Source organism: Chrysemys picta, chromosome 3 (genome assembly GCF_011386835.1).
Source record: "Chrysemys picta bellii isolate R12L10 chromosome 3, ASM1138683v2, whole genome shotgun sequence".
Classification (NCBI taxonomy): Eukaryota; Metazoa; Chordata; order Testudines; family Emydidae; genus Chrysemys; species Chrysemys picta.
The window spans coordinates 99842122-100130479 of record NC_088793.1 but is presented as its reverse complement, the minus strand read 5'-3'; the positions used below and the strand labels follow the sequence as shown (position 1 = coordinate 100130479).

At 42.0% G+C, this 288358-nt stretch overlaps 3 protein-coding genes and 2 long non-coding RNA genes across 18 annotated transcripts in view; 3 read left to right on the top strand and 2 right to left on the bottom strand.

Moving 5' to 3' along the window:
• LOC135982350 (uncharacterized) overlaps window positions 1–32217 on the top strand; it is a 37152-nt gene extending 4935 nt beyond the window's left edge. Inside the window, exons 1-2 of one of the 2 annotated variants that reach the window (XR_010599647.1) lie at window positions 30220–31037; window positions 31676–32217. This is a non-coding gene — a long non-coding RNA (uncharacterized LOC135982350). Of the gene's footprint in view, window positions 1–30219; window positions 31038–31675 lie in introns of those variants that run through there. The other variant, XR_010599646.1, reaches the window with a different exon arrangement.
• Window positions 32218–182145: 149928 nt separating this feature from the next.
• Window positions 182146–214165, top strand: LOC122173570 (uncharacterized). The gene is made up of 3 exons (XR_006174146.2): window positions 182146–182227; window positions 196849–196920; window positions 210974–214165. It is a non-coding gene; the product is annotated as an uncharacterized LOC122173570 (long non-coding RNA).
• A 6108-nt stretch (window positions 214166–220273) lies between these two features.
• Window positions 220274–286777, bottom strand: TMEM200A (transmembrane protein 200A). 13 transcript variants are annotated; one of them, XM_065588579.1, is made up of 6 exons: window positions 286532–286745; window positions 285501–285963; window positions 284784–284950; window positions 261874–262023; window positions 259231–259358; window positions 220274–223382 (listed from the first exon to the last, which is right to left on the bottom strand). In XM_065588579.1, exons 4-6 carry the CDS (start codon window positions 261904–261906, stop codon window positions 221891–221893), a joined length of 1653 nt encoding a protein of 550 aa, XP_065444651.1. In that variant the 5' UTR covers window positions 261907–262023; window positions 284784–284950; window positions 285501–285963; window positions 286532–286745; the 3' UTR covers window positions 220274–221890. The 13 variants fall into 13 exon arrangements, with proteins under 13 accessions (XP_065444651.1, XP_065444655.1, XP_065444656.1 ...); XM_065588583.1 differs by lacking the exon at window positions 261874–262023 and adding an exon at window positions 226768–226846; XM_065588584.1 differs by lacking the exon at window positions 261874–262023 and adding an exon at window positions 226768–226842.
• On the top strand, window positions 250405–253863 carry LOC135982347 (uncharacterized). Its single transcript, XM_065588591.1, has 2 exons — window positions 250405–251230; window positions 253404–253863. Exons 1-2 carry the CDS (start codon window positions 250405–250407, stop codon window positions 253577–253579), a joined length of 1002 nt encoding a protein of 333 aa, XP_065444663.1. The 3' UTR covers window positions 253580–253863.
• Window positions 252301–254907, bottom strand: LOC135982346 (uncharacterized). The gene is made up of 2 exons (XM_065588589.1): window positions 253908–254907; window positions 252301–252913 (listed from the first exon to the last, which is right to left on the bottom strand). Exons 1-2 carry the CDS (start codon window positions 254482–254484, stop codon window positions 252438–252440), a joined length of 1053 nt encoding a protein of 350 aa, XP_065444661.1. The 5' UTR covers window positions 254485–254907; the 3' UTR covers window positions 252301–252437.
• Window positions 286778–288358: the final 1581 nt, after the last annotated feature.

Genomic DNA, 288358 nt, shown 5'->3' with positions numbered 1-288358 from the left:
ACTTTGGATATTGTACACTAGCTAAAGAGCCACTCAGCTCAAATCTTGTTTTATTTTATTGAACCACCCAAAATGGTGAGTTGCTGTTTTAGTTATTTCTCAACCATAGATTGGGAGATTTTTGAATAGTTTTAAGATTGGTCAAGTTTCAAGCCTAAAAACACTTAAATTTCTGTTAACTAATCAGATCAAAGAGGCATGATAAATGAAGTAAAATGGGCTATTTTAAAAAAATCTGTTAAGTACCCTCCTCCCACAACACACACATACATACACATATCTAAAGAAAAAACTTGAAGCCTCCTGTGTTGCAGTAGATGTCAGATACGTAAGACTTAATTTCACCTTCTTGACCCATCTGCACTCCACCTTCATAAAGCCTGAATATGCCTCATGCATTTTGTAGCTGTGGGAATTTCACCCTTAAAGAGACACCCTTGGAGAGCAATGACAATCTGTACAAAACTGCTAGGAATTAAGGGACCTTTCTAATTAGAAAAGTTTTTTTTAACTGATCAGCGCAGAAATCATAAGTAAAATAGTACAGTTAAGATTTTTACATTCTAGCACCTCTGGTGTTAGTCTAATTACTTTTGAAGAGTCTGAGTCTTGAAGAGGAACATAATCGCAGCCATTTCAAAGTTTAGCCTTGTTCCTGTGTAATAAAAAGAAAACAAAACCAGTACTTGGATGGTGCTAAATACTGCAACACTATAAAAAGACACATTTTATTCACAGAGTTCAATTGAGTTCCATCTGTGCAAGTTTCCCCCTCAACATATCTCAACCCTGACCACCTCGAGAGTTGATAGTTCAGTATATGTCCATCTATCCTAATCATAAGGGTACAACTTGTGATAGTGGTTTGTTATATGAGCACCTGTTCACTAGCAGCTCATTTCCCATACATCAATGAAGAGCCATGAGATGGTGGTAATGTCTAAAAACTAGGTAGGCTAGATTCAAACTCTTGGCCTGAATGTGAATCGGACCTATCGTAACTGACCCTGGTGGTACACAGGTTAGAGGTCTTAGAATGTGGTCAAAACAAGAGTTAAAAAACAAATTGCAAATATAAAAATGTACCTTATATTTTGTGTTGCATCCTATTTGTGGTTACCAAATGTGTTATACAAAAATGTATTTTAATTTCTCTTACTGAAGGTGGTTAGGTGATATTTATTGATAGTTCCTTGCATCCATTCTCATGGGACAGTGCTGCTTGCTGCCCTGACCGTTTCTTCTGTCCTACCTCTGGAATGTACTGGGCCTTGTCCATATATAACCATCGTAAAGTGTACACCCCTCTGAAAATAAAGCAAGTATGAGAGCAGGCTCTTTGTGAGTGATTTCCAGCCTGACTTTGCCAACTCTAGAGGTTGGGGAGCTTGGAACTCTGAACCTGTAGAGATTCACCCACATTTGATTAAAATAATCTAAAAAAAAAAAACCCACCACATGTTTTTCTTTTATTATTTTAAAATCTTTGCAGAAATTTGGTGAATGAAAGTGAGGGACTATAATTGTATTAACTAGAGGCAACAATGCAATAGGAACTTATACAATCTTTCCCATGCAAGCTCGTTGTTGGCAATTCAGTGTTGATAAATGCAAAGTAATATACACTGGAAAACAAAATCCCAACTATACATATAAAATTATATGGTCTAAATTAGGTGTTACTACTCAAGAGAGAGATCTTGGTGTCATTGTGGATAGTTCTTGGAAAACATCCACTCAGTGTACAGCGGCAGTCAAAAAAGTGAATAGAATGTTGGGCATCGTTAAGACAGAAAATATCATATTGCCTCTGTATAAATCCAAGGTATGCTCACATCTTGAATACTGTGTGTAGATGTGGTCACCCAATCTCAAAAAAGATATATTGGAATTGAAAAAAGTACAGAAAAGGGCAACAAAAATTATTAGGGGTATGGAATGGCTGCTGTATGAGGAGAGATTAATAAGACTGGGACTATTCAGCTTGGAAAGGAGACGACTAAGGGGAGACATGATAGAGGGCTATAAAATCACGACTGGTGTGGAGAAAGTAAAAAGGAAGCATCTTTACTCCTCATAACACAAGAACTAAGGGCCACCAAATAGGCAGCAGGTTTAAAAGAAACCTGTGGAACTCTTTGCCAGAGGATGTTGTGAAGGCCAAGACTATAACAGGGCTAAAAAAAGGACTAGATAAGTTCATGGAGGATAGGTCCATCAATGGCTATTAGCCAGGATGGGCAGGGATGCAACATGATGCTCTGAAGTGTTCATAGCCTCTATTTGCCAGAAGCCGGGAATGGGGGACAGGATATGGATCACTGAGCAATTGCCTGTTCTGTTCATTCCTTCTGAAGTATCTGGAATTGGCCACTGTGGGAAGACCGGATACTGGACTATATAGATCACTGGTTTGTCCCAGTATGGCTGTTCTGATGTGCCCTGACCTGCAAAACCCCAGCTATTCCAGTGCTGGCCCTTCTCTGCACAGAGACAGCTAATTGTAGCAAACTATGTGCTGTTTACTATTGTGGACAAATTGTTCACTACTGCCCCTTTTGACTGAGCAGCTAATCAAAGTTAGTTTATGTGGGTGTTCCAGTTGGGAGTAGAAATTGGTAGAATCAGGTATTTCTTTGATGCAGTTTTGTTTATGTACGAAGTCCTGTGTCTCTGAACACAGAAGGAATCAAATAGCAGGAAACAACTTATTTTGCTCACAGCACCAAGCACTCTCTTCAGCCTGCACCCCAACCCAAAAACCTCTCCCCACATTTCTTCCCAGGTCAGCCACCATGCTTTCAATTTCTCCCTTGTCTTTCTCTCTCTCTCTCTCTCTCTCTCTCTCATCTTTTTTGTCTATTCTCAGTTTCTTTGTGTTCTGCCTCCTCATCTCTATTCAAAACATACTCAGAAAAAGTTCCTGGGCAGGTTCACCCATTCCCTTTGTCTAAGGTGATGTTTATGCTCACAGCTATTCTAACTGAAGGGTGAGTTCACGCCTATCAACCTTCATCCCATAATAAGGTTTCATCTAGTTCATAACAGTATTACAAATCACGGTGCCTCATAGGCCATGGAAATGCCCTTTAAAATCTATTTACAGTACAAGCCATTTAAAAAGTACAAATCATTATTGGCCTTACTTTCAAAAGCGACTGGTGATTTTTGGGGTTCCTGAGTTTTTGGGTGTTCAACTTAACACCTTTAAAGGGGCCTGACTTTCATACAGTGGGGGCTCATCACTTCTGAAAAATCAGCTATTAAGGCATCTCAATCACTATTCACTTAAAAAATATAGACCATTAATTGTGCAGTACCTGAAGCATGCAAGGCATTTTAGATAGCTTTTACCTGAGAAGTAACTATCCAATTGAAACAACAAGGAGTCTGGTGGCACCTTAAAGACTAACAGATTTATTTGGGCATAAGCTTTTGTGGGTAAAAACCTCACTTCTTCAGATGCATAGAGTGAAAGTTACAGATGCAGGCATTATATACTGACACGTGGAGAGCAGGGAGTTACTTTGCAAGTGGAGAACCAGTGTTGACAGGGCCAATTCAATCAGGGTGGATGTAGTCCACTCCCAATAATAGAAGAAGAAGTGAGGTTTTTACCCACGAAAGCTTATGCCCAAATAAATCTGTTAGTCTTTAAGGTGCCACCAGACTCCTTGTTGTTTTTGTAGATGCAGACTAACACGGCTACCCCCTGATACTATCCAATTGAAAAAGTCCAAGAGCAAGAATTGAGCAGCAGACTGAATGCAACATCTTCTGTAAGAACCTTTGTTAATAAATTAGATGCAGTCTGATATCCCCTTTGTAAATATTTTTTCTTTTAAGCAGCCAGGCATCCGGGAAGGAAGTCAGTAGTTAGTAGTGAGATCTAGATAGCAGCCAGATATTTAACATTTTTGTTTCCGCCTTACTTGATAGCACAAGCTGAAGAGAACTACATTAGGGTTGAAAAAAAGTGTTTAATCCTGACTGCATAGGCAATTGGTATCTGGTTTAAATTGAAATTAATCAGGTTGAGGCATAATGCAATTTAAAATTAAAATAGAATTTACAATAAAATAAGGTAATTTCCATCAGAAGTAATTATATATCAATATTCAAGGGTCTATGTTCATCCATGATTATGCTCAGTCCATAACTGTAACTTTTGGTACAGTATTTGCAAGAAAATAATAAATAGCTGTTTATGCGAGAAGAGATGCTTAGCTCATCTGTTGATGTTAGCACAGGCCACAGTGAATGTAACACATTTTGTCAGTTATCCAGTACAGGTTTAATATGACATGAAATAAAATAGCAACAGCACACATCATTCCCTGCCATTCATTCTTAGTGAATGATGATTAATTTGCCATCATTTCACCCTCAGTGCTGTAGTTCCACACAGTAATGAGTTGCAGCCATCTGCCAGTTCAATATTTTCCTTCTCTTATCCTGAAAGGAATGAGAAATGCAGACCTTCATGCCATCCTTGATATGATAACCTATAAAAAAAATAATAATAATCGCACTCTTGTGCTTCTCTCTTATAACTTGGCATTTATTAATTCTAGATTCTTTCTGTGACTAAGATTCAGCATGTAGGCCCATGGTTGTAGCTTTTTCTGAATGATGTATGCGGTGTAAGACTTTTTATCAATTAAAGTGATAAAGCAAATGCAATCAAAATGTAATTAAAATAGAACACATTAGTAAGCAGTCCGAAAACTGTGTTAATAAGCAGCAAGTTCTCTGCCATGGGTTTCTTGGTGCATGACAACCTAGGATACATGTGTGATTGTGGCATAATGGAGGTACAACTCCAAAAGGGAGAGGACACAGATTGAGGGTGAGGGGAACTCTGATCAGAAAAGATTTCTATTTGAAAAAGCAATGCTACAACATGGGTCACTTACAGTATGGTATCTCAACATTTTGAGGTTTGTGATCCCTTATTCAAAATGAAAAATTTTCACAGCCCCTTAGGGGTAAATAAAAGTATAGTAACATTCATTAATAAAAGTGACAATGATAAGCCTATTTAATTTGTGTACGTTTCAGTAGGTTGGCCGAGAATACTTGACCCTGAAGGAGATCAGACTAGAATAGATGATCAAGATGGTCCCTTCTGACTCTAAAGTCTATAAAGGTGTGCAGGGGGAGTAAGATTTTCTTTGCATTAGATTGTAATACAATTTTCAATCCCTCAAGACTCCGCCCTCCCATTGCCATTTAAGATTCTCTCCTGCCCTCCCCGGAATCATGTCCCTCTGAATGAGAAACATTGACTTACTGCATCTAGTTTAGTAAATCCTTCTCAAAACTCTACTGAAGTAGTAGGAGCCAGTTAGGTAGAGAGAATACATATGCACCAGCAGCAGACACAATTTTCTACACTCTGGGTCCTGATGCCCCCTCCCCCCCTCAGGTGCCAGATTGTGTGTGTGTGTGTGTGGGGGGTGCCATTAGGACCCGGAGTGTAGAAAATTGTCTGCTGCTGGTGCATATGTATTCTCTCTGCTCAAGATGCACAGAGATGGTGGAGTGCTGTGCTGGAGGAAGGAGGGCACAAGAGACATAACAGGCAGGCGGGAGAAAAGGTGAGAGGGAATAACAGAAAGCAGCAGGCACTGCAGAGAGAGAGGAGGGGGAGCCTCTTATGTACCTCTCTAGCACCCCCAAGAACCTGGACTGATTAACACCAGCCTCTCAGGGAGCTTCCTGTTTCCTGCTGCTTCACTGAACCCACTTGAGGAGAACAGGCAGTCAACTGAAGTAGTAGGAGTTAGTTAGGCCCTTGAGACGCTGATATCTTCCCTCACTCAGGCCCTGCTACCAGCCTGCTTATTTGTCCCCTTCAGTTGAGTGTTGAGAGCCCCTATAGCTGGCACAGAACAGCAGTCATGAGTGAAAGAAGAAAATGCCCCTCTGGGGCAGTATTCAGAAAAAGAAAGAAAGCAAAGGAAGCTTTTCTATCTAAGCAGGAAGGAGCTCTCCTGAGATACATAGACACAAATGTTCACTGTAAGCCTTACACCCCCAGTGAGGATGTGAGTGGTGAGGAGATGCCTGATCTTCCAGTTAGAGTGCAGGTGACCTGGCAGCTACTGCAGCATCCATATCTCCATCTCAAATGGATGTAACCAGGCACATTCCTGAAGAAAAGTGTAGATCAGAAAAGAGTGTGGTGGAAGCGCAAGAAACAGCTGCTGCTGAGTTTAGTTCCTTAAGTCTAGATGATCCAGGACTGTGGACCCACTTGAGCAGTAGCCTGAGGGGCTTCCTTGTACTGCATGGGCCACAGCCAGTGAAAAACTTCATGTTCCCCAAAGACAATGAAAATAAGTTTCCATCCAACACATTCCTGGCATGAAATCCCCAATGGTGACAAAGTGGAGAGGCCATGGCTTATGTATTCAAAAACCCAGAATGCTGCATACTGCTTTTGTTGCAAACTCTTCCAGTCTAATGTTCCAGCCACATTGGGTTCTACAGGAACAAAGGACTGGAAAAATCTGGCTAGAAGTCTGGCATGCCATGAGAAGGCAGCAAATCACCAGAGAGCATTCCATAGGTGGAAAGAGCTTGAGATGAGACTAAGGTTAAAGGCCACCATAGATGATGAGCATCAAGAGAAGATTGCATCAGAGTCTCTTTACTGGCAAAATGTTCTGAAAAGGCTCATTGCCATTGTGAGAATGCTTACTACCCAAAACTTAGCACTGTGTGGCACTTCAGATCAGTTGAATGTGCCAAACAATGGAAACTTCCTTAAAATTGTGGCGCTGATGGCTGAGTTTGATGCTGTACTCCAGGAGCATCTAAGAGTCACCACCCACAAAATATACACACACACTACCTTGGAAAAACAATTGAAAATGAGATCATACAGTTACTGGCAACAAAAGTCAAACAAAAGATTGTGGCAGATCTGAACTTCAGCAAGCTATTACTCTGTTATTCTGGACTGAAAACCTGACATCAGCCATACGGAACACATGACTTTAATGGTGCGTTTTGTAACAGCAACAGAACCTAGTATAATGTCCCTGCAGTGGTGACTGTCAGAGAGCATTTTCTAGAATTTATTGACATTTATGATACTACAGGAGCTGGTATAACAAATGTGCTTCTTAAAAAGCTGGAAGATATGCAGGGCCGGCTCCAGGCACCAGCGCAGCAAGCAGGTGCCTGGGGCGGCCAACGGAAAGGGGCAGCACATCCAGGTCTTCGGCGGCAGGTCCCTCAGTCCCTCTTGGACCTGCCGCCGAATTGTCGCCAAAAAATGAAGTGGCGGCAGCTCTACTGCCGATCGCAGTTTTTTTTTTTTTTTTTTTTTGCCGCTTGGGGTGGCGAAAACGCTGGAGCCGGCCCTGAAGATACAGGAATTGCGATAGCTGATTGAGAGGTCAGGGCTATGATAATGGTGCCAACATGAGAGGAAAGAACAGAGGAGTGCAGACATGGAGCCGAGAGTAAAACCCTTGAGCTTTTTTTGCCCATGCAGTTCTTATTCATTGAACTTGGTGGTCAATGATACAGCATCAGCTTCTAGTGAGGCTGTTGAATTTTTTAATGTAATTCGAAGCATCTATGTATTTTTCTCTGCATCAACTCATCGATGGCAAATTTGGAAGCAACATCTGGGAACATCCTCTCTGATACTGAAACCACTGAGTGCCACACGATGGGAAAGTCGAGTGGAGGCGATAAAGCCTATCAAACACCAAATTGGGAAGATAGATGATGCCATAGTTGCCATTATGGAGGATATTGCTATGACAGGAACTGTTCGTGGGAGAACAGAGGTAGAGGGAAATGGAATCACCAGAAACTTACATAACTTCACATTTCTGTGTGGCTTAGTCTTGTGGCTTGACATACTGTTTGAAATAAATGTTGTAAGCAAGAGACTCCAAGGTGTTGACCTTGATATATCTGGAGCAATGGAACAACTGGACAAAGAAAAGTCGTACCTACAGTCTTAGCAGTCAGATGAGGGATTTCAAAACATTCTGAAGAGTGCACAGAAGTTGGCATAGGAACTTCACACTGAAGTTATTTTCCCACCCGAAAATAGACATTTCGATTATGAGGCACGGGATAATCTCATAAGAGACCCGAAACAACAATTCAAAGTTAAATTCTTTAACCAGGTGCTAGATTGTGCAATACAGTCAGTTGAACAACTTTTCATGCAGCTCAAGGAACACAGCAGTATATTTGGGATGTTGTATGATATTCGAAAACTCCTCACTATACCTGAAGAACTCCTACACCAGCAATGCAGGGCACTAGAGACAGTGTTGACACATGATGACATGCGCGATATTGATGCAAGTGATTTAGGTGATGAACTGAAAGCCCTTTCAAGATACATTTCAGCAGGATCAACTCCAAAGGCTGTTCTGGAATATATGTGCACAAATAAGATGACCACCCTCTTTCCAAATGCTTTTGTTGCTCTGCGCATACTTCTAACACTTCCTGTAACCAGTTGGTAGTGGAGAACGCAGCTTCTCCAAGCTGAAGTTAATAAAAACACATCTACGTTCCACAATGACATAGGAGAGGCTGGTCGGCCTTGCAACCATCTCAATAGAGCATGACCTGGCCCAGACTGTGGACCTTCAGGAAGCAGTTCAAATCTTTGCAACTAAGAAGGCACGGAAAGCACCACTTTGATTATTCAAACAGATAAAAATGCCAGTGTTTACTATGCAGACAAGAAAAGTTACATTTGCTGTTCAGGCATTTGAAATGTAAGTATTACTTAAAATTTTTGAACAAGGTATTTTAAGTTGTTAGTTCTCCTTTATTGGTGGTAGGTAGTAGAACAGTACCATGAGAGGAGTAGAACAGGAAGAAGGCAGAATTGAGACCTTTCAAAGTTTTGGCACAAGTGAGAGGGCATGGGGGTGTCATTTGAGCTCCCTGCCTCAGGTGCCAAAATGTTGTGGGCCGGCCCTGTGAACAATAGAGACACGCTCTGGGCTTCAGTCTCTACTAACATCATCAAATACAGATGTGATGAATCATAGCTTGTTATTTCAAACAATTCCTTTATTTGTTCACATATTAACATTCTGTTGACACAAGGGGTAAGCAGGTGTTTGCTAGAACATCTGTCTAGTTTTTAATATGCCCATCATCATAGTATCTAATCACAGATATTTAAATAATCTGTGAATGGCCTACTCAGAAACCTTATATTCTCCTGTCCAGAGGAAGGTAGGATTTTACAGAATTTCATTTGTCTTTTTTCTTCTGTTCCTTCTCTTTGCACTTTGAGAGTGTTCCTTCTCCCAGACTCAATACAAAAACTTTTTGCCTTAAGTTTTTTTGTGTTCATGTAAATGTCACTAGCGCTAGGTTTTTGGAATATGTCATCCCAGTAAAAGGTTTTAAAATTCAATAGTGTCATTTTTAAAAGGAACACATCATTGTGAAGGATGCATCCCAGTGAAGGGATGTGTTGTCTGTCTGGGATCTGTTCCAAAGTCCATTGAAGACAGTGAAAGACTTTTCTTTGACCTTAATGGACTTGGATCATGTACTTGAAGGATTGTTTTTACACCAGTAATGCTGAGCAAATTCTGATTTTCTATAATTTTATGCACACTATAGCTCTGTTCCTTAGACCTAGTTAATGTGAGAACAATGTGGAAATGAACACCTGCTTTTAAGTGGTCTGTATGAAATTAATAATAGATTATTAAGGCCAGAAGGCCCCATGATGATAATCTAGTCTGACTTCCTGCATAATACTTGTAATAGAATTTCACTCAGTAACTGTTGCATCAAGACCGTATCTTGTGGCTGAATTAGAGCAGATCTTTTAGGAAGACATCCAGTCTTGACTTAAAGATGTGAAGTAATGGAGAATTCACCACACCCTCTAACTAAATTGTCAAGATCTTTGGTTTTAGTCCAATTCTCAGTGAACATGTGTCCCTATCTCCCAAATACACCCCAATCACCGTGATTAGCACCTTTGTTGGCATCTCAGCAAACAAGTACTGTCTGAGCATAGACACTAAGTTCTACTTTCAGCCCCCCGAAGGTGGACCATCATGGTCAGGATAGGGAAGCTTCTGATATTGTACATAGGATTCAATTTCCAGGGTTGTTAATCCAGCATTTATTACTATATTTGCTAATTTTAATAAAATAAGAATGACTCACCTCTGATTCAAAGCCTGTATACATATGGGTAAAAGTAGCATCAACTGCAAAGGGAGCAGATGTTGAAGTAGTTCTTTCTCACTGTCCTAGGAAACCCACTTCTTCTTGACAATGCCTTTTAATGGGTGTCTACGCTTTCTGTCAATGTGTGAATTAACTTGTGTGGAGTTACTTCTGCCTGTAGCTAGGGTTGCCAACTTTCTAATTGCACAAAACCGAACACCCTTGCCCCACCTCTTCCCTGAAGCCCCACCTCTCGGTCGCTCTCCCTCATCCTCACTCACTTTCACTGGGCTGGGGCAGGGGGTTGAGGTGTGGGAGAGGGTGAAGACTCTAATTGGGGGGGTGGGCTCTGGGATGGGGCCAGAAATGAGGGGTTCAGAGTGCGGGAGGGAGCTCCGGGCTAGGACAGGGAGTTGGGGTGCAGGAGGGGGTGAAGGGTCCGGCTGGGGGTGCAGGCTCTGGGATAGGGCTGGGGATGACAGGTTTGGGGTGCAGGAGGGGACTCCAGGCTGGGGGATGGGGCCGAGGGATTCAGAGTGTGAGAGGGGGCTGCGGGTTGAGGCAGGGGGTTCGGGTGCTGGAGGTGGGTGAGGCCGGGGATGGTGTTCAGGGTGTGGGAGGGGGCTCTGGGCTGGGGCAGGAGTTAGGGTATTGGGGGGGTTGAGGGGCTGGGCTGGGGGTGTGTGCTCTGGGGTGGGGCTGGGAATGAGGGGTTTGGAGTGCAGTAGGGTGCTCTGGGTTTGGGTGGGGCTCAGGGTTGGGGCCCGGGCTTACCTTGAGTGGCTCCCGGTCAGTGGCGCAGCAGGGCTAAGGTAGGCTCCCTGCCTGTCCTGGCACTGCACTGTTCCCCGGAAGCAGCCGGCAGGTCCGGGTCCTGGGGGCGGGCAGGAAGCTCCACACGCTGCTCTCACCCACAGGCACCATCACCCCAATCTATTGGCCAGTTCCCAGCCAAAGGGAGTATGGAGCCAGTGCTCGGGGCAGGGGCAGTGCGTGGAGCCCTGTGCCCTCCCCCCCGCCTAGGAGCCGGACCTGCTGGCTGCTTCCTGGGTGCCAGGACAGATAGGGACTAGCCCTGCAGCACCACCAACCTGACTTTAAATGCCAGGTCGGCAGTGCACTGAAAAACCAGACACCTGGTCACCCTACCTATAGCTGAAGCACATATTCAAGTTTGTGGTCATCCAGGTCTTATACAGGTGCCTGACTGCCTGTTGTCAAGTATATTTGAATTTCCTGCTGAGGAATGTTGTACTAAGTCAATGTAACTCATCTGGTCCCAGGGAGAAATGACATAAAAAAAGAGGTGCACACATAAATGAGAGATTTTGTCTGAAGCGGCCTAGGTGAGAGTTGCCAGGGTATAGGAAGACCATTGCTGTTGTGCTGAGGCTTAGTCGCATGTTTCAGTAGGATAAGAACCAAATAATACTTAATTGGAGCGTGGGTACCAGCATTACCAGCACAGGCAAATACATCTATATCCTAGCTACCAATGTGGGGCACTGTCTGCTGTTCAATAACAGGAGGCTGACAAATTTGACTGTTCTGGCTCCTGAATATGGTATAAATGTCACAGGTGTCAGCAAGGCCACACAAAAGACATGTCGGGAAGAGGCTTCAGAAATGAGTACAACACACACTACTTTGAGTCTGTTACTTGAACAGATGGATGGCTCAGAATCCTCGGATTGCTTGTCAACAATAAACTCTAGTTACTATGTTCTGAGACTATTGTTTATCAATCTAGCATGACTGGGCACTTCTGTTGTTCAGCAAACTACATGGTACCTGTAGACCTAAAATTAGTAACAAGGATAATTACTGCATGTTCTTAATTGTAGATTTAACAGCAAGAAGGAAATTAACACAAAATGTAATGTTTAAGTTTAGTTTGGTTTTTTTTTAACTGTTCTAAATTGTGATGGGTTTCTGAACCATGTTTCTCTCAGAACTTGTGCTGGTCTCTCTTCCCACGTACTGTTCCCGATTCTTTTCCTTCCTGCTGCTTTTTCTTTTTTGTAGCATTGTCTTTCTTCTTATTGTAGCATTGCACGGCAGCAACCTGCTGATTTTTCAATGGCTTCCAACAGCATCTCTTATCCAGCACTCTTCTTCAATCAGTGGCGCTTCAGAGGCGCAATGCGCTCAGGGGTACTTAGATAATGGGTTACAATCAAAGACATTAGAAAGCTCTGCTCTGCAATATTTTTGTGGCGTGTGTTCGTGCAGCTGGCTTTAAAGGCAAAGAGTTTCATAATAATACTAAAATTTCACATTTTAATGGTGCCTTCCATTCAAGGATCTCCAAACAAATTAAACAAACAAATTAAGCCCCAAGCACTGTTTGGGAATTAAGCCACCACACTCCAGAGAGATACTTAATTCTCTTCATTTTACAGATAAGGGACTGAGACACTGACATGTTTTTTCCTGGCATGGGGACACTTTGAAATTGTGTCCTATCCAAGGTCACACAGCAAGCCTATATCAGAACAGAAAACAGAACCCCATATCTTCTGGCTTCCTTACATTAATCACAAAAGTCCATTTCTGAGCCATCCAAATTATACTGTTATGTTGGAGTTGGGTGGTTCCCAGCAAGCATGTTTTTGATCTTTGGACAGTCACAAACCTCACTGAAGCTGGTGGGGATGATAGCCACCTTCCATTGAATCTGAATGAGGGAGCAATTAAATATCCCTTTAAATAATAGCTAAGCAACAGAAGCCACCACCCATATCACAGACTAGTATGATGAGGCTGGAGTAGGAGTTGAGCCATACAGTCCAATGGGCTTTCCCTGGCTTCTGAATTCAAATTTAAATGGGTATCATTTGGAGCTAGGTGTGTCTGAATGAGATGCAGACAGAGAAGGCAGCAGGAAAGCCAAGAAGACAACAAGAAAAGCAGTGCTTATGTGGCTCTGAGAGAAAGCCAAGAGATAGAGCTTTTTGGGCTGAGTGTTGATTGGAAAGATGCTTGGACCTGTGAGCAAAGAAACTGTCTCCTTTTCTTTGATTCCTGCTGTGTTCAGGGAGACCGAACATGGTGTACCTTCCTTATCAAAAACAACAGCAACAGGCTTACATCAAAGAAACACCTGACACTATCATTATTTTCTCCCCCAATAGAAACAACCTGCAAGGCCCCAAATATTGGCTAACCATTGGGCTAAAAGGGCTAACTATATGATTCCCCAGGCATGGGTAGTTTATTGTGGTAAAGAGCACAAGAGCTGCCGGTACTAAGTTTCCTCCATTTCTGAGTTAATAAGAAAACCCAAGTTTAAATACCTTAATTTACTGAAGAGATTAAAATTAAGTACTGTTGCAAGTTTTCAAATACTCATCCTATGTGATTCTATATATGAATTGATGTGACTAGGACAAATAATATTAAAAATACTGTAAAGGGGCTACTATTTCCGTAATGTAAGCAGTATCCTCTAGTACCTAGTAAAAACAGCCTGGCCAGCAAGTTTTCTGTTTGTATTGATTGTTTTGTGTTGTACAAAATCAAATTAGCATCCTTAATGTCAAAAAAGACCTAATTTAAGTAATTAGCTGTTCCTAAAACAACAATAATCATGGCTATGTTATGAGGCTTCAATTAAAGCTATATATTTTATGGCAACATCTTATTAGGAAAAAAGCAGATCGAACAAATGTTCTTAAAATACTCTACTTTTTTGTATGATCCAACCCTATCCAGGCTTGGTTTCTTAAAGAATGTGTTTACAAGTTGAAATATTCTCCATTTATAAATTAAGAAAATTAAGACCTTGCTCTTCTCTTTTGCACAAATGGACAGATCAGGGTTTGGTTTTTTTAAAGTACAAAGCATCTTGTGTAGGCTACTGCTAGAAGAAGGAGGATTCTTTGAGAATACAATTCCCATAATTGCTGTGATCTGGATTTTTACTCCTGTTCCCCTTCATTCAAGGCCATAAGTTAATGATATTAAAATAGAGTGCAAAACTTTCTTTGCCCTTCCACTCCCATGCCTGCGTGGTGCCACCATGTTTTCTCAACCCTTAGGTGCAGTTTCCAGAAGGCTATAATTCTAGGAAGGACATCCCTCATAATGATCAGTGTTTACAAATTATATTTCATTTTGGGAGGTTCTGCTTTCAAAGTTGGAAATTCAGGAATTTTGGCAGCCAAGATCGGGGAGCACTCTGGTTGGTAGATGATCAGGGGCTTTTAGATACCTGTCTCTTTAGATGAATCCAGTTCAGAAATCACCTTTGTGGATTAATCTCTACTCAAACACATGAACTGCTCTGAATTACAACATATTTTCTGAAGGCCTGAGACCTATCCCACTGAAATCAGTAAGGGAGTAAAGCACTTTGAGATCTGCTAATGAAAAGTGCTATATGAGATCTAAGTGGTATTATTTCCATTGCCTTTAACTGGAGTTGGAGAGCAACCTAAATGACCATAACCAAAAGCAGTTTGAAAGTACGTTTCCATGTCAGCAGGGAAGAATAATTCAGCTCAACAACTATTACATCATAATATAACAATCTACAATCTCTGAACCTTATAGCTCAAGTCTCCATATTTAGCATGCATTAAGTCATTAGTAATTATTATAACTTACAGTAACTGGAGTGGATTTACAGAAATCTTATCTATGACATTTTAATAGTAGTAATAATGGGAATGTAGATGGATGCACAATAGCTCTTTCTGTATAAAGCATATGGTGGGATTTGTCAGAACTCAGAACTCCCAGTTAGCTATCCAGATCCAGCTCATTTTCATTATCACTTTTTAATTTCACCTTTTTCATTGCACTTTCTTTTGTTTTTCCTCATTTCTTAATACATTTTTTTGGCTTGTGACCCAGATCCTCTGCTTGGCACTGTAGGGATGGTGGGCATCAGGAATCAAATGAATAGCTCCCTGATCCTGGTTCTCATTTTATGCCATCCACAACAGAGTTTAGAGAAGCCTGGGAGCTGCTCTAAATTGTGCCAGCTGGAGAGGGCCAGAGCATAGCACGTTACCCTTGACATATTCCTTGCATGGGGGGGCTGTATGAGACTGGTGCAGGAGCCAGCTATGCCAGTTGTGTACCTGCTGAGCAGGTGCAGTCAGTTGTCACCCACTTTGTGCCACCTAAGTGGCCCAAAGGGCATAGAGCAGGCACCAAGGTCTATCCTGTGATCGCTAGGGAGAGCTTAAACTACATCTGAGCAATAGAGAAAAGTGCAACCAAGCAGACTAGAAGTATCTAAAATATGCAATTTTGCCCTAAGGTTGGTTTTTCTGCTACCTGGTCTCATTCTGAGATAAAACACAAATCTCACTGTGTGTATCTGACATATAATTTCATCCTGAGTCTAAGAAGTAAATGTCAGGAAGCTTGTGAGATTTTCCAGGCAAGATTTAAAGGAAGATATTTTCCATAGTAGATCTACATCCTTGGCAAACAGCACGCAGCTGCTTAAGGTATCTTTTTCATGTTACTATTTTTCTCCTCTCCTGATGGGCTGTGCAGCCATTATGCCTTTCTGCAAAATATTTATTCTGCATCTGTAATCACATCTGGTAGAAAGGACATTGCCCAGAAGACACTATTTTTGATGGCACATATGGCTGTCTTTAATTAAATGTAAATATTCATCTTAGCCTGCAGTACTCGCTAGTTTTTAAGCTTTTTCCTATGCCCCGGTGCTCCTCTTATTCATACACATGTATTGTCACAAAGTCTACATAGAGACAAATCTGCAAGTACAATAGTAAATCTACTTGTGTAATTTTCTAAAGTTCAGTGTCTCTAAAAATTGCTAGTACCAACTTGATTTTCATTCCAAATTAAGGATTCATCAAGTACAGCGAAAGGGACAGATCACCTGTTTCTTTTTATTAAGAAACCAATATGAGGACAGCTATGACCTGAATCATGGCCATGATGTCTGGCATGAGGTAAATTCTCTTTTGTTATAGTTAGTTCCTTTCTCTAGCATGCAGTCTGGACTCCTTTCCCCTCATTCAAACCCTACTTGAAATGTTGAATGTGTTCTCTATGGGAAATGGAGTATGTGGTGCTGATCACTAAATGACAAAGTGATGAACTGCTGATAAATAACAATGCTCTTAGTTTCTGTAAGATTTTTGTGACTAGAAGACACTATTTTCCCATACCAAATCCTATAAAATACAGTACATTTTGTTAGCTGAAAACATCATGTCCCCTTTCACTTTAATACTACACACACATTGATGGTTCCCTTGTTAGATTTTCCTGGCTTAAAGTGCAGATTTCAGCTGTCTGAGTAATCTTCTATGGTTTAAATTGCTGTCACTGGAGAGTGCATTAAGGGCAGGAAGAGCTCACAGTGTTACGTTTACAATTTGCTCTCAAAGCATAAACAGGCTGATCCTTTCTAGTTTTAAAGGGGTTTTTATACTTCTCCTTTAATCCTAACCTGGTTTGCTGTAAACATCAATATAAATAGAACTGGTCAAAAAACTGTCAACAAAAAGTTGGAGGGAAGGGTTGGTTGAAATACAGGGTTTTGTCAAAAGCAAATTTTTTTGACAGAATCTCATTTTTGGCAATGTTTTGATTTTTTTGAACAACAAAGGAATTTTTGGGGTGGTGAGTTTTTTTGCATTTTTGATATTTTTCATTTTGATATTGTAAGAAAGTGCCCCCATTTTCTAGGTTCCCAAGTAAAAGTGAAATTTTTTTTTCTGAAGGTAACTTTTATAATATTTTCTTATTGGCAAATATTGGAAAACAATCAAAATGAGGAAATGTAGGTTTTTATCTTCACTGTCTACATTTTTTTCTGGCTTTTGCTGCGGGAAAAACTGTGATTTCCTGATGGGAAAATTTCATATGGAAATTGTTCCTGTGAGAAATTCTGACAGGAAATGCCCATTTTTCTGGCCAGTTCTAATGGCAAATTATATCAAAACAACTCTTAAGAGCAAGTTAAGGGGACTGTTGCAAGCCTAAAAACTTAAATGTCAAAAATTGACAGTGAAGATGGCACATACAACCCTAGCTCCACTTCCTTTTGTGTCCATATATTATTAAAATCTTTAATATTTTACTGTTATTTCTCAAATAACAAAATATTACCTCACACAATGATGTCTGCAAGCTTAGATATACATGATGTCTGCAAGCTTAGACGTGTAGCATGTAGCATCTTCTACTCATTTTTATTACACTACATTCATTAGGTGTCCTGAATATCTCTATTGACTTAAGACAAAATTTTTCAAAAGTGATTTAAGCACTTGGGAACCTAAGTCTTAAGGGCCTGCCATTTTTGAAAATGTCCCCTAGGCTCCTAAATTATGTATATTTGAAAAATTGACCCTTAGATTCTTTATATGACAGCAGCCCATCTCTCTTATTATTATTTTTATATTTTTGCCAGGACCCATGTAATGTATACTTTCTTTTCAACCATCAGCACATAAGAACGGCCATACTGGGTCAGACCAAATGTTCATCTTGCCCAGTATCCTGTCTTCCGACAGTGACCAATGCCAGGTGCCCCAGAGGGAATGAACAGAACAGGTAATCAAGTGGTCCATCCCCTGTTGCCCATTCCCAGCTTCTGGCAAACAAAGGCTAGGGACACCATTTCTGCCCATCCTGGCTAATAGCTATTGATGGACCTATCCTCCATGAATTTATCTAGTTCCTTTTTGAACCCTATTATAGTCTTGACCTTCACAACATCCTCTGACAAAGGGTTCCACAGACTAACTGTGCATTGTGTGAAGAAATACTTTCTTTTATATGTTTTGAACCTGCTGCCTATTAATTTCATTTGGTGACCCCCTAGTTCTTGTGTTATGAGAAGGACTAAATAACACTTGCTTATTTACTTTCTCCACATCAGTCATGATTTTATAGACCTCGATCATATCCCTTCTTAGTTATCTTTTCCAAGCTGAAAAGTCCCAGTCTTATTAATCTCTCATCATACGGAAGCCATTCCATACCCCTAATCATTTTTGTTGACCTTTTCTGAACCTTTTCCAATTCCAATATATCTTTTTTTGAGATGGGGTGACCAGATCTGCATGCAGTATTCAAAATGTGGGTGTACCGTGAATTTATATAGAGGCAATATGATATTATCTGTCTTATTATCTATCCCTTTCTTAAAGATTCACAGCATTCTGTTTGCTTTTTTTGATTGCTGCTGCACATGCAGCAGATGTTTTCAGAGAACTATCCACAATGACTCCAAGATATTTCTTGAGTGGTAACAGCACAGATTTCCATTGTTGCAATTCAGGGTAGTTGGCAATAAACTACAACGCTTGGACAACATGTCCTTTTCTTTATTATTAGTGCCTTCAGCATCCTGCTTCATTAGTTCTCAAAATGGAAAATGCACCATGGCTAATATAAGAATTAGTTTTGGCATGTGCAACTGGTAACCAGATCTGGGAAATTTTGTCTGAAATCTGTCTATTTTTTATCTGGGAAATTCAATTTTTTAAAAAAAAATTATTTTAAGGCTTAGGCTTTTTTTTAAAATAAATCTTTTCCTCTACTCTTGCATTGATTTAATATTTTCTCACTTTGAATTTTTGGCATGCATATATACCCTGCTTCAGATTTTGAATAAGAGGAGGTATAATAACCTATTTTAGGAGTTTAAACACATGGTCTTGCTTTGTGGTATCCCAACACACACACACATAGATATCTATATCTATAGATAATATTTGAACAGCTACTGTTATCATAGTTACTAGTAGTGAAACATTTTGAGATCTGTGAAACTCTCCTGATGAGTAACCTTTGATCTGTAAAATCAAGGGGCTTTGTGAAAAATGATAAACTTGCTACTAGACTCATCTAATTTAAAGCGGACAAACTCCTAATTTTTGCCTCCAAAATGCTAACATACTTGGTACAGTTTCAGTAAACCTTGATAGGATCTCAATGAATGTGGGAAATTGGATGTAGTTCCTTTTTAACTGCTGTATTGACATTTCTAACAATCAGGACAATCTTTGGACTCCTCTAGCTTTTCAGCTATGACCACAGACGTGACCTTCTGTAACAAAACTGAGGCTGTATGTATGAAGACATCAGGAGTGAAGGCTAGTTTTACAAATCTGTATAAGCTTCACTTCAAATAGTTGAGCTCCACTTTAACTTGTGACTATAGGTGAAATACTTCATTAAGATGTGAACACAATGTTATTTCCCTCAATACTTATTCCGTTACACACATCCCCTCTTTTTTGTTCCCATTTCTTCAATCGCTGCTCATTTTTGCTTTGTGTACAATCCATTTCAAAACTGGTTAGTGACAGTACAATTCCAACTGATCTTTTCCTTGAAGCCATTATCTTACAATAGAAAGACACCACCTTAATCTACTGCTGTTCTCCACAGCATGTTAGCACTTTTGCTTTAGAAAACAGGAAGTAAATTCAATTCTTAAAATTGCTATCAAACTCTCTTTGGCAATAAGCATACTTTTTAAATTGTATATATCTTTCTTAAATCTCTATTCATATGGTTTTATGAAATACATTTGAGTAAAGAAGAGTATCTTCAAGTTTGACTTTTTCTTAAGGAACAAATTCCTTACGTGATGAGGAAGGGGATTGTGACGTGCAGTCTATATGGTTTTATAAAAACATAATAAGTGAATATAATGTAACTGGAATAGTTTTATAAAAATATGCTAAGAAGTGAATATCATGTAACTGGAATATGCTTCATGCAAAAGGTCTCTTGTAAGGTATCATTACAAAGCTTATAATCTACTGAGTGTGATCATCCTATTTGTATAAATGTACCACTCTTGTATCTAAAACTAGATATATGAAATATAACTCTGAGGGCCTATTATAATTATGTGAAGTGTGGGCCATTAATAGTGGTTTGGAATCTTGACTCCCATTAACCAGGACCATTGTCTGCAGATGGCTGTGTTTACCTGTTAGTCTTCCTGTAGATGCGTGTGCTGGCAAGTGGGCAATTAAGTCTTGCAGTGACATGTGATCATGTCACCTGACTTGGAATCCATCTTTAACCTGGTGCTTTTCCAGTGAGCGGGGGTGGAAACCCAGAGGGACAAAGGGTTCCCGCCTTATGCAAAAGTAATATAAAGGGGTGGAAGAGAACAAAGAGTGGGAGAGGAGTCATCATGAAGAATCCCCTAGCTATCACCTGAGCTGCAACAAGAGCTGTACCAGGGGAAAGCATTGTCCCCAGGCCTGGAAGGTGTCCAGTCTGAAAAAAAGCTTACTGAAGCATCTCTGAGGGTGAGATTATCTGTATTCAGTCTGATTAGACATAGATTTGCTCATTTTATTTTATTTTGCTTGGTGACTTACTTTGTTCTGTCTGTTACTACGTGGAACCACTTAAATCCTACTTTCTGTATTTAATACAATCACTTTTTATTTAGTAATTTACTCAGAGTATGTATTAATACCTGGGGGAGCAAACAACTGTGCATATCTCTCTAGTAGTGTTATAGAGGATGAACAATTTATGAGTTTGCCCTGCATAAGCTTTATGCAGAGTAAAACGGATTTATTTGGGTTTAGACACCATTGGGAGTTGGGCATCTGAGTGCTAAAGACAAGCAAACTTATGTGAGCTGTTTTCAGGTAAACTTGCAGCTTTGGGGCAAGTGATTCAGACTCTGGGTCTGTGTTGGAGCAGACAGGAGTGTCTGGCTCAGCAAGACAGGGTGCTGGAGTTCTGAGCTGGCACATTAGGTGGCCGCTGTCAAGGGGGTTTCTGTGATCCAACCCGTCACAGGGATGTTTTGCAATATGCAGCTCTATTTATTAATTACTGATGTTTATATTTCAGTAATCTCTACCAGCCCCAGCAGAGATAGGGGACTCACAGTCCCCTGCCCTGAAGAGTTTTACAAACTAAATGGACAATACCAAGGATGGGTAAAAGGAAGAATTGTTACGCCCATTTTATATATGGTGAACTGATACACACAGAGGCCAAAGATCACACAGATAGCCTGTGGCCGAGCAAAGAATATCACCCTTATCTCTTGAGCCCCAATCTGGTACCTTTATCACATGACCATCCTTGCCCTTTCATCTCTGTGATTACAGATGTCTAAGAAGCAGATTAATAATGTGGAAACCTCAGCAGTTCTGGTTTAGATATTTATTTGTACTTCTGAATGTTTACCTGAGCCTAATCCTAGATCTCCGACTTTCTTGAATCTATGAAACCAGAGTGGCTATCTCACAAGAACAGGCTTTTAGCAGTATATTTCTGTGTTTCCACGTCCAGCTGGAGGCAAGTGTAAAGGAGCAGGAAAATGAAAAATAACATGGAGGGAAAAGTTAACTGAAATGTTCCTAGCCACCCAAACGTCTAGTTTGGGTTTTTGTGAAGGTCAGGTTGATTCTTTTAGCCAAATTATTTTTCCATCCTTTGATCCAGCTGCACCAACTAGCACTAGAATTAAAACACTAAAATAACACTTAGCAGTTTGCACATAGAGCAACAAAGAGTCCTGTGGCACCTTATAGACTAACAGATGTATTGGAGCATAAGCTTTCGTGGGTGAATGCCCACTTCATCAGATGCGTGTCTTTTTACAGATCCAGACTAACACGGCTACCCCTCTGATACTTTGTACATAGAGAACCTCTGGTAAACAGAGCGGTAGCATAACATCTGAGTGCGATCATAGCTACTGTTTGTGAATGTCATAGAGGGTAATGTGTAAAACGGTATGTTTATTTTTTAAATCCATGTGCAATACTCAATAAGTGCTGAGTAGTCAGACTTGCCAGGAGAAAAGGCATAGCACTTTCATTAACAGCACAAATACTTAATTCACTGATTTGGCTCTGGCTTCTGGAAATATTTAGTTAACACCGGGCATGCTCAGGTGTTCAGTGCAGGTATTTGTATTTACTAACCCAGTTATACGCTGTCTATTATTAAGGTTGCCTGACACCTCTCATTAGAAGACCTTTTCTAGTTGCTTATAACTTTGCCAAACTTTAACCGTTCTGGCTGAAATTTTCCATGCTGGATGTCTGCCTACGGCTGAATTGTATTTATTTGTTTATTTATTGATAATTTCAGCCAAAACAGTTAAGATATTTCCAAAAATGAAGCTAGGGAAGGGGAGACTAGGATTGTTTGGGCAAGAAGACTGGGATGAGAAGCCTAATGAGATTAGGACTGTGTCAGCAAGGAGAATGGGACTGATACGAGAAGCCAAGAGACTGGAAACAGGGACAGATTGGAGGGAAGAGAGCAGAAGGGGTCAGTGCTGGAGGGTAATGAGCAGAAGGCTCTGTGACCACTAGAGCACATTCCCTGCCATCGTCTGGAATTGAATCCAGAATATAAGATTTGAGTCTTACAATTCCTCTGATGTCATCAAGTATCTGTGAAATTGACTGGCAAAGTGTGTGCCTCATTGCCATCTAATGCTAATGCAAATAGAGGATGATGACATACTACTGTGTCCAGTTTTGGGCCCCACACTACAAGAAGGATGTGGAAAAATTGGAAAGAGTCCAGCGGAGGGCAACAAAAATGATTAGGGGTCTGGAGCACATGACTTATGAGGAGAGGCTGAGGGAACTGGGATTGTTTAGTCTCCAGAAGAGAAGAATGAGGGGGGATTTGATAGCAGCCTTCAACTACCTGAAGGGGGGTTCCAAAGAGGATGGAGCTCGGCTGTTCTCGGTGGCAGACGACAGAACAAGGAGCAATGGTCTCAAGTTGCAGTGGGGGAGGTCCAGGTTGGATATCAGGAAAAACTATTTCACTAGGAGGGTGGTGAAACACTGGAATGCGTTACCTAGGGAGGTGGTGGAGTCTCCTTCCTTGGAGGTTTTTAAGGCCCGGCTTGACAAAGCCCTGGCTGGGATGATTTAGCTGGGAATTGGTCCTGCTTTGAGCAGGGGGTTGGACTAGATGACCTCTTGAGGTCCCTTCCAACTCTGATATTCTATGATTCTATGATTCTACTGCTATCAGTTCCTGTTACCTCAAATGGCAGAGATCTGTGTGGTGTATCTAAAGTTTCCAACCCTGCTGATGAATCGTGGGTGTGGATACAATGCCACATGATGGAATTTGTTTTTTTTTTCAGTTTGTTTTTCTAAAAACCTAGGAAATTACACACACACAAACTAGGTTAAGAGAACACTATTTAAGTTACAAACTATAATTATTGGGGTTATTCTGTATCCCAAACTCCTAGGATGCCAATAGTGTGCCTGGTGCATTGTGTTTTGAAGGCAAGCACTGTCGGTGCTTCAGCAGCTAGGCCTTGTAGGCAGCTAGCCCTGATGGATTCCACTAACCACCAGACACATGGCTACGGGAAAGGTTTTTACGAGGGCTGGCAGGAAAGGGGAAAGTGTGCAAATACCACAAGTACAGAGGCTTAAATAGTTATAGGTCAAAGTGAGCAATAGCGATTCTTGTTCATGTCCCTGGGCACTCCAACTGAGAGTCAGGGCTCTTCAGGCCTAGTGGTTAGGGTACCTCTCTAGTCCTGTCTCTATTTGGTAAATAAGCATTTGCAGTTTTATAAACGAGGCTCAGTTAGGGTGTGTCTACACTGCAATGTAAGCCCAGGATTAATAGATCTCAATCAAGCCGACCCTGGGATTGTTAACCTAGTACTTGAGCATCTACACTCACTTGTAACCCCACATTAGGAATTGTTGAACACTGGGTCCTAACCTGAGGTGCCAGCGTCTATACTGCATTATGCAGGTCCAAGTATCCCATATCCCAGACTTCCTCATGCTCTCCCATTCCACCTCTTTGTTCGTGGTGCAGTGTGGAAAAACTGGACTGTCCACCAAACTAGACTGTCCAGAGGACAAAGAAAGTTGACCCGTGGGATTGTGGGATACTTTTGGCAGATTCCCAGAACTTGAGTCCAGTGGGCTAGGACTACACTGCAAAGTATTTGGGGTCCCCCTTGACTCAGGCTTGGATCCTCCATTCCCATGGGACCCTGGCACACTGGGTTAGAGCGAGTGGTGTGTAGCTGGAAGGGAGGTTAGGCTTGAACCTGAGATTGAACCCTGGGCTAACAGTGCAGTGTAGACAGACCCTGACTGAGTCTGGCTTAGAAACTCGCAAATGCAGGGTCCAGAGCTCAGGATCCAGCCTGAGCCTGAGCATCTACACTGCAGTTAAACAACTCCGTAACCCAAGCCCCATGAGCCTGAGTCCGTGGACATGGGCCAGCCAGAGGTGTTTAATTGCAGTGTAGACATACCATTAGTGTCTCTTATTGAAGTCCCTCTGCACTTGTTTCCTGCCCAGCTGCTGCTGCTACTGCTCCCCCTTTAATCCAACACAGACCTGCACCCAGCTGTGATGCAGCCTGTTCCACATGCGGCTCTGTCCACAGAGTCTGGGGTTTCTCTGCAGCTTCCACCTGCCATATGGCTCCCACTCTCAAAAGTGCCCAGCTACTTCCTGGTTCTGGACCTTTCTCCTTATCTGGGAAAAGGAAGTGCAGTGGGGAGGAGGGTGATGGAAAACACAGGCCGTGCTTAGCCAGGAGGAAGGAGATGTACGGTGGAGAAAGGGCTGGTGGCAGTTGTAGTCCCCTGCTTTGCAGATCCGTCACAAATGTCAAGAACTCAGAAGTTAGGAAATGCCAGGATAAAAGTTGCCTGTTCAACCTTACTTTGGCCCCCTTGTGCATACGTAATATGATTAAGGCTATAAGAAAGTTGTGATTTTTTTTTTTTTTTTTTTTACAGTTTGTAAAAGTTGTGGTTTTGGTGTGTCAGTTCAAGTACCATTATAAATGTTTAAAAACAAAAATCCATAACCGCCCCCTCCATGGGTCTGACTCATAATTTTTGATCTCTTGAGGTTGGCAATACAGTCTACTGGGATACTCAGCGATGGTTGCGTGAGGCGGTCTGAACAAGGGGGACACGGGGACTGAACTCTGGGTGGGGAATCTGCAGGCCAACACTGATTGCCTCTGGGAGAGGGTGGCCTGGCTCGAAATACACCACCTTCACACCCCTGTGCTGCTGCACTTGGCCTGGGCAGCTGAATTAGGAACTGTTGGGCCATCTTTTGTTTGTAACCAAAAGCCACTGTGCCGAGAGTAATTGCACAGTTTTTCTGGCAACCTGATTAAAGCAATCTTTTGTTATACATCAAATACATCTGAGTGTTTACAGGAACCCACCTTGGGCTAGAAGCTGAAGGGCCTGGGGCTGGGAGTGCCTACAATACTTGCCTCCATGTGAGCTACACCCAGCACACTACCAAACTTCTACAGGTCGTGTGTACCGCAGCAATTCCCAACAGCGTGGTCAGTTACATTACTGTCTCCCCCTTCTTCCCAGTAAAAATCGCCATACAGTAGTGCCAGACAGGAAATAATCCATGGTAACTAATTAGCCACAAAACATTGTGTTCGCTCCTAGATACATAGCACCTGCTAGAGATATAAACTGCCTATTGCCTTAACAGCGGGGTCCTATCCCCCACCAGCCTGTCCACTTTCAAGCACCACTTTTGTGGTTGTTTCCTGTGAACATTTAATTGATCAAGATATTTACTCATGAATTCTCACTCCCCTCATGTACACGGCTCATGATTCCGCATATAGGGTTTAGCTTCAGAGTCCACAGTACATGGGGCACTGAAGCCTTTTTATGGCCACGCTGGAAGAAAGACAAGAGGCAATGGATGTGGTGTAATTAGGCTACAACTTTATTCACTTAGAGTATCTGGGAGAACTAGCAACAAATTCTACAGTGCAGGTCGTCATCCTTTCCTGAATCATTTCCATATAAACCCCAACCAGGTCCTAGCTATTTCACCTCCGGGACCCCACCGCCCTCCCCTTGTATGAGGTAAAAGGGGGCTATAAAAGGAGGGGAGGTTGTCTCCCTGCTGTTCCAGATGTAGAAGGCCCAAGCTCCCTTTCTCAGTTTCCTTAAAGGAGGCTAGGAAAAGTGGGGGAGGGGTTGGCTCCCTGCTGTATGAGATGAAGGAGCCCCAAAACTCCCTTACTCAGCTCCCCTAAGTGATGCTTTCCTTCAAATCCTTTTCCAATCCATTTTATCCAATAACCGTGTCCTTTCCTTATGGAGTACCCGCACTGGCCAACCACTACAAGTTTTACATCCTAAATTACAACATTATAACCTAACTCCCCCACCCCACCCCACCCCACTGAGCTGCTATGGGGAAGGTGAAAAAACCCACCCCATCTCAACCAATCTGGCTGTGAAGGAAAAATTCCTTTGCAGACCAACAAGGAAAAGGGCAACTAGTGTAATACCCACAGCAGGTTAAGAGGGAACTTGTTCCTTTTGCCAAGTTTGTGGGTAGGTGAGCGGGTGCTGCAGCCTCCACACAGTGAAAGAGGGGCTTTCAGAGTCTACATGGGGTGTAAATAGCCCCCCCACACACACACATTGGGCAGGCTGGGCAGTGCAGTGACCTTCTCCCAACTTGGCCCTAACTGCTTACTGCCCTTCCTATTCATCCCTGTAAACTTTCTCCCCACCTGTAGTAAGGGAGCCCTTAAAGAGGCCATACCCCTTTTCTTATAGCTAGCTGGACAAAGACCGTCTCCAACCCCAACCCCAATCCCAACCCCCCACATGAAGGTTGTGGTGAGCACGTTCTGTACACCCTAAGCTGCCTCCATGCCTGGAATCTAGGATGAGAGTGAGGAGTTGCAGGTCTGATGTGTGGCAAGTCATTACAAAACACAAGTATCTCATACGTCACTGTACTTGCTCACTTTGAGCAATAAAATAGCTTCACTGTAAGCAGAATGAGTTCTCTTCAATTGCATTGAAGCAATTTGGGAATTTCATTTCACTTCACTATAATAAGATTTTCACTATGTGCAGGTTCATTTTCCATTGATTCAACTGTACTACATATAGCATTTAAAATAGATTGCTCATGAATGGTATAATAAGCTAAAACAGCCTCACTTTTTTATTTTAGGAAAAAGTCATTGCAATTTTATTGGGCTTTTTCAAACATAGAATATTTTAATATGATGCAAGAGCTATGAAATATATTTTAAAGGTCTCTTGCCAGAGTATTCTTTATTCTTCTAAGTATAACTTATAGGCTATTCAGTTTATGCTAAAATTGTATCTTAATGCTTTTAATGTAGATGCCCACTTCAGTTTTCTCTCTGCTTCAAAACTAAATAAATTATTTTATGTACTGCCCTTGTTATCCAAAATTGCCACCTTCTGAAAAAAACATAGATTTGAGGGTTTCTCTTCCTCTGAAAATTCAGTCCAGAAAAAATATAAGCCATTCTGCTCTCAGTGAAATTAGTGACTGAAAACAGAATTTAACCTCATAGTTCCAACTAGCAAAGGCTCTAATTTAAATTATTGTATTTTTAGTGCTGTATAAGAGTGTGTTTCTATAATATATGTGGAATTAGCAGATGCAATTTCTTATAAAATCTCTTATGTATGTAGATATACCATGGTCACCTTTAAAATTTACTGGTGTGATCTTAGATAAACAGATATGGTTTCACTAGTATTTGCAACATTCCTTATAATTAAGGCTACGAGTTAGTCATGGGTATTTTTAGTAAGTCATGGACCGGTCCTGGGCAATAAACAAAAATTCATGGCCTGTGACCTGTCCATATTAAAAATACCTGTGATTAAATCTTGGGGGGGCACTGGGGCTGCTGCTGGGGGAGGAGAGCTCTTCTCTGCTCTGGCAGCCCAGGCCAGCGGACCGCAGCTACTCTGACTGGCTGGGGACTGCTGCCCGGGCTGCCAGAGCAGTGGCTGTCCCCCAGGCTGCTCCAGTAGGGGTTGGTGTGGCTGTCCTGTGGGCCACCTGAGCCAGCCACACAAGCCCCTGCAGAAGTCACGGAGGTCACGGAAAGTCATGGAATCCATGACTTCCGCGACCTCTGTGACAGCCACGGAGCCCTACTTATAATTTCTTATATTTACTAACTAGAAGGAAGATGTAGGAATGCTGCAAACACTGAGAAAATGTTTATTTGCCTAAGTCAGTTGGCAAGTTTTATAAAGAGGTACTGATTAAATAAGTCAGCATTTGCAAGCAATGCCATACAGTTATCACAGTTATTGCCTATTCTAAGTAAAGGAGGAAAATGTGGTGTCTCAGATCACTATATGGTTACATGGCAGTTGCTGACTTTGTAATGGAGATCACTGTATATCTCATAATATAGATATAAATATAATCCTTTTGAGAGCTGCAAAGACACATCAGAGACCAGAGGAAAATGGAACTCCTGCAGGGGAATTATTTGTGAGGCTCTGAAGAAAATCTGTTTTATATTACAATACAAGCTTTCCTGTAGAGATGGACATGGGGAATCTAACAGAAAGTGTTGCACTCTTTGACATTCAATGTAGTTGACAGCAGCTTTCCATATATAACCTTCAGTAAACATCTTTGCTGTTAACTCAGTTACAGGTATGGGAAACCTTGATTGGCCAAGCATACAGGTTCCTCTAGCTTCCTTTTAAATCAAGCCAGAGAAGTATAGCTTAAGCTAGCTTGGATGTAAAAATGCAATTTCATAAGGCCTTGTCTACACTACACAGTTTTGTCAAAAAAAGTCAGGTTTCGTCCACAAAACGGTGGAGGTGTACACCCAACGATGCTCCTCATGTTGATTTTACTCTCCTACTATGCCGCCATAATAAAACTATTTAGAAGAGCGGCATAGAGCTTTTTGCCACAAAGTTAGTGACACAGAATCAGTGTAGACATTGTGCTTGTTTATGTCGCCCTAAGTGGCCTCCAGGAGGTGTCCCACAATGTTCATCATGACCGCTGTGGTAAGCAGTTTCTACTCCACTGCCCGCAGCCAGGTACACAGGCATGTGCCCCTCCCCTTTTAAAGCCCTGGGAATTTTTTAAATTCCACTTCCTCTTTGCTCAGCATGGACAGCTCACATCGCATCTTCCCAGCTGACCATGCTGGCTTTCTGCAGCAAATGCGCTCCCACCTGGAGTGCACCGGAGTTGCTGGATCTGTTGAGTGTGTGGGACATGGCGGGTGTACAGTTGCAGCTCCAATCCAGCCTTAGGAACTTTGACACCTATGAGCTTGTGGCATGCATGAGAAGGTGCAGGAAAGGGACATGCAGCAGTGCTGTGCTAAGATCAAAGAGCTGAGGGAGGCCAACCATCGCTCTGGTGCCGAAAACATGCTGCTTCTACAAGTAGCTGCACACCATTTTTGGCGGCTGTTGTCAGACGCTACAAGTGTGGTGCTCTGCTCTGTTCAATGTTGATATCAATTGGCTGCGTGCATGTGTTCCCTCTGTGTGCTGCCTCAGCTCTGCACAGATAGCTGACACAGCAGACCCCGAGAGAACCCCCAATGACCACAGACTCTAGTAAGGTACGAAGGCACGTTGACCAGGTTTATTGTTGAAGAGAAACACAGTCTCCAGCTCCCCAGCAAACGAAGTCCAAGGTACTGCTAAGGTGCAGCTAGCCAGTACTTATGTGCTCCCTGACAATGGACTCAGCTCAGTCAGTGGTGGGACTTTCCACTGCCTCTGGGCTGGACAAAGATATCCACGTAGGGCTGCATTCTTATACACAGGTACAAACAAGTTACACGTCACTCCTGACGTATTGAGGTGCAACCCCTCTACGCAGCAAGGTACAACCCCTCTACGTAGTAAGGTGCCGCCTCTCACTTGTACATGTTGGTTGGAACAAAACAACTCTATCCATCATATTACCCCTTTGGCCCTGTCATTGGGATGCATCAGCCTGTTCCTTGTTATCTGTGTGGAATGAACAAGTATTGGAGTGTTCTGATATCTAGTGTCCAGTACCTTGTAGGTATGTCTCTTTTTGCAGCATCAGCCCTTTTCTTGCCAGCTTCTGTGAGCAGGGCCTGCCTCTGGCTCACAGCTTAACTTTGCTTTATGTTAGCAAAGTCTTGACCATTACTTTAGTTCAGGCTTTAGGCCGCATACCGGGCCTCTGATACCAAGGTTTATATCTCAGGGCCTCCTTTAACTACAGCAGCAATCCCACCTCCACTGCCAAGAGCCCCGTGGATACTTCAGAGAGGACTGGAGGCAGCAGCCAGCAGAGTCAACCCCAAGGGCGAAGTGGTGAACAAGAAGGTCGAGTTGGAGGAGGATGTGGAACAGGGGACAGGCTCGTCTGGTGGTGTGGCAAGCCAGGACCTCTATTTGACTCCGGAAGGGTCTAGCCAGTCCTAGAAGTCTGGCTCTGGTGTGCCTGAAGCAGCAGAGGGGAGCTCTGATAAGTACTCATTTTGCTTTGATACTGCACAGTTACATGAGTTAGAGGTCAAGTATCAGAGGGTAGCTGTGTTAGTCTGTATCTACAAAAACAACAAGGAGTCTGGTGGCACCTTAAAGACTAACACATTTATTTGGGCATAAGCTTTCCTGGGTAAAAACCTCACTTCTTTAGATGAGTTAGAGGTGTCCTTTATTTTGTTAGAGGGTGCACATGGGAGAAGGGATCAAAATTGACAACACTAGGTACTGTTTGCATCTGCTTCTCATTCCCCTGTGCAGCTACATAGTGGGGGACCCTGCGAAAAAGTTAGTTATTGCACCCTGGGGTCTCCCAGGAGTCCTCCATAGAGATCTCTAGGAAACTTTCCTGCAGATACTCTGCAATGGTCTGCCGAAGGTTCTTTAGCAGAACTGTTTTGTTTCTTCCTCCTCTGTAGGAAACTTTGCCTCACCAATCGGCAATTATTTCTGCAGGAACCCAAGTAGCACACAGGTGAGCACCATGTGGACCCAGTCTGAAGCTGCACACATGCAGGAGATGCACCCTTGCATCTTTGGTTACCCTTAGTAGTAAGATATCCGCTTCAATCACCCCTGCCTGTGGAAAATGGAGCCAGTATTCAGAATAGTGTCCTTAGGCGCTTGTACTGAGCCCCCTCTGAAACCACCCAGATCCTTTGTCCCATCTTGCAACAGCCCACCCCCAGTCTGAACTCACCATGTTTAGTGCTCTGGCCATGCTGCGTGCTTGCCAAGGGAAAGTGAGAAAGAGCTGTGTGTAACTTTTATGATTCAAGACTGTGAGTGCACATATGTAACAGGGAGCTGGCCAGGAGGTCCTGAGCCAGTCACTTGTTAGCCCAGCTCCAATTAAGAAGTATTAATCGGGGCTGCCTGGGTATGCCACGCCTAATTGGTGGAACAGAAGCACCTGCAGGCCTTATTAGCCAGGGGCTATATAAAGCTAGCAAGGAAGGAAGTGAAGTGGGGCCGTGCACCCCTGCTGACTGGAGAAGCTAGCTGTCCCCCAGGTTGCTGGTTTACAACTGTCTGTAAATAGAAGGTGGTGGGAGCTGATACTGTTAATAAAAAAAACACTGGTGATTGCAATTAAAGAAGGTCTCTGGCTGATTTGTGCGAGGGCGAGCAAAAGGCCTTGTTACAACACATAATACTGACTCTCTGTGTTGTTTCTTTTACTTCTGCAGATGAGCCCTTGAGGGCCAGCTCCTACACACCAGCAGAACGCCTCCATCAGATAAGGAGGCGAATGAGGAGGAGTAAGGAGGACATGTTTTATGAAGTGCTGCAATCATCAGATCAGGCCATTAGTGAGCACAGAGCGTGGAGAGAAACAATAAATGAAAAACTAGAAATGGACAGCCAGGAGAGGAGATGGGCAGGAGCTGATAATAGAGGGTCAGGAGTGGATGATAAAGCTCATGGAGGACCAATCAGAGATGCTCAAGTCCCTGTTTGCGCTGCAGGTGGAACACCTGCATGCTCAACTCCCCCTGCAGCCCTTACAGAACTGCCTTCCTTGCCCTCCCTAAACTCCCCCCACACATTCCTCTCATGCTCCCAGCCCATCGCAGTACCCCTTGCACTCCACCCCTAGGGACATTTTCCATAACAGCTGGACTTACACACAGCTGTGAGATCCTCAATTCAGAATGTACTGCTCACTGTCACTCCCTTGTAAGAATATTAATCTGTGTATTGGTGTTTAATAAAAATTTAGTCTTACAAACACAGTGATTCTTTATTTGTGACAGGGTGGTTGTAGCAGAAATTCATACACAGTGACAACTGGCATATCTGCAGACTACAATTAACGCTCAGGTAGGAATCATTACAGGAGTCATTTAAGGTGGCAAGTAAACAATGCCTGGCTGAATGCATTACAGAAAGACACATTACTGGGGCTCATTGTCAAAATGCTTCTTCAAAGCCTCCCTGATTCAAATGGTCCCCATTGAGTACCTCTAATAGCCAAAGTGTCTGGTTGCTCGAAATCAGCTACTAGGAGATCCACCTCAGTGCTCCACACCTGGGAAAATTTTTCCCCCTTGGCTTCACAAATGTTATGCAGAGCACATCAGGCTGCTATGACCACGGGAATATTTTCCTCATTGAGGTCTAACCTGCCAAAAAGGCAGCACCAGCGCCCCATAATCTGTCAAATGCACATACTATGGTCATTTTGCACCTGCTGAGCCTGTTGTTGAAGCATTCCTTGCTGCTGTCCAGTATCAGGCTTCATGAGCCACGGGAGTAAGGAGTAGGCTGGGTCTCCCAGGATCGCTGCGGACATTTCCACATCCCCTGTTGGAATCTTCTGGTCTGAAAAGAAAGTCCCTACTTGCAGCTTTCTATACAGTCCAGTGTTCCTGAAGATGTGTGTGTCATGCATCTTCCCTGACCTCCCCGCATTGATGTTGGTGAAATGATCCCAGTGATCCACCAGCACCAGCAATGCCATAGAGAAATAGCCCTTTTTGTTGATGTATTCCATCACAAGTTGGTCTGGGGCCAAAATTGGAATATGCATTCCATCTATAGCCCCGCCACAGTTAGGGAATCCCATTCCCGTAAAGCCATCCAGTATTTCCCGCACATTGCCCAGAGTCACAGTCCTTCATAGCACACCACAGCCCCCATAGTGGACTTCCCAACTCCAAACTGATTCACGCCTGACTGGTAGCAGTTTAGAGTTGCCAGTTTTCACACAGCATTCACCACATGCTTGTTCACCACTAGGACAGCTCTCATTTTGGTGTCCTTGGGCCGCAGGGCGGGGGCAAGCTCCGCACAGCGTTCAAGGAAGGTGGCTTTCCACATACAAAAAGTTCTGCGGACGCTGCTAGTCATCCTATACCTGCATCACAATCTGATCCCACCACTCAGTGCTTGTTTCCCGAGCCCAATAGCGATGGTCCACTGTGTGCAGCTGTAACCCACACACCTTCTGGGTGTGGTGTTCTGTCCCATCTAGTGGCACTGAGACCACTTAAAAAGAGAGAATGAGTCTGCTCTATAGCCTTAGATACCAGCCAGTTGGCTTGTAGCTCATGCAGTAGAGACTCATGCACTAAGCTCCAGAGGTCCCTGGTTCGATCCCCCCTGCCTATGACCGGGGTTTGTCGGCATTACACAGCTGCTCCATGAATGCCAACATCAATTTCTTTCCATGGCACACAGCAAGGCAGGCACCACAGATTCCTGTTCAGATTCACAGCTCATGAAATACTACAGGATAAACCACATTGTGTTCATAACACTTATGACCAGTGCAGGATCTGTGCTTTCAGGCAGTGATGGAGAGTGCAAAGTTTACAGAGGCAGTAGAAAAATGGCATGAAAAGCAGTTGGAAGGCCTTGGAATTATGGGACAGAGAAGACTGCATCACAGGGTGGTGATCCCACCCCCATGATGTACTGTAATCCATTCCCAGAGCTCCTAGTGGGAGAGGTGGCAATATGCACAGTAGGATATTTACCCACTGTTCTCTCTGTTGGCACTAGAGCACCAACTGTGGATGTGCTCCACTGACACAAGGAGTGTTGTGTGAACATGCACAAGCAATGTAATTACAGCAATTTATGAGCATCAACATAACTTAAGTCAACTTAATGCTGTAGAGTAGACATGGCCTCAGAGTGCGTATGAGAGAGAGAGAGAGAGAGAGAGATATCTAACATACAGTGCAGTCTCTTACTGAACATATGGCTGCAGGATGATTAATCCTCTAGCTATTCAGTGCTCACAGATCTTACATAGTAGCGCACCTCCATTTCTATGAAGAACAGAGTTTGTCTTTTCAATGAAAGAGCATATAATAGATCGGAGGAACTCAAAGCCATTTAACATAATGAGGTGGGATTGCTCACAGTGTAACATTCAAAGCATCTCTGTGTGTTCTGTAAAACCAACCAAAAGAGGCAGATAATGTTAACTTTTTTGATTCAGAGTGTTTGAATATTTTGCAGAACTTTAGAAATAGTTTTTGGCCTGCTTAAGCTATTTCTCCCAAAGAGGTATTACCAGGGCTACAAAAGAGTTCCATTATAAAAGTGTGTGTGTGTGAGAGAGAGGAAAAAAAACAAGTGTTTGGATCAGTCTAAAAGTTTAGCTGTGTCTTAGGCTATGTCTACACTAATACTTACTGCAGTCTAACTTATGTCGCTCCGGGGTGTGAATAAATCACCCCCCAAGTGACACAAATTACACAGACATAAGTGCCGGTGTGGACAGTGCTATTTTGTCAGGAGAGCTTCTCCCGACATAGCTTCTGCCGCTCATGGGGGCTGAAGTAGTTAAGCCGATGGGAGAGCTCTCTCCACCGGCTTAGAGCAGCTACATTAGAGAGCTTACAGTGGCACACCGCTGTAAACTCTCTAGTGTAGCCCTGCCCTCAAGTTTCTACAGTATTGGTTCCTCCCACCCCACACCGATTTTGGCTTCCAAAGGTTGGATTTATTTCAGCATGAAAAAGAAAGCCATGCTGATGTTTAATTAGCTGTCATTCTTCAGAAGCTTGATTAATTAGAAACCTTTAAACATTTCTGGAGCTTTTTTGGTGCATCCAAAATGGTTTGGACAACTGCAAGAATTAGCGACGCTTGCAAAGACCACATCTTAACATAACGTTAAGGAAGAGAATTGCATAAATTAGAGTGAAATCTTATTCCAATTTAAGTTAATCTGGAAAATATTTGTTGTACTTCACAGCCTGATGCATGAGCCTGGAAATCCTTGAAGAAAGTGTTTCATTTGCATGTGTGTGTGACTGAGGAGAGAAATTTCAGTCAAAGCATTTGTTCCTGAATACAGGTTGAGTATATTCAGCAGTGATCTGTGTGACCAAAGGACTTGTGCCTATCTAAGGGCCATTAACCAGTAGTATTAAAAACAAACAAAACCCTTACCCCAAATCTTTAACCCATTCAATTCCTATCTTTTCTTTAAAAAGAACAGGAGTACTTGTGTTCTTTTTGCAGATACAGACTAACACGGCTGCTACTCTGAAACCTATCTTTTCTTTAGCACTTCTAGGTATTTACCTTGGGTTGTTGTGGCTAGTTCTTAAACCAGTGTACAGGAGGAAGGAATAGTGACTTACCCTCCCCACTGGCCCAGGCGACATAAGGACTAACCTGAATCACAGCCCTCGTGCTGGGGTGCTATCAAACTACAGGGTTATTTTCTCTTGCGCTGTCTCGTTATGCTACAGTCCGGCATGGATTGGTCTGAATGGGAATGACTCCCTTGTCAAAACTAAATTGGATTTTGTAGGCTTGACTCCCTCCAATCCAGAGCTAAATTGTGCCTCCTAGGCACAGCTTGGAAAGAGGCTATCAAACTCGAGCAGCTGAGTAGGTGGAGCCATGGCCAGAAAAGCATTCAGCTGGTGGTGGATGGGGATTGTGCTACACTCCTTGAAGCAATGTATTAAATAGTAATATTCCCCCTTTAGCGCAGCCGGCGAGCTCCTGCTCCCCCACTCCTTGGGTCATGCCTCTTTCCAAGCTGTACCTAGGAGGCACAATTTAGCTCTGGATTGGAGGGAGTCAAGCCTACAAAATCCAATTTAGTTTTGACAAGGGAGTCATTCCCATTCAGGCCAGTCTGCGCCGGACAGTAGCATAACGAGACAGCGCAAGAGAAAATAACCCTGTCTTTTGTCAGTTCTTTTGAGCATCAAAATCCTTCTCCTTTTTGGGGTTTGCTATTTCAGCTGTGTCTTACACCAAAGAGACAGGGGCTGGCTCTGTGTAACATGTACTAGAGTAGAAATGGGCTGATTGCACTCATCCAAGATGACTTGTCAATTTTTTTTCTATCATTCCTTCCAGGGAAAACTCAGACAGGCAATTCTGAGAGCTAGTAACTAGACCCTTTCTGTAAGATGTAACAGTCAGAAACTATTTGTTTTCACATGATATGTCCATTTTGCTGATTAAAAAACTGCAGGGGGGAAAGCTCCATTCACTGGCGGGCTAATTTGTAATTCCTAACATGCGCAAGAGCTTTAGCTTACCCTCCTCCCACATATCCTCACCATCCTGCTGAGAATTAGAAATGTGGTGCTAGCAAATTCTGGATGCTAATGCAAAAGCAAAGGTTGCTTTCCTGTGGGGGATCAGTTGAAGGGGAAAGAGCCAATTATGATCATCATTGCACAGATGAACCATTGTGTGCCTGGGATCAATTGTGAAAGGCTACAGCCTCATGTCTGCTCTTCATTGACTTTTCCAATTCGATACCCTTTAGCTGATTTGGCGCTTCCATGCTACAGCCAGAGCTGATGGAACCACCTTCTCCCAGGGAAAATAAACAACACCAGTGACAGTTTGCATTTCTTTGTGGTATTGTGGGTGAAAATAGCCTATTTCCTTCTGGCATTTACAGCTCTTTTCCTGCCAACCCCAAATGTTTTGTGTCTATTTGTGTCCTATGATAGATAACGGAGGCAGCATGGTTCCCTGGATAGGGAGGGCACTAGCCTGGGACTCAGGTGACATGGGTTCTATTCCCAGCATTGGCTTAGATTTTTTTGTGACCTTGGCAAGTCACTTCACTTCTCTGTGTCTCAGTTTCCCCATCAGTAAAACAAGAACAAAAATGCCCTCTTCTATGAAGCCTTTTGAGCTCTATGAGTGAAAAAATGTTATATAAAAACTAAGCATTATTATTGATACAGTACAGTATCTTCATACTCTTTAAATTATTCAATTAAATGAAAAAAGCATTTCTCTTATACCTTTACACGTAGACTCTCACCCTTACCATATCTTTCTACCCTCTATCATGGGTTGTTTTTCCTTGCTGTATTGGAAGCTTCTTAGGGCAGCACACTCTTTCTTTGGTTGTAAAATGCCATACAAATCAGTTGTACTATATAGACATGTTATTCACAGATTAAATAAAAATACAACTCTGACTGCTGCTGAATTTTTCTTCCTTGTGCTTCAGGAAGACTTCATAACTTTTTTTAACACACAAAAGATTATATTTTTATTGCTTAATTAAAGTTCTTTACTACAGACTATCTAGATTTATGCAAATAGCATATCTCATTTTCTAGTAAATCTTCTGGAGAACAAGGTAGGTTATTCACATACAATTGAATTGTCAAGGACTAAAGTTTGCTTTATAAAGGTATTTAAGCAGCTTTATGAATTGGTAAATAGTCCCTTTGCTTTTGATGGCAGTTAAAGCTGAAGCCCATCAGCTCTAGATAAGCCATAGGCCTGCAGAGATCTGTTCAAGTAAAAAGTCTGAAATTAAAATATAAAGTTCCTTTGGGGAGATCTACCTCTACAGGTGTTGTCTTATCCAAGAGATAAACTCTCTCCATTCTTTGATCTAAGAGCTGCCATTTGAGCTCTTCCGAAAGTAAATCTTTAGTTGTGAAATCTGGTGCCTTGGCAGGTCTTTCTGATACAAATGCGGTAAAGTTTTTAAAACTAAGTTGTCAGTGAGTGGTTTGTTGTGTCCGTGTCTGTAATAGTAATACATGGCCCACATTTCCGGATAGTCCTTTTGGAAGTTTGATCAATATCTGAAATGCACTCTGATAAAAATGCTCGATAAATATTCTGTACAAGATCTAATGAACTTTTGGGATGACGTCATGGAACAAGTTTGTCTAATGAGTTATGTGCTGTGAAGGGTAAATATGATTTTCATATTTAGATCATATTAATTAAATTCATATTACCACTTGTTAAGTTCATTACAAATATATATCAACACTATATGGCAAAGATGTGTGTAGAAACAAGGTGGCTGAGGTAATATCTTTTATTGGACCAACTTCTGTTGCTGAGAGAGACAAGCTTTCAAAGAGCTCTTCTTCAGGTCTGGGAAACTAACTCAAAGTGTCACCCACTTTGTCTCTCTAATATCCTGGGACCAATACGGCTACAACAACACTGCATACAAAGGTATATGTAGTTAAGTTAGTGCCCTATATTTGAAGGTAGAAGGCAATTTGGGTGAAAATGATCATGTAATGATAGATTTCGTGCTTCTAGAGAAAGGAAGGAGTGAGAGCAGCAGAATAAGGAATAATGGACTAAAAAAAAGTAGACTTTAACATGAAAACCCCCTCTCCCACTTACCACACTAATGATCGCTGAGCCCCATGCCAAGACTTCTGTGATAAATGAAAGTGTAGGGGGATAGCTCCCTTTTATGGACACCCAGCCAGCCAGTTAGCTATAAAATCCCTCTTAGTAGCTGTTCTCTACTTGCTTTACCTGTAAAGGGTTAAAAAGTCTCCGTGTGATGCATAGGTAAAAGGAAGGGAGTGGGCACCTGACCAAAAGAGCCAGTGAGAAGGCTAGAACTTTTTAAAATTGAAACAAGACTCCCCTTTTGTCTGTCTGTCTGTTCTTGGGCAGAAGCAGTCAGGGCTGCAACTATGCTGTAAGAAGCTTTGGGCTAAGTATGAAAAATCATCTGAATCATACCTAGAAACTACTCATTTGAAACCCCCAGATATGTAAGTAGATCAGGAAATGTCTAGGAAGACACGATTAGGTTTATCTCTTTTTATTTCTTTATGGCTTGTGGATTCCTCTGTGCTAGGTGGCAGTGCGGTGGGATCATTTTGAACCAGAAGCACAGACCTCAGGATTTTAAAAGGACACATTTTTCCTTTTGGCAGCCTGCAAAGCCAGGGAGGTTCTTTTCTTTTCTTTTCTGCCTGAGGGGGAACAGGCATGCAAAGGGTTCAGCCTGCCAAGGCAGGGAGTCCAACGAGCAGTTCATTTTTTTTCTAGCTTCATGGCAACGAAATAGCTAGGTTAGAGTAGGGCAGCCTTGAGCATGAGGTTGCGGTCTGGCACCGAAACCCTAGAGCAACCAGTCTTCCCAAAGTGGCACGCCATGGAGAAGACAGACCCAGATCAAGCCCAGACATCCAGCTCCATGACAGAAATGCAGGGAGGGGATGGGGGACCAGAGATTTCCCAGGAGGGAAGTGTCGGCCCTCCCCAATCCAGGACCCAGGTGCCAGGATGGAGGGATGCCCTTAACCCAGGCCAAGTTCTAACTGCGGAAGAAAGGAATTTCTTCTTAGAGATGAAGTGCTTGAAGGTGGAAGTAGAGGCAAAGTGCTTGGAAGCAGAAATGAAGCGGATGGAGGCAGAGGAGAGGAGAGAGACGAAGCGCTTGGAGGTGGAAATGGAGCTGAAGTGCTTAGAGCTGGAAAAGGCTAAGCTGGATCAGCCAGGTAGCCCTAACAGTCCTCCTCCAGGTACCACTCCCCATTCCAAGAAATTCCCCACATACAAAGTAGGCGATGATACAGAGACCTTCTTACAAAATTTTGAAAAGGCCTGCCTTGGGTACAACATCCCTCCAGACCAGTATATGGTGGAGCTGAGGCTGCAACTCAGTGGACCCTTAGCAGAGGTGGCAGCTGAAATGCCTAAAGAACACATGAACGAGTACGAACTTTTTAAACAAAAGGCCAGAATTAGGATGGGGCTAACACCCGAGCATGCCTGTCAGCGGTTCAGAGCCTTAAGGTGGAAATCAGATGTGGCATTTTCCTGACACGCTTACCACATTGTAAAAAATTGGGATACCTGGATATCAGGAGCAAATGTTAAGTCTCTGGAAGATCTGTCTCTCCTAATACAAATGGAGCAGTTCTTAGAGGGAGTTCCTAAGGAAATAGAAAGGTACATCCTAGATGGGAATCCCAAAACTGAATTGAGGTGGGGGAAATTGGAGCCAAATGGGTGTAGGGGGCGGAGAAGAAGAAAGCTAGTAGCAGTTGGTGCGGGTACCAGAAGGTGCAACCCGAGATGACACCCCACCATCAAGGTCAGCCCAAGGCCCCACCTCGGAAGGAGGAGCTCTCCACACAGCCAGGGAAACCCCAGATGCTCTCTTGTCCCACCACTCTACTCTCCAACCACCCACCTTGCCCCAGCCCACAGTCAGCTGGGCGATGCTTTAAATGTAATGAGCTGGGGCATGTGAAAGCCCCAAAAGCACCAGCTGACTGCAACTCTTCAGTCTGGGGTCCCACCAAGAGCCTTCAGGCCCAGATGTCTTACAAATACCCCCAGAGCGAAGGGAAACTGTGAGTGTGGACGGGAGGAAGATTACTGGATCACAGGTGTCAGCTATCCACCAATCCCTGGTGAACCCCAAATTCATCGACCCAGAGGCCCAAGTGACAGTGCAACCCTTTAAGGCTAACTCTTTTAACTTGTCTACAGCCAAGTTGCCTGTCCAGTACAAGGGCTGGTCAGGAATATAAACTTTTGCAGTCTATAATGATTATCCCATTCCCATGCTGCTGTGAGACGACTTAGCCAACCATGTGAGGCTAACAAAAAGGATGGGGGGATGGTCACCCACAGCCAGGCTAAACAGGCTTCCGCACCTAACTCCATTCCTGAGCCCCGTACAAGGACCCAGTCTGTGTCCCCTGATACCACAGGCCTGGGAACCCAGCCTGAGGTGGTGGAACCAGACCCCAGACCAGAGTCTATGGCAGTGGTTGTAGATCCAGTTCCTGGGACCCAGCCCAAGGATCAGAACTGATGGAGCAGTCAGCACCAGAGCCCATGTTTGCAACCCCAGCAGTGTCAGGGGAGCCAGCACCCAAAGGCATCACAGAGCCTGCAGCAGCAGCTAACCTGGCACAAAAAGCTCAACCGGAGCCTGAAATACAACCTAATGCACCAGCGAAGAACAGTTCACAATCAATGGAGACAACCCCATCACCTGCATCGCTTCCAGTGGGACCAAGCCCAAGTCCACAACCCAGCAAGGAACTAATGTCTCCAGCAACAAGGGAGCAGTTCCAGGCAGAGCAGGAAGCGGCTGAAAGCCTCAAGGGAGCTTGGACGGCGGCACAGAGCGACCCACCACCTCTCAGCTCTTCCAATAGGTCCAGGTTTGTTGTAGGAGGAGGACTCTTATACAAAGAGACCCTTTCTGGTGGGCACAAGGAGGACTGGCATTCTCAGAGACATTTGGTAGTTCCAACTAAGTATAGGAATAAGCTCTTGAGCTTAGCTCACAATAACCCTAGTGGCCATGCTGGGGTGAACCGGACCAAGGACCATTTGGGGAAGTCATTCCCCTGGGAGGGAATGAGAAGGACATTTCTACCTATGTCCAGTCTTGTGAGGTGTGCCAGAGCATGGCACATAATTGCCACATATCCCCATAATTGAGGTTCCATTTCACCATGTAGCTATGGATATTCTGGGTCCTTTCCTTAAGAAGACACCCAGAGGAAAGCTATACATACTGACCTTCATGGATTTTGCCACCCAATGGCAGGAAGCAGTAGCTCTAAGCAACACCAGGGCTAAAAGCGTGAGCCAGGCATTGGCAGACATTTTTGCCAGGGTAGTTTGGCCCTCAGATATCCTTAGAGATTTGGGAACTAACTTTCTGGCAGGGACCATGAAACATCTTTGGGAAGCTCATGGGGTTCAACCACTTGGTAGCCACCCCTTACCACCATCAAACAAATGGCCTAGTGGAGAAGTTTAATGGCACTTTGGGGGCCATGATACGTAAATTCGTGAATGAGCACTCCAATAATTGGGACCTAGTGTTGCAGCAGTTGGTCTTTGCCTACAGAGCCGTACCACATCCCCGTTTGGGATTTTCACCCTTTGAACTCGTTTATGGCCATGAAGTTAAGGGGCCATTACAGTTGGTGAAGCAGCAATGGGGAGGGGATTACATCTTCTCCAGGAACTAACATTTTGGACTTTGTAACCAACCTGCAAAACATCCTCAAAGACTCTCTAGTCCTTGCTCGAGAAAACCTACAGGATGCTCAAAAAGAGTAGAAGGCCTGGTATGATGAACATGCCAGAGAGCGTTCCTTCAGAGTAGGTGACCAAGTCAAGGTCCTGAAAGCGCTCCAGGCCAATAAGATGGAAGCATCATGGGAGGGGCCATTTATGGTCCGAGAGCGCCTGGGAGCTGTTAATTACCTCATAGCGTTCCCAGACCCTACCCTAAAACCTAAAGTATACCATGTTAATTCTCTAAAGCCCTTTTATTCCCAAGAAATCAAGGTTCTCCAGTTTACAGCCCTGGAGAGAGACGATGCTGAGTGCCCTGAAGAAGTCTACTATGAAGGAAAAAGCAAAGGTGGTGTGAAAGAGGTGAGCCTTTCCATAACCCTTGGGTGTAAGCAGCAACAGCAAATCCAGGAGCTGTGCACCGGCTTTGTGCCAATGTTTTCAGCCACCCCAGGAGGGACAGAATGGGCTTACCACTCCATTGACACAGTTGATGCTCGCCCAATTAGAGCCCAACCCTACCGGATGGCTCCTCAAGCCAAAACCGCAATAGAAAGGAAGATCAAGGACATGTTACAGATGAGTGTAATCTACCCCTCTGAGAGTGCATGGGCCTCTCCAGTGGTTCTGGATCCCAAATCAGATGGGGAAATCTGCTTTTGCGTGGACTACCATAAGCTAAATGCTGTAACTTGCCCAGAGACCTATCCAATGCCACGCATGGATGAGCTATTGGAAAAACTGGGATGTGCCCAATTCATCTCTACCTTAGACTTACCTAAGGGATACTGGCAAGTGCCGCTAGATGACCCAGCCAAAGAAAGGTCAGCCTTCATCACCCATATAGGGTTGTATGAATTTAATGTGCTCCCTTTCAGACTGCGAAATGCACCTGCCACATTCCAGAGAGTGGTAGATATCCTTCTGGCTGGATTTGGGGAATTTGTAGTCACCTACCTTGACGATGTGGCTATAGTCTCAGATTCATGGGCAGAACACGTGGAACACCTCCAAGCTGTCTTCCAGCACATAAGGGAGGCAGGATTAAGGATTAACCATTAAGGCCAAAAAATGTCAAATAGGCCTAAACAGGGTAATGTATCTCGGACACCAGGTGGGTCAAGGAACTATCAACCCCCTACAGGCTAAAGTAAATGCTATCCAAAATTGGCCTGTCCCTAAGTCAAAGAAACAGGTCTAATCCTTCTTGGGATTGGCTACGTATTGCCGACAATTTACACCACACTACAGCCAAATTGCCACCCCACTGACAGACCTAACCAGGAAAAAACAGCCAAATGCATTTCAGTGGTCTGAAAAGTGTCAAAAGCCTCTAATCTGCTTAAGGTGGCCCTTACGTCTAACCCTGCACTAAGGGCCCCTGACTTCGACCAACCTTTCATCGTAACCACAGATGCGTTTGATCGTGGTGTAGGAGCAGTTTTAATGCAGGAAGGACCAGATTAACAATTCCATCCTGTTGTGTTCCTCAGCAAAAAACTTTCTGAGAGGGAAAGCCACCAATCAGTCTCAGAAAAAGAATGTTATGCCATTGTGTATGTTCTGGAGAAGCTACACCCATACATTTGGGGACAGCGTTTCTACCTGCAGACTGACCATGCTGCACTGAAATGGCTTCACACAGTCAAAGAGACTAACAAAAAACTTCTTCGGTGGAGCTTAGCTCTTCAAGACTTTGATTTTGAAATACAACACATTTCAGGAACCTTTAACAAAGTGGCTCATGCACTTTCCTGGGAAGGTTTCCCAGAATCAGCTGGATGAAAATGTCCCCATATTCTAAGTCATTGTAGTCCTTGAAATGTAAAAAATACTGTTTAGTTCTTCATGTAATTAGTAGTAAAATTAGAGGTGCATGTATCTTATTAACTCTGTTTCCTAAACCTCCAGAAAGAAATCCCAGCCAGTGTGGATCCGACCTGAACCAGGCTGGCCAACACTGTCTGTGATTTGGGGGGCATGTGCTACCACTGAGATGTCAGTTTAAGCTGCAGAAATAGCAGCTCTTAATTTACCTGTTGTTTTACTTAGGTTCATCAGCCAATCAACAGTTTTTAAAATAGAGTTCTCTTCAGACTGCAGGTAGGTTGTATGTGTGTGTGGGGAGAAAAGCTCTAAATTATTTATTTTATCTACACTCCTAAAAAGACCATTACACCATCTCTGGGCATTTCCTATGGAAGCATATGTGCATGCATATAAGCAATAACTCTCCCTTCCTCTTTTAGAACCTCTTACTTAAAAAGGATCGGATTCCATTAGATGTCACAACAATCTTGCCAATCCATTAGGATAATGCCTTAGTGAAGAGATGAGTCTTATCCTGTGCTCTGAAGGTCAAGGAAGGTGAATCCATCATGTTACTGTCTCTCACCTCGGGTACTGAAAATAGCAATGGACATTTGAGCTGGCGAGGACAACACTCTCTTTTCAGCTATTTTCTTACAGAATGAGGGCATGACTTAAAGCTATTGTACATTTCTGATGTGCTTCTTGTATTCTGACTCAGCAGGTTTTGCTATACTTTAGAGTGCATTTCACAGATATTCCAAGTGTAGTGGTGCTACAGTAACCTGAAGGTTTTTGTATAATTTGTGACTATTAAGTGCTATAATGAAATAGCTACAACATGGCTAAAATATTCTTACTTTCCTTACAGTGGTCACCTTGCAAAACTTTCCAGTTTTGACTTAAAGTCCTATAAAATATTTCCTCTGGATTTGCAATGGTCTCTATATTTAATCTCAGGAATACTGAAAATGAGATAAGTAAATTATTATCTATGGAAATTTAAATGTTTTAAGAACATTTATTATACTTAAAGTAAACTCTTAAAGCAGTGTGAGTGTTCTGATATCTTGCCAAAATCTTAACAACCGGTTCCCTCCTCAGCACCCCACTAGGGGGTCGTGGTCCGCCCCCGCCCCTGCCCCCCGGGACTCCTGCCCCATTCAATGCCCCCCCGTTCCTTGATGTCTCCCCCAGACCCCTGCCCCATCCACCTCCCTTCCCTGTCCCGTGACTTCCCCCTGCCGCCCCATCCAACCCCTCCTCTCATTCCTGATGGCCCCCCAGGACTCCTGCCCCATCCAATCACCCCTTCTCTCTGTCCCCTAACTACCCCTGGAACCCCTGCCCCTGACTGGCCCCCGCCACCCTATCCAACCCCCCCTTCTTCCTGACTGCTCCCCCGGGACCCTTGCCCCCATTCAACTCCCCTGTTCCCTGCCCTCTGACCGCCCTGACCCCTATCCACCCCCCACACCCTCCCAAACTGCCCTGCCCTCTATCCAACACCCCCTCCCTGCTCCCTTACCATTACCGCACTGCCTGGAGCCAGGCTGCGCTGCCGGGGCCGGAGCTGTGCCGTGCCGCGCTGCCAAGGCTGGAGCCAGAGCCAGAACTGGGCCGTGCCGCCGGGGCTGGGCTGAGAACCTGCACGGGACAACCGGTTCTAAAAGGGCTTCTAAATTTAACAACCGGTTCCCGTGAACCAGTGGGAACCGGCTCCAGCTCACCACTGACTGTAACACCATTGAAGTCAATGGAATTACATCAGGGATGAATTTGGTCAAGGAACCACTTATCTTAAAAGCTGTACTTTCCTATTCATCAAGATACCATAATTTGACAGCAACTGTCTGAAGAATCTGGAATATTAATCTTCTAAAAATCCCCAAATACCAATATCGGTGAAGAAGCAATCAAGCAAAATCTTAAAACTAGCACAAATCCCACAGCTAAGAGCTAAGCTAAGCTATTTGGGTTAAACACACACAGCCACTTATTCTTGTTGTGATCCCATTAGTGCAGTGTCTGGGAAAATTAATATTCAGAACATAAAATTATTTAAATAATATATTTTTTTTTCTATGGCCCTCATATATAAGAGAGTCTGCATACTTAACAAAAAACTAACATTGCCCAGACATCTCAGTATTAATTAAAAGATAAACACTTCCCAGGGTTATATTTCTAGTTAACAAAATCTTCAAAAGTCCACAGAGGTCAGGGCAATGTGGAGCCTCAGGAAATGTACAGCGCTATCTGCAGACATAATAAAGCCTATTTTCATAATTAGATCTCAAAGCACTGCACAATATTTTAATGTATCTGTCCTCACAACTCCCCTGTGAAGTAGGAAAGCATTATTACTGCTGATTTACAGATGGGGATCTGAGGCGTAGAGAGATAAAGTGACTTGCCTAGGGTCACAAAGGAAATCCATAGGAATTGAACCCAGATTGCCCACATTATAAGCTAGTGCCCCAACCAGTGGACCATCCTTCTTGACTTAATGTGTTTAATCACCCTTGAGGACAGAAATCACATATGTTCAAGTTACTGATTCTAATTACTTTTCTTGAAAGCAGGGCTGTCAAGTGATTTAAAAAAATCAATCGTGATTAATCGCGCAATTAAAAAATTAATTGTGATTAATCGCGCTGTTAAACAATAATAGAATACCATTTATTTAAATTTTTTGGATGCTTTCTACATTTTCAAATACATTGATTTCAATTACAACACAGAACACAAAGTGTACAGTGCTCACTTTATATTTATTTTTGATTACAAATATTTGCACTGTAAAAAATAAAAGAAATAGTATTTTTCAATTCACCTAATACAAGTACTGTAGTGCAATCTCTTGATCATGAAAATGCAACTTACAAATGTAGAATTATGTAAAAAAACCCACCCTGCATTTAAAAACAAAACAATGTAAAATTTTAGAGCCTACAAGTCCACTCAGTGCTACTTCAGCCAATCGCTCAGACAAACAAGTTTGGTTATAATTTGCAGGAGCTAATGCTGCCTGCTTCTTGTTTACAATGTCACCTGAAAGTGAAAACAGGCGTTCGCATGGCACTATTGTAGCTGGCATTGCAAGATATTTATGTGTCAGATGTGCTAAAGATACAGATGTGCCCCTTCATGCTTCAACCACCGTTCCAGAGGACATACTTTCATGCTGATGACCAGAGCCATCCCTTGGGTAGGGTGAATCAGGGCGACTGCTCCAGGCCCTGAACTTTGCGGGTCCCCACGGGCTAGTGCGGTTGGTCCTAGAAGAGACAAAGCCGTCACTTCCACCCTGGTCCCCCGACTCTGGGCCCCGTGCTTTGGGGAGCCCTGTGGGCTGGTGCGATTGGCTGGCGCGGTTGGTCCTGGAAGAGACAAATCCATTACTTCTGCCCTGGGCCGCACTCCCTGCAGGGATGGCCTTGCTGCTGATGGGTTCTGCTCGATAACAATTCAAAGCAGAGTGGACTGATGCATGTTCATTTTCATCATCTGAGTCAGATGCCACCAGCAGAAGGTTGATTTTCTTTTTTGGTGGTTTGGATTCTGTAGTTTCCGCATTGAAGTGTTGCTCTTTTAAGACTTCTGAAAGTATGCGCCACACCTCGTCCCTCTCAGATTTTGGAAGGCACTTCAGATTCTTAAACCTTGGGTCGAGTGCTGTATATATCCTTAGAAATCTCACATTGGTACCTTCTTTGCGTTTTGTCAAATCTGCTGTGAAAGTGTTCTTAAAACGAACATATACTGGGTCATCATCCAAGACTGCTATAACATGAACTATATGTCAGAATGCAGGTAAGACAGAACAGGAGACATACAATTCCCACCCCCCCCCCCCCAAGGAGTTCAGTGACAAATTTAATTAACACGTTTTTTTAATGAGCATTATCAGCACGGAAGCATGTCCTCTGGAATGGTGGCCAAAGCATGAAGGGGCATATGAATGTTCAGCATATCTGGCATGTAAATACCTTGCAACTCTGGCACAAAAGTGCCATGCGAACACCTGTTCTCACTGTCATGTGACACTGTAAATAAGAAGCAGTCAGCAGTAGCTCCCATAAATGTAAACAACTTGTTTATCTTAGCGATTGGCTGAACAAGAAGTAGGACTGAGTGGATTTGTAGGCTCTGAAGTTTTACATTATTTTGTTTTTTAATGCAGTTATGTAACAAAAAAAATCTACATTTGTAAGTTACACTTTCACGATAAAGAGATTGTACTACAGTACTCATATGAGGTGAATTGAAAAATACTATTTCCTTTGTTTTTCATTTTTACAGTGCAAATATTTGTAATAAAAATAATCTTATAAATTGAGCACTGTGCACTTTGCATTCAGTGTTGTAATAAAAATCAATATATTTGAAAATGTAGAAAAATATCCAAAATATTTAATAAATTTCAATTGGTATTCTGTTGTTTAACAGAGCAATTAATTGTGATTAATTTTTTAAATCACAAGTAATTTTTTTGAGTTAATCACATGAGTTAACTGCGATTAATCAACAACCCTACTTGAAAGCCATATTTCAGTTTACACTTATACAGATTTCTAACTGCCTGAAGATATTTGGAGATATTCAAATAGAAGTATAATCAGTCTCTAGAGCCATCTCAGAAACAACACAGAAAAAGACACAGATACCTGAGGTCTTACCTTGTATTATCTTTTCAGATATCAAGCTTTTGTTGCCTCTGGTCTCAAAATGTAAAGGAAACTTTTCCCTGTGACTGAAGTGCCTTAAAATGTAAACGTGCTCTTCTGACACTTGTTTCACTGTAGAGGTATTCTTTGAAATAATTTTGATCTCTCCTTTTCTCTGTTTTGAGAAATTCACTTGTAAAGGAAATCATCACCAGAGGAAATGAAATGAACTTATTTTTTGACCGCATGGCTACATTCTAATTAAAGAAACTTTTCATTTGTATGTGACATGGTAATGGTGACACTGTTTAGTAAGTGAAGACTCTGACTCCCTTTTGAAGGTTGTGGGCCCATTTTTGATAATGAGATGTATAATGGTCATGGCTGTGCATACTGAAAATAGATCGCAGGCCCTGGTTCTCATGGGAGACTTTAATCACCCTGATATCTGCTGGGAGAGCAATACAGCGGTGCACAGGCAATCCAGGAAATTTTTGGAAAGCGTAGGGGACAATTTCCTGGTGCAAGTGCTGGAGGAACCAACTAGGGGCAAAGCTTTTCTTGACCTGCTGCTCGCAAACAGGGAAGAACTAGTAGGGGAAGCAAAAGTGGATGGGAACCTGGGAGGCAGTGACCATGAGATGGTCGAGTTCAAGATCCTGACACAAGGAAGAAAGGAGAGCAGCAGAATACGGACCCTGGACTTCAGAAAAGCAGACTTTGACTCCCTCAGGGAACAGATGGGCAGGATCCCCTGGGAGAATAACATGAAGGGCAAAGGGGTCCAGGAGAGCTGGCTGTATTTTAAAGAATCCTTATTGAGGTTGCAGGAACAAACCATCCCGATGTGTAGAAAGAATAGTAAATATGGCAGGCGACCAGCTTGGCTAAACAGTGAAATCCTTGCTGATCTTAAACGCAAAAAAGAAGCTTATAAGAAGTGGAAGATTGGACAAATGACCAGGGAGAAGTATAAAAATATTGCTCAGGCGTGCAGGAGTGAAATCAGGAAGGCCAAATCACACTTGGAGTTGCAGTTAGCAAGAGATGTTAAGAGTAACAAGAAGGGTTTCTTCAGGTATGTTAGCAACAAGAAGAAAATCAAGGAAAGTGTGGGCCCCTTACTGAATGAGGGAGGCAACCTAGTGACCAAGCATGTGGAAAAAGCTAATGTACTCAATGATTTTTTTGCCTCTGTCTTCATGCACAAGGTCAGCTCCCAGATTGCTGCACTGGGCAGTACAGCATGGGGAGAAGGTGACCAACCCTCTGTGGAGAAAGAAGTGGTTCGGGACTATTTAGAAAAACTGGACGTGCACAAGTCCATGGGGCCGGATGCGCTGCATCCGAGGGTGCTAAAGGAGTTGGCGGGTGAGATTGCAGAGCCATTAGCCATTATTTTTGAAAACTCATGGCGATCGGGGGAGGTCCCAGATGACTGGAAAAAGGCTAATGTAGTGCCCATCTTTAAAAAAGGGAAGAAGGAGGATCCGGGGAACTACAGGCCAGTCAGCCTCACCTCAGTCCCTGGAAAAATCATGGAGCAGGTCCTCAAGGAATCAATTAGAGGAGAGGAACGTGATCAGGAACAGTCAGCATGGATTCACGAAGGGGAAGTCGTGCCTGACTAACCTAATTGCCTTCTATGATGAGATAACTGGCTCTGTGGATGAGGGGAAAGCAGTGGATGTGTTATTCCTTGACTTTAGCAAAGCTTTTGATACTGTCTCCCACAGTATTCTTGCCGCCAAGTTAAAGAAGTATGGGCTGGATGAATGGACTGTAAGGTGGATAGAAAGCTGGCTAGATCGTCGGGCTCAACAGGTAGTGATCAATGGCTCCATGTCTAGTTGGCAGCCGGTTTCAAGTGGAGTGCCCCAAGGGTCGGTCCTGGGGCCGGTTTTGTTTAATATCTTTATTAATGATCTGGAGGATGGTGTGGACTGCACTCTCAGCAAGTTTGCAGATGACACTAAACTAGGAGACGTGGTAGATACACTAGAGGGTAGGGATCGGATACAGAGGGACCTAGACAAATTAGAGGATTGGGCCAAAAAAAACCTGATGGACAAGGACAAGTGCAGAGTCCTGCACTTAGGACGAAAGAATCCCATGCACTGCTACAGACTAGGGACCGAATGGCTAGGTAGCAGTTCTGCAGAAAAGGACCTAGGGGTCACAGTGGACGAGAAGCTGGATATGAGTCAACAGTGTGCTCTTGTTGCCAAGAAGGCTAACGGCATTTTGGGCTGTATAAGTAGGGGCATTGCCAGCAGATCGAGGAACGTGATCGTTCCCCTTTATTCGACATTGGTGAGGCCTCATCTGGAATACTGTGTCCAGTTTTGGGCCCCACACTACAAGAAGGATGTGGAAAAATTGGAAAGAGTCCAGCGGAGGGCAACAAAAATGATTAGGGGTCTGGAGCACATGACTTATGAGGAGAGGCTGAGGGAACTGGGATTGTTTAGTCTCCAGAAGAGAAGAATGAGGGGGGATTTGATAGCAGCCTTCAACTACCTGAAGGGGGGTTCCAAAGAGGATGGAGCTCGGCTGTTCTCAGTGGTGGCAGATGACAGAACAAGGAGCAATGGTCTCAAGTTGCAGTGGGGGAGGTCCAGGTTGGATATCAGGAAAAACTATTTCACTGGGAGGGTGGTGAAACACTGGAATGTGTTACCTAGGGAGGTGGTGGAGTCTCCTTCCTTGGAGGTTTTTAAGGCCCGGCTTGACAAAGCCCTGGCTGGGATGATTTAGCTGGGAATTGTTCCTGCTTTGAGCAGGGGGTTGGACTAGATGACCTCTTGAGGTCCCTTCCAACTCTGATATTCTATGATTCTATGAAGGCCAACTGAGATTGAGCAGACTTTGAGTCAAATAATCTCCATATACAATACCTGGTTTGCATGCTCCTGCATACAGGGGAAAGCATTTCTGGCTGTACAGGACACAAAAAGGGGCTGAGCCCAGGTGTAGAGAAGCCATCTCCTCACTCCAGCACCCTTACATCTCACTCCCTGTCAGGCAGCTGTTGTACCCAGGTAAGTGACATGGAAAAACAGATCATGTGCAATGTTTGGCTGTCTCCAGAGCCACTCCCATAAGAAATGGGAGAGAAAGATGAAAACTAATCATGGCTTTACATCATCTTATCCATGCATTGAGACTCTGCAGTTTTGCCTGTCTTACTGGCCCCGTGCATGGAACTGGAAGCATTTTAGAGAATACTACCTTGGAGGTCCTGGACTTAAATCTCTTGCCTAGTGGCCTAAATTTGGCCTCCAAGACCTTTCTCCTACCTTTCCCTACATCATTGGTACCTAAGAACATAAGAATGGCCATACTGGGTCAGACCAAAGGTCAATCCAGCCCAGTATCCTATCTGCCAACAGTGGCCCATGCCAGGTGCCCAAGAGGGAGTGAACCTAACAGGTAATGATCAAGTGATCTCTCTCCTGCCATCCATCTCCACCCTCTGACAAACAGAGGCTAGGTACACCATTCCTTACCCATCCTGGCTAATAGTCATTAATGGACTTAACCTCCATGAATTTATCTAGTTCTCTTTTAAACCCTATTATAGTTCTAGCCTTCACAACCTCCTCAGACAAGGAGTTCCACAGGTTGACTGTGCACTGTGTGAAGAAGAACTTCCTTTTATTTGTTTTAAACCTGCTGCCCATTAATTTCATTTGGTGGCCCCTAATTCTTATATTATGGGAACAAGTAAATAACTTTTCCTTATTCATTTTCTCCACACCACTCATGATTTTATATACCTCTATCATATCCTCTCTTAGTCTCCTCTTTTCCAAGCTGAAAAGTCCTAGCCTCTTTAATTTTTCCTCTTATGGGACCTGTTCCAAACCTCTAATCATTTTAGTTGCCCTTCTCTGAACCTTTTCTAATGCCAGTACATCTTTTTTGAGATGAGGAGACCACATCTGTACACAGTATTCAAGATGTGGGCGTACCATGGATTTATATAAGAGCAATAAGATATTCACCGTCTTATTCTCTATCCCTTTTCGAATGATTCCTAACATTCTGTTTGCTTTTTTGACTTAGGGTGACCAGATGTCCCGATTTTATAGGGACAGTCCCGATTTTGGGATCTTTTTCTTATATAGACTCCTATTACCTGCCACCCCCTGTCCCGATTTTTCAGATTTGCTGTCTGGTCACCCTATTTTGACTGCCGCTGCACACTGCATGGACGTCTTCAGAGAACTAGCCACGATGACTCCAAGATCTCTTTCCTGATTAGTTGTAGCTAAATTAGCCCCCATCATGTTGTATGTATAGTTGGGGTTATTTTTTCCAATGTGCATTACTTTACATTTATTCACATTAAATTTCATTTGCCATTTTGTTGCCCAATCACTTAGTTTTGTGAGGTCTTTTTGAAGTTCTTCACAGTCTGCTTTGGTTTTAACTATCTTGAGCAGTTTAGTATTGTCTGCAAACTTCACTGTTTATCCCTTTCTCCAGATCATTTATGAATAAGTTGAATAGAATTGGTTCTAGTACTGACCCTTGGGGAACACCACTAGTTACCCCTCTCCATTCTGAAAATTTACCATTTATTCCTAGGCTTTGTTCCCTGTCTTTTAACCAGTTTTCAGTCCATGAAAGGATATTTCCTCTTATCCCATGACATGTACCATGACCACTGGTTTCTCCTCAACACTATCTGGATGTCTTGTGAAATCCACTATCTTCATACCTGGCATGGAATTCACCATGCAGTTCTCCTGGTCAACACAAACCCATCTATATTTCTAATAATTGAATCCTCCACTACTATCACCTGAATCTTTCTAATAACTGGAGTCTCTGCCCCAAGAAGGATGCCTTCCATGTGAGAGGATGTCATGACATCATCTGAAAGGTGGGTCCCAACTATGGGATTGTTTCCCTCCAGTCCAGCTTGATGATCTCCTGCCTCAAGGCTTTCTTCCTCTTTAACAGTATGGGGACTGTCGAACAAGAGGTGGGACTGCTTTATGTCCCTGAAAGTCTCCTCTGTGTACCTCTCTGTCTCTCTTTGCTCATCCAATTCAGCCACTCTGGCCCCAAGAGCCCATACTCTGTCTTTGAGGGCTGTGAGTTGCTTGGACTAGGTGCATACGCATACTATGTGCCCACAAAGCATGTTGCACCCAGTAAAATAAATTGGGTAGCCCCCACCCTGCTGGTGGTCTTCTGCCTGCAATGTTTTATGCTTATGACTTTTCTTTGTAGCCTAAATTTAGGGTTTATTTGTTAGGTGTAATGGTCTTTTTTTTCATTTCCGTGAGTTACTTTTCTTGGGAACTTGATGCCTTTCTAATTGTTACAATCCCTCAACATCTTCCCTCTACTGACTGTGAGGAGTTACAGGGGAATCTCAAAAAACTGGGTGACTCAGCAGCAAAATGGCAGATGAAATGGCAACTCTTATGTTCATAAATGCAAAGTAATGCACACTGGAAAAAATAATCCCAACTATACATATAATAATCCCAACTGTACAATGATGGGTTCTAAATTAGCTGATACCACCCAATAAAGGAATCTTGGAGTCATTGTAGGTAGTTCTCTGAGAACTTCTGCTTGGTGTGCTGCAGCAGTCAAAAAGGCTAACAGAATATTAGGAACTATTAGGAAAGGGATTAAAAAAGAGAGAAATATCATAATGTCACAATATAAGTCCATGGTGAGCCCACACCTTGAATATTGTGTTCTGTTCTGGTTGCCCTATCTCAAAAAGGATACAGTGGAATTGGAAAAGTTTCAGAGAAGGGCAACAAAGATGATCATGGGTATGGAATGGCTTCTGTACTAGGAGAGACTAAAAAGATTAGGGCTGTTCAGCTTTGAAAAGAGACAACTAAGGGGGGATAATGATAGATGTCTATAAAATTATGAGTGGTGTGGAAAAAGTAAATGGGAGAAATGTTAGGGTAATCTGATAGGCAGCATTTTAACACAAACAAGAGGAAATACTTTTTAACCCAACTAGCCTGTGGAAATCATTGCCAGGGGATCTTGTGACAGGGATGCAATCCCATGCTCAAAGTAATCCTAAACAGCTGACTACCAGAAGCTGGGAGTGGAAGGTGGATGGATTTCTCCATAATTGCTGTGTTCTGTACACTCCCACTGAAGCTTGGGTACAGGCCACTGTTGGAGACAGGATACTGGGCAAGATGGACCAGGGTCTAAGCTGTATGGCAGCTTTTATGGTCAGATGTTCACAGTGGCCAGATGGCCAAATTTACAGGGGCGGATTTTCAGTAGTCCCAAATCCCAGGTGGTTCTAATGTCTCAGGATTTCATCTTGGTTTCACCCAGGTGATACAGTCACCTAGCTGTCTGGGTACCTAGACCCTGCCAACTCCCTGCTACTGTTGTGTCTTTGCTGGGCCTGAATATGCCTCTTATTTAACTGTCAACCACTTACTCACTGCACTGGCCTGGCTACCATGCTGTGGATTATTATGTACTATTATTAATTAGTTGTATTAGCATAGCACGTTGGACCCCCTACTCATGGACCAGATCCCCATTATACTACTTTCTGTACAAACTCAGAACAAAAAGACAGTGCCTGCCTCAAGGAGCTTACACTGTAAATATAAGACAAGAGAGAACAGATACAGACAGATGGAGAGTATGAGGAAACAAGGAGACAATATTGGTCACCAAGCTAGGGAGTGGTCTCTGTACACCAACAGGCTAGCCGTTGTCAAGTGTTTTGTAGGCATCATGGCAAATAAGTGTTTTGAGGAGGGATCTGAAGGTGAATAATGAGATAGTGTTGTGGATGTTTACAGGGAGCATATCCTGAAGATATGGGGCAGCAGCATGAAGGTGCTTGCTTGAAAATTGAACAAGTGGGCTGGGGAGGCTGGCATCATGGGCTGATTGGAGGCAACCAGTGCCTGCTAGCTAATAAATCATATGATAGGTAGAGCAGGGATTAACTATGAAGAGGCTTAGACGTGAAGACATGTAACTCACGTTTGGTGTGACAGAGAAGGGAGAACAAGTGAAAAGATGAAAAGAGAGGGGTGACATGGTCAAATCGACTGGCTAGGAAAATGATCTTTGTAGCAGCATTCTGAATAGATATGAGCAGAACAAGGCTGTTTTTGGCAAGGCCAGAGAGGAGGATGTTGCCATAATTGAGACGTGAGAGGAGAGCTCGGACAAGAGTTTTAGCTGTGTGGATGGATAAGAAAGGCTGTGTCTTAGAGACATTAGCAGAAAGAATTTGCAAAATTTAAAATCATAGAATCATAGAAGATTAGAGTTGGAAGAGACCTCAGGAGATCATCTAGTCAACCCCCTGCTCAAAGCAGGACCAACCCCAACTAAATCATCCCAATGAGGGCTTTGTCAAGCCAGGCCTTAAACACCTCTAAGGATGGAGATTCCACCACCTCCCTAGGTAACCCATTCCAGTGCTTCACCACCTTCCTCGTGAAATAGTGTTTCCTAATATCCAACCTAAACCTCCCCCACTGAAACTTGAGACCATTGCTCCTTGTTCTGTCATCTGCCACCAATGAGAACAGCCGAGCTCCATCCTCTTTGGAACCCTTCTTCAGGTAGTTGAAGGCTGCTATCAAATCCCCCCTCACTCTTCTCTTCTGCAGACTAAATAAGCCCAGTTCCCTCAGCCTCTCCTTGTAAGTCATGTGCCCCAGACCCCTAATCGTTTTTGTTGCCCTCCGCTGGACTCTCTTCAATTTGCCCACATCCTTTCTGAGGTGGGGAGCCTAAAACTGTATGCAGTACTCCAGATGTGGCCTCACCAGTGCCAAATAGGGGGAATAATCACTTCCCTCGATCTGCTGGCAATGCTCCTACTAAAGCAGCCCAATATGCCGTTAGCCTTCTTGGCAACAAGGGCACACTGTTGACTCATCCACTTTCTCGGCCACTGTAATCCCTACGTCCTTTTCTGCAGAACTGTGCTTAGCCAGTCAGTCCCAGCCTGTAGCGGTGCATGGGATTCTTCTGTCCTAAGTTCAGGAATCTGCACTTGTCCTTGTTGAACCTCATCAGATTTCTTTTGGCCCAATCCTCCAATTTGTCCACGTCATTCTGGACCCTATCCCTACCTTCCAGCATATCTACCTCTCCCCCCCATCTTAGTGTCATCCGAGAACTTGCTGAGGGTGCAATCCATTCCATCATCCAGATCATTATTGAAGATATTGAACAAAACCGGCCCCAGGACCAACCCCTGGGGCACTCTGCTTGATACCGGCTGCCAACTAGACATCAAGCCATTGATCACTACCTGTTGAGCCCAGCAATCTAGCCAGCTTTCTTTAACATGCCAGTCCTCTCTTCCTCTGCCACCTTATAGTCCATTCATCCAATCCATACTTTTTTTACTTGCTGGCAATAATACTGTGAGAGACCATATCAAAAGGTTTGCTAAAGTCAAGATATATCACATCCACCACTTTCCCCATATCCACAGAGTCAGTTATCTCATAGAAGGCAATAGAAGGTTGGTCAGGCATGACTTGCCCTTGGTGAATCCATGTTAACTGTTTTTAATCACCTTCCTTTCCTCCAACTGCTTCAAAATGGATTCCTTGAGGGCCTACTCCATGATTTTTCCAAGGACTGAGGTGAAGCTGACTGGTCTGTAGTTCCCCAGATTCTCCTTCTTCCCCTTTTTAAAGATGGGCACTATATTTGCTTTTTTCCAATTGTCCGGGACTTCCACAATCGCCACGAGTTTTCAAAGATAATGGGCAATGGCTCTGCAATCACGTCAGTCAAGTCCCTCAACACCCTTGGATGCATTAGATCTGGCTCTATGGACTTGTGCATGTCCAGCTTTTCTAAATAGCCCTTACACCAAATATAAATGTAGCTTGGATGTGATTATGAGGAGAGAAAAATGAAATGGAGAGAAGGGGAGTTGGTGAGAATAACTGCATGCATTAAAGGAAAGAGCAGGTGCCTCCTTAAAGGTACTAGCTGGAGGTGAAGGTGTCTAGTGACCTGCCCTAGGAGAAAACACTATCTGGGTTCTATAGGTGGCTCTTTAATTACAGTCTCCAATGTTGTTTGGCTGCTGCACTCCTTTTCCAGTGATCACCCCAAGGACAGCTGCTTTGTTTCACCTCTCTCCACCAATCTGGTCTGGGGGAGGGGTTGGTCCACAAGTGTTCTTACTAAACTTTGAGTGAACATAGAGATATTTCTGGTTCCACTGGCAGAGTCCATAGACCGGATTTCTGTCTGTCACTTCCCTAATGTAAGCCTTCTGCCAGCTGGAGTCGGCAGCAACAAGGGCCAGGTTCAATATGTACGGATTCCTCTTAACAATACAGAACAGAACGAGCTCAAGCCCCCAACCAGTAATCTGGGAAAATGTAACACCATCTCTGGGAGCCTCTAAGAGGCAATACTTTCCCTCTTGAAAGCACGGGGTCTGTGTGTAACAAAAGAGGACGTTTATCAAAAGGGAAAGAGAACCCAGCACTGGTTTGGGGAAACATCACAACCACATTCAAAAAATGCAACCATAAGTAAACCCAACAACACAGTGCTTTGGGCACCTTGTGGTGGGAAAGTCTGAGGAATGAATGTCCCTTTAACATGCCAGTCCTCTCTTCCTCTGCTGCACCCCAATCACAGTTGGCTGTCCTTGGTTAGCGAAGACCCAGAGTTCAGAGGTGTGTTCACAGAGGTTCATTTTCCACTCCAAAAAGGCATGGGGGGAGGATTGTCGAGCAATGTCTCCGTTGTCACTGCACACCTCTGCAACTGGATGTTTGTCCCAGCCTCCGCAGCTCACCGCTGCTGTTGTTTTTTTCTCCTGCTGCTGTTAGATGCTCACTGCCACTTCTGCGATACCATGTTCTGAGATTCTACCACTTAATCCAGGTCTTTAGTGATTTCAGCTCTTTGTGATTTCACTGGGTAACTGGGAACCTTTGTGATTTCACTGGGTAACTCCTGGTAAAACCTCTGCATTGCCTTTCATTTCACCACTGTCCCTATACCAGGTATAAGGCATAACCCATAGAACTGCTTATTGGTGATTTGGCTCTGGTAATCACAGAACAGAAACAACAACTCTCAGTTGAATCTAATCAGATCTGCCTTTAAACATGGAGAGGCAAAGGTTAGAGAGTATCTCTTTATACAGCATTCAGACTGCTATATAAGAACACCTGTCTCCACCCACATTCTTTAAGTATTCCTACTCCTATTTAGCAAGTGAGGTTCAGATTAGGGTAACCCCCTCAATCAGGGCATGCAAAGCACAATTTTGCTGCCCTTTGCTTGTACAATAAGAATAGGAACATTTCCTTACCCCTGCATTCGAATACTAGAGCAATTTGTAACCCAACACCAGCCAAAATGGAATATTTTGGCAATGCAGTTCCATCATGCTGTGTACCTAGGCAGAGTAGGTGTGTCTATGCAAACACAGTTTCCTCCTGAAGTCTTTCCCCCCAGTGCATCACTAGATGTCAGGGGAGAGCTCAGTCAGAACCTGCTTACACTTATGTTGGTCTGATGAGTCTTGACAAAGACATAATCAAAGCAGCTCCTTCCCCCTCTAGTCCCTTTTCCAACCTGGAAGTAGAGAAAGGGAGCTAGGAAAAACCATGGATTATATCTAGCTACTGTTCTTCCTTCAGTCCTCAACACGCCCTTAGAATTTGCCATCTCTAGAGGTGCTACATTAAGCGTCCCTCCAAGACCCTCAAGGACTGTATCTACAATGGCTGGCCTCACCAGCTCAATGAGTCATTGAGTGTCAATACTTTCATTTAAGGATTCACTATATTGCTGGATTAATGGCTGCACTGCATCCAGCACTTAAGCTCTGGCTTTAATAATAGTTCATTGTAGCTACTTTGGCATTATTTGGACTCAACATTTATTGGGACATCATGGTGATGGCTGAACATTGAAAGAAATTAATAATCTTATCCAGAAATGTAAAGCATGCTGCAGAGATACAAGTCCAGGCTCCCACAGACCCCCTTCCACCCAATGGCTTGGCCATCCAGTCCATGGTATTTCACCCAGCTAGATCTCTGAAGCACTTGTTTTTACAAACCCAGACTCTTTTATGTTCCTGGTGGTCCTCTGTGTCCATGCATTAAAGTGGGAGATCCAGGCTTTACCACTCAGTGGACATGCAGGCTTTCCATTTCTCTGAACTGTCAAATTAGGAGTTCCTCAGTTGTTGGAATTTGGACTTTCCTTATTTTCTTAGGCTATACAAGATAAGAAATAGTCTCACTGGTGTCTTCTTTTGTTTAAGGTAAATACTAACTCATCTCAGCCAAGGAGGCCACCACAGAATCCCCAGGAACACTCATTCACATTCTGTGTAAAAACCGGCTGCCTCCTGATTTCCAAACCTCATCTGACTTTGCAAGATACACAGGCCAGTGGGGGATGCTAAACTGGGTTAAGCGAGAGGAAAAACAGAACTGGGGGGGGGGGGGGGGGTGGAGGCCTGAGAGTACTGAATAAAGTTTTAAAACTCAGAAGTCGTAGGAGCAACGTTTCCACCAATCACTGCAGTTTCACAGATAAATTGTAAGCTGATGAACTAGAGACTCTTCAATGCTTTTATACTGTTGGATAGCCATAGCAAATTCTGCTGGCTTAGTGAGGAGATCAGGAGGCTGTGCTAATTTCCAAGTCCACACCAGTTTGATGAATATCCCTCCATGAGTATACCCCATCTGAAATCACGGTGTGTAAAGTTTATTTTCCTCCCACAAAAGATTGCAAGTGATCCCATTGTTCTGCTGCCAGAGTAAATTAACATGATTCACAATTTACCATAATAATCATCCGAACCTAAAGCTACTGGTAATTAAAGCAATCCTTGCTCCATGCTGACACATGCAGCATGACAAAACAGAAGTCATGCAGCAGCAGCAGATCCTGTCTACTTTATTTACTTGTTGCTTCAATGCTTCGTTCCATTGAGTGACTAATCTATTAAATTACAGATGAGCAACCCAGTTAAATTAAAGAGAGCATTTCTGGTGTAAATGCTAATGTGAAAGTAGCTGCTCTTTACACTATATAGCTAAATCAATATTCTTCAAGAGCCGTCCTTCCTCCCTTGCATCATCACATCCCTTGCTGCTGTTTGCATAAAAGATCTTTGAACTCCAAAATTCATTCATTGGGCTGAATATAACAACACTGGGTCTGATACTGTGAATTGCAGTCTTCAATGAGCATTCAGAGCACTTTATGGGGTCAGGCATGAGCATAAAAAGACGCCACTGAAACCACAGGTCTGGACACATCCAAATTTGCGAGGGAGGATTGTGGATCAGAATCCACATTTTTGCATAGTTTGGGATGTTTTGCTTCAGGACCTTTTCTGCTTAGAGGAACCTAGAGAGAGAGGGGCATTGTGCATTATGACATTTTACACCAACCAACTCTGTAATGAGTTCTTCTAAACAGAGACATCATTTGAAATAGTCTGAAAATGAGGTTAAAATAATGGTTTAAATGTTCTGGGCTGGACTGTGCATGGAGGAGAAGATCTGTGCCACTGTGGCTGAACTGCAGGAGGGATTGTAATACACGTGCTCCCTGGGGAAAGATTCTCTTTCTCTCCATAGTGGCTTGCTGCTGTGCAGGGTTATGGGGGTTTATGCAAGATGGTGAGGTTTAGCTGAGCTCTGCCTCCCAGTCTATGAAAAATTACCCATCATTAACTCGTATAGCTTAACGTTTCCATTATATCTGCATACCGTGTACTGACTTTGTGGAATCACTGCACGAAGATTTTGCATGATGTTATAAATGAAAAGCCCCTGGGTCTATAGAGGCTGGACTACAGAGAATATAGACAAATACTGCTGTGAAATTTCATCTGGGCTATTTTTGGGTGCTGCACTATATGAACACAGTAGATTCAGCCCAGGCTCAATTAGAAACCAATAAGCTCAGAAATCTTAAGGCAAAAAACAACAAAAATCTTAATTATATGTTTCTGTTCCCTGAGTTTGGCTCACCAGCTGGTGGTGGCTAGCCCAAACCTTTCACAGGGGCCCTTTCTCTTCACTCCCTAGTAACTAATAGGATGAAATCCCAGGCCCAAATCCTGTCCTGAAGAATTTACAACCTAAGAGAGAGACAAACAAGGACAAGACAGCAGTTAGGGTATGGGATAGCATAGTGGGAAAAGCAAAGGAAGAAGAAATCCTGGAAGAAGTGAGTTTTACAGAAACATTTGAAGAAAGAGATCAAATGTGCTTGACAGATAGATGTTGTGCCAAACATTAGGGAGAAGCATGGATAAAAATGCATTACGAGCAGGAGAAGCTGGACAAAGGGAACTCCTGGTAAGGTGAGAACTGAGAAGAATGTAGGAAAGAAAAGTGATGACAGCTGATAGGTGGTAGGGGCAGTGTTGGACAAGAGCTTTATAGTGAGATACAAATAAAACGTTTGAATCTGAGGTAGTAAGGTACAGGACGCCAATTAAATGATTCAAGGAAGAAGATGAGGAAGATTATTTTAGCTGTAGAAATATGAATTGTTTTGAAGAGGTATAAATGACACCTGCATAATTATTTCTATCCTGTTAATGATGAAAGACCCTGAACCAGGATGGTCTAGCAGCTAGGGTGCTTGTCTAGGATTTAGGAGACCTTAGTTCAAGTCTCTGCTCAGCCACAGATTTCCTGGGTGACCTTAAACAAGTCACTTATTGTCTCAGTTCCCTATGTGTAAAATGGGGGTAAAAGCACTTCTCCACCTCATGGGGGTGTTGGGAGGATACATACATTGAAGACCACCATGTGCTCACATCATCTGGCAATAGATTGTTCTGGGTGCTGCATAAACATATAGGAAGATACAGTTTAAAGTATAAAAAATAGAGAAAGAAAAGGGGAATGGGATACAACAGTCCCTTGAACTGCATAAGACCCTACCTTATTTGGCTGCCTGCCCCTTAAATCTGGGTGTGCCCATTATTTCCCACTGAGCAGGTAGGAGGGTGGTGGTCTGGGGACAGGCATAGAATAGACAGAGCCTTGGGTCCACCCACCCACAGCTGTATGATTGCTGTTGGTATGGACCAGAGTACTATTGCTACCTCTGCAGAGCAAGGAGGAGCAGGGGAAGGATGGTTCCTTTCCTGGACTGCTCCTGGAACTTACACAAAGCCACAATTAGCTGAAAGTCATCAGGCTAATGGAAGGCATATGGCTTGTTCAGTCCCTCTTCTGTGTTTCTTTTTAACCCTCTGACTTTTGCTTGTTTGTTTTCTATTACAGGGGGCTCTCAACCTTTCCAGACAACTGTACCCCCTTCCGGAATCTGATTTGTCTTGTGTACCCCTAAGTTGCACCTCACTTAAAATCAACCTGCTTACAAAATCAGACATAAAAATACAAGTATGTCACAGCACACTATTACTGAAAAATTGCTGACTTTCTCATTTTTATCACATATTACCTCTACCTTGATATAACGCAACCCGATATAACATGAATTTGGATATAACGCAGTAAAGCAGTGCTCCGGGAGGGCGGGGCTGCGCACTCAGGTGGATCAAAGCAAGTTCAATATAACGCGGTTTCACCTATAATGAGGTAAGATTTTTTGGCTCCCGAGGACAGCGTTATATTGAGGTAGAGGTGTGATTGTAAAATAAATCAATTGGAATATAAATATTGTATTTACAATTCAGTGTACAGTATATAGAGCAGTATCAAGTCATTGTCTGTATGAAATTTTAGTTTGTGCTGACTTTGCTAGTGCTTTTTATGTAGCTGTTGTAAAACTAGGCAAATATCTAGATGAGTTGCTGTACCCTCGGAAGACCTGTGCATACTCCCAGGGGTGTGCATACCCCTGGTTGAAAACCATTCTTCTCTTATATAAAGGAACATTATGCAAATGCATAATTGCAGTGTTTGCTCCAACCAGTTCCAGCCCAGTTTGAGCCATGAGTTTGTTATCAAAAAGTTTAACTACATTGTAACTAATGTACCTGTGCAAACATTTCTGAACCCCCCCAAATAGCTTGAAGCAAAACCTTGAGCTTTATCCATTAACAGTTTTCTTATTCCAAGTCTTAGCTACACCTAATCTGTCGTATCAGTTGAAAGAAATGTAAAGAAACTGTACCTGCTATGGACTTGTGATAATTTCTCAGTTCGCTGATTGGGTTTGGCTCTTCTGTACTTGCCAAGATAATATAAGTACAGCGGTATCATGATTTCTGGAGCTACAAGCACAGTTCTGTAGAGTTAGTTTCATTTAAATGCAGCAAATGGATAAGTATAACTGGGAAAAAGACAGCTACTTTGTAAAAGATTTTGCTGTTGCCATAGAAACCTAGCATACAGAGTCTTTTATGTGTGGTACAGTATCTGCTGAAGTCTATCAGGAGAGGTATAGAAAAGCATTTCATTAATACAGGACCTGGTAGACATGGGCTTGCTGTTTTGTACATCTGAAGACAGAAATGTATTTACATGGAATAGCAATGTTTAATAGGAACACTGCAGCTATAAAACGGCTCTTCCCGGGTCTTTGCGAATAAGTTCTAAAGGAAAGCTCTATTTCCACTTTGTCTGTGAGGAGTATCTGATCACTCTCTCGGGGATTATAGCTGGACCTTTTAGTATTTTAAAAGTCCATTCCTTTGGTCTCCACGTCTATAAATTAATTAGACAATAAATGGATACAGTTTCATGTCAGTCACTTCTATTAATGCATTTGTTTGGAGAGAGAAACTTAGGAAGAGCAAAAGAACTAAAACAAGAGCTTAAAATTTCAAAATTGTATTTATTTAAAAACTTTTAGAATGCACATATTTGTTGCCTCTAAGCACATAAATCCATATACAAATGAAAACAACTCAAAAGACAGAATGTTGGCTTAAGAGAATGCAAACAACCAAAGAAACTCTCCCTGTGGCAAGAGCCTGAATGGAGAGAGGGAGAGATTGAGAGAGAGAGACCTGACAACATGAAATCTTGGTTCTGGCTCTGTGGAACCAATGTGGAGATCAATTTCAGAGTCAAAGCCCCACAACTGAAAACCTCAGAGTTCCAATCTGGGGCTGTCCTAAGAGAGAAGTGCAGTATCTAAAATAGCCAGGACCCAAATTTTGTTGGGCTTCAGACATCAAAACTGAACGTCAGTCACGAAAACCAATTTGGTGGTTTCACTTTAGGGAGGTTTGTGTCACATTTTCTTTGATTTAGATCTGCATGGGTTTGCAACCCTCCACCCCAAACCCACTTGGGGTGAAATTCACTCCTCTGCAGAGGGCCCACACTGGGCCTATGCATCATTTAGATTCCCCAGAAGTCACACTGAAGTCCTCAAAACAGAGCTTAGGTAATGCATATGTAATGGCCGCCATCTTGACCAATGCACCACACAGGAGACAAAAAGTATGAGCTTCTGCAGCTTGAGCTAAAGAGACAAGGTTACATAACTGGGGGTTGTAAGAACTCATATCCTGCGTAGCTTAGCACAGAAGAGGACTTGTAACACAGATTTATCAGTGAGCTACATGTAGTCCTTATGCTGGCCCTCTGCTTAGGGGTGAATTTCACTATTGGAGTTCTGATTTCAAATGAGCCTAAAATTTCAAAGCAAGCATCACTTGCAACTGTTGAGTGTCTCCTGGTTTCATGCTAGACCAATGTGAAATCATAAATAGAATAGTTCTGATTTCAAACCATGGATCTGCCTAAATTCACGCCAAACTGCGCCCAGCATCGCTTGGCTGACAAATCTGGTCTGAGTTTTGAGTTTGCAGTGAAACCCTAAACAAGGCGAAATTCATGTGGCTTTGGGGCTTGTTGTTGTACACAAATCTGAGCCTGATGTGAGAGAACTTTATTGAAGACAACGGTTGTTTTCTGTGAGCAGAAGGATCATGGGATGCAGGCCATAAACACTTCTATTATTTTGCTTTCCTCTGGTGGTGATTTCAGGCTGTAAGTAGTGCTAGTAAAAATATTTTGGAAGTTTCAATGAAAATTTTTGGTGAACTTTTTTTCAGAAATTTTCATGAAAAATTGTTGCTGTTTTTCACCTGGCTTACAGAGTGCTGAGATTTGTTTTTGAAATACCAATGATAAATTTTCCAACCACCTCTAGCTATAAACACCTTTTTAAAGCAAAAATGTTTGAATGAATGAACTCCTAGAAAATAAAAGTGATATATAAAATTGAGAAACACACTTTTTTTTCTAGCCATTTATCTCCTGGATTGATTGGCACATGGAGGACTATCATTCTTGCAGATATTATTGTTTCAGAAACTACTCTAGCTGATTAGGTCCTGTTTTTGAGCATGTGACCAACTTTAAGAATGAGAGTAGGCCCATTGACGTTGGTGGGACAATGCACATGCTTAAAGTTGAAGTACTTTGCTGAATTGGGACCAATTGCAAATAAACTATTTATAACAAATACATTTATTGCAATGATGAAGATAGTCCTTTTTCTGCTCAGAAATTAATCCAATGGGATTTTTTTATTTTAACAAATGTATATGTTATTGAAAATTTCCCAACATTTTAGGCAAACGTATTTCCAGCTATGGATTGTTTGTGAATCCAAATGTACTCATGCACAAACCATTATTTTTCTGAGTTTTCTTTTTCTAAATAGAATTTTATTCTGACTGTGGAGTTTCAAGAAGTTTTTGATCATGTGAGTGAATAAAGAGACCAGGATTTAGCCCGCTTGTATATATTATCATTACACTCAGCAGTCTACAATACATTTCCTTGTAAAAATGTAGGCAGCTCTTCATATAATCGGCTAAGAAAACATATGGCAATCAGCATAATTGATGCATTTGTTTATAGAAAGCAGGTCAATGCTTGGTTTAAATTAAATCTGTAAACACATGAATGGTTCTAAAAATATGAAAGGGTCTATTTTTAAGACACTTCTAACTTATACTTTTTTAGCTCCTAAATTATTTACAATGACTCCCAGTTCTTCTTAAATGTCTTCCTCGGATGTACTAGATTATGTGACTTTATAAAACAGTTAAGAAATTAAATATTCCCTTTATATTCTTATGAATCTAATATTTGTCTTTCCCACTGAGGCCCCAGTTCAGCAAAGAACATAAGCATATGCCTAACTTTAAGCATGTTCAGTAGTGCTGTTGAAATCAATGAAACTACTTCGAGTTAGGAGCATGTTTAAAGTGAGTGCTTTGCTGAATTGGGTCCTGAATGACGCCCACTGTGACAGTTGCCCATCACCATAGTTAGAATAATATTTTACATTATGAACACAGTTTTTCAATATTTTTATGCACGTAACTCTTTGGCTAGATTGTGAGCAATAAGTATCGGACGTAACCTCTGAAATTGCTACAATCACTGCTGTGTTAGGGATCAGAATCTGGGCTGAACTCAAATCAATGTTTAAATTAAGAGCTTTGAAGTAGGAAGGTTACATTTAAACATAAATATCACAGTTTATCTCTAGTTTTAGTTAAATATTGCTAATTTTTGTTAGAGTGTGGATTTTAACATCTGTATAAACTTTGATATCCTGATGGTCACACAAAACTAATTAAGTACGTAATAACAGAGTCATTAATAGTAAATAGCTCTGAAAAATCTATTATAATTATATTTTTTTAATCTAAAGAGCCAGTTTTATTGTTTTACACAGCCCTAGATGGTTGATGCACAGTACCATTTAGGGAGCTGTTCCTTTCTGACCTTGTCCCTTTGCAGAAAGGTGAATTAACTATAAAGTTGTACTTTTGTTTAAAAAAGTGAGTAAGAAGGCAAACCGCATTTGTGTAATTGAAAATTATCAGTCTCTGAACCAATATGAATTTTAATATATTCAATGATCCATAAATTACATTAAAATCATATTTAATTTCATTACTCCATTGGTCCATATAAAGGTATACGTTGTTCAAAGACGTATCTACTTTCTGTTAAAGCACCTTTCCTCTAGTTATTGCAGTAAGAGAGATGGCTGTGGTGCAGGTTCATCTGTGCTTAAATCTCCTAGACCTGAAAGCTGCTCTGACATCTTTATGCAAAAGGAAAAGATGCTCATTTATTTCTATTAGTGTCAAGCTTGTCTTCCTTAATTTTCTTCATCTTAAGGCAATCTGCCTATTGTAGCACACAGAGAATATGCTTATTTAGGAGGGCTAATTGGAAGAAGCTGTCAGGTTTACCCAGATTTAGCAGAATAGATTACACTGTAGTAGAAAAATGTCCTGGAGATAAATTTGCAAAGCTTATTAAGGTAAATGATTGATGTTAGAAAATGGTGCTGAGTGGGGTGGCACTGGTCTGAGAATTCTGTAAGGCTGTAATGCTTTTACTATGGGATCTATTGCCTAAAATGGATAAAACATTAATGGATCATTTCCCTGTAGATTATGGAAGGCTTTTGCTATTTAATCTCCTCTTATTTTAGCTCTTCTTTATTCCTTCCACATCAGAAAAAGTGGAGTTGGCAGGTTTCTTATATTAAATGAAATAACAGCACTACAGTGGGCACTGGAGGATACATCCTCCATCCAATACCCCTTGCTTCTGCTTCAAAACTGGAAGACCTCGTTTCCACCAATTAACTGGGAAAAAAATCCAATGCTAGAGTATTCGGTCTATAAATACACTGATTGTCAGTATTACAGTTCTTACCTGAGCTCCTGAGGAGGATTGTGAACTGTTCCCAAGGCTAATATGCTGTTAGTTAAGTTACAGTTACACACCTTTTTGTGTAAGGCATTCAAAATATATATACAATGCGGGGGGGGGGGTCAGATTGTAGATAATGTTATTTTGTAAGAATTTGCATCAATGAATTTAACTCGTTGCTGTTGGATACAGAGATTCCAGACACGATGAAAGCACAGAGAATCCCACCTATGAGCATTTAGAATCATCTGAGTCTGTTGGAGATGGAAAAGTGTTATTGTTGTAAGAATAGGCGTTGCTGTACTTGCAGTTACTTACAATGCCTTCACCCCTGGTGTAGCTATATGCAATCCTAGGTAGCTCTCTCCTTACAGGCTATATCTTCCATAGATTCTAAGGGCCAGAAGGGACCACTGTGATCATCTAGTCTGACCTCCTGCCTAACACAGGCCATAAGGTGTTTCCCAGGTAGAGGCTATATCCCATGTTAAATAGTTATCACCCTTTGCTAAAGAGACAGAAAGAATTACTGATAAAAGAGAGAGATGTGTATGAAACAATTCTCTCTCAGCTCATTTTCTATGCCACTCTGATAATTGTAACTGTCAAAAGAGTGTCTGATTAAATTAATAACCCTGATAAGGCAATAACAAAAACCTTTTCTCATCTATTATTTGAAATTCTCCAGTTTTCCTTCCCCTCATCATGAATGTGGAAGAGAGCTGAAAATGATTGGAACAAATCTTGGTGTAGGAAAGTGTTGCGGGGTGGTCACCTGCTCCTGCCTGGAAGGGCTTAAAACAGCCCTGGAGAGGGCTGGGGCAGGGGGGAAGCTGGGCTGATTGGGAAGCAGTCACAGCTGGGGCCACACCCCAAACAGACCTAGCTGGCTCTATAAAGGCCAGGGAAACCAGGAGCAGGAACACACTCTCTAGCCTTTGGAGAGGGAGGGACCAGGCTCCCTGGGAAGCTGAGGAGGATACCTAGGGTGGAGCAGTGCTGGGGAAGGGCCAGGGAGCTGGGGAGCTCCAGCCTACCAGAGCCCCAGGCTGCAGGCCGAAGGAAGGGCCCACTAGAGGGTACTGGGGCTGCAGAGGGGCAGCTCCGCTATAGGTAGAGGCAGCCGGTCCAAACCCAACCTTGCCTGTGATGAGTGGCTTTTACACTGCAGTCTGCCCCAGTGAACAGGGGCTAGGTGATGGCTGGCAGTGGCCATAAACTGAGGCAAGGGGGGATAGTGGGTGGGGGTTCCCCGGGGAGGGGAGACCCAGAGACTGAGGGGGCAGCACCCCGGCGTACAAGAGGCACGGGGGCCAGGAAAAGTGGGACACCTGTCTGCAGAGGGTGCACCGACGTCTGGAGAGCTAATTTCCAGAAGATAACAGCAGGAGGCGCGGCAGGGGTGAGTCCCGCACGGTTACAGAAAAGGAAAAGTAAAGTGGTACTGCTAGTGCATTGAGAATAGGTTGTGTCAATGGGGTCAGCCAGTTACTGTCCTTATTAGGTTTTTTTATAAACCCCAAACCTTAATACTATAATTGAAAATTAATATTAATATGATGCTTATTTGAATAAAATATCTTGACAGTTTATTCCTTTATCAGTTTTCCACACTAATGGTATGGTTTCATTTATTTAATAGCTTTGTAAGGGCTCTTTGAGCCCAGTCTTGCAAAGTGGTGGAGTTGATGAAGGCCTTCAGTTGCTACTGATGCCAATGGTGGTTAAGGGGGCTCAGCATTGCACAGGACAGGACCATTATTGGCATATTTAGGGCCCAGTTCTGCATGGGAATCTGCTAGCATGGACCCATAGACCTATGTGGAGTCCCATTGACTTAAAACACAGTTGTATTATCCACTCTGCATGAATACTGTGTATGTTTCCAGCAGACAGAATGATATCATAGTGCATACCTCCATTCTCACAATCTCATACCTGTGCAGGATTGGAGCCGAAAATGGTGGATCTAGTTGGCCACATTAAAGGCCAAATCGCGAGAAGTGCAGAGAACCTGCAACTCTCATTTGAAGTTAGAGAAGCTCAGCATCGTCCCAGGATTTGACCCTTATTAATACCACAGCAGTCTGGCCATGTTGTGACATGTTCATTTTGTATTGGCAGGTATGGGGGAAAAGTCAGACTGTTCTCAAAGTGATGAACTACTGCTTCTATCGTCCTTATTAAATAGTTATTGTGTGATCTGCTTTATCTCATAAGTGTGGTCTCATTGACACATTAGGTAGGAGGCAGATAGTTCAATTAATTATTTTTAACTTTTATTTTGAATTATTTATAAAGATATAGCAATTGTAAGTTCCTGGAGTAAGTAGTCAATATATCTATGTAATTATGCCAACACCCCTAGAGATGAAGTCCTAGTATGTCTACACTTGGAGCCGAGGGTGTGATTCTCTGCTTAGGAAACATACTCACACGGGCTCTTATTGAGCTAGTGCAGTAAAAATAGAATGATAGCCTCAGTGGCACAAGCTGTCCCGAGTGTGTCCCCCCCAGAGATGGTAGGTACGTACTCAGGACAGCTAGCCCCTCAGCCTACTCATGCTGCCACAGCAGCATTCTATTTTAGCATGCTAGCTTGATGAGAGCTATCCCATGTGGGTCACTTTGAGCTGGGAATCACACCCCCAACTCCAACTGTAGACTTACTCAGAGACAAACTCTGAGTCACTAAATTCTATGGAACTGAGAAAAGGGCTCCCTTTCAACAAAATGAGACTGCTTCCCTCAGCCTCTCTCCCTCCCTCTGTCTCAGAACAAAAACAAACTGCCTATCCTCACTACTTTCCACTTGCCGGGGGAAGTGGGTCATGCAGAACCCTGCTTATTCGTACAGCACAATGAAGCCCACCAGCTAAGGAAGGATTCATATCAATGTCTATAATGTTAGAAACTCCCTTGGTTTCTTTGAAAATTTCTCTTCGCTTGCTAGGTTTAATGTATCTTCTTCTTCAAGAGAAATGTCCTTGTGGGTACTCCACTCCAGGTGTTGGTGCATCCTTGCGCTTTCACTTGGAGATTTTGACAGCAATACTCGTACCAGTCACGCACGAACAGACCCTGCCCCATGCGTTGAGCATGCTTTAATAATACGCATGCGCGACTGGTCTCCTCAGTTCCTTCTCTATCGTCCCCGGCCTGAGACAGAGCTCAGCAGACTCATTAGAGAACTTTCTCTCCCTTTGTTTAAAATAATTTCCTTGTTAGCTTAGCTTCCCAGTAGTAGTTAGATACTGCTTCCCCTATCTTTTTCTCCAAAAAACAAAAACAAAAAAACCCAACAACCTTCTTGTTCCTGTCAGCGACAGCCGCTTCCGATATGCTTGGCTCCCTGGGCTTTAAGCACTGCTCTACCCGCCATGATGCCATTCCTCTCTCAGATGGCCACTCAAAATGTATAAAATGTTTGGGGGAATCCCACATTCCCCAAAAATGTGCCCACTGCAACAAACTGAAATCCAGGACACATAAGGACAGGGAGCTGAGACTAAAACTGCTCCTCATGCAGAAGTCCTTAGGACCAGCCTCACACCCGGGTGTCGACTCTGCTGCACACCACAGCGTCCTCGCCTCCAAAAAGGAGAAGAAATCTTCAAAGAAACGGCAGCCTCTCTCCCCCGTAAGGGGTATTTCAAGAACTAAAAGTTCTCCGGGCAGGTCTACAACCTCCCTTCTGGCATTTCCCCGGCTCAGCACTTTTGACATGCCGGGCTCCTCCGACGCCACGCAAAACCCACCTGCGGCAGTAGCGTGAAACCCTGGTGCTGAGGCTTCAGGCTTTCAGTTGCCTGCTTCTCACACGACACCATTTGGCACCGCGACGAGTGTGGTGCCGACTCATATTAGCCTGCCTGACCCCTGCAGGCTGTTCTCACTCTGCTGGCACTGTCATCCTCTGAACTGGCTGGCAGTGACACAAGGCTCAGGACGCCCGTGTAGATGAACCCTCCTGCACAGCAAATCCCTCTCACTTAGCCCTCACCTTACAGAGGCACTGCGGCACTACAATTTACACAGACAAGGGGCCTGCTGGTGTCACCTATCTTGCAGTCACCCCTACTTAACATCTACTTCTGTCCGGACACTCATGCAAGGTCCGGACAGCTTTCTTCCAGTGATGAGGAATCTGGGCTGCAGGGAGATTTTTCACCATATCAGGTCTCCCATTCACAGACCCCAATCAATATGGGTCACAAAATAGCCACTCTGTACTGCTCCCATGATCCCGCCCCATGGTATGTTAACCCATGGATGGCACCACCCAGGCCCTTCCCACCACAGTGGCAATATTGGGTTCCATGGGCACCTTATACTTGGGACCACACTCGTTATGCCACCACAGCCAGGCGCGAGACCTGCTCAGTACCGCCAGTAGACGAATCCACCTCTGACTCACGACATCAGGCAGCTCCTTCACAACTGCAGGATCCATCATGGTCTACCTCCTCCAACCTCGTAGACCCAGTAGTTACAGCTGACGAAGCACTACTTCTTCCTCCAACGACATCTTCGGCTGATTTCTCAAAATTTCAGGACCTCTTTAAAAGAGTTGCCAATGAGCTAAGGATTAACCTGGAAGAAGTTCCTGAACAATAACATGAGCTAACCGACATCCTGCAACCATCTACTTCTTCCAGGATTGCATTACTTATAAACGCAGCCCTCATGGAACATGCCAAAGCCATCTGGCAAACACCGGCTGAAAGCCTACCTACCTGCAAGCGAGCAGATCAGAAGTACTTTATCCCTTCCAAGGGCTCTGAATTCCTTTTGACTCATCCAGCGCCAAACTTGCTGGCAGTAGATGCAATCAACCAAAAGAATAAACACCAGTTTCCCCGCTCCACCCCATCCGACAAGGACAGTAAGTGATTAGATCTGCTCGGACGTAAGGTATATGCGTCTTCCATGTTACAATTTCGCATCGCTAATTATACAGCCGTTCTGGCAAAATATGACCACAAAAACCATAGTAAACTCATGGACTTTATTGACGACATTCCAGAGGAAAAGAAACAACAATTTACAGCCACAGTTTCTGAGGGCCAAATCATCCCCCGTACCGCTCTTCAAGCTGCCCTCGATGCGGCCAATACTGCAGCAAGATCCAGTGCCACAGTCATAGGCGCCAACTTTCCGCGGCGCCGGTGCGTGCTTGTGCCCCCCCTGGCCCCGCCCCGACCCCACCCTTTCCCAGCCTCTGCCCCGCCCCCATTCCAACCCCTTCCCCAAAATCCCTGCCCCAACTCCGCCCCCTCCCTGCCCCTATTGGACCCCTTACCCAAATGCCCACCCCAGCCCCGCCGCCTCTCCTGAGTGTGCCGCTTTCCCCCTCCTCCCTCGCAGCGCTTGCCGCGTGAAACAGCTGTGCAAGTGCTGGGAGCTAGGGGGAAAAAGTGGGCACACAGCATGCTCAGGGGAGGAGGCAGAGGTGAGCTGGGGTGGGGAGCTGCTGATGGGTGCAGAGCACCCACCAATTTTTCCCTGTGGGTGCTCCAGCCCCAGAGCATCCACAGAGTCTGTGCCTATGGCCACAGCATAGGTTCATGGCTCCCATCCTCTTCCTTTCCTTGGGAGGTCCAAAGATCCACTGAGGATCTCCCCTTAGATGGCGACAAACTCTTTGCCTCCATGACAAATGATGTACTTCATTGCATGAAGGACTCAAGGGCAACTCTACGGGCTCTAGGAATCCAAACCCCTACAACCAGAAGAAGACAATATAGATACAAACCTTACCCCCATCCACGCTACCCCATATACACCCATCAATCTCACAGAGCACATGAGCAGCAGCAGCAACAACAACAGCAACGCCAGAGACCCAGGTACCAATGCTGCCATCCCAACTCCTCAGCAGCATCTCAACCCCCTCTGACTAATGAGCAAATTTGAAGCCTTGTTTAAGGGTATAGAAAACAACATTCCCACTTCAGAGCTTACACCGCCTGCCCCTATTTTTGGACACTGCCTACGCCCATTCTCCCATCAATGGCAAAACGTTACCACTGACAAGTGGGCTATAGAGGTCGTCACAATTCCATCCCTTTCCTATCCTTGCCTCCCACCCATCCACCCTCCCCGTCCCTCTTCAGGGACCCCTATCACAAGCAACTGCTCCTCCAAGAAGTACAACATCTCCTTCAATTGGGAGCAGTGTAAGTCGTGCCCGAACAACACAGAGGAAAAGGTTTCTACTCCCATTACTTTTTAACAGAAAAGAAAGTAGGGGGATGGCGACCAATTCTCAACCTCAGGCAGCTCAACAAATTCATCAAAAAGCAAAAGTTCATAATGGTTACCCTCACCACCATAATCCCAGCGCTGGAGCATGGTGATTGGTTTTCTGCCCTCGACCTACAGGATTCCTACTTTCATGTGACTATACATCTGGCCCACCAACGTTTTCTTCGTTTTATGCTTGGTTCAACACATTTTCAATACAGGGTGTTGCCCTTTGGCCTATCCACTGCTCCCCATGTTTTTCCAAACTCCTAGCTGTCGTCACTGTCTACCTCAGGAAACGGGGTTATATTTCCTTATCTCAACGACTGTCTCCTCAAAGCCTCAATGCTCGACGAAGTTCTTGGATCCACACAGCTGACCGTCACCTGCTTCCTGTCCCTCAGCCTACAAATAAACAGAAACAAATCCACCTTCTCTCCTAACCAACAACTGGAGTTCATAGGAGCAAACCTCGATTCCCGGAAGGGAATAGCATCTCTCTTGCTCAACCACTTCAACACCATAAAACTCCTGGTCGCGAAACTTCGCAACAGTCCTCAGGTCACTGCTCGGGACTGCCTACAACTTTTAGGTCACATGCCCTCGTGTACTTTTGTGGTCAGGAATGCACGCCTATACATGAGGTGCTTCCAAGCTTGGTTGGCCACAGTTTACAGACCAAATGTACACGCTCTAAATAAGCCTCTATCAATACCCTTCAGAGTCAAGGACTCCCTCCTATGGTGGACAGTTCCCTCCAACCTCTGCTTCGGAGTCCCTTTTCTCCAGGATGCTCCATCCATTCTAATGACTACTGATGCATCCCTCACAGGATGGGGAGCACACGTGTGCCACCATACAGCCCAGGGGTTATGGTCTTCCACCAAAACCTCCCTACACATAAACATCCTAGAACTTTGAGACATATGCAACGCCTGCCGTCACTTCCTCCCATTGATTCAGAACCAAAATGTTCGAATAATGACAGACAACATTGTCTGCATGTTCTATGTAAACAGACAGGGAGGAGCTCGATCTGATTCGCTCTGCACAGAAGCTATGAAGCTCTAGAATTGGTGCCTAGCACACAACATTCGGATATCAGCCGCCTATCTACCCGGGGCCCTGAATACCACCGCAGATGAACTAAGCAGACAATTTCCTTGGGATCACAAATGAGAGAAAAACAAGACGGTCATACACAACATATTCCGCATTTGGGGCTACCCAATGCTGGACCTCTTCGCGATTGTGAAGAACAAGAAATGTCCCGAATTTTGCCTCAGAGCGGGACTGGGCAAACATTCCCTAGGAGATGCACTCATGATCTCATGGCATCAAGACTTACTGTATGCATTTCCCCTGATACCGCTTCTCCACAGGGTTCTGACAAAGATATGAACAGATTGTATCATGGTAATTCTGATTGCCCCGTCATAGCCCAGACAACCATGGTATCCGTTCCTCACCAGAATGACAATTCACCTACTGATTCCATTGTACCTCATTCTGAACCTCCTATCGCAGCAACATGGCCGATTTCTCCACCCCAACCTATCCATGCTTCACCTCAAAGCTTGGTTCCTACATGGTTCTCACAAAATGAATTAGCATGCTCTGAACAGGTTCAAAGAGTACTCTTACACAGCAGAACACAATCTACTCACACCACCTATCTCCAAAAATGGAAGCAATTCACACAATGATGCTCGACCAAACAAATTCCTCCCACTTCCGCACCTCTTCTGTTAATACTTGACTACCTATTAAACCTTAAGCAATCTGGCCTTTCTTTCAGCTCCATCAAAGTCCACTTAGCTGCTATTACAACTTTTCACCACAAGATCAACGATACCTCTATTTTTGCCCATCCAACCACCAAGCGTTTTCTCAAAGGGCTGCAATCCTTATACCCAGACATTAAACCCCCTACCCCTTCGTGAGACCTTCACTTAGTATTGACCTGCTTGACTCAACAACCTTTCGAGCCTCAAGCTCTCTCTTACATCTCTCCATGAAAACAGCATTCTTAGTGGCAATCACCTCCGCCAGATGCGCAGGAGAAATAGCAGTTCTCATGGCGGACCCACCCTACACAATATTTTTTAAGGACAAAGTTACCCTCTGACTACACCCCAAATTTCTTCCAAAAGTGCATTCGTCTTTTCACATCAATGAACCTACCAACCTTCTTTCCCAAACCGTATGCAAACTCCTTTGAATCCATGATGCATACGTTGGACGTATGCAGGGCTCTGTCCTTTTATTTGGATAGAACCAAGCCCTTTAGGAACTCTTCCAGACTCTGTCTCCATTGCGGAGCGATCCAAAGGGACACCTATTTCTACCCAGAGACTTTCCAACTGGATCCGACAGTGCTATCTAATAAAGGATGCAACTCCTCCAGCCTTCATCAGAACTCACGCCACTAGATCTGTAGCTACCTCCATGGCTTTTCTATGCAAAGTTCCTCTGGCTGACATTTGTAAAGCAGCCACTTGGACTTCTGAACACACATTTGTTAAGCATTATGCCCTTACTTAAAGCCCTCTCACTGATACATGGTTGGGCAGAGCTGTATTATCCACCATATTTCTACCATATCCGAAGTCCCTACCTCCTTGAGGTGCACTGCTTTTAAGTCACCTGGAGTGGCGCACCCACATCTCTTGAAGAAGAAGAAGAGGAGGTTACTCACCTGTGCAGTAACTGACATTCCTCGAGATAAGTGTCCCTGTGCGTGCTCCACTACCCACCCTCCTCCCCTCTACTTCGGAGTTGGGGTAGTCTCCATTGTAGAAAAGGAACTGAGAAGAGCAGTCAAGCATGCGTATTATTAAAGCACGCTCAACGCATGGGGCAGGCTCTGCACGTGCACAACCGGTACAAGTACTGCTGTCAAAATCTCCGAGTGAAGGTAAAATAGGCCAGACTCGCCTGAAACTGGTGGTTATTCTATCATTAGATTATATCAACCCAGTAACAAAAAAAGTGGACTTCTGTCTTACCACACTGGTTAACAAGAAGCCAAAAATGCAGTCTCCTTAGGCATCCCAGCCCTGGGCTCACCACCCAGACATTGGACTTTATGAAGAGTGGGTATTGAAAACCAATGTAATCAGACATAGGGTCCTTCCAATCCCAAGAGATCAGCCACTTAGCCAGGACAATATATAACTCAGATCTTACCCAATAATCACTCTGACACCAATCCTTTAGTAACTAAAAACTAAAGATTTAATAATAAAAGAAAAGAAGGTTATTAATGGTTAAAAGACCATATACATACAAGTGATTTTAAAGCGTTCATAGATCAGGATCATAGCAGCAATGGTATAAACTGCTAGCTTGCAAAAGTCTCTCTAGAAATTACCCAAACATACTGGGGGTTCATCAGTCCTTGTTCAAAGCTTCTTTGTTAGAAATCTAGTCCCGAGAAATGAAGCAGGAAATTAAGGGGTCTTTTATATCCTCTGCCATGTGCATGGAATTTTACCATCCCAAACAAAGTTCATGGTCTCTGTTTGTGGAAAATTACTTGCCCAAAATGGAGTCCAGCGTCACATGAGCATATCACATGTCCTTACATGCTTTGATGACTCACAGGGGCAGCCATTGCCCATATTCTTGCTGAGGTGAAGGCTTACTGGGATTGATCGGTTTCTTCTATGGCCCATTGTTAGAGTTAAGTGTCCTTAATGGGCCATCAATACATAGCTGTCTCGCTTTAATGTAAAGTCTATTGGGGGAGGGGGGGCATTACCCAGGGATACAACACACGTGTAAGGTTTCAGAGTGGTAGCCGTGTTTGTGTGTATCAGCAAGAAGAACGAGGAGTACTTGTGGCACCTTAGAGACTAACAAATTTATTTGAGCATAAGCTTTCGTGGGCTAAAACCCACTTCATTGGATGGATGCAGTGGAAAATACAGTAGGAAGATTTATATACACAGAGGAGATGAAAAAATGGGTGTTGCCATACGGACTATAACGAGGGTAATTAGTTAAGGTGGGCTATTATCAGTAGGAGAAAAAAAAACTTAGTAGTGATAATCAGATTGGCCCATTTCCAACAGTTGATAAGAAGGTGTGAGTAACAGTAGGGGGAAAAATTAGCATGGGAAATAGGTTTTACTTTGTGTAATGACCCATCCACTCCCCGTCTTTAGCATGCCAGTATATAGCCAATATTCATAACTCCAGATACAAAGATGATACATGCATATAAACAGGATAATCATACTTAGCAAATCATAACTTTCCCATTGACACCCTACATGACATACTTTGTACAAGATTTGTTGTATAACAAATTGTATAACAGTGGCAATATCAAAGACACAAATGCTCATAGTCAATCATACAGCATCACCCCCCTCCCGAAGGGGACTAAGGTGTCTAAATCCAGGCCAGAGTGAGGCATCTGTCACCACTTGGGTGGTCACAGCTGTGAACCCTCTTCTTGAGTTAGGTGTCTAACCCCTTTCATGCACAAAAATTAGGAGGTGGTGTTACGCCCCACCATAACTGTTACCCCAGTGATTATAGCACTTTCATAGGCTATGAGAGACATAGGTTCAAATCCTTACTCCACTTGATGTGACACAGGAACTTGAATGTGGGTCTCCAACAGTGCAGCTGATTGCTTTAACCACTGGGCTATAGGGTATTCGGGTGTAGACCCTTACAACATGATCCAAACCTAACAGGACCTGACTACAAGAGTCAGGGTTGGGTTGTGTATGAAAACAATTCAACATTCTCAGGTTTGGCTTAGCAGTGGTCTAGTCAGGTTCCAGTCATGCTTAAAATTAGGCCCAAGAAGACCTCCATTCTGGAGTAGGGATTTCTCAGGATGCCCTGTTTAAGCTGTTCCATGTTGTCTGAATAATTAAATATTCATCAGGCCAGTAACACTGAGGGATTCCATAGCTCAGTGGTAAAGGCACTCATGTGGGAGCAAAACAATTCAAGTCCCTGTTCTTATGATTGTTTAACTAACATGGGCCAGCTGTGGGTTTATAATTGCAGTGTAGATGTACCCTATATAGCAAATACTCCTAATTTAAATCAGTATTTCTAGATATGCCTCTTCGTTATTTATTTCTGTCTAGGGCCTTGGCTACACTTGCAGATATACAGCGCTGTGAGTTAAACCTGACTTCGTACAGCTGAGTAGGGAAAGCGCTGCAGTCTGTCCACACTGACAGCTGCCCAGCGCACTGTCGTGGCCACATTTGCAGCAATTGCAGCGCTATTGGGAGCGGTGCATTATGGGCAGCTATCCCACAGAGCACCTCTTCCCATTCTGGCGCCGTGGGTTTTGGGAAGGGGGCGTGGGTGCGGGGCATTCTGGGTCCTGTCCCAACGCCCCATGATGCATCGCTTCGCATCCCAGAAATCCCTTTGTTTCCGTCCACCTTTGCTGCCATCTTTCAATGGTTTCTATGCAGCGCGATCTGTCTGTGGGAAATGGAGCCCAAACTGCTGAAGCGTATGCTGACTTATCTCGCCAGCACGTCACATTTGGCTGTCGAACTATTCCTTAAGATCCAAAGTGAGAGTGAGGAGTCCGACGACGCTATCGAGCCACGTAACGCGTACGACACGAAATTGCTTGTGGCATTCACGGACATGTTCAGCACTGTAGAACGCCACTTTTGGGCTCGGGAAACAAGCACCGAGTGGTGGGATCACATCGTCATGGAAGTCTGGGATGACGAGCAGTGGCTGCAGAACTTTTGGATGAGAAAAGCCACTTTCATGGCACTGTGTGAGGAGCTTGCCCCCACCCTGTGGTGCAAGGACACGAGATTGAGAGCTGACCTGCCAGTGGAGAAGCAGGTGGCTATTGCAATCTGGAAGCTGGCAACTCCAGACAGCTACCGGTCGGTCGCAAACCAGTTTGGAGTGGGAAAGTCGACCGTTGGAATCATTTTGATGCAAGTTTGCAGGGCCATTAATCGCATCCTACTCAGAAGAACCATGACTCTGGGTAACGTGCAGGAAATAGTGGATGGCTTTGCACAAATGGGGTTCCCTAACTGTGATGGGGCGATAGGTGGGACGCACATTCCTATTCTGGCACCACCCCACCTAGGATCCGAGTACGTTAATCGAAAGGCGTATTTCTCTATGATTCTCCAGGCGCTTGTGGATCACCGTGGGCATTTCATTGACATTAACACAGGCTGGCCCGGAAAGGTGCATGACGCACGCATCTTTCGGAACACTTGGCTGTTCAGGAAGATGCAGGCCGGGACTTTTTTCTCAGAGTGGAAGATCACGGTAGGGGAAGTCAAAATGCCCATTGTGATCCTTGGAGATCCCGCTTACCCGTTAATGCCATGGCTCATGAACCCCTACACAGGGAGCCTTGACAGCAGCAAGGAACAGCTCAACTACAGGCTGAGCTGGTGCCGAATGACTGTGGAGTGTGCCTTTGGCCGTTTAAAGGCCCGCTGGTGATCTCTGTATGGGAAGCTGGACTTGGCCGAAAACAGCATCCCCGTGGTTATATCCACGTGCTGTGCCCTCCATAATATTAGTGAAGGGAAGGGTGAAAGCTTCACTCAGGCATGGACCTCCGAAGTTGAACACTTGGAGGCTGAATTTGCACAGCCAGAGAGCAGGGCTATTACAGGGGCCCAGCCCGGGGCTGCAAGGGTTAGGGATGCCTTGAGGGAGCAATTTGAGGCTGAAAACCAGCAGTGATATCTGGTGCCCTGCACGGGAGTGAAGTGCAGTAGTTCCAATCTTTAGGAATCAGTGTTTGCTAAGCAGACAAGCAGACTTGCAGTGCCTCTTTATTTCCTGGGCTAAGGAGTCTTTTACTTTATGCAATAATAGATAATGTTTTCGAAGCCAAAAAATCCATTTATTGAAAAGAAAAAAAATCCATTTATTGAAAAGAAACAAGGGGGTGGAGTGGGGAACAGTACAATCACGGATTTGCATATGTCCTGTCTGGTGTGCTGTGCAGTGAGTGCTGCACTTCAGGATAGCTATACTGCATGGTGATGGGGGTTGAGTGCAGAGGGTAAGGGTCATGGTTTTCAGGGCTGGGTGGTGAAGATACTGGTGTTGGAGGCAGCTGGTAGCGTGAAGAACACGGAAGTTGGGGAAAGTGGGTTGGAGGTGACAGTGGGGCACAATGGAAAGAGTTTTGGGACAAGGGCTGTGGCGGGGGGTGGAGTTTGCGTTTGTGGTACTGCTCCTTTTGCATGGCTACGAGCTCCTGGATAGCGTCTGCCTGGCACTCCAGGATGCTTATGAGCCGATCCGTGCTTTGCTGATGGTGCGCCGTGCTTTGCCGCTGGTGCGCTGTGTTTTCCTGGCGGATCCTGCTTTCTCTCTCCCTCCAGTTCTGTGCTTTCTCATTATCTTTAATAGATTGCCGCATCACTTCTTGCAGTATGTCTTCTTTGCTTTTTCGCGGTCTCTTCCTGAGTCTTTGCAGCCTCTGAACAGGTGATAAGAGGGACGGCTGAGGTCTCAAGGTTGATGCAGCTGTATAGGCAAAATGCAACATTTAACAGAGGCAGCATTGTTTATACCAGACAGAGTAATGATTCCCCCCGCACTTAAGGAGTAGAAAACACACAGGGTCTACACAATAGCATAATTTTCCTGTCCGAAACAGAGCACACATATCCCATGGGAGCCTCAAAATGGTGAGGAAGGGGGACTGATTGTTTCAGGGCTGCACTGTCCTCTGGGTTTCTGTGCCTTGGGGAGAGCCAACAGCTTCAGGGGGCACTTACACTGAACACTGTCCCAACATTTTCCACAGGAGTTCGTCCTGGACGATATCTTGCTGCGGAGGGTGATCTGGGAAGCAAGGGAGGGTCTTCTACTGCAATGCGGCTTCCGTCCTGGCCCATATGCAGCTTGCCTGTGTGCAGCAATGGTTCCCCCACCTCTCGCGGCACAGTGGCGCGGACATGTTAGCCTGGCTGGGACAAGGACCACGGTGGCTCTCTCAATAAACCTGCACAAGCGCATTGCACACGTTCTGGATGAGACATTCGAGGAGATTACCGAGGCCGATTACCCCGATGTGATAAACCACATCAATGCACTATTCCGCATCTAGGCATGCATGCCTAACCCTCCTCTCCCAAAGAGCCCGCACGGAAAAAATTCCTTCCCCCAAAAAAACCCGCTTAGCGGGAACCTGCTCTTGTTTGTCCTCCACCAAGTACTGGCCGCTGCGACTGGCTACCTTCCTCCTGGCTCGAGAAGAGCTGCATGGCTCCAGGGACTCTGGGGTGTCTCCATCCGTCCCACCACCCTCACTCCCGTTTTCCTCCTCCTCCTTCCTCCCCTCCCCCCCACCGGCTCTGAAGTGTCCATGGTGGTGCTCGGAGTGGAGGTGGGGTTAACCCCAAGTATCGTATCCAGCTCTTTGTAGAATTGGCAGGTCGCGGGGGGGAGCACCCAATCGGCCCTTTGCGTCGTGGGCTTTGCGGCAGGCACTCCGCAGCTCCTTCACTTTAATCCTGCACTGCAGGGTGTCCCGGTCATGGCCCCTTTCCATCATGTCATAGACTCATAGACTCTAAGGTCAGAAGGGACCATTATGATCATCTAGTCTGACCTCCCGCATGATGCGGGCCACAAAATCTGACCCACCCACTCCTGGAAGAATTCTCTCCCTTGACTCAGCTGTTGAAGTCCCCAAATCATGATTTAAAGACTTCAAATTGCTGAGAATCCTCCAGCAAGCGACCCCTGCCCCATGCTGCGGAGGAAGGCGAAAAACCTCCAATTTACCCTGGAGGAAAATTCCTTCCCGACTCCAAATATGGCGATCAGCTGAACCCCGAGCATGCGGGCAAGATTCTCTAGCCAGACCCTCTGGAAAAAGTTCTCTGTAGTAACTTTTAATATCCCATCATTGACCATTGTTGCTAATTACCAGCAATGGCATGTTATTGACCTATTGACTAAAATCATTTTATCCCATCAAACCATCCCCTCCATAAACTTATCAAGCTTAATCTTAAAGCCAGAGAGGTCTTTCGCCCCAACTGTTTCTCTCGGAAGGCTGTTCCAAAACTTCACCCCTCTGATGGTTAGAAACCTTCGTCTAATTTCAAGCCTAAACTTCCCGACGGCCAGTTTATATCCATTCGTTCTCGTGTCCACATTAGTACTGAGCTGAAATAATTCCTCTCCCTCCCTGGTATTTATCCCTCTGATATATTTAAATAGAGCAATCATATCCCCCCTCAGCCTTCTTTTGGTTAATGTCCTTTGATACCTTCCCACAGGTATCGTAATTCCTACGGCTGGAGCGCAGCTGGGACTGGACAGCTTCCTCCCCCCAAACACTAATGAAGTCCAGCAACTCGCCATTGCTCCATGCTGGGGCTCACTTGGCGCGTGGAGGCATGGTCACCTGCAAAGATTCGCTGATAGCACTCCACGCCACGCCGGGCTGAGCAAAGAGGAAGGGGATTTTTAAAATTCCCGGGGAATGTAAAGGGTGGGTCACATGGTTGGTTACCTGAGGCCAGGGCAGTAGAGTTTGAACTGATCACCAGAGTGGCTAGAACAGGCATTGTGGGATACTGCTGAATACTTCTGGAGACTAGTCACAGCGCATTGGGCGGCCACACTTGCGCCACAGCGCTGCGGCGGCAGCGCAATACACACTATTCCTCTCGGGGACGTGGAGTACATGCAGCGCTGCAACCACAGAGATATAGTGCTGCGAATGCCTTGCCATTATGGACGGGGAGTGAGTTACAGCGCTGGGGGCGGCTTTACAGCGCTGCAACTCGCAAGTGTAGCCAAGGCCACGGTCTTGAGGGAAGTGGAGGAGGAGCAGTTGTATGTCACCGTGGAAAATGGTGTTTGATGCTGCCCCAGGATCTTTAATGCTGCTTATGTGTTTGGAGGCAAGTTTAAAATAAACAAACCTGAAAAAGAGTCACAACAGTATTTAACCCACACAGCTAGACTATGCTGCTTCTTTTCAACTTCTCCAACAACGATGACTTTCCAGTAGTCTGGCAAAGCTTCAACTGCTTAAAAAAAGTGTTCAGTTCCTTGTGAAACTGTCACTAAGTAGTTGCTTAAAATGCTGAATTAGCACCATGTCCTAGCTGCATCATTCATGAGCAGCTTCTGAGTATCTTTTTCCCACCTAAATTCTGATGCAAAGTAAGCTTGGACTATTGGGAATTTCAGCTTCCATCCATTCAGTCACTGAGCTTGTCCCTGAGAAATGTTCACCTTGGCCCCAGTTCAGCAATCTATCCCTATTCCCTAACATTAAGCATTTGTTTCAGCTGTTCTTCTCGTTTCAGTAGAATTAAAACTGAGCATGTGCTTAAGTGCTTTGCTGACTAGAGATGGATGTAAGCATGAGTTTAAATATTTTGCTGAACTGGGAACTTTTTTCTTGAATGCTTTGATTATGCATTGTAAAAAGTGACCGAGATTCAATGAAACTGATTTTATCCACAAGATCTAGATTGATTGCTATGGTTCTTTTGTTTGTTTTATTTTTTGATCCATCACTGTTACATATATTCAGTTTTCAATTATCAGCGTATACATTGGGGACACCCTAGTTCAAATCTGTAACAATTTAAATTGGCACTATTATATTCTGCCGCTTAGTGGCACTAAGAAATAATGCAACTGGACCTTGACACCAACAATGCAAAATATAACGAAGTGGCTAGTGATAACACAATCCAGTTGACAGCCCAATGGCCTTAAAATAGGAAGATATAAAGTGAGCAGCAATCCCATAGGTCTATTGTGGACTGTACCTGAATGTTTTGTAAATTTCAAGCACACAGACTGTCAGTTAGAATGTTATGTCTGCACAAGGGTATATTCTCTGACACTTAGGGAAATGATTACTAAGGCATAGGCTCTCTATTTTTATCAAATCTGCTAGCTGTTAAAGAATCAAATTCTCTTCAGAGGGTTTTTATGACCACTATAATTTAGGAAGGGCAAACTCTAAGGTTTGCATTCCTAAATTGCACTCTATCCATTAAAGGCCGCATATCATAATGAATGTCTTTTGTCCAAGGAGAGTTGAATGGAGCACATCAGTGTAAACATCACTGCTTGCTGGGATAGAAGAGGCAATAAAAGGAATAAACTCTCCTCTGGGGCTGAGCTTACTGACTGCCGTTTTTCTCACAGCTATTGCTAGAATGGGAAGTGGGAGATTGATGCCAGGAATTTGTCCTGCTTCTCTTGCATGTTAGACCATAACACTGAACAAAAGGCCATTGAATCAACCCTTATAACTGATTTAAGTGCCCTGTTTTAATGGCCTTTCCCCCCATGCACCTCTTATTTCAGATCAGTTTTCTTTCACTGAAAGAATATTTTTGTTTCTCATATCCTCTTTTTGCTGTAGATTTTTTTCTAGCTGCTGTTCTATTATATGACCTGAGACCTACTTTTCTTTCAGATTATTTCACTTTTGTTCATGTACATGTTTATACGTGCAAGCCCTATTACGTGTACCATGTGGTACCAATCTTTTTTTTTTAAATAAAGGTTCATAATGTTTAATCCAAACCTTTTTAAAAGGTGGTAGTTTTCAGGGTTAGAGAGCATACATCCCAAAAGCAATTTACTTGGTTATTTTCTGCATTCCCTTTGCAGTTACTTCAGATACATTTTTAGATGTTAGCTGATTCCCTCATAGCCGATCTTCTGCTGTAGGCGACACTGAAACCATAAATTGCTGATATCAGTATATTAACATGAAATGACAAAGTAGGAATGCTCAGAGATTTATAAATCACAGAGGCTTAATTCTTTGGTTTGAATCCAGCCCAGATGACTAGAAGTTGCTACCGTCTGATGGCAGTCAGTGGCCTATGTAAAATGAGTTGGTGGTCCCAGTCCAATTCCCTGGGGAGTGGTGCTGACATGACAAATAGCACAACCACAATTGACAATAACTGAAACCTATGTCGGCATTCACACTAATGAAGCCAAAACCTGAACAGAAATAGGATGTCAATTGCTTATCTATTCTTGAGGTATTCCATCCAGATCTGTATTAACCACCCTTAGTGGGTATGGAGAATGAGGGAAATATCTGTATTATTTGTTATGAATATCATATGTATCTCACTTTCTAGGCTTGATATTATTCTGTTTTAATACACCGAGTTAAATCAAAGGAATCTGTTAGGGATTTAGAAAGAGATGGAGGATAAACTGTCTATACAGCTAGGGAGTAGTAGTCTGTTAGGGATAATAAGCAGGAAAGAAACAACGACACAGATAATAGACCTCCAAAGAGAATACCAAGCATTGTTAAGAGAACAACATGGGTGCTATTAATCGTAAATGCCTACCTACCTGACTTCGGCCAGGTTAACAGATTTATTTCCCCAAGGCCAGTGCTTAGGATCAAAAGGGACATTAAAACCCTTTGCCTAGAGACGAAGAGTGAGGAGCAGGCAACAGCTGTTGGAGGTGAGACTCTGAGAGAGAGATGCTGAGAGAATGCAGCAGCACGGTGTTTTTCCCAGACCACAAGTAAGGAGTGTGGGCCGAATGGAACTTACTAACAACTTCCAAGCAAAGGATAAAGTTAAGGTCAGGCCCAGGTGTGTAGGCCTTTTGTTGTTTTAAGCCATTTCTTTGCTCACTATGTACCTTGGGTGAATAAATCAGACGTTTGTTTTGATAAAACTATTTTGAGTCAATTTAATCAGCTGCTGGTCACAGGTTCCTGAAGAGAAGTTTTCTTGCAGGTGCTAAGTATAGTTGGGCCTGTGACATTTACAGAGTTGAGAAACTGGGCCTGCCACCAGTCTGACTGGAATCAAAGAATAGTTGAACCGCGGGGATTACATCCTTGAGAGAGTGAAGGAAGCCAAGCCTGTCGCATGAGGGATGCATTCGAGAAGGACTGAGAGGAGGTCGAAAATGCAGCACCAACCATGACAGTGGGGTAGGTACACTATGATTTCCCATTGCATTGGCTCCATGGGCACACATTATTTGTTTTTTAAAAATCTCAAAATTAAGTGGCATCAAAATAAGCCTAAGAAGACTGATCGCTAGAATTGCTGATAAACATATGGGTTTTTGCATTATAATTTAAATGTCAACAAGGTATTTGCTGCTGTGCAAGACATAAATGAAGACATAATCTCTGCCTTGTAGAGTTTACAATCTATGTAGATGGAAGAAAATGAAGCTAAATTGGAGTTAATTTTCTTCACATGAGGCAGCTTTAACTAGCACTGTGGTTTAACATTTGAATAGCTCATTGAAGAAATGAGTTGTCAGGTGTGAAGGTGGACATCTGGTTTGTTTTGGTTGGGTGGATCTTCCAGGCATGGACATTCAAGCTGATATGAAAGAGTTATCAATCTGGATAGAGGGACGATGTGTAAGTCAGTGGACTCCCTTTCACTTCAGAGGGTTTGATCAGGCCCAAAGTGAGCTTCTGTTGAATTAGGAACTACTGTCATATATGTTTGTACAGCACCTAGCACAATGGATCACAACCTGGTTATGGCCTTTAGTCACACCACAATTTAAGTGGGGGGGGGGAGATAGCTCAGTGGTTTGAGCATTGGCCTGCTAAACCCAGGGTCGTGAGTTCAATCCTTGAGGGGGCCACTTGGGTATCTGGAGCAAAATCAGTACTTGGTCCTGCTAGTGAAGGCAGGGGTCTAGACTCAATGACCTTTCAAGGTCCCTTCCAGTTCTAGGAGATGGGATATCTGCATTTAAAAAAAAATGAATATCAGCACTACCTTCTAACAAACAACATCTGAGTGTGAGACTCCATGTATCTGTGTAAGATCTGGTAAATCTAAAGTTTGATACATTATTAATTTGTGGGTTTAAAAGCTGTCAGAATAATTGACAGACACTAACCCTCATAAGAAATAAAAGGTCAGCAAGCAGTGAAGAAAGTCACATAATGCAGAAATAGGCATGAATTCCAGACCCTTCTGAATGTTTCCAACATCACAGTGTTTGTCTCCAAAATATAACAGGGGAATCATATTTCCAGGTTTTATTACTGTATGATAAATTGTCAGCAATAAACAGCAACTAAAACAAACTGACATTTTACAAAATAAACCTTAACATTTTGGTATGTATCTAATGTATACAGCTGACATTATGAAAAGTAACTAGTCTACCATAAAAATGACTCACTTTAAAAACAATAACAACAACAAAAGAACAACATAATTCAGCTGGAGTTAACACAGTAGCAAAGGGGAAAAAATGAATTCTCTTCCCCATAACTCCCCCAAACCAGCAGGCTTACGTCATAATAAACAAAAGCTGAAGGCAATTACATCTCCAAGCATTATGTTAATAATGCAAACTGTGTTTAATAATCAAAAACAGTAAAACAGCAGACGGGCTTTCATTAAAACTACATATTTCTCTTTAAAACAGGCCCCTATTCAAATGAACAGCTGTTTCACTGCACCATCAGTACAAAAATGTTTTCATTTGAAAACTTTCTAACACTTAACACTTGCTGAAAACACAGCTTCAGCTCAGTTAGTGTCTTGCCTCTTGTTTACTGTTGATTTAGGGTTTATTTATATGGGAAATCAAATGTACTAAACCTCTTTGTATAAGTGCTTAGAGACCAGCATTCCTCAAAGCAGGCTGTTTGGTATATTGTGGGGATTCATATTGGTATGTGATCAGGAAAAATAGCTATAGAGCACAAAAAGGAGATGCCTGTACAAACTTCACTCCCTTCTTCTTTTTAATCCACTTGTTCATGGATGAGAGAGGCCCCAAAAAGCTTTAACAAGTTATTTAGCCCAGAGAGGTCACCTCTGCTCTGCCATAGCCCACTATTTGGGAGTGGAATAGACAAAAGGCTGTCACTTTCCTGAAGCGTCAACATCACTAGGGACATCATTTTGGGAAACTAGGAACTTGCACCCTTGCTCCATGCACTATGTACAAACTTAGATGTGAGGATAGGTGTACAATTTCTTTAAAAGTGTAGCAGGAAGCCAGGCACAACTGATGAGGAGGAGTGTATAGTGAAGCAGAGACACATAGTAGCTTTAGGGGTAACACTTTCTTTAATCTAATTAAGTTCCTTGTTTGGTGTTATCGGAAACCAGCTCTTTCTGTGATTCTTTACCATTGTTCCATACAAAATCTTCCTTTGTTTATTCTATACTTATTCATAGGTATGACACCCCTTTAAAGGTCAGTGCTAGAATCAGCTCTCAGCAATTGCAATAGATAATTATTCTGCTCTAAGGAATTTACAGACACTAACTGGACCCCACAACGTCTTCCTCGTACTATCCAATTTACAGATGAAAAACTGAGATACAGTAAAGTCATAAGTCCGCTCACATTGAAGCCAATAGCAAACATCCATTGGGCCCTCTGATTTATTCAAGGTCATACCAAAGAGCTGGGAATAGTTAGGAGTCCTGGCTCCGATTCTGCCACTCTAATCACTGCTCATGTACCATAACTTTAACTACAGGGGATGTAGTCACCAAGCCTCTGCCCTCTCATGTTGTGCTGTGACTATGGCTAGTGCTGTCTTAACCATAGATAAGAGCGACACTGTTGTTATTTCATGCCAGTATGCGCAGTTAGTATGGGAGCATCACTTTCTGCTAAACCATGCTATGCAGATTGGAGGTGACACAACGAATCTGTCTTGAAAATGGTGATTCACGATTAAGAGGCTGGAGGGAAATGAAACCTGTATTTGTTTTCAGCTCTTGTAAACTCAGGCTGTGTTAATGGGTTACTATGCTCCAAGGATTTTCAGAGATGGGAATTATTCAGTTTTGTAATTATCGCCTTCCTCCGCCAATATCTGAAGTTTCCAGGGCTATGCCTTTTTAATGTGTTTTGCAGTTAGAATGTCTAAGCCCTGATATGTAGTTACACATCTCCTTTGGTATGCCCAAGACAGCTTCACCATTGCTTTCAGGCTAGCCTGAGCTGGAAGGCTCAGATCTGAGTAGGGAGTGATGTATAACCACACTGCCTCAGGAACAGCCCTGGGAAGGAATTGTGACCAAATGTCTTCCTTGCTCCAGGTGGAAAGTAATTTACTGCAACCCTGAGGATGCAACTTACCCCCTCCCCGCCCACTCGTCCCATGTTTAGGAGTGGGCAGCACAGGAAGACAGATTAGTTCAGTTCTAAGGCCCAGGCTCCATTCATTTCCCCACTCACCTGTTCATGGATTGCATATGCCCCCATCCACTCTCCACTGCCAGACCTGTACCGTGCAGCGACATGAGGAGGGGTTGTGATTTTAATCCCCTTCTTCCCATGTGTGGCCAAGTTACGGTCTATTGTAACAAGCCTGTGGACAGGGGAGAAGTGGTAGATGTGGTATATCTTGACTTTAGTAAGGCTTTGATACTGCCTCGCAGGAACTTCTCATAAACAAACTAGGGAAATATAACCTAGAATGAGCTACTATAAGGATGGTGCACAACTGGTTGGAAAACCGTTCGCAGACAGTAATTATCAGGCATTCACAGTCAAGCTGGAAAGACATATCAAGTGGGGTCCTGCAGGGATCAGTTCTGTTCAATATCTTAATCAATGATTAAATAATGGCATAGAGAGCACTCGTATAAAGTTTGCAGATGATATCAAGCTGGAAGTGGTTGCAAGTGCTTTGGAGGATAGGATTAAAATTCAAAATGATCTGGACAAACTGGAGAAATGGTCTGAAGTAAATAGGATGAAATTCAATAAGGACAAATGCAAAGTACTCCACTTAGGAAGGAACAATCAGTTGCACACATACAAAATGGGAAATGACTGTCTAGAAAGGAGTACTGCGGAAAGGGATCTGGGGGTCATAGTGACAAGCTAAATATGAGGCAACAGTGTAACACCATTGCCAAAAAAAAAACATAATTCTGGGATGTTGTAAGGAAGACACAAGAAATAATTCTTTTGCTCTACTCCATGCTCATTAGGCCTCAACTGGATTGTATCCAATTCTGGGTGCCAGATTTCAGGAAAGATGTGGACAAATTGGAGAAAGTCCGAGAAGAGCAATAAAAATTATTAAAGGTCTAGAAAACATGACCTATGAAGGATGATTGAAAAAAAATGATTTGTTTAGTTTGAAGAAGAAGAGAAGACTGAGAGGGGACATAACAGTTTTCAAATACATAAAAGGTTGTTACAAAGAGGAGGATACAAACTGTTCTCCTTAACCTCTAAGGATAGGACAAGAAGCGATGGGCTTAAATTGCAGCAAGGACAGTTTAGGTTGAACATGAGGAAAAGCTTCCTAATGTCCGGGTAGTTAAGTACTGGAATAAATTGCCTAGGGAGGTTGTGGAGTCTCCAGCATTGGAGATTTTTAAGAGCAGGTTAGACAAACACCTGTCAGAGATGGTCTAGATTAGCGGTGGGCAACCTGTGGCCCACAGGGGTAATCTGATTATGGGCCACGAGACATTTTGCTGACATTAACCGTCTGCAGGCATGGCCCCCCCTCAGCTCCCAGTGGCTGCAGTTCGCTGTTCCTGGCCAACGAGAGCTGCGGGAAGTGTTACTAACACAACAGATATTACAGATATCAGATACATGATAAGTCAGATATCCGCTATACACAGACATAGGCCCAGATTTTTAAAGCTAATTAGGTGTTGCACTCAGTGTTGCGATGCCTAATTGATTTAGGAGACTAAATCTCATTTTCATTGATAGTTGGTGAGATTTTTGCTCCTGTGTGTTTAAATCTCTTTTGAAAATGAAATGTATGCTCCTAAATCAGTTAGGCATTGCAACTTTGAGCAGCAATGCCCAAATACTATTAAAAATCTGGGCCATAATGCTTTGTAAACCTCAGTATAAAAAGTAAGTACTTAGAGTACATACATACATATTTTAGATAACTGTGTTCTTATTCACAAATCCATGTAAACTGTAGATTTTTATTTGTCTCCCAATTGTTTAAGGGTTGCTCCCAGATTGGAGATAATAAATACCTCCTATAATCCATGTGTCTGTTACATTGTAAACTCTTCAGGGGCTATTTATTTGTGTCTTTTACAGCACTGAGCATATTGTTGGCTCTTAATAATTAGCAAAACTGTGTGTGTGTGTGTGTGTGTGTGTGTGTGTGTGTGTGTGTGTGTGAGAGAGAGAGAGAGAGACCATAACACTTGAAACGTGAATATTTTCCAGGACAGCACTAAAACCAGTGTTGAGTTTTCTTCTTTGTTACCCTTTCATTTCAGTTGAAAATGGGTCTGAACCAAAACAAGAAGTCCACATACCCCTGAACTTTTGACATCCAAACCCAGGTGTGAATATCTCAGATGGCTCTTCCCTCTATAGTAGACTAGTCCGAACTCTGAATCCAGACACACTCAAACTCTGCAGAAGGGGATAGAATGATTTGAAACCTGAGTTAATTTGTGCCTTTCTCTAATCTCAATATTAATTTTTAGCTAGCACACAGCTTGCTTTATCAAGGAATGTACTGTGATAAAATGGAAAGGAAAAAATGAATTCTAAATATTTATGAAAAAATCCATTGTGAAATGGAGAAAAGACGTGTAGTATTAGAACATGGACTTTTTTCCTATGACTAATTATCATTTTTCCTTTTCATCACGTATAGGCCCCAATCCTGTAAACACTAAACGTGTTTATCTTTACTTAATGGCTTAATAGAGCTACTTGTGTGACTGAAGTTAGGCATGTGTTTCAGTGTTTGCAACATAGAAGCCATTTCAGTATTTCAGAGGACATTTATATCAAACCTGTGGGTTTGGGTTTTTTTTTTAGGAACAGAATAATTGCCTCATAAAACAGGCTATTGGTCCATCTGTTTTGATATCCTGTTTCTGCCAAAGGTGAATAACAGAGTAAGACACAAATCCTCCTTGTGCACCTGATTTTACAATATTATCTAATGGGAGAATTTTTTTCAATGAAATGTATACTAAATTACTTGATGTAATTGGTGGAATCCAGTGAATAGAAGTCCAGGAGGATGGAATCAATCACACAGGGCTAGCGTACAGTCTTAAAATTAATAACAGCTGCTGGTATTCCACACATAAATGAAATTCAAAGTGTTTAAGAGAAAGAAATTGACATTGCACAAACCATTTCCCAGCATTTTAATTTTGTTCAGCTCTGGCTTTGGTGTGTTGCAAATGTTCCAAGTTAGTCAAAACAAACTGTGCATAGAAAAATAAATAGAGGAAAGGACCACCCTCATCTTCTATAATATATTCATTTGGAGGGACAAGCGTGTATTCTTAAACAAGCAAAATTCCCTTTGGAATTAGTGGGAGCTTTGCCTACATACAGATTATAGTAGGAATTTTGCCCATGTAAGGACTTCAGGATCAGATCCTGTGGATTTTTTATATAGAAATAGAGGGCAATCATTATGCATTCAGAACTAGGCAGTTCACACTGAAATATTGTAAATACCAGCAGTTTCATATTTCTTATAAACAGTTTCAAAAACAAAAACATGCAGAAGTTTTATCTGTGTATCTATAAAGCTGCCTTTCTTTTCCACATCCTTCAAATGAGCCTGTCAGATATTTGTTCCACAGTTTGAAAACATCCTAAGCTCACCATTTTCCCCTTTTCGCCTCTTTAATCTCCTGTAGAATACATCAATTTAATGCAAATGCTATGGATGGGGGAAGTTTTATGTTAATGTAAAAGAAAGTCGTGCCCATTCTAATCAGCATATCACTCCAAAAGCTCATGTGGAAAGAAACATTTTTGCCATATATAAATTCTGAAATGTGCTTGAATGCTGGGGCATCTCTGAGTCTTACTGCTGGTGCCTGTCATCTTGCTGAAAGGTGAGATTGTTTGTGATGCTGGCAGATGGAGAGCCTGTTTGCAAGAGAGAGTTTCCACTTTGCTTAACTGATTATTCAAACTAAGTGGAAAAATTTTGCTGTGTAAATGCTTTACACATTTTACAAAGTGCTGTTTTATTAAATTTTATGGGCTTGATTCTCCACAGGGTTACACCAATGTGATGCTGCGATTTCAGTGAAGTCACGCTGATGTAAAACTGATGTAGCACTTTGGCAAATCAGGTCTCAAAGCTCATGGGGCAGTTGGTAAGCCAGTATAATATCATGAGAGAGGAGAGGACTGGGTATTCCAATGAATAATATGCTCACCTCTCACTGCAGCAATAACCTAATTATTGACAAGACTTTGTATAAATCCTAGGGCAGAAAGGATTGGTGGAAAATTGTGAAGGTTATGCATAGTATGCTAGAAGTGTCTGCAGAGGAGAGAGAAATGTTTCTGAGAGAGATACTTGCATTTTTCTATAACTTCATAAAATAGAATGCTATTTGATGGCAATTTATCAGAAGAAGGAATGTCTTTGCTTGTGAAGTGTGAAGGATACCACACTTAGCTGTAAATGACCATGTTTTTTTTATTTTTAGAGAAAATATGAATGAAGTTTTCTACCTGATCCTACTTCTATGGAGGTCAATGAATGGCAAAACTCCCATATGCGCCGGTGGGAGCAAGGTTGAGCCATTTGATAAGATTGCAAGATTGAATGATAAAAGGTAACAGTGTAGATGTAATATACTTAGACTATTGTAAGGTTCTTGAGATAGTACCTCACAACATTCTGATTATAACATCAGCACTATACCATATTAATATAGCACATGCTATATTAATTATTATCAATTATATAAATGGATTAAGAACTGTTGGGGTCCACTAGGCATAGCTACCAGGTAACTCGGGAGAGTGGAAGGCCACAAGTGCCGATGAAGCTCTTTTGCTCTGGGCCTATCTGAACCCCCAGACTCCATCTTGGGAACTCTCACCTACTTCTATGCTAACTGCTTACATGCTCTGAAGTAGGTTGAAGCAGAAATGTAATGTCAGCTTTCTAGCAGATGGCTGCAGTTTCACTCACACTAGCAGAAATAATAGAGATAAGAAGCAGGGTAGTTAGTTTGCAGGCGTCTAACTCAAGGTCGCAAAGACTGAGAAAGTTTTCTCACAAGCTTCTGTAGAGCTTATTGTAACAGTTGTCTGGAAGGGAGGGGTAAGGGGTAACAGCCAGACAAAGAGATGTATGCAAACAGTTTGAAGTATAAAAGGTAAAAGTTGTTTGTATTTGTTGCACTGGATTTGAGACATGCTGGTCTCCTAGTGCCATTTCAGAGCTCTGAAAGAAACTTGGCTTGCTTTCTCCCCTCGGTGTCTTTATTGGTGCCAAGCACACCGGGCGACGGACCATTGTTGTCTCCTCGAGCCCTTTAGGGCGGGCAACAGAACCATCTGACAAATCTTAAAATGTAGTTGTCAATGGGGAATCATCATCAAATGGGGGTGCGTCTAGTGGACTGGTACAAGACCCAAAGCTATTTGACATTTTCATCAATGATCTGGAAATAAATATAAAATCACTGCTGTGATTAAAACCCACGAAAATAAAACAAGTGTAACCCTTCTGCCCATCTAAGTTGGCAGCAACAAGGGCCGGGTTCTGTATCTAGGGGTTCCGTTTCAATAACGCAATGCAAAACCGGCTCGAGCCCCCACCCAGTGACCTGGGACAATTACATACCACCCCCTGGGCACCTCTAAGAGGCAATACTTCCCCTCTCGCAAGCACGGAGTCTGAGTGTAACAGAAAATGTTTAATAACATGAGGTAAACAACATCAGCATTAAATGGAAAAAACACCACAACTAGAGTTTTTAGACCAAACCATGAGCGAAGACCCACCCCAGCAAATTGGGCCGCGTCCTCTCCCGTTGGTTCTTGAAACCAGCGACCCAAGAATCACCAAAGTCCCAAAAGTCCACCAATCCCAAAGTCTCTTGGGTCCAGCAACCCAAGAATCACAAAAGTCCGACAACCCCCCAAAGTCTCTGTCCATGATCAGTGCAGCCCCAGAGTTCAAGAGGGGGGGGGGGTGAGCAGGGTGTTAAGGGGCACCTTACGTGATCCGAGGCCAACCGGTTGCTTCTCCGTGGGGTTCCACTGCAGCCTTCACCACGAACTGCTCCACTCCACCCGCAGTCCCACGAACTGCTCTGGCAGCTGCTCCGCTCCGCTCCGCTCACCGACCTGTGAGCCGCTCCGCTCCGCTCCAGCCGTTCCTTGGGCCGCTCCCACAAGGCTCTGCTCTGCTCTGCTAGCTGCTCCTCCAGCCGCTCCGCTCACCGACCTGTGAGCCGCTCTGCTCCGCTCACTCCCCGCTAAGCTAGCTTAGCTATAGCTTCAGGCTCCCCCACTAGTTAACACAGCCTCAGTGATCTCAGCTCTTAAATAGCTTTAGCTCTTTTGTGATTTCAGCTCTTAGTGATTTCAGCTAGTAGTAGGGGAGCCCCAGTGCTGGTGCACTATTGGCCCAAAGCGAACTCAGCTCAGCAGTCTGTAACTAGACTCCTAAGGGAATCAAAGTTAGCTCTGACATTCAACAGTGGAGAGAGGAGGTAGTGCAATTGGTGTTTCAACCCCCTTGGGGAGGGGGCCACACCATCAGGTACAAATACCTGTCCCCATCCTCTCTCCATTCACTGGGTTTTGTAACCCATGCCCCTTGACAAGCAAATGCTACTTAGGTAATGGTGAATGACTCACTCAGTCCTTCTGTCATACAACAGTTCCACTGGCCTTGATTCACAGAATCAGGGTAACAAAACTTTATTCTTCCTGCCCCAATAACAGAGAAACTGGGGATCCCACACCAGCCAAAGTAACCACTTTGAGTTGCTGTGGTTTCATGCCAGGCGAGTGGGTGTGCCTATGCAAACAAGATCAGCCCCTGGAGTTCTTTTCCACCCTCGCCATAATTCACCACCAGATGTCAGGGTAGAGCTCATCCTGACTCTGCTTACATAAGGAGTGGAGGAATGGCATGAGGAGGACAAAGCAGCAGAGTGACCAGATTGCTTGGTGAGAGTGGGCCCCATTCAAACAAAATGCATTTTAATACAGCCAAATGCAAAGTTATACATCTAGGAACAAGGAATACAGGCCAGGTCTACAGAATGGAGGACTGTATCCTGGAAAGCAGTGACTCTGAACAGTACTTAAGGGTTATAGTGGACAAGAAACTCAACAAGAGCTAGACTTTTGCTGTGGCTAATTGTGATTCGTGGAAGTATGAGCAGTGGAATAGTGAGTAGGAGTAGGCAGGTGATTTTACCTCTGTACGGTATTGGTGAGACAGATACTGGAATACTGTATCCAATTCTGGTAATCCCATTTTAAAATGAATGTTGAAAAATTCAAGAAGGTGCAGAAAAGAGTCACACACATGATTTGAGGACTGAAGAAAATACCGTACAATGAGAAACTTAAAGAGCTCAATCTGTTTAGTTTATTAGAAAGAAGATTAAGGAGTGGATTGATTGCAGTGTGTAAGAACCATCATGGAGAGAAGATACCATGTGTTAAAGGGCTCTTTAATCTAGTGGAGAAAAGTATAACAAGAACCAATGGCTGAAGTTGTCTTCAGATCAGCATACATCATCCCACAGAGAAACAAGTGCTTTCTCTGTAATGCCATGCCCTGGGCTGAAGCCTAACTGAGAGGCATACAAAATACTGGCAGTTGGTAGGGAGCACTGGAGACTGGTTTTTTTATTTTATTTTATTTTATTTTATTTTATTAGCTGCTCAGTTACTTTGCTTAAAAAAGGGAGGCTGGAGTCCAAGATCTCTAGTATTAAGCAGTGGCATCTTTAGTATTGCTCAGGCTATTGCATGATTGAGGCTGGGTGATAAAAGACACGTTTTGTACAGAAGGGAATTATACTACGGCTGCCCTCCTTCTGAACAGTGTTCCTGGAATTAAAAATAGTCAATCCTAAAATGTCTGTTTAAACTGAAATGTTTTTTATCTAAAGGATTGAGTGATTTCTCTAAGGAATGTAAATGAACTTTGTGTCTTGCCAAAAGGTAACTATTTAAAAGATGCTCTACAAGAGCAATTATGGAATTTCTGAACTAAAAATGTCTTTACTAAATCAACATTAATATAAAAAAACTTGCATATGGGAAACTGTTTTTTATCTGCATTAAACTCTTTGAAATTTCAGCAGTGGGAAAGGGCAGAGATCCCATCACTAGTTTGGAGGAGGAATTTAGGATTGACTCTCAGTTGTCCCAGAATCTTTCAGTTCTAATTCCGGCACCATAGAGACTTTCAGCCAATTCTGCTCTAGGACATACTCATTTGGACTTCACTTTCTTCAGCGTGTGCATCTGAGGAGAAAATTTCTGCTTTTGTAAGGAAATCAGATCTTTTTGCCCTCGCTGCTGAATAATATAGAATAAATGACACAGAGTAAAAATGACATGAGAGTCAAAGTTGTACAGTTATAGAATAATGGGGAAATGCTGGAGAGGAACTACCTTCCAAAGAACTGTGACAGAGGTCTGACAGATATGACAATATCCTGCAATATTTTGGTCAAACTTTATAGAATTAAGTTAAACCTTACAGAATTAGGTTTAAATATTTTAGGAGTTCATTGTATTAAAATGCAAATATTTATGTACTACTGAGGGATTGTATGTATTTCCCTGGGGAAGGGGAATCCCAGGCTTCCAGGAACTAAGAACAGTGCAGGGTGGTTAGGCAAATTCACTCAGGTTGTAACACCTCCAGAGAGTGGAGAGAGTCTTGTATGTACTGGTTCAAACTGGATTCTCCAGGAACCAACAGACAAAGAGAAGACTTTTGGTTAAATGGCCTGAGTTAAAGCTGACTCAGGTCCTTCTTTCTGATCCAGCAAATGGGCCAGAACATCTGTTCCAAGTGGGACCCCAATCCTTAGGGAAGGGTTGGAATGTCTTTGACCCACTGAGGTCCCGTAAGACTTGGGAGCTAGTTCTGAACTGAAGCTGTGATGAACATATGACCAGAAAAAAAACACTGTGTGAGCTTTGAAGGACTAATCACCAACTGTTTCCATTGTTGGAGTTCGGAGGTGATCTCTGGTAAGCTTATTAGCATGCATGTAGCTTCTTTTATTGTTTTTAACATGTTTTCTCTGTAACACTTTTACCTTTAAGAATAAAAGTGCTTGTGTAGAAAGAGCTGTATGATAACTTATAACTGTGGGCAATTACACTATTATTAGTCTCTGAAGAGAAAGCATAGTGCAGATGCTGGCCATTTAGGCAGCCTGTCCTTTGCTGGGGATAGGCAGGGAACTGTGAAGTATGGAAATACCCTGGTCAGGAGGGAGAGAGATGCCGGTCTCCACCCGAGAGAGGTGATGGCTGGAGAGCTGGAAGCCTAGAGTCAGTGCCGTTGCTGGACCAGGGAGTGGGAATACTGGTGCAGTTGCCCTGAACTGTGACAGAAACAGCGGAGGGAATTATGGAGTGGAGCTGATCTGCCTTTATTGGAATAAATGGAAAAGATTTTAAATTATGGGCAATACAATTCCTTTCCGTGAAAAATGTGCATAAGAGGGAAACGTGAATACAAAATTCCCATGGCTCTGATGCCACACAAAACCTGAGGCATTATTTGCTAGGAGGAAAAGGATTCACAGTCGCATGGAGAGAGTAGGGGCAGGATCTCCTAATGGCATGGAACCTGAGGCTCCATGAGGAATCTTGGCCCCTTGCCTGTAATCCTTGGGAAAGCCACATGGAATTCTATTTCTTCTGTATTGATCCCTAGTCGCCTCACCCTCTGGCAGCATGGCGGGCTCTGTGTCGGTGCTACCGTTGGTCTGCGGCTGTACACTAAAGAAGGACAGAAGCTGTAGACAGAGAGTTAACACTCAGGAGAAACATATGGGAAAATCTGTGGTTCTTCTAGAGGGATGCTGCTCCCTAAATCACCCCAAGGGGCTTTCACAGGCTGGAGGATGGGGGAACCACAGCAATTACTTACATTACAAGATAATTTTAGAAAGTATTTAATATATTTTTAATTTCTTTTAAAGCTATTTGGAAGCTGGAAACAAGGAGAAAAGCCAGCAATGTGACCAGCCAGCTTCCTGCAGACCATCATCAAATGCTTCACAGACCACAATTTAGGAACCACTGTTAGGAGAATATTTATCATATAACTTATGGAATAGATGACAACACAGGCTCTGACCTGGCAAAGGTTTGTACAAATGCATATTCTTACACCCGCCTAGCGTCCCATTGACATCAATGGGATTGTATGTTGTAGAATGTGTCTGAGTTTATGGATCTGTTTGTAGGATTGAGGCCATACATGCCTCCCAAGTGTTAGCCCATATACTATTAAAATATCAACTCCCTCTCATTAATTGTGAGAATAATTTTCTCAAATGAGCAAGGTCATTCAAACCACATAATAAATTAAACTGAACTATAACTCTGTATCCAAATAACCTGAACTTGGAGGAAATTCAGATTCAAATCTGAATCCAAATATGGACTTCATAAATCAGCCCCCCCACAATTTAAAATACTAAGAACCTTTCTATGCTTTTCATCTTCTGAAGTATGGACTTTCTGGAAAGCTAAGTATCTTCACTTGATCTCCAGCTAATTAGCCATCTATTTCCTCATGTAGGTCCTATCCTACAAATTCCACCACAAGTAATTATTTTGGCTTCAATTTTTCACAAATAGATCATTTTCTCCATTACCTCACTCAATTACTTCACTTAATTAAACAAGGTGTATCTGATTTATTCTAGTTCACTGCTATTGAGTGCCTAGTAGCTACTCCTATGTTTGCTATAATATTATTTTCCTCCGAACTGCATTTTCTTTCTCTGGCTAGATCTAATAATAAAGTAGGACAATCTCAAGGGAGTTCTATTCCTAGCTTTGATTTCCATCATAGTTCCATAGTTCTGATTCTGAATAATTACTGTGATGGGTTGGACTCCTTGGGAAGCCACCTGATGTGCTGAGATAACACTGAGTCTACCTGTTCTGCCAGCATGGGTGCCCTTTAACCTGTCTTGCTGAGGCAGGCTCTTAAAACCTTCTCTAAGAGACTTCTTCTTAAGGGACTTGCTCCAGCACTTAGATGTCCATCTCCCTTGGAGTGCAGACCCAAAGATATATTATGAAATTTGCCCCCTCCCTCAATGTGGAGAGAGGTGTTCACACTTCTTACCCCACCCCCAGTTAGAAATTACAGAAACTGGGTTTAATAATAAAACAAATTTTATTAACTATAAAAGGCAGATTTTAAGTGGTAAAGGGGGTAAAAAAGAGAACAAAGCAGATTACTAAGCAAATAAAATCAAACACTCAAACTAAGCTGGTTTCACTAAAGAAATAGTATTTCTCACCCTAGATGTTGTTGCAGGCATTTTGCAAAGCTTCTGTGGTTCAGAGTGCCAATTTACACTCTTTGACCAGTTCTAGTACTGTATACAGTAACATAGAACTGCTAGTTCAGAAATATACCAAATACTAGAACATCTGTACTCTGAGGAACTGGAGCATTGCCCAAAGCTATATAGTAGGTTTCAGCAACCAATAAAATACCATGGAGCAGCCTCTTATCTTGTGCAAACCAGTATCAACAGAGCTATGCCAATTTACACCTGATAAGCTCTAGCCTTGTATTTGAAGTCAATGGAGCTGTGTTGATTTACACCAGTTGAGGATCTGTCCCATATTTGCAGTGCCTTTTTATTTAAAATATTGTACACATTTCAGAAAAAGTTTTCTGTTTTTAAATCATGAACCAGGAGACAAAGTTAACAAACATTCTATTGAGCCTTGGAATTATTTCAGAAAAAAGAGTTTCAGAAGTCTGAGTTCTGCAGCAGAATGGTAATGTCCCAGAAAGCCTTAGGTTTTCCACTAAAAGGGAAACAAATAATATCTGCTTCTCTAGCATTGATTTTTCATTTATCATCACACTTACCCAAGTCTCTTTAAACTAGCCATCAGCTGTTCTCCAAATGCGGAGCCAAGGAACAGGAGAAGGGTGATATTTTTTAAAAATGAATGTCCTCTTTCCTTCACCACCTACATACTCTCTTTTTAATAATTCTCCTTACTCTAGCGACCTTCATTGCTGATGGCAGAGCTGATCCAGGCTAAGCTCTTTTGAACTATGCCAGCAAATTTTTTAGGCCTCTATTATTAAAGCAGTCAATAGGTTATTAGTTCAGTTCACTTGCTTACTAGCTGATGTCTAAACCTAGTTTATCTTCTTCCTACCAAGAGGGAAATAGGAAGAAACACCAATGGCTCTGGGCCAGATTCTATGATCGTATTATTAATGCACAGGTGCAGGTTGCGTGTGGTGCAGAGCTGGACTATTCCAGCAGGAGCACTATGACAATTTGTGCCGCAGGGAGGCACAAAGCCTCTTTGAATTCGCCACCCCAAAGGGGAGTGTGCTTGTTGCACCCCTTAGGGTAGTGTAGCCTGCTTCTTTCTCTGTGCCCATCCCACATTGCTGCTCAGTGCTGAAACAGAGAGGGACTATGGCTCAAGCTGATCGAGAATTTGTTGATGAAACTTATTTTGTCAGAAAATACTGATTAGTCAAAACAGAAGCATCTAACAGATGATCAGCAAGAATGTATTATGGGAATTCATGTCTTCCTACTAGGACTGTTGATTAATCACGGTTAACTCTCGCAATTAACTCAAAAAAATTAATCGAACGGTTAAACAATAGAATAATTTTTGGATGTTTTCCTACATTTTCAAATATATTTATTTCAATTACAACACAGAATACAAAGTATACAGTGCTCACTTTACATTATTTTTATTACAAATATTTGCACTATAAAAATGACAAACAAAAGAAATAGTATTTTTCAATTTACCTCATACAAGTACTGTAGTGCAATCTCTTTATCGTGAAAGTGCAACTTACAAATGAAGATTTTTTTTGTTCCATAACTGAACTCAAAAACAAAACAGTGTAAAACTTCAGAGCCTGCAAGTCCACTCAGTCCCACCAAGTACTGTAGTGCAATCTCTTTCTCACAAAAGTTAAACTTATAAATGTAGAATTATGGATAAAAAAATAACTGCATTCAAAAATAAAACAATGTAAAACTTTAGAGCCTACAAGTCCACTCAGTCCTACTTCTTGTTCAGCCAATCACCAAGACAAACAAGTTTGTTTACATTTACAGGAGATAATGCTGCCAGCTTCTTATTTACAATGTCACCTGAAAGTAAGAACAGGCATTCACATGGCACTTTTGTAGCCGGCATTGCAAGGTATTTACGTGCCAGATATCTTTAGTCTGGTTGCCTCCTTCAAATTGTGTCATACGATAGCGATTACTACTCCTTCCTCTGCTGTATTTGAGTAGTGCTGTAGTTCCCTCTGTTCTGTCTGTGCTCTTTTTGTCTCCTATTTTCAAATTTCCAGTTATTCCATCATTGATGAACCCTGGAAACTGACATTAACCTCAGAGATGAACACTTATTAAAAACGGTTTCTGGCCAGTACCTTATTTATAACAGAAACTGTGCAGCTTCTTTCTGCAGCATTCTTAGTCTAATCTTTAGAGCTACTGTTTTGATTTTTGAGACAGTAGAATATGGGGCTTTCTGTATGATTTGATCCCAGTACATGTAAGAGGATTCCTAGATGTTTGGCATGGCACTCCTAAAATCTGCCTACAAAACGAGTGAGTAGAAGTAAAAGGACACTGCTTGCAGAACTTAAGATCGGGCCCCATGGTCAAGGAGTAAAATTCCCATTGACATTAAATTTTGTTTTTGATCTATAATGTTAAGGGTCATATTTTATATGATGTGGCTTATATTTTTGCACGTGCAATTTTGTGAACGTAAGGACTGATTCAGATCCTATTGAAGTCTATGGTAAAACTTGATTGATTTCATTGGGGTGTAGGATCCAAGGCCATAATTATTTGTTAAAAGATGAACCTGTGCCTGAGACACAGGATTGGAAGTCAGGAGATATGGGCTCTCTTCTTGACTCTGCCACACATTTCCTGTGTGATTTTGGGCAAGTCGCTTACTCTGCCTTTCCCTCACCTTCTTTACCTGCATATTTTTGAAAGCTTAAGTGGAGCATAGTCTTAGTGCAGAGATGTCAGCCCTCCCTAATTTTCTGTCATTCTGCTAATTTTTACATGTAATTATGAAATTACTAATTCTGGCTTAAATCTACAAATTTTGCAAACACACACCTAGCGTGTGTATGTGTATATACATTCCTTCCTCTGCATTGCAAACCCATTCCTCCCTTCTTGTGTTTTCTTTTATCTATTTTACTCCCCAGTGCCTTACACCCCTCTTCCTTTACATTTGCCGTGTCTTTTTTCCTTTGTCTGTGCCTTTCTCTATCTTTCTTTTCTCTTTTTCTTCATTCTTTTATCTATCTCCTCCTTTGAAAAAATACATTTTTAAAAAAATCAGCATTATCTTTTAAACTGTGTTTGAAGTTAGTTTGCAGACACTGGTTCAGCATATTTCCACTTTTTTCTTTCTTTTGCTTTCCACCCCTATTGCTCTGCTACCTTCTGTGAGAACTCAGCAAAATGAAAGTTGTAATATTCTAGCTCTCTGAAGAAATGTTTGGGGTGAAAAAAAATCTCACTGAGAAATCCCTTAGGTTGATCTATTTTAATACACTTCAAGAGAGGAAGAATTTTCAAAGTGAGTCTCTAGGCACAATTCTTATTACACTCAAAACCTGCTTGTGGAGAAATGGGTTCCCAGTAGAGTAAGTTATTGGAGAATTGGAATAATGACAGTAATAGTAAAGGACCTTACATTTATATACCATTTTTAACCCAAGGGACTGCAAATTGTGGACCAGACTGTGCACCTAAGATCCCCTCTGTACACAAATCTCCCCCCATGATGCATGAACACTGGAGGCAGATGTCTCTGCTGGAATATCTCTCCCTTTCAGAAGACCCTATGGAGCTGATGTCTGACTCAGAGGGAGGGAGCTGGGACTGGATGGGTCTGTAAAGTGAGAGGCCTCATAATGGGGGGAGCCAAGTAGATGACTTCATCTGTCCCACCATCCCCATAGAGATTGCCAAACTTTGAGTGATATTATTATTCTTTCAGAGCCCTTTTCCCCCAGAAGGATCCCTCTAATTTCCCAGTTCCATGTGTTTTTGGGTAGGCACCACTGCTCATTCTGTGGGGGCAGGGAAAACCCCACTTCCCTGATGTAATACCGAGAAATGCAGAGTTTGAGGGCTAGTCTTGCAAACTACTCAGGATTGTTGGGTTGAAATATTTTTCTTCTGTGGCTGGCAAATATGGATGTCAGATATTCATTTTTCATTCAATGCTTTCTTTTATTGACAGTAAGAAAGCTGAAATGGCTGGAGATAGTGATATATTTGTTTGTATTCAGATTGATTTTGGTGTGTCCACCTGTGGTGGAGGTACGTAATAGCTTATGGCTTGATTTAGGTCTGTTAGTGTCTGGAATTAAGTTTATTTTTAAAAACAAAAACTAAGCAAGCAAACTATTTTGGTGGTAATCATTGTAAGATCCAATTCCTATCTATGAATGTAGGTACCCTGATTAATTATATAGCAGAATCCCCTTAATGCAATCACCTTTAGTGGATACGCTTGTCCGAAGTAAGCAGATATCTCTATTGAGAGATATGGTCACTAAATTACAATCTGAAAAACCTTAATATGGCAAAATAAGGATTAAGTATACAAAGAGAAAAATGATATGCACTGCATTCATCCATAGTTGAACTGTCTTTTTTTTATTTATTATTTTTATCCTTAAATATTATTTGGCAACTTCTGTATTAAATGACTGGAGCTCAGAATTTCACACCTGGTGAAGCACCACTTCATAATATAACACTCTCTGAATATATATTCTCTTTAAGTGGAATTTATGCTAATGTTGTTTTAATTAAGCAGCATTCATTACCACTCACTATCATTAGGTTAAATCCAGTTCTCTGAGAAATGTCCCAGTTAAGTGGTCAGTTGATTAAGCGAGTCATGATTAAGTGAATTATACTGTGACAAAAAATGTGCTAGCATTGTATTGCTGGAATGTCTGAGTCTTGATCAGTATTATTAGCTAATATATTCTATCAGAAACAAACTGGTTTTGAATGCTGCAACTTTTCAGGGGTCTCATTGGGATACAACAGAGGGGAAACATTTTAAACGGGTTTCCTGGCTTCCTCCATGATTAAAAAGTTTTATACTGCTCAGTTCCATAGTTTGAATGATCAGGGCTATAATGACATTCAAAAGTAGAAGCATTGTCCTCAGGCTGCTAGTCTTGGCTACCACTTGACATTGGCTTTCCAAGATATGGCAGAATAGAATTAGAAAACAAAATCTATCACACTAGTCTTGTAAATTAACTGCATTCAGGCATACTAAATAGAATACCAACAGAAAACAATGAGCTGTGTTTGTTAATGGGTCAAGCTAGACAGTGCTTTTTGCCTTTTGTGATTTGCATCAGCTTTGCCGAGCACAATTATAGTAATTGAGAAATACTCATGGAGAGGAAGAGTGACATACAACACGGGGAAAGCATGTTGTTTGAAATGCTTAGACATTCTTAGACAGTCCAAACAAAGAGGTTAAGATCACTGTATTATATGTAATACTTCCTCTCCATGAGTATTTCTCTCTCGTTCCCTCGCTATATAAAATGACTAGTCATTTGAATGTAAGCACAGCTAAAGTTGGCAGATCCCAGAAACAACAACCTGAATAAGTAGGCAAAATATTAAGACCTTAACCCACTCCCACTAAAATCAGTGGATAAACTCCAATTGGTTCCAAAAGGGTCAAATCCTGCTAGATCTTACTTGCTCACTGACTTCACTGGGACTCCTTGAATGAGTAAGGTGAGCAGAATTTGGCCCAAATGAAAACTGAACCAGAATCTTGCACTCCACTGAATTCTCATCCCAATCCCAACCACACAAGATGCCTAATTTTCAATCCAGCCTCAATATTTTATCTTAACCTTCAAGAGAATCTTAACAAGCAGAAGGCTGCTGATCTAAGCCCTAGAAAATCTCTAAGGTTCTTGACTGAATTTAAGAACATGTGATTATTATGGGAGAGATCACAAGATAGTGACCTGCCCTGAGAGCAGCCCAGGAGGGAGATTGTAACTCTGAATATTTCTCTCACAGAGTGAGCCATGCTGAGTCTTTACCCTGTACTACACACATCACCTGATGTGCCAGTGCAGCTACGCTACCTGGCACATAGAGGGGACAGCCAAGAATGCCCATTCTCTGTCCTGTTCAACCCCATCCTGCCTCCCTCACCAGGGTGGAAAGTAGTCCCAATCTGTGTTGAGAGGAGCTGTCTCAATGTTAGATGGGCTACAGATTGGCCCTGTATCAGGTATGCTTCTTGGGTCTGATATTTCACTATTGAAATTGATGGGGATCTTACTGTAGTTAACGCTTAAACCCAATACCCCCTAAAACAAATAAAACCTTTGAAGTTCCTTAAATAAAATCCTTAATTTGCTCTAACATATTACATCTGTTCAAAGTTTGAAAGTCCCATGATAAATTGTTGAGATCTGTCATAAAAATTATGCCACATTAAAAGATTTATGTAGCTCAGTATTTCTGGTCTGCTGGACAAGGCTTAGTGTATTTTAGGCATAAATCAAGAAAAAGGATAATCTTTAAAGGAAGTTTTATTATGACTCAGTACACCCAATTGAAAAGTATTCTTCAAATCAAGCTTCTGTATTTCTCCAAATATAATCCCAGCCAATTAACAATAAATATTTCTTGTCATACACTTTAGTAGATCTTAATTATGGACTTTATTAAGCTGATGAAATACCAAATAAATATTAAGAGCCACATTGTGAACTGCTTACTTGCATTGTGGAGTGGTTACTTGCTCAGGGCCTGATCTGAATCCCATTATAGCCAATAGTAGGTTCTCCATTGACTTCAGTGGTCATTGGATCAGACACCTGAGGAGGCCCGCTAGAGTGAATGGGATTACTCAGATGAGTAACCACTCACCAGTGTAAGAAAGTGGCTGATAATCTAACCCTAGAAATATATTCAAGGAGGCTATTAATACTGTAAAGTAATATATGTTACGTTATTCAAAATCAACTGATATTTAGTTAACAATTTGATGTAGTTATTTACTAAGTGCTAAAAGCCTCATAAAAACAAGTGAAGAGATGGTTCTGGCTCCACTGAACATCCATTCTATAGTCAATGTGACACAACAAATCACTGACAAGAAGTGTCTATACTGTTATAGCTAAGATGCTTGCACCTTCTGCAAATTTCCTAATAAAAATCCAGTAATAGTTCAGTTTCCCAGATTTGGCCAAGTCATTTCTTTAAATATTCATGTGTTTTCATCCTCCTCTGTCAGCTAACTTTGTATTGCTCTAATCCCATCTCAGATCTCCCTATGCTATTTTGATCTTTGGCTTCAAATGTGAAGTCTTTTGAATGCATAGATGCCACTGATTTCAGTGGCAGTCTGCAAATAAAAAATTTATTTATCTGGGGGAAAATGACCTTCTTAAGATTGCTGGAACAACCAACCCAAATCTACAATAATCTCTTTTGCTGTTTTCACTTTAAATGGATTTTAATCTTTTTTTGATTAAAAACACCATTGCCTTGGTACTGACCATTTATATGTCCAGTTCCAGCCTGCAGCAATCTGCAACAACTCAGTTACAAGCAAACTCAAGAAAACCGGAGTTTATAATGTAAACACCAATAGATGGTGCCAGCTGGCATTATTATCATAAAATTTTGAAATGAAATAACTCCCTAATTTTTGAACCTGTAGAATTATTTAAACTCAGTTCCTTTTGTTTTGGCATCACCCTTCTCTACATACTGAAACATTTTACAAGCTTAACTTTGGGGTGCTCGTTATTAGTAATATCATTATTTTACTCCCATTGTGGTAGCACCCTAGTTAAGGATCAGGGCCCTATTATACCAGACACTATACAAACAAATAACGTAAAGACTGCCCCAGAGAGTTCACATTTGGACAGTCTTACAGTGGAGGTTGTGAGAGCGTGGTGAATGCAAGAAAATAGTTTTAGAAAAAGGAAGAACGTCCTGCTATGGAGTTATTCAATGGTTATCTGAAACTAGGTCCTTTATATAGAGAGATGGGTTTTACTTGGAGGAATTTCAGGCAGAATTGTCCTCATGACTTCAGATCTTTAGCCCAGAATATATTAGATAATGGTTCCTATTCCAAATATAACAGGCGTTGAAGGCATAATGGAGTCTCATGATCCCCCCAAACCTTTTCTTCTTCCGCTAAAGTAAGCAAATCTGAAATACATTTCCCCAGATTTATTTCTAATAGACATATTTTTACATCTGCTGCTAAGAGTGCAGCAGACACCAAAATTTCAAACTGTCAGGAAGGATTTAGAGGCATAAATTTTATACAAACCCATGTCACAACAGAACCCCCATGTTAAAGATGTTCTACCGAGCTGTGCATGAAACCTAAAACTGCTGGAAATTTCTTTCAGCTCAGTGTGATTCACAGAGATATGGGCTAAAAAGAACACAGTGTATTATTAAAAATATCAGCTTGACACGGCTCAGCAAGTGCCAATAGCAAGTGTACTTAGGAAGTAGAGAAAATGCTTAACTTCATTAACTCCTTCACATCTGAGCTTTCTTACTTATGTAAAGAAAGAGACACAAAAATTTTATGAAGTTGAGATACTAAGAAGATGAATGACAGTCTAATGAAATGCTTATGAGACCAACACAATATAGTGTCAGTAGAGTAGAAGGCACTCAGTTCTCTCAGGTTTGGTAAACACAAGCAACTGCTAATTTGCCAGAAGTGGATTCATGAACATAGCATGGGAATTTAAACAGTAATAGAAAAATACCCTGTGTTCTTATAATGTAGTAACATTGATTTTTTTTTGCTCTTATTAAAGGTTCTTACTGAATTTAAAAATAATGCCTTGGGTTCTCCATCTGTCACTGTTTCATGTCTCAAGGGTTAGGAATCATTTGCCACTACCAACTAAACTAGCAACTGAATGATTTCTACATGGCTAAGACAATCCTTGTCTATTCAGTGAATTCCTCAGTGAGGAGATTTTCTATAGAAACCCAGAGATTATTCACTAATTTTAAATGAAAATGTCATTTACCAAATGGGCTCAAGCCACAACAGTTTGTACCTGGACCCAGATTTTTTAAACAGTCAAATGTCTGAGAAAGATATGGCACTAAGAGAGGAAGCAATCCCCATTGTGTTGAGGGAAGTATTGATGGTGAAGCAAAGGAGGGCACACAAAATGAAGTTGCTCGAGTAGCATACTCTGCCTTCTCTGGACAGCTATCAAGAGTCCCTGAACTACAACAGAGTTCTGTGTAAATCACGGAGTGGGGGAGGGAAGAGCTGCTCAGGGCAACATCCTACTCCCAAGGGGAAAATGATGCATCTTGTGTGGAAAATGTGTAAATTAATGCTGAAGGTTTCAGTGTATCTCCCTTCTGCAGCTTCCCCACACATGGAGGGGGAACTTAAGCCAGAGGCAGCATGCATGTGAGCCCATCCCTCCTGTCAATGATTGCAGAGATGGGATGGGAGGTGAGTGGAAGTCTTTTAGTTTGATAACTCTGACTGAAGATGCAGTGTCTTGGGCCATATTTGTCTGGCAAATGTAGACACTTCAGGTCCCCTCCCCTTCCATGGTACCATTTTCTCTGGCATGTTTTCAGTGCACAGAATCCTAAAGAGTTTTAGAAATAATTTCCCCCCTTCCATTGTAAGGTTTAAGCCACTTCTGTGGTTCCGTGATTCACAACTGATCATTGCCAGTCCAGACCCCAGCAAAAGAGAGCACAAGCTTCAAGCTGTTCTATCTGACATCAGCTTTTCACATCCTTCAAGAGGCCATTCTGGCACTTGGGGACTACTGGGGAATAGAGGCACACCTTCTGCTTCACCTGCACTGAGTCTAGGCAAGTGTTGCAGATACAGGGGGTGTTAATTAAACAGGAGTTATGGCTTCTTTATGCTGCTGGAATGGTACAAAGTGGCTGTACAGACCCATAGCATCAGGCCTAATATGTCGAAAACTGTTCATTCTTTAAGTGTCGTCTGAATTTACCATGAATTCTTCTGTACTTGTAAGAATAAGAAAAGCATTTAAACATAGAGAAAATAAACACTCCTAACAAATTAAGCTCTGGAGAGAGCACTTTGCCTCCTTTCCTGAACTTCCTTATGAAAATAACCAGTGTTCTACCAGCAGGAATTTCATATTGATTCATAGTCTAATGTAAGCGTTGGGTCTTCTTTGACGTTTTTTGTTGAGTCTTAATTGATTGTTGACTATGGGCTACTTCTGTTACTTTCATTGTTTTCTTATATTCCCTCCCCTTCTCCTTCCCCCCTCCTTCTCCCCGGCCCCCAGTCCTGTCAATAGTCTTGCATCTGGTTCATTTTAACTTTGTCTTGAGTGGGACTACTCAGCATATGCATGTTTGTAGATTTAGGCCCTTAGTATGAAGGTCTACTACTTCTGACTATGAGAATAATTCTTGGTCTACCAGCTGCTCAAACTGGGCAAACTGACTTATTTAACTCTGAGTTTGTTCTCCGTTTATAGCATCAAATTACTTGTTCCAATCAAATTACTTATATCCCCAGACAGAGGAAAAATATAGGCAGTGAAAATAAAAGCAATCACTCAGCAGCTTCAGGTGTGCTTTAACCTTTAGTTTATCTTGTTCTGCGATTTACTATTGTCCTCCCAGGGGAAGGAATCTCTTTCTTTTTAAGCAGTTCCTTTCAATTTATACATATCAATAATAATTTAGCCTGTTTCTCTGATTTTTGGTTTGTAGCTTACCTTTTACTTAAACAACGATTAACATTAAACCATCACAGCATTAAACAGTCCCTAAAGCGTTGGCACATTTTTAATGCAAATATAATTAGCACTTTAAGCTCTCAGAGGAGGAGGCACAATAATACTCCTAAATGGCTACAGTGTTTGGGATCCTTAATGTCATGATTAAAAAATTCTTTAAAAAATTAAAGATTTTAACACTTTGAGCCAGATTCTGCAGCTCTTTCTCATCTGAGGCATCCCAGGTGAAGTTAACTGTGCTACTCATGTGAGCAAGGGCTTCAGGGTGTGCGCCTTAATCACTCTCACATTCTGGTCCATTTATGTTACACCTCATCTGGGCTCCATCTATTCTAAGATTCATTCATGATCCTTTTAACAAAGCATAGTTCATCATATGCCTCAGCAAAATGTGTTTGTTTATCCTCTGCCTAAGCCTCTATTATATTCAAAATAAGTTTAAAGTACCAGAGTCCAAAATCTAATGATGGGTTTATCACTGAATCAACAACTGTGTGATTTTGGGCATATCATCACTTAAATTCCCTATATCTCAATTTCCTCATCTGTAAAATGGGGGTAATAATACTACCTCATAGGAGTTTTGTAAAGCTAAATTGATCAATGTTCATTGTCTTTGGAAATCTCAGGTGAAGTGTTATAGAAGTGAAAACTTATCTCTGGCTCTTGCAGTATTTAAGTGCTTTCTTAAACGCTACATTTTTTTCCTAACCTTTCTTGATTTTTCTCATCAAATTACATTTGTTCTTGTTTTTCCCCTTGTGAAATATTCACTTACTATTCACACACATTCTGGTCAGCACTGTCACCACACCAATACAAGCACCTTCCAAAGCCTGATAGTCATCCCTCTTCTTTAGCTACTGTACAGCTCACCTCACTGCATAAGTAAGTTTGTTGTTGTTTTGTTTTAAGTCTACTAACTAAGTTTTGATATAGGTAGCAGCCAAAAAATTCACATGGGACTGTGTGCTGTATTTACTGATCTACAATTCTTGTTTACATAAAGTAAGCAATTTTTGCCTTGAATGCAAATGGGGTTTTATAATTCAGGTTCAGAAGTTGCCTCTTGATACCACTATTGAAGCTGCAGTTGCTGCTGCTCATTAGACATTGTGTAGACTCATCTCTTTTGGATATCAGTGGGACTAACCTTGATTCTAATACAGAAAAGGTGATGATTATTCACCCTGTCTCCTTTATTTCGACTGACATTGATTCACCATCTCTAATCTGCAGACTTTTGAGACTGATATTTTCCTTTGGGCAGGATCAGATGTTCGAAGGAGAACATTATATCCTTGTGCTTCTTTGCCAAGCAAAGTTTAATATTGTTCATTGAGTAAAATACTTATGTCGTTTTGCCATTATCTTTGCACTACTCTGTTTAATGCTAATTATTTAGGGCTGTAGCAGGGCGGTTACACCGCTCCTGGGATAAAAGGAGTGAGAGCAGCTGAGGGAGTAGCTGGTCACAGGTTGTGGCTAGCTCAGTCAGGGCACAGCTGGCCCTGATAAGAGGGCTGTGAGTCAGGAGCCGGGAAAGTCTCACTCCAGCCCTGGAGTGAGCATAAGGGTTTGGGGTTCCCCTGAGGAGGGGAGACCCAGAGTGTGTGGTGGCACAACTGTGGGGCAGCACCCCAAGGTAAGGGACACTAGGGTCCAGGAGGGACACAGGACCAGTGGTGGTGGAGACAACAGGGCTGGTAACCAAGGGAGAGAAACCAGCCAGCAGGAGGTGCTCCAAGGCTGGAAAGAGCTAATTCCTGGACTAACCAGAAGGAGGTGCCGTGGCGGTGAGTGCCCGCCATGCTATATGGGCCCAATTCTCCTGCTGTATAATACAAGTCCCATTGGTATCATCATAAGTTACTTGTATCCTAAAGTGAGAGAATCCAGCCCTATCTTGCTTAAAATTTGCTCTCTTTTTTTGCTGTTGTTTATTTAGAGAACAATTTATTTCACATACAGATCACTATGGCCCTGATCCTGGACACACTTATGCACATTGCTTAACTTTAAGCACATTAATAGTCCCAGTGGAGTCAAAGTTAGAGTTAAATTCATGCATAAGTCCTTGTAGAATTAGAACCGATTATTGGGTATTTGACTATTATTTGGTACCAATAATATGTCATTTAACTTCCCTGTGCCTCAATTTTTCCATCTGTAAAATGGGGGAAATAATACCGACTTCCTTTGAAAGTGCTTTGATAACTATAGATGAAAAGCACTATGTAAAAGTTGGGAAGTATTATTAATTATTATTATTGTATAGGTATATTTATATGGCCCACATCACAGGAATATTTGTGCACCAGCTCATAGGTGTTTGTGAGGCATAATCAATGTTTGTCAGTGAAAGCTAAGATCATCAGGGTCTTTGATGTTCACTAGTAAAGCAAATTGAAACCTTTATTATTATAGGAACACTAGGCTGAACTTCACAATAATTCTGTTGGTTTAAAAGAAGTTCTGAAATGTTTTTCCTGATCCTACAAGGGTTTGAATGGCTAATGCAAAATATAGTGAATCCTCAACTTCCAGTGGGAGTGGAGAGCAGTCAGACCCTGGGAGGATTGGTCCCACATTGTGAGCAACAGTTGAATTCAACAACAAAAATTGAAGATAGTAAACAGAAGAAATTATCATAACACAAAAATAGGGTTACACTCTAAGAGGTGATGAGTAACTGTCTGCCCAGAATGAGCTGCACAGTGCATTGTCTATCCCTAGGACACCTAGGGTATATAGTAAGTAATTCATTGCAGCAGTGGCAAAGGTGTAGCTTACTTCCCACACATCTAGCTAGCTGTGCTGGTGAGCATGTGGGAGGTCAAAGTCATGGCTTTTACTATTTCCTACCCCTTCCTGGTTGCTTGCGGGGGATAGCTCAGTGGTTTGAGCATGAGCTTACTTAAACCCAAGGTTGTAAATTCAATCCTTGAGGGGAGCATTTAGGGATCTAGGGCAAAAAAAATAGTTGGGGATTGGTCCTGCTTTGAGCAGGGGGTTGGACTAGATGACCTCCTGAGGTCCCTTCCAACCCAGATATGCTATGATTCTTTGTCCAGGAGGGGGATCAGCAACCATATAGACACCCTTGTGTGTCACAGAACCCAGGCCCAAAATCTTGGTAGCTCTAATGGGATTACACACAGCAGGGGAATCCACCCTTCTATGCAGCTGCTTAAGGGCAAAGGGGACACCTAGCTTCTAATAAGGAATAAATTCAGCATATGGAACAATTACTACGGAAAAGGCAAAACATTATTTGCAAAGAAAATCTAAGGCTATCCCTAGCTGCTACAAGAGAAAAAGGGGAAAAATTAGTCAGCAATGTTGTCAGTAAGAGTCAAAGGACAATAGAGTCTGGGATCTAATGGTACAAGTGTTGGATTCAGAGTGCACAGACAGCAGGGCATTGCCAATTTTTGTTTGGTCTTTTTGTTTGTGGTGCAGAAATTTCCTCCATAGAAGAAATTCCCAGACTTTGTTGTGCCAAGTATTCATGTAGGAAATATGAGGGCCTAGAAGAGAATTCAGCCTGGATCAAAAGAAAACAAAGGAAACAATGTATTACTAGGACCAGTGTTGTCATCTCCCAGGAGGAGTTTTATTGGAAGCCCAAGATCAAAGTACATTGTTTTAAAACAGTGTTTCCCAAAAGATGTGTACTGGTCTGCAGTCCAACGTATTGTATGTTCAAGTCTGTATAAGATCTGCCAGTGTTTTCTTATTCTTTACTTTCAACACTATATTTATGTCTTCCAGAAGAATGGGACTGCAGATAGAATCATAAGACTCGAAGGGATCTTGAGAAGTCATCTAGTCCAGCCCCCTGCACTTATGGCAGGACTAAGTATTATCTAGACCATCCCTGACAGGTGTTTGTCTAACCTGCTCTTGAATCTCCATCACTGGAGATTTTTTTACAACCTCTCTAGGCAATATATTCCAGTGCTTAACCACCCTGACAGTTAGGAGTTTTTCCTAATGTCCAACCTAAACTGCCTTTGCTGCAATTTAAGCTCATTGCTTCTTGTCCTAGGGAGGTTAAGGAGAACATTTTCTCCCTCCTCCTTGTAACAACCTTTTATATACTTGAAAACTTACCATGTCCCCACTCAGTCTTCAAAGTCCATCTTAATACATTCTCCAGATAAATCTAAAGCATGAAGGGTGAGATTCTGTGCAGTACAGAATTTGCAGCCCAATACCATGGTGACTTTTAAGCCACCTTTGCATGCTTCCAATCCTGGGCTGCTCCAGGTATGTCTACATTGCAATGTACACCCATGGTTGAGCCCAGTCTCAAAGCTAACTCCCCTGGGGTCTACACTGCAATTGACCTAACCCAGGTTCCCAGGACCCTGCAGAGCTGGAGGGTCCAAGCTCAAGTCAAGCTGGGACCCAGAATCCGAACTCTAGTGCTTTGCAGTGTAGCCACGGCCCTGCTTGATTCAGGTTCAGGGAGACATCTGGAAGTATCCCACAATTCCATAGGACAACTTCCTTAGTCCTCTTTATGCCAACAATCTGCAATCCACTTAATTGAAAACAGAAGCCCCTTCCCATCCTTGGCAAACAGCAGCAGCTCAGGTCAGTGTAACCCATTCTGTTCTTATCACCGATCTGCAAGCACATTGTCAGAGAGCCTCCTGGATTTGCAATAGAGAGTGAACCAATCAAGCCTTTTACAAAACAAGTTGCTTCCTGATAATGTGCAGGGCAGGCAGTAAAGTTTTCCTGCCATGCATCATGTTCCTAGAGCTAGAGCAGCCACATTTTGGGGGGTGGGGATTCTGGGATAAGGTTACTTTGACTCAGGGCTGTGCACTACATTGTGGATGCCAGAGCCTTAGATTTGAGCATGCATCAGAAAATTCTTTACCTAGGGTTAAAATTCAATGTAGATGCTCACGCCCAGGGTTCCCTAACGTGGATCAGCTGGCTGGAGTCCCACTAACCCTGGGCAGTGCAGACACACATTCCATCAGCTGGAGATGCCCCGGGTATAATTTAAATAACCCTGGGGGCCTGCCTAAATTATGGCAGCCTCCCTGGGCTGCCCTGTGGGCCACAGCACTGACTGGATTCTCTACAATGATGATGCTATGCCCCCAATATGCCTCTCACCCTAGCCATGCCCCCAGCACATCCCTTACACTAGAATTTGCAAGGGGATCCTTGGTGAAAGCCTTACTGCTGTCTTCCTCAGTGCCTGTGCTGCAGCAATCTCCCCCTGGCTGGAACTGGGGTTTTCAGGGCCCCTTTATGGTGTTTCAGCTCTCTGACCTGCTGTAAAGGGCCAGAGTGAGAGTCCTTAAACCCAGTGTAAATAGACCAGAGCTGGGGCGAGGATTTCATGGAAATCCTTCATGAAATCTGGTGTAGAGTCAATGGACCAGACTCTGGACTCGATTTCACCACTGTAAATACTGTGCAACTCTAATGCAACTGAAGTCATTAATATGCATTTACATCACAGCAATTGAAATCCAATCCTACCCAGTGAGTGAAATACATCCCCAGTTTTAACCCCTTTAATTTAAATAACATTAAACCAGGAATAACCCAGTTTGGAGGAACAAGTAGGCAAGAAACAACTGAAGGAGTATAAAGACATTCCAAAGCTCTATCCTTGAACAGTAGAGGTGTGTTAATAGCACTCACCCTTTTGCAGCATTTTTTCTAACAGGGTAGTATGTTAGAAAGGATGGCCCAGTGGTTAGGGGCACTAGCCTAAGACTTAAGAGACCCATGTTCAATTCCCTCCTCTACCCCAGACTTCTTGTGTGACTTTGGGCAAGTTACTTATCCTCTGTGCCTCAGTTTCCCATCTGTAAAACAAGGATAATAGCACAGCCTTTTCTCACAGGGGTGCTGTGAGAATACATTCAAAAAGATTGTAAGGGATTCAGATACTACTACTAACTACTATCATGGGGGTCAGATAAGTCCCTTAGACAGATAGGGTTTTAATTTATTGAGAATAAATATTGAATGAATTTCCTCACCAGCTGTGTACTCCTTTGATAAGCAATAAAAACCAAAGTGTTAAAGTACTCTTCAGATCCAATCCTTCCTTCCTTTGGCATGCAGAACTCTCAGTGGGTATTTAATGGATGCAGAATCAGTCCCGTCAACGCCATAAAACGTATCAATTTAGTAATCAAGAAGAAACCATGTGGTAGGGGAGCCGATCTGGCTCCAAAGTTGTGTTTACCCCACTTGTCAAAAAAAATGGAAGAATCTTTGATTTTGTTTAATAATTTTCCCATCATGAGCAATTCAATTGTGAATGTGCAGAGAAAACTAATAATGCATTATGTTCCAGAAGGGCTCTGGGGGGCCTGCATCAGAACATGTGGTACTTTTTAATTGTTTTTCTCCCTGACATTTTTCCAGACACATTTAATTTCTTTAATCTCAGCAAGGTCACATTTGGGCAAGTAGACAGGTTGGTTGTGGTTTTAATCAAACAGTGGCACTAATTTATTGCTGTATGACAAACTAAAACAGAAGCTTGAGAGCAGATTTAACTACATGGATTTAATGTAGTGCTGTGGTACCTAATAACATGATCAAAATAATGTAATGGCCAGGGCCAGCTCCAGGGTTTTGGCCGCCCCAAGCAGCCAAAACAAGGAGAGAGAAAAAAAAAAAAAAAAGCCGCAATCGCGATCTGCGGCGGCAATTCTGCGGGAGGTCTTTCACTCCCAGGCGGAGTGAGGGACCGTCCGCCGAATTGCCGCCGAATACCTGGACTTGCCACCTCTCTCCGGAGCGGCCGCCCCAAGCACCTGCTTGAGAAGCTGGTGACTGGAGATGGTGAAATCAATAGAATTGTGGCTTTCAAATACTTATGCGTTAACTCTTCCCCAGTAAGTACATGCACAACATTAGTGGATAATCTTTAAAGCACTATTTACATATTGGAAGTTGGTCTAGTGGGGAGGACACTGGACTGGGAGACCTGGATTCTATTCCCATCTGTGCAGTGCTATGTTACCCTGGACAAGTCCCTTTGTGCTCTGTTTCCCATCCCATTTGAGCTGGGTGGGAAATGGTTTTCCTGTCCTGTGAGAGTTTGAGATTTTGAAATATTTTCCTCTCCTGAAACAGGATAAGAACAGAAGAAAGGTCATGCTGGGTCAGACCAAAGGTCCATCCAGCCCAGTATCCTGTCTACTGACAGTGGCCAGTGTCAGGTGTCCCAGGTAATGATCAAGTGATCTCTCTCCTGCCATCCATCTCCACTCTCTGACAAACAGAGGCTAGGGACTCCATTCCTTACCCATCCTGGCTAATAGCCATTAATGGACTTAACCTCCATGAATTTATCTAGTTCTCTTTTAAACCCTATTATAGTCCTAGCCTTCATAACCTCCTCAGGCAAGGAGTTCCAAAGGTTGACCTTGCGCTGTGTGAAGAACTTCCTTTTATTTGTTTTAAACCTGCTGCCCATTAATTTCATTAAGTGGCCCCTAGTTCTTGTATTATGGGAACAAGTAAATAACTTTTCCTCATTCACTCATGGATTTTATATACCTCCATCATATCCTCCTTTAGTTTCCTCTTTTCTGAAAAGCTGAAAAGTCCTAGCCTCTTTAATTTCTCCTCATATGGGACCCGTTCCAAACCCCTAATCATTTTAGTTGCCCTTTTCTGAACTTTTTCAAATGCCAGTATATCTTTTTTGAGAGGAGGAGACCACATCTGTATGCAGTATTCAAGATGTGGGCGTACCATGGATTTATATAAGGGCAATAAGATATTCGCCGTCTTATTCTCTATCCCTTTTTGAATGATTCCTAACATCCTGTTTGCTTTTTTGATTGCCACTGCACACTGCGTGGACGTCTTCAGAGAACTAGCCACGATGACTCCAAGATCGCTTTCCTGATTAGTTGTAGCTAAATTAGCCCCCATCATATTGTATGTATAGTTGGGGTTATTTTTTCCAATGTGCATTACTTTACATTTATCCACATTAAATTTCATTTGCTATTTTGTTGCCCAATCACTTAGTTTTGTGAGATCTTTTTGAAGTTCTTCACAGTCTGCTTTGGTCTTAACTATCTTGAGCAGTTTAGTATCGTCTGCAAACTTTGCCACCTCACTGTTTACCCCTTTCTCCAGATCATTTATGAATAGGATTGGTCCTAGAACTGACCCTTGGGGAACACCACTAGTTACCCCTCTCCATTCTGAAAATTTACTATTTATTCCTACCCTTTGTTCCCTGTCTTTTAACCAGTTCTCAATCCATGAAAGTATCTTCCCTCTTATCCCAGGACAACTTAATTTACGTAAGAGCCTTTGGTGAGGGATCTTGTCAAAGGCTTTCTGGAAATCTAAGTACACTATCTCCACTGGATCCCCCTTGTCCATATGTATGTTGACCCCTTCAAAGAACTCTAGTAGATTAGTAAGACATGATTTCCCTTTACAGAAACCATGTTGACTTTTGCCCAACAATTTATGTTCTTCTATGTGTCCGACAATTTTATTCTTTACTATTGTTTCAACTAATTTGCCCAGTACTGACGTTAGACTTACCAGTCTGTAATTGCCGGGTTCACCTCTAGAGCCCTTTTTAAATATTGGCGTAGTAAATGGGGAGACATTCATTGGCTGGAGAGATACTGGGACTGCTAAAACTAGAGTTAAACCCCATGTTGTGAAACCCCATAGATTTCACACCCTGAGAGCATTCAGAGTTCCCAATGTAAACGCCTTCACTCTACCACCAGTATAGTTTTTTTGTACAGATCCAGGAAGGGCCAGGGGTGTTGGTTGTAGGGATGTTGGCAGAAGTCCATTTTCTTTGTTAATGGGGAATGATATTTTGGCTTTGAAGGCAGAAGAGGTAAATCAGGCCCCCTCAGTTAGCTCCAAACCTGCAAGGGACTATGACAGCCAAAATGGGGTAGCTGACAGCGGGAGGTGTCCCACCTGCCAGTGTCTGAAAGGAAACACTGTTGAGATCATTACCTTCCCAGCAAATGAACCAAATACCTGAAAGTGAGGGAAGGAGGGTGTAACAGGGTGACTTTCCCGGGGCTGTAGAGCCTGGGGCTAAGCCAACCTGATTACAGAATGAGCCCCACCTGGGGGGAGTCTGGCAAATTCCCCACAGAGAGCAGAAGGTGGCAACAGTAATGGGAATGAGAGCTAGGCTTAAGTGGTGAGAGAGCTCAGCTGGGAAAAGGGGGAGAGAGACAGCCAAGCAGATCAGGAAAAGCTCTCAGGGCCTGGGAGAGACCCTGATTATGGACAAGACAGAGAAACCTGGAGGAGAACTTAGGAGACTGGATAGGAAATGGTCCAGGAAAACTGCAGCACAGGTAAAGGAGCTGACGTAGCTGTTCCCTACAGGGCCCAGGGCTGGAGCCCAGAGGAGAGGGTGGGACTGGGTCCTCCTCAGACCCACCACAAGGCTTATCAAGCCCAGCAAGGGGCCACAGGCTGAGCTGAAGACAGGCTGAGGAAGAGCCCCCAGGGGAAGGATTTTTGTTTGTTAAAGACATTTTGGGGAATTTCAGTTTGGATAGTTGTGACTGTAGAAGGGGTGGACTTAAGGCAGTGGCCCAGCCAGAAGGCTAAATTATTGGCAGAGAAACCCCCACAGCAACAGCGTGACCATTGACAGAAGGCACTAGCCCAGGGAGATTGCTACTATGCAATGGCTGGCCATGAGGGGGTGCTTAGCAGCAAGTGAACTCATTTATATGGGGTAAGACAGTCTCCTGCTCTATGGGAGCATGGGGCCCTACTGACTTGAAAGGAAACTTTAAGTCCTGACGCCCTGGCCAGGGAAATAAGTTCTCTGTATTCTCCTGCACCTTACCAGGGAACCAGAGGCAGTACACAGCATGGTGGTGGTGGTGGTCTTGTTAGCCAAAAGTGGGGCTATTGAGGCAACTACAGTGAACTGCAAAATGTATGCCACACATCCAGTGGTGGAAATGCCCAAGTGTATGACAGTTGCTTGGGAGATGGTGGCAGTAACTGCAGCCAGGAAGGAGGGGAACTCACCCACCGCCCATGACTGCCTGATGGTCTGTGAAAATGTAAAGGACACAGAACCTGGTGGGGAAAGAACTCCTGCTCACATTGTCTCTGTGTGTGGGGATCAAAAGGCCAACCCAGTGGGGTGGGGGATCAATACTCCTCCTGCTCCCCTCAAAGAAACTGAAGTTAGGCCAAAGGGGCCCCTAGGCTCTGACTTCCAAGAAGGAGAGGCAGGAAAAAGGAATTTGGCTGTGGGGGAGGTTTGAAAAAATTTCCCTTGCTTGACCTCTCCTCTGGGCATGGTTGAAAGGTGCTTTGCAAGGAGCCAGCCCAACCTTATTTCTCACTTTTTGTCAAGAGTTACTTCCTGGAATACTCCAAAGAGGGGTGGGAAGCCTCCAGCTAGGTCAGCCAACGCCTGGAGGGACAAAGAGGCATCGCATATGCTCCCTAGAACTAGATGGATGGTGGAAGTGGGAGGACAATGTCTCAAACTCACACCCAAAGGTACTGGGTGACAGGGATAAGAGGAGTCACATGAGTTCCTCTACAGATCCACCCCATAAGTTTCAAAGAGAATTACACTGCAAGGTTGTTAAATGACTATGGATTTATGATTGTGCGCTGGCTTGTTAGCAGAATATTTTATAATATGAATAGTTGAAATGTACAATTATGAAAGGAAATGGCTGAAATACCAGGGGATAAACTGTGGACTCCCCTAGGATGCTGTGTGGGAATTTGTAACTGTTGGCAGTACACTGCTCATAGCCTTCTGAGGGTATGTGTATACTGCAATTAGATGCAAACATCTGGCCCATGCCCGTTGATTCAGCTGTTTAATTGATGTGCAGATGCTCGGGCTGAAGCCCAGGCTCTGGGACCCAGCAAGGTGGGAGGGTCCCAGAGCCTGGGTTACATCCCAAGCCCAAACATTTGCATGGCAATTAAACAGCCCCTTAGCCTGAATCTGCTAGCATGGGCCAGATGTGAGTGTCTAATTGCAGTGTAGACATACTCTGAGAGAAAAGCACAGCAGGTGGCCTTTAGGCAGACTGGCTTTCTGGAGATATTACAGTGAAAGGCAGGGAGCCATGCAGCCTTAATACCCTAATCAGGTTGGGGAGAGATGCAGGTTTCACCCAAGAAAGGTGCTGGAAACCTTAAGAGAGAGACGATAGAGGAGGAATACAGGTTCAGTGACACTGGTTATCAAGGGGAGAGGGGGAATTCAGGTCAGGCCAATTGAAATGTTTGGACTCTGGCCTTTTTTTATTTTTTTATTTTTAACTCTTTTAGTATAAATCAAGTAAAATTTTAAAACAATTGTATTAATTAAAAAAAACCTAAACTTGTTTTGAAAGTGTCAAACTGAGACATTTCGACTTTAAAAAAAAAATCATGTTATTCATCAAAACTAACCTGCTGTTAAACATTTTTTTGACAAATCAACATTTTCTGAAGAAAAAACATTTAATCAGAAAATTCCCAATCAGCACTACTGCTTTCCCATCCTCTGCCTGTCTTGTCTGCTTAGATTGTAAACTCTTATGGACATAAATAGGGACAATTAATCATCAACAGCCACATTCTCATTTCATTCACATCAATGTGAGGCTGCCATCCTGCAAAGACTTATGCATGTGCTTAAAATTAAGCCCATGAGTAGTCCCAGTGATGTCAATGCAGAAGGCTTTGCGGGGGCAGGGGAGACTGTGACACAGAGCTCCATTTGTGGTTCACTACTTTGTCAGCAACTCTTGTCAGGCCTGGTGTATTCATTACACCTAACACACTGGTGTCATACTATTTATTTAAAAGGTGACATTATATATCATTTGAAATCTAATAACACACTGGCCATTAATGTCATTGTGAAGTGTTTGTAACAACTTGGTAAGTGAAATTATGGATACTCTCTTTGATATTATGTCCTGAAGACTGTAAACAGACAAAGGTGACAGAACAGTTTTCTACTATAAAAAGGAGACAGAAAATATGGTGGCAGATGCCATGCCTAGGAAAGGGGGATCTGACTCGGTGCCTCTGGGTCAGCCAGTGGCAAATCTTCCTGTAATTTTGTAAGGTAGGAGATGCGACCTTAAGAGTGTCCCAGAGCCAAAGGGCAAGGGGCTCACTGGTATCAGGTAATGAATTTCAGCTGGCCCTGACCATTTTGGTATACCCGACTCACTGTGGTTATATCTGTATCTGGAAGGGATCATTGGAAAATTAATAACTCACTGATCACAAATATTCTTGCATGATATATGCATGGGGTGTATTCAAAAAGTTATGAAAAAGCACTAGAATTATTCTTAAAATGTATTTGGCAAGCAATGTGCAACTACTGTCTGCCTTAGATAAAAGAATGTGTATTTAATTCTTTGGCCAGCCTGCTCTTCAGGCAAAGACAATGAAGATCTATTTTTACATATGAAGTAAACAAAGCTATCAAGCCAATAAGTGAGGGAGGAGACAGCAGGGTGTCTATGCCCCAGCAGGAGAGAGGAGCTTGGTCTGGGTTTTTACTTTTCAAAGAATACATTGCAAATGGTTACTGGTCTATAAAGATCGGGAAGGGGAAAGGGCTGAATCTCAAGTGATAAGCAGTGGAATCAACTATATACAATATTCATGTATTGTAAAAGTGTATAGAGTGAAGTCTTTCTGACACACTGATGATTTAATATCTGTAAAATGTGTGTGTTAACACTGTGAGGAAACATGGGTAGTTAATGATATGATATTTTATGGTCTGTGGCCAAACAGGGAGAAACAGGTTCCCTGCCATACAGGAGAGAAGGCAGCTACTTATCTGTCTTCTATGTAAATTAAGCCTGGTGGAACCAAACCAATGGGAGCCCTATTTACATTCAGAGGGGTGTCATCGGGCCTGCAGTAACTCAACAGTGTGAATACCAGCCTCAGGGCAAATGGTTAGGAAGCAGGGCACAAACCCCAAATTGATTGTGAGTTTTATTCTTAGATTGCACCAATCAATTATCAAATGTAAACTCTTCATGCAGTATGACAGCATAAAGATGGAATCAGAGACAGTCCCCTGGGGTACTCTGATCTATCTCGCCACCCAGGTGAGCATATCTTTGTGATAGCTGGTCCCTTACACCAAGAATCACAGCAATTTACAGGTTACTCAGAGTCCCAAAGGGCCAAACACTTACCCAAGATCAATTGTAATTTAGATCTCACACTGATCCCAACCTGGTAGCCACTCTTATAATAAACTATATCAAGATTTATTAAATAGGTAAATGAATCAAGAATTATTTCACAAGGTTAAAGCAGGTAAACATATACACAGATGAGTTACAATCTTAAATTTCAAAAGATAATAGAAGCTTCTATAATAAGCAAACTCTGCATCCAACAGGGATAATTCAGGCCAAGCAGTTGGGGATCTCTTGCTTATGCCTAGAAAACTTCCCCCCTTCCCACCACCCAGAGTCTAAGCACCACAGAGATACAGTTCCTTCTTGTTAGGGGTCTTTATCCCCCTACTCTCTTGAGCTTCAAACTTAGCTGATGGGAGGAATCCACTTGCATGACTGGTCTTCGTTGGGTGGGGAGGGGAGAACAACCAATGTCTCTTGTCCTCTTTAATGTCCCACAATAGTCTATCTGATGTTGATGGACCTTTCCTGTTGTTCAGGATGTAACACTTTTCTGTTGGAGATCAGCAGTTCAAACTAATGCTTTTCTCCTGTCTGGTGATTTACAAAGTCACAGAGGCTTAAAATTCAGTCACTCAAATATTCTCTCACAATATGAGATACAGATGTTATAAGTGAGATTAATACATGCAGCAACTCACAAGCATTCGATAGAATTATAAAATGTGTTTAGACTTTAATATTTTAACAATACTAACACACAGGTGACCCAGACTGATTCCAGCTATGTATTTGTCAGTGTTCAACTGAGACATGGGGACTTTGGCATGAGCTGCCACCTGGTCTACCAGCATCACAATTGGAAGCTCACAAGAAAGGAAGAAAAGCATGAGGCCATCCTGCCTCTTGAAACACAGTAGTTGAACTTTAGAAGACATAAGCAAGGACAGAAGCAGTCTTTGGCATCAATTACTAGACAGTCACAAGAGAACAGAGTTCTTGCAAGCTGAGAAAATGGGTCCCTCAACCAAAGCGGTGGGTGCAGGATAGAGCTGGGGAGCTGAAGTCTCTGGGGACTGAATAGAGGTTTTAAAAAGCATCTTGAACGAAGCTGGTACCTTGCTAGATTGTGTTAGATTCTCGGTGTGTGTTTTCACTTGTATTTGCTTGTAACCCTTTGTAATTTCATTCTTTTTACTTGGCATCACTTAATCCATGTTTGTATTTTTATTATAAACCAACTCAGTGCTGTGCTTGCAATGAAAGGTGTATTTATCCCTTACAAGTTAATAAGCTCTGCTCTGCTTTTGTGTCTTGAGAGGAACAAAGAAACCTCATTATTTCTTTGAACTGTCCAAGAGAGGCCTGGATGTTGCAGAGTACACTGCTTTGGGGAAATTGGGGAGTGGGTTGGAGTCACCTTGCTGGTTGCAACTAACACTGGTGGAAGCCAGAGTGCACTCTCCCATCCTCACCGTGCCCTGCTAGCCCTGACATTCTCCCTGAGCTCACAGGGGAGTCCCCGTAGGGCAGTGTAAACCACCTTGCACAAAGTTTGTGCCAGGAGAATTTTTTTTTTTTCTGGCCACACCCTGGGCTCTTACAGGACAGCAATGTAAAAAGATCATAGCTGAAGGGAGATTTCCTCTCCTCAATCTGGAGTAACTTCCTGTGATTATACTGCTGTAATTGAGGTCAGAACTAGCCTAGAGAATTTAAGGGACTCTCCAGTGGCCACAGACTGCAGCAATCTTAAATCTGGGATTATAACTCGGGAGTTCCTGGTCATCAGGCTCATAATCATGTCACTACATTATTTTCTGCCTCTACCTCACTTATTACACAATTTCAAATATATTGCCCAAGCTTTAGTCCTGCATATTATTTTTCCCTGTAAAAAAAATTAAGTTCTTGGGACCAAAACATTAATCAAAGAAAAGTGACCTGCCATTATGTTGTGAAGTTATCTGAAAATCTTTTCATATAAAATGGTCATATGGGACAAGCCAAAGGACTCTAAAATCAGCACCCAGTAAAACTTTATTTAGTTTAGTTTGGGTTTTCCTGTCACTCCAGCCTATGGTAAGTCATCTTCTGCAACTCTCACATCTGAGATTGAATCTTTTAAACAGATCCCTTCAGTTTCTACTTCATGCTTCACTGAACAATCCTATCAAGAGTAAAGAAACCAAATTAGAGCTCCCTTTTTAACTGACCAAAAGACTTTACTGACTATATTTACTGCTGCAAAACTCCAAAGATTCATGACCTGATTGCCCTGACTTGAAAAGATTTTACGATTAAAGACCAACTGCCTTTCTGGAGGAAATCAGCCTTTCTCTGAAGTATATAAATCAAAGGGTCCCCCCCTCCTATCCTCTTTCTTCATTTCAATAGTTTATTTGCTAATCCGAGAGTCTTTTTATTTTTAATTGCACTTACTTTTAAAAAATGAATGATGCTTTCTTGGCAAGATGTGACTACTTCTGCAAGGAGTCATCTAGGACTAAATGTGTTTTCCAAACTGTACAATGAAGTAAAATACTCTGCATATCTCCCTATGTAGATGAAGAGTGGCAAAGTTAAAGGGAGACATAAAAGGAAGAGGAAAACAGGTGGCTTATTCCAGGCCTGCCAAGAACATTTTGGATTCTTGAGAACATATACTCCTCTGCTTGGCTGAGGGTTGTTTCTGTCTCATCCACTGAATAATTTAATGTCCTGCCCACATCTTGCTTTGCCTCCTTCATTTAACCTGCTCCTTGCTGGTTTTGTCTCTTTCTCAAGGTAGCTCTGGTCATTTGACCCTTCTACCACTAACCTTGTTTTTCCTGCTGCGTTTCCTGGTCCTGATCATCCCATCAGTTGCACATGGCCAACTCCAGTTGCATGTGTAGCTGACAAGATAATCGGACTCCTTGTGTTCTCTTCTCTCTCCTCCCCCGCCCCCCCCAACCTACCTAGTATCTATTTTTGTATACAGGAACTTTGCTGCTGCCAGTATTGCATATTGTGCTTGATGGATTGACAGATATGTGAGCTCGTGACAGCCATGAGCCAATGAACAATCATCATCTGCTTTCCCTTCTTTTCTCTTCTCTTCATCAGTATTTACCCAAGACATGATCCAGCTCCCATTAAAATCAGTAAGAGTTTTTCCATTGTCTTTAATGGAACAGCATCAAGCCCTTTGGACTCCATCTTTCCAATTGAAGTCAGTGGGAGTTTTGCTATTGACTTAAAGGGAGCAGGGAAAGGGTCCTCCTTCCTCATCCATATGATAAAATCCTGTTAAGTGGAGAGTATTTTACGTAGACTACAGAATGACATACAGGTTTATTCTTATTAGGACATATGCTTTCCTTGCCCATTTGAGGAACTAATGCGAAGATGGGCAGATTTGCCCAACAGTACCACTATAGTACTGCGTTGATATAGGGGGAGATTTTCAAAGGTACCCAAGGAATTACATTTAAAATCAATGGCAGCTGAGTGCCTAACTCCCCTTTGTGCCTTTAAAAGTCTCCCCCCGCATGTTCCATTTTGTCTCCTTCACCCTGTGTGCCTTGCTCCATACTGCCCCATATACCTGGAATAGCCTTACTACTAACATATCCCAATCTCCTTTCATCTGCCCATTCAAGAAACTTTTGAACACTCACCTCTTTCACAACATGTTTAAGCTATTATGGCCACACCTCTCTTCATGTGTGTTCTGCCTTATTTGTTCTTTGTTTTCCCTTATACCTTTGCATTTTAAGCCTTTCAGGTCACAGTTTCTCACTGTACAATGTCATCATGTGTCTTTCTTTACAGTACTATATAAATGGAAAAAATTATGCAGTGCTCCTAGAATTATAAATTGATTATCCGATTGTTTTTAAATTAAAAGTAGGGTATGTTACTCAATTTTTTTTTAAAGATGATTAGATTATGAATTGGGTTTAACCTCAGGATAAAAACACTGCACCCAGCACAAATGATTGCGCTGTGGATATTATTGTGATTGTGAGTTGGGTTTAATGGCTGATGGATGGGGGTAGTACTTGTGGCCAAGATGGTGGACAGCCAGAGCTGCAGAGTCAGGTTGAGGTGAGAAATAAACCCCCCAAAATAGAAGCCTTAATTAGGTCAAAAGTTGCCTTATAATCTAAAAAGATCTAGGTTTTAAGTCCCCCATTGTGACTTGTATGGTATTGGGGAGGAAGAGAGATGAACTCTTGAACATGTTCAACCTTTGGATGACACATCAACTGGAGAATTTTAGCTTAATGACTAAGTGCAAATTATGGATTCTATAGCTCTTTTCAAAAATGAATGGGAAAATCCTCTTGTTATAAAAATATCCAAGAGTGTCTGTGATCTATTACTGAGTGCATAATGGCTGGTTTTCCACTGTCTGACTCATTACCATATAAAAAGTGAATACCTTGAATATGCAAAGTGCATATGAAATCAAGTAGTATTTACATTTTGACTGGAATAATCTTTACAAAGAAAATGGATACTGTCTCAACCTTTATCAAATCAAGAGTTCAAATATGACAGGAGAGAAGAGCTAATTATAGCAATGCTGGCATAATGCTAGTAAAGTATTTCAGAGCATTTTCATTATAGACCCTACATTTAGGGTTCAGAAATTCACTTGGCATACAGGGGCTCAGCCCAGAGGTAAGGGTCTGACACTGTGTGTGTCAGTGGGCTTGCTTGTACAAGTAAAGGATTGCTGTGAACTCTGAGGAAGGGAAGACTATAACATTATAAAATTTAAAAAGCAGTATGATCTTCAGTTCCACTTCCACTCTGACATATTCCAGCTTCAAGAATTGACATACGTTGTCTGCCCATCACTTTTTGCCCAGGAAAAAGGTGATTTTTTTTTTCTATTCAAAACCAAATATAGAGACAAGACAAAATTCAATTTATTGTCTTAAAAAATCCCAAGTGTCAGATTCTGGTGTTTGGTTGGAGGGGGGGAAATCCAATCAAATTGCAAACTCTCTACAGGTGTAAACACATCTATTTATTTGCTGCTGGAGGCTATATCTCAAATATAATAGAGTATGGGGTAAGTTTAATTTCTTTTCTTATAAAGAGAAGAATCTATTTATAAAAACCTTTACTGAAGGTCAGATCCTGCCTCATTCTGATTCAACCACTATGAAATGTTTTTCCCCCTTTATGCGCATTCTTCTTTCCCCACCTTTAGGAAATATCTATTTGCTGTTCTATTGATTGTGCTCCACATAAATGATTGTGCCATTCTTTTTACTGTTTAAAAGATGTAGTGGAGCTGACAATGGGAGGCTGTATTTCTTGTTCTGTGTTCTGGTAGGTGTGATTGATCCTGACATTTTGAATCAGCATTTTCCCCCCTATATTTTTCTCTACATTCTTCCTTAAAAAGGAAAACTAAAGTACAAATATCTATTACCTCTACTGCTACCCTGGTTTGCTATAGGAAGACTGGGCATGTAGAGCTTTCATCTTTGAGCACCAATCTCCATTTAATAGCAGTCAAATTACCTGTGTTCTTTTGGATATTGTTTCCAAAAGTATCTTCCTCACATTCTGTCTTAATAAATCCCTCCATTCTCTGTTAAATAGAATATCTTCAGTAAAGCTTGGATTCTGATACCGTACCATCGATAGGATGACATGCAGTAAGGTGCTCATGGGTAAGGGTGTCAGAATCTGGCCCTAAACATCCTAAATCATTGCATGGCAATCTCTGCACTGTTACACAGCTGATTTTTCACCCTGCTGGCCACATTTCAATGGTGTATGAAATATTATTCTCTTTCTTATCTCGCTCCAAACCTTTTGCCGCTGACTTCAGTGGGAACAGTATTGGTACCATGGGGCTTAACCCTGAGATGTGCTGAGCATGCCTTTCACTTTGAAGTCGGTAGGAATTATGGATGAAAAGTACTTCCCAGGATCTGGTTTTTAGGATGCTATCCTCTAACAGCAGCAGAAGTGATCAGAGGAGAGAGTAAGTTACAGAACTCCAAAGCATGCTGAACATTGTGCTTCTCTGATCCCTATCCTACCAGCTGTAGTAAAACTTAAGTCACCTTTCTCAGCATTTCTACAGAATTCAATTTATGGCAATGCTGTATGAGAACATTTTGGAGAGCCAGAGTCAAATTAGTGTTCTCCTTGACCTGTCTACAGTTTAGGATTTGTTTAGTTGGGAATGTGGTCTCTTATGGTTCAATTCACCACAATAGGATGCCTTCTAAAGCAAATACAATGGTTGCAGGCAGTGTGTGACTTGCAAGAAATTCTAAAGAAAACCCTGTTCCTCCTTTTGGGAAATCTGCCTGAAGAGATCTTGGTGGCCAGCTTCAGACCTATACGCATACAGACAAAACCAATCTGTAAATACATGCATACTCCTATAGATTCATAATTCAGTTTTCCGTACATGAATAGTTACATTGAAGCCAACTCCCTGGACCTGATCTATTCCCATCAATTCAATGGAATCTGCATTGGGGTCCTGGAAAGCAACCTATTCTGAATATGCGATGTTGATATACCAGATCAGTAACCAGTTCCTGTGACATAATGAAGCTAATGGGACTACTCATCTGAGTAAAGTTCTTGTGTGCACGTTTGCAGAATATTCCTGTCATGCCATGCAGGTACTACAGTCGTCTGTTTACATGGAGACAGTTACACAACTGGGATCTTAGTCTGCATGCATTGCTCTTACCCAACACTATAAATGAGATTGCAAAGGTAAGAAGCTGTTCTATTAGAGTAAACTTTCATACTTCTCATTCTCACTACTGGATAATAATCTTTCTGTTGGCACAAGTGAGAGTTTTTTTGCAATTGCTTTTATTGGAGATGTAATCGGGTCTGTAATTCAGACAGTTAGTGAAGTGAATCCTTGTTTGCTGTAGACTTGTCTGAGAAAACTACCATTGCCAGTAGAAAGAGAATGAGGGTTGAAGGACAAGAGTGATCAGTTCTGAGGTTAGGCTCAGCAAGCTGATTTGTACATCATCTTTTCTTTGACTAATGTGGGCACCTTTAAAGAACAAACTGTTAAGGGGTTGTAGTAGTATTTGCCACAGTTAGAATTTCTATGTAATGTCTCTGAAGTGTACAGTGCAATTTTAAATTGAATTTTTAAATAAAAAATGACTTCTTAAAGGGTTTATTATGTAATAAGATTTACCTCTGACAGCTCAACAGTGCTATTAAAGCAGCTTGCATTGTAGCTTTAATTTGAAAGACTGTTCAGAAATAGGTGAGTCGGCTGTCTATGTAGTGCAGACTATTTAAACATGAACATAACCATATAACTTAGTGCTTCATAGTTGTAATAGTTCAGACATGATCAGATGCTATTCATCATATTGCAGGTATCTTGCTTTCTAAATTTGGTTTGGTAGCAGAACTACTTAGCTGAATGACTGACAGAAAAGGCACTGGTGTGTCTCTTGTGAACATTTAAATATATACACCAAATAATACATTACCATGGTTTTTCAACTCCAGTAGGAAGCTTTATTAAGCCCGTGACGGGTTCCCCCCAGGATGCCATCTGGAACTGGGGTACCACTAAGCCCCCCTGACCTACCAGCCTGGGATCCCTTTACACTGCTGTGATCAGTCTGCCAAGCCCTTTCCTGGGCTCCAGCCTGAACTTTTATCAGCACACACACAGTCAGGGACAAACCCAGCTGCAGTTATATGCAGACAGGTTCTTTAACTAGCCCCTGCATGGGAAGGCACAGCTACAACACTTTCCGGGTCCTAAGGCACGAACCCAGCTTCCCCCCACCCCCCGTTCCCGAGTGTAAACCCAAAATTATATTATCTTGTGCTGCACAGAGAACTGTACAGCATAAGCTCTCCTCTCCCTCAATCTGGAGAGGAATATACAACCATTTTCTGCCCCAAGTTATGATTCCCACACACTGGTTTTAGACAAAGCAAAAACAAGTTTATTAACTGCAAAACATAGATTTTAAGTGATTGTAAGGGATAGCAAACAGATCAAAGCAGATTACCTAGCAAACAAACAATACATGCAATCTAAGCTTAATATACTAAATAGATTGGATATGAATAGCAAATTCTCATCCTAAACAATGATATTAGCAGACTGCAGACTCTTAAAGTGAAAGCTTCACTAACTTACAGCTTGGAATCCCCAGGTGTTTCATTCACAGGTTAAAAATCCCTTTTAGCCTGGGTCCAGGACTTCCCCCCCCCCCCCCCAGTTCAGGCTTTGTTTCTTAGGTGTTTCCAAGAGTCCCTTTGGGTGGGGAGTCAGTGAAGAACCACGATGATGTCACTCCCCTGCCTTAAATAGCCTTTTGCATCTGGCAGAAACCTTTCATTTCAAAGCTTGGTTCCCACACCAGTCAGTGGAAAAACAATGGTATCCCAAGATGGAGTCCAGCACAAGGTGACCTGGTCATATGTGCCTGTAGTGTCATAGCAGCCAGGAGTCAGAGGCTGTTTGTGGTGTTCTCAAGAAGGCCCCCAACCTCTCTTTCCTCCCTCCGCCCCCCCCCCCCCGGGAAGAGGCGAGAGAAACTTCTTCTAAGGCCTACTGTTTTTTCTAATGGCCCTTTAAGCTGAATGGGTCTTTCCCAGCCAGCCATCTAGACTGAGAGCATTCTGACTAGTGGGCATTCCTCAGGTGTAAACACATTTGTAATACAGATATATAGTCAATATTCCTAAATTTAGATAATCATATTCAGTAAATCATAACCTTTCCAATGATACCTCACATGACCTATCTTGCATAAAATACATCATAATTATGGCATAATTCTATCATATCTCTATGGAGAATATGGTGTGCAGTGTCACAAAGTCTTCCATCAGTTTGCAGGGTTTTATATACAATTCACAGATAAGCAAACACTATGTCACAATTTCCTTTTGAGGGAAAATAACCCCATAAGTAACACAAAGTACAAGTAAAAGAGTGAAGAATTACAAGAGTAAAAATACCAGGAAAACATTAATCTTGCCAATGGGTCATCATGTGCCCCATTAGCCAATACCAAACTTGTGTCAGATGTGGGGTGCCCAGTACGGTCACATTACTGAAGGCAGCAGGAACAGCAGACCCTAGAGCTGTTGCCCGCACTAACTCACTCTAGCCACCAGAGATGATTGAAAACACCTGCTTTTTCATCCTGTTGGTTGTGTCTAGTGGAAATCTCACTGGGTTCCCTGTAAAGCCATAACCAACAGTTCCTGTCCTACCATAAGATACATCATCTGAAATGCAGAGGAAAGCAGATCCCAGAGGCTCAGTAGGATGGGATAGAGGGCCAGCAACATCTCTGTGTAATACAGGCTATGGTGTAGTCTATGTGGATCGAGCCTTGTCTATGGTTCTGGTCAGAACTGAGCAAATAATTGTGTGTGTGAGTGTGGGGAGTGGGGGTTGATGGCCAAATGGAGAGAAAAATAAAAAATCAGTTAGTTTCTAACCAAAACTATTTTCCCCCTCAATAAACCAAAAACATTTAGTTCAGGATGAAACTCAATGTTTTGAATGTCTATTTCAAATTGATGTTTTCAAAACAAAATGTCAAACTGACACTTTCAGAACCAGCCATTTCAATTTGTTTTCAGGGTTTTTTTTGGCTGAAACTATTTGCTGAATTTGGCCCAGATTTACTATTCTTTGTGAGGGGAAATCATCCGGCAATAGTTGTTGCGCAGCAACAAAAAGCTACTTGCTTATGGAAAGAGAAACAGGACAGAGATTGTTCGTTAGCACGACAGAAGAAAGGAGAATGGGCTGAGGAGGGGTGAGACTTTGGAAAGAGGAAAAGAAAAGGAAAAAAGCAGTGGATTTATTAAATATTACAGTCAAGATTGAGGGAAAAAACCTAGATGGAAAAACAGCAAATGTTAAAAAGGGGAGTGAAAGTAGTAACAAGGAGAAAAGAGCCACCAAAGGGGGAGAGAAATGTGCATTTAAATATCAAAATGACCACTTATCTGATAATTTACATAAATTTATCAGAGCTATGCATCTACGTGCATATACTGGTACTTTCTTATGATCCAGATTTTCTGAAGTATGTATTTCATGTTCATTACATGCAACTATTGTGATTCTGGTAAACCGAGGGGGGAAGTCTATTAGAATTTTGTGGGCTATTGGCAACAATTGACCTTCACCGTTTGTGCTTGCCAATCAGGTGTGGCACTTAGGAAGGAGACCTGGAAAACATAACTGAATGATTTGGACTAGAAGGGAATGGGGGTTGGGCTAGAGAAGACTGCACACACACAAGAGGAACTGGCATGTTCCTTCCCCGCCCAAGGCAATTCTTGCATTGTCAAAATATGTACGATCTGCTATGCCACTAGCCTGCCTTCTGGTTATCTAGCTATTGATTCTGGAGTAAAAGCTTGTCAAATCCTAACATTTAGAAAGCTTATGAAATTCACCCTGGATCTGTAACATTTAAACATTGATCAAACAGGAACATTAGTAAAGCTGTTATACAGTGTGGTATTTTCAAAAGTTAAATCACTTTGGTACGCAACAGATGGACCTTGCTTTGAACTACAGTGATAAGCATTGTAGAAAACCCTAAAACCGACCAATGAGCTTGAGCTCTAACTAAAATATTATACCATTTGACTAGAGTTTTATTAATTCTGCACATAGTCCTCCAGGGAGCATTGAGAAGCAGCACATCATTGACTCCTAAAAAGTCATTATTTCCTTTCACTGAGTATAGCAGCCCGTACCATTATGGCACTCGTGTTTCAGAATATTTTCTTTGAAAACAAGGTGTTTAACAAACAAGTGTCTGTCTGGGACATATGAATTGTTGTTTATTTTCAGACTTGATTGTGTGATGCAGAGCTAACTTTGGTAGAATGATGTGTCTTTATTTCTGACACCTGTGCGATATTTAAGAAATGATTTTTGTGTGTGCTGGTCACATGATGACTAGCATTTAAGGAATTAATTGCTTATTTCCAAGAAAGAGCTGAAGGGACAACGTTCATATGGGACAATGGTTCATATGCCTGGAAGTCATCGTGGGCTGTTTAATTTGTCAGAACTGTCAGGCTAATGGGTTGTTGTTTTTTCCTATGGCACATCTTTTAATCCCATTGCTATGTAGTGATGGCAGAAAAGAGAACCTAATTGTGAATACAGACTGTCCTCAGCTGCCACATTATGCAAGTTTTTAATTTTCAAGGCTTGAGCGTGGGTTCCTAGGAACTGCAATCTCTTATCAAATCTGCTCCTTGCATATGTGTTTTCTGTATCGTCTCCAGATTACTAAGGCCACAGGATTCCCTCAGTTTTGACATCAATATATGTGTGCTGTTTGTAACTTTCTTAACACTGCATGCTTTAAAAAACTAGAGTCTGCCAGGTCGCTGAAGGTACATTCTGGGACTCTGCGATGGCTAGAGTCTGGAATTGGTCCTATACAGTACTTTGTCCATGAAGGATTAGCCATTATGGAGAGCATAAACAATTAAGCCCTACCGATAAGCACATTGCTCAAGGAACTACTCCAGCTGGAGATGTGTAACCTTGAGCCTTCTCCTGCTCCAATATGACTGATGGAGGCAGAATCAGGACCATTTTTGTCAGTAATGCTAATAACTAGAGCTGGTTAGGAAATAAGAGGTTTTGCATGGAAAATTTCCACTCCGTCAAAGCTGGAAACCTAAAAACTTCAGCCACATTTTTGGATTTTTGGTTTTCCAAGGAGAACATTTTTCTGGGAAAGCAGACACCCCAGTGACCATTTTAATCTAGTAAAAAACCCAATTTTCCATTTAACCCCCCCCCCCAACCCTGCTGATAACCATCTTGTTTCCATGATTAGTAGATGGGTACTTAAGCATGATTCATACTCATTTCCACCTCATTCACTGAAATGTCCACTCTGGCTACTGAGCAGCCCTACTGGTGTGGGTATGGTAGCAAGCAATAACAAGCCTGGCCCTTGAGGCCTACTTCTCCAAACCTTGATTCGCTTAAGTTATCTTATTGACGTCCTCAGGACTACTTTGGTCATTACGCACAGCCAGATGCTGCAAGGTGCTGAATGCCTTTTGAGAGCTAGCAAACACCCAAAAGTGACCATGATTCTAATGCGACATAAAGGGAGCACAGTACCTCTGAGTGGATCCTCAGTGCCTTGCAGAATTAGGCCTTTTGCTGCAGATCATGAAAGATGTTGAGTATCTGCAACTTCTGCTGAAATCAGCACATTATCAGATATAATGCATGCCCATAAAGTGACACATACTCCTGTGCAGTAAAAAACTCAGTGTAATTGTTGATTTTTAAAAAAGTAATTTGCAGAATTTTTGCATTTCCTTTTGGGGCTGCCTTTGCCTTGTGCATATCTGTGTTCTTTCATTTTGTATTAAGAGCTTCATAGGTAATAATCAAAGGATAATTCAGTAATTATCAGCATGTGGAATGGTGAAATGGATCAGGCTTTGCCTTTATACACACTTGAATGATAACACAGAAGAAGGTCAAGAGGTTATAGGTAGCTGGTAGGTGACCCAGATGCAGCATCCAGAAATACCTGTCATTCTGAGATTATTATTTTTCATTTTTTGTTAGTGTCCATTTTGCATGTATCCCATAACCAGTGGTTTCCAAGGGATCCTCTAGCCAAATGTTACATAAAATATACAAGATGTAATGTACAATATGAGACAAAATGGTCTACAGTCTAACAACTCCCCTCAATCTAATATTTTCATCAAGGCTATCCTAAAGTATGTTTCACTTGGTATCCATTTTAGCAGCTACTTCAAAATATTTGTTGCAGAGATGTTACAGGAACCTTTCATCTTTTATCAATTTTCAACACATGGAGGCTTATCTAATATTAAATCTTTTAAGAAGTGGGAAAATAATTTGATCTCTTATCAAAGTGTAATTGGATGAGTCACAATTTTAAAATAGTGACAGAAGGATGAACCAACCTTATGGCACAAAGGGTCAGCTTCCACTCTTACACTGATGGAAATCCACTTAAATTCCATTAAAGATAATGAAATTATCCATAGGTGAAGTTTGACTTCTATATTTCGGGAGGCAGCTCGAGACAGGCCAATGGGGCCGTGCGTGGGGGGCAAATTCTGTGCCTGCCTAAGGCTTGCAGTCTGTGATAATGTAGCATAAAGGCCAAATCCTGTGGCTTCCTATACAGGAATGCATAACCCCAATGCAGTGGGAGTCATACATTTCTGCTGTGTTTGACGGTTGGCAGACAAAGCAGCTTGGCGCATACCTCTGCATGCCTTGGAACAGAGCTTGGTAGTAGCTCTCTAGGGGCATGGCAGGGGGATGTCATGGTGGGTAGGCTGGGACGGTAGTGCCAATATTTCCAGTGAACAACACAAATCCTCTGGCCTGAAAGCCCTGTGTAAATATGTGCAATTGGCTATTAAATAGGAGCAACTCTGGGAACAGCAGTAGTGGCTCAACAGTGGAATAGCTCTATGGCATGGCTGAACAGACATCTAGCCAAGGAGGGATGGAGAATTCAGATGCTCACCTTCACTACTCTGTTCTGTTGGTCATGTGTTTGCCTTAAGTAATTTGGCCTTAAATAAGAAGGGGTAAATCTGGATAATAGTAAGATGATACTTACAAATATCATTAATTCATTGTTTGTGGTAATACCACCAGTGTGCTAAGAGCTTTATAATTGATAAATTGAGATGTAGTGTAATATATGAAAGGGACTGTTTTATCTTTATTAAGAGGAGATAGATTATATGCTAATGAATAAGCATCAGAGCTAATAAAAAAATAATCAATTCATCAAATTTTTTGGCTTTTCTCATCTACATTTTAAACTTTTTTTTTTTACAAAATTTGAAAAATGTCATTGTGTTTCTGAAAAGTAAACAAAACTGAAAATATAAAAATTGAAATCTGGAAAATTCAATCAGCTTTAATAAGTAGTAATTATAGTAAGAGCCAAATTCAATTTGTGTTCTGTTGTGGTACTTGTGGTTTCATGTTAACTCATTTTAAGGAAAACATAACTTTGCAATACAGGAGGATGCATTTTTAGGAAAGCAGGCATCACATGACCGGGATGTGGGCAGTCATGCCACCAAGTGATTGTAGCAGGAATCAGGCCTAGAGGTTAGAACAGGAGGCAGGAGCCTAGAGTCAGAGCCAGAGACCAGGTGCCAGAGCTAAGCATCACAATTGGAGTCAGAAGCAAAGGGTCAGAGCCAGTCGGAGGTTAGCAATCGGAGCCAAGGGTCAGAACTAGGTTACTTGGAATGAGGCAAGGCAGGAGCAAGGCTAGGAACAAGCAGCCACAAGAGAAATCACAGTCCTGGGCAAATACTTTGTGCAGTTGCTACACTGCTGCTGGGCATAAGAGCTGGTCTGCTGACTCTTCCAACCAATCTGGTGGCACAGCCAAACAGGCAGCCTACTACAGACCAGCTACTCTCAAGTTCCCCATGGCTCTGCTGCAAGCCCCGATTCCTGAGTGAAGGAGACTTTTAAAAACTTATTTACAATATATAAACACTCCATAAAATTATTGCTCAGTATGGCAGCTTTACTCATGGTGAACATGCATCACATTATCTAGCAATTGTGCCTTTGATCAGCTTTTCTGCTCTTATGACAAGCAAAGGTAGGTGCAATTTAATGTTGGGTTTTAATTTCCATTAAATGTTGGGTTTTAATTTCCATATTTATTTGCCTATAGCTTCTGAAATGAATTCTTTTGGAGTTGAAGGTTGATATATTCAAGAGTTAGATGCATAAACTCCCTTAGACTGCTTTGAAAATTCTGGCCAAAACTTTCCATATGGGTGACGGGATGGATCACTTGATGTTTACCTGTTCTGTTCAATCCTTCTGGGGCACCTGGCATTGGCCACTGTCAGAAGACAGGATACTGGGCTAGATGGACCTTTGGTCTGACCCAGTATGGCCATTCTTAAGTAGCTTAGTAGTGAATATTGTTGTTGAAAACTTGAATGAAATTGTTTCAGAAGCATTTGAGTGCTGTGGGGGAGAGAAACTTCTTTCTCCATAATCAAAATTATTGGGACAGATTTCACTGTCCTGTAGTATCCTGCCTAAAACCAATATACTTCATCCTCCTTTAGAATAATTTTGACCTTCCAGATTTGGTATGGAAAGAAGAGTGTGAGAGCTACCCACCACTGCTTCTGACTATCACATTAATATCCATACATCATACCTGCCTCATGCAGTTAAAATACATATAGGAATAACATTGAAATCAATGGGGACTATTCAGATGCTATTAGTTTTTTGTACTAATTTAAGTACATTGCTGGAGTGGGGTTAGAGCATGCTTCATACTATCCATGGAAAACCCAATGACTTCTGATATGCCCCAGGTTCTCTTACTTAGTATTTAAACATTCTACTGTACTTTACATTTGAAGATATTTTGAAGAATGAAATCTAAACTGAAACCATAAATAAAATTAGAACTTGAGTCTGTGGAAAAAATAATATATTACAACTACATAGAGTTCAGTTCCCTCCATTTCTGGTAGACCCTCTGATTTTTATTAGGATAGCCTTAAAAAAAAAATCTGTGTGGGATGACTTCAGAGTGATGAAATGTTGTGTTATCAGGGTTTAAAGATGTGGAAGTGTATCAATATGCAGAACAGATATTCTTTGTAGCTGAGGACAGCTTGTATAAGCAATTATTCTGGGGATATTTATAAGAGGCAGATAGTTATTGACACCTTTAATTCTTCCTTACACGCTGCATGTTTTTCAGTTATTAAACATGACTTGATGGTGAACCTGGCTAGTTATTAGTTAGCAATCTGAACCAACTTGCTGATGGGTCAGCAGTCTTTCTGCTTTCTGACATGGAATAAAGGTCAATTTTTTCCAGAGGAGCTGTTATCGCTGATCTAGAATGGCAGTCAGCTTGTTTGCGCTTCCGGAGTTTGTGCTTCCATTCATGTTCTGAAATTAAAATTCTATAGTGCGGACACACAAATGGAGTATTGCAGGTTAAAACTCATGAGTAATATGGGTGGTAAAAATCCTTTCCAAGCAGACAAATGCTGTTTAAAAAAATAGATTTTTGACCTTTTCTAAACATTTAATTAATGTTTCAGTGCTATAATATATATGTATAGAATTTTTTTATATATTTCAAGCTCCTTCCCACTCATTTTCAGTTGAATGTCTATGAAGCATGACTTAAAAAAAAAAACCCAAAATTGAAGGATAAAATCTATTTTGCATTTCCAAAACATGCAATTTGGGGATTTTTTTTCTTCCACTGAAAGTTTAGTTTCCTTTTTATTTTGCAAATTATAATCAAGATAGTAAAGTGATAACCAGAAGCTAAGCTGTAAACTAGAGAGTATGCTCATCCAAGAAAATGACAGATTTTTTTTTTTAATTTGTTACCAACACAAAAGTCTGGCTCTCTCATCTGGCCAGTCACAGGTGACTGAATCAGAGAGAGAATCTCTAAGTTATGCCATTGATGAATAACAGTCTCTTGTCAGCTTCTAAGTCATGGTGGTAAAGTAAAACAAGTAGCCTTGTACAAGAATATCATGCATTTGACTACCCACACACTGTGAACGTGGTGCAAGATTCTAGCCAAATCCTTCCAGCATAAAGAAAAAGTGTGTATTTCTTCCTGTAGTGGAATAATACATTTGCTTCTGCTGAACTTGTCACCATAGCATCAGTATTTCCATACAGCATTTGGAAGGGGAGGAGAAGAAAAGTCATTCTTCTTGCTCTCTTTGGGCTGTGACTTTTACCTCCACCCTTTCACTTCATTCTCTGCAACTCCTATCAATTTTCTTTAGTGTTTCTATACAAAGCAAGGCTATTTGGGAGAAAACGTCTCCCACTTAGTGTATAGATCTATTCCTCAGGATTTTATTTTTTTTCCATACCACAACCCAGCAGTCCTAATCTCTTTTGCAATCTCTAACATAAACTCTGGTCATCCTCCTTTTGAGAACAAGTTACCGTTAATGGTGTGTTGGTAGTTGATTTGGTGCCAACTGGCAGAGGGCACTGAGGTGCATAAGGTTATTGGGATCCCCTGGATCTGTTCTCTAGATAATAGTTAGTCAAAGGATGTTATGTAAGGTCTCTAATGAAAGCCTGTGTCACACAGATTAGCATAATCACGTGACATATATGTGTGTGGCTAATATGTAAAGCTGAAGATATGCAATATTGAAAATTATGCTCTAAAGGTCTGTGAGTTGGGGCTGGTCACCTAAAGGTGACAAGTTTCTTTCAGGCATGAGAAGTTTAACCACCTCTCTGGCTATATGTAAATTGTGTTTTGTGTGATTTATGAGCCAAATGCTAGTCAAGTTGTTATAGGTATGGCTAGTCATACTGCCTATTAAGGCTCCATGACACTTCCTGTTATAAGACCCAGGTTTTTGGTTGCTTATAACTTTGCCAGACTCTTTGGGCTGAAATCTTCCACATTGGTGTCTGTCTCCGGCTGAATATTTTTGGAAAATTTCAGCCAAAATGGTTCAGCTGTTTCTGAGAATGGAGCTAGGAGAAAATATGATGTTTTGCCCATGTTAGTAAATTCTGGTGACCTTTTCTTTGAAAAGCTCTGGCATCCTCATGCTTTAAAGCCGGGACTTGAAATGTGGCAGGGGACTTGGCCTTTGTGGGTACATCTACACAGCAATTAAACACCTGCATCTGACCCAGGTCAGTTGACTTGGGCTCGGAAGACTTGAGCTATGTAGATGTTTGGGCTTGGGCTGGAGCCTGAGCCCAAATGTCTACACAGAAATTTTACATGCTATGAGCCTGGGCTAGCCGTGGCTGTGCAGTGGGTCTTTTATATTCTAGTGTAGATGTATCCTGTGTCAGGGATGTGCTCTTTGCTGCTCCCATGAAAATCTGCCCAAATTTGTCCATGTTATAAACCTTTGAAAAATCATGGTTTGCACATGTTCAGTAGAGACGCCTTAGATTTTAGCAACTAAATGCCCCAAAGATCCTATCTGCTCTGAGCATGCTGCAGTGTAGGGGTAAGCTGGATTTCTTGGTAATTCTGAGCTCCCGTGGCCCTGTCAGGTCTGGGGCCAGGCACCTGAACTGAAAGCAGAGGGACCTGTCTCTTCTGTGATCTGGGTGACATGCCACCACCACCACACACACATTGGGCCCAGGTAGCCTGCAGAAGAAAGCTATCTGACTCTAATGCTGAGGGGACGATAGCTGGACTTGCTGGAGTGGGATGGCCCAAGTGGGGTGGCTTGGGACAAGGAGCCTGGGGATGAGAGTTGATTGTGGTGGAAATTGGGCCTGGAAGCTAACAACGGGGGGGAGAGGAAAATTTGGACTGGAAGTTGGAGTGGGGAAGAGACTGAGACTGGCTGGGCAAGTAGACTGGGACTGAGAGCCAGCAAGGCAAATGGGGGATGGGTTGCAGGGGAAGGTAGTGGCTGAAAATAGGAGTGGGGAGGCTGAAAATGGATGTGGAGCCAGGGAAGGGAGAGGAAAGAGACAGTAATTTGCTAGTCAACAACACTGGGATCAAGAACTAGAGTAGGGTGGGTGGAAGAAGTGGGGTGAGGTGTGGAGCTGGATCTGATGAGGAGCCAGGGTATCAGGAGAGAGCTGGGAGTGGCTGAGCAAGGACACTGGGGACAAGTAGTTGGGGGGAGGGGCTGAGAGTGGCCTGTGCAAGGAGACTGGGACTGGGATGAAAAGGTTGAGGAGTGGAGACTGAGACTGGCCAGGTCATTCTCCACAGGTGGACATAAAGAGCAAGGCAAAAGCTGTTTTAGGTTCTTTGAATAGTTAATTGCCTTTGCATTGAAATCTTTTCCAAAATTTCACATTTAAAAAACCCAGCCTTCAAAACATATTCTTCCACGGCAGCTCTAATTAATACTTTGAAAAGATCTCCAGAGGTCCCTTTCCAGCGTATCATGTTGCTTTTAATATAGGGTGACTCGCTTGAGAGATAAATCTTACTTTACTGAGCAGCTCTCGAAGCAGCCACGGCTGAACGTTCTGACAAACTAGGCAGACAATTAAGAAAATGTATAGTTAATTTCCTTGACAGTAAAGTAACCTGAACTCTTGTAGCAACAGTGCAAGAAGAGATGAGTAACTTTATGTATTGCATGCACACACACACCCCTCTACTTACCAGCTTTGAAATCCTTACATGTTGTTTTCAATACCTGTTTGGATTCCTCTCAAACTTTTGCCCCAAACTCAAACCAACTATGTGTTAAGGTTTGAAAAACGTTTAACTTTTTTCTCCTTAGATTTCATTTTTCTGGCTAGGACAGAAAGCAGAAATAAAGTCAGACTTTATTACTGTGAGATTTCAGGCTTGCTTTGAGGCTGTTTATTAAACATCTGAACTTGTGGGTTGTTCCTGATCTTTTTGGGGCCTACCTGTCACTGTTTGATTGTTTTGCTTGCTGCTTTTGAAGAATGAATCTTATTTATATTGTATTTGGCTACCAACAGTGGAGGCTAATGACATCAAAAATGGGTAGGGAAAACTAGTACAAAAAGATATCCACTGAGCCAGTGTATAGCAGTATGTGAGACTCCTACCATACCTTATCAAAATGCAGTTTTGTCAGCATTCCTGCAGAATGTTTTGATTTTGATAACTGACATTTTCCAACAGAAAAACATTATTTGGAAACCTTTCAACCAGCTCTACTTTTGACAAGAGAACAATAAGCAGTAGCATAAGAAAATAAGGCTACATTTTCTGATAACCTCTAGTAAGAGTAAGTCATCTGTGGAAATCTCCATCACAAATTAAAACTGTCCTGACCAGTAAAATCTTGCTGCTCTCTCCACTAATAAATAAACGTGTCTCAAAGCTTGATATTCTGATGAACATCCCTACCCCACACACACTCTAAGCCCTATAGCAATCAAAGTGGTTTGGAATTGAACTAATGCTGTGACTGTCCTAAAAATAATTGGATGCATATCTCTTAGAATTGATGGTGAAATACACACAGGACACGTACCAGTATACAACAGGTTCTACAGAAAATACTTGAATATAAATTTCCATTCTAAATGTACACACTATGACTGCACATGGAAGAAAATCTTTGTGAAGCTACATTCAAATATGAAATCTCTCCAACATAACTAATGTGATGATAGGGTGCTGCCAACACATATGGCCCTAAAGGTATTTTACATTCAAATATGACTTAGGCCTATCAGAAAAGGGGGAAACAAAGAAGGCCACTAGTGCATGAAGGAGTTGTCTCAAAGTGAGCGCTGTTCTCAGTACTGTGCTGCCAATTCATGACAAGGTTTTGAAATGAAGAGAAATGGCATGCATGGAGATACTGAAGCAGCAACCTACAGGAAGTTCTGTATGTGTATTTGGAGTGGCAGTATTTGACCATCCATGCTCAACACTATGCAGATGAGGTCCATGCACAATATACAAGTCACTGTCCTTAGCGGTTCCCTAATGACTTGCAGCTAGTGCTATAAATCCCCATAGTAACTGTAAAAGAAATGAATATAGAGTGCCCCATATGGCCTCAGTTATAAATAAACATGGAATTGAAAGCACGTGCTGCTCAACTACTAGGTTTGTAGAATACTTGGAGAAGTTACAGTGTTATCCTTATGCCCTAGAAATAAAATAAAATAAAATTTGGGAAATTTTAGCACACACTTGGCTTAAGCCCCTATTTATTATATAGTCCTCAAACTTCTCTTTCCATAGAGCAATAGTGTACACTGGTGATGTGTTGAGCTGGATTATCAGCTTCTAATTTAGCTTGGTAATGGCAGAAAGGTCTGGATACTCTTTCTCACCACTCATCTGCTTTGCCATTTACACTTTAAGCATTGAAAACATGAGACCCTGACACGACTGAATTTAGTCTTATTGACATAATATTACAGAAGAGAAAAAACAAAACCTCTTTTATCTTAAACATCATTATATTTAAAATTATTTATCCTCTAGCACTAGAAAGCATTGCATTTATTGCATAACAATCACAGGATACATATATTCATCATTGTAATGTCTGAGCAGTAACTTTCTGAAACATTATTCCCCATTTCTGAGGCTATTTGTATGGTGTTTTCATTAGAGTCCCATCTTTCAGTCCTTATTCAGGCAAAACCATCAGGATTTCAGTGGGAATTTTGCCTGAGTAACAACAGGCAGTATTGGGCCCTAATTCTTTTGCATATGATTTCCCTTCAGGACAATGAGAAGCAGTAGCTTCCAAAATCAAGTCAGGTGGAAATAGTCTTGGATTTAATTTTCAATTTTAAAAATAAAAATCCAAATGATCCTATATGTCGGTGATACTGTTTTTTTTCCACAGTTTCCTCATGATTATCAAATAGTTACTAACAGGTGGTATAATTCACATACACCTTTTACTCAAAAGTGACTGTAAATGAGGCTTTCTAAGGGGAACTAGCCACAGAGTGGCTTATTCCTTTTTAATAATACCAGCTTCTGTTTCTATGGAAACAGCACATCCTGTTTGTTGCTTGCAAGACATGCATTTAGACCTTATTAAAATAGACTGTGCACTCTTAACATCCCTTTCAAACTGAGAGTATCAGTCTGATTGCAGACACACACAACTATTAATTCCCACAAATAAAGGAACAAAATCAGCTCTTGAGCAGTGGCCCATAATTACTAATTATTGTGAAAAATTGATGCTCTTGTAGATTAGTGTTTCAAAGAACAGTCGTATCATTGTTTTATGGACATACTGTGGACATTCTGGAGCTGCATGTAAAAGCGATGCTATCAGATTAAAAATTATTACTGCTCGGCATCATTGAGCATGTACTCCCCTGCATATTCTTCCATATAGTTGAGTTTGCTTTTATTACCAGCATTTCACTTTGAAATTGCTAACCTACCAAATTGCTGGATATGTTAAGATGATGAAAGACTGTCTGTCAAATACCTAATGCATAACATATATTCACATACATATTGACCTATGAACTGTATCATGCCATCAGTTTATAAGCAGAAGACCCCATTCAGTGGAGTCCTACTTAAAAACTGCTGTTATGGACTGGCCCATGTAATTATAATGAAAACTGTAATAAAAAATAAGATGTTTTTAAAAATATCTTATGTGTGGTATAAATAATTTAGATAATTGAAATAATCTTTAAAATTGGGGGGGAGGGGGAACCAAATTTCACACATTTTACAAAGTGAAATTAGACTGGTCTGTTTCAATCTGCGGTGAAATGAAGGACTACAGACCTGAGAGATTGTAAGGCATGAAGATGACAGTCTGTGAATCTATGGTATTTACATTGATGGGGAGAAGTCAGCTGGAGACAGACATTTGAGGCATATTTGATTGATTTTTAGCTTAAAAGGTGTCATCAGAGGGTTGTGTTTCGGGGGAGGAAGAATGCAACGGAGCTCCCACATGCATCTATCCTACAGGTGATAGCAAGAGTGATCAGTTTCCTGAAGTAGCAGCAGTAATGGTATTAAAAATCACTTATACATAAGGCTGTGAATCTGTCATGGAAGTCATGTATTCTGTGACTTTTCCGGGACCTCCGTGACTTCCGCAGCTGCCAGTGCAGCTGATCCCAGGGACATCTGTGCAGCTGGCCCCGGGGCTGCCCGACCAGCAGCTAGTGCTGCTGCCTCCAGGGCCGGTGGAGCAGCAGCAGTCCCAGGGGCCGCCCTGGAGGCTGTCAGAGCAGCAGTCCCCAGGGGCTTTGGAACAGCAGGCAGGGAGGGGGGCAGTCAGCTCCCACTGCCAAAGCAGGGGCCAGCTGTCACCCCCCAGGGTTTCCCAGAGCAGCAGTGTCCCGGGCCCCAGGAGCTGCTTCGTTTTAGTCAGGGGTGTTTATAATAAAAGTCATGGACAGGTCACAGGTCATAAATTGTTGTTTATTGCCCGTGAGCTGTCCATGTCTTTTACTAAAAATACCCATGACTAAATCTTAGCCTTACTTATATAACATTACAAACGTATGTAAAACTTTATGAACACACAGTAGGTATTCCCACCTTTCCAGTAGAGGACTAGGAGGGATAACTAGTAGGAAGATTGAGGGCAAGACAAACCAGCCTAAATTAAGGGGAAATGTAAGAAGCATAGATGATGTAAGGCATGCTCATGAGTGTATTTAGTTAAGGCCAGTTTTGTATAGTCTATGTGTAATCTTTACATTTTTCCTGTCATGGGAGGAGTTCAATCCTGCAGTTCTTACTCAGGTAAGGAGTTTTCATTGAAAAGGGGTTTATTCAGAAAATGGCACCCTTAAATTGTTATTTACAAACAAGTTATACTTCCTTTATTTTGTTATCTCAATCTGTATACATTTTAGCCTTAGATGTGACAAAGTATCTGCTGGGGTTTAGTGAAGGATTTTATAAAATCTTTCAAGCTAGCCATCTTACCGTAGGGTCCAAACATGGATGAGATAAAAATGTCTCTGCCACTCTTGTTTTGGAAAGCAGGAGGCTTATAATATAAAGAAGCGTTTGATACTTTTGTTTCTATGCTACAGTATTTCCCTAAGATAATCACTGTAATTCATAACTACAATGGATCCCCTTGTCTGCCAGTTTAGTAATAATGTTCTTATCCTTAGCCAATTCACAAGAGTCCCAATTTCCTGTCCATGTTATGATAAGTTCTACATTGTTTCTTATTACTGTAGTATTTCCAGTTCTCTATCAATCAATATAATGCACTGTTCTTTAAAAGGGGTATTTTTTCTGGAGCGTGAAAAGATTTTGTGTAATATACTCAGTATTTGTTCTTAATTTGAACCCTTTTTCTTCCTGTCTTATATTGCACTACTTCAGCACTCCTGTTTGTTCCAAAGAAACTTTTAAATGTCATATTTTTAAAGACACAGAATGGACCTATTTCTCATTTGAAACTGTTGACTCACTGGGTAGAAAATGGAATAACGTTTTTGTAGTAAAATAAATCCAAGAGTTTGTAAAATTGTAGTAGGTAGGTTAGCTGTTGCTAAGTGAAGGCAGAGGCATGACTGCCTTAGCCAGCATGGAAGGGGAGGAAATTCCCGCACCCTCTTCTCTTGCTCCCCAAGGAAGCTCTTTTTCCTGGAGATATGTTGGAAAGAGGCTCATAGGTTTGGGGGGCAGGACCCAGGGTTATAAGAGCTGCAGGGCTCCACAGTATTGTATCACCATCCCATGAATATCCTAGTTGGTGTTAAAACTGATTGCTATGGAGCACTTTAGATGCTAATCTAAATTTGGAGGTTTCCCACTGTCAGTAGTAATTGGCTCTTCTAGCTTACGTTGTCTGCTTGAGTCAGTGGAGGCTCATTAACCTGCTTACCCCCTCCAAAATCTTGATTTAATGCAATCAAACATATTCAAGGTGCAGTATGGTGGGTGGACAGAAATACCATGGGTGATGTGCTAAACTCCCCTTGACTTCAATAGGGCCAGTATGTCACCCATAGAAAAGAGCTGGTTCCAGTCCTGCTTAGAACAGCCACTCTTGTGGCATTTCCAGATTTGGTCCTTACTGGAAACCAAACCTCTCAGAAGGAGGGGTAGGATTTGGGAAGGCTGTGCATAGTTCAGAGCTTAGCTCCATAGAGACTTGCCTGCACACAAGAGTGCAGAATTGGGCAAGCCTAGGGGAACTATTGGTAGTGGATCTTCCCCTTCCTTCTTCCTTACCACTACCTAGAGCACTGATGTACAGACAATAGCCAAATTCATACAATAAATTATTTGGTATGAATAATTCACCCCGTTTCAATCTTTGCGCAGTCAATGGGAGGTTGTGGTGGGGTTTTTTATTTGGTTTTTTTTTCTGTGTGAGAAAATTAGGACTTGGAGGGAACTGATTATTTTTGAAGAGCCTTCCTAAAACATTTGGAATGTTTTGTTTGAGACATTGGTAGCTATCTTAGACAGAGGCAGATTAGGGGTTTGTGTGGCCCTGGGCCAGAGCAAATGAGGAGCCCCACCCCACTCCTCCTGCCTGCAGTTCCTTCCACGCCAGCGCTCCTGCCGGGGAGCAGGGTCAGGATGCGGGGAGCTTCCCCGGCTCCTCAGCAGGAGCGCTGGGAGGGGGAGTGGGTTGGGGTGTGGCGGTGCCCGTTTTTCTGGGGATCCCCCAATTGCCCAGCTCCCCTAGGCACGGGCCCCTGAGCTTAGGGCTTGTCTACATTGTGCTGTAATGTATGCAAGAGGGGTGCAATTTGTGAAGCTCACTAACATGTTACGCTATGCTCTTAAAGGTACCTAGTTCATGTAGTCCTTTTTTAAACAGAACTATATCAATATGAACTAGGTTCCTTTCAGAATATGCCAGCAGGGTCTACAAAGGACAGTTAAAGCACAACACATTAGAGTGCTCTACAGCTCAGATCCCTCTAGTGTGATTTGCCCATGCTGTGTAGATAAGCCCTTAGAGCATAGTTTGAAATTCTGTTCCCTCTCCTGATCCCTTTCTCCACTGCCAGACTACATCATAGAAGCTACATGTCCAGTTGCTGTATTTTTAGTCTATTTTTCCCCATCCAACTCCTTCCTACCAATCTTAATTGTCTAAATGTTGGTCCCAAATCAAACAGCTTTTATAAACTCGTGCTCACAAAGGTGAGCATTTCCCTAGCAATGAAGAACATCTAGAAACTCTCAGAACATTTTTTTCTTTTTATCTATTCCCTTCAGTGGCTGTTTTGGAAGCCCAGACCTGGAAACCTAAGGTGACTCTTAGTCACAATGAATAGACAATAAAATGCACAGCTTCCATTTGCAATATTGGGAGATCAGCATCTGATTCTCTTTTGCTACCTGCTGAAAAATCTTCTCTTTGGTGTCTGAATTGACTATTTCCAGTAAAATGAAGAAGAAATGTAGGTTTAAATGTTTGTATAATTCCCAAACTGGATTATTTTACACTGTAACTGTTCAATAATCAGAGAAGTGACTATTTGTCATAGGCAAACTTCAGGAGACTGGAGTTTTGGGTTCAGTTTGAATAAGAACCCAAAAGTATAGATGCTTATCTGAAGATTCATAGATTTATAGGCCAGAAAGATCATTATGATCTTCTAGTGTGACTTCCTGCTTATCCCAGGCCAAAGAACTTGACCTAGTGACTATTACATTGAGCCTAAAAACTTATGGTTGAAGTAGTCTTGGAATATCAATTAAAAATACATCCCATCTTTTAAAAACTTCAGGTGATGCAGAATTTACCAGATCTCTTACTAGGCTGTTTCACTGGTTATTTACACACTGATAAAATTGTATGTTATTTCCTATTTCAATGTTTCTAGCATAAGTGTCCTGCCATTTGATCTTGTTATGCCTTTGTCTACTAAATTTAAGAGCCCTTTTGTGTCAGCTACCTTCTCCCTGTGTAGGTACTTATAGAAACTGCTAAGTCACTTCTTAACCTTCTCTTTGATTTTCTTAAGTCTCTCATTGTAAAGACTTGTTTTTCCAGATTTCAAATCATTCTTGTAGTTGTTCTCTGAATGCCCTCCAAGTTTTCAACATGTTTTGTAACTGTGGATGCAATACAACGTATTCCAGTAGTTGTTTCACCAATGCCACATAGAGGTGGTGGTATCTCTCTACTTCTCTGTTTACATATCCAAATTTCCTGTTATCCCTTTTAGCCACTGCATGGCACTGATAGCTTGTATTCAATTGTTATCCTCTGTGACTCCTAAATTCCTTTCAGAGTTTCTGCTTTTCAGGATAAAATGCCCAATCCTATAAATGTGTCCTACATTCTTTATTCTTAGATGTGTGACCTGGGATTTAGCTGTGTTGCCATAGCACTGGGTCGATGACCAATCTCCCTAAAAACACCCCCTCTTGTTGATGATTCTTCATAAGCAATTACACTTTGAGATCTCAGTTAGCCAGATTTTAATCCATTTCATATCTATCATGTTGGTTTTATATAGTACTATTTTTTAATTAGAATGTCATGCGGTGCAAGTCAAATGCCTTCCAGAAGCTGATTACTATGTCAGCAGTTACCTTTTACAATCAAACTTGTAATTTTGCCAAAGAATGGTGTGACCGGGGTCCCAGTGGGAGCCAGCTATGGGTGAACTGCAAAGATTGGGGCAGACAATCCCCCCCACAAAACTGGTGGATATTCCAATACTTAGATTTACCAAGCCAGCATAAAACAGCTTCTTTATTACCTTACTAGTTACTCAGAAGTCCAGACAACAGTTCCCTTAAAGTGATCCAGCCTCAGGTCTCTATCCAGGTACCCACATCAAATATGATGAAAATTTCTGTAAATCTTATTTCATCATATAAAGAAGAGATTCTACCAATCCCAAAGGATCGGACACATTACCTCTGAGGTTAATGAATATTCTAGATCTTACCCAAATACACGCTACAGTCAATTCTTATTAACTAAACTAAACTTTATTAAAAACCAAAAGAGAGAGTATGGTTAAAAGATCAATATACATACAGACATGAGTTCAATTCATTTAGGTGCAGATTCATAGCAGAGATGGTGAGCTTTGTAGTTGCAAAGAGTTCTTTTAGAAATAGTTCATAGATTATAATCCAGTGTCCAAACAGCATATTCAGAGTGTACCAGCATAACTGGGACCTCAGTCTTGTGACTCAAACTTCCCCTGATGAAGCCTAAGCAGATCTGAGATAACAGAATCAGGACCCCAGGATCTTTTATCCAATGTCATGTCCTTTTTGACAAGTTGGAGTTCATAAGGTAATTAGCATGACTTTGAAGGAGGGCCACCACCGGTACTTAGAATTAACATAAGGCAATTTGCTTGTTCCTCCACCATTCACAGATTATTTGCTATACATTTAGAAGAGAGATGAGTACAGAGAGATTCCGTGTTTACAATTCATTTAAATGATAGGATGTTCTTTTGACCTCTGAATTATCAGAATACAGCATAGAACGGGACTGTTGATTACATTGTTGACCCTACTCATACATATGTAAATACACAAAAACACAAACATTATCTCCCCACATGTCTTTTGAGGATTATTTATTTTGCAGGATATTTAACCCTTTCTGGCCATGCGTCTTATAGGGGAGCACCCTGGCTTGACAGTCTTTTAGATAAGATATTAAATGTCCTTCTTTTTGGGGGGAAGGGACGTTAGGGGAGGGAAAAGTAGTTTAGATCCTCTAGAGCTGTTGTTGCTGACATCTGACTCTGTCTCCTTTTAAGACAAGAACCATGTGGAGGTGGTGGTGTCATCTGAGTCTCTCTCTCTCTCTCTCTGGGTTGGGTCTGATCAGGATGCCTTTCAGGATGAGGATGACAAAGACCCAACAGTGTCTTGGTGGGTTTTGGAATCCCACAATATGATTGGGATGGCAGTCATGATGGTAACGCTTCTTCCAGTCCACCCATCCTGATGTTCCTGTTTAGTGACTTTCAGATAAGCAACGCCTAAGAAGGGGTGACAAACCCCCATCTTATTAAAATTAAATCACCAATATGTGTTTGGATTGGTTTTCAACCATAAATGTTTCTTCCATTTCTAGAGTCTTTCAGCTCATTGTCATGCCAACCAATGACTTTACCAGGAACCTTGAAGACCTCTTAGCACAGTACTTGTAACTTAAACAACACCATTTGTATCAGTCTGTCTGTCTCCATTTTTGCTGACTTTCATAAACAATTGTACATAGAGGCTGAGAATACAGGGCTGTCTGCACAACAATCCCATGCTTGTTCTAGAGTTCTGCTCTGTGGCAGCTCTCTGAGCCATTATGTGGAAGAGGCATTGGTGGGCAAGTTGGTCATGTGTCCAGTGGGTCCACTAACAGTGTGGATACAGTGGGCTGAATCCCCACTCTGGGGCCAGGGCAGCTGTTGCAGCTTCCCATACCCAGAAGTGACATCTGCAATACTGATGCAGTTGGGGCTGAGATTGTCTTTTGGCCATGTGACTTTTTTCTTAAGGAGGAAAGCCTGTTTATGCAGGTTTTGCCCCGTTGCTCAAGATTTGGCATAGTTAGTGAGTGAGTGAGGCTGGGATTTAGGACAAGGAAGAAATGATGCAGATGCGTTCAAGAAAACTTAGTCTCACAAGTTCTTTCTTATGACAGGAGAGGGGAACCAGTTCAGATCAATTAAAAACTGATCTGAATTTTCACCCATTCTTCAAAAAGAACCTGAATTAAACTCTTTGCCCTTTGTAGGTTCAGCGAGGAAGGAAAGGAACAGCATGTTGAAAGGCTTTTCTTTTTAACTTGGCAGTCCTATTCTGTAGACTAAAAGTATAGATAATGTACTAATGAACGCCCAAACACATGGATATTTATCTTAAACTAATATCTGAGTCTCCTGAAGTTCCCAACCTGAATTTTGTGAGAAAATGTTTCCATTGTTGTTTTAAAAATCTTCACTTTAGTTAAAATGTACCAAATCTATTCCTCATTTTGTAAGACCAAGGGAACAGCCCATGTTGGTTGGGGTATTTTTGTCTCCTTTTCTCTTTAAAACCTGAAATGTTTTGCATAGCTCTGCTTAATCTTTTCTGTGTGTAACAAGATCACAAGATTGAAGAAGACTCCGTTCATCTCTGCTGGGTACAGTGAATCACATGCTGACAGGTTGTATGTGTGTACGTATGGATGCACTGAGCCTTCTTAACATGTGCTTTTAAATGCTCAACTTCCCTATTCCACTCCTTTCTTCATCTTTAAAGATTGATGGAATGATTCCCCCTTTAAGACCAGTAATGCTGCCAAGCTGTAGCTCTAGCTTCTTGTGCAAGCATATTTACTCTATATACAATTCATTTCTATATTTTAATTTGTTCATTCAATTCTTATCCATGGTTCAAACTTGGTTAAATGCACCAATCCGAAAATCTACAGGAGAGGATATATTTATCCTTTATTCAAACAGAAGCTCATCAGACATGTCCTCCAAGCTACCTGCTTTAGCTTTTCAAATCTTTTGTTTTCGTGTCATATGTCATGATTTTAAAATCCATTTTATTCCTACGAAGCTGTGAAAATCCTTGTTACAAGTACAGCCTCAGCTAGGATTGTAATTCTGGTAGAACCATTTCTTAATGAACAAGAATTCAAACATGTAATTCATTGTTTGTTTAATTATCTGTCACATATTCTAGCAGCCAGGTCTCTCTAGCTTCTCTAATTAGATAATTATCTTATCCTTCAGCATTTTTCATTATTATAATATTGTCAATCTGTCATTCATGATTTAGGCCAAAGGGAATATGGAAACGTAAGTGGGAACTCGTATAGTCACCTACATAGTAGAGGGTTGCCAAAAAATAAGAGCTTACAGTACAGGTTTGATTCTATAATATATGAATGATATACCAAAAGAAGGCTAACCAGTCCAGAAGTACCCACCTATGAAGTGCTGGGAAGGTCCAAAGGCTACTGAAGCAAGAGCAATGACTATGCTGCAGATTGTTAAAACTTCACTTGTAATAGTGAATTATTCATTTTAAATAAATATTCTATAGGAATCTGAGGCAGTGATTATATGAAATAAAACTGTACATTTGTTCTCTTGAGAAATTAAAGTGAAATCATTGTTATCCAAAAAGGTTAGTGATTTCCTGAAATCCTCTAATATTCAGAAAGCAGTATATTTTAACCTGGGTGGATTCAGGGAAAACACTTGATATTATTTCAGCCTTTCTCCGGCAGGTACCAATAGATCTGACACCACCCAGTTTTCAAGGTTTTACTGGAGCATCTAAGTTTAGTGGGTGATTGACCTTTTGATATGGTGGTTCCAAGGGTGTGGAATTTGCTTCCTGCACAGCTGCCTCATGTGTTCCCCACTCTAAAATAACATAAAAACCCACCACTTTTTCAGAAGATTTTTCCTGTTTTAAAAAAAATTGGGGGGTACTCGTACTGCATCATTTAAAGTGTTTAAACATATTTAGATTTAAACAAATTTCCCTTGGGGACCCATCCCAACCTCCATTTTTGTTCACAGGATTTAGGGAACAAGCAGGAAAAAGTTAATGGTCTGAGAAGTTGAGATCTTGGATCTCATCAGGTAACCAGGCTCAGATGCTTTAAATATCAGGCAAGGTAAGAGAGCCTGGGGCTAAAGTATGCAGCAAGCACACTTCATCACAGGAAAAAGATTGTGGACCAGAAGATCTGAGCAAGAGGTCTGTTTTTCTTCTGGGGCTATGTTGATACATTATAAGGGAAGAGCTTTATTTTGAGGTAGATTTTGTTCCTGAGAGGACACTAGGGTGGGTTACTGTGTGGTCCTAGAAGAGCCCATCCTGTGACACATGCGGTTGTTGTAAGTGCAGAACCATTACAGCATTTTCTGTGATAATGAATGAAATTTATACATGCAATTCCATAAGACCTGAATGACTCTCTGAGGAGATGACAGCTGGAGGAAACGATGTTCCAGAAGTGCAAAACATGAAAATTCAGAAATGCAATGTTAAATTCCCACATACATTTCTTCAGTGCTCAATATATGAATCCCACAATGAATGTGTAGTGTGAGAGTTAAAGGAGTTCAGCAGGTACAATTATTTATGGGTGCAGCCCCATCTTTATATACTAACCTCAGCAACTGTAATTCAACATACACTTGGAATCATAAGAGCAACAATTCTGAAACTGAATAATTGATCTGAATCTGTTTCATAGTCATGAATCAGCTGAACCGCTAAGTGAAGGCATTAAAGAAACTACATCCACCACTAGGAAGTAATAGAAAATATGTATTGTTGTTGATTTAAACTATGCAAAGGCCTGTCTGGGTAGCTGATGAGCAAACGTTGTTTGTTTTTCCTTTCCACACCACTTAATATCATAGTGCAGCAGTCTGTGGGGTCAAATCTTCAGTCAGCTGGATGAAATTATATACATAGAGTAATGAGCAGATAAGCCACAGCTGAGGGTAGTGGTGCATATATACAGAAGCAAACCCGTCTTAAGAGTTTTCTAAATATTGCCATGTACTCTTAAGATGCTCAGTTCCTTTTGGCATTTAGGGTAATTGTACAGCTCAGGTCCAGCACTCTGAGGTGAAATGTACCTACACTGTGTGTGATTCAGTGAACTTGATTATTTAAGTACAGAATATGGTACTCTGATAGCAAAGCATGGTGAGTTGCTGATTACTTTTCATTCATTACTTTGGATTTCCTTGATTTTGTGGCTTTAATTAGACTCTGTTTATTCAAACGTACACTATTATTTTGTGATTTTTAAAATGTTCAACTCTGTTGGTTAGAGGTTGCTGTAGTGTACAAAGCACTGCTCTTTTGTATTACAGTTTTAAAAAACTTAATTTCCCTGCTAATATAAATGGCAATATTTTCTTTCAATTGGTGCTTTGTGGTTTAAAGAACTGTAACGACTCTGGTCACAATCACAGTGGCAATATGCCTTTCTTTTCATTCTACCACAATGAAATAATAAAAAATTCCAATGGCAGCATGCCAGCATATGACTTCTCCAGTACATACAGAGTATTTTGCATCTTTGTAAAGGAAACTACACTGCATGAAATCTAGTTAAAAATCCACCACACAAAGACTTTTTCGTTCATGTTCCACATAACTGTGAATGTTTTATTCATCCAATGGTTTTTTTCCCCCCTTTTAAACACCCATCTGATGTTGTAAGAATAACTTGCACTTCACCTAAAAAGGTCATCTTAGTACATGTTTTATTATCCCAGCCCAAAGTTATAAATATTGGCTCACCTTTTCAAGTCTACAGTTAGGCTCTTAAATTCTTCATATTTATTCCTAAATAATTCATCTATTGAGGACCCTGAATATGTAGACACCAGGCTTGAAAAGTTTGGCCAACATTTATGGTTGTATTCAAATAGATGTACAGAGCTATGTCAGTGGGCATTGGCAGTGACACATCTTAAGTTGATATTTTCTGTTTTATGGATGAAACGAAGCACTAACATGCCTTTGCTTTAATAATGTGTGTTGTGTTTGACCATTTCCACTCCAAAACACAGTTTTTACTTTGGAAATAATTGATTATCCCATCCCTAGTGAAATGTTACTAAGTAAAAAATAAGAACCCTATTGAAGCAAAGCTCCTGCCTCTAAACACACCTGAACCTGTTTGGAGTTGCAGGTTTTCCCCCATTCCTGCCTCAGGGGTTTTATGAAGAACATATTTTTGAGTATTCCAGGATTTTACAATCCATAGCAAACTCATAAGTGTGTGTGTGTACTAAATTTTAAAGAGGCTGATCAGTATGATCCAGTTCAGGGGTCTCCTGGATTCTGATGTATTACAATGGAGGAGCAGACATCTTGTTGCCTTAGAAGAAAATACATAAGGTGACAGGTGAAGTGGGCAAAGTAGGGTGTCTCCTGAAAACACTTGGTATTCCCTGAAGAGGATACCCTAACACAAGAAAGGGCAGCAGTCCATCTGACCACCTTCCCACAAAAGGGCAACACAGCAGTGTGGGAATTCCTCTCCCTTAGAGAGGATGAGAGGACAGGAAGGTGTGTTGGTGATGCCTGATGAGGGACCATAGAGTTTAAAAATAATTTGGAACAACCATCACCCACATATGCATATCTATGGCCCAATTTTTCAATCCTGACTCACTCAAAATACCCATGGACTTTGATAGGAGATTTGAGTGAGAAAAGAATGCATATCTTCCATGATTCATTGTATGGATGGGCAAATTCAGAACTCTAACATCATGGGCTCAGAATTCAAATGTGACCATTTCTAGGGTCGTAATACCTGTAGATGTGATTTAGTTATATTTTATTTACCCCCCAAAACTATATGGTAATTACAGTGTAGTTACAATGTGCATGAAAAGTGTCTGCACTATACTTATAGCATGCAGCACATTTAACTTAAGTGTGCATAAATGGTGTTCTCAATGAAAATACAAAGGGATGAGAAAATATTTGTCCATTGTAGAGACTTTCCTGAACCTAAACCCTGGATGTGAACAACCACAAGCTGCATGTGTTTCACCCTAAAGATAATGCAATGTTTGCTCCTCTCTACAATGGACAGCTCTGCAGTGCAGTATAATGGTATGTTTACCTGCAATATATTTTTCATGCATTAGATGACTGTTTCAGGCAGGGTGTGGTCCCTGGTAAATGAAAGAGACCAAGCTGAAACTAAAGCTGTTTGTTTTTCTATTGTTATCAGCTGTTTTCTTTCTTAAATGCCTCCTGTTTAAGGAGATCCTATTCCCCACATCTATCATGACATATGGAATTGTAAGAACTGTAGCCTTTCATCTTCTTTCTCCTCTGACCCCATTTGCAAAGGTTCATTGCTAACTGAAATTCCTTGTATCTAGCTACTGCCAAAGAATTGCACAAGAGATAGAAACTCAGCTATTCCTTTGTGCACACATGTAGAGCTTGGGCACAATCTGAGTCCTAATACAGTACAAAGCAAACAAAACAAGACCTCAAAGCTATGACTTTATTACCAAGCATTGAGATGACTCAGGAAAAAATCAGTAACATGAAATCACTTTCCTTGCACTACAGTCATAAGGCTTAGAAGCACTATTTTTATGTAGCTGTCGAAAACAACAGATGGCTCATTTTAACTTCCTGCCCTCACATACAACCCATTCCCCTCCCCTCCGTGGATTTTCTGTGCAGAAAGATGAGTCTTGGCTGCACAGTAGTATGCCCAAAGATCAACCAAAGTACACGAAAGCTGTTTTGGTGGCATTTGGATAGTTTATGCTTTATAAGGTAAATTATAACACAGGAATTTCTGTTGGCCAGTCAGCTAGCTGGATAACTGGACATTGGTCCCAAATAAAACAAAACAAACATAAAAGAACAAAAGGACAATGGGTGGCTCAAGGGATTTAGCAATGGGACGCATAGCTTTTGAAATGGGATCAGACGACCCTTAGCTGGTGTAAATTGGCCTAGCTCCTTTGAAGGCAATGGAGCTAGCCTCTGGAGTGCTAATTTAAATTCAGCTCAAACTGGTAATGACTGGAACTTGTTACCATATGATCACTGTTAATTGGCTTATGTGAAGGAGGGAGGTTGTCAGAATAGATGTTTATATCAGACACTACCAATTCAGTTGGCACAAATTGGTGGCCATATTTTCAGTCTCAGAAGAGTTGCCAAGGACTGAATGGGCATAGTGACTAGCTTGCCCTCTCACTACAGGTGGGTGCTCTAGATCAGAACTGGGCACACTGGTTGCAGTCTGGGTATGCTTCTTTTGTTGCTGCCAGTGCTGTACCTGTTCTATGGCTCCATGTACGATGTCTGTCTCCTGGGCTGCCAGTGTGGCACCTTTTTATTAAACAATTTATATTTTTTAAATACTTATGAACATTCATTTGTGATTTTCAACTGTAAACAAAGAGTTGCTGAACGTCTCACAGTCTAGGATGTTATGCTAATAAAAATTCAAGAGAAACATCTGAGGCAGATTCCAGTACAGTTTGGATCACTTTCTTCTTTTTGTTTATTAATCAAACTCAGATACACATCTCGTTTTTAAAATGATCTGACCTGGGTGAAGGAACTGAATATGCAGGAGGAGAAACAGGCATTACTTGCATTTAGTTTTTTGTAGCGGGAATGGTTTTTCCTGATATTTTCTCTATCTCATTCTCCAGGATCTTGATTAATTTACAGGTCATGGGACTTGGCCCTCTGGTGCCCTTCATCAAGTAGAAATCAAGAATGACATTCACAGCTCTAATGAAAACAATTAGAGTTTTTATACTTTTCCCCTCCTGGTGCTTGTCAGTTTGTCCAGATGAGATCTGTGTAATCCAAGCCTGCAGCAAGTTGCATGACGGCAAACCGTTTCTTTTTAATTGTATTGAGGGTCAGAAGGTCCGATCACACACGTATTGATCCAGCCCATGGCTTGGAGCTTCTACCAGTGCTACTTTTTATCTTCTGGTGTGAAAGTTATCACCAGTAGAGTCCCTGCCGTCACATGTCTCCTTCCTTCTTGGCTGCTGAAAATCACTTGCCAGGCTACAGTGTTGTACAAATAATACATTCAGAGAATCATAGAAGATTAGAGTTGGAAGAGACCTCAGGAGGTCATCTAGTCCAACCCCCTGCTCAAAGCAGGACCAACCCCAACTAAATCATCCCAGCCAAGACTTTGTCAAGCTGGGCCTTAAAAAACACTAAGGATGGAGATTCCACCACTTCCCTAGGTGACCTGTTCTTCTTTTTAAATAAGTTCCCCATTTCTCTTGATTGTTGCACATTAATTTCTCAGGTACTGGGTCAGATTCTGATCTCAGTTACAGCAGATATACACCAGTGTAACTGGGATGAGAATATAGCCTGCAATACCATCATATGGATGCACAATTGCTGAAGGACCATATAGAAAGGATGATAAATTACGATGGCCCAGGTAATACCACTATCCATAAATAGCCTTTCCTCCTTGGGGAGTTTTCTCTGCCTTGCATCACAGTGTGGGATCCTCATGGGAGTATAAATGGGCAGGGTCAGTGTTCCATTGTAAAAACCTCACAGATCCCCTCAGATCTGTGTTCTTCTCAGGGATACACTGGGGCCACAGGGCCATCTGCATGGAGGCCCTGTGCCTCTTCACCAGGTCTGGGTCCCCAGTCCCTCTCCCTCACAGCTCATCTCCATTGGACCCACGCTGCCAGAGACTCCCCCTCCAATGCCTGCCTTTAGCACCCCCTTTTAAAGAGTGTTCCCTAGTTTGGAAGGGTCCCTGCTGGGAAGTTACACCCTCTTGTTGGATTATCGTTGCTGTTTCTGCTGAGTGATGGGGTTTAATGTATATCTCACATCCAGCTCAGCCCAACCACTCTCAATGCACAGAAACCTAGAGCTGTTGACAGCCCTCCACAAACAGAGGAAGGAGAAACAATGCCACCAAGGTGGCTGGACTCCTTTCCCACATGGGAGCAGGAGATCCACACGTGGAAAGTCACTGGTCCAGTCTGGTCCAGTGTTTGTATCACTTTTTGGAGGAAATGTCAAGTGGGTTGATGTGGGGATCACTTTTTTGGATCCTGTCTTCATTAATGATCTGGGAGGGAGAGTAAGCAGAACAGTAAAGAAATTTGCTGATGATACTAAATAGAGGGTACTAGAAAATATCAGTGAGGAGGACTGATAAATAATACCAAACAAATCAAGAAATGCCTCCCATGCGCAATTTGCAAGTTAGCTAAGACTTATTTTTCTGGTCACAGTAAATGAAACATTTAGCAAGAGCTATGATGATTTAGTTGGGGTTTGGTCCTGCTCTGAGCAGGGGGTTAGACTAGATGACCTCCTGAGGTCCCTTCCAACCCTGATATTCTATGATTCAGAAACTTTGAAAGGGTACCAAGTTCCAACAGACTAATCCGCTTCTGACAACAAGATACCGGGGAACTCATTCCATTCAGACTTTATGGGTGGCTCTAATAAAAGCCCATGTGAGGTAAAAATGAGGCTACTGAGAGCAGGAATTGCTTTTGAAAGAAACTAAAGAAGAAATTCTAAGGGCAAGATATCTCAGGAGGGAAAATACCCAGCCAGAATTGTAAGAGTGGGACGGTGAATGGCTACAGATCTTCCAACTTTATGTGACTGATTCCTTGCTCTTTCACTTTGATGGTTACTTAGATTAGTATGTTCTATTATCCGTACTCAGTCTCTTATGCTCTCCTCTCTTGCTAGCGGGACTGCAGAATAAAAACTGCCCTTCACCACAATACACAACCCTCCTTGCTCATGTGCCTAGCATAACCACATCCAATATCTGCACCACGACTAGCCTGTTAGTCCAAATAGCTCTTGTCCACCTGTTTTGTGTATGTTTTATTTTTTACCCTTTAATTGCTATTTTGGATTTGTATTTCTTATTTGACCTAAGTAGAGAAATGCTAGATGCATGCAATGACTGCTACAATCCTGTTGATATTGCCAAATGCCTTAATATGATTTAAAATCACCTACCCAGGCATGCCATTTTGAAACTGTGCGCTGACAGGCTAGTTATGTGTAATGTTCACATTATAAAAGATAAACTGATCTAATAGAATGGACTTCCTAACCCACTTCAGAGAATAGATAAATATCCACCAGTAAAGAAAATATTGTTTCCTCCTTTCAGACATAAGAACCCCTCTTCCTCCTTTCCCATCCTCAAAAGTTCAGGAAACAAGATGAATTTTGTACTGTTCCCAAGAAATTTAACAGAGCTTGGCTTTGGCAGATGAAGGGGGTGGGGGGGAAATGAACTCCAAAACTGAGGGCCTCTTACAGAAAGTGTCTTGTGGTTCTGATCTAAGCCAGTTTGTTACAGCTCTGGGAGCTTTGAGGCACACTGACCTACTTTGAAAACCTCTTCACAAACACAGTTCAGCTAAATTAGTTTAGTTTAGTTTTTTCTCCTAGTGGGGCCATTTGCTTATTAGTTTGTATCTGTATTGCAGTAGCCAGAGGGCCAGGAGGAAATAGAATCCTTATCGAGTGCTGTGACTTTAATAAACATTTAACTACACAAGATGTCTCCTAAAGATATTCCTCCAAATCAATATTTTCCCACCAATAACCCAAAGGGAAAGAGGACAGGATTTTGCAGCCTCCTGAAAGGTGAAGCAAGAAGAGGCCTTTACACTAAATACTCCTACTATTTCCTTATACTGTCTAGATAGCACAAATTGGTAACTGCCAGTAAATGTTTCCAGTTTAGCTATGAACTTTTGTTTAAAGATAAACAGAATTGTTGACTTTTTACAAATTTTTAATTTTACTAATAACAGTTACTAATAACTGCTATATTTCTACATTATACAATATTTTTATTGAAATCAAAACATCCAATTTACTTCCTAGATGCTATCTTAATTATATTAAAGGCTACAGGTTATTACTTTTGTAAGTTTTGTATGGATAGGAACTGTTTTGTGAATAATGAAGTTTGCCAATGTAATGACTATATTTATTCACAGACTAAAAGCCTCCTTTATAAATAAGGAAATTGCCATTACTTGCATCTGAAGAAGTGAGGTTCTTACCCACGAAAACTTATGCTCCCAATACTTCTGTTAGTCTTAAAGGTGCCACAGGAACCTCTGTTGCTTTATAAATAAGTTATTGTTGTTGTTTTTTTTGTTATTATTTAAATATTTGTATGTGGGGGTGTATTCATATTGTATCATGTTGGTGAAATACTTTCTCTCCCAACAGTTACTCAGGATGGTGTTACATAGCAAGCAGCTACTCATTTTTAAATCAGAAGGTCTGAGTAACTTGCATCCAAGAGTTTTAAAAAAGATGGCAAAGGAGCTCTCTGGACAGTTAATATTGGTTTTTAATAAATCTTGGAACACTGGGGACGTTCCAGAGGACTAGAAGAAAGTTTATGTTGTGCCAACATTTAAAAAGAGTAAACAGGATAACCCATGGGCTGTCAGCCTGATATTGATCCCTGGCAAAATAATGGAATGGCTGGTATGGGACTCAGTAAAGAACTAAAGGAGGATAATATAATTAATACAATAAACATAAAATCATTACTGAGTAAGTTTACAGATGACAAAGATTGGGAAATAGTAAATAATGAAGAGGATGAGTCACTGATACAGACCAATACGGATTGCTTGCTAAATTGGGCTCAATCAAACCATATGTACTTCATTAAACCCAAATAGGAGGTTATACATCAAGGAACAAAGAATATTGGCCATTATTTTCAAGATGGGAGATGCTTTCTCAGAGTCACTGCTTCACAGGATAGAGCTGGGGGTCATAGAAGATAATTAGCTGAACATGAACTCTCAGTGCAATGCTGTTGCTTAAAGGGGTAATGCAATCCTGGGTATAAATAGGGAAATATAGAGTAAGAATAGGGAGGTTATTTTACCTCTGTATTTGACATTGGCAACCACCACTAGAATACTGTATCCAGTTTTGGTGTCCATGTTTCAAGAAGAATGTTGAAAAAAAATGAAGAGGGTTCAGAGAAGAGCCCCGGGAATGATTAAGGGATTGGATAACAAGGAGCTCAGTCTATTTATCGTATTAAAGAGAAGGTTACGGAGTGATTTCATTCGTCTATGGTATGTCTACACTCAAGGAGACCTATCTGCGTTCGTTCTGAACAAGCTAGCCTGCTAAAAGTTGTCTGAACTCAATTCAGCCATCATTACTCAGTCAAAAAGGAGCTCAGGGTCAGGCCCTTAATTAGCATGCTGTCATTGCACTTGTACTGTATTTGCTATTAAAATAAAACACCCTGTTTACATAGAAGAAACTTCCTTTTCTTTAAAATGGGTCTCTGAATTAAGAACAAAGCTGCAAATATTGAGGCTTAGTCCTTTTACAAAGTGATAAACTATTCAGATTATGAGTACATTTTGCAGAACTGGCCCCTTAATTTGATTAGAATGTGTTTGCCATTCTGCCACTGTTCTGGGTGGATAGTTTCTAAAGAAGAGACAGCAATTCAGGCTTCATGCCCTTTATATCCTTGGTATCTGAGGGTGCCAGTTTTAGTGGTGCTGTGGACAGTTAGGATCAATTACTTTTGATTTAAAATTGTTTACAGTAGGTGGGCCAAGTTTTATCACAAGTTACATCCTTACAAGCTGTGGTTAGAATGTGATCCCTTTGGACTTGATTCCGCTTTCACTTAAAGCCAGTTTCACCCCTGTGTATCTCCTCATGATTTACAGTGGAGGGAACAGCCTATCTTTTGCAAATTCAGTGGGGCAGACCTTTCAGTCTAACCATGCTGTGTTTGTCACAAGACTGGAAAAGGACAGGCAGGAAGGTGGCTTTAAGTCACACATTTTCAGCCCCCCCAGATCCTGAGGACAATCTGCGATCTGGACTTTTGGCATAATAGAGGAGCCTCAGAGCTGTGGACCCCCAGAGGATGTTCCAATAGCCAGGAATCACCAGAGTGTAGAGAGTGTAGAGACAACTTAGTCGCATCCCCTTCCATTGGGCAAGTCCCCTCAAAAGGTAGATATAGGAGCCACTAAGGCAACTCTCTGCCGCCTGAGGGCTCTTCAATGCATGGGAATCCGCAAGAGACGAGCTAAGGAAGCTCTAGGGCTGGTTTGTCCTGCTTGGGTGGTGCAGAGAGAGCTTATATCATCCTTTGTTGTGCTGCATTAGAAGGGATAACATAGAGACAAGGTAGAGTTAAAATACTTTCCCCTGCCATGGTTCCTCTGGACTGTAATTAAGAGTAATTAGAAATAACTTGTGAACAGGCAGATCACCTCCCCGCAAAAACCGCATCCCCAGAATTTGGTCTGGTGTTCACCACTCAAAACATTAATGTAAATATGACTGCCTAGGTTTGGTGCAAGTACTAGTATTATCTCCTTACTGTAGTGGTGTTCAGCACTGCTGCCATGGGATCAAAGAAAATAAGCACAAAAGGGGAAGGGAATGGAGATAAATGGAACTGCTGAGAACAAAAATACTTCTTAATGATGTCTCTGATTCTCTCCTTCCTTTCTGCTTTCTTGGATAGCCCTCCCAGCCCACTGTAGGTAAAACAAATGTCACCTGGTGTGTGTGGCATAAATGAATCAGCAAGGCACACACAGAGCTAAATATATAAATGCTAATTGTATCTAATGTACCTGATGTTAGTTACTTCTCCTGTCCCCACTAAGTAATTAGCTAATACATGTGGGAGGTATGAAGGTTTATGATGCAGGAAAGAAAATGATCAAATAATACTCCAAGTTTAGTCCTTTTTTTCCTTTTTCAGAAAAAGCAACCTATTTTATGCATTTAATTTATATGTTAACAGTACATTATATAATGATTAGTTAGGTAGCCAGTAAGGACAATTGCCATCTATAATGTCTTGTTTGTTTATACCTTTGAAAAAAATCCCAAACAATGCCCCTGATCCCTCCAAACGCTGCACATTTCCATTCTGCATTACTATCTATTCTTGCCACTGTTACCCTTATCCTGCCACCCCAATCCCTCTGTTTGCTATACCACCTTGTTGGGTAAAGTTACTCTTGTAGATAAGCATTTGTAGGATCAGAGACTTCAACTGTAAGCTCATCGAGGTAGGGCTAGTCTGTTGTTATTTGTAAAGGCCATAAAAGCTGGTGAGTATGCTGCACCCCTTAAGGAGGGGTAGCGGTGTGTGTGGTGCCATGGAACTCTGAGAAGCCTTATGAATGCCTCTGGTGCTCCCTTGGCTCCCAAGGGCTAAGTGCTATTAGCTACTTTGATAGTCAACACATACATACCACAGAACAGCTGCATATACGCTTTGAAAAGTTTGCATTCAGTTATTCCTCATAATAGCCTGAGTTATAGGAACAACAAAGCTGTTTCTTGGAGGCAGCGCTGATTCACATTCTAGATCTTGTTAAAAATACAATCAGTACTCACCGCCACCTCCCCACATGTGCAGTACAGATCTGCTGGTGCAGGATTGGTGGACATGGTCCCTCTCCTTCTCCTTCCTGGATGTTCCCCTTTTGGAACTACTAATACAGGCCACCTCCTGTGCCTTGCAGCCAGCCCAACTATGCCTGCACCCTAGAGTGGAGTGGTGTGGTATGCTGAGGGAGAGTTCTATGTACCCGTTGCACGCTCTAGCTAGTGTACTCTTGCAGGGCCAGCCATAATTTGTCCATGAAAGTCTCTTTCAGGAAGTGACTGAAAAGAATCTATAGAATAGAGCATTCAAAGGCATTTAAGTAATGTGCAATTCACATTGTCTAAGGATGAAACATCAGCAGGGCACTAAGATTTGGTCAAGTTCATTAGCCTGTAGTTATAGAAAAGCATTAATCAGAACTGAGAGGTGGTATGGATTATCTACTTTGTGCTCTCCTGTGCTGTTCTATAAACTGAACTGTGTACTGCAGATATTTCAAGGAAACAACTTTTGTTCTTCCTTTTTTTAAAATAATCGTTAATAATATGAATGAATTTAGTGTTGTGAAGGGTTCCAGAATAAAAGTTCTGGAGACTCAAATCCTCTAATTATCTACAGCACCACAATGCAAACTTCCCCTATTGCTATGACAATGTGTCTCAACCCTGCCTTGGAGAAGCCAACCTCAAAGCGTGAGTGGGTGTTTGTCTCTCTGCTGAGATTTCCAGCAGGGCTGCCAATTAGTGCCAATTGTGATGATGATTTTGGTGATGTGGACAGTTATTCTCCAGGAATTGGACAGTGATCCTTCAACCTTTCATAGAGATACTACATTTCTGGCATTAAAACAAATATACTTCACTAGGAAAATAGCCCCAAAGTTCCCAGACCCTTAGCTCTGAATGAAACTTTGGATTTGATCTTTACTTTATATTTAAACTCCTTCTTCCCCCATGTCAGGCTTTTAAAAAGTGTATTACATAGTAAACAATAATATAGAAATCTATTTGGCTTTTTGTAATCCCAGTAGCAATTATATTGCAAAAACTAGGGCAGAGCAAGAACAGAGAATATAATTTATTAGTGTCTTGCTGCAAATATGAATAGTGGCTTCATTGTGAAGAATTATCATACATATTACCTAAATCATTTGCAGAGTATTTCAAAATCACTTGTACCAGCAGCATCTGACTCTCCATGCATAACAAGTTCCCTTATTATAAAATAAATGGATTCTCCAAGATGCTATTGAAAGAGGTTTATGTATTTCAAAAGCCGTAAGCATACTGCTTGAGTTACACACCATAATTTCAGTGGTAAGTGATGAATATTTCTATAGGAAATGAATGACTCTAGGTCAATGCATTTTTCCCTCCCATCAAAACTCATTGTAGGTGTTGGGAAATGTAACAAGGGATAGAATGGGAATATTCAGAGAAAGTAATGAAGATTCAGAGGCTCTTTGCTTGGCATCATTAGCAAATTCTTAGTTATAATACTAAGTATAAGGAAAGCAGAATGTCTCATGTCTTCAGCCTTCAGTGCACACTAATCTGAGTGAGGTGGTGGAAGGCAGAGGAGTTGACAGCCAAGAGGACATGTAGAAGAAGTCCTGAGTCATTGGCAGCAGTTTCTAGTGGAGGGGAGATTTAGGGGATCAGAAGGAGGCAGCTGCAGCTGAGCTACGCTGACCTGCTACTAGCTGTAAATGGCCCTGATGTCTCCCTTGCAGTGTCAGGCCTATTAGCACCATAAAGGCTTCAGGGTTGGGAGTTATGCCCCCACATGCTAGATAAATTCTTCATCACCTTAGAACAGCATGTTATAAACAAACACCTTGCAAAAGGTGTAAAACAGGGAACCAATAAGGCTCAACTGTGGCAACTGAAAGTACTTAACATTCCTCAAAATATGTTCTTATAAAAACGAAATATCCATGCCATATTTTTGGGACTGTTCTTTTTTATTTTCTCCAAAAGTCTCATACATAAATTACTATCTGAAAATACAAATGTGTTTTTCTTCATGGGCTGTTTACAGAGAGTGATCCTGATAAATAGTCGGCTCCTTGATAGTTAGGTCTAATCCAAAAGACTCAGCTCTTGTCGTTCTGCATATTTCTTCCACACAGAAGTGCTCCTGTTTGTGTCAGCCTGCATGCAACCGGGGGCATTGGTTGTAGGAGGGAAGAATTTGGAAGAGGCACAAGGAAGTCAGTCTGTGTCGCTAAGAATGTTAAGGTGCCTCTGGAACATCACTGTAGGTAGTTTAGTTTAATAAGAATGGAGTCTTCCCACGTTGTTACAATACCTACAGAATATGAAACACTAGTTATTCACATCAGATGTTCCCACTAGATTTTAGGCTTCCAAGGAAAGTTATGGAATCCCTGTCACTGGAGGTTTTTAAGAACAGATTAGACAAATATCTGTGAGGGAGGGTCTAGGTATATGTGATCCTGCCTTAGCATGGGAGGGTTGACTACATGACCTCTTAAGCCCCACCTTCCAGCCCCACATTCCTATGATTCTATGATATAAAGTGACTTCAACTTCAAAAGTTGGTTGACCATTCAAGTTTTTTATTCAGTTAGTCGAGAGTTGGTGGCATCTAAAAAAGAGAGAGAGGTACCCACACAGTTTGCGTCTTCTAGGATAGCCATTTTGTGGAAGAAGAGACTGAGAGCCACCTTTAGTGAAGTCTTTAGATATTTGCTGGATTCCAGATTTTTTTTCAGATTTCAAAGCATTTTTGTGCAGTTTTTTGGGCAGACTCTCCTGAAACAAATGTTATACAGTGAGCTGTCTCACTCCCATAAAACAAAAGTCTACTTGCCAGCCAAGCATCAATTCTTTCTCCAGTGCTATTCAACATCTACATGCAGCCACTATGTGAACTGGTCAGACAAATATGGACTCAAGTGCCAACAACATAAGGATGACAAAGTTCTATGTATCCTTCACCACTTGTAACCATCCCACTACCACCAAGATGACCCAGTGCTTGGACAATATCGGCTCATGGATGAAGAACAGTTGGTTGAAGCTAAACCCAAACAAGACACAGGTGATGCTGGTTGGCAGAGGAAAGTACTATGAAGAGTTCGTAGCCATGGTTCACTTTCCTTTGGTTGAAGATACATATCCACAATCCGTCAATTCAGACTGTAGTTCAGGAGTGCTCCTGGGTTTCTCATTGACTGACTTCTCACATAGCTGCATCTCCAAGTAATGCTTTCCTAGGAGACCACATCCTTTCTTGATGGATAATGACCTGGCCTCAGTTATTCATGCTTTCATCATCTCCCATCTGGAATACAGCAATCAATATACATATGTATTGGGAATGAAGCCTTCAGCACACAGGAAATTCCAACAAATACAGAACACTACACCCATTCTCAACAACACAGGCCACCACAAACACATCAGATCTGTTCCGTGTCTTCTATGCTGGCTTCTATAGAATTTTGAATTAATTTAAAGGTCTTAGTCCTTATCTTCAGGGTGCTCTATGGCCTGGGCCCAAGATCTAAAAGACCTCCTAAAACTCCAGAATAAAGATTGTGGTCACCAACTCCAATCCTCTGGAGCAATAGAACTTTCTACCATGTTACACGTGTATGTGGAGGAGAAGGGAATACAAACATGGCTGTAGTTTGGGATGGGCATGGGGGGCATCTGTTAAAGTCAATAGAAAAACTGCCATTGATTGCAGCGGGAGCAGAGCAAGGCCAAAACCTCATGCTTTTGAAAATCCACACTACTGTTTCCAGATATCTAGCATTGCCCCCCCCCCAAAACTGCAAGTCTTGGCAGGCACAGAATTTGCCCCCCCCCATGTGTGGCCCCATTGGGCTGGTTGGAGCTGCCCTCTTCTCCCCCTGTCCCCTGTATAGAAGTCAAACTATGCTTATGGGTACAGATGTCATGTTAAGCATTTATGTTGAAGATATTTAATATTCAGTAAATACATATTTTAAAAAGAAAACTTTGTAGACATTCACCACTGTCTGATCTAAAGTCTGAAGATTAGTTCTCAGCATATAGAAACTTCATCTTTTATTCTTAGGACTTTTCTTGATATATTTGTCACTATGATCACCCTGGGAATTAATTTGCCCCTTTTCTAACACCAGAGAGTACACTGTATAATGTAATTGTCACTTTCAGAGTCTTTAATGGTTTTCATACTTGGTATATAAATCAGTTGCTACAAAAAGACCCGGGGAAGGCTTTAGGGAGCATTGCAACAGTATCTTGTATGAAAAGCAGTGGAATAGAAATCAACATTAAAGTGTATGGTATGAGTAAAGCAAAGAACATATGGAGAGTTATTAGTGTATTCTTTTCTAAACATCATTGTTTAATTTCCACATTCTGAGATAGCTTAACATTTACATAAACTGGGGTGTTAGGAATATGCAATTAAAACCTCCCACCTTTACTATTGCTGAGAATCTGAAAAGAAGCAATTTGTGTGCAATTTGTGAGCTCTCTTCATATGTCATCTGTACTTTTATGACGCTCCCCCAGGGCTACCTGGGAATAATGTTAAGAAAAGTCATACAGCAACATTTCAGAAATATACTAAGTTGCAGGGGCTGATGTACATTTAAAAATGGCTCTGAGAAATTGTTCCTAAACCAAACAAAACTTTTTCAGGTTTATGTAACCTTTTAGAACATGCTCCCTCCAGACTCAGGGTAGGTCTATACTTACCTCCGGGTCCGGCGGTAAGCAATCGATCTTTTGGGATCGATCCCAGAAGTGCTCGCCGTCGACGCCGGTACTCCTGCTCCGCGAGAGGAGTACGCGGAGTTGACGGGGGAGCTGCCTGCCGCGTCTGGACCCGCGGTAAGTTTGAACTAAGGTACTTCAACTTCAGCTACGTTATTGACATAGCTGAAGTTGCGTATCTTAGTTCGAAGTGGGGGGTTAGTGTGGACCAGGCCTTAGTTTCATTTTGGAGACTATCAGAATGAGCTTTATAGAAAAGTGAAGTAACCGTATACATTCTATTTTTAAAAGCTCATTTAACTCAATATTGGACTTTCTCATGTCCAGAAATCGAGGAAATATGGTATTCCTTTCTTTGGTTGCAATTGCATGTAGAGTAGTTAATTTCTTTGGGTTATCCAATTTTTAACAGCTTATGTCTACATTTATATATTTTTTTTCATTTTGACGTGTACACACAATTCCACAAGAGACATTTATAACAAAGACACCGTATACATTTTGCTGCATCAACAGCAATGGAACCTAAACTGAAATTGCATTTTGTCTTTTCTTTATCCTAGTATTGTCTGAGAGGGGACTGAGTGACAGTTTATATGGCTCATTGAAATCTCTTTGGTTAATGTCAGAGCAGATGGTGGTGTACAACAAAACCCTATGTCACAGTCAAGTTGTGGACAGCTAGACCTAGTAGCCAAAGCCAGAGTCCACAGTCACAAAGCAGGAGTCAAGGGTCAGGATACCAGAAGATCAGAAGCAGGAGAGAAACTGGAGATCAGAACCACAAGCTGGGAACCAAAGTCAGGACAGGAAACCAACTGGAGGTCAGGAATCACAGGTCAGGTGTCGAGTCAAGCCGGGTTGGGATGTCAGAAAATTCTGGAGCCAGAGCTGAGTTGTTTGAACAGCGTCCTGTTCCTGCTGCTGGCATAAGTAGGACCAGTGGGCTAATCAGCTGCTCTGGGGCTCCACCAATTGGAGCTCAGGGATGGAGCTTCACACTGGGGCTGGGCTTCATGGGTCTCAGGTAAGCCATTGTCAGAATGCTGCTAGGTGGAGGCTTGGAGTGTGGTTGCTCTCATGAACCCTGTGGACTTGGGTGTGAGACCTATTGGTCATGACACAGTGTTTCTAGGAAATGTCAAGATCATCCTCATGAGGAATTAACCTAACAATCTCCCTCCATCCCATGTCCACAATTATAGACAAATAGGCAGGCAGACACCCATGAAAATATTCCCTTTAAAATGCCTAAATGAATATTAAATCAAAATCAATTGGGGCTTGAAATGAAGTAGGTATATGAATGCCAGACAGCCTTCTTGTCAGAATAGTCCCATAAGGCTTGAAGCTTTTACTAGGCAACTTCACACAGGTATTTTCATTTAAAAGTCATCTTACTCCTTGTGTATGGTCTTGAAAAGAAATCTCTAGTGGTGCTCCAAGTAGAGGCATTATGTTTTCCTCAATTGGGAAGCTAGCTCTGTGTGAACAAAGAGGTAGATATGTTACCACTTAGTCAGATGCATGCATGAAGGATGGATTACATTGTATGTTTGCAGAAAAGAAAAAGGGTTTGACAAAACAGGTGAAACAGCCCAGTGTAAATTAAGAAAGGTTGTTAATATTGTGTGTGAGCAAAACAACACCCTGCAGCAATTTTAGCTCCAAGGTTGTGACACATTTTTAGTGGGTAAAAAGCACCTTTTAATTGCAATTACTCTAAGTGAAATGTACATATATGGCTGAAAGGGGAAAATGTGCTCTGGATGCAAATCTGCAAGATGTCAAATCAGAGGTTGCTTTTAGTATGATATTAATTATACCCAAAAGCTCATGCAGTCTCCCTTTAATAAAGTATTCATATGAGTGATGCTAGTAGGCATTTCCTGGTTAGTGTGCACAGTGTGACATTAGCGCTCAGAATAGACCACTTAATTAAAAAAGAAGTGTGCAAAATAGGAGCCTATTATATTACAAGACCTTACACTCATTCTAGGGTGTCTTCTCATTATGGCTGTGCAGCGCACAAGTCAGTATGAGCTTGTCTTCCCCTGGAGGGACAGGCCTCAAATCTACTAAATTGAATTTTAATAACATTCTACAGTTCTGATATACATTATACTGATAATGACTGGGAACAGAATGGGATAGATCTTGTTTCCAAAGTCCAAAATCTTTTATGTATTTATTTAAAATTTGTATTAATGCGGTGCCCAGATATTCCAGTTAGGAGTAGTATCCAATTCTGCTAGGTGCTGCTGTGGAGGGGGGATAGCTCAGTGGTTTGAGCATTAGCCTGCTAAACCCAGGGTTGTGAGTTCAATCCTTGAGGGGGCCATCTAGGGATTTGGAGCAAAAATCTATCTGGGGATTGGTCCTGCTTTGAGTAGGGGGTTGGACTAGATGACTTCCTGAGGTCCCTTCCAACCATGATATTCTATGAAATGCATATGAAGAAATGGTCCCTTGACCAGAAGAGCTTTTAATCTAAGATGACCATCTGCCATTTGTTCCTAATTTCATTATTTTGCCTTTGGATATGCATGTTCCTCAAGTCAGAGCTACAGTTTCTTTTGTGAGGTTGTAGTTATACCACAAAGGGCAGAAGCTGTACAAAAGTTAGAGCCGCTGTACATTTGTCCCTTAAATAAATGTCACTGCACATATATTGGGCTCACATGTACCATACGATAATGTTCCTTACAAGTGTTTTACCTTTACACTGGATTAATTTCAGGTGATGTTTAGCACTGACATGCATCAATTTTTCCTAAACAAATTGAGAGTTATTAATTGAATTTATTCACTAGTTCTACTTGTCTTTTCATTCTGTGTTTGTACATCTCCTAAAGCACATTGGGGTCTGGCCCAAGAGAAGGGCTCCTAGGCACTACGGTAATACAAGTAGGGGGCGCGGGCGCGGTCGGAGGAGTGTGGGGGTGTGTGGCATGCGGCTGGCAGCCGTGGCCGCATGAGCAAGGGGGGGCGCAGGCTGGCGGCCCGCAGTGCTGCTGGCAGCCATGGGGGCGATGGCGGGCACGGCTGGAGGAGCGGCGGGGGCACGGCCGGAGGAGTGAGGGGGGGTGCAGTATGCGGCCAGCAGCCGCAGCCGGTGGAGCGGGGAGGGGCGCAGGCTGGCGGCCGGCAGTCGTGGCCAGAGGAGCGAGGGGGGGAGTCCACGGGGGTGGCACAGCAGAGCCGGAGGAGCCATGGGGGGGGGGGGGGGGAGGGGCAGTGCAGCCGGAGGAGGAGCCAAGGGTGGGGGATGCCTTTTTTATGTTTGCTCTCCCTTCTCTTAGGAGCTGGCTATGCCACTGATTGAGAACCCTTGGTTTAAAGTTAAGTGTTTGTAGGACCAAGCCTTAACTGAATACACGAGGTGTAAGAGAGTGGAGAATCAGACCCAGAATTCTGTATGAATGTAAGTGCTACAGAAATTGGCCCACAAGGAACTGAATTCCTTTGACAGGCATTTTTTATCATCAGGAGCTGATTTAAGTGACTTCACTACACATCTAAACTGAAAATAGTAGTTTATCAAAATGGTGGATCGGAACCTTTAATTACTGCTTAATGATTGATCTATAAATGGCCAAGATAGATAGATAAATAAGGAAATGTATTGCAACAATTCTAATCTAAAGCTACAAAATATATGTAGGGTGGCAAGTGGGGAGGGAGACCATCCAGTAACCATGACAGTCTGAAACTTGGCATACAAAGTCTCAACATAGGAATAATATATTTTAAGGTTTCATAGGATTCCACAATGACCTAAGGGCTTAAGTGCTGTTTTTTCTATTGTCTGAACAAAACGAATGCCTATAATGTTTCAGAAATCTCAGTAAACCCAATTTGTAGCGGCGCTTAATTATTTGACATTCTCTTTGTCAAAATATCAAAAGGAACTAATTCTACATTAATGAGCAAGCAACCCACAAGATATTCTGTTTGCAAATTAGGTTTGGTTTAAGTTCAAGGAAAAGTTTGTAGAAGATCAAAGAATGCATCTAAACTACTGAAAAATCAGTTTAGTTAGTGCTGCTTAAAATATCTGAAGCATTTCTGTTATAAAAACAAAGTTTGAAGTGAGAATCTGCATATGAGTAGCAGTGCCAGCTTGCTCCCTGCTAAGGGCAGTGCCTCAGTGGCATGATCTAGCTCTTAGGCTGTATTGTCACTGCCAAAAGAGTTATGTATACACGGGGTAGCACTAGTACACATTCGTGATTTCACTGTAAAATCCTAATGGAGACGAGGCTATGTAGTTTTCATTGCAATGTATCCAGGTGAGGTCATCCATGGGTGGAGGGTCCTCACCTAACTACCTTATGATAAAAGCTAGCTATGGCTTGTCTCCACTAAGATTTTACACCAAGATAACTGACGCATTATTATTATTATTTGTATTACTGTAGTGCCTAGGAGTCACAGACTAGGACCCCATGATGCTAGGCACTATCCAAACACAGAACAAAGACAGTTCCTGCCCCAAAGAGTTATAATCTAAGTATAAGACAAGAGACAACAGACGGATACAGACACAGATGGGAGGTACAAGGAAACAATGAGACTGTATTAGTCAGTGTGATAGGCAGAGGTCTCTGCACACCAGTTGCCTACCTAGGCCTCACTGCTGTCAATGGAAAAGGAGAGTTTTAAGGAGTATTTGAAGGAGCATACCAAGGTGACTTTGTTTACAGGGAGCTCCTCCCAAGCAGAAGGGGAAGACTGGGAGAAAACACGAAGGTGCGTGTTTGAAAACGTTAGTGGATGATGGATTCTAGTGTTATGGGCCAGTCAGTAGAGGGACTTGACATTTCAATAGTGAATGAAAGATAATTGGTAGGATGTGGAAAATGAAGATCGTCAGTCTACATCTGATGCAATAGAAAAGGGATTCAAAGAGAGGAGTGACATGGTCAAAGCGATGGGCTAGGAAACTATCTTTCAGCAGCATTCTGAATGGATAGGAGTGGATTGCATATGTCAAGGCCAGAGAGAATGTTGGAATAATCATGAAATGAGATTATGAGAACCTGGACAAGAGTTTTAGTGGCACAAATGGATAGGAAAATCAGTATCTTACAGATGTTACATGGAAAGAATTTGACATAGACTGTATGTGAGGATCTAGACCAGGGATCGGCAACCTTTGGCACACAGCCTATCAGGGTAATCCCCCTGGCGGGCCGGGCCAGTTTGTTTACCTGCTGCATCCTCAGGTTTGGCCGATCACCACTCCCACTGACCACGGTTCGCCGCTCCAGGCCAATGAGGACTGCAGGGAGTGGCGCGGGCCGAGGAATGTGCTGGCCGCCACTTCCCGCAGCCCCCATTGGCCTGGAGCGGCAAACCGTAGCCAGTGGGAGCTGTGATCAGCCGAACCTGAGGACATGGCAGGTAAACAAACCGGCCCGGCCTGCCGGGGGCTTACCCTGGCGGGCCGCAGGCCAAAGGTTGCCGATCTCTGATCTAGGCAGAGGTCAGATTTGAAGATGATGCCCAAGTTATGGGCCTGAGTGACTGGCCAGGGTCTATTTGCTGTTGCAGAGCTGTGATTGAGTGTGGGTGGAGCAGGAGATTTACAATCAGTGCTCTGTCACTGATAATCTGTGAGATCCTATTGGTTTCAACTGGTGCTGTGGGTGTACCTCTGAAAAGTCAGTCTATTAATTTCTTTCAGACTATTTTCCTATCAGCAAAATAATACTTATTTATCTGACGATGGTGTCACGGAGCTTAGTTAAATTCATGTTTTTATGTAAAGCCCTTTGAAATCCATAGATGAAAGGAGCTGTAGAAGTGCAAAGTATTGTCAAAAACTCAAATAGTAGAACCTATCAATTTGTAAATATTAATGTATTACACACAATATACCTCTCTGTTTGTACAGCACCTAACACAAAGATGTCCTGGTCCATGACCAGAGCTCCTAGAACTAAAGCAATACAAATAATAAATAATAATGTTCCTGAATGAGGCAGCATCACCACTGCATAAAAAATCTCAGTTGTTGCCAATAGTTGGAAACAAAATAATATATTGTTATTGCAGTAATTTTCAATAACAATGAGACAAAATGTAGCACAGCCTCAGAGGACCAAATTTTCTCTCAAAAGAGACTTCAAGTAAGTAATTTGTCAGTGAAAAGTAATTGTACAAATGAATTTTTGGAGGTGAAGTATCCCAGCCTACTGTGCTTAACAAAGCTATAGCATATTCCGCAGATACAGTACACTGCTTTATGATTAAATCAAGAGACACAGGCAAACTGGTTAGGCTGAAATCCTGCAGTGTCTCCAACATTAGTGGAACTCCATTGATTTCAGTGAGAGTCTGCCTGAGTGGCCCCCTGCACTCATGTGAATTCCCCTTAAAGGCAATTGGGAACTGCCTGCATGAAGTTGGTTGAGGGATCTGTTCCTAGTCTGTTTAGCATATAAACAAGGGAAATAAGATAAACAAATCTAGTTCATTGATCTTTTTAAAAAATATTTCATTTTTTGTCTGGCGAATCCTTCTCAAATGGAAGGAACTCAGCGATCGTTGATGGATTTTTACTTTTATATAGACATATGGAGAAATTTGTTTAAGCAGCTTTCCTTCTCTTTTTTATCATAAATGTAATTCAACAAGTTGTTTCCTGTATTACATATCTATCACTGATCTGAATTCTAAGGAGGCATTAAGAAACATAAAACACATAATATTTGCTGCACTGAGATAAGAAAAAGCCTTGATTTTTTTTTTAATATTACATATCCCACTTGGATTACTGTGAGGGTAATGCCATTTCTGAAGAAATATCAGGAAAATATGATTGAATTTCTGAACTTTTCTGTGTTATTTCAGACACCTTAGCATAATTAAGCCAAAAAAATCCCCCCCCAAAAAATCACCCCAGAAGAAAAGCAAATCTGTTCTTGTCAGTCAGCACAGTAGGGCAGCTGAAAACTATACAAAGCTCTTCATTATTAGCATATTAATGCATGCTAGATTAATACAAATTCAAAACTTTTCTAAGGATTGTCTCTATCTATTGCTACAGTGGCTTTGCTAAGTCAGGAGTCTATCTGCATACAGAGGGAGGGTGGAAAGTCACATTATGGTGCTTTGAAAGGAAAGGAAATTGCTCTTATTTTTGTTAGTATGTATTCTGAAGCTTATATGATCTAAATAATTTTCTTGCACTGATTGCATATGGGGGGGGGGGAAGAGGGGTGGGAAGCCTATATTTTGCTAGTTAATAGCTTGATTAAAAAGTTCTATGTTTCAACATTAAGCACGCAATCCTGCAGACATCTAGCACTCAGATATTACAGTGATAAGCACAGCATAAGAACCCTTATAGACTAGATTAGGAACACTTACGCATGTGTTATATTTTACTACCATGAGTAGTCTTATTGAAATCAATGAAACTATTCATGACAGCGAAGCTAAGCATGTGCCTAAGTGTTTGTCAGATCAAGGCCCTAGTCTGTAGTTTGATTGTTAAACCAGTAATGAAGTAGGATACGAATGTGTTTGCCACTTTTGGCTACTTCTGGTGTGTCATATGGTATCACTTTTTCAGCATACTGTCCAAAATCAGAAATAGGCTCAAAAATTGTGTTTGACTCTCTGAGTCAAAAGACTGTTTATATCAAATCATACAGTACTGCTTGGCGCTTGTGAGGAACACATCCACGGATTCCTAAAGACTGATATAAAGATTAATGAAATAAGCATCAAAATATTAACGGGAGGTACAACAAAAAAGTAGCATTGTACACATTTTACCAAAGCGGGGGGAGACAAGAAAGTTCAAAATTGTCTAGAGGGTACATTAATTTGGGTAGTGAACTTGAAACACTCATGGCCTGATTTTCAGGGGGGCGACACCTATAGCTCCCATTGATTTAAAACAGAGATTGTTTGTGATTTGTCACTGGAAATTTGAGGCAGAATTGAGAATAGACTTCTTGAACAGAATCTCTTGACTTCTAGTATTTTGTGTAGAAGCTTTTAAATTATTTATTATATTTAAAATGACTAAGAAAAAGTAATACTTCACAATTACAAGTTAATAAACAATGTACCTAATACTGTTCCTTTTGAAATAGTTGAGAATAAGAAAATGAATAGAGAATCTGTTGTATGCTTTGAGTTATAACTGAAGCATTAGAATTAACTAAAAATGTTCAAATACAGCCTCAGATATAGAGCAAAGTATTGGCTAATTACACTAGTGTTAAATCAGAGTAATTCCACTAAAGCGAATGGAATGACTCCAGTTTTACACTGGTATGTGAGAAGAGAATCTGGACCTAATTTTCTGCAAATCTCCTCTCACACTGCATATAGATTCCACCCCCAGCTCTTCAGATCAACAGCTGTGTTAGTGAAAGGGATGAATGTAGCAGGAATTTGTTATGCACTCTGAAACTTATATACTATAGAATATGTGGAAAAATTCACACCAATGACAAATTCAGTGAAAATCAAATTTTATGCTAGTTTAATGAAAATAATAAAATTATTATTTTGTACTTCTCTAGTACCTTCTATCCAAGTGCTTTAGAAATAGTAATTAACTGGTGAAACATAAGTAGTATTATCTACTTTTTACCAAGCAACTGAGAAGTTAAGCTAATGACACAATGGAAATCAAGAACAGAATCCACACCTTTCTGTTCCTAGGCCTGTGCTAGTTCCTAGACAATGCAGGTTCCTTTCTGACAACATCCACGACAAGTGGGATTTTTGTCTTTGTTCTGATTTTCCACAACATGGCTTTGGTGAAGATGGCAAAATTTCACCTTGGGCAAAAAACTTGGAAACTGGATTTGTTCCCAACCAGAATGTATCCATTATTTTGTCATACAAACAGCGTTTCTCACAGAATGGCAAAAATTCTCCTTTTACCAGTTCATGTGTTCCTCTAAAGCATGAAATATTTCAGTGGTTGTTTTGCATGGCTCTTCATACAGTGGATGAGTAATTCATGCTTTTACGGTATTTTTCTTTAAGGAAATTACCTACCATTCCTATAAAGTATCCACTTGATCTGTGTTCTTATAGCTCATATGCCATGGGCATATATGTTGTTTTTTTATTTTGCTAGCAAGAAATAGAATAGAAGCAGATAGTGAGCATTTCCCTCTGGGACCCTACCCCTAACGAATAAGAGAAAATACTTCAGAGATACAGATTTCTTTTTCTTCACTAAGATGTTAAATGACATTATATTGGATCATGCTTAAATCAGCAAAGGATGATATCTTTGGAATACCCATTGTAAGTCATACTGGTATTAATCATCTCCAAGGTGATCTCAGTTACTATGGAAACTATGATGTTTGTTTGTGTTCCTAGCACTGCCTGGTCTCCAAAGTTTGGCAGTCTCCACATAGTAATAGAGCTGATTAGAAATGGTAAGTCTCTGTCATGAATTTTTCATTGCTGCTGTCAGGATGAATCCATCCTTTACAAGAATAATTACTAATTAATAAATCCTATTCTGTGTTCAGATGAGAAAGGTTCTCTGTGCTAACCTGCCCTTTTGTAACCAGGCTCTTTAAACTCCTTCAGGTTTGTTTGTTTTTTTAAGCAAAAAACACCATCTTTAACTAAACTTACTTTATGAAAATATAAACCCTTTGCAACCCATTTTTCTAATGACTTTTAGAACTATTGATATAATGCAAAAGGATATTCTTCTTGAATGGAAGCTCAACTTGAATCTTTCCCTCATATTTAATTCATTGCTATTCTCCAGCTTCCCAAGAAAACTGTATGAATAAAAGACTGTGCTATGGTGTGACTAAGGCCCTATCTGCCCTACAAATAAAACCAACTCAGGGCATCAGTTATAACACAGCTGTCCAATAACCCAGCTACAGCACGGTTAAAATGTGTAGAGTAGGTGCAACCTGGCCATGTCTTCAGACATTCATGGGTTAAAATCTTGAACTGTCTGTGTTTGTACTTCGGTCCCATGATTCAGTTATATTTGTAGCATAGATGAGTCCTGTCGGTGCTATCACTGTACTCATTCACTTTGTGTTATCAGTCAAGCCCCATCTATAATGAAAGTGTCTGTGATGCATTAAAACTAATAAAATCCAATTCTGAGTAGTGACAGGTTTTATCCCCATATTCCTTAGGGGCAAGGGGAACCATCATATAACTTCCCGTAACCAATAGAAACACTATGTAATTTGCTTTAATGAAAAAAGCAAAGCAGCACATGATAGGTAAAGTTTTACTATTAAATAATATGTACAAAAACTGAATGAATTATTGAGAATGGATCTTTTTCAGAGTTGGGAGGTGGCTAGAGTGCATTTCATTTTCCTGTTTAAAAGGCATTTCTTCTTTTTGTGCAGATAGCTGCTTCACTTTCCTTTTTGGCAGGAAAGAGAAGGACAAAGCTGATATGGCCTGGCAGGTCAGTTCAGTTTGGATCAGCATCTAAAATCTGGATATTTATCTGAAGCTTATATAAGCCTTGCATCCACCTTTTATTATTTTGTATTATTTATACTATCATTGCACCCAGAGGCCTCCATCAGAATTGGGGCTAGGTGTCATCAGGGCTGGCTCTAACTTTTTTGCCGCCCCAAGCAAAACAAAACAAACGCCCTGCCGTAACAACCCCACCCCCAGCGCCGCCCCGCTGAACCAAACCCACCCCAGTGACACCCCGCTGAACCAAAACCAACCCCTGCCCCGAGTGCTGCTCCGCCGAACCAAAAACAACAACAACAACAAAAAACCCAAGCACCGCCCCGCCGAACCCAAACAAACAAAACACCCAAACGCCGCCCCGCCACCGCAAGATTGGCTGGCCGCCCCTTACAAAGTGCGGCCCCAAGCACATGCTTGGTTGGCTGGTGCCTGGAGCCGGCCCTGGGTGTCATACAAACACATATAAAGACATGTATAAAACCTCTGCCCAGAAGAGGTTACAATCATCTCACATCCCTTCGCTGCTCCTAAAAGCCCCTTCTCTGTCAGTCCTTCCCCTTCCTTTTCTATAGAAGGCCTGTCCCATCCATCAACCCCACCTCCACCCTTTACCCCACCCTCGTATATCATGATTGGAGCCCAGATTTTGCAAAGAAGTCAACAGTGCTCCTCATGGGCTCTGGCGTCTACCCACACTGAACTTTTTGCAAGATGGGGCCTTGGTGATCAGGTATAAGGGAGTTGGAAACCGTATGAGAACGAGGGAAGGAAGAATAGGAGGAGGCTGCAAAACATGTGGGGAAGGAGAATGAAAGAACAAGCAAGAAGATAATAGTTGGGACTAAAGGAAAAGTAGAATTTTTTTGTCTGGCCTCTGTTGTTGAAGGATCATTTTAGCCAAAATAAATATTCAGCTCCTCTGGAGCCCTAACTAATTCAGATCAGTTTGCTTCTCCATTGTAATCAATGCTCACTTACAAAATGGTACCTGAACAAAAATGTAAAGAAAAAAATCTTTGGAATAAAAGGAGCTAAGCTGACTAAAGTAAAAACAAGGAAATATTTAATTAGAGAGAACTGAAGGAAGTTTTGAAAGCACCCATATTAACATTGAAATAAAAACACATATAGCAGTGCCAGACACATGGTGGTTATTAGCAAATGTAGGTGACTTATACTATGCTGATGACTCTTAGAAGTACAGATATATTTCATTCAAGATTTGTAATATAACAGTGTACTAGTCCTATAACAGGGATCTGGGGAAACAAAATTAAAATAAGATTTAAATAGAGACAGCTATATTAAATAAGTTTTTACTCACTCTGTTTGAAATTACACATAAAAATATTAATATGAAATTTTGAGAAATGTTTCACCATGATTTCATGGCTCTACAAATAACCAAACAGATAATAATAGGAAGATACATAATTCAGCTGGAAGGAAGTTAATACAAAAGAAGTTGATTATTGAATCTGTTAATGAGGATATGGACATGAAATTGTTACCACAGCTTCAAAAATTTTAGAATATTTGTAATGATAAAATATGTCAAACAAAAATTGCAATGCACACCATTGAAAAACTTCAGGTTGACCCCATAGCATCACAGAAGGATCAAAATGACCAAAGATCATCTAGTCATATGGAAAATGATGGGTGAACAACTAGAGCATTGGTTGATGAAATAATGAAATGATCTGAAGTGCCATGAGTCCCTGAAGCCAAACTGAGAATCTAGCTTCTGTGGAAAATTGAGTGACATTGCAATTAAAGACAAATATGTCCTACCAAAAACAGATGAAGTTCTGGAATTTCTAAATACAGCAAAATATAGTAGTCCTTCAGATTTATCAGCAGATAAAGATGATCTCAGTCATCAGCCTAAAACAACACTTGGATCATAGAGGGTGTAGCTACACTTCATTAAAAAAAAAAATCTGTGACAGTGAGTCTGAGTCTGGGTCAGCTGATTTGGGCTCGCAGGGCTTGGGTGGTGGTGCTAAAAATAGCAGTATAGATGTTCGGACTCGGGCTGGAGTCCAGGCTCTGAGAACCTGCGAGGGGGGAGCATTTTAGAGCCTAGCTCCAGCCAGCCTGAGTCCGAACACCTATACTGCTATTTTGAGCCCCACAGCCCAGCCTGACAAACCTTAGTCAGCTGACCTGGGCTTTGGGACTCTGCCATGGGTCTTTTATTGCCATGTAGACATATCTATAGAGGCCTTTTCAAATTCAACCTAATGCCATCTGACTTATGCCATTGAAATGGTTCAGCCTTGGTGGGACCTGTGACTTGCATCTAAAAACATGAGCCTCTACTGCTAAACAACCAGGTCCATGAGTTCATAGGCAGTAATGAACTAAACCCTCTGTGTGGTCAAGCTACTACAGGCACAAAGGACAATGAGCCACACTCTTAGCATGACTTATACCATGCTGCACAAGCCTACTTTCAGAATTTCTTCTTTAGTAGGACAGGGTTTTTTAGCATTTCGTTACCACAAACAAAGAAACCTGAAACCACCAAATTCATATCTGTCTCAAACTCAGATCTAAAATCCCAGGATCACTGCAAGTTGGAACACTAGAAATGGTTGTAACAGCTTTTCCCTAGAAATAAATAAGGTGAGGGGTTAATTTTTCTGTTCAAATGCTATGTAAAGGATTGTTTAAGAGGCAAAGAAACATAAGGGAAAATACAGGTTTAGTCAGTTTTTTCTTAAATGTTTTTATATTGTTGCATGAAACTTTATTAATAGTATTGGTTGCAGATCAGACATCTAGGGTCAAAGTAAGGTTGTGCAACACTTACACAATTAAAATAGTATTTACAAAGTCTATGACAAAGGCTCCTAGGTGCTATGGTAATACAAATAATAAATAAGAATAATAAAGAGCTTGTGCCTGTAAATCAAGTTTCCAGTCCGTGTGTGTGACTCACAGCTAATTACTTTTGTCCAAATCTTGCCGGGGAAGTCCTCTTGATACAAACACTATAAAACTGAAATAACAGTAGCCATGGAAGTGCATACTGACCCCTATTGCATGACAGGGGTATTGACCCAGATCATGTGACTGGGGCCAGGAAATAAAAGCCAGTTTCTTACCAGCACTCCATTTGCATCAGACACGTATTATGGGCTCTGCTGTTTATTTCTATGTAATAGTCACTACAAAACGATTGCAGACAAAAGGTATTCCTTCATAATTACAATCTTCCTCTTTTTTTCTTTCACATTAAAATAGACTTTCTATCAAAACAGGCCTGATTTAATCTGCATTCCCTGGTTTTATGGATTAGTATTGTTCCAAAAATCAAGAGCAGTACAGGCAGCACACAAATCAACATTCCTATCCTATTCCTAACTAAATATTAATCTACTTTATATTCTTGTCTACTGTATGTGAATCAAATATATATAATTTAAATTAAGCCTTTCAACGTGCTTAATTTAGAAACAAAAGGCATCCTCATATTCAGTCAAGTGAACTTTTCAGTATCAGTTCAGTCCATCTCTAACTGTATGCATCAAAGAAATGCCAAAGATTTACATGAGTATTGCAATGTGGTTTATAGTTGCTTTAAATTTAGATACAGTATGTGAGTCACACATGTATATTTGATCAAGTCAGAATTAATTAACATTCTTAGTCACACTGAGTATGCCATAAATCAAAGCCACAGTTAAAAGAAAAAAACTCATTATCAAGATGTTATACGAAAATGCCACACAAGAAGAATTAGGAATTTGGGTTACTTGCTCAGACTGCCGTATTTAACAGGAAAATACTCACAGAGATTCAAAACTCATTTAAGAGGATATCCTTCCTCATCAAAAATGAGAGAGAGTATTACATGAATAATGATGAGACTGAAATTAGCTCTTGTTCCTTAAAGGAGTACTAACTTTATCTATTTTAGGAATGGTTACTGAAGAAAGAAGGCTCTCCTGTTACAAGTATTTACCAAAATCAAGGTGATCTGCTTCTTTAGTGCCAGATTCTGGCACCCTTTCTCCTGTGGAGTGATAGCTAACTACTATAAGATACTACTTTATGTATGGTTGGCAGAAACTGGTCTGTAATTTTTTTAGTTATATTTAGTACTTGTGAAAGGTGCCGGACGATAGATCAATTTTCAGTGCAGTAGTAGCTTCTGGACACTGTCCTGTCAATCTGCTTCAACCATGAGAGAACAACCCTCAAGATAAGAGCGCAGTTCAGATTCTATACTCATTCAATTGTAATCCTTTTTGTTGGGAATTTTGCAAAGATACTGAACTGGTCTGCCAATTAATTTCACATAGGCTCCCTGTGACAAAGTCAGACTGGACAGCCACCAGAGAGTGGTCCTGTTGGGTTCCGGGAAGTGGGCGGGCCACCAGAGAGTGATGGAAGACAGGGATTTTAGCCCCAGAATTCTAAAGGCCCTTTTCCCTATGAGTTAAAAAAGTTACATCAGGTCAACTAGGGACACCTAAGTCCAATTAAGAGTTGCCAGTGGCCTTTAAAAGCCCCTCTTTTGATGGAAGAGGTGACAGACAAACTGCAGAAGCATTAATGGCAGCAGTGAGAAGGCCCACTTTGTAAATATTAGAAAATAAAACCCTAGTGATGAATAAAAACTCTCTGGAGTGGGACTGATTTTACTGTAGCCTTCCAATCCATCACCAGAGGGGGAAACACTGAGCCAAGCGAGTCAAAGGAGGTGCCTTGCCACACACCATATAGTATTCTGTAGCTGTTGGATGGTAGTAACTAAAGCTGGTTGGTTGCTGCCAAACACTATTGACAACCATTCATTTGAAATTTGATCGGATTTTTTTTTTTTACTTTTGTGCAAATATTTGTGAAAACAGGGTTTTGATCTCACAAATGTTTGGAAATGTTTATTCTTCGTATCTCCACATATACCCAGAGAAGGGTATTTGTGGATTAACAAGAGTATTTATTATTTGCTTTTATTATTCTCTTGCTTAGAAGGTTTCAGTCATCTAATCAGGGGGAAAAACACCACCATTAGGTTGGGGTTGGGATTTTCAAAGGATCCTGATGAGTTAGGTGCTGAAATTCCCCTGACGTTCAGTTAACTTCCTTGGGCTCTTTTGAAAATCTCAGTTTAGGTGAACAATCACACACCACAAATGATGAATAATAACTAGTGAATATTAAAAGTGAACAGTTTGCAGACATTCCATAGGGTGAAAATTGTTTAATCAAACTATCTGGTAAATTGTTAAAAATATCAAATACATGAGTGAAAAGTGGGATGAATTCACAAATATTCAATGAACAGGGGGGAAAGACCTAATTTCACACTGGATATTATTCAGAATTAATTTGACCAACCTTAGTAATAATGGCACACCATTAAGTTCTAGGTGAAGGTCTCTGTATTGCATTGCTAGTCCCCTGAAACAGCATGTTTGTTTTACTTTTCCACCGATCCTCCTTTTTTTGTATAATGGTCCTTTCCTAATTTTTCAGTTGTGTTTTGTTCTCACATGAATGTTGTGTACGACTCACTGGCAGTCCTGAAAAATACTGGTAAATATGAACATGTCCAAGAGATCAGAGCTGGAGGGGGTAAAGGTTAATACTAGGTTAGCCATAGTCAGCTGTGGAGATGGGAAGCAGAAGAAAATAAATTTTGTGCATTAGGAAGGCAGGATATCTGCTCTGGACTGTACTTTTGGAACAGAGCTTTGGTTTCAGTCTGGCCCCCAGAAAGAAATAGTTTTCCAACTTCAGCCTTAAAACCCTAGTGGACGGGAAGTGGGTTATTGTTTGAAACATACCAGGCAGCCTAGGGATAGCAACTGTCTGTGTGTTTTGCCTATTTTTAATACCTAGAAGAGCTGTTACTGGAACAAAAACAACATGAGATTTGCACTTCTTGCAGTGTTTTCATCATCCAGGAACTGAAATAACAGATATGCTGATCTTTTTCATATGTCTGTGTTGTTGAAGAAGAAGAAATGAAAATTTAACCCCAAGTAAATATTAGTATTTGGAAGAAAAATGGAAATATTAAATCCCAGATATCCATCAGCCATTTTTATTCCTTCTCTGGGCAAACAGACATCATTCAGTTATGTGGGCCATTGCTGAAAATATATTGGAATACACTTCAGCCTTATAAAGCAAAGAATAAAAGGGAAGACAGCTCCCTACTTTACCTGGTGTGAGATGCTCACACTAGTATGTGTCTAATGAGGGTCTGACTTTTGATGTGGTTCACTTGACAGACAGTTCTTGCAGGCAGTTTGTGGTAATATGGAGCTAAGGGAGTAGTTATTTCAAACTGTACAATACATCTATGGATGGATAGATTAAAGATTTAGCTAGCCTTAGGCACAACATGAAATTACATCCTCCTCCCCTTCCTCCAGCTTTTGGAGAGAAAGAGACATGGTCTCTTTGTGAGACCTGCTTTGGAGGATTTATTTTTAAAGGATGCAAAATGTTACATTTTGGACATATCATTGTTGATTATCACCATTTACCTTAATTCTTGGTCTTATTGTACTTATTGAAGATCCGCAGCCCAATAGTTGTCAAATATAACATTTGCAATACCTTAAAGCTGTAATATTATAAATGGGTGTATCTTGGAAGATACCATAATATCAATGGAGAGCTCTGCTTTCACAGTAGCTGATGTGCCACTTTTAATACTAGCCCAGAGTACAGCAACAGTATTATGTGGACATGTCGTATGCCCCCATGCTCATGCATGAGATCAACCAGTGTGATACCAGTGCTAACATATCGTGTTATCTCTGCTGGAGGGGCAGACTTCAGAAATGCTTCCACAATGCTGTCCTCAGTTAATGCCTGCAGTGCTTTATGTGGGGGTGGGAGATTGAGCTCTGCTTTGGACTAGCTGCTTTAAAAATAATGTCTGTGGGCAATTCATGTTAATTAGCTTTCATGGGTGTCAGAATGATCTGTTGAGTCAAGGGGAAATGACAAACCCCATGGACATGCATGTCAAGGCAAGTGACCCAAAGAGCCGAATTCATTCTGACATACTCTTTCCTATCCTTATGGCTGGGTGGTGACGGGATACCCAGTGTTTTTGAAGACTTGGAACCTGATTCACATTAGCTCAAAGGTCCCTTTACACTGCAATTTATTCCTACTGCAGGGCTCCTTTAAACTGACCGAGCAGGGTAAAGGGGCCTCAGTGTAAATGAGAATCAGGCCCTACACTACCAATAAACTGGAAGGAATATAATGTGTGTGATGATAATGACATCACAATAATTCAATGAATCACCCAGAGAACTGAAGTAATGGCTTGCTTTTTCTTTTAATTGGCTTTCCTATTACTAGATGATCTAGACTCTGTTTTCTGTCCAAACCTTCTCACTAGTAATTAGAGGGTGGAAATAGCTGTCAGAAGTGAATATTTTTTCTACAGTCCTCAAACAGAAGTAGGTAACGGGTAATTAGGGCTGGCATTTCTAATTACAACTCTAATTATGTAAAACCTTTTTGCCCCAAACAGCAAGAAACAATTCCTACTGCTTAATGGAAGTAAAGTTCTTACCAATCAACATTCTAGTGTAATATTCATTCATTTATATAAAGGCCAAACACTACATATTACCCACTACCAGCTATTACCCACATGTAGTTTGAGTGGCAAAATCCATCCAGCATTATATGCTCCTGCCAGCTTTTTCTAAATCACGGTCTCAGCATGATGTATGGTTTTTGAAAAAGACTGTTATGTGCAATAAACTAATATCAGAAGCAACAGGTAGCTGCTGCCCACAGGACAGCAAGTTCTGGTGTTTGTTACATTGCCTGTATTAGTCACCCATGCAGCCCTCCCTGTTCTATATCATTTTATTATTATTTCCGTATCTTAAGCTTGGAAAACCATTTCCAGCCAATAATCCTCCCAGTCAAATATCATGGACTGTTACCCACTCCAATATGAAATCATTCAAATGGAACATAAAGGAGAGAAACAAAACCAATCATCAAAATATAGCGGAGCTTCCAGGGCATATAAAATGGAGTAATTGTTACTGCTCCTACAGATTTTTCCCATCTCCTCTTGATGCACTAGAAATTTGCCACATTGCACTTTACCTCCCAGGTTGACTAGCCATCTAAAGAAACCTGTAGCCCCATGTGACAGTCTGACCCGTTATATGGCAAACAGCATCACAACAGGCTCAATCAAAAGTTTGATCAGGAGAAAAAGAATCTTTAAGAATGCATATGAGAAGGCAAAAGAAGAAGCCAAATTTCCCCGCCAGCATGATTTTCCATCTGCAGAAAACACAAAATAGCTAGCAAAAAGAACCACCTCTTTAAAATACCACAGATGCTCAGATTGTGTCGGGTCCAGTGGAGATGAGCCAGGAGTCTTTCACTCCTATACACAGTGCAGTTGGGAAGCATAAAGCATTGTATAAAGCTAGCACTTGCTTTTGGTGTGAGCATCCCCAAAAGATACAAGATGAGACCATCCTCTTGTCTCACCAGCCAGTGAAGCTGGACAAGTCTGGAGGGGTCCTGCAAAAGGATGGTAGAGCTCCCACTAGGGTATTCACTCCCCGGGAGTGTAGGCAGCATTCTGGTTAAGTGAGCCAGAAAGCCCCTTGGGGTTCCCACTGCAACAAAGCATTTCCACGCTACTGCAGAGCTTTGCCTCTAAGGAAAGATCTTCACTCACATTCTGCTTGGTAGAGTGCAGCTGCTCCTTAACAGCTTCCACAGCAATCAGGTTTCACTTCTGGGTAGTGGACAATGGATGCTGTCCTTCCCCTCCAGTTTCTGGCTGAGCTGCACTGAGAATTTAACCACCCGCTTCATGTGGCGTATATCAACGTCAAAGTGGTTTTTGTTTCAGGTGACAGGTCAGCACTCTGGCTCACACTGAGTGGAGTTGGTGTCCCAGATGTTCATATTCCTGAACCTACGGTCTTCCAGACAGCCCTGGTTCTGCTAAGTCCAATATTGCCAATGCTAAGGATTCCTAAATTTATAAATCAGGCCCTAAAAATCATGGGTTCCCCCTTATCTTCTGGTTTCTGAGTCTTTAGCTTATGTTCAGGCAGTGGTGCTGGAACAGTTTTTATAGTGGGGGTGCTGAAGGCGGAAACCATGTATTTGGGTTGTTGTTACTACCTCAAGCAGCACCCCTATTTTCAGCACCCCTATGTGTGCAGATCAGGTTTTCAAGCTTTTCTGTGCAACCATGAGGGCTAAGGTCCTCAAGGAATCCATTTAGAAGCACTTGGAGGAGAGGAAGGTGATCAGGAACAGTCAACATGGATTCACCAAGGGTAAGTCAAGACCAACCTGATTGCCTTCTATGATTAGATAACTGGTTCTGAGGAAAAGGGGGAAGCCGTGGATGTGATGTATCTTAACTTTAGCAAAGTATTCTTGCCAGCAGGTTAAAAGTATGGATTAGATGAAAGGACTATAAGGTGAATAGAAAGCTGGCTAGATTGTCGGGCTCAACGGGTAGTGATCAATGGCTCGACGTCTAGTTGGTTTCAAGCGGAGTGCCCCAGGGGTCAGTCCTGGGACCAGTTTTGTTCAACGTCTGGATGATGGGATTAATTGCACCCTTAGCAAGTTCGCAGATGACACTAAAATGGGGGGGGGGGAGAGGTAGATATGCTGGAAGGTAAGAATAAGGTCCAGAGTGACCTAGACAAATTGGAGGATTGGGCCAAAAGAGATCTGAGGAGGTTCAACAAGGACAAGTGCAGAGTCTTGCACTTAGGAAGGCTGGGGACCGACTGGCTAAGCAGCAGTTCTGCAGAAAAGGACCTGGGGATTACAGTGGACGAGAAGCTGGATATGAGGTAGCAGTATGCCCTTGTTGCCAAGAAGGCCAATGGCATATTGGACTGTAGTAGTAGGAGCATTGCCAGCAGATCGAGGGAAGTGATTATTCCCCTCTATTCAGCACTGGTGAGGCCACACCTGGAGTATTGTGTCCAGTTTTGGTCCCCCCCATTACAGAAAGGATGTGGACAAATTGGAGAGAGTCCAGCGAAGGGCAATGAAAAGGATTAGGGGGCTGGGGCACATGACTTACGAGGAGAGGCTGAGGGAACTGGGGTTATTTAGTCTGCAGAAGAGAAGAGTGAGTGGGGATTTGATAGCAACCTTCAACTACCTGAAGGGAGGTTCCAAATAGGATGGATCTCGGCTGTTCTCAGTGGTGGCAGATGACAGAACAAGAAACAACGGTCTCAAGTTGCTATGGGGGAGGTCTAGGTTGGTTATCAGGAAACACTATTTCACTAGGAGGGTGATGAAGCACTGGAATGGGTTACCTAAGGAGGTGGTGGAATCTCCAGCCTTAAGGCCTGGCTTGACAAAGCCCTGGCTGGGATGATTTAGTTGGTGTTGGTCCTGCTTTGAGCAGGGGATTGGACTAGATGACCTCCTGAGGTCTCTTCCAACCCTAATATTCTATGATTCTAAGAATTTACTCTCCCGCCTCCCCACAATGAGAGCTGAGATCCTCCCAATGACAGGAGCGGGGCTTTTAACAAAAACACCAAATATTGTAAGACTTGCGATAAATTCATGAGAGCTGGCAACCCTGTAATGGTGGGTATTTATTCTGCTACTCCTACCATTCCAGACTCAGCTGCCCCCTCCAGTGTCCCTCAGCCTCCTGTAGTCCAAGTCTCTTCCCATATGAACAATGCAATTCACATCTCTAATGTAGCCTATTCTATTTTATTTTAAGTGAATTTAGTAATGTTGTATTACACCATTGTAGGTTCAGCTCTTGTGATTACAGTTTCAAGATCAACAGAGTGAAAGTCACCTCTGCTACTTGTTTCAGACTTAGAGTTTCTAGGAACACATAAAGACAAAGGATAGTGACCTTCACAAGTACAAGGTCTACTGTGGTTTACAAGGTTTATTAAAGGTTTAATTAGGATTATGATTACCCAAGCATATAGAAGTCCTATAAAGACTTGTGCACAAATTACAGATATATTCATACTCACATCCTTAGCGATATTCTTTGGGTTTGATGGATGGCTTGTAAATTGATCATCAGTAGAGGGATGGTTCCTGCTGGATTTTTCCCCTAGGGAACTCATTTTACCCAATCTGGGAGCCCTCGTTTATCTTGTGATTCTGACTACACTTAACACTCTGCGCATCTGTATGTGTTAGAAAAATGTGACTATTGGGTATCTTATAGTCAAAATTACTCTTATGGTTAATTTTTTGCAATACCACCCACTGGTACATCTTTTTGCGTAATCTTGTAGCATCGGGTCATTCTTTGGTTGCTTACTTATGTCAAGTCTTTCTTAAGCCAATGGCCTAGTATGGCTACTCTGACATCTTACAGGCCTCAGCCTGTGGGCCTTGTGTTTTAGCCCTTCATAGATACTTAATGCATACTTATTGCATCTGACTACTGATCAGTCTTATACTTCTATAATCCTACAATTTACATCTATTTAGCATATATGACATAGCATGTTAGTTAATCATAACATTACACAACACAGAATAAATAGTGATAAAATGAAGTAATTGGCTACACTAGGTGCTGGATGCCTAGGGTCCTAGTCTTCCCTGTACCTCTGTTCAGGGAGCCAACACTCTCTCTTCACTGGAAAACCAGGGCCCTGGAAACCTGCCTGATTTCTCAGCAACCTACTCTTGTTAGCAGACTGGCCAGCTCCTGGAGGCCTCCCTCCCCGCTAAGCCCTTTTCTAGCCCTGCAGTCTCCAAGGTCTGTGGAGGAGACATCGCTGCTGTTTGTCTCTCAGCCACTGGTGGGGAGGGTTCATCTCCCCTGTCCTGCCCTTCAGCAGCAGGCTTTCCCTCCATTTTCTGTTCTGGCACTGGGACCCCAGCTATTCCTGGGCAAAGTAGAAACCTTGTTTTCTCAGGCCTTTGGATGGGTTCATCTCTTCCCTGCCCTGCACCTTTCTGGCAGTTTTCCCTTAGGTTCTTTTTTAGCATTGCTCTCTCACTCTCACACAGCAGGTGGATCTCTGTAGCACTCCCCAGGGCCAGCCTGCCTGAAACAGGGCTCCTCTCCGCTCTGTCCTTGGTTTCCCCCATTATTGCATCACCAGGATCACACTGAGGCATTTATAGGACAGCGTGCATTAGAATGTGCAGAGGTATGGAGGAAAAACAACGAGAGGATAGGTCCCGCTGGAGTTGTTGCTCTCTCATTTCTTTAAACTGTTTTTGTAAGCAGCCTACCATTCATGAGGGGAAAGAAATGCAAGGAGCTGCTGGGCTAGTTCCTTCAATTGCTGGTTTCTTAAGGATCTGAAACCAAAATCAGTCTCCAGCCTCTTCTGATTTCAAAGTAATGGAGTAATCACAAAAATGAATGATTTTGAATTATCTCACTTTAAGATTTTGTGACTTTTCATTTTCTTGCTATTTTCTCCAAGTGAGGAGAAAACAACACCCCTGCCACAGTCACAAGCTGTAACACTGAAAACCAGAGAGTGACTCCATCACAATGCTCTTCCCATCCCATTAGGTTGGCTTTTTAGGAGTTGTGGTCACACTCCAGGCATTCTGGTAAATTTTCCTTCTTCTGTCTGATCTTTGTTGTGGTTCTCAATTATTATTGGACAATGAAAGTTAGGGCAGGATGGAGCACTGGCCATGCTTTTCCAATATGCTCCCCTGTACCACGGGAGCAGTGAGCCCTTTAAGAGAACGTTGTGACTAAGGAGATGTCTTTGAGGCCATGCTTTGTGTGACAGATCCAGACCAGTGGGGTACAGGAGTCTGGTAGAGGGCAAATATACTGGTCACTGGATGAGTAGTTTTCTGTTCCCTGAGTGACCAGACCAGGGGCTGCACTAGAGTAATCAGGAACCTGCTAGAACCAGTTAAGGCAGGCAGGCTAATTAGGACACCTGGAGCCAATTAAGAAGAAGCTGCTAGAATCAATTAAGGCAGGCTAATCGGGGCACCTGGGTTTTAAAAAGGAGCTCACTTCAGTTTGTGGTGCGAGTGTGAGGAGCTGGGAGCAAGAGGTGCAAGGAGCCGAGAGGGTGTGGGTGTGCTGCTGGAGAACTGAGGAGCACAAGCATTATCAGACACCAGGAGGAAGGTCCTGTGGTGAGAATAAGGAAGGTGTTTGGAGGAGGCCATGGGGAAGTAGCCCAGGGAGTTGTAGCTGTCATGCAGCTGTTACAGGAAGCACTATAGACAGCTGCAGTCCACAGGGCCCTGGGCTGGAACCCGGAGTAGAGGGTGGGCCTGGGTTCCCCCAAACTCCACAGTCCAGGTCTATTGGGAGTTCTTCCAGAGGGGAAGGTCTCTGGGCTGTTCCCCAACCCACATGGTGAATCTCTGAGGCAAGAAAATCCGCCAATAAGTGCAGGACCCACCAAGATAGAGGAGGAACTTTGTCACATCTGGTACTGAATAATAGTTTTATTTTTTCAAACACAATAAAGGTAGACTGAGCCACTCAGGTCACTGAAGAGGAGTCCAAGTGAATCGGTTTTCCTTTCACATGCAATTTTTAAACCAAACAAAAAGAAAACTATTGAAAAATAAATGAGTCTTTGTTTTTAATTCACAGGCTAACGATGTCCTGTTTTGTGTGCACATGTGACCAGTTTCTGTGACAGCTCAGAAATAGACCCTTTAACAGGTTGGTTTGGTTTGGTTTGTGGTTATTTTGGTACTTACACAATATTCACAGTAGCACAATCCTGTGATTCAAAGGTATACATTATGTAGTTCAGCTTTTTCCAGGTAATTATCTAGGTAGCAACGCTGCTTCTGTTGTTCATTCTGCTAAAGATAAAAATATATTTAGCACTTTAGTTTTTTAATAAACTGTGAAAAAATTGAAAGGGGTTTATATATACAGGGGTTTATTTCATTTCCAACAGGTGTGCAGTGCATTTTGGGGTGCACTTGACCAATGGAAGTCCAGTCTTGCGGAGCTTGTGAACTGAGTGGTGTCAGTTGTGTGCCTTGTTTAGACTCTAGCAGTGGTGGTGAAATGAGGTAAAAGGCAGTGAAATCAGCTATTCTCTGTAATTAAAAGATTAGGAGGATCCTGAGAAAGCGAGCCAGCTAGGTGGGAGAAAGCAAAAAGATAAGAACTCGTTCTGTCCATATGGTGAGGAGGATGGGATGGGGGTGAGAGGGAGAATAGGGAAATAGATGGGATGAGGGTAAGAAAATAATTGTGGAAGTCCCATTGCCCAAATAAGTTAAAGCTGGAGTGTAGAATACATAGGGGACAGTTTTTCCTTACCTGGAGGGTGTTATCATTGTGAGGACACTGTCTCTGTTGTCACTATCATGACTCAACTTACTTCTCAGTGAGTCTTTTCCTCTTTGGAGTGAATGACTTACAGTATCCACTGCGCCCATTGAAACCGGGCACATTTTGCAGAGATGTCTAAATGGACAGGTTTGGGAGAGAGAACCAATTCTAAAAGAGCAGTAGCAGGTACAAGGAGTGCCTATGGGGAAAATAAAATGGACAGCTGGGCAGGATTGTTCCCTCGCCAGCCTGTACTAAAATCTGACTAATTTGAACTCCCACTGATATAAACCATCAAGTTTGGCACTACACTAGTTAAATTACTACTATTTCTACATATGCATATACTGTGGATGTTCATATACTTTTCAACATATTATTTATGTTGCTTGGAGCAAGCAAATGTTGTTTTCCTTTTAGATAACATTACAGCAGTTATATATGTCCTTTGTCAGCATTACTTGTGTAGGAGAGAAAACAGATGGTTTGTTCATACTGAAAAAGGCAAATAGCGGAGACTGCATTCTATCATTTAAGATAATGCCTCCAGGCTTGAGTTACACAGGGATCTCAAAGGAACTGCTTGTAAATTGAAGCATAGCCTTCTATCCAAAAATAAATGCAGTAATGCAAACAAGTTTAAAGGGAAATTGGCCATGATGGTACAAGAGACTAATTATCGTTGTTCTTTGTAGTCCAGTAGTACACAGAGGACCCAATCAGAGCAAGAGCCACATTATATAAAGAATAGAAGATCCTTACCCTTTTTCAATGTTCAGATGTAATTTTGACTAGCAGTATTTAAATGTTATTACCATTTCAAAACAATCCAGTAGTCTATGTGAAATGAGATTGTTGCAATCTCATTACTAATGGACAGGGCTCTTCATCGCCAAACTGACTTCTGGCATTCATTGGTGCCCTTTTTTTGTTAATGTCAGAGAGGCATAGGAATGACTGAGCATGGAGAACCAGCTCCCTTTATAGCTGTAGGAGGTTTCCCCTCTAAAACAAGTTTGAGGCATAGTTATGGGATAGTTGGTGGTGGGGGGACCTGCACTTCCATGGAGGCTGTCATTCTAACACCTTTGACCAGCACTTAAGTTACCTAAAGATAAATACATTTCAGTCTGCCATGTAGCAAAATGTTGGCCAAGGTGAATTTCTTCAACAGCTTTCTGATCTATAAATAGTAAAAGCAAAATAATCCTCATTTCAAACTTGTCCATATAATTTATTGTTTCTTTAAAGTGACATGCATTCAGTTCCTTCAGCTGTGATTTTTGTGTGTCTTTCCCCCTCTCTGTCCAAAGTACTCAGCATGTATTTGGGATTGTGATTTTGGACAAGACATTGAAGAGTCCTTCAAAGTCTATTCCATTCAATTTCTACATGTTCTTTGACAGGACTTAATCAGAACAAAAATAGTATTAAAAATATAGGCATTTATTGGTTGTCTCCTTCATGACGTCATTGTTCCTTCAGCCTTGAAAGGAATAAGGAAGATGCTAGACCTGGTTTAAGAAAAAGGGAGGTGGGGGAGAAAGTTGAAAGTTCTAACTTTGCCCTGTGTGCATGTGGGGTTTGCTTATTTATTTAATTTTGAAATTCAATAGAATTTTTTTATCAGAAAACTTCTGATCCACTCTAGTAGATACCAGTTTTCACTTAGAGAGAAATTAATCTGTGGTACAGCAGGTTATGGCACCTAGCCCTATCTCACCATATAAGCCACGTATAGGATGTTGGTTGGCTGAGTCCTTGTAGAGGGTTGGCCCTGCAACCCCTGTGTGTTCAGGAAGTGGGTCTTTGGCACAGAAAATCACTTCATGGGTGGACTAAGAAGGGGTCATGGATCTGTGTTTACATGGATCCTTTGGCTCCAGAACTTGCCCAGCGAGGAGGAGCTGGGCAATTTAAAGAGTATAGGAGGTTGTGGTATTCCTGGCTATGACTTGGGAATGTGAATTAACCCTCAGTACAGCACTTCATCAGATCCTGAATACCTGGGCTTTGTGAATTTCACCCTTAAAGAAAAGCTCTTTATACACTCTAATATTCTTTATTTATTTATCCATATTCAGTTTTTAACTAATACAATCACTTTTGTTTTCTGGGGTGCATTTATACACTGTACAATTACTATAAGTGGTATAATGTACATTGACACCAAACCCACATTTTATTAAATGCCAAGACAACTCTCATGCAGTGTTAAGCTGAGAACTTAAAGTGAGAGAATAGTGGACTTTTTGTCTCGAAAATATTCATTCGAGTTTGAAAATGAATTTCAGTTAGACCATGTGCATGACCCATTCATATTTGTTTGGCACAGACAGTTATGCTTTACTAGCATTCGCATTTGCGGGAAATGAATTTTGAGCTTAAATATTACCACAATTCAAATTTTGCTTTTATTTTTGATTATAACATTCAAAATAGCAAATTCATGCTGTGTTAGTTAGTTAGTTGGTTGCATAGTCATTTGATTAGGTGACAGAAAAAAATACCCTATGATTTATGTAACTAACTCCCCGCCTTCTGAAGTATGTATATCAAAAATTCAAAATCAGCTTTCATTAAAGGTAAAATCTTGGAACAACTGAAATGAACAGGAGTTTTGCCATTGACTTCAATGGGGACAGACATTTACCTCTAGTAGTCATGTTGGAGGAAATTTGCAATGAAAACTTCATATACATCTAAATATCTACATTTAAGAGTGGTTGCAATTTGCTTACAAATGTTATGTAAACTGACACAAAAGTGAAATTTGCTCAGCTCAGTGAAATGCACAGGAACATCTTTTCCCCAAATCAGTTTTTCAGCAACAGTAAAGGCTCCTATATTTTGATATCATAGAACCTACGAAACTTTTCTCATTGGATTGTTTGCAATGACATTGATAACTTTTCCCCTGTGTGATGGTTTTTTTAATCTGTAGATCTCATTTGAAAGTGCAGAGTACATGTAGCACTCAACTGAATATTTTTGTATGGTCATGTCAATCCTTATGATGTTAACCACTGCTGTATTTTAAGTGTAATACAAGCTCATTTAACTGTACATTGAGCTGCCAAAGTGCAAAATGTCTGCAGCTATAGAAGACTAACTTTCTTTTCATATTATCCTCTTCTTAGCAAATGGCCAAAGACTGCTATTATCATATCTTTTGAGGCATGTGTGTGGTTTTGGTTTTGTTTAGTTTTTTTAAATGATATGAATTTCTAATGCTAAAGGAGGGAGGAAAAAAATGTGTGTGGTAACACAGAAAGCATCACATTTGCTGATTATGTTAATGAGAGAATTTGCTTTTCTGGGAAATTGAAAATCCCTCAAGAAAATTGTATTAGCAGGTAAGAGCTGATTTGCCTCTCTGAAAGGAAAAAAAGATTATTGAGCAGCAGATGTCTTGCATATATGAGGGGGGAAATATAGCACAAGAATGCAAATAACCTTTAACTTAGAATCAAGCTATCTGCTTTTTACAGTAAGTGAATTACTATTTAGTTACTTAAATGACCCAGTTAGTTATCTGGTTTGTGTCTGAGTCATTAAGATTGGACATGCTGAGGGTGATTCTAAATCTTATTAAATTAGTTTCTAATAATACATATCCTAATTATTATATCCCAAATTACAAATTGACAAATTATTTGTTTTCTAATTTAATTCATCTACTGTATTGTAGCTTCATTTCAGTGTATACAACAGAGGCCAAATCCTTATATTGTTTTAATCACCAATGATACTTTCACAGAATCACTAAACCGTAGGAATGGAAGGGACCATGAAATGTCATCTAGTCCAGTCCCTGTGCTAAGGCAGGACCAGTGTCATCCCTAACAGGTGTTCATTTTTTTTTTTTTAAAGGGCAAGGATTCTGCAACCTCCCTTGGAAGTCTATTCCAGTGCTTATCTACCCTTATAATTAAAAAGCTTTTCCTAATATCTAACCTAAATCTCCCTTGCTGCAGATTACTTCTTGTCCTACCTTCAGAGGACATAGAGAACAATTGATCACCATCCTCTTTAGAACAGCCAGTAACATAGTTGAAGACTATTATCAGGTCCCCCTTCCCGTCCTCTCGTCAAGGCTAAACATGCCTAGGGTTTTTGTTTGTTTGTTTGTTTTTTGGTACCTTTCCTCATAGGTCAAGTTTTCTAATCCTTTTATTATTTTTCTAGTGATCCTCTGGACTCTCTCTAATTTGTCCACATATTTCTTACAGTGTAGCACCCAAAACTGGACACTGAGGCCTCATCAGTGCTAAGTAGAGTGGGACAATTTCCTCCTGGGTCTTACATAGTACACTCCTGTTAATACTCCCCAGAATGACATTAGCCTTTTTTGCAACTGCATCATGTTATTTATTGGTTTTGTATACTTTTGGTATTATTCTCCCTGTACAGTTATTTCTGTTTTGCTCTCCTTCTGCTGGCCTGTGTGTAGCTGCTCTTACATTATCTTGAGATTGTGAGGGGGCAGAAGAGAAGCTTGAACACAGGATCCAGGATTCAGGCTACTCTTTATCCTTTCTCTGATTTCATACCATCAAAATGCTCAGAAATAGTTTCTTTTTCATGCCTTCACCTCTGATGTCTTGATCCAGTACTTCCATGCAGAGATGGACTATCAGAGCCTCAACAACTGGCATCACAAGATATACGCCAGTGTCTCCTCAGCTTCAGTTAGACTTGAACGCCTCAAAAGATTTGAGAATTCATATAATAGTCTCTGCTAGCCTTTACTCTCTTTGAGTCAGCACACAAGCTCACTTCCTTGAGGCAAAAGCGAGTGTCTGTCTGTTCTCTGGTTTCTCAGCATAAAATATGGAGTTATTGTGTTGCTACATTATGGGACAGATATTTGCTAATGAAGGCCAATTTTTGCTTATAGGATGTTGTATTCACAAACATCAGTGGAAGAATGCTTAAAATTGACAGCTAACTTCTGGACTCTTTGAATAGATTGAGAGAGAGATTGATCTCAATCTCAGAGTCTAATGCAGTATCCCCTTTATGTTTAGTAATGTTCTCTAGCAAAGATAAAATTAGAACACACCTTTTTTTTTTTAATTTGAGTGAATTATTTAATGCTGAAGGAAATGTGGGTAGTTCCACTCCCTGAGTAAAGGGTGACTTCCTGTGAGAATTGAGTAGTAGTTAGAGTAATTTTCCCCCCCCCCCCCTTCATCTCATGTAAATTAGTCTCCATCCTCCAGGAACAAACTGAGAAAAATTACCTTCCACAACCAGGGGCGGCTCTAGGCACCAGCAAAGCAAGCACATGCTTGGGGCAGCCCATTTGCAGGGGCGGCAGGGATCCAGCATGGGAGCTGAGAACCAACAGGGGGCCCTGGGAGCTGTAGTTCCTTGGTTAGCTCCCTGCCTATAGAACCAGCCCTGGAGCAGGGAAAGAACTACATTTCCCAGCATTCCCTTGGCCACTACCAACAAGGATCCCACCCCCTACCTGTCCCCTGACAAACCCCTGGGACTCCCATGCCTATCCAACTGCTGCCTGTCCCCTGACTGCCCCCCCAAACACCTGACCCATCTAACCCCCCCTTCTCCCTGCCCTGACTGCCCCCCTGGAACCCCCTACCCCTTCTCCAGCCCCCCAGCCCCCTTACCGTGCCACTCAGACCAGCGTGTCTGGCTTTGCGCAGCGCCAGACACGCTGCTGCATACATGCTGCCGTGCTCCCCTGCGGAGCCACAGCCCTCCTCCCTCCCCCCCAGCACCTGCGTTCCAGATTTGAACACCTCAAAATTCAGGAGTGCTCAAGCTCAGTTTGGGCGGCTGTTACTTCATTTCTCCCAAATCAAATATACTGATCCACTGTAACTTGCTATAGAAAAAGTAGGATCCAATTGAGCAAGAAATGCTTCCCAGTGGTTATTAGGACTGGAATTGCTATTTTCAACAGCCGTTGTTTGTTTGTTTGTTTGTTTGTTTGTTTTAAAAGGAAGACAGTGATATTGCATTGGCAAATTACCCATAGAAAGAAAGAATGGAACAAAATATTTTTTTTGTTTATTTTTAAACAAAATATTTTTGTTAAAACAGATATTTAAGAGTAGGTTAGATAAATGTCTATCAGGGATGGTCTAGACTGTATTTGGTCCTGCCATGCGGGCAGGGGACTGGACTCGATGACCTCTCGAGGTCCCTTCCAGTCCTAGAATCTATGAATCTATGGAAAAAAAAAAAGAATAATAAAGGCACCTCAACTTTTCCTCATTTATGTAGGACAGTCTTATAATATGCATCCAGATATCCTCCAATCACTCAAGCTGAAAATTGATCCACTTCACTGCAGTTCTGTAACCATATGGGAACCAATTCTGTCAGTGTTCTGTGCATATCCAAAATTCCTGCTGAATGACCTGCCCTGGGAGCGAGTTACCAGTGACCCAGGGCTGCAGCTGAAGGAGGGTGCAGGGTGGGGGGTGGAGAGCCCAGGGCTGGGGCAGCAAGAGGTGTGTGTCAGAGGCAATGGTGGGGGGGTAGGGGGAGCCCAGGGCTGGGTCAGCAGGGGGGTGCATTGAGGAGCCCAGGGCTGGGACGGGGGGCAGCCAAAATTTTTTCTGCTTGGGGCGGCAAAAAACCTAGAGCTGGCCCTGTCCACAACACAATTATTCAGTGCGAGCATAGGCCCCTCCCCCCCCCACACACACACCATCCAGGAGAATCACCAGGGGAGCTGCAGATGTATCCTCCCTGGAAGTAACAGGCATGACAGAAGATGGGTTTCCCCAAACTTACTCCAGTATCCAGGGCATGGGTGGTGGGCTAGGCTTCTCATGTCATGTCACACAATCCTTTGTTGGGCTTCTATTGACCAGGCATATCAGAGCTGTGGGCCTTGGCCTTAACACTTGATTGAAGTAGCTATTCTGTTTCACTTTGCTGCCTTCCCAGATGGCTCCTGACACTAGTTCTACCTCCAAAGTGTGTTGATTCCCTTCCAGTGGAAAGTTACAAGAAGTCCCAGATAACGTTTTAGTATCTGGTGACAAGACCACAGAGGATCACAGAGTCCATGAGTCAGTGGCAGTATAGAGGGTCCACAGGAAGGCCAAGCTTTTCACAGTCCATTGTCCTCGCTGATGGGCCATCCGCCCTGTCTGGCTTTTCCATTGTTGTACCTGAAGTGCTAGCAGTGGGCGTCACCCAAAGTAGCATAGTTGAAATACAAACACATAGTCAATATTCCTAACTTCAGATACAGAAATGATACAGGCATACACATTGGATAATCATAATTCAGTAAATCATAACCTTTCCAATGATACTTTATGCAAGATGGCTCATGTGATGTCATTCATAGCATGTAGCTACTAAGCATATTTTCATAAAGAATATGGAATAACACCTCACAATAACCTGTCAAACTGAATTGATGTCTAAAATCTTTTTTTATGAGATTACAAGTTTGGATACTAAAAATAATAGTGTTGATGTAATATACTTGCACTTCTGTAAGGCATTTGACTTGATACTGCATGGCATTTTGATTAAAAAACTAGAAGATAAAATTAACATGGCACACATTAAATAGATTAAAAACTGGCTAACTGATAGGTCTCCAATTGTAACTGTAAATGGGCAATTGTCATTGAACGGGTGTGTTTCCAGATGGATCCCCAGGTATTGGCCTTATGCTATTTAACATTTTTATCAGTGACGTGGAAGAAAACATAAAATCATCACTGATAAAGTTTGGAAATAACACAAAAGTTGGAGGAGTGGTAAATAGTGAAGAGGACAGGTAACTAATTCAGAGCGCTCTGGATTACTTGCTAAACTGAACACAAGCAAATGACTATATATTTTAATATGGCTAAATGTAAATGTATACCTCTACGAACATAGACCATACTTACAGGATGAGGGGCTCTATCCAGGGAAGAAGTGACTTTGAAAAAGTTTAGGGATTGTATGTATAATCATCCAAACATGAGCACCCATGTGACTGTGGCCGAAAGAGCGAATGTGATCCCAGGATGCATAAACAAGGAAATCTCAACTAGGAGTAGTTATTTTACCTCTATATTTGGCACAGGAGTAACCTCTGCTGGAATACTTTGTCCAGATCTGGTGTCCACAATTCAAGAAGAATGTTGATAAGAGAAGAAGAATTAGAGGATTAGCAAACATACCTTTTAGTGATAGACTAATTTAATCTTTTCTTTTTAAGCTTGATTAATCTTTTTGAGTCTAAGTAGCTACATGGGGAACAAATATTTAATAATGGGCTCCTCAATCAAGCAGAGAAAGGTATAACACACTCCAGTGGCTGGAAATTGAAGCAAGGCAAATTCGTACTGGAAATAAGGTGTAAATTTTTAACAGCTAGAATATTAATAATTGGCACAATTTACCAACGATGGTGGTGGATTCTCCATCATTTTAAAATCAAGACTGGATGTTTTTCTAAAAGATAGGCTTCAGGAATGATTTTGGGGAAGTTCTATGGCCTGTGTCATATGAGATGGAAGACTAGAGTTGATCACAGTGGTACTAAAACCCAAGGTCACAATAGGTCAATGTCAGAACAGAGATCTGGAATCACACAGAAATGGAAGAGGCAATAGATATATCCCACTAGATCATAGTGCCTTCCAATGAGGTGATTTGCCTGAGGAGTCACCAGGGTGTCGTCATTGTAAAAGACAGAAGATCTGGGTTTTAAAGTCATAGACTGCCTGATGACATTGAGCTGTCATTTAATCTATCCGTTCCCTTACTAAAGAATACCATAAAGCCACAGTAAAGTACAGACAGTGCAAGGAAGGGTCCCAAACCTTGCAGCAACCAGACAGTGTGAGACGTGTGGAGATAGATATTGTGGAAGCAGAGAAAGAACTGACAGGAAGGGGATGCAATGTATGACAGTTCATTAGCAAGAGTCAGGCTAACTGTAACCCTAATAACGCGAGATTTGTAGAAGTGAGGAATGTGTGAGGCGAGTGGGAAAGAACTGTGTGAGAAGTTGTTGCGACCTTGTGTAGATAATTAATATGGAATGTAGACTAAGAGTCTACATTAGTGAGCAAAACAAGATATCAGAATGACCTATGTATAAACAAAATGCAGCTGTTGCTCATTGTCTGTAACAAAAGGTATAAATGCTTGCTGTAATTATTTACCTGTTGAGAGACCTGTTTAGCTCTCTCCCTCTACGCAATTGCTTGAGAAAATAAAGTATCTGACTTACTGTACCCAAACAAAAAGTGAGAACTCTGTTATTCTCCGACAATTTGGGGGCTTGTCCGGGATGGCAACGTCCGCAGAGGCACCGGCAGCTGCTACGGATCGTTCCCCTTCGAACCCCATGGTGCCATAATAGAGGTAGGAGACCTTTTGAAATCTCTACTGGGGTGTCGGAGGAGGACTGTCCGTGGGGCTGTCTGTCCCTGTTGGGCTCACGCCATCCGAACTTATTGACTGTGCAGCAAGATCAGATGCAGAGCGGTTCTGGGGAATTGTTTTGCCGCCTCCAATAAGGTAGTTGTATGCGGTTCTGGGGAACTCTTAGTTTGGCCACCCCCATATGCATAAGAGAGATGCATAGGTATGCACCGGTGCTGAGAGGTTTTTACCGCCTCAAGAGGGGTTGTTACCGCCTCATAGTGCATTGAGTCCGGACATAAGGTACAGATGTATCGTGGTATTTGGAGATAGAGACCTTGGGGGGGGCGTGTGTGTGTGTACACACCAGTGTGAATTGAGAGTTACCGGAAGATGCCCAGAGTACTCTGCGAAGTCTTTTGGCTCGTGACCAGAACTACTCTAATGCAAGCCCGGTAACTAGAGGATCTTTTAGGAGATCCGACCTAACTCTGCCTGGCATCATCCGGCGAGGAAGCTACCTGGGTCTAGGAGTGTGTGAACCCATCTTCCCTCCCCTTTTCCTCTCTGTGTGAGCCACTGACAGTCTGATCATCTCACTGGATGCAACGAGAGTAAGCGGCGCCGTCTGTCTGAGACTAGCTGACGCTCTTTGCTGAAGGGAGGTGTAGGAGGGTCGTGGCCATCCTCGTTAGCCTCTCCTGTGTGAGTACCCTGTAGGGAGAGATCCTTAGTTTATGTGCTGCTAGAGTGGACAGGGCATCCTCCTTGTGTGTGTGATTGGAAAATGGGTGGGGGACAGTCTAAGCATTCCCTCTCACCTCCTAAGGGTACCCCATCTGATTTCATGTACGTACATTATGGTCCTAAAACCTGCAGGTATTTAGAGAATTGGAATCATTACACACATGAAAATTCATCTAAAAAATGCCCATTAGAAGGTACCTTCAATCTAGATAAGATCATACATCTCAGAGGAGCTTTTAATCACCAAAAAGCCTCTGACACACAATGGGAGCAATTTGTCTATTGAGGAAAGGAACGGATTAATTTGAAATTCAGCTTGGTCCAGAGATAAAGAGAAAGTTGCTCTGTGTTCAAGGTCAAGAATCAACGCAGACCAGGCTAAGTTCAAAGAAAAACTGCTTTCGGCCCCAGCTGGCTGTGAAAAAATATAGACATAGTCAAACCAAAGGCAATACAAGTTACAGTGCTGAGATTACATTTGCAAAGCTTAACTGTCCAGTGAGATCCAACAGTCTGCCTTTGCGACCCTGGAGCCAGCGTGGTTTGGGGACACTGAAGAAGCCACAGGCAGCCGGCCTGGACTGGAATCACTGAAAAGACGCCCCAGGAGACCCCAGGGCGTAAAAGAACTGCCCTCTCAAGAGAGGAAGCAAGTTGGAGATTGCACAGCACCTTCTCTGAATGTTATACACAGACGTGGCCAGTCTGGACGTACGTGTGTGAGGATGAAAGTGTGCCTACTCTCAGCCGCAGTAAGTCTGAGAACTGGAGAGGGGGTTAGCATTCCTCTCTCCACCCCGGTTGACCGGGAAGGGTGTCAGGTGAATCTACCCCAGTCGTAGCAAGACTGGGCAATAGAGAAGTTGGAGAAAAGGGAAGAGTTGTGTACTTGATCACTAGAATTGAGCAATTAAGAGCATAGATCATGAACCAGGCAGCAACTCAAACCTACGCCCAGGGCAAGTTGCAAGCCTTGAGACAGGACTTCCAGGCAAGAAAAGGAAGCACTGGCTAAGCAAGTACCGGTCCTTCAGGGACTTGTCAAAATTTAATTATTTGTGCTCAGCATATGCTGTAAGAGCAGAGTGTTTGCCCCAAAAGAAAATTGAATAGTTAAACGCCAATGGGCCAGGCGTTTTGCCCAAGTGGCAAGCCTCACAAGGGAGGACTCGGGTAGCCTTGTGAGTAAGAATGTTTAAGGGAAGAGACCAGGAAGGGTGGGGGCTAGTTGAGAAGCCTACCCTCCTAGCTAAATTGGTAGTGAAAAAGCTGGTGCCCATGGAAGGGACGGTTCAGCGAGAAAAGCAGGATCCGGCCCAAGCGGGCAGGCAACAGATAGAGATTGGAAAACAGGTTGGAAACTTTGAGGGCATAGTGGAAGGAAAGGAGTAAGTAATTATAAGCATGGGGATTTCAAATCCCCAGGATAATAATTGGAATGGTAAAATGTAAGACAGAGTCTTTGTACCAAGGTGCAAGGCTCTCCTTTCTTCTGCAGAATAAAGCAACTCTTCCTTATCCCTGTCTGGCTGTAATTGGCTCTCAGCTAGGTGGACCCGATATTTTGGTGACAGTTTCTGGCGACTCCACCGGGATTCTCCAAGCTTGGACATTGGACTCCGGATGGCTGCGGCGAACTGGGAACTGCGCCAACGGGGTGTTTCGCCCCTTTTCTCTGCTTCACCACAGCCTCTGGGGTTCGTGTTCCAATAAGGTGAGTCCTAATAGGATAAGGAGACACTATCTGGTTCTGGTCTGGTTCTGTTCTGGTTAACCGGTTAATGAATTTCTGTCTTATGTATTTGGGCGTTAGGTGTGTGGACGGAACTGAGCCTTTCATTCATAATTCCTCAGAGTGGAAGCCATTGCGTGCGATGAAGCTCTGAGGTTGAATTGGGATCCTTCTGTCCCGTAGAAATTCCTGTAATAGGATCCTATTAGGCCATAATTCCCTCTGTTCTCTGTGTAATTCTCTGTTAGAGTGTCAGCAGGCAGATGGGTGGGTCTCTGGTAAAACCCTCTAAGGATAGCCCTTTGGATTATATGTTAAGTAAATGGGCTTTACCCGGTGTTCAGAAAAGAATGTTGAAGAGACGCTTGTTGCAGCTTTGCACCCAGGATTGGCCAGCCCTGGGCACTGATTGGCCCGAATCCGGATCTTTTGACATTCCGACTTACTTAACTCCCTTGCGCCTGGTACTGGAAAACCAGGCACCGGGACAAATAGATTATTGGTTTTTGTGGGATCTGTGTTTTATAAGTTTGAGATGAATTGGTATTGTTTAAAGTTGCAAAAACTGAGAATACTTTTGCCAGACACAGGAAACTAGTGTTGTTTAATATGGTATTTAGCATTTAATCCTTAAGGTGACTTAATGCTTTACAAGATTTAAAATGTTTTAACTAAAGACCAAAGGTTGTGGCTGCAGCAGGATAGTCAAAGCCAGGAGAATAAAAGATTTGAATTTGGTTTTGGGTAACAAAATAGCAGATAAAAGATCTGGTAAAGAGAGAGAAGGACAGTGCCCCTGGCTCTGTGTGGTCGAGCTGTCACTTTACTAGGGGTGCATGGAGATTTTGTAAGCACAAAAGAAACAGTTACACCTTTGTAGAAATTGATGTGGCTAGTGTTGTGGAAATTGAATTGTGGAGAGGATGTGCATTTTCCCCAGAACATGTGCAGTGTATATTGTAGTAGAGGTAAAAGAAATGCAAACCTACCAATATAGGTTGTGTTGTCTTTTTCAGATCACTGTGTGTTTGAAAGCAGAAGTTAAAAGTAAAAGGCAATCAAAAGTCTGGGAAAGTTAATTGTGTCCCTTTTTTAAGTAAAAAGAACAGGAGTACTTGTGGCACCTTAGAGACTAACAAATTTAATGGACATTCTATATGCATCCGAAGAAGTGGGCTGTAGTCCACGAAAGCTTATGCTCTAATAAATTTGTTAGTCTCTAAGGTGCCACAAGTACTCCTGTTCTTCTTTTTGCGGATACAGACTAACACGGCTGCTACTCTGAAACCTTTTTTAAGTAAGAATCTTTAAGCTGTGGATAGCTTTGGATCTGGAAGCAAGCCAGAAAGCATCCGTATTAATGCAATTTTCTAACTAATAAGGTAGAAGCCACTGAAACCTGGGCTGCCTATGAAACAAGCAAGCTCAGTCAAAAGATAAGATGCTGGCCCCATCCACGGACATTGTTCATAGCTAAGACTTGGCTGACAACCAAGAAAAGGGGGGCCTGAATGTGCCCAAGCAACTATTTGATCTGCAAAACACTGCCAGGCATTAATGAAACGTGTTAGGTTTCTTTTCTCACAGATAAAAGAAGTGCTAACCAAAGACCCTAGCAGCCCTGCCATTCATTGAAACAAGGAGACTGAGTCTACGTAAAGTCCATCAACGAAAGACTGCTTTGGTTCCACACTGGAAAGGCCCTTTCCAAGTCCTGTTAACCACCAACACCGCTGTGAAGTGCCAAGGACTACCTGCCTGGACCCATGCTTCTCACTGTAAAAAGACCCCTCCACCTCGGGAGGACTCTTCGACTGATAAGCCTATTTCTCCTTCTAGCTCTGCTGTGCCTTCTGGACAGCAGGAAAAAGAAAAAAAAGACAAGGTGAAGTGCTAGTAACCTCTCCCTTGTCCACTGACAGACCTACTGTGCCTTTGGATTTTTCTAGAAGAAGCAAAACCATTACAGGGTGATGTGCTAGTAACCTCTCCCCTGTATGATGCTGATCACACTGTTTCAGGAAAAGAGAAGAACAAACACTTGCTTCATTGAAACCACAAAGTCCAGGGATTCCTGACTACAAAAGACATTAAGAACTGACCCTGGTGAAGAAACAAAGAATTATACACTGGCAAAAAGAAACTTGTGGGACCCATGCTTGGGAACGTGGTATTGATTCGATTTTGAGGTTTATTCTACAGGCTGCGCCCTGTGTTTTGGATAAGTCCTTCAGCATGTATTGCCCTCCCTAATTGGATTTTAAATTATAAGTACCGAAGGCACCTTGTTGCCATTGCCCCGCCATCTCCTCCATTACACTATTACCCCTGTAACACATCCAAATACAGACAACGCCATATATTTGATAAAACCAATGGCCAAGGCCTTCACACTTTAGTGATTTATTTAAATATTGTTTGAAAAAAAAATATTTTTAAGGTTCAGGATATCCCATAGAAGCGAACAATTGAATGGAAAAGAATGGATCAGTGGAGATAAAAGTATATGATATCACTACCAGTGAACCCCAAGAATCTGTAATTGCAATTGATGGGTTCTATAGCAAATGTTCCTGGAATTTGCACTGTGTTAAATGAGAGAGGCCCGTATTGTTATTTGGTCACCCAATTAGTGAACAATTAAACGAATGCCCAAAGAGTTTGTTTTGCCACTGGAAATTTTACCTGCATAGAATTATTCCAGTGACTAATAATGTGACCTGTACCTTATTGCAATACACCCCTTCTTATGCCATTAATATCAATGCCTCCCAGAAGTACATAAAGATGTTCAACCAACAGATGTGGTATAGTACTACACCAAAGAGAGATGTATTAGGATATCAATGGACTGTGATTAACACTACACTAGGGACTGTTAAATTTTCATTGCTTATCCAGTTTCATTTCTTTCTTATCCAGTTTCCAGATTACCTCTACATACCCAAATTGTTCAAAGAGGGCTGCCATTAGATTAGCACAACAGAGGGCTTGGGTTATTTCTTCTAGAAAGAAGAGAGACTTGACCGGATCCCTTTGGGATGGGGCCAATAGTGCAGCAGCAGTTTGGAATATTTTTAAGAACCAAGAACATGATGAGAAATTGGGGCAACTAGAGAAGGCCATTGGCCTTGTTTCTGGGGCACAACTAACCCAGGTACAGGCTGGAGTTGGTGAGTTACATTTTATTTCCACCCTTAGTTCAATGACCCAGAAGTTGCTGACAGAGATGGTACTGAATATCACTGAGGCTAGGAAGGCATTGCAGTGGCATCTAGCATGTTCAGAAATTCAGGATTTCCTGAATGACCAGCTAATGGCCATTCGGAATGATCTAGAGCATCAGATTTGGCCCACTGCCCTTACAGACACATCAGGAGTACCATCTGATCTGTGGCCATGGAGACATACTTGGAGACTGGGTGGAAGTGCGGACGTTCTCAGTGCTCCTTCCAAGCATATGGACCGGTTGGGAGGGGGTGGGCTCCCACATACTGAATCCTGCCGGGTCCATGGGGAAGATGCATGTGGGATTGGGTAATTCACCGAGACATCTGGGAAATTAGACCTCCTGGTATGCCCAATCGATTTTTAGTCAGTGCTCCTGGGATTACATCTGACATTTGGATGGGGTTAGGGAGTCAATGGACATTTTGGCCGTTAGAACCCCCACAGCTTCAGTGTATCCGTAAACTGAAGCCAGGAGCAGTTGTTACTCTTCATGACTACTGGGAGGGTAGGGGACAAGGAACTACCCTGACAGGACACTTACTTTTTCCAAGCTAATGATAGCTGTGTGTATGTTAAAGCCACCACATAGCAAGACATACATTTTAATCTCATTACCACTACAGGCAATCATATTATTTACTGGACTGCAGATAGAATTTTGCAAGTAACCCTTAGGTTCCAGATACCCTTTAATTGGACTAGTTTAGTACCTGATCAATTTCAAAATTTGCTTTCACTGTTACCAGAGGTTCAGAAGATCTCTGAAATACAAGGGCAAATTCACATGCTTCAATATATATATCAAGTTGAAAAGTAAGCCTTTCATACAGCTTATAGAGTGTCCACCTTATGTACTAAGTATGATGTATTGCGTTTTATGACTAAGACTGTACAACAACCCCATCATATTATTGCTATGGGAATATTATTGTTTGTGTTGGTGTTAGTTAGTGTAGGAGTATGTTGTTGTTGTAAAGGATGTAATAATAGTAATACCTTTCATGTCCATGCTCATCATGCATTGTCATTACATCCAATCAAAACCCCTAAGGTTGAAGCATCTGAAGTAGAATCTGAATTCCAAGACTTAATGCAAATAGAGATTTGAAAATGTTTGTTGTACTAGTAGTACAAAAGGGGGGGGGTTGTGGAAGCCGAGAAAGAACTGACAGGAAGGGGATGCAATGTATGACAGTTCATTAGCAAGAGTCAGGCTAACTGTAACCCTAATAACGCGAGATTTGTAGAAGCGAGGAATGTGTGAGGCGAGTGGGAAAGAACTGTGTGAGAAGTTGTTGCGACCTTGTGTAGATAATGTGTAGATAATATGGAATGTAGACTGAGTCTACATTAGTGAGCAAAACAAGATATCAGAATGACCTATGTATAAACAAAATGCAGCTGTTGCTCATTGTCTGTAACAAAAGGTATAAATGCTTGCTGTAATTATTTACCTGTTGAGAGACCTGTTTAGCTCTCTCCCTCTATGCAATTGCTTGAGAAAGTAAAGTATCTGACTTACTGTACCCAAATAAAAAGTGAGAACTCTGTTATTCTCCAACAAGCTGCATGTAAATACTGTCCAGCCTTCAAGCAAAATTGGAGTCTGCCAAAAGAACTATTTTGCCAGACAGTGTAGGAAAAAGAAATCTATATGTGAAAGTGATGAAATGCAGTGATGAGACATTGTACATTACTTCTATACAGCAACTGTCATAAGCCCCATTAGACGAAGAGAAATATGAATTCCAGCTGCTTAGAACACAGTGAATGAGTGCCACTGAATCTATGAGAGACCGAAAGTGAATTTCTGAATTTCAGCATGGAGACAAAATTCAGAATCAACTTGGTATGAAACCCATTCTTAATCTGATTGTGAAACAGCCCTCCTCAAGTTAATTTTCAAGGTTGTCATTTTTTTAAGGAACACAAAAGTTCATTCAAAAGTCACTGGGCCAGAAATATATCAGATTTGTTCCTTAGATGGACATCCAAGATAATCTTTGCTGAGAACAGGGAAGAGACCACCATTTCTGTGTTAAATTACAAAAGGTGCCAGATTAACAAATTGTAGTTTAATGGGATTCTACCATACCTTTTTAAATTTTTGAACACTTGATGTACTTTACTCATTTTCCCTATCTAGGCCTATGATAGGTCTAGAGAATAATTCCTTTTTCATTCTTTTAAAAGTTGTAAATCTAAAACCTTTTCCACAAAAAGAGCAAATGCAGCACACTGGTAAACAAGAGATCATATAATCCACTCATACTACCTCAAAGTGCTTCCTGTCTATTAAAATGATAATGAGCTCTCTACACGTAAAAGTGTTTAATTATATCCTATTCTGTGAGATTCAGTATTTGAATGCGGTTTATATTCTTTTACTCATATATTTTAATTTGACATGAGAGCCTTGAAAGTCATGTGAATGTAATAAGAGTAAAAAAAAAACTGTTGAAACATATTCCCTAAAAGTTAGACTAGAACATGTCAGAAATAATTATAATTTTTGACAAGTGTAAGGAAATGCATATTGGAAGGAATCATTTGAAGTACTCCTACACTGTGGTAGGTTGTAAACTAATTGTAACCACTCAGAAAGTGACCTGTGTGTCACAGAGGGCAGTTCACTGAAAACCTCTTCAAAGCACAGGAGCAAACAAAAAGCAAATAAGGTGTTTTTGTGCCTTAAGAAAAGGATAGAGATTAATACTGGAAATAGTATATTGCTATAGAAATCAACAGGATACTCTCACCGTGAATATAATGTTTAGTTTTATCTCTCCATCTCCAGAGGGCATAGTGTAGAAATCGAAAAGGTCTTGAGCAGGGCAAGGAAAATGATTAGAGGCACAGAAAGACTTTCAAATGCAAGAAGATTTAAAAGATAAGAAAGAACTGTTCAGAAAGGAGATGAATAAGAGGGGACTTGACAGAAACTTATAAAATAATGACTGTTATAGCAAATGTAAATCAGGTGCTCCTGCTACTCTCTCAAAATCAAAATGATGGGAGGTTGCAATGAAATTAGGAGAGAGCCAATTAAAAGCTGTTAAAAGGAAACACAGTTGTACAACACATAATTAACCTGCAGAATTCTGCAAAAAACAACATTTAGTGAGGTGGAGAGCTTAGTAAGAAAAAAAATAGATATTTTCATGAATACAGTCATCTGCAATTACATTAGTTGGGACAAAAGTTGATAAAGGATAGCAACCTTTATGCCTGAGGGTGTAAGTTTGTCATTAACTACTACTCTTATGAAAAAAAACCACCTTCCTTATAGGTACTTCATGGTGGTTTTACACCCTCCTATAAAACATCTGCTATGAATTAGTGTCAAATGCAAGATGTTGGACTAGATGGACAGTTGTACTGATCCAGTCTGGTATGTGCTATGTTCCAGTTTCAACAAAACGTAATGGTCCAAATATAAAAATATTTTCAGTTTAGTTTCCACTCTCTCCTGACTAAGGGACCTAATCCTGCAAACACCTTACTCTCACAAGTAATCCATTAAAATCAGGGATTCTGTGTGTGATTATGAATTATTTATGAGAGGATATTTTGTGGTTTCAAGTCCAAAAATTTAAATTACAAACACCCCCTGCAGGTGTACATGTTTAACACTAATGAACAAGTTGAAATGGGTGAACTGAAAGTTAAATATGATTTTAGATATATTAGCTGGAATTAGTTTGACCCTGTGTTTAGCTTGAATTTTTTGTAATAAAGACAAAGAATATGAGATTATTCCACAAGAGATAAGGAGTCTATTGACCGGAATGTTCCTAAACCACACGTCCATTTGCACTCCTAGAAGGAGAAACAGAGACACAAACTGAAGGGAAACAGAATGCGAGGTTGAAAGTAACAGGAGCAAGTCTGGCAACTGTACTAGCCAGTGTGTAAGTACAAAGATTATTCAGGGAGAGAGCTAGGCTAGAAGTTAAAAGTACTTCTCAGACTTTGTTCACTAGAGCCTGAGGGCTGATAACTTAGTACTGTAGTGAGAGGCAGAATTACCCTAGGTCACAGAAAGGCACTCTGCACCTTAAAAGCTGCTGTAGCCTGCAGGATAAAAGGTTAACACTTTAAAGTGTTAATATATTGTTTCAGCAATATAATAAATTTTTGCCTAGCTTGAGCCAGTTATTTTTGTAAGTGACAATAAATGCTGTTAACTGAATGTAATGTGCATAAACTGAATTTTGGTTGATTTTGTAGTGTAATATAAAAGCTACAGAGTTACACTGTGTTTATGATATGACATGCTTTTTTGATTTCTTCCTTTTAATAGGTAGCAATAATAGTAGAATTTAGCTTAGTACATGGGTGGAGTCCTGAATCCACTGTCTTAAGCTATATCAAAATGTGAATTAGTTTGGACTTTTTCTGTAGAAAAAGTCAGCTTTCTGATAAAACTTTTCAGAAGTTTAAGACTGTTTACCTTGTATTCCAAGTGACTAATACAACTATTTGGGTGTAAATTCTACAGTATCCATCTCTAAATTCAAATTTCCAATTACCAGCTATTCTACTACACCTCTAGCCCGATATAACGTGACCCGATATAACGTGTAAAGCAGTGCTCCGTGGGGGCGGGGCTGCGCACTCTGATGGAGCAAAGCAAGTTCGGTATAACGCGGTTTCACCTATAACACAGTAAGATTTTTTGGCTCCCGAGGACAGCGTTATATCGAGGTAGAGGTGTACTTAGAAAGGACCACTACTCTTCCATAAAATGGTGCTCAAAAGCCAGCTTTTAGGCTAAGACATAATTTAACTAATCAACTAATCATGTCATCCATTTTAAATAGTCTTTTCAATCTTTATAAATGCAGTTATACAATTAAAATGGCTAGAGGTGGCAGATTCCCCTAGATAAGGGTGACCAGACAGCAAGTGTGAAAAATTGGGACAGAGGGTGGGGGGTAATAGGCGCCTATAGAAGAAAATGTCCCACATATTGGGACTGTCCCTATAAAATAGGGACATCTGGTCACCCTACCCTAGATCTAGCCCAGGTATGAACATATTTCATATTACACATAAAAACTATGTTAAAATAATTGTATGCAGTGGTGTTGTAGCCATGTTGATCCCAGAATATTAGAGAGAGAGGTGGGTGAGGTAATACCTTTTATTGGCCCAACTTCTGTTGGTAAGAAAGACAAGCTCTTTTTTGGGTCTGAGGAAAAGCTGGTCTCATGTTAAAATAATATAATGTAGGTTTGCAAAGTCAAGAACACAAAATTAGGAAATGCCAGATTTACAATTGCCCATCCAACCTTAATTCTGCCCCTGTGTATATCCGTTATGTGCACTGAATGGGGTCATTTGGAAAAAATAGTATGTGATCATATAATTACAATATTGTATCATAATGCACACACACCAGGAGGCTGAATTAAGGTTGCACACTCCTAACTTTTGAGTTTTTGACTTTGCAACCTAAACAACATTCTTGTAACTTATTGTAACATTGTGTAACTTCCTAGATTGTTTTAACCTTTTGTTTTTCTTAAAGAAAAAAGTTGGGGAGGGGGATTATTAAATGGGCCATTGTGACCATGTCCTGGGTCTGGTGATTTACAGAGTGGAAGCATCCTGGCCCAACTCTGTTGCTGCCTCCCACACAAACACTACAGCCAGCTGGTCCTGTCACTCCATGATGTTCCCCCTGCAATGTGTGGTGCTGCTGCGACAGGAACACCCTGAGCCCAGCCTTGGAATGTTCTGTGAGTTGGACAGGCTGCCAATACTTTCCTGAGGAATGCAGGTGAGGAAAGAGAAATGATTTTTAACAGTTGGTCTCAGCAAAATCTGAACAGAATTTCATAGGACATAGCCAGAGGGATTCCCCCTACCAAATATCAAAGGCCTGCTGCAACTAATAGAGATGTGAGAGCTTCTCAAAGAAAAGGTCCCAAGAATTCTTATAATGGAAAGTATTAGGCAACCTAAAATAAGGGTGTTGCGGGCAAGTATAGCCTGTCACACCACCATGCCAGGGCAGCAGTGTTATGGCCCTGTGACCAAGTCCAACAGACCGTTCCTCCTCTCAGGGTGGTATAGCCTAATGGTTAGAGTCAGGGAGCTGTCCTTAGTTTCAGGACTGTCTGGCCAAGCAACCAGAGTAAATGGGACCACCCTTAAGCAGAGGACAGTAGAACCTAATGGCCAGAGTCAATGGGACCACCCTCCTCTGTGCAGGATGGCGTGCCCTAGTGGCCAGAGTCAATGGGGCCACCCCTCTGTGCAGGTCAGCATGGCCAAGTGGCTAGGCAGGGGATGGGCCACCACCCAAGGGTAGGTTGGTGTCCAGGGTAGAGGGACCCAGGCACTCCCTACTCCACCGGGTCCCAGCCCTGGACCCTAACAGTAGTGAGTGTATCCACCATGAGTCAGCGGGGATCCCTCCAAAACACACTGACTCTGTTCCTGGTTCCACAACTGGATCAATGTCTGGTTCCCCTAGACTACTTCTTACCCTGTCTTCCTGCTCCATAGTTCACGGGTCCTCTGATCCTCCAGGATAGTCAGCAGGCAAAGTTCCCAATGACTGCTTCCCCTTGTGGGCGTTTGTGGACCGCCAGGTATTTGCCTGGCCTCTGTGGTCTGGGCTCCGATAGCTCCCGGACAGAAGCTTGCAACAATCTCTCTTCTCCCCGGGGGGGACTGAGCTTAGGTGCTTCATTTTATAGTGTGGTTCCAGTTGGAGTATGCCCAGCAGGAGTGAGGGGGAATGGCTTCCTCAGCACCCTGTATAGGGTTAACCCCTTCCTCTGGTCACAAGAGGTCAATATCAACTACCTCTATAATATTCTAATTTCTGTTGGGCCAGATTGTGATACATGGACTTGTATTATACAATGCCTTATTCCTCTAGCAGTATTACTGAGTCCAATGGCATTGCTTGAGAAAAAAAGGTACCTGCTGACCTTCCATTTTGGGCACCCAGGGCATGATCCTAAGCTAATGAACTCAACTGAAAGACTCCCATTGACTTCAATGGCTTTTTGGCTCAGTCCCCCATAGAATGTAATAGATTTCTCTGCAAAGACAGTAAAGTACCTTACTCGCCATTGAGCCTGATAATTTTATTCTCAGAATGTATAATGTGGAATTCAACTTTACTTACCTATTCATTATTATATTTACCTCCTTTGTAAAGCACTTTAAGATCCATGGAGGAAAAGCACTATATAAGAGGAAGGTGGTAGTATTATTATTATTAATATTTAATGGCAATAGCAAAGTAATCAGCACCTTACTTGCACCTATAGTGAGGATCAGCCTCTTTTTCCCTCCTTCCACGTGACACCAACATTGCTTTATGGGTTAGTCAGCGGGGAACTCTGAGTAGATTGGCTGTCATTCTGGCCAAGACTTGACACAATAGAAAACCTTCAGAATGTGGAAAGTACTGGAATAGGCTTCTATAATAGTACGTGGATGGCTGAACTAACGTGTTCCAAATGCTATCCTGATATGTGCACATGTGGCTGTCAGGCAAAAAGAAATCAAGGAGAGGCACAGGCAAATATCCAGTAATGGACCAATATGTTTGACAAATGTAATGTATGATATTCCTAGATATGGAGAAATCCTATATATGGAGGGGGGGGGGAAACAGTCTTACCATAGACATAGATATACATTATATTTTATTTCAAAAAATAGCAAATGTATTAAGAACACGAACCAGAAAGTTATTAAAAGCTTCATAGCAAAATATTGAGCCAACTCTGTTACAATATATAGGCTTGAGTTTCTAACAAGTAACACTATGCCTCAATTCACTGAGCAAGTAATGGAGCTGGAAATTAAAAAAAGAAATATTTCTGTCTTTCATGATCAACTGAAGTACAACAACATTCCAACTTTTGATTCTTTTTTGGGGAAAGCCTTAAAAAAAAAAAAACAATTCCTGAGTATTTAGGTTAAGTGAAAATATCAAACACCTGTTAAAGATGACCAGTTAAGGCCCCAATACTGCTTGGTGAATGGGGGAAGGAGTTCTCAAGTGTGGTTGTCATGACAGGATCAAGGCCTAAATGGCTTAATGGAATAAATGAAAATTTTCTAGTAGAGTCATTCGTATTAACTTTCTTAGCCTACATGCAACTGTGAAGTTTGCTTTGCTGAGAGAAACCTTTTAGTCTTAAACATCAATCCTTTGCAAAAGCTTTCTATGCAATTTATCACAGTTAAGCCTCCCCTGAGCCATCAGCTATAATTATGCAAAATATACAAGTTTAAATTTAGCCAATTGGGCTTTCGCATTAACATTAGTGTAAATATTGAATTGTTGTTTGTTGTTTCAATTTTTTCAATCATAGCAATCCTGTTATTTAAGATTTGGCTACTATAAACACTATATATAATATATTTAATTATTCTCTTTAGATTTTTGTCACAATATCATACTGTACAGCAATTCTAAAATCCTGTTATTCATCATGTTCATATCATTTAATTAATTTTGTACATTTTATTTGTAAAGCTGTTGCCAATTAATGCACTTTGGATAACTAATCCCAGAAAAATCTGCAAATTTCTAAGCCATGGTTATTCTACATATGATTTTCTTGAATTGCAGTACTAAATTATAGTGGATATAGAAAGTTATCACATAAAGCATAGTTAACTAGAATTCACAACACTGGTATTCAACTTGACCATTTACAGTGAGTTCACAAAAATGGTTTTAATCTGCCCAATTTTCTTCTACCCTCCCTCCCCAACATGTAAACACAATGACATTCTAGGATTGCAGTTACCAAGATGTATCATATGTAAAAGAAAATATCTAGAATGCCGTGTTTGGATTTGGCAATTCCAGTAGATACTGCTACTCACTTTCCATCCTAGACTGGAAGTATCATTGTTAGAATGTTGCAATCACTAAAAAAAAAAAAACTAGAAGCTCATGGGAGCTCCAGTTCTGATGCAGGTTTCTTGACTTTTAGTGATGAAAGGTCATGTGCTTATATAGAAACAAAAGAGCAACAGATTGGAGAATATGGGACCTGTGGCACGAACATATATTTGAGTGGTGATAATATACAGTATTGCAGTTGTATGTTACTAACACATGAAACTCTTGGCATTACAGAGATGATGATCTCTGTTCACCCAAGCCAATCTGAATGTGCCATAAGCATTTGGTAAAAACAGGCTTGTGCCAGTTTCACTGAAAAAGAAACACTTGTCAAAATATTTTTAAAAATACTGTATGATGTCTTGTAAATTGTAATTTAAATATTAAAATCTTGTTTCTGAAGTTCCCCGCTTTAGGTTGTTACTCAAAAACTCATCATGTTCAAAACTCAAATTATTATGAGATCTTGATATCATAAGAAGCTTTTCCTTATTAGTAAAGTCCTTTTTAACTGTGGCTTGTGGTACAAGTAACCTATCCATTGGGTCCTCTTTGTTTTCTAGTTTCATGTATCCTTTACTGTTGCTTCGATCCAATCTGGGCCAGCTGGGGTGTTTTCTTTGTTCAGCTTGGACAGTGAGTGTAGATGGACCCCTCTCTAAATCCAAGGATTTTGAATGTGCAGACAGAAGATGCAAAGATGTGTTGGACCCAAATTGTTTTCTGGCAGCACCAGGTGATAAAAGTTTTCCAGTGCTTGGTCCAAGAGTCATAGAAGATTTGAACTGACTGGGTGGAGATTCTACAAATGAATTATTTCGCGGTAGCATTGCATTGGCAGGTTTGTAGGATTCATTGGTATCAGTTAATGGAATGGCTAGAGAGTCCATTGACAAATTTCTAGACTGGCTTCTAGTGATCTCAGAATCTTCAGTGATATTGTCTATACTAGGTTCATCAATAACACAGTTATTTAGTTTAATTACAGGCAGTGTGAAAGCACTAATGGAGGATGATACAATTGACTTTGTTTCACACTTTATAGAGCTACTATTTTTGTCATCCATTGCTTTGCTAGTGTGAGGGTAGAGTCCAAAGACAGAGCCAGAATGCTCAGTCAGCAAAGGTGGTAGAAGGTTAGAAGTGTTCTTGTCTTCATTTATGGCAACTTCATCTTCTTCAGCCGAACTATCCATTCGAAAGTTACTCCTGAAGCCAGAGAAAGGTGCAATTGTGTTTGCAGCCAACCGCGATGCACATGAGTTCCTACTATGCTTGAATTCACTTTCCCCCAATAAACCAGTATAAGCACCATTCAACTGCTTTTGTTCCTTGATTCTCAGACTGTGCATGTCTATTACAGTGGAATATAGGTCTCTCATATGTATGATTTTTGTTTCCTTGTCACGATTTTCATGTAGGATGGCATTTGCACAAATAAAAATAAAGATTCCAATGCCCATAGTAAAGGGGCCCAACATTTTCATCTTATCTGAGTGTAAATGTTGTTCAAAGAAACGAAATATAATTCCCCCTTGGTTTGTTATGACCTGGGTTTCATTTAAGGCTAGACTAGCTTCAGGACTTAAAAATTGTTCCTTTTGTGGCCAGTATCCAAGGATAGCCATTGCAATTCCCATGAATGAGATGAGCACTCCCAAAACAAGAAAGAATCCTGACGGGGAGTAAAGTCGGATTTTGCCCCTGACAATTACTACATCAGCCCTGGGCCGGCGTCTGACTGGCTTTTTCTCTTCAGAAGTTGGTGATGTGGCAAGATTTAGTTGATGCTGAGATCTGGCAGAGTCTTGCCTCTTTAAGGCTGCCAGCCCTGTTATTACTCCACCAGTTGCTATCATAGTTCTATATTCTGCCCTGGAAAAGAAAACAGAAATACTAATATAAGTAATTTCAATACAATATACATATACATTTGTTAATCAGACATTAACTTTTTATTAAAATAAATATTACTTTAAAAAGCCATTACATTTTAACAACTCTTCATAAATGGCAACTTTCACATGTACATGGAATTTGAGAAAACTGTAATTTGTTTTTTGAGCACGGTAAAGCTAGGTAATATGTATGACTTAATTGATAGAAATATAGTGGGAAAACTAATAAGATGGCTCATGGTGAGTTATCAGGAGTATATAAAATGAAATTATTGAAAATGCATAATATATGGCATCATTCAGAACTGGTCTCCACCAAAGCAATCGACTTTATCTCATACCGTTTTCATACCGCTGTTAGACAATCTTGAAGTTTTAGCTAAAAAAGCTAAATTCAATTGTATTGAATATCATCTTTAGGACAATGATTTTATCATAGATTTTAGTGTATTTTTAAAAATACATTCTATTATTACTACTACTACATTATTAAGTTTATTAATACTAGATTTTAATTCCTAATTACAGGATCATTTTTGCCTTTTCCTAATAATGCTTGCCTTATCCACATGGCAATCCTAAGGTTTTTCATTGTTTGTTTTCTTCGATTTTTCATGGAGCACAAGGCACCATGATTTAGTTTACATCCTTCTTTCTGAATCAGCATCATCTAGCTGTCCGAAGTAAGTTTTCCCCCTTAGGTTCACCTGTATGCCCAGGTGTCTATAAATGATGTAGGAAACTTCAACAAATACTGTTTTAAAAAAAACTATCAGGAGAAATGTGCACAGCTGTAGAAATAGTGCTGGTCAGTTCATTACATTTGAGAGTGGCCAAGAAAGTACCCATCCAACAAAATACAGGGAAATAAAACTTTATTTTGTACAGAATCTTTCAGAATGCTTTCCAGGGTTAAATAATACATCAGAGAATGTTAACAAATAAGAGAGAGGATGAGTAATTGAAAAATACGAGACAGTGAGTTTAGAAATGGTGCTCAGGTGGAATGGAGACCTGATTAGGCTGAGATAAACAGGACGATAGTTTTAAATGGCTGTAGAGGAGAAGGCTGTTGCTTCAAGAGTGATGAGATTTTGTGAACAGACAAAGAAAAAGCTGAGTGACAGAGGGGAATAAAGAAAGACAAGATCTGTGATCTATAGAACCATAGACCCATGGAGTTAGAAGGGACCACAAGGATCATCCAACCACTCCCACCCCGCACCAAGACACAGGATTTGTTTGTGTTTAATCATCCAAGACAGATGGTTATCCAGCCTCCTTTTGAAAACTTCCAGTGAAGGAGCTTCCATTACCCCCATAAACAGTCTGTTCCATTGTCCTTCTGTTCTTAGTTAGGAAGTTTTTCCTGAGATTTAATCTAAATTATGGTTGTTTTTAAATATAAGAGGGCAGATTCTGCCCTTGGACTCATGCATACAACACCCTTTGGCTTAAATATGTGCACATCTAAGGACAGAACTGGCCCAATATAATAACAGTCAACATTACCACGACATGAATAGTGAGCAGGTAGAACTGTTTGAGAATGGGAGCAAGGTGGGAGCACTTCTCCAGAAGAAATGTGTCCAGTGTTCATTATTAATTGTTCAGACATTGCTTAGTGAGTGGAGAGACATCCTAAGCTACCTAACTGCTTCATTGCTATTAAGGAATAGATAGCTTCCGTGAAAAGTCTCTGAGTTTTGCCTGAGTAAAGATTGCTAACTTGGGTACACAGAGTACTTTATGAATTTTGGAGAACTTTTGACACAATCAGATGTCAAAAGTTTTTTGAATAAAACTTCAGTAGGAATTAGATACCTAAGTCTCTTGGGGCTGGTCCGCACTAACCCCCCAGTTCCAACTAAGATACGCAACTTCAGCTACGTGAATAACGTAGCTGAAGTCAAAGTACCTTAGTTCGAACTACAAGGTACTTACCACGGGTCCACACGCGGCAGGCAGGCTCCCCCGTCGACTCCGCATACTCCTCTCGCAGAGCAGGAGTACCGGTGTCGAAGGCGAGCACTTCCGGGATCGATTTATCGCGTCTAGACAAGACATGATAACTTGATCCCAGAAGATCAATTGCTTACCATCGAACCCCGGAGGTAAGTATAGACGTACCCTTAGACTCCTTTGAAAATTCCTGCGCCTGTAATTAAACTGGAGATGCATTTCAGTGCTATTTTGGTAACTTCAATGTGTTACTGCCATGTGGTCTCTTGCATGCTTCAGAAAGGATACATTCTAAAAATATGTGTCATTTTAAAAACTCCAGAATGGAGAGTAAAAATAACTGAGTATTTAAGGTTCAGATTTTTTTTTTTTTTTAAAGATAAATGAAAACAAAATTTGCCCATACACATATGTGCTTACGAGGTTTGTGCCAAAACACAATCAAACATCAAGATGACTCTTCTCAATTTTTGTAAAACATTGTTTTGGATTCCAGACAAAAATAAACAGGACCTAGTCTGTGGAAAATGTTTTCTTTTGTTAGGGTTCAATTTAAACGTAATCAGGGCTGGTGCAATAGAGCATTACAATTTGGGGGGTGGCGACCGCAGTGGTATTTCGGCGGCGGGACTTTCCGCTGCCTCTGTGGGGGACGGCATTTCTGGGCGGGACCTTCTGCCGCCTAGGGGGGCAGAAAAGCGGCAACACTCTTGAACGTAATTAGTTTTTCTATAAAGTAAATGAAGAGAAGCATGCCATAACTGTACTAATATTGACAGATAGAACTAACCTCAGCATGTTAGCCTATTATCCTTCTCCAGGTCCTAGACATTTAGAATGGGATTTTTTTAAAATACATAAACTCAGGAGCACAAGTCCCCCATTTCCTTTGGGCACACAGTCATTACGTGCTTCTGAAAATCCCACATTTAAATGTCCCCAGTTTTGTAGAAAAAGCTTCCCATTTGCAGACTTCACAAAGGTTGCAGAAGAAAAGCATCTACTATTCATTATTAATTGTTCAGCAATAGCTTAGCTGATGGAGAGAAAGAGAGACATTCTAAGTACCTGATTCCTTATATTCTTTAAAGACAGATTACTCCCTCTCCCTCTGGGAAAACCTGTAGTAGGAGGGGGCTGCTGGACTGGAAAAGTCTTTTTGCCTGAGTAACAGTTGAAAACAAAGTCTACATTCCCTTATCTTTCCTATTTCCTGACCTCACTCTCACTGTAGAATTATTTCTAAATTCATTGCCAGAAAAATCTCTCTCCCCCTGCCTTCCCCCCTCCCGTTCCCTCCTCCACCACCAGGTTTATAAAGCAAATAAGGTGCAGGTCTGGCAAAGATTTAAGCTTCACCTTGGTGCTAACAGAAATGGCTAGATGCTGATCTCACTTACCTCCCTGTAAATCTGGAGTAACTGCACAGAAATCAATGTAATCACTATGGACTTAGATTGGCAGGAGATCAAAACCTGTCTTTATAAGAAAGGATAGCAATTAAACCTTACATAGCAATGCTCCAATACATTGCATCTTTGTTTATGGCACAATGTTTTATTTACTTATTAGAATGAAATGCATTTTAACATTAGGAAGCTTTTTACAAACTATATTATATTAATGTTAAAGAGGAAATACAGATAACTCCAGTGTATCTCTATATTCAGTTTGACTGAAAAGAAATCTCTGAATGCACACATCTGAACAAGCAAATCTTAAGAGATTTTGACTCAGAGCTGAAGTGGAGTATGTTAAAAGTTTCAATTCAATCTGTTATTTTGGTGGCATTCTGAGTGACATTACAGCCCTGCTATAAAATGGATCAGATAATGATTCAATGGATCAGAAGGAGAAAGAGAGGGGCAGATTTATATTAATTATTATTAATCATTTGTATTACCATAGCACCTTGGAGCCCCAGGCCTAGCTCAGGGACCCATTGTGCTAGGTGTTGTACAAACACGGAACAAAAAGATGGCCTCTGTTCCAAGGAGTTTACAATCTAAGTATCAGACAGCAGGTGGATTAAGACAGAGGAGTACAAGGAAACAATGAGACAATACTGTTTAGTCAGTGGTCGCAGCACACTTTTGGCCTAATTCATTTTATAAAACATAACATGTTCATCCTGCTGGTGCAAAAGCACCAGTCACCATCCAGCTTTTAAAGAACAAAGATTTTTTTTAAACTTCTGACCTTCCAACTCGTAGTTGTACTAGTTTTCATGCAACAAAAATGTCAGCTCCAAAGACAGTTTAGTGATTCAGCCAGGAAAGAGAGAATGCCCCAGATTCCCTCTCTATTAAGGCCATTTTGCATTGTGCTACTGCTGCAGGAAGGAACTCAAATGTGAAATTGCAGAACTGTATTCTGTAACCTCTCATTTAAATCAGCTTCTATACCAGATGACTGGAGGATGGCTAATGTGACCCAATTTTTTAAAAGGGCTCCAGAGGTGATCCCAGCAATTACAGGCCCGTAAGCCTAACTTCAGTACCAGGCAAACTGGTTGAAACTATAATAAAGAACAATATTGTCAGACATATAGATGAACATAATTTGTTGAGGAAGAGTCAACATAGTTTTAGTAAAGAGAAATCATGTCTCACCAATCTACTAGAATTCTTTGAGGGGGTCAACAAGCATGTGGACAAAGGGGATCCAGTGGATATAGTGTACTTAGATTTTCAGAAAGCCTTTGACAAGGTCCCTCACCAAAGGCTCTTACACAAAGTAAGCTGCCACCGGATAAGAGGGAAGGTGCTGTCATGGATTGGTAACTGGTTAAAAGATAGGAAACAAAAGGGTAGGTATAAATGGTCAGTTTTCAGAATGGAGAGAGGTAAATAGTGGTGTCCCCCACGGGTCTGTTCTGGGACCAGTCCTATTCAACATATTCATAAATGATCTGGAAAAAGGAGTAAACAGTGAGGTGGCAAAATTTGCAGATGATACAAAATTACTAAAGATAGTTAAGATCCAGGCAGAGTGCGAAAAGTTAGGGAAAGGATCTCTCAAAACTGGGTGACTGGGCAGCAAAATGGCAGATGAAATTGAATGTTGATAAATGCAAAGTAAGGCACATTGGGAAAGCATAATCCCAACTATACATATAAAATGATGGGGTCTAAATTAGCTGTTCCCACTCAAGAAAGATCTTGGAATCATTTTGGATAATTCTTGAAAACATCCACTCAATGTGCAGCAGCAGTCAAAAAAGCGAACAGAATGCTGGGAATAATTAATATAAATTAATATAACTATAAATCCATGGTAACGTCCACATCTTGCATACTGTGTGCAGATGTAGTCACCCCATCTCAAAAAAGATATATTGGAATTGGAAAAGGTTCAGAAAAGGTCAACAACAATTATTAGAGGTATGGAACGGCTTCCGTATGAGGAGAGATTAATAAGACTGGGACTTTTCAGCTTGGAAAAGAGACGGTTAAGGGGAGATATGATTGAGGTCTATAAAATCATGACGGGTGTAGAGAAAGTAGATAAGGAAGTGTTGTTTACTACTTCTCATAACTCAAGAACTAGGGATCACAAAATTAAATTAATAGGCAGCAGGTTTAAAACAAATAAAAGGAAGTATTTCGTCACACAATGCACAGTCAACCTGTGGAACTCCTTACCAGGGGATGTTGTAAAGGCCAAGATCATAACAGGGCTCAAAAAAGAACTAGATAAATTCATAGAGGATAGGTCCATCAATGGCTATTAGCCAGGATGGGCAGGAATGGTGTCCCTAGCCTCTGTTTGCCATAAGCTGGGAATGGGCGGGTGGGGATGAATCACTTGATGATTACCTGTTCTGTTCATTCCCTCTGGGGCACCTGGTATTGGCCACTGTCGGAAGACAGGATTCTGGGCTAGATGGACTTTTGGTCTGACCCAGTAGGATCATTCTTATGTTCTTTTGTGTTCCTAAAATTAGCCTAGTCAACCACAGGGGGATCACTCCAATTTGGCAGGAATCTACAAGGGCACAGAGCTGGTGTAGTAGCTCCTGCACCCTACTCTGTCTGCTGACAGCAAGGGAGCACGGCCAGAGCTTCTCTGTCCCCAGTAATCTCTGGAGTCTGTATCAGCCCCTCAGAGCCTGTAACAATGTATGCCGGGCCCTTTAAGGTAGGCTTATGGCTCAGCACAATTCTGTTCCTCTGGCAAGGCTTCATAGAGATGTTGCCCAAAAATGTTGAATGGGAGTTATGGTGTACTTCATAGAGAGGAAGAAAGGAAGACCTGGTGAGTAGCAGCTACTGATGCGTCTCTCCAGTGAGGAGGATGACTGGAGACTGGGTAGGGCCTGAAGAGAGCAGCCTGGGATGGACAGTGGGAAGAAGCCTGAGAAGGGCTGAGGATGAGACCTAGAGGCATGCAGGGCAGTAAGGACCCTAGGGAGAATAAGTTGTCCATTTGGTGGTAAGACCCAGAACAGTGAGCCCTGCATCAAAGGATGAAGGATTAAACATGTCTAGACAATACTTCGTCCTGCCATGAGTGCAGGGGACTGGACTAGATGACCTCTTCAGGTCCCTTCCGTTCTACGAGCTAGGTGAAGGAAATAGCTTGGGGTAAAAATAGTAGTATGGGTTTGGAACCTGGATTTGTACCTGCTTCTTGTATAGCGTTCCCAGGCTGGGGTTTCCAGAGAGGCTGGGAGGAATTCTCCCCTTTCACTTCCCTGCATCAAGTATGGGGGAAAAGTTGCTCAGACACTTGAGGGAGGGCTGTGGCTCAGAAAAGAACCAGAGAGAGAAAGAGAGAGAACGAACAGCTTGGAGAAGCCAGTTTGTTGTGGTCTGCCATTGGATGTTTGTTTACCCCAGAAGGGGTGGAGTTCTTCTAACTTAGTCAGATGGCTAAATTAAACTACCCACAGGCTACTGGGGAAACTGAGGTAGCAATTGCACCCAATGATGGGTAAGTAAGCCCCAGCTATATGGCTATGGGCAGCCAGTGTAATTTAGTGCAGGGAAAACAGAATCACAAGAGTGCATATCCCAGTCCCTTCTGATTTGTATTGTGCACTCTTCAGCCATAGCTCAGGATCTGGGCAAATTAACAGTCATGTAGGTGATTATTTCCATGATGCCAGCAAAGCATGAAGGGTTTTATTCCTGCAACAGTTGCTTAACAACTAATTAATTATAGGCTAAGCTTTCATCGAGGCCCTGCCAATATTTTAACAAGAGGCTCTGTCATAGAGTGAATGGCCCCTTTCAGAGGAATTGGGGTTGAGTGCCCCAGTGACTGATAAAACCTGATGGGCTTCCTGAAGGTTAAGAGAAACACACTAGAAGCAAGTACAAAATGCTTCCAATGGGTATAATTGAGCCAGGGTACTTTGTGACACAATATAAAGTAAAATACCAAGCAGAATCTGCAGTTGGAGACGGTGATTCCCAAAACCCAAGGAAAGCCTGGGAAGGGCTGAAAAGCTGTGCCCAGCATGGAAATGTGAAGACAGGACCTCAGGGGAAGGGAATGTGCCAAGTGAGAGACTGGGGCAGGGGCAGCTTTATTTTGAGTTTATTTTATGCTAATAAACCAGTCCCCAGGAAGGTCTTGTTTATTAACAGCTTCCCAAACAATGTATAGCAAGCCCTTCCCTTCCATCAGTAACAAAACACCTGTTCTGAGATGAATTCCAGGTATAAAACCCACCTGCCTCTCCATCTTTGTTTGTTTTATAAAACACGTTTCTATTCTAAGGTGCTGTACTATACCAGCTGAGTTCATGTCTTGTTGACAGACTAGCTTCTAACGGGGCAACAGCCTGAATGCATTATGTTTAGTCACAGTGATAGCTTGATAATAAAAAGTTGAGAACAGTAATCCTTCTAGAACTGTGCATAATGAACTTTTCTACCTTAAGAGGAGACTATACACACACACACACACACACACACAAATATACATACACACACACACAAATATACATACACACTGCTATGTGAGGATATAGTCTATGTCACAGAACAGAGACAAGAAGCAAGACAAGAAGAGTGAGAAAATAAAAATGGCAAGAAATTCTATGGTATGTGAGAAAAGGCTGCTTTACAAGGGGGCATAATAATAAAGCAGTTGTATTGTTTGAAAAGGAAAGAAGAATAAAAATGGCATGTGCGTACAGGAAAATAAATCCAATGGGGTTAGAATTTCTTGTGCTTGCTTATAATTGATTGAATTTCCAGTTTATTTGAGAGCTGGCTGTGTAATTTCTTCTATTTACTTTGGTTTAGCTTAAGTAAGGTACTACCAAGTATGAGTAAAGTGGCAGAATCTGGCTCTAAGCCATTTCAGCTTTTATTTTATGTAAAGTCATTGTTTACAGCTATTTGTCCAAATATATGTATTGAATATACCAGTTCATTCATAGTTATCAGTCCTAATTTCTAGGAATTAGAAAAAAGTCCATGGCAAATTGAACCTCTAGATGAAACACGTACAGTATTTTTCATCTTTTATGTCATACACTATATCTGCTTGTGATACAATTGAAAGAAAATCTGTGTGTTGAAAACTTTAGGAGCTCATTTTAATTTAAACTGCGTAGGTGAAGGATGTGGGTTTGTACATATTTATACGCATTTGACTTTGTTCTGCTTTTGTCTTCTAGAGATTGAGAAATATGGGTAAAGAGCTTCTTCTAGAATTAGAAAAAGGATACTGGAAGATTATTCCATAGCTCAGCATCTCTAAACCTAAAATCCCAAATATACAAAAAACTAATGGGAATTTAGATCGATGCTTACATGATACAGATGAGAGTGGAGATTAGACATCAACCATGTCATGAAATAAATATTTCAAAGGATTCTGACATTTCTGAGGTGTAGCATGTGGTGGTGCAGAATAGAAGGCTTACTCTCTGTGGTATAAAGCAAAGAAGAGGTTTGTATGACTTGGCATATGAGATTGGATATGAAATCAGTGCATGGTTAAACACTCTGGGGCTCAGAGTGCCAGAAGTTGGATGAATGCAGTTTTCCCCCTAAAACTAAACAAAGAACAATGCCCAAAACACTCAGAAATAAATTTAGTTTATAAATATTGGGCTTATTTACTTGATCCCTTAATCCTTGTCCCATTCACTTCTGTACACTGACCCAACATTAAACAAATAAGGAGGTGTATTTAAGCCACAAATGTTTGTGGAGCATCTAAACTAGTATTTAGAGACATACTAGCTAACAACAGTTAACTGGCAATCTTTTAACTTGAGTTAAAATGAGCAAAAACTCTAGTCTAGACACAACATGTCCTTGTCTACACTGTATGCTAAATTAATCGTGTTAATTAACGTTCTAACAAAATGTAATTTCCCACTGCATACATACTCAGTGAGTGGCAGACAGAATAACAGACACAAAATTTGCTCGTGAAGAGATCCAAAGAGAGGGTTAAGGAATGTATACTGACAGATGTGAAATCAATGTCTGCATAAACTGTGTGGTGCCTTTAGGGTGACCAGATGTCCCGATAAAATCGGGACCGTCCCGATTTTGAGCTGTTTGTCCCGCTTCCCGACCGATCTCTGGTCGGGACGCAATTTTTGTCCCAATATTTTGTGCCAGCTTTTTTTTTTTTTTTTTTTTTTCTTTCTTTCTTTTTTCTTTCTTTCTTTTTTTTTTTTTTTGCTCTTGACCGGCCAGCAGCACTCTGCTTCCCCCGCCCCCAGTGTCCTGATATTTTCTTCACCTCATCTGGTCACCCTAGGTGCCTTAGAAGACCTTTCCTTTTTGAGAGGCAGACTTTTAATGAAGGACAAATCAGTATTAGTAAAGAATAGAAAATGCATTGTTTGAAAAAAATATTCCGTTTGCTAAATTACATTGGCACGAACAGTTGAATTCTGTTTGTGATATCTTAAAGAATATGAAGAAATCATTATAAAATGTATGGTAAAGCTATATAGTGCTTTCAATTTCAGTAAGTATTAAATTAGTGTGAACTAGCTAAACGTCCACATGAGGGCATCATTAGAACTTCTAATCATTTACACTTATACTCACTTTGTTGACAGGTAGCCAGAAGTTATGAAAGCTAAGATACCAAAAGCAATTTAGCAAGGTTGTTGTAGCCATGTTGGTCCCAAAATATCAGACACACAAGGTGGGTAAGATAGTATCTTTTTCTTGCACCAACTTCTGCTGGTGAAAGAGACATGCTTTCAAGCTACACAGTCAGCCTTTGCTCCCACCTCCTATCCCTTACCTACTTTGCCATGGAGCACCCAGGGTTCCCTTGCACTCCCTGAGACTTAACTCGCTGTCCACTATGCACTCAATACTAAATTTCAAATACCTTTTTCTCACTCCAGCTCTGTCCTGGAGTGTAGCCACTCTGAAGCAAGGCAAAGTTGTTGTTGCTTGGTTGTGCAACTATAAATCAGTATACTTCTGCTCCGCTATTTGTGGAAAATGTATCACACCACATTCAAAATTAGTACCAGTTGTACCAGTCACTACTGCTACAGACAGGTTTCCTGCTAAAGAGTTTGTAGAACTGTAGGCTACCAGGCCTGAGAAAAAATGAGAATGTCCCTAATATGTCAAGAACAATAAATAGAATACTGGCTAAAGAATTGAGGCACCAGTTATAGACCTAATAATGGATGTGTCTCAGGTCCTGTATTTAGTTGAAAATGGAAGCTCTTCATTCAGAGTCTAAGGCTAGGTCTACACTACCCGCCTGAATCGGCGGGTAGAAATCGACCTCTCGGGGATCGATTTATCGCGTCCCGTTGGGACGCGACAATCGATCCCCAAATCGACGTTCTTATTCCACCAGCGGAGGTGGGAGTAAGCGCCGTCGACAGAAAGCCGCAGAAGTCGATTTTGCCGCCGTCCTCACAGTGGGGTAAGTCGGCTGCGATACATCGAATTCAGCTACGCTAGTCACGTAGCTGAATTTGCGTATCTTAAATCGACTCCCCCCTGTAGTGTAGATGTACCCTAATTTATGAGAAGCATAAAACCAGATGCATTATGTGGTTTGTGGACAGGACCTCAACCTGGCTCAGAACAGATGTTGGGATTGATCGGCAGGACATAAAGCTTTCATTTAGTTATGGGTCACTTGCTATGTCAGATTTTATTAATGCACATCATAGGTTAAAATATATTCACAGTTACACATGCAAAGTTCTTTTTGAAGCTATTAGGGGACCCACTTCTACTTGTAGGTAGAATCTGGCCCTATGTTATTAATAAGCTACCTTATCTTGCTCCTGAATCTGACTGCTCTCAGTTACAAAGATGTACATCAATTAATTTCATCAATGGGAAATGCCCCTTATTTACACCAATTTGGTGTAAAGATCAGAATCAGTTACCTAAAATATAGGTAACTCATTTGTGTTGAAATTAGAAATGAAAATGAATGCAAACTTAAAACCATTCACGAAATCTTATTAAAAGCTGGTGATTTGGATTGTGATACTTGTATAAGCAACCCAGAGATTATATCAATAAGAAGTTAAAAGGCCACATGAAAGAATCTAGAGTTATGTTTTTCCAGTTACTGTAAAATTTATAATATGTTTCTTCCTTTAGGGTCTCTTTAGACCATCACAGAGGATCGCTGGTATTAGACAGCTTTCTATCTCTAAATCGTTAACCCAATTTCTTCATACATTGCTCAAGAGAAAAGAAGGTCAATAAATCTGCCTCTGCCAACTACAAAGCACCAGCAGATGAGTGTGGGTTTTTTCTTTTCTAAGAAAATGCTCCTGGATTGTCAGCTGTGTGTGGGAATGCTGAGTGAAGAAGGTGGGAGAAATATATGGGGAGGAAGATAGCTATAATAGATTGAAGCAGTAGGTATCTACCAACATTCAGATGACCACAGCGGGTACATCTACATTGCAATAAAACACTTGCAGCTGGCCCGTGTCAGCTGACTTGGGCTCATGGAGCTCAGGCTGTGGGGCTATAAAATTGAATTGTGGCCTTTAATGCTCAGGCTGGGATCTCAGAGCCCAGCTCCAGCCCGAATACCTTTGCTGCAATTTTATAGGCCTGCAGCCTGACATGGGCCAGCAGCAGGTGTTTTATTGCAGTGTAGATATATACAGAGCTACTTACCTTTCAGTTTACAGTTGGGGGAGGGGTGGTCATGATATATATACACACTACCAATTATGTTTTTTTAAAATAGCATCCTAGGGATGCTATGCTAAAAGTAGACTATTCAGACAGCTCATGTGACAAGTGAAAACAAAATGAATACTCAAATATATTTAAGGGTATTCATTAGTATTTAACATTTTGTATGGCACCTTTCTCAAATATCTATTTTATTTGTATTGCAGTAGTGTTTAGAGGCTCTCAATCGACGATCAGAGTCCCATTGTGACAAGCACTGTTCAAACATACAATGAAGAGGCAGTTGCTACTCCAAAGAGCTTACAGTTTTAAGTATAAGACAAGAGACAGCAGATGGATACAACAAACAGATGGCGGAGCACTAGGTAACAGTGAGACCATTATGATTAGTGTAATAAGCAGCAGTCACAGTATGCCAGTTGCCTAAACATTGTCAAGTATTTTTTAGGCATCCTGTCATAGGTGTGTTTTAAAAAGAGATGTAAAGAAAGCTCATTCACCTCCTCTATAGTGGCCTTGTGGATTTTGACATTGTAGAAGCAGTGGCATGGGAAAAATTGTAAAGGTGCTTATTGGAAATTTTGACAAATGTGCTATCAAGGATGGCACTGCAGATATGATTTGCAGGTTGATACTACGTATGTGAGAGGCCATGAAGGGCCATAAAAGAGAAAACAGGTTAGTCTGTGCTTGTTAAAGGCAATCAATGTACTGCAGCAAAAACCACCACCAATGTCACAGTTCAGTAGGCTAGCTAAGGAAGTAAGTGGATGAAAAATTGTTTTGTTTTAAAATGTGCACAGGAATTAGCAGCTCAAATACCAGGAGGGTGAAAGTTCCATCCAAAATGAACAAAAGCCTGACACTGAGATAATGGATGACAGAGATGCAAGTGCTAAGGACCACACAGAGTGAACATAGAGGGCAGAAGGCAGAGATGAACCAGATCAGGGAACTATGTGCAAAGGGCCTGGAATGTTACCCTGAATTCATAACTTAACCAGTGCAGATGACTAAATAAGAGAGTAACATGGAGGAGAGAAAAGAGGCAATGGAAAAAAAAAATCAAATGAACCACATGATTCTGTATCTACTGCAAATGAGAAATCTATGAGACAGAAAGACCACTGAGTTACAATTGAGACCAACTGAGTTACAGGTGAATCAAAGCAGGCACCATGGTTTTAACTGTGAGAACTGTTGGACTGCATGACTGAATGAACTCTGTAGGGTCTGGGCTATGGGAATTAGACATATATAACACAGTCAGGACTGCTTACTGACCTGGGAGCTGGTCAGACCCTGGTGGTTCATTTTGAGGATTGGATTCTACAGAACTAAAGCCAACTGGAAATATCCCTCCTTCTTTTCTACCCCTTTACTCCTTCCAGTCACAGACACCCTTTACTTCACACTTTTGTCTTTGATTGGTAGTAAGGGGTCCACCACCTTCTGCATGCTGCCTAACAGTACCCCTCCCTGGTGTGCTTGATGCATGCTTCCCACCTTTTTCATGTGGTCACTAGGTAGGGCCACTCTCCTGAAACATCATGGTTTTCAAGGAGGCCAAGAAGCTGCCCTTAGCAACCACATCGGGCCTGCTACAGAGCTCATAGAAGTCAATGGAAAGGCTCCATATTGACTCCATAGATGCTAGATTAGGGTCATAGTCAACAAGTGAGAGAAATAAGCTGTACAGGCAGGAGATCTCCATAAGTCTCTGGCATCTAGGTAGGGTAGCACCTGGAAAAAGAGGCTGGGCTGTGTGGCTAGCATCAGCCTAGGTATACCTGACTCTTGTGGTCCTGGGCTGATGACTGAGGGCTTTGCTGTAAACCAGATGTATCCTAATTGAGAGGCTGGGTTCTGCTTCCTATACAAGAGCCTTTTAAATAGCCATGAATTTCAGAAATATTTAACAAATGGAATCTACACGTCTTTACAGCTGAGTTGATCTGTGATTAAAAGCGCAGGTCAGAATCAATGATACTCCCAAGAGTTGTGCTTTGGGGCTTGGGTTAATACTAGAAGATTAACCTCAAAATAGAAAGACCCAACTATGGAAAACAGTAGTGGGACCTAGAAAAAAAAGATTTCTTCCCTAGTCCTAGTTATTAAAAAATAGAGTCCCAAGCTGCCATTAGTGACAGCTCATTTCTTTGTTGATCCTTTTCCTCTTTTCATCCTGACTTTCCACTTTTTTGAGGACTTGTTGTCAATTCTAGGTGGGAAGCATAGATACTCCTAATAGTGTGAAGCTACTTAAAACTGTGCTTGGAAACGTTCACAGGGAAAACCTGGCTACATTATACATTTAATTGTCTTGGTATGATAGGATGTGAGCGGGGTGGGTAAGGTGCTGCTAGAATGCAACAGCACTTGCATGCCACCCTGCCAACCCGGCTCAGAGGGAACACTGCAGGTACCTAGCAACAGGCCGGCACCAATGCCGCACCTGCTGGCCTCTCAGCAAGAGTGCTCCACTGCATGTTGCCATGACAGCAAAAGCACAAGAACCAGTTAATCACAGCTGGGCAGCCTCACCGCAGAAGCACAGATTTAGAACTCCCAATATCTGTTGTACACCTATTTTTGCAGATTTATAAATCCATAAATATGGCAAAAACCAAGCTAACAGCACAAGTGTCCAGTTCTACAGTGTGCTTCTGAGCGTGCTCCTAAAACACTGGAACTTAGACAGGTCTCCACAGCTGCAGAAACAAGACAATTGATTGGATGATTTAGCCTGCCATGGAGCCACTGGGACAAATTCACAGGTGACTAACTTAGTCTGGAAGGAATTACACCCTCTTCCACCATGACCACCTCCAATCTACAAAAGGATTTTTTTACAAAAAAAATTCCCACTCTCACTAGAACCATTTCAGCTCTACCAGGGTCAGTAACAGTGGGAACACTAGTGTAAATTACAGAAAGCCTAGCTGGTAAGCCTGGACCATGATATCCCCTAAACTCCCTTGCAGTACCCCTAGAGAATGCAAACCCACCCAGAAGCCAACAGCCCTGACAACCCTCTGAACTAGCCCACAGAGCTGGCCAGAAGCAGAGATTAGAGCATGCTGTCTCATCCTAGCTCCCCGGCTCATAATCCATTCCCAAAGCGCCACTCCAGGTGGTGTAGCTCCCTACTACTGCCCAACACTACTCCACTATTGCTGTCATTGCTCCTTAGTACACACCACGTCTGTGCTTGACTAAAGTCATCTGGTCCTAATTGCGTCACATAATATAGAATGTTTTGTGCTGTAAAACATATTGCTATAAAACATGCAAGCAGTGCAATTCAACCAAGTTAACCTGGCTGTTGGAACCTTAATTTTTGCATTTTCTGACACTTGGGAATTAGCTGTGCAGTTGATCATTGCATCAACATTGATTTTTGTGTTTAATAACATATATTTTGGCTTGGTAAGATGTTCTGATGAACTTGCTTTAATTGTGCTTGCCCTGGCCTTATGCTAGTATGTACTTCATTGCTTAATCCATGCCTGCTCCAATTTTCTCCACTGCAGGCTACAGCTATCCTTCTCCACTGCTTTAGTACTTATACCATCCCCGCCTTTGAATAATTGATTCCTCACTGTCTTACTGTAAGCCCCAAAAGACAACTCCCACCTTTTCATGCTCTCTGTATGTGTATATATCTCCCCTCAATATATGTTCCATTCTATGCACCCGAAGAAGTGGGCTGTAGCCCACGAAAGCTTATGCTCAAATAAATTTGTTAGTCTCTAAGGTGCCAAAAGTACTCCTGCCCTTTTCTTTATTGAATCAATTATTTCAAAAACCTATTACTTTAAAAAAGAATGTGGGCAATAAAAAGAACCTGGAGAGAGGGCAGGCAGAACAGAGTAGGTGTAGAAGGGAAGAGAATTATAGTTTAATTTGTGCGTGAAAGGTGAGCTGGGGCAGGGAGGTACTTTTCAGCATGGTTTGGTTCATCTATATTGTTATACCTGCCTCCTCCCTTAGCCAGCACACATGGTATAGGGAAACTGCAGTTTTTAAGGACCTTTATTTCTCTGACACAGTAACTAGGTTACATCATAGCAATGCCAATGTTGAGGACTAATGTTAGCTGGGATCAATGACAAGCATTTCTTTACTCTGTTGAAACTGATGGTCAGCAAGGGATGTTGCTTCAAGTAGAGAACTCCTGACTCACATGTCCTATGGGTAAAATAATAAAGACCCCAATATACCAGTACATAGTTTTAGACAGTGCTACAGTAAAGTGATGATCCTGGATATCAGTAATATAAATATATTTAACCCTGGGTCTATGCTGGCAGGAATACGATTTATCTGTAGAACATAGAACACTTTACCAAGGCGGCCATCCCCATTCTGTAGATGGAGTAACTGCCTCCCCCCCCCCACACACACAGGGTAAAATTTTAGAAAGTGTCTAAATTCCATTTTCAAAAGTGACTTAGGCTCCTAGGTCTCTTAGCACTTTTGGAAAATATTATCCTTAGGTTCTGAACCAGCAAATATTTATGCATGTGCTTAACTTTAAGCATGTGAATAGTCACATTGACAATTAGATCTCCCCTCACTCCTTCCTTTTTCCTATCTAATAATATGGTTATGGTTCCTTCTCACTGGCATGCAATAACCTCCCCAGCTCCCTATTTACCCATAAGCCACTAATAGGCTTTGGCTGTTCCCCATCCTCCCTGCTAACCTTTTCCCTCCTCATTCCTCTGCTGTCCACATCCACCAACTTCTTAAGGAATCTCTTTTTAGGCCCAGTGTTTGTGGCAGCCTCTCTGCTGGTGAATCCAGATCTTCCAGGGTGTGGATTATGTAGACACATTCTGTATGGTCTATTAGGATTTGTAAATGAAAAAAGGAAGGAAAACCATTAAAAAAAAAAAAAAGAAGAAGAACAAGCCATACTGTCAGTAGTCCTAATCTGTTTATATGGTGACTCTTTTTTCTATTTTAGGATATAATCTTTGGCATTTTTCACTCTTTATATCAGCATTCCAATCTGTTTGTCTCTATAAACTGCAAACAGAAACAGAAAATGTTTTTTTGACTCCCACTGCTAAAAAACATAATTCATGAGTAAGGCTGCGAGTCTGTCACGGAGGTCACGGAAGTCCTGGATTCTGTGACTTTCTGGGACCTCCGTGACTTCCGCAGCTGCACCGTCCGCTGCTGGGGTGGCCCCGGGGCCAGGTGCATCGGCTGCTGCTTGGACGGCCCTGGACAGCTGGCCCTAGGGCCACCCGAGCAGCAGCCAGTGCAGCTGGCCCTGGGGCCCGCTGGAGCACCAGCTGTCCTGCCCCAGAGCAGCCCCGGAACCCGTTGGCGCAGCAGGCGGCCAGGGACCGTGAGCTCCTGCCATCAGAGCCCTGGGGCCCCAGGAGCAGCTAAGATTTAGTCATGGGTATTTTTAGTATAAGTCATGGACAGGTCACGGGCCATGAATTGTTGTTTATTGCCCGTGACCTGTCCATGACTTTTACTAAAAATACCCGTGACTAAATCTTAGCCTTATTCATGATAGATTCTTTTAAAGTCTAATTGGATTAATATGGCAATAATATTTTTTTCTTAGTTAAAAATTATCTCAGAGAAAGGTTAGCAAAATTACTACTGAAGATTTATCTGCCTGTTGCTGAGGGAGCCTTTCTGATTACAAAATGCCTTTAATCTCTCTCTTTTAAAACAGATTCTGCAGTTCAGAATCCACTTTAAATCCCAAGAACTCTCTTCCTACTAAATTTTGTAGGGAGAGGAAGAATGTATCATAAATCCCACTGCAAAAGAAAGATATCGATCTGTCTGTCTAATAGCATAGTGACATACTGTGCAATGGCAAGAATTCCTTCTAAACTCTGCTGGCTGAATATTAACCAGATTTAGCATCAATACTGTTACGCTGCTTAGAAGTGAGGATGCTCATATGTGTATCATGTAAAACCATATTATAAGTCCAAAGGGATGACAAGTTACTCAGTGATAGTTAACAACTTTCCATCAGCATCTCAAGGGTTGACATATTAAACAGATCACTGAGTATAGGTCAAGTTTAAATTCTGCCTGTTTAGATGCATGATAAATGAATAAATAAATAAAACAAACAAATTACATAAGCCATTGTTTATTTTCCTCTCTGCAAACCATCTTGCTGAAACAGTCCAGCTGCCATAAAGTCTGTCTTCTGCTATGAGGAAAGCAATGGTTCAGTTTGGAATTTAATATTCAACTGAAAGTCTCAGAAAATAATCTTCTCCACATGGAGCTGAAATGAAGCTCGTGCTCTGGACCACATGTTGGCTGGGTCACTTTAAATTTTAAAATTAACCTTTTTCTATAAATTTAAGCTTTTGCCTCACTCAGAATGAGTGTTTCTTCAAACTGATCTCCTTGAGAATGTCTATTTTTAGCACCATATTTAAAGGTGAACTACATAGCCAAACAAAAGAGGTTTGTGTCCTTTATCATGTATAAAGGTGGCCAAAAAAAAAAAAAAAAGTTTTTACACTAGAAATTGAATTGCAGCTTTTCCAGCCCTGTCTGAGGGGGAAAAGGGGTTGTTGAGATACCCCAAAGTTACTCTGTGATGAGGTCATTTGTGAGATACCAGTGGAATTAAACAACTCAGATTCAGCATCTGCTCCCTCCTCAAATAAGAAATCTAAGTTCAGATTTCAGCCTCAAACTATGATCTAATTGTTCAGATCCTCCAAAGACCGACAGAGCTCTTCGGCACAGGATTTGATCCTGCCGGATGCACTGGCCCATTCTAGCAATGCACTTAACAGTCATGCTGAAGTTTAAGCACATGAATAGTCCAGTTGACCTCAGTGGCACTACTCATGTGCTTAAAGTGAAACACTTACTTTGTAAATCCAAGTGTTTTGCTGGATTGACCCAGAATACACCTTGCAAAACTGAGCCCATAAAGAGGGAAATCAAGGCCTGATATTGCTAATGTAAATAATAGGCACAGAGACAGACAGACAAAGAAACAAATGAGGCCAACTTTATGCATAAGAAAGGAAGAGTGTAGGTCACACAATTTCTTATTCTTTGTTGTTCACTTTTAATGTAAGAATTCTATTTTCTTCATCACTCTTTATATAGAGAACTCCAACAAGGTACAACGTATTCAGAGATAAGGTCTGTTTTTTTTTTAAAAAAAATCATAAATTGAACTGGTGCGACACAAAATGCTGAAAAATGCACAAATGCACTGGGGGCTGGAGGAAGGAACCTGAGAAACAATTAATCTAATATCAGTCTCAGTACTGAAGGTGTTGCTTTTAGCAACAGTAGCTAAAAATATTTCAAATTGTGTGATTTTTAAACTGATGTCTATTACAAGATAAACATTTTTTAAAAATGTAAAAATATAAGATCTCAAATCAGTTATAGATGCGCATGCTGACAAATGCCCATATCCTGCAAATTGCAGGATTGGGGCCTTATACATTACCAATACATTTACATTAGAAAATAGTTAATTATTCCATTCCCCCTTCTCTTGCATTCTCAAATCATGAATTTATGCTCCCATATTATAAATATCTTAAGCAAGAGAAGGATTGGACTCTGAGCTTTTCATGGTGCTATCAACAGTTGCAAGGAAATGTGAGAAATTTATCACAGGATTTGACAAGTATGTGAAGGGCTAAAGGCCCAGTACTGCAAACTGGTGAATGTTTCTATAGGGCAAATAGATCTCCTCTGGATCAGAATTGTACCCTCAATTAAGTGGGCCATCCCACTAAAGTTAGTGAATAAGGATCATTACTTGTTAAGTTCTGACAAGTGCTCCATACTGTAAAAGACTCACATAAAGATAGTTCCTGTTCCAAGAAGCTCATGTAAGTGTTGCAGGCTCAGGTTCACTCTTTCAAAACAGTTTGTGGGTTTTAGGCTTTCTACATACATAAATTATAAATAAGTAAATGGAGATATCCTATCTCCTAGAACTGGAAGGGACCTTGAAAGGTCATTGAGTCCAGCCCCCTGGCTTCACTAGCAGGACCAAGTACTGATTTTACCCCAGATCCCTAAGTGGCCCCCTCAAGGACTGAGCTCACAACCAGGGGTTTAGCAAACCAATGCTCAAACCGCTGAGCTATCCCTCCCCCTGATCTTGGCTGTTCTTAAAAAGCTTTGTAGTTCACTTTTATCATGTAGGTGATTTTCATCCTCAGGATGAATTCATCCATGATGCTAGATCCTGCATTTCTTAAGCACTGAAACTCCAGCAGGCAAGGAATGCTGGATAAGGCCATATTTCTCAAACCTTCTTTCTTTTCCTCCTCCTGTTTCTGGGTTGTCTGGTTTTGATGCTTGTTTGTTTTTCCATGCTGCCCTATTTATTTCTCACTTTCATCTCAATTGATTTTTCTTAAGCTCTTTAAGGCCAACCTCTTTGACAACTGGGGGGGGGGAGGGGGAGGAGAGAGAGGAAATATCTAATGAAAAATAAACCTGCTAGATTGTTCTGTGTCTGAAAGAACACTCTACACAAACTCCAGATCAAGTTTCAAGTGAGACAGAGAATATGCAGATGCCTTCAGAAAACAATGAAAGGCATGAAGGAAAGTCCTTTCTGCCCCTAGAAGGAGTGATCTCATAGTCTCAGAACATATGCAATTGCTTATTCTATGGCATGTAAACACTGGCTGTCAGTCCTATAACTGCAATATCATGGAAGCACAGTATAAAGGCCGTACTATATAACAATAGAACAGTGTTTGTGGACCTGGCTACAAAACACTTGTCCCCTCACCCAGTAACAACAGAATAGTGTGAATGGTACCTTAACCATGTTCCCAAACTGTATTCATAGGAACATAGGAATTTCCTTGCTGGACTGAAAAACTGATCCTAGCTATGGCAATATTGGATGAAATCCTGACCCTGTGGAAGTCAGTAGCAAAACTTCCATTGACTTGAATGGGACAGGATTTCACTCACTGAGTTAGAGGTGTATTTGTGGAACTTCATTGGTTTTAAACAGCACCACTCTATACGCACACAAAATCCATAGCACTGAAGCAGACAGCAAACTTATGAAAGAAAAACCTTAGTGTGCAAGAGTAAATTAGTTAGAAAATCCTACCGCATTAAAATTATAAACATTCTCCAGAGGGTTATCCAATGGGATATGCAGCTCTAGAGTTTAGCCATTTTTTTTAAGATATCCATAAGCAACAACAAAATTCTTATCCCCAATACACTTGAAGTGAAACTATGAAAGGAAAAAATATGAAAAATCTGTCTTTAAAGATCAATTTAATTAAATCCACAAACACTAAAATGTCAATCATAATCTTATGATTATTGCATAGCATAATTACAGGACAGAGTTACGGATATGTGGGTGTTGTCACAGGATAGCTAGCACTTAAATGAAATCAGACCCAGCTCTCCTGTGCCAGTCTGGGTGCTTCCTAGTTTGGTGTAATGAGGAGGGTGGAGCTGCCCCCAGAGTTATAAATAAGAAACAGCAAGGGAGGACGCAGAATCCAGAGAGAGAAGGAGAGAAAATGCAGGAGAGGAGCAGAGGTGGATTGAGAGCTTGGGGCGGGGGCGTGGCGGGGGGATGGGGGGCTCGCAGCAGGGGAGGTAATGCTTCTGACAGAGAGAACAGTGAGAGTTCCCTCTTGGAGCTGGATCAGGCTGCTGACAGCAAAATGCAGTTGCAGGTGCGGGGATCACGTACAAATTTCCCCAGGCCAGAGAGCCATGGCAGGAGAGGACCGAAGGCTGAGGGCAGCAGACGGAGCTGGCTGCTGGCTATCTGAGCCAGAGAGCTGAAGGCTAGGGAACAATGAAGGGGTGAGCCCACTGATGTCTCCAGGTGAAAATTAGAACCATACCTGAGAACAAAAACAGGGAAGCACCCCAGCTAGAGGGGCTGGTGTGAAGAATGGTGAGAATTTCCAGAGCTGTATTTGAGAGGTGAGGTGTGCTGAGACGCAATGGAGCTGTACCACAGAGCCTCAGTATGGTGAGAGATGCTGGAGCTGTACTTGGTGTTTTGATGAACTGCTGGAACTTGAATGATTGAATGTACTTCTTTGGACTGTGCCGAGGAATCCTGTATTATAATTGTGGGACTTTTGTTATGATTTACATGCACAGGGCTGGTTTTTTGTAATATATTAACCATGTAAAGGCTATTCTTACTTGTGTGGAGTTACTGGGGACTTTGAAAAAGAGAAACTGAAGCACAGGGCCACACACAAAGGACACAACCAACCTGCCAAAAGTGCCTTAACTGTGCATTTCTTACCTGTAAATGTTTGGATTTCTTGTAAGTGTAACCAAAACTCTATATTTCCTGGATTTATAATGCTTTATTTTGGGATAATTACAACATCTGTGTAACGTATTTGGTTCTAAGTTACACTGAAACTTAACTTCATTTTAATGTAGATTTTTGTCAGGTATACAAAAAAAGAGATGACAAATGAGAAACTATACAACAAGCTGACAGCACTTCGCTTTCCATATAATTGTCAATATCAAGAAGGAGTGAAATATTTTGCATTTAAGTGCTTTTCTTTAACCCAAATATTGCATAGAATGACTCATGTTATAAGTCACACCATTTAAAGAGGGTGAAAAAAACCCTCTAAAGATGAAAGACACTTACATGATTAAAAGGAAGCATTAACTGTTTAATGGAAATTGAATTGGAATTTCACAGATCCTATAAGTTTCATAGAATGTAAACCATTTCACATCTCAAATGCATGTATCATGAACTGTCTCACAGATGCAGCCCAGCGTACCCCTTGAGGTTTTTCAAATTCTTGCAAACATCCTTATAAACTTGCCAACAGCTGGGAAGATGCTGCTCAAAAACACAGCAGATGTATTAGAAAAACAGAGCATTTTTATGTCATCATGGGACTGAAAAGAATTTTCCTTTACTGCAATTTTAAGCACAGCGCTCCCTCACCATAAAGCTACACCTTATTTGCCAAGATGTCTGAATATTTCTGCCTGCTGGTTCTGACAGAAAATGGGGTTTTAAAACATTAGCTACAGTTCAATAGTTTTAAATAAGGAAGCTCTATTAAAGAGGAGACTCAGAGTGACCACTTTATAAATACAATTTTTTTGCTATTTTTTCATATCAACTGTGAGCTCATTATCCTAGATAGAGGCCCCAATTAGGAAAGCATCCCTATACAGGGTAATACTTAAGCACATGCTTGGCAGGCAGCCCTGTTGCACCTTCCTGCAGCCTAGCTGCGAGATCACACATCCAGTGGCACTGAAGAAATGGGCCTGAGGAGAGAAGCCCAGGTAGGCTCCAGTTTCCTCCAGCTTCTCTTGAAGCTGCCAACATTCCACCCTGTCCCCGCAACACTCATCCTCCCAGCTATCCGCAGAAGCCCCCAAACTCCTTCTACCATATCTTAGCCACAGCTGCCAGGTTTAGTGCAGCTCCATGCCCTACTCCTGCCACTGATTGCAGAAGGGTGTATTGTCCTTAAGCTTTAGGGTGGCAATTGATTTACATATTTGCCAATTATAGAATATAAGGGAGCTGAACAAAACGTGGCAACTACTGTATATTAAGTTAAAGTTCAAGCATATATTTTAATGCTTTCCAGGATCAGGGCCATAATCAGTAAAGTCCTGATCCCACATCAGTTGAAGCCAGTGGCAAAGCTACCATGGACTTCATTGGAGCATTCTGATCCAGAACCAACACAGAACTTAAGAACATGTTTAACTTTACACATGTCAGTAATCTCATTGCACCTTGCAGGACTGAGGGTTTGTCTACATGAACATTCAGTGTGTGGCAAACCAGGGTGTAAATCTAGCCTGCCCATGCCCTAAGTGTCCACCTGGACCTTCTTGACACACGCTTACTGTTACTTATTGCACTTTGATCTACTCCCATTTCAAAGCAAGGTAGATCAAGCGCACTAGCAATTGTTAATGCATATTTGCAAGGTCCATGTGGACAGTTAGTATATGGCAGGCTAATGTGGGATAGATTTACACCCCAGCTTGCCACAAACTAAATGTTCATACAGATAAGCCCTGAGTCTCTAACCCTACATCAGACTCTGCTAGTATGAACCCAGATGCAGGATCAGGGCACAAATGAGTACCAACCTTTCCAAAAAAAAAAAATCAAGAAATTCTCTTTTGAAATCAGTGACATGGTCAATTTAAAAAAAAACAAAACCACATTTTTACCTACTATTATTACAATTATTTAAGATTCCTATAATTGAGCAATATTAGACAAGATAGATATTTTATCTCCTTCTTCATTTCGTTGACTTTGTGTACTTGACAATACTTTTTGTATGACCAGTTTCTCTATTCCCTATGTGATCAGGTAGGCATAGTTGTTTGTATGAGTTTTTCATACAGCAACAGGAGAGAATAAAACTTTTTTTTTTTTTTGGGGGGGGGGGGGAGATATTAAAAGTGCAAAAGTTGGCAGGGGGACTTGGAGGCAAAGGATCTGAAACTTACACATTGGACTAGACTTCTCATAAATGTTGTTCCCTTAAATACTAAACCTTAGACTAAATTTGTTTATATTAGAAGCATTTTGGAACTATTTGTACTGGTTCTAACATCCAGTCATAAAATTTGCAATGGACACAAAAAATGTATTCCTCTTCCAGGAAGAGTTTAAGATAATTGCATGAATCAACACTAGTCTATGGTGCTGCCAACCAAAAGACAAAGGTCATACGCAAGTTTCCAAAAACAGAAGAGCCTAGGTCAAGGGTAGAGACACTTCTACACCTTGCTATTTATCTGCTATATAGAACAAAGGGAGCCAAAAGAACTTGTTTTAAAAGATTATACCTTTTAAAAAAAATCAATTTTCTGAGAGACAAATTCTAGCAATAAAGCATTATTCTTTATAATTACTTTGATTTTATTCACGGCTGCCTAGAGACAGAGTTTCTGCCCATATGCTGTGTGAAACGTTAAGTGCTTGCACTTTTAATGACAAATCCCTCAGTCCTCATCTACCAGAAGAGCCAAATTCTCCTAGATCTTCATCCGACTTCCATTGAAGTCAATAGCAAACCTCACATTGACGTCAAATGGGCAGAGTTGGGGCTTTGGTTTATAGCTTAAGTTCTGTGTCTCTGTTTACCTCGTTTCTTGACTGAGACATGGTCTAATCCTTGTTTATAGCAATACATGCATATTCTAATGGGTGTGTGTATTAAGTTTTCAAAATTGAACAGTGAGGCTGACTGTATGTACAAAATGGTCATCATCCTCTGCTGCATTCAAGCAGTGCTGAAGCCTGTCCTAATATGTGCTGCCTGCTCACAGCCCCCAAGGAGCAGCCAAGGATTGCTGAGATGCTCCAACCAGGCCCGTTTCTGTCAGCCACAGTCCCTATCCCTTAAGCAGGAGAGTGTGCCGTGGTGGCTCTGCACCACTCGTGGATCCCCTATACAGGTGGAATCTTCCTGGGACCAGTTGAACTGGCTTAAGGGCAGCCAGAACTACCACATTGAAGGGCAGGATCTACCCAAAGAGCTAGAATATTTTATTTTGCCTATAAAAGGAAGACAGAAGGGAGAAAGCGTGGGGAACTGAATCTGGAAGATACTACAAACAGTAAATGGGCCTGCCTTCTATCCCCTAGAGGCTGCAGTCAGGAGCAGTTCAGAGGCACTAAGGGTATGTCTATGCTACAATTAGACACCCGCCACTGGCCTGCGCCAGTTCATTCGGGCTAAGGAGCTGTTTTAATTGCAGCATAATGTTTGAGCTGGGACTGGGGCCGGGGCTGTAGGACCCTGAGGGTGTCTGATTGCAGTGTAGACATACTCAATGTCTCCTAGTACATCCTGTCAGACAGAGGGAGCACATCTGCTGCTATGCTTCTTAAAGGGATTCCGCATACTCTCTTGTACTGACAGGAGCCCTGCTGGCTGGTCCATAGGAGCTTGGGGTGATGGCTGTGTCTGTTCCCCACCATTTGGGGTGACTAGCACTCCAGGCAGTCCTAATAGGAAGTAGCTCCTACACCCATAAAAGTGTTGGAATTATAACTGTGGCCAAAATATGTGCAGGAGCAACAAGTCCTAAGGGGTCACAGGTTCACGTTTTCCTTCCTTGCTTACCACTGCAGGCCCCAGTAATAGTCTCTCTCTAAACATTTTTTAATCTTCAGGAACATACAGTAAATCAAAATTCCAACTTATTGCTAGCCCCTCCCCCATCATTTTCCATGGCTTAGGGGCATTTATCAAGACCTTACTATTATATAAGTAGCACCAAAGGTGTGCTTAGTGATTTATAGTTCTAGGCCCTGATTCCACAAAGTGGTCAAGCATGTCCTTAAGTTCCATTTGAGTAAGTACATAGAGCAAAACATGCATTTAACTTTAAACATATGCTTAAATACTCTTCTGTTTAAAAATATTTTTCCATACATTGCAAACAGAAGAGATTAAAGGCCTGAACTGAAAATATTTTTCCATGCATTGCAGAGACCTTATCTTCATCACAATCCATACTCAGTTAGGCCTTGTCTACACTACGAGAGTAGTTCGATTTTACTTGCATCGAATTTTTGTAATCGATATTGCAAAGTCGAACGTGTGTGTCCACACTAAGGACAGTAATTCGACTTTGTGCGTCCACACTAACGGTGATAGCGTCGACATTCGAAGCGGTGCACTGTGGTCAGCTATCCCACAGTTCCCGCAGTCCCCTCTGCCCATTGGAATTCTGGGTGTAGCCGGCAATGCCTTCTGGGTAACAAAATGAGTCGAGGGTGCTTTTGGGAAACTGTCGTCATCCGTCCATCACTCCCGCCCTCCCTCCCTGAAAGCGCCGGCGGGAAAACAGTTCGCGCGCTTTTCCAGTCATTGACAGCGCGGACGCCACTGTACTCCGAGCATGGAGCCCGCTGCGACCATCGCTGCAGTTGTGGCCGCTCTCAACGTCTCGCAGCTTATCATAAAGGTTTCCCTGAGGCAGATGCAGAAAAGTCAGGCAAGGAGGCTACGGCACCGCGGTGATGTCCTGAAGTCTGAGAGTAGCACAGACCTGTCAGAAAGCAGGCGACCCAGCGCCGAGGACATCACAGTGGCAATGGGTCATGTTGATGCCGTGGAACGGCGATTCTGGGCACGGGAGACAAGCACTGAGTGGTGGGACCGCATAGTGCTGCAGGTCTGGGATGAATCCCAGTGGCTGCGAAACTTTCGCATGCGGAAGGGAACTTTCCTGGAACTTTGTGAGTTGCTGTCCCCTGCCCTGAAGCGCAGTGACACCCGGTTGCGAGCTGCACTGAGTGTACAGAAGCGAGTGGCCATAGCCCTGTGGAAGCTTGCAACGCCAGACAGCTACCGGTCAGTCGCGAACCAGTTTGGGGTGGGCAAATCTACCGTGGGGGTTGTTGTGATGCAAGTAGCGAAGGCAATCGTTGATGTACTGCTGCCAAAGGTAGTGACCCTGGGAAACGTGGAGGCGATCATAGATGGCTTCGCAGCGATGGGATTCCCAAACTGCGGTGGGGCCATAGATGGAACTCACATCCCTATCCTGGCACCGGACCACCAGGCCACCCAGTACATTAACCGAAAGGGATACTTTTCCATGGTGCTGCAAGCACTGGTGGACCACAGGGGACGTTTTACCAACATCTACGTGGGATGGCCGGGCAAGGTTCATGACGCTCGTGTTTTCAGGAACTCTGGTCTGTTTAGACGGCTGCAACAAGGTATTTACTTCCCGGACCACAAAATAACTGTTGGGGATGTGGAGATGCCTATAGTCATCCTCGGGGACCCAGCCTACCCGCTAATGCCCTGGCTCATGAAGCCCTATACTGGCGCCCTGGACACTGAAAAAGAACTCTTCAACTACCGGCTGAGCAAGTGCAGAATGGTGGTGGAGTGTGCTTTTGGCCGTCTCAAGGGGAGATGGAGAAGCTTACTGACTCGCTGTGATCTCAGCGAAACCAATATCCCCATTGTTATAGCAGCTTGCTGTGTGCTCCACAATCTCTGTGAGAGCAAGGGGGAGACCTTTCTGGCGGGGTGGGAGGTTGAGGAAAATAGCCTGGCTGGTGATTACTCACAGCCAGACAGCCGGGCGATTAGAAGAGACCAGCGGGAAGCGCTGTGCATCCGGGAGGCTTTGAAAGCAAAGTTCCTGAGTGAGCAGGGTAACCTGTGATTTTATAGTTTGTGTACTGAGAAGCTAAACCTGCCCCCGTTTCTTTACCCAGGTAATGTTGACTATCCTATCCAGTTACATACCCCCTTCACCCCCCCTCCAACACACGTGTCGAAATAAAAATAGTTCTACTTTGTTAAAGCACACCGTTTTCTTTAATACTGTTTTAGCGGGAATTTTTTAAAACTGGGACGCAGACTGTGGTGCGGGGCGGGTCTAGTGTTGTGATGCGAATGCAGCTTCTAAACTCAAGGATTGACAGGCTCCGCTGCGGTGGGATGCTTGTTTCAACGGAGCCTGTCACCCCTCCTGATCGGGACTGTGTGTATGGGAGGTCTATTTGACTTTGTGGCAGGGGGAGGACGGTTACAGATCCCATGCTGTGTGGCTCTGTGATCCTGTCTAAGGACCGGCGCTTAAGATCTGTAACTGCCCTCCCCCGCCACAAAGTCACAGAGCAACCCCCCCCCCCCAACATTACATCAAAACAACCTCCCAGACTAACCGGGGCAACTAGTCACTGCATCACTGCACTGTGTATGTGCCCTGCTGCTGTGCCTGCCCCCGACTATGTACCCTGCCAAAGGAGACTGTCCTGTCCAATTTCCAACCCCCTTTCCCCTCCTCCTCCAAAAGAACATGATTGAAACAGTAGTTAACAGAAACGAATTTTTTATTATCAACTACACATGGCATTGGGAGGTGAAACTTGGACGTGGGCTTGTGTCAGGCGGGAAGGAAAGAACTTTTCAAATTTTGGGAAATGAGAGCCTTCTGCTACTAGAGCTCTCTGCAGGGGTGGAGTGAGAGTTAGCAGGGACTCTGCCGCCTCTCCTTCTTTGCACTTTGGGTGAGGTGGGTATGGGACTTGGTGGCGGGGGAGGGCGGTTAGAGATGGACTGCAGCGGGGCTCTGTCCTCCTGCCTCCGTTCCTGCAGAACATCCACAAGGCGCCGGAGCGTGTCCGTTTGCTCCCTCAGTAGTCCAAGCAGCGTTTGAGTCGCCTGCTGGTCTTCCTGCCGCCACCTCTCCTCCCGATCCATGTTGGCTTGGTGCATTCGGGTCAAGTTCTCCCGCCACTGGGTCTGCTGTGCTGCCTGGGCTTGGGAAGAGGCCATAAACTCAGAGAACATGTCCTCCCGTGTCCTCTTCTTCCTACGCCTAATCCGCGCTAGCCTCTGGGAGTGTGATTCCAGGCTAGGTTGTGAGACAGTCGCAGACGGGGCTGTGGAAATGGGAAAAAGGGAGTGAATTCCTCTGAAAGATAAATGTAGTTGTGAACAAAGAACATAGTCTTTCTCTGTGAACAAGACCATGCACAGCACCTTTCACATGCGCACTCAGCACAAGGTCGAATTCTCGGCCTTCGCATTCTGTGCCTGGGGTCTTGAACAGCACATTTGAGAAGCGAGGCAGCACAACGGAATTTCTGTTGCAGGCAGACATGGTAAGCCGTACACTTGTGGCAGTTTAAAACTTTTATATTACCACTGGCCTCATTTCACATTTAAATCAATGTCAGTCCCTGCTGCCAGCAATCCGGCAAGCGGGAACTCTGCCCCTGTCCCACCCCCTCGCGGCTGTCCCCGGGAATGATCCCTTTCGGCTGCCCCTCTCCCGCCTCCACCGCGTGGCTGCAAACCAGCGGTGACAGTTCTGTAAAGGAACGGGAAAGCAGTCCCAACACTAACATTCCCCTACCTAATTAAAAGCAGGTCACCATGGCCGACATCACCCTGATGAGGATCTCCGAGAGCGACAAAGAGAGAATGCTCCGGGAAAGCCTCCAAAGACCAGGGCCGTATGCCGCCCTGCTGTGCAGAGCAATGATCCCCGAGTACCTGATAATCTCGTGGCGCGGCAACGTGTCGTACTTCGGAGGACCCAATAAGGCCGCTCTCCCCAAGAACCTCATGCAACGGCTTTCAAGTTACCTCCAGGAGAGCTTCATCGAGATGTCCCAGGAGGATTACTGCTCTATCCCCGCACATATAGACCGCATTTTACTGTAGCTGCAGTAGCAGGGAATACACAGTAGAGCGGCTTGTGCAGGACAATCACTGAAAACCGGACATTGCTAGATTTCTTTTCAAAACTTGCACTGCCCCTTACTAAACCGTTAAGCGCCTAGGGCACACTAATCATGAACAACCCATTCTTTTAATTGTTAATATTCCTGTTTTGTTAAAAATAAATGTTTAGATGTTTACAACACTTACTGGCTGATCCTTCACCAGATTCTGTGTCCGGGGTAATGGCTGGGGACGCTTCGTAGGGGATCTCTGTAAGGGTGATGAAGAGATCCTGGCTGTCGGGGAAATCAGCGTTGTGAGAGCTGCCAACTGCCTCGCCCTCCTCATCTCCTTCCTCATCTTCCCCGTCCCCTAACATGTCTGAGGAACCGGCCGTGGACAGTATCCCATCCTCAGAGTCCACGGTCACTGGTGGGGTAGTGGTGGCGGCAGCACCGAGGATGGAATGCAGTGCCTCGTAGAAACGGGATGTCTGGGGATGGGATCCGGAGCGTCCGTTTGCCTCTTTGGTCTTCTGGTAGCCTTGTCTCAGCTCCTTGATTTTCACGCGGCACTGCGTTGCATCCCGGCTGTATCCTCTCTCTGCCATGTCTTTAGAGATCTTCTCGTAGATCTTTGCATTCCTTCTTTTGGATCGCAGCTCGGAAAGCACGGACTCATCGCCCCACACAGCGATGAGATCCAAGACTTCACGATCAGTCCATGCTGGGGCTCTCTTTCTATTCACAGACTGCATGGCCATCACTGCTGGAGAGCTCTGCATCGTTGCCAGTGCTGCTGTGCTCGCCACGATGTCCAGACAGGAAATGAGATTCAAACTGGCCAGACAGGAAAAGGAATTCAAATTCAAATTTTCCCGGGGCTTTTCCTGTGTGGCTGGTCAGAGCATCCGAGCTCGCACTGCTGTCCAGAGCGTCAACAGAGTGGTGCACTGTGGGATAGCTCCCGGAGCTATTAGCGTCGATTTCCATCCACACCTAGCCTAATTCGACATGGCCATGTCGAATTTAGCGCTACTCCCCTCGTCGGGGAGGAGTACAGAAGTCGAATTAAAGAGACCTCTATGTCGAACTAAATAGCATCGCAGTGTGGACGGGTGCAGGGTTAATTCGATTTAACGGCGCTAACTTCGACATAAACGCCTAGTGTAGACCAGGCCTTAGAGCTGTGTACTCCAGCTCTAGACTAGGTCTTCCATACACAACAGCTACAGAGACATGATGGAAGTATTTTTAATTGTCTCTGCAATAAGAAAGATTTATTGAATGTTTAGGATTACTTCATGCCTTTTTATTTATATAGCTTTTCTTCTGCACAAAGGTTAGTGTTTGTGACATATAAATCAGATCCCTCTATGTTGGTAATTAAGGCATCATAACTGATTTATTATTCTCAATAACTTCTAAAAATTCAGGATAAGTGATCACAAATGAAGAATGGAAAACCACTTAGACAAAAGCGTTACAAATCTTTGAATGTTGTTTATCAACATCTGAAGATTAATTCAAATCTAGAACATCTGCAACCCACTTGGCATAAAATCCACTGCTTAATTACAGGCCATATATGGCTGAACATCTGCTGAGAGTGGGAAAAAAAATAACTAACCAAATAAGAAACTATATATATACACTGTTTTCAAACCCTCCCTATAATAAAGATTTGAATAACAGCTAAGATGTTAATAGAGAGCTGAAGTTTGCATCTGTTGTGGGAAAAAAAAAAAAAAAAAGACACCACCAACACAACATAATCATAAGTGAGAGAAGGTGATGTACCACCCACATCACCTGATGAACAATTTTATTACTATTCTTTATCAAATAGTTGCAATTATTCTTTAACATCAGCAATACTTTGTTATTTAGGACTAAATTCTGATATCTTTATTCATCACACTGAATATGACCTTGCTCCATAAGAAGGTCTATTGTTATCAAAGAGCTACTTAATGTAAGAGTATCAGACAGGTTTTTAGGACACAATTCTGCCACCTTACAAATCGTGAGTAGTACTTTGCTCATGTGATTTCTCCATCCCTCCCCATGCATTTCAATGGAATTGCTCACATTGAGTAAAGTCCTGTTTATTGTGAGTAAGGGAGACACTATGGTGGTAATTATTTTGCAGATGTGGCTAAAAATGTTGATTGATTCTAACTAAAAATATGGTATATGCATTCTAATACACACCTAGGAATTATGACAACTTTATTATTTATATAGGGCCATAAGTGTACATGTTACTACATTATGGCATAAAATATCCACAGATGACCTGATCCTGAACATCTCTATTCACAGGAATAGTTTTTCTTCTTTATGCTAAAGTCTCTTCCCTGCAGCTTTGAATTTAAATTGTTAAAATCTAAAAAAAAAAAAAATGCTTAAAAATGAACAGATATTTATCAAAATTATAAAAAAAAAAAAAAATTGAGTTTTGCCAATTCTAAATAGCTGATATAAGTATTGTTGTGGCAAGGTCTTAACCAAAGGACTGCTGCAGTCCATATATTATTTGGTATCGTATTTACATAAATACTATTTCTAAAATTCCAAAATTAAAGTCAGTGTCTTTTGACTGCAGAGACTAGTAACTCTAGTTACTAGTAACTAGTAGACTGGTTATGAAAATCAGTCATTTTTTGGCAATGCTTATACTCTGCCTCCTGATATTTTTCAAAAATACTTTTTCCAGAGATTTCTTCCTCCTTCATGTATTATCCTGCACTATATTATATTTTCTGCTTTGCTCTCATGGGAATCCTAAGGACCAATTCAACCAATAAGAAGCCCTGGTAGAATGGCTGCAATGGAGCTGTATTGCCAGAAAGATATAGTAGGGCCCATCCTCTCTAAATCCCACAGAGATCCATTAAGTTTGGTAGTGGGTCGAGGGCAGGGTGGATAAAAATAATGATTTAAAAAAAATGATTTTTTTTTTATTTAAATCAGATTTTTTGATAGATAATTTCTTTTATCTAAAGATCATTTTATTAAGATACTGTATCTTTGAGCTATAATGTATCTCATCATGGAATACGGATTATAAATTTTAATTCTATAGTATGAGACAATATAGTCATGTAATGTTTAAGAAAAGTTTTGTAAATGAGTTCCAATAGTTCATGGATTAGAGACCCCAATCTTATGGGGTTCCAGGGGCTTCTGTATAGATTTAGGTTATCTTTCTATCTACGCAATGGGACTCAGTGCTCAGTCTAGAAGATACCATCAGAGATGCTTAGTTTTGCAGTTCTCAAACTGTGGATTTGTCTCTCCATAGATAACATGCTTCTTAACAGCAAAAATGTTTTACATAATACAATACAATACAAAGAGGTGAGAAATAACAGACCTCAACCCTATTGTCCCCCTGCAAAATTGTGTACACAGAGTCAATCCCTTACCTCTCTCTAAAAGTGCAAAGTTTCAAAAAGTTCAATGAATAGAAGATTGTTGGGGGCAGAATAGAACTGGACAAGAAGAAGTCTGGAGATAAATGTGAGACGGGAGGAACAGGCAGTAGAAACAAAAGTGAAACTGTTTGAGCAGCATATTCCAGAAGTCTTGAGGTCTTTCTGAGTGTAGCCTTCATTGATTTGAGATCTACCATTCCATTCTCTCACTAGAAGGGAAAACCTAAAATGGCAGCAGGGCCGTAAAAGAGACCCAGTTTAGGAATATTTTAATGAAGTTCCTCTACCTGTGGGTAACACAGGAATGTGTGCAAAATGCAAACAGTGCAACAAAGAAATGCAAGGCATGATTGCCCAAATGAAACAACATCATGAGAAGTTTCCCTTCTCAGGAGGAAGCTACGTTGAAGATTATGAAAGGAACATGTCTGAACATGCAGGATCTTCAGGTTGGTAAACTTTTTTATTTCATACTTCTTAAGGACTGCCAGTCTTCCTTCTGGACTATTCTTGAATTCTCATGTTTGAGCAAAAAATATAGTTGTTACTCTATGGTACTATCATTTTAGATGCAGTTTTGATAAAAAAATAAATAGCTGGAATAGGCAGATCTTCCTTTTACAATTTCACTTTTAAAGTAGTACTGAGTGTCAGTGAATGCAAAGAGTAATACTAAATGAGCAGTATGGTAATAATAATTAAATAACTGCATTGACTGATTTTGTTTAGGAGAATCCATCCTCAACATACAGGATTCTGAAGACTATCCACCTTCAAGATCACTATCATTTTCTATAGTTTCAGAGTTATCTGCCAAGGATAGCATTTCAGTCACATCATGTATGTCACATAGCCACAGTATATCACCTGTAGCAAAAAGAGAAGAAAAAAAAATCTCCATCATCCAGAAACAGCCATAGAGAAGTTTGTGATAAGAACCAGCAGATTACAAAAAGAGGTAATTGATGAAAAAATTGCCCCGTTTGTTTATTCAACAGACTCTCCTTTCCATATGATTGAGAACCCATACTTCATTAACACGGTTCAGTCATTAAGACCAGGATACAGTCCACCCAACAGAGCAGATGTCGCAGGCAAATTGCTAGATAAAGTGTATGAAAGAGAAATTGAGCAGTGTGCAAAAGGTCTAGAGGGTGAAATTGTTAACCTGCATGGTTGTGACAACAGAAGAAGGGAATGTCTTCCTTACAGAAACAATTGATACATCAGGAAATTCCCACACAGCAGAATACTTACAAGAAATACCAGTACTTACTAACTGCAAAAAAAAATTCAAATGTCTAGTACACAGCTTGGTCACAGACAATGCTGCAAATGTATCCAAAATGAGAAGAAATTTAGAAGAGAGTCCCAAGCTAATAACATACGGTTACAGTGCTCATTTGATACAGCTCCTAGCCAAAGACTTCAGTGTTCCAAAATTAAAGGCAAATGTTGTTGAAATTGTAAAATACTTCCGTAACAACCACTTTGCAGCAGCTGCTCTGAAAAAAGTGGGAGGAACCAAGCTAACTCTCCCACAAGACAGGTGATGGAACTCAGTAGTGGACTGTTTTGAGCACTATATCAAGAACTGGCCTAATCTGATGACAGTTTGTGAACAAAAATCATGAAAAAATAGATGGCACTATCACAGCCAAAGTTCTCAACATTGGGCTTAAAAGAAAGTTGAAGACACGTGGAGTATCCTGAAGCCTATTTCTGTAGCCTTGAACAAAACGCAGGGAAATAGCTGTTTTATTGCTGACACTGTTGAAATTTGGAAGGAACTGAGAACTTAAAAAGAGAAACATGCAATGACAGAGTTAAATTACAAACATTAAAAAAACAAATGGGACAAGCACCATTTCCAGCTCATTTTCTTGCAAATATTCTCAATACTCGGTACCAGGGTCAAACCTTAACTGCTGAAGAAGAGGAGTTGGCTATGAAATGGACATCTAGCAATCATCCCTCCATAATGCCAAGTATAATAAACTTCAGAGCTAAGGCTGAACCATTCATGAAATATATGTTTGCTGATGATGTTTTAAAGAAAATCACACCAATGAACTGGTGAAAGTCACTTACGCTCTTGGATTCAGAGACTGTTGAAGTGATAATCTCACTTTTAACAGCAGAAGCTTCTTCTGCCAGCGTAGAAAGAATATTTTCTTCCTTTGGACTAATTCATTCCAAACTGAGAAATCGTTTGGGACCTGAAAAAGCAGAAAAGCTTGTTTTTCTTTTCCAGATTATGAACAAACAGGAAAATGAAGGTGAAGATGACTGAGTTAGCTAAAGAAGCCAATATTTTAAGATTCTCTATGTTAGCCAGGTCAACATAGTCGATTAAATTTAAAAAAATTTTTTTTAACTATTTTAGCTAAAAACAATTTTAACAAAACACAAACTGATTTTAAAAATCTTGAATATTTAACTAAATTCAAAAATTCATATGCTTGTTTTGTTAAGTTATATGTTTGATGTTGAAGAAAAAAATCTAGAATACATAACGATGTTGTTTTAGTTAAATAAAACAATTTAAATGTCTGATGTTCTCCTCCTAATACAGCATGGCAAGAAAATCCTCCAAATATTAATGATTAACCTGTTGAATTGGAGATAGTTCACCTCCCAGTGACTTCATAAATATCTGCTTCTATTACCTTTTGTAAATGAAATAACCAATCATTCATTTTCTGATATAGTTGTAAAACTAATCTGAAAAATTTTCAAAATAAATCACTATTTAAAAATGTGTAGTGTGTACCTTATAAAAATGAAACCTACATCTAATCTCTGAGCTGTGAGGACTATGTATTAAAGTTATAACAACCAACAAGAATGCACTTTTATGTAGATATCCATGATTAAATCGAGTCTTCCTGATAAGTGATTTAAATCAAATTCACCCTGTGGAAGAATTCTTCCATTGATATAGCACTGTCTACACCAGGGGTCAGGTCGATATAACTGCATCTCTTGGGGGTGTGGGCTTTTCATATCCCTGAGAGATGCAACTATGCCAACCTAAGTTTCCCAGGTAGACCAGCCCTCTGACTCCTGCTCTCCCTGGATAGTAGAAGAGAAGTTACAGTTGCAATCCCTACTAAATTCCCTTTGTCAAAGGAGGGTTGATAATTGGCCACCTACTTTAAAACATGCAATAATCCAACCAATGCTAAAGAAACCATTGCTCTGCTCTGTCTAACCTCCCTTTGCTAAGCAAAAAGCTAACAAATATCTTGTACCACATGTCAGATGCCAGTACTCTAAATCCTTCTCAGTCAGGCGTCAAGCCCAGGTATGTGATAGCGACAGACACCACAGATTGCTTTAAGAGAAGGATAGTCATATTGTTCTGTTGGACCTCTCTGCAGTATTGATAATTTCTACCCCGTCCCACTTGCAAGAGGCTGCAGAGCTGAACAGAAATGTCCTAAAATGTCTTTAGTGCTTCCTTCTTGTCAGACAGAATCCAGACTGTTGTTACAGACCGTTCCTCTACCTCCAGTGCTCTCATTGCAAGAGTCCCAAATGGCTGAATCTTCTTCCTGTATTACCACACGTCTAGAGAGAGCTGGGTGAGACATACAACCATGAACTCCTGTGACAGCTCTGTTCCACAGAAACCATGAATCTGTCGACTAACAGTTGAACCCTTATGAGCGCAGGAGTCAGAACTTTCATGTATATTAAACCTAGACTGTGGAATTCGCTACCAGATGAGATAAGAATGACAACTGACCCTTCTCCATTCAGAATTAAATGCACACCTCATCTCTCTTACTGTGCTCTCTCTCAACAAAGTTTACCTATTCCCTCACACACATTCATTTTTTTAAAATCTACTCAAGCTATTTCTCCTGTAGACTGTAAAGCAAGAAAGAGAAACATTATTTCTATTTTAAAATATTTTGGAAGCACTAAGATAATACAGTAATGGGGTCAAATAAATAGACATTCAGAATATGAAATCTCAGTCTGATGCATGAAAATTTTTACCAACAGCTGGAATGCAAAACTCTACATAGAAAATGTCTATAGCCATTATGTCTTGCTTGTCGCACCTTGTAGGCTGTGAACTGTTTCCAAGCTCTATGCTAATACTATTTTTGGAATACATCTTCAAAAGATTTAAATTTTAAATGAATGTTGTACTTGAAAGTACAATATATCTGCAGAGCGGCATTCCCAACTTAATTTAGACAAGCCTTAGCACCTATTTGGTGGAATTCATTGTATTCCATTCACTTCATTGAGCATGTGCAATCTTCATTCTATTCAGGGAACTGCATATTGGAGAATAGCTTTCTATCTTCAGCAGCAACCTCTCTATCATCTGTTTATCAATACAGCTGGAGGTACTTGCTCAAAATAAACATTTAGGCCATCATGTTCATCTAAATAATGAGCTTACTTTAAAATGTATAATGTAATAGTCTGGATGGAAGTTAAATTCCTCTAGAGAAAAAGCACATTTTTAGCTGGAAACACATGCCTGATCAGTAAAAAAAAAAAAAATCATAATTTTTAAGGCCAGAAGGGACCATTGTAGTCTGATCTAGTGCATAACACAGGCCATAGAATTTCATCAATAATTCCTGCATTGAGACAACTTCTGGTTGAGTACAGCATATCTTTTAGGAAGACATGAAATCTTGAATTAAAAATGTCAAGTGAAGGAGACCCCACAAAACCCCTTGGTAAATTGTTTCAATGGCTAATTACCTTCACTGTTAAAAATGTGTGCCTTATTTCCATCTTAAATTTTATTCTAGCTTCAGCTTCCAGCCACCGGATCTTCCTACGATTTCATCCACTAGATTAAAGTGCCTTCTGCTATCAGATTATATTCAGGCTCCAACATTCTCAGAACTCCTTTTGATCAAAGAATATAATACAGTAACTCCTTACTTAACGTTGTAGTTATGTTCCTGAAAAATGCAACTTTAAAGTGAAATGATGTTAATCGAATCCAATTTTCCCATAAGATTTCATGTAAATGCGAGGGGTTAGGTTCCAAGGAAATTTTTTGGGGGCAGACAAAAGGCATTATATACTGTACAGTACTGTACTGTGGTTGGGAAGTGCCCATGGCTTACCCCACACAGGCACAGCCTGCTGCAGGCAAGGACGCCAGGAAGTGCCTTCGCAGCAGCAGCGGCGGCGGCTTCCCCAGAGAAGAACAGGTGCCGACATTGCCAGGGGATGCTCCAGGCCCACCTCTTCCCAACCCCACTCCACCTCCTCTCCAGAGCATGCCACATCCCCGCTCCTTCCCTGCTCTGCCAAAGATCTCAAAGAACCTTATAAAAGTTAATGAATGTGAAGCATCACATGGGGTAGGTAAATATTATGCCATTGTTTGCTGCTAGGGAAACTAAGGCATAAAGAGACTTCCAAAAATCACACAAGAATTCTGTGGCAGAGCCAGAAACACAACCCAAGCTCCCACTCCTGTGCTTTTACTTCAAGATTGTTTATGCTTTGAAGACAGAATTCCAAAGTACTGTAGTACATGGATTAAGCATTACAATCTGCATTACAAACACCTCAAAAACGCATTGCAAATTTACTGTTAATATTCTAACTAGTCCAGAACAAGAACAAGCCAGCCTACACACTGTCTCATAAATGACTGACCATTGTTAACACACTTCCTACAATGACACTAAGTCTAATGAATCACAAAAATTAAAATTCATTTTTGCAAAATGCTTCTGAAATAAATGTAGTCAAACTTTACTAATTCTGGGTCACTAAGAACGAAAATGATGCTTAAAATCATTGATTGGCTCTAGTTTTCAAGATACGCTATTGGGTCAGTATATACAACCCTTGACTTGGGAATGGCAGAGGATAAGTGAATTATAAAGGGAAGGGATCTCAATTTAAACCAGAAATGACTAAAATACATCTCTGACTGGATCTATGAATAAATCTATGACTGAGTTTGGATAGTACTTGCTTTTTAGGCAAAACAATGAATGATGCAATCTGAAGCTGGTATTGTATCATACATGATATGAATTGCATCATGTTATTCCTAGAAGTCATGGATGATGCAATCATAACAAAGCTTACATCACTCTGCTGAACAAACTGCCCTATATCAGCTCTAGAAATCATACAGTGTCGTGCTCTCTTATTTGTCAGTGTTTGATTTTGCAAAGGGACACATTTCTGTTTAGCCAAAGTGAGCAGAGATGCCTCGTACTTGTGTGAACAGTGCAGATACCTTCTGCTATGTTTGTGGTGAAGTGACTTTTGCATCACAAAAGCGCAGTATAACCAATGTGGTTAAGAAAGCCTATCACCTTTATTTTGGCTGCAAAATTGGAGATCAGGACAAGAGGTGAGCCCCACACATATGCTGCAACACTTGTGCAACAAATCTTCGCCAGTGGTTGAACAGGAAAAGGAAATCTATGCCTTTTGCAGTGCCAATGATTTGGAGGAGCCAACAGATCATATCAGCAATTGTTACTTCTGCATGGTGCCTCCAGTTGGGAAAGGTGTGTCAAAGAAGAAAAAGTGGACTGTGCATTATCCAAACATTCCATCAGCTATATGCCCAGTACCCCACGGAGAAGGACTGCCGGTTCCTGATGCACCAGAATCATTCTCACTTGAGTCAGACGAGGAAGAAGAAGAGGATGAAACTTCTGGTCCTGAACCATCAATGTCACAGGACCCACATTTTCTCCCATCCTCCTCCTCTGAACTACACCTCCTAACACAAGGTGAACTGAATGACCTTGTCAGGGATCTGGAACTACCCAAGAGTAAGGCAGAGCTATTCGGTTCCAGACTACAGCAGTGGAATCTCCTGGCAGGTGATGTTAGGGTTTTCATGTTCCGTGACTGTCAAAAGGATCTTGTCCCATTCTTCTTCATGGAAGGTGATCTTGTAGCCTGCAACATCATCGATGGTGTGATGGCAGCCCTCAACATCATTCACGATCCAGATGAGTGGATTGATTGATTCATCGAAGACGAGTCTTAAAGCTGTTTTACTGCATAATGGCAATGTTTTGCCATCAATTCCAGTTGGTCATGCAGTCCATATGAAGGAAACCTATGACAACATGAAACAACTTTTGAGGTGCATAAACTATGACCAACATCAGTGGCAGCTTTGTGGCAATTTGAAGGTTGTTGCTCTCTTGCTTGGTCTGCAGACTGGATACACAAAGTACTGCTGTTTTCTCTGCAAATGGGATAGTCGTGCAAGAGATTCCCACTACATCAAGAAAGATTGGCCACTCCGACAGTCACTGGAGCTTGGGAGGAAAAGTGTTCAGCATCCACCACTTGTTGAATCAAGGAAGATTTTGTTACCACCCTTACACATCAAACTGGGTCTGATGAAGAACTTTGTCAAGGCCATTGACAAAACACAAGCAGCTTTCAAGTACCTCCGTGGAAAATTTCCAAGGTTAAGTGAAGCTAAGATAAAGGAAGGTGTCTTTGTTGGTCCTCAGATTCGAGAACTTCTTCGAGATGATGCATTTGACCATGCACTGCGTGGCAAGGAAAAGACGGCATGGAAAGCCTTCCAGTTAGTGGCAATAAATTTTCTCGGAAACAACAAGGCAGACAACTACAGGTTGTTGGTGGAAAACCTCCTCAAGGCATACAAAAGCCTTGGTTTTAACATGTCACTAAAGATACATTTTTTGCACTCTCATCTAGATTTTTTTCCACCGAACTGCGGAGCAGTGAGCGACGAGCATGGCGAGCGATTTCACCAGGACATTGCAACAATGGAGAAACGCTATCACGGCAAATGGAGCCCATCAATGCTCGCAGATTATTGCTGGACAGTGACAGGAGATGCTCCATTTAATGAATACAAGAGACAAGCCAAGAAGCGCCGAGTAGACACTGAATAGGACTAAACTATGTACATAATAGTTTGTTGCCTTTTGTTTCATAATAAATTTTATTTATATAACCCTTTTGCTGATTTTTAAAGTGTTACATAAACAGGACAGGTGAAATATCATGTAAAGCAACCATAAACACATGAAAAGACCTAGGTTTACAATTTATGATTAAAACTCTACTATCTACACAATATACATAGACATAAAATGTAAAAACTTAAATATCTTAGAAACAGTGGTCAGTTATTTTAATTGTCATATTTGAATTCAGCACATCAAAATACATAATAAATAGCACATTTTATCTCTGAAGCAGACGACTTCTCAAAAATTGTAGACCAGTGTTATTAGAACTCCCACCTATGGAGAAGGTGTTAGGGACCTCAGAATGCCAGTTCAGTGCTCACTGGAATAAAGTCAAGGGGAGCTTGCATACTTAGTACTGTCTTTTGACATCCTAACATAGGAGGAAATTCTTTTCTGAAACATTAAATGTTTAAGTCAAGGGAGAAATTTAATAGCTCAATTTTGAAGAAAGCCTATCAGCCAGGCAGGCCTGATTGGGCTCAGGAGCAGAAAATGTCATGCCTACATACTCCCAGATTACTTGCAGGGATTCCTTCCTTGCCCTAAACAGAGGAGACTGCAGAACCAGTAGAAGGAAAAGAGAAGCGTCCAGGTTAAGGGTTTGTAGAGCACAAATCTGGAACTCATTTATATTAGCTCTCCTCCTCGAGAAGCTCCCCACCTCAGAGCTTCAGGAGGTGGGGGCTGTTGGGAAATTTTTTGCATGGTGAGTGCTTTGGTGCATAGTCAGCTTGCTGTAGAGTCAGCAAAGCCTTTTTGGGTTTGTTGGACTCAGAAAGCCACTCCTATTTTCGGCTGAATCATACGTAAAGGTTATTTTTTTAAATAAATAGTTACCTTGGACTGGAAGGAACAGGTTTCCCCTCTGAATTTACTCCCATGAAGGGTAGAATTCCATAAATAGGGACACTGAATTGCTGTTCTACATCTTGATTAACAAAACAAAAAACAAAAACACTGCTAATTTAAGTTTTAAACTAACAATCAAAGATTCTAACTGATGGCTGAGCTCCGTCCTTAACTCATTGTTGTAGCCTTGTATATTACTATAAATATAAATAATATCGCCAGGGAAACAAGAAAAAACCCTTCTTACTCTCAAAGTAGATTCCAGTTGGAATGCTAGATGTATCATGTACAACTTATTTTACAAACACTTTAAAATCCAAATTATATATTTTGGGACTTTTAAATACAGATAATAGGATGAGATAAATTAGAATGGCTCCTTTGGATAAATTACATTCCAATAGGCATTTTGGGTCTTTTAGAACTGAATTTTTTCTAACTGAAATTCATTGCCATGGCTCTGAACTAAATCTTTTTTAGTCCTTTGAGAGCCTATTTGCCTTGTTTATGTACTAAGGGCCTGATGCCCTAAAAAAAAAAAAATCAGATTTTTTTTAGGGCTTTTAATTGTTGGGGGGGCCAGGTACATGCCAGAGGGTGGCATATGCTGGCTCCATAACTAGCCAACATATAGGGTGAAATCCTGACCCTACTGAAGTCAATGAGCGTTTAGATTTTGACTTCAGTGGGGCCAGGATTTCACCCACAGTATTTTAAAGAATGTTCAGCAAACCAGAAGCCATAACTCTTCAAGTAAGTAACTGAAGATTGTACCAAGGAAGAGTAAGCTCCCATATCCAATATACCTCCTTATTCTGAGTCAACAGGGCATGATCCTCGACTCTCTTAAACCAGTTTCATGATGTTCAGAGTAACTCCTTTGAAATTAATGCAGTTGCATCAGCGTAAAACTGATATAATGCAAATAGAAAATCAGAGCCCTTATGTCTCTCCTGAACCACTGGGGGTTACACAGCCTTAGGAGTTACTTTGAAAGGCTCCAATTCACAAACTGAGGATATGTCTTCACTACCGGCCAGATCAGCGGGCAGCGATCGATCCAGCAGGGATCGATTTATTGCATCTAGACTAGATGCAATAAATCAATCCCCGAGCGCTCTCCCGTCGACTCCTGTACTCAAGGTCGGCAAGAGGCACAGGCAGAGTTGACAGGGGAGCGGCGGCAGTCGACTCACCGTAGAGAAGACACCACAGTAAGTTGATCTAAGTACGTCGACTTCAGCTACGTTATTCACATAGTTGAAGTTGCGTAACTTAGATCGATTTCCCCTCCCCCCAGTGTAGACCAGGCCTAAATGAGTCACACAGTGACCCAGCATTGAGCTGCTGGCTGCTCACTTGGCTAACAGCAGAAGCACTTGGCTAGTCTGGGTGGCACCAGCACCACTCCTACCCCCTTCAGCTACATCTAAGACCATAGACACCACAGTGAAAAGGAGGCTGTGTCCACACTGTGGTGTGTAGTTACACTTGATAGTGAAAGGGTCTGGCAGGGGGAGGCAATGGGATAAGTCTCAGCAATAGGGAGCTGCCATAGCCTTTCCCTGCTGCTGGAATCTATACCCACAGAGAGGAAACAAAGGGACACTACTACACTGTTACAAATAGTGTAAACAGGAGGTGCTGCTTGGGCATGTAGAGAGCCAAGATATATGCCCCAGGGTTTGGCTGTTTCTTTATTCTACTCATCTCAGCAGTGCCTCACCATCTATGCTGCTATTCATACCCACATTAGGGAATCATGTGGTGTACGTGCTCTACAGACTGCTGAAAGGTGTGTGCAGTGTAGACGTACCTTTAGGGAATACAGACTTTGATGCAGGAGCAGTGAAATAAAGAGATGAGATGAAATGGAGACAAAGGAGTGTGGGGGGGGGGGGGGAAGGATGAAGTACAGAAACAGGACTTCTTGGGGGCATCTAGAGAGAAGGGGATTTTATGGGGGTCACAGAAGATCAGTGGGGTTAAAATTAAGTGGGGTTAGAATTTTCTGGTGGCAGAAGAAAGGAAACCTCAGAAGAGAAAACAAAGAACTTGACACCAAAAGACCCTAGAAATGGAGTGGGCCCACCATTTGATATCAAATACACTAGAGATGGGGTAGTAGGCCACCTACACAAACTTCTTCCCCACAAGCCCATATGGTAGTGGGGGAGAGGGGAGAAACAAGGAACTGTTTGAGGGAAGTAATAGTTTCTTGAGTGCAAGGCCTTAAGAAGACCTTAACAGATTCAGATAAACATTCAGACCCTTGAATAGAAGGCTGGATATGTGGCTATGATTTCTTTTATCGTAACTTGTGAACGTTTGTCCTAAGAAGCAGGGAGAATGGATTCCCACCCTGTTCTCCGTTCATTTTACTGTATGTGCAGAGTGGGGAAGAGTTGTTGCAATATAAAAATGTGGCATCTGTTTTAATAAAAACAAAACCTAGCCTGAGAATGAGCAATAAAAAATAATGTTTAGCAAATAAAATATACTCTACTGAAATGTAGAACAGTAAACAAAATATGAAGTGATAAATATAAGCCATCCATCCCCTTTAGTATGATCAATCTACTAAAAAGTCACGACAATGCACCCTGTCATCTCTCATTTTCTTGGGTGACAAACCCCAGGCTGGAGTTTTTGGCTTGTTTTCAGCTTTCTGCAGTGACTCAAGGTATGTGTTTTAAATATAGTTTTACCTCCATGATTGATAGTTCTCTTGAAGATCCACATAAAGCAAGTAATGCTTAACAACGTTCGTCCTTTGACTTTTGCCCACAGACATAAGCTTGTTTAATCTGCCCTCATGGCTTTGTGCTCTAGATATGTGAAAATGGTACATTTCTTTTTCTAATTTAATTTTATTTATTTACTTTTGCTGCTTTGGGGAGTTTTCTGCTGCCAAAATTATGATTTTCTATTGAAATCCAACTGGATCCCAACACATTTGGAAGAGTGCAAAGCAGGTTATAAAGACATTATATTATTTCACACTCACCACATGGATTCTCTTGTCTGGAAGCTGGTCACCTACCAGGGCTGGTTTAAGGTCTTATGTACACTACAAAGTTTCATCGGCAAAAGCTGCTTTTTGTAAAACTACTTTTGGTGACAAAATTCTGCTGTTTTGCTGACAAAATAAAATCACCTCAACGAGAGGCATAAAGCTTTTTGCAGCAAAGTTAAAGTGACAAAACGTCAATGTAGACACTGCTGTTTGTTTTGTCGACAGAACTGGCTTCCACCAATATCCTACCATGCCTGCCCTGACTGCTCTGCTCACTGTTTTGAACTCAGCTGCCCTGCAGGCATGCACCCCTCCGCTTTCAAAGCTAGGGAAGTATCCGACATCTGAGCAAGCCGAATGCACCTGTTCTGCCCTGCACTAGGAACACAGCGGCTGAGAGACTGCTGCTGCAGGAAACGGGGGAGGGAGGATTGGGGAGCAGGGAACTGCTGTCCTACTTTGACATTCCTCAGCAGGGAGAGCTCACAGAGCTGCTCGGGATACGGCTCCTAGCAACTGAGGAGGATGTGGGAGAACTTGGAGGGAATCACAGAACCATAGGCAGGCAGAGCAGGCTGCTTCGGGAGAGACTGCTGTGGCGAGCAGAGCCAGGAGCTGTCGTGGAGGGAGGGGGTCCCCCTCCCCCACCTCAGGATAGGTCAGTCAGCCTGCTGTCTCCCCTACCCCAGACACACCACTCTCCTCTCCCTCACCCCCACACTGCAGTTGAAAAAGTGGTTGACAATCTACTAGGACGCCCCTTGATAGATGGAAATGAGAAACCTGCATCATGTGACACTGTACCTGCCCCATAAGGTGTTGCAAACCCTTCCCAAATCACCCTGCGGCCAGTTGCACATTGGGATAGCTACCCACAGTGCACTGCTCTTTGTATTGATGCAAGAGCTGTTAGTGTGGATGCACTCTGCCAACACAAGGAGCTAGTGTGGACATGCAACAGCGGTTTTAATTAAAGCAGCATAACTTTTGCCGACAAAACTTTGTAGTGTAGACAAGGCCTAAGGTACGATGGGCATCTCCCTAAAGCCCCAACTATCAGAGCCATGTGATATCAGACTCTAAGCTTTCAGTGAAAAAAAATTATGTTTATTAACCTGAAGGTTGCAAAGAAAAGCTTAAAAACAGGAACCCAGCATAACCAATGCAGAGATGGTTGCGTGAAAATGTAGACAGCAACCACAATGGAAAATGCCTGGCTGCACACACCACTAGAGCAGGCCAGGGACAGATCTGGGGGGGGCCCTCTGCTGCTGTTCTGCAAGGGCTCTGCTGCCACTGCTAAGTAGTAGTAGGAGGGTCATCACTGCCATTTCATCTTCTGCTGGGCATTGCCTAAAACTGGCCCTGTCAACCACTTAACTTCCTCACCGACTGCAACAGATTACTGGCAGTATGGGGTTTTTGTAGTTGTGCAGTGTAGCATTTTACAGGCTGCTGCTACAGTACTGACCTATCCTTCCTGCCCAAATTTTTTCTTCCTGATTTGATCATATTCACAGCTCTATATTCATCTTGTGTTTCCCACATACACCTCTACAGATCAGCCAATAAAAGTGATAATAAATTGAGTGCCACCACTTTCGTCAGTTTGGCATTAAGCAAAAGGGCCATTGGCTGTGTGGGAAAGAGTTTAGTCCAGACTGGTGGGACACTGATCACACCACAGCAACTGAATCAAAAGAGCAGACAGAGTTTGAAATGAGAACAGCAGCAGCAGAGTGAGCAATAGCAAAGTCTCCAAGCGGGATCCCACTGTTATGTTAGCATCATTGAATCTGATCTATGCTCTATACACAGGAGATCACAGGACTGAGCATAAGCAACAATCAAAGTTTAAGGAAATAATAGACAATTTACAACCTCATCCCTCTTCTCAGGCAAAATCCCACTGTGCTCCAAGACAGCATGCTTCTAACTCCAGAGGAAATGACTCATGAGAAATATCCTCCTATGAACATTTTCAGCAGCATCAACATCTTCTGCAAGGGCCATTCATGCTTCAGCCTGTGGTTTTAACAAGTCCCTGCCTCCGTCTGATTGCCTAGCTTTCTGACATAAGTTTAGTTATTGGACCTATATTTTTTAGTGGATGCTATTTGAGACCTGCAGAGAGAACTGCCAGGTTAGGAGGTGGCCACTTCAGAAAAAAAAAAAAAAAAAAAAAAAACTAAGGACAGAATGCTGCAGTGTGTTTTCCTCAGCCCCACAGTTAAATGGGAGCATATCAAATTTGTCCTCCGTAATCTACCCTGGCTTCCCATGAATATGAAGGACTGAGGCCTTGAACTTGACTCATCTTCAAGGCATTCAATAGCCTGGACCCAGCATATCCAAAAGATCATTTAAAGCTCAGGGACCATCATAAATCTTACCCATCTTCTGCTCCAGGTGCACACTTCTTTCACCTTGCCTTCTCTAACAAACACACCGCAACATTATATATATTAAAAAAAAAACCAAAACACTTCATTATACACACAATTCTCCCTCCCTCCTCCCCAAAGGAGAAGAGAAGGAACAAACCACACATAATAATGCGTGGAAGCAGAATTAAAGCAGGGTAAATGTTTTAGTCTTGTGTCAAAGGCGGACTTTCAATAGATCACAGCGAGGTAGCGGTTTTCTTCTACAAATGTTAATCACGTCATTTAATGCACTACTGGAATGCACTCAAATACAATGGTGATGAGGGCAGCATAAGAATATATAGAACAGGACAGAAAGCTATGCTACATGCCCTGGGACACACTACTCATATCCAGCTATGGTCACTTAATAATGCCTCTGGAGAAATTCTTTTGCATTTAATAATCCACAATCTCCAAATGGTGCAGGAAAAACAATGATCTAATTTAAGGTTAAAATCCACAGTACTGACAGCTAGAATAACCCCCACCCACCCACACAGTGATGGAGCACAACCCTTTATTCACACTATAAACACAATTGTAATAATCTTTGTACAAAGTATACCTTGTAAGGTATCATCCGAAAATTCATAATTTGCTGGTCAGTATTGTCCTGATAAAATATGTATGGCAGCATTGTAGATGAACTTCTAAGATTTCCCTGTATGATGTTAAGAGTGCATGTTCAAAACTCACTATAGCACCAAACTGGTCAAACAGGCCTGTCAAGAATAAAGGAGTGTGCATATGCCTTAATTTGCATATAAGCAGTAAACAGAGTCACTGAGAAGGGAAACAAATCTTAAACAGGTGAAAAAAGCAGCAGGGAACATCCTTCCATCCAGATTCTGTCTCCTAGTTCCCAGCTGGAAACATTTTCAAGAGGGGAACTCCTGAAAAGAAGGGGAAAACATCCCAATCCACCCCTCTCTCTCTCTCCCCTGACCCTAGCATTCTCTAAACCTGAGAAGACAAAAGGAAACAGTCATTGGACTTTGGGGGAAGGGTCCTGACCTGAGAGTTTGATCAGTAATCTTGTTGGAAGCATGTGGTGAGAAGTTTTGCATTAATCTTATATAGTTTGTTAAGTTAGGCACTAGTAAGTGTTTTATCTTTATTTTTCTTGTAACCATTTCTGACTTTTATGCTTCATTACTTGTAATTACTTAAAATCTCTCTTTGTAATTCATAAACTTGTTTCACGGTTTTATCCAGTGTGTTTAAATTGAAGTGTCTGGGTAATTCTATTTAAGATAATAAAATGGTATATTATTTCCTAATAGGAATATCAAACTTAATATATTTGAACTGTCCAAGAGAAAGCTGGGCAGTACAAGACATACATGTCTGGGGAAAATCTGGGACTGGGAGTGTGTTGGGCTCACCCTGCAGTATAACCAAGGCTGGTGAGAGCCAGGGTGTAACTGGCAGGCTGCAGTTACACAAAGACACGCATGGTGTGGCTTGCAGGCTCGAAGGTTGTTTGTGAGTGGCCAAGTGGGAGCTACTTTTGCAAGGCTTTGTAAGGCACCATAGATTGCAGGGCAGGGGTGAAACAGAACAGAACTGGTCTGAATTGTACCCCGGTATGTCACACCTACACAATTATTACAACTTATATCCATGCCACTTTTTCAGCAGTAACGTCACTAACACACTAAATAATAGACTAAAAAGTATGTTCTGTGGAACATAATATAGCTCATGACTAACTTTGCAAACCTTTACAAATGCTTATGACTATCTTTCCTTACATACGATAAGTATTTGCAGGATCAGGGCCTCAGGAAGCAAGTTATGTTTTTCTAATAAAATATAGTCTGAAACTACTGAGCGGTCTCCAACAAAGCACTTAGGGCCTCAGTCATATTCCACATTGTACACCAGTCAGTGAGGCCAAATCCTGGGAGAATAAAGCAGACACAGTAGTAGAATGGAAATAAACAGTATGGTCTGAAAAGTAAGTAGGAATCTATGGCCACATTCTGTGTCTTCCCCTGCACAAAGCCTAAGCAAACACACTGGCATCCTTCTCTATGATACACTCTCTCAACTTGCCCCCCCAAATAGTCATTCCCTCCCATCCCCAAATATATTCACTCACCTTCACTTCCCTGTCCCTTAATACAGTGGCTCTCAATCTTTCCAGACTACTGCACACCTTTCAGGAGTCTGATTTGACTTGCATACCCCCAGTTTCACCTTACTTAAAAGCTACTTGCTTACAAAATCAGACACAAAAATACAAAAAGAGTCATAGCACACGATTACTGAACTATTGCTAACTTTCTCATTTTAACCATATAATTATAAAATCAATTGGAATATAAAATATTGTACTTACATTTCGGTATATAGTATATACAGCAGTATAAACAAGACATTGTCTGTGTGATATTTTAATTTGTTCTGACTTCACTAGTGCTTTTATTTGTAGCCTGTTGTAAAACTAGACAAATATCTAGATGAATTGATGTACCCCCAGAACCCCTCTGTGTACCTCCAGGGATACGTGTATCCCTGGTTGAGAACCACTGCCTTAATGCATATCCCAATGTTTGTTCCTTCCACTATCCCAACCCTTCTATCTCTCTTAACTACTCACCCCATTACACTTACCCACCCCACACTCATACGTATACATACTTTTACAATTCCCTTCATCTTCCCAAACCTATCTTTTCCCATCTGTAGTCACCCCAAAACTTTCTCTGTCCAAACATAGCTCCAACCACAGGCCAGAGTTCCTCTGCTTACCTCCCCTCCTCCAAGGCCTTCTGGAGCCACTGGGATACTTTGCTAAAAATCATGGTCTGAATAAAGACACTGGATTTATGGCTTATTAAAACAATCAGTAACCCAATAACCCCTCCCCATTTTTAGTGCTATGTCTGCAGAGATACTGATGGGCTACTTCACTTTAAATGGTCTCTCAAAATGTGTGTTAACTGTCAAGCGATTAAAAAAATTAATCTAGATTAATAGCGCTATTAATTGCACTGTTAAACAATAATAGGTTACCATTTAAATATTTTACGTTTTCTACATTTTGAAATATATTGATTTCAATGACAACACAGAACACAGTGTACAGTGCTCACTTTATATTTATTTTTATTACAAATATTTGTGCTATAAAACAAAATAGTACTTTTCAATTCACCTCACACAACTACTGTAATACTCTGCTTCCACAATCTCTATTATGAAAGTTGAACTTACAAATGTACAATTATGTACAAAATATAACTGCATTCAAAAATAAAACAATGTAAAACTTTACAGTCTACAAGTCCACTCAGTCCTACTTCTCATTCAGTCAGTTACTCAAACAAGTGTGTTTATATTTTCAGAAGATAATGCTATTCACTTCTTGTTTACAATGTCACCTGCAAGTGAGAACAGGTGTTCACATGGCACTGTTCTGGCTGGTGTCACAAAATATTTATGTGCCAGATGCATTAAAGATTCATATGTTCCTTCATGCTTCAACCACCATTCTAAAGGACATGCATCCATACTAATGAGGGGTTCTGCTCGATAACGATCCAAAGCAGTGCACACCAACGCATTTAATTTTCATCATCTGAGTCAGATGCCACCAGCAGAAGGTTGATTTTCTTTTTTGGTCGTTTGGGTTCTATAGTTTCCACATCGGAGTGTTGCTCTTTTAAGACTTCTGAAAGCATGTTTCATGCCTCTCAGATTTTGGAAGGCACGTCAGATTCTTAAACCTTGGGTCTAGTGCTGTAGCTATCTTTAGAAATCTCACATTGGTACCTTCTTTGCATTTTGTCAAATCTGCAATGAAAGTGTTCTTAAAATGAACTTGTGCTGGGTCATCATCCAAGACTGCTATAACATGAAAAATATGGCAGAATGCAGGTAAAACCGAGCAGGGGGCATACAATTCTCCCCCAAGGAGTTCAGTCACAAATTTAATTAACACATTTTTTTTTAAAATGAGCTTCATCAGCATGGAAGCATGTCCTCTGTAATGGTGGCCGAATTATGAAGAGGCATATGCATGTTTAGCATATCTGGCACATAAATACGTTGCAATGCCAGCTATAAAGTGCCATGCAAATGGCACTTTCTGGTGACATTGTAAATAAGAAGAGGGCACCATTATCTCCCATTAATGTAAACAAACTTGTTTGTCTTCGTGATTGAAGAAGGACTGAGTGGACATATAGGCTCTAAAGTTTTAAATTGTTTTGTTTTTGAGTGGAATTACGTAACAAAAAAAGTCTACATTTGTAAGTTGCACTTTTATGATAAGGAGATTGCATTACGGTATTGTATGAGGTGAAATGAAAAATACTTTTTTTTAATCATTTTTTACAGTGCAAATATTTGTAATAATATAAAGTGAACACTGTACACTTTGTTGTAACTGAAATCAATATATTTGAAAATGTAGAAAAACATCCAAAAATATTTAAATAGTATTCTATTATTGTTTAACAGTGCGATTAATAGCGCTATTAATCTCGATTACTTTTTTTAATTGCTTGAGAGCCCTAGTTTACACACATTTTGAGAGACCATTTAAAGTGAAGTAGCCCATCAATTGGTATTCTATTGTTTAACAGTGCGATTAAAACTGCAATTAATCGCGATTAATTTTTTTCAGTTAATCGCATGAGTTAACGGAGATTAATCGACAGTCCTAGTATTGACTATTTGTCTTTAGCTGTGACACTTTAAGTACCTTTCCCAGACCTGAAGAATAGCTCTGTGTGGCTCCAAAACTTGTCTCTCTCACCAACAGAAGTTGGTTCAATACAAGATATTACCTCGCCCACCTTGTGTCTCTAATAACCTGGATCCAACACAGCTACAACAATACTACAAACTTTCATTCTTAAATTTTACAAACACCAAGCCTGAAAATGAAATTAACTATTTTGAAATGAAGTTTAGTAAAAGTCAGAGAGTAATGTACTTTTGAAAATTTAAGTGACCTAGTAGCACAAGTCACTTCAAATGGGACAAGATCTAATGCTGTAAATATGTCCACCATGACAAACATTTCTGTAATTTAAAAGAAAACAATACTGGTTTAAACTCAATCATTTGAGCTGCAGGGTAAAAAGGAGTTTTGTTTTTTTTCCACAATCTAAATTCTTCGATAGCCTTAGTTTTAGAGAAATAGAAAATAATGAAAATAGCATACATGTTTGCACAATTACTTCTAAGCCTCTTTACATAGAAATGAAACGGGACTGGGTTTTATAGACACTATTAAGGGAAATAAATTAGAAGAGCTGCCTATACCTGGCTTTCTCAAACTCTTGGGCCTGTCCCATCTGCTTTCCTCCCATGTCTGGATGGAGCTTGAAACCTTTGTCTTTTCATGCACAGTCTTGACAAGAACAAAATACAAATTACTGCCTGAGATTCTGTTAGATCTCCTGTGCACTTTTTTCCAGCTCTTACTAAAAACTCTCCCATGCATCCCTCTGGGCTGCAGGAACTGAGAAGGTATTCCCCTATGACGACTCCTCCTGTCCAGCTGCAGTTAGGGTTGCCAGCTCTGTAATATTTAAAAACCAGACACTCCATCAGGAGTGCCTGAACCTCCCCTGGCCCTTTCCCCCATTCGCTCCTCTTTTCCCCTCCCCCATTGCTTGCTGCTTTCCCTTTCTTTCCCACCCCACCTCCAGAGGGACTCGCCTGGGAGCTGCAGCTGCTCAATGCAAGGGTGATGAGCCAGAGCCTCCCCACCTCCCCTTCCTGTAGTAACCGGACGTTTAGCATCTGGTAGTAGATCTAACCAGACACCATCAGGACTGGTTTCCACAGGACTTTCCAGTCAAAGTTTCCACAGGACTTTCCAGTCAAAAACCAGGCACCTGGCCACCTTAGCTGGGGTGGGGGCAAAAATGTGTTGCTAGTGCTAAAGGCAGAAAAACTGTTTCTTCTCTATTCCCTATACTCCCCCTAGTGGTGCCCAGACAGAGGGGAGCTTCTGGGGAAAGAGGAGGCAGCAGCAGCCAGATGCCTCAGGGCCTTGCTGGCAGGAAGACAAAATGAAACAGCCTCGGGGGAACAGCCTGAGGACTGGAAGGACAGAACATGGGGGGGAAAGACAAGTTGGGGAGCTCCCTGGAGTCCTGGTTATCCCTTGAATATGTATCCCCTCATTATGTCCAATGAGCCTATTTCCTCTTAAACCTCAGGTCTCTAACTACATTCCCCCTTGAGTCCCTGATCTCCTGGGAGTAGTTGGGACTTGTGGGTCCCTCTACACATTATCAGTGTGAGTAAATGATTCCACACCTGGGCTGAGTTAGGTGCACAGAAACAAGCTCATCCATATTACTGGAACATCTCAAGGTGAAAGCTATTGCTACTGTAAATATGCTTTAGTAGTCTGGCATTACACTAATTGCAGAGATATATGAATACTGATTTACCCGAACTGATGGGAAGGTGGGGCCTGAGCTCATTTGTTTTGATAACAGTTGGACTTGATTGTAAAATGTTTTAGAGCCACTGGTCTGTACTGCAGTTTCTAAGGCTTTGAGCCCTAACAAATCATGGGTGAATTTTAAATATGGGAATAAATTAGAATAATTGGAAATTCATCTCATTCATGACAATATTCAACTTTTGGTCATATTGCACATGTGTTTTAGCATGTAATACCTTTGGGCAAGAGGAACTATTTAGAGTAGGAGTGGTAAATATCCATAATGCAGGTCAAGTGGATGAGTTTAAACACATGCTATTGAAAGAATGACCGAGCATCTTTTGTATATTTTTAGTTTAATATTTAGTAAATTTTAAGTGATAACATTAATTGACTATAAACTTGTTCTCCAATAACAGTCTACTGCTTACAAATAAGCAGAGATATTCATGTGGAAACATTCAGGCTCATAATGGAATGGGGTGGGGAAAAAAAATTTAAAAAATCACATCCTGGCGAAAGTGATATCACACCAAACATAAAAGTGAAGTTTTTTAAAAAGCCTCCTAATTAATCTGGTTTTGTAATGATTTAAACCAGGGGTCGGCAACGTTTGGCACGTGGCTCGCCAGGGTAAACACCATGGCGGGCCGGGCCAGGCCAGTTTTATTTACCTGCTGACGCGGCAGGTTCGGCCGATCGCGGCCCCCACTGGCCGCGGTTCGCCGTCCCGGGCCAATAGGGGCGTCGGGAAGCGGCGCGGGTGAGCAATGTGCTGGCCACGGCTTCTCGCAGCCCCCATTGGCCTGGGACGGCGAACCGCGGCCAGTGGGGGCCGCGATCGGCCGAACCTGCCGCGTCAGCAGGTAAATAAAACTGGCCCGGCCCGCCAGGGTGCTTACCCTGGCGAGCCGCGTGCCAAACGTTGCCGACCCCTGATTTAAACGAATAAAAACATGGGTTATAAAAATAATTAAATGGCTCTCTGAATTCCCTCCTGCTGTGGAAGAAATCCTTACAGCTGTCATTGTAAAGGTTCTAAAAACCACATTTTGGTTTCATTATATATATATATATATACACACACACACACACACACACACACACACACCAAACCCTACCATGGGTCTTCAGTGGTGTTTTAACCTGGGACCTTCAGGACCAAAGTACACAACTTTGCCACCTGAGCTAAAAAAGTAAGTCCATTAACTGGTGGCACTTTGAGGTTGTTTTCCTCTATATGTATCAGCCTCTAGGTGGGGAGGCAACACATACTTTACAAGCATGGTAACACAAACCCCAGTGCAGTATATACAAATTATATAAAAGCTCAGCCTCAGATTGCCTCTTTCTATGGAGGAAGTCCAAGATGGCAGTCTTGAGGTGCTAAGTCTCCCTTCCCTTATGAAACAGCAGGTAAGAAGCAGCAAATTCACAAAAGTAGAATTTTCTGTTCTCTCTCAATTGTTTTTTTCACTGACCAGTTGTAATGGAAAGTAGCTTCAGTTATTTTCTGTATTTTTATGAATAGGTTATTGTGAAGGAGCAGAGAGACGGCTACCAGGCACAGCAGGGGTTAAAGAAAACCTGTGGGGTCAGCTAGCCTGCAGCCAATGCCAGGTCTCGAAGGGGGAGAAAAGAAGGGAAACTGGCTCAGTCAGCGGCTGACTGGCGAAGAGGCAGGTGCTCTCTGTGTGTCTGTCTGAAGGCACAGATGCAACCTACCTGCCAATGCAGCCACTGGAAGCAAGTAAGTCTTCCCCTGCCAAGGGGAATCTACCGCCAAGCCCCAACTGTGGGGAAACTGAACTAGCAGGGCCACGTCCTAAACTAAAGGACTTACATAGGGAACAGCTCAGACAACAGTTACTGAACCCCAACCCCCTCATGGCTGGGAGCAAGAGCCATCTCCCCTGTCTAGGGGTGTGAGTGGCCCAGGACACTGAGCCAGGACCCAAGGGAAAGGAGGGCAGGTTCCCCCCCTCCAACCCCTAACCAATGATCTAGCCACTAGGCTGCCTATCACAAATGGTCGAGAATGTGGGCATGACCCCATTTCCTGCTGCAGGGAGTTAAAAACAAACAAACAAAAAAAGGGGCAGAGAGAGAGAGAAGCCGCCCCATGCCAAGCCCTTGAATGGAGGTGAAACAGCTGCTGAAATGGATGGCCGAGCAAAACACCCACCATCAACAGCAACTCCTGCAGCAGATGGCTATGCAGCAGTATCAGCAAATTTGTGAATTGGCAGCCCAGCAGCAGCAACAACAGGTGGTCCAACAGGTGACCTCCATTTTGCAACCCGCTGCCCAAGCAGAGCTCCCTAGCCCCGCCCCTATCCAGCTTGCCAGAATGGGGCCTGACGATAATCCTGAGGCTTTCTTAGAGGCTTCTGAACAGGTGGCCATGGTAGCCTGGTGGCCCTGAGACCAATGGGTGGCAGTGCTGGCTCCGTACTTAACCATAGTAGCACACACCGCATACCACGCTTTAGAGCCCGCGGCTGCCCAGGACTATGCCCAAGTCAAGGCAGTAATCCTTGACGCCCTAAATATTTCAGAGGAAACCTTCTGGCAATGCTTCCAGGGGGAGCAGTACCTGTGGGGGGCCCAACCCTGCCTGGTTGCCCAGAAGCTGCGTGACTCATGCTGGAGATGGCTCAAACCAGATGCAAAGACAGGTGCAGGTCACTGAACAGGTTCTACTAGAGCAGTTTGTCCAGATCCTGCCCCCTGGGGGAAGAGAGTGGGTGTTGTGGCATCACCCTGACACCATGACAGAGGCCATTCAGTTCATGGAGAACTATCTAACCACCAGAACTCGGGAAGGCGCATCGTGACCAGAGCACCCAAGTACCCAGGCAGAAAACCCTACGTGCCACCCAAGAGCAGGACCACTGTTTCACATGTGGCTGTTCTGGGCACTGGTCCAGAGACTGCCCATACACGAAATGTAGCTTTGGGAAGATCTGGATTCCGCAGGCACGAGCATGTCCCAGAGACCCAGCAAAGCTGAGCATCTTGCTGCGGGTAAATGGGAAAGAAGAGATTGAACTCATAGATTCAGGGTGTGCCCAGACCCTGGTATGAAATACTGTGGTGCCTAATCCTGGCCCACCTCAGGGCACCATCATGTTGCAATGTGTGCATAGGGATGTGAAGGCCTACCCCCACACAGAAGTGACTTTAACAATAGGGAAACGCGAAGAGCCCCTGATGGTCAGTCTGGCCCTGACACTGACCTACCCACTTATCTTAGGCCAGAACTGGGACTATTTGGGGAAATTGTTAGCGAACCTGGTGGTGCCCCTGTCGGACGGTCGAGGACCCCAGCCAGTGACCAATTGCAGGCTTGGGGGAGGTTGCTGACCCTGGTAAAGGGGCATCACAGGTCTCAGCGCCAACTCTGGACAACCAGGCCCTCTCCCAGCCAGGAAGGGAACTCCCCCCATTTCCCAAATCAGAGATCCTGACTCGCCTCTCTAACTTTGTGGAGGAGCAACGGGCTGACGACATCCTAAGCCGGGCATATGCCCAAGTGGCAGTGGTGAATGGGGAGACTGTTGAACTCCGCCAAGTGGGACGGTTCCCACGCTTCAAGATGACCGTCTGTACGGCATAGAGAAAGATCAACCAACCGAAGATGTTCCACATCAGTTCTTGGTGTCCCGGCCTTATCAGAAGGAAGTTATGTGGCTTGCCCATGCCATATCTACGGCTGGTCACCTTGGAAGGGAAAAGACATTGGCTGGGATTTTAGGCCGGTTCTTTTGACCAGGGATCTACCAAGATGTGGCGATTTCTGTGCCTCATGCCCAGAGTGTCAACTCACTCCACCGCGGCCAGCTGAGAGAGCCCCATTGATCCCCCTCCCACTTGTAGGTGTACCCTTTGAGTGGATTGGAGTTGACATAGTTGGCCCTCTTGAGAAGAGCACCACCAGATACCAGTTCATCCTTGTTGTGGTGGACTATGTGACCCAGTACCCCGAAGCAGTGCCGTTACACTCCATGAACACCAAGGAGGTGGTGATGGAACTTATGAACATCTTCCCCCGAATCGTGGTGCCCTGGGAAATCTTGACAGATCAAGGTACAAACTTTATGTCCCAAACGTTCAAACGGCTCTGCTGTCTACTCAAGATCAAGACCTTATGAACGTCTGTATACCATCCCCAAACGGACAGCCTGGTAGAGCGCTTTAATCGAGCCCTAAAAAACAATGCTCTGAAGGTTCATCCTCTCACTCTCTAGATAGGGAACATGATTTTCTTCTTCTAGTATTTCTTCATTCACTCTAATGGTTACTTTTGGAACATTGATAGCCATATATTTTGTCTTCCTCTTGCTGATGAACAAACCACATCCAGCCTGATTGAATCATTGACCCCCCACTTGGTAAGGCAACTCCCATCTTTTCTTGCGCTGTATATTTATGCCTGCCTACTGTAATTTTCACTCCATACATCTGAAGAAGTGGGTCATAGCCCACAAAATCTTATACTCTAAGAGATCTGTTAGTCGTTAAGATGCCACAAGACCCCTCATTGTTTTTGCTGAAACAAACTGATACAGCTACCCCTCAAACTATTCTTTCAGCAATATGGAGTTTTCTGACTCTGTTTTTAGATTTTTACTTTTATTAATCATTTGGAGTCAGTTATCCAGTTAATGACACACCGTGGCTGACAAAGAATCAGAGTTGTATAATAATAAGGATACTGAATTTCTACACATTTGTTTTTTATCCCATAAAATACCCAGATTCAGCTCCATGTAGACACACAACTCCACTCACATAGATCTTATTTCAGGATCAGAGCCTTAGATTATAAACTCTTTGGGGCAAAGGCCAGGCTTTTTTATGTGTTTGTACATCACCTAGCACAACAACACTCCAACCCTTATTAGGACCTGCTATAATATAAATATTAAATAGTTATTTTAAAATATGTAAACATTGCTTTTGTCCCCCTACTATTTTTTCTGGTTAGCTCAGTTATTTATTCTCTTTTCTTAGTTTGGTTGCTTTTTTTGTTTGTTCGTTTTTAACCATAAATCTTAACAGCGAGACCAGAGATGTATGCAACCTAGGGTCTGTTTCTGCTCCTACCGCAGTTAAAGGCAAGACACCTGGTGTCTTCAGTGGGGCAGGATCGAGTCCTTACTGAATAAAATAACTACACTGCTTACAAAATACATTACTACATCAGGCTCTCATTTCAATCAAGTGCTCCAGTCCTTACTCAAGCAAGGCTCCTATTGACTCCTGTACAAAAAATAAAGTGATCTTAAAATAGCAAACTTTTCCTGACAGCAACCTTTGATTCTTCCTTTTTGTATATCACATTTTCATCTGGATTAAACAACTTCCATGGGAATTTTGCCTGAGGGGAAAAAAATTCAGATTTTGGTTCCAAACGAATAAACTACAATTAGTAGCCATCTCCGTTGGTTGTACCATAAATTTGTCTTTTATTCATCTTTTCCCTAAACTATTGATTTTCTGTTTTTCCCATTTCATTTTATTTTTAACTGAGAGACACATGAATGACCCAAGAGTGTTTTACCCACAAATTCTGGTTCCTGTGGTATACAATAGGTATTTTCTGTCATATTACCATGTAAGTCCAAGGAAATGGAAACAGGCCTCAGTGAATTAGGGCTTGATCCTGCAAGAGGCTGGGAAATTCTGGTCATGACCCAAAGCACTTAAACAAGTGAATAGTTGCATTAAAATCAGTGGGACTACGAGCATATGTAAATAATAAACCCCACCACAGGTCAGCAATAGGGATTGAACCTGGGACTACTTATGTAATTACAGGTTAAATGCTAGGCTGGATTGCTCAGTACCTTGCAGGATTGAACCCTTAATGCCTTACTGTTTTAATCTGATTATGGAGCTTTCAGTGAAAATAAAATAACCCTTAGATTCTGACAAAATTATAATGGTTAAAATCATCAGTTGTAGCTCACTTCTATTCAAGTAAAGCAATCTTACTATACTAAACTCTGTGAGTCAGTATCCCTTTAGCAATATTGCACTTTCATGCTGGCTCTAACAAATGAGCAACAAGTAAAATATGTTTCTATGCCAACAACATAGTAATTCGGAGAATAAAATCATATGTAATTTATCTCTATCTAAGGCGGCTTATCTCCCTGTATGGAGTGCTGTTTTCTGCTAAAGACAAAAGACTAAAGACTAATTGTCCCATAATTATATTCAAAGTATTTTGTTACAACTAAATGCTACTGGCAACATATACACTAAAATGTTCCAAACTTAAAAACAGTGTAGCAGCATTTCCAAATTATTCAGCTACAGTTTCTATACAATGAAAACATAATTTGCTGCTTTTAAAGTTTCTACATTGTGCATAGAGTGTTTTAGAAACAAATGAAGGGGAAATTTGATGGGGCTTTTTTTCCTTTGTAGGGATTTATATGGCTCCCATCACTTTATAGGAGTGCCTTTTATTTACAGCAAAAAATAAGAGAACAATCACTTCTGGATCAATCTAGAACCAAGATAAATCACAAAATAGGAAACCTATAATGACAGAATTTTATTGAACCATATAATCCTCATCCTTTAAAAGCATAGTAATAAAATGCAGGTCTCTTTCATGTTGCAACTGGTTGTGTTGCAACTGGTGTTATACCAAAAGGACAAATTAAGAGAATTATCCCCTCCTCAAAAGTAAAGACACTTATTTTGTATATTTAACTATTGAATAAAATATACTTTGCCAAGAACTTAAATGAGTACACAATAATTCTGTATCAACATATTGCATGATAATTGATTAGTGAAAAAATTAACCTCTTCAATTCTAAAATATTGACTAGATAAGGGTTTTCAATTCTGCAGAGCAACATATAGATTGAATTCTGTATCACTATTGTTAATTATTGTGCCTAGGGAAAAAAATTAAGGTATCTACTAACCCTCTAAACTGTAGCTGTAGTCTCCTTTAGGAGCATATTGTTACTAATAAGCTTCTGTCCACTTGATGAATGATTTAGTAGTCAGTTATGTATCGATGTAAGGAAACAATACAACCCCCTTTGTAGTTTCCATCTGTCTCTCACCAATAATCAGTACACCACCATTTCTGTCAAAGCAAACATAAAGCTGAACAAAAATCGAAGTTCTATACAAATAAATACGAACAGGCAAACTAGCCTTGGGGAAAAGTACAACCGTTTTGCTTCCACTCCTCACTAGCGACTCCTGCCAATGAGTCGATCGCAGCCTGTGAAGTATTTCAGAATTGTGAGACCACAACAAATGGTCTTTGCAGCTGTAAAGAGACCGGCAGCCTCCAGCATGCCAAAGGACCTATTTAGGAGTTTGGGGGGCGAGGGAGGTTGTATTTCAGTCTGCCCACCAATGCCATGCCCCCTCTCCTGCCCCAGGTTAGTGCAGTGAGTTAAAGGAAGGGGTGTCTCTCCTCCTTCCCAGCTTGATAAGAGTTTCACAGATGGGCAGAACAGGCACTGCGTTATTCTCCCTACCCCGTGTCTTCCCTGCCTCGAGAGCTCAGATTTGTGCCTCTCTTCCGAAGTCACTTCCGATTGACTTGGGAGGGTGCGGCGTGTAAATAGCTCTCTGGACGGGGGGGAGAAGAAGGTTGGTTTAGTAAGACCCCACCCCTCCCGTACCTGCAGTGACTGTGCGAGGTCTCAGCCGCTCCGGCTGCTTGATGCTGTCAAGCGGAGAACTCCGGGGCTGCTCGGCGCCGATGGGGGGGGGGGGGGGGGGCATAGGCCCTCTTCAGAGAGGCGGGGGCGATTCAGTGGGTGGCTGGGCAGCCGATTGCCTGGCCCTTTCCCTGCATCATCCGGAGAGCGACTCGGGCCGAGAGAGCCATGCTGGGGGGCGCGTGTGGGAGAGAAGCCGGGGGCCGCTGCAGGACACTTATTCCTGGCGCAGGGAGGCGGCTCGCCGTCCCGGAGCTGCTGGCGCGGGCACCTGGGCAGCTGCACGGCCAGCCAGAGGTCGCTGCCCCCTGCTCATCCCTGGGCACAGAGGAGACACCATGGCCCCGGGCTCTTGGACCGCAGCGTTAGCCGGCGGGGTCCGGGGACGCCTCTGCTGCTCCTGCAGCCGGTACTCATCTGTCAGCTGGAGAGGGGGAGAGACAGGCGGGAAAGTTTTCAGCTGCCGTGCGTGCGGCGCCGCCCCACCCCCGCGGGAGCTCCCGCAAACGCAGCCCACCGGCTGGCCAGCCACCCACACAGCAGCGCCTGGCGCACGGCGGCCCGGCCCGCGCCCAGCCGCTCACGCCCGCTGCTACCAGCCCCGGGGGCGCGGCACAGCCTGCCAGTGCCTACCGCTAAGTTTCACGTCTCGCCTCCCAGCCTGAAACCCGTCTCCACAGAAACCAACCCCATGCGCCACGGAGAGCCGTGGGGAAGGCAGAGCGGGCTCCGAGCCGAGGGGCGCGACAGAGGCCGGGACAGAGCCCCTGGACAGGGACCCCAGCGCCCTTAGCACGGGACAGGAACAAAGCTCCTAGCTGGACAGGGACCCCACAGCCCCTAGCACGGGGTAAGGGCGAGGCCAACGCTTGGAGAGGGCGGAGACCGCCCAGGACCCCTGGGCAGGGACAGGATCCCTTAGGCGGCCGCCCAGAGCTAGGCACAGGCACAGGGGCAGGCAGGCGGGGTCCCGGTCCCAGCCTCTTTCTTACCTCCCTGCTACAAGAGGAAAGGCGAGTCAGTAAGTTTCTCCGCTCCGCGAAGAGCCCGGGATTCCCCGCGGCTCCCCCGCACGGCGTCTGCCCTTCTTCTCTCCCGGCTGCTTTGCGAGATCTTCGGGAGGAGCGAGCGGTTTGCTCGGCCCCTCGTGCCACCTCTCCTCCCCCTGGCGAGGCGCTGAGCCTTGGGGCCGGTCTGCCAGACTGCCGAGCTCCCGGCGGCTCCGAGTCCCAGCTAGCCGGGCGGGGGAGGAGGAGGAGGAGTCGCAAGGAGAGGCACTGATCCAGCAGGAAAGAGAGGAGGAGGGTACAAGTGTAGGGGGCTTGTGTTGGAGGGGAGCTCTGTGTGTATGTGTCACTTGCATTCATACATTGCAGCTACGTGCTGAAGTGGGAATGTCCGTGTCTTCGGGAACAGGCAGGAGCGGCGCAGGGGAGACCATCTGCGGAATTTCCCGAGGAAGAGAAAGGTGTCCCCACCCAGCCAGCTGCTGGGGAGCCGGGAGGCTGGTGGGAAGTGGGCTCTTGCACCCTGACCCCCAGTTTGCATGTCTGTACATGCAAGACGCTGGCTCTTAAAACGGGTGGCAAATAACCTCCCGGGAAGCGACAAAGCAATAACGAAAAAGAAGAGAAAGGAGCAGGAAATGATTCACTTTAATTTTTATATATAACCGCAGTTTTATGATTCCGCTTTTTTGGTTGTGGCTGCGTCCGCCCCCCATCCCCCGTGTCTAGCCAGAGGCTTCACAATTCAGCCAAACTCCAATGTGGGATCTCTCCAGGTCTAGCCCCTTCCAAGGCTGTGGGGCTTGTGAGAAGTGGAGTCTGAACCCTCACAACTTTAATCAAATTTCAGTTTTAGTGGGAGAGAGTCTATCAACTTAAATAGTCACATTTCTGTCTGAACGTTTTTTTAATCTGCTATTGTCACAAGCAACACAGTGATTGTGAATGCAAGATGACAGAACAAATTGCTTGAGCATTTGATAGCACTCTGTGTATGGCAGTTTAGTTAATGGGTTTCCCCTGTTATTTGGGTGAGTCACTTAAAAACAAAGGTGAGAAAAAAATGTAAACTGGGAAAATGTTACTGCAACCACAAAAAATGACAGGGGGTTGAGTGGCAAGTGTAGTACTTGAAGCTACTTTTAATTCTTTTTTAAAAATCCATTAGATTTCAAGTTGGCATTGCCCTGTATACTACCCACCTGCTTCTAAGGCCCTGTCTACACTGGCAAGTTTGTGCACAATAAAGCAGCTTTGAATGCTGTAACTCTTGAGGCGTACCCACTGCCAAGCCACTTAGTGCACAGAAACTGTGCAGATGCAGCACTCTAAAAAACCACCCCAACAAGAGGCATAGAGCTTTCTGCGCCAGGGCGACAGCACTGCGGTGCCAGGGTAGATAACATGGAGATTTCAGTGCTGTGATTGGCCTCTGGGAGGTGTCCCACAATGCCTGGTCTCACCTCTCTGGCCATTGGTTTGAACTCTACCGCCCTGCTCTCAGGTGACCAACCATCAGCCCCACCCCGTACATTCCTTTGCAAATTTGAAAGTCCCCTTCCTGTTTGCTTGGTGATGCATGTAGTGGTCTCAACGTATCTTTCCAGGTGGCCATGCCTGCTACGTGCACCAGGCGATCCCCCACTTAGAGCAATCCCGAGCTGCTGGACCTCATCAGAATTTGGGGAGAGGAGGGATTGTTAGAGAGCCTCCCCCATGCAGATGCTGGCTGACCCTTAGCCTCTCTCATTCAGTCAGGCACATCTACCCTGGTCCCCACGTGTCCCAGCACCACCACTCCCATTCAGCCTC

Bases quoted from the DNA above. Each gene is read 5' to 3' on its own strand.
- TMEM200A (XM_065588579.1), bottom strand. From the start codon at position 261,906: ATGGAAATAAGGCACACATTTTTAACAGTGAAG. The intron at 259,359-261,873 runs GTAATTAGCCAT...CTGCTTTTTCAG, and splicing joins ACACATTTTTAACAGTGAAG to GTCCCAAACGATTTCTCAGT. The intron at 223,383-259,230 runs GTAAGTGACTTT...TTTCTTTTCCAG, and splicing joins CAGTCTCTGAATCCAAGAGC to GGCAGAATATAGAACTATGA.
- LOC135982346 (XM_065588589.1), bottom strand. From the start codon at position 254,484: ATGCAGAGCTCTCCAGCAGTGATGGCCATGCAGTCTGTGAATAGAAAG. The intron at 252,914-253,907 runs GTAAGTGTTGTA...CCATTTCCACAG, and splicing joins ATCTGGTGAAGGATCAGCCA to CCCCGTCTGCGACTGTCTCA.
- LOC135982347 (XM_065588591.1), top strand. From the start codon at position 250,405: ATGGAGCCCGCTGCGACCATCGCTGCAGTTGTGGCCGCTCTCAACGTC. The intron at 251,231-253,403 runs GTATTTACTTCC...AATTAAAAGCAG, and splicing joins GTTTAGACGGCTGCAACAAG to GTCACCATGGCCGACATCAC.